Source organism: Molossus molossus, unplaced genomic scaffold, assembly GCF_014108415.1.
Source record: "Molossus molossus isolate mMolMol1 unplaced genomic scaffold, mMolMol1.p scaffold_m16_p_3, whole genome shotgun sequence".
NCBI classification, from domain to species: Eukaryota; Metazoa; Chordata; class Mammalia; order Chiroptera; family Molossidae; genus Molossus; species Molossus molossus.
In genome coordinates, this window is record NW_023425366.1 from 59,060,430 (window position 1) to 59,348,787 (window position 288,358).

At 35.4% G+C, this 288,358-nt stretch overlaps 1 non-coding gene and 2 pseudogenes across 1 annotated transcript; 1 reads left to right on the forward strand and 2 right to left on the reverse strand.

The window, feature by feature from the left end:
- Window positions 1–26,066: 26,066 nt before the first annotated feature.
- Window positions 26,067–26,173, reverse strand: LOC118642924. The gene has a single exon (XR_004961833.1). It is a non-coding gene; the product is annotated as a U6 spliceosomal RNA (small nuclear RNA).
- A 10,175-nt stretch (window positions 26,174–36,348) lies between these two features.
- On the reverse strand, window positions 36,349–111,369 carry LOC118642024 (annotated as a pseudogene).
- Window positions 111,370–111,744: 375 nt separating this feature from the next.
- LOC118642025 lies at window positions 111,745–236,771 on the forward strand (annotated as a pseudogene).
- The last annotated feature ends 51,587 nt before the right edge of the window (window positions 236,772–288,358 follow it).

Here is a 288,358-nt window from a genome sequence, read left to right on the forward strand (position 1 = left end):
TGAGGATCAGAGGGGTGATGGTGTAAATTCCAGTCGTAGGACAGGGTCCCTGTTTATCAGCCAGGCAAGAAAGTGAATTCTCCCTTCCTCTGCTTTTTTGTTTTATTCAGGCTTTCAATGGATTGGATTATACCCACCCATACTGGGGAGATTAGTTTGTTTTACTCATTCCATGTATTGAAATGTTAATCTTACCCAGAAACACCCTCATAGACACACACAGAAATACTGTTTAATTTAACATTTGGACATCCCAAGACCCAGTCAAGTTGACACATAAAATCAACCATTACATACTCTCATTATTGCAGAGTCTTGTGAGGATCAGATGGAATATAAATATGAAATACTTTCCATACTCTAGTATTAAGAAAACTATATATTAAGTTACCATTTTTTATAAGTATCAGCCCTTATAGCCATAATAATGTCATTTTAGTTGCATAAAACTAAACAGAAAAGTATCATAGCAAAATGTTTCAAAATTATATTTAAAAGGAGAAAAATAATGAATAATTGTATATACCAGTAGATGCATGCTATCAAAATATTTGCTTTCTATGAAAATTTAAGAGCCCAGAGTTATATCAGATGTTCTCCTTTTCTTCATCTGTGCACTGATAACATAGTTATGTCTTGCACGTATCAGCCTCTAAATTAGATTATGAATTACTTGATGACATACTCAGATCCTGTATCATTTATGTTTTTACTGTCAATGTGTGCCAGACTAATGAGAAGTCAAGACTCAGTGAGTATTTGTTCAATAAATTTTATTGGTCATTACTAGGACACAAGAATAGCACAAAATGAACCTTTGTGCTAATTAGAAGACAGAGAGCTCCTTGGGAAAACAATTAGATGAAGTGCTGTTTCCTTGAGGCTAATGTAGTATTGCTAGAGTTCACTGGTGAGTGGAGAGAAATCTTGATTTCACACTTCTTAGTAGGTCACCTTTGTTCAGATTGGTATTATGCACAGCATGCACAGGCCTATGTGGTGATCCTGGTTATTACTTTGCTTTGCCTTTGCCTCAAGGAAATGTATATTTTCCCCCAGGAATTTGGAGACTAAAAGTGAAAGTTTGAAATATGAGCATGAAGAAATGCAAATTTTAAAATATATTAAGAGATTCAGAATAGCATGAAATCATCCATTTTTGTCCTAGATACCATGTTTTCCCTGAGCCTTTATATAGGAAGCAATTTGCAAATTCTAGCTATTACAAATGAATTGCTAATAGATGGGATCAATCAACCTGAGAAGCACAAATAAAAGTAACAATCTCTTAATTAACTTTTTATTTTGAGGTAATCTACGTGCAGTTGTAAAAAGGATAATAAAGATTCTATATACCTTTTAGTCAGTTTCCTTCAATGGCATTATCTTGCAAAACTACAGTATAACAATGTCGCAACCAGGATATTGACATTGATATAATAAAGATATAGAACATTTTCATTACCAAAAGGATCCTTCATGTTGCACTTTTATAGACACATACTTCCCTCTGGTCCCAGCCCCTCCTTAAATCCATGGCAACTATTTTTATAATTTTGTCATTTCCAGAACGTCACACAAACAGAATTGGGCAATAACCATTTGGAACTGAATTTTTCACTAAGCATAAATATCTAGAGATCTATCCAAGTTATTGCATTTATCAATAGTTTGTTTACTGTTGAGTTGTACTCCATGATTAGTCTTCACTTTATTTAGCCACTCAAACATTGAAGAAATTTGGGTTGTTTCTAGAGACGGCAAGCTTTTGTTGGGGAAATTTTGTAGGTACTGTTGGTGTTTCTGTTGCCAGCTTCTTCTGCTCCATACTGTGATATATGCAGCAAAAGGAAAATCCAGAGAACTCACCACTGTGTCACTCCGAGAGTCTTGCCTTCTCTCCATCTTCCAGAGTCTCGTTTGTTTTATATATAATGCCTAAAGATTTTAGTTGTACATATGAGAGGAATAAGGAAAAGTATGTTTGTTTATTCCATCTTTTGAACTGAAAAATAAGGAAAGAAATTTTGATCAATCACAATTAAAAGTCAACCCAATACATCTTGGAAGCTTACATCAAATACAATGTAAATTCCAAGCAATGCATTCGGGAAAGCACTGTCAGCTCCTGTACTGTTCCAAAGGGTTTTGCTAGTGTTTCTGTCTATTATGCATTGATAATTATGTAAATGTAGGAAACTAGAAAAAATGTGAATATGCATTTAAATACGTATTTTTAAAATACAAATCAGTTATTTAATAGAGTGTTGCTTAGAAAGTTTCTATCACTATTTAATTGTAGACTCTTTTTGCTGGGCATGGGAATAGTATTTATAGTTTAAGATTATCAATCTTAAGGTTGAGGGATTTTTTCTTTCACAAAGAAATGAAAATATCATGTAATAATAAAGATTACACACATGGTAAGAGGGTTGAATTTTCTATTTTCCCTAATAATACAAAAAATTGGTGTTTAGTTTATTTTGCAGACATTTTTGATCACTCACCTGTCACAACTTCAAGACAAATTTTTATTTTTATAACACTTGACAGTATTATTAAGTGAAAAGAGTTTGAGAATAAGATAAATTTTTTTTGTTAAAAGTACTGTTACAGTTACTTTGGGCAAAACTTGCCATAATGACACCCTTAAAATTTCCCATATCATCCCAGCTATGCAAGCTGAATGTTTAGCAAGAAATTACATAAAAAGTTTCCCATAGCAAACCACACAACTTGCCCCAGATGCTATTTTGAAGTTAATGTGGATATGTAGAGACAGTAGAGACAAGACATATACATTTTAGATTCTTCAAATGTATTCTGTGTATTTTGACAAATGTTTTGTGCTCTGTGCCTTCAGATAACCCACTTTCTACCATTAGAGGTTCTTCATGGAAAAGTTGGAGAAAGGAGCTTGTTAGGTGATTAATAGCATTAAATCTTATTTATGGAATTTAGCATTGTTATAAATTGAATTCCAACCTAAATTTTATAGACCTATTTTCATACTAATTTTAATTTTTGCATCCTATAGCACATTCTCATAAGCATACTTCATCACCAGTTTGCCATATTTAAATTCAAGTTCTCATATTCCATTGTTACTTGGGAAAATATGTGAGACCATATGGATATGCAAATTACTGATTTATTGGCACTGGGTGGGAATAAAACATTGGGAGAAGCAGTAAAGATGCATTTTACCTCCAAAATCTCTTAAGTGCCTAGTTGTAGTTCATTATTTGTCACACAAAGCTTTGCTAATTCCCATCAAGGGTGTTGACACTAGATGGACTAGGCAACACTGCTTCTAAACACTGTTTTCTTCATTGGCATGTGATTTTTTTTTTCTCACCATAATAACATTATCATAAGGTGAGGATTTTGGCACCTGAGCAACTGGTAATAGTTTGTTATTTACTCTTCACTGAAAAATTAATTCTCTCTCTCCAAACTCTAGCCTCCTTGTGGGTACCCTACTTATACAATTGATAGAATACAAAATATTCTCTACAAAAACTGGGTTAATTTGTGTTCTCTTTCTGTCTTGCTTTTTCTCTGTCTCTCTCCTTATAAATCTTTATATTATTTTATAGTTTTATTAACTTTTCTTTTTCCTCACCCAAGGACATTTTTCCATTTTTTTGTTCAGATAGAGTGGGAGAGAGAGAGAGGAAGAGAGAGAAACATGGACATGAAAGGGACACATCGAGTGGTTGCCACCCGCACTACCCAACCAGGGCCAAGGACAAACTGCAACCAAGGTACATGCCCTTAGTGGGAACCGAACCTGGGTCTCTCAGGACCACAGGCCGACGCTCTAACCACTGAGCCAAACCGGCCACGGCCATAGTTTTATTAACTTAAGCCATTTTAGTTATACTAACTAGCCTTATTATCATTTGTCTTCTAAATATTACTGTCCACTTAACAATGATCAGATAAGTCAATAGATAAAAAAAAGTATTAGTTTCACATCAAACTATAATAGTTTATATTTGTGCATTTATTTTACTTGAACCAAATGTTAAGGATATTGTTTGGATTATTGTAATTGCTTACAACAGCTCATACCTATCAAGTAAACTCAGGAGATCGCATAAATAACAGTTTACTCTGAGGCTATATCTTTAATCTGATGTAATTCTCCTGCTGAATAGCTGTGCTATAGCCCAGTGGATAACCCCACACATCAGTCAGAGAGCTATTAGTAGACTATGATCATAGCCATTAGGCTGCCTTTGGAAGCTGAGAAATACCACTTCTGAGATTATCACATCTCTCTGGAGGAAATCTATACTGTTATAATCTTTACATCTCTACACAATGGCATTATTGTATATTTTACACAGTTACACTTTATTTGAATAGAACATTAAATTAACATTGAATTGCATTATAATTCTTATGAAAGTATGTGTGACATACATATTAATTCAAAATGAATTTATTATGATTTGTGCTATTCCAATGAATACAAATGAGGTAACAATGACCTGACACTAAAAAAAAAATTTTGCAGTAAAGTGTCCGAGCTATTTTATAATGTTCAAACTATTTCTTTTCTTTTACAACAATTTTGTGCATTCTCTATAAAGTCTAATAGCCAAGTATCAATAACATAATATTTAGCATTAGCAAAGGATTGATAATGGATGAAGTGTCTTCTTTAAGCCATGCTTTAAGATAATGATGTGAAGACTCCCTTCACTCCACGTACCCCAAACTTTTCTGAGCATTTTAATTAAACTAGTAAAAACCTTCAGTTGTTTTGGAGCTAAGACATATACGGGCATGAGGTAGCCATCCTCCAACCACAGGACTTGCAGGGTTACTTGGCAGATTACTAGGCACCACCATGTTTGCTTGTTACTCCCTGAAATGTTGCCTTTTCTATAGCTCCCTTGCAGTAAAATCCCAAGTCAGTGTCCACTCTGTTGTCTTGGATGCAGCCACAAATGGAACTACATTTGATAAATGTACCTCTTCAAGAGCAGCATGGCCAAATATGTCAAAGTTCCAGATGGCTATTCTAACAAAAACTAGAAGTCAGTCAAAATGCTCTCAAATTTTTCCATGAGTCTCTTTGCTGAATGGTTACAAAATCAATTAATGAGCAAGTCTCTTTGCTCAGTAACAGAATAAAACTCAATGAATTGGTAGTATTAAAACTTACAAACAATAGCTTTGAAAAAAATGCCTAGGGAAAAAAAGCATTTCTCCATTCATTAGGTTAGTATTCATTGAACCCTACCATGTGCCAGACCCTCTGGGCTGGGATGTACTTGTTGACAAGGTCAAGCCATGGAGCTAATGGCATAGGAAGGGTCCTATTGACCTTTTAACCATCCTTTATGCAGCACAAATACCAGTTTTTATTATAAGTAAATTTACTGTATGTACTGTGTACTGTCTTCAAGTCTTTCCACATGGTCTTATTGATTTCTAATTTACATAATATCAGCAGTTTCTTAATCATGTAAGTCCATGGCCCAAGTCTTTTCTATTCAAGAGGAAGTATACGTGAGAAGTAGTGTAAGAGTATGGAGTTACCCAATATTTGAAACCTATGACTATTAACTTTTATATTTACATCTTGTTATTTAAGATATTATTCTGTTGTTCTTTATCCTAAATATTTCCAAGACTTTCTTAAAGCTTAAGCACTTTAAGGTTGAAGTATGGCCTTGTTCAGCTCAGTTTCACTGTCTTTCTTTCAGGTTGGTGCATGGAGTGACTTGAGGCCCCAGGCTAGTTGTCCCTGACCACATGCAGCCATGTTTGAAGCTTCTTGGAGGATAGACACTGCAAAGCTGCTTTGGACAGCATGCTTCTTAGTCCTAAATAGCTAGTGAGCATGATGCATTGCCTCTGACAGCACCTATTCTGAAGTAGTATGCTGAGTGCAAAGAGATAATACCTATACAGTGTTAAGTTTATGAACACACTACTGTCCGTTGTGGATCAGGACCCTGTACTGGTTGTCTTGTTGCATATGTAACTCTTAAAATGTAGCACCTTAGTCTAACAAACACTTATCATAAGCAGGTTCTGAGTGTCGGAAATCCCAGAGAATATTAGTTCAGTGGTTCTGGCTCAAAGTCTCTCATTAGGTTGCAGTCAAGATGACAGCTTAAGGTTGCAGCTGTCTGAAAGTTTGACAGTCTGGAAGAATTAGCTTCTAAGCTCAGTCACCTGGCTATTGGCAACATGCTTTAGTTTTTCCCTGCGTAGAACTGTGTGCAGCGTAAGTGCTTCGAGAGAGAGCATGCGTGCAAGAGAGCAATACTATACTGCCTTTCATGACCTAGTCACTGAGTCACACACCACCATAACTGCCTCATTAGAATCAAGTCACTGAGTCCAGCCTACTCAATGAAGAGAGAATACATAAGGATGTGAATACCAGGAGATGGTGAATCTTTGGAGACATCCCAAGCTTGGTTGGACCAGCTTCAGCACATCACTACTTGGAACTCTGAGCACACATGGAGGTTCATTCAGACTCCCCACACCCAGCAGGAAAGCCAAATCGTGGGAAAAACTATGAAAACATAAATATACCACCATCCACCTGCTCATGGGATATCCATCTTCTGCAAGGACAAGAGAAGCTCCTTTGACTTCCTCTGAGGTGATGAGGGGAAAAAAAACAAAAACAAAGCACAGATCTTAACCACTGGCAGGGAAGATTTAGGCTGCCTTCTCAGACATTCACTCTTTTTTTTTTTTTTTTGACACACCGATGATACATGTTACAGTACACCCTGACATTGTGCTCATTCCTCTGCAGAGAAGGAGGAGGGATGGCATTATTCTTAGGCTCCCTCAACATTGAGCTTCTCGGCTCTCTTGGATTATTGCTTCAATAAATTCTCCTACAATCCCCTCTTCTCGTTGGGAAGCTCCATTCACACATGTTATTAGGGCACTTTAAGGTTTTTTCAAAAGTCATTGCTGTTACCTTAATTTTTTAAAGTGTTTTCTCTGTGTTTCATTTTTCATAGTTTTATTATATCTTCAAATTCACATTTTTTCTTCTGTGTGGCCTAATTTACTAATTAAATAGAGTGTACTTTTCATTGAAAGCATTATATTTTTAAATATCTAAAAGTTTTATTATTTTATATCTCTTTAATATGCTCAATCTTTTTATAACTTGCTTGAACACAGAAAATATAATATTATCTTTATGTCTTTGTTTGAGGTATATAAAAAAAAATGCACATCTGTGTTGCCAAATTATATCATTGGATGCACTGTTGTGTTTGTGTCTTTTTGTTTTTAATTTTTAACCAAATCTGAGAAGCTTAAAGGCAGTGTTTCTTCAAATATTTTTTTATCTAATCTCTTTAGTTTCTTTGTAGAATATAATGACTGTAGTATTAAAACTTTTGATTCTGTCCCACACATGCTCGAGGCTCCTTTTATTTTTTTATTTTTATTTTTTTTATCCTCACCCGAGGATATTTTTCCATTCTTTGTACAGATAGAGTGGGAGGGAGAGAGAGGAAGAGACAGAGAGAGAGAAACATCGACGTGAAGGGACACATCGAGTGGCTGCCACCGCACGACCAACCAGGGCCGGGGACAAACTGCAACCGAAGTACGTGCCCTTAGCGGGAACCGAACCCGGGTCTCTCCGGACCGCAGGCCGACGCTCTAACCGCTGAGCCAAACCGGCCAGGGCTCGAGGCTCCTTTTATAACTATGTTTTTTCCTCTGTTCTTCAGATTGGATAATTGCTCTTGCTATAGTTTCAGATTTATAAAATGCTTCCTCTGTCATTTCCATTCTGCTTTTTAATCCTCCCACTGAATTTTTAAAATTTCAGATATTGTGGTTTTTTTTAGCTCCAAAAGGTCTATTTTTTTTACTGATTTTTAATTCTCAGCTAGGAGTTGCTATCATTCTATTCATTTTTTTTTTTTTCATTTTGGAATAAATTTTAATCAGGGAATAAAGGGAAGCATTGATATAGTTGACTATATTAAAATTAAGAACTTTTTTCTTAAAAATTTATTTATTAATTTGTTTTTGTTATAGATGTTTCTCATTTTTCTCCCATTGACATCCTCCTCCCCTTCCTCCTCACCCCCCCCCATTTCCAGCTATGTTGTCTATGTTCATTGGTCATGCATACGTGCATGTGAGAAACAACTAAAGTGTCCATCAGTAGATGAATGGATTAAAAGCCTGTGAGACATGTACACAATGGAATACTATGCAGCTGTAAGAAAGAAAGGTCTCTTATCCTTTGACATGGCATGGAAGGAACTGGAGAGTATTATTTTAGGTGAAATAAGCCAAGCAGAAAAAGGCAAATATCACATAATCTCACTTATTTGTGGAATATAATAAACTAAACAAGCTGCTGAACAAAGTCAACCCAGAAACATGGAGGTGGGGTACAGGCTGGCTAGCCTCAGAGGAGGGGGGGTTTGTAGGGGAAGAGGTAAACCACAGAACTTTCATTCTATTCATTTTAAGCATTACTTTATGGGGTACAATTTTATTAGCTGCTCTAAAGTATTGAATAATTCCAACATCTGGGTCATCAGAAAATTGGTTGGTATCTATTGGTTGACTTTTCCTTTTGAGAATTGGTTACATTTTTCTGATTCTTTATAGGTAAACTAATGTTTTATTGTATCCTGGGTAGTTTGCATAATATGTTGCATAGATTCTGGATCCAATATAAATCTTCAGCATAATTTTGATATTATTTTCTTAGCAGGAAATAAAACTGGTTTAGTTCATACTTCGAGTAGTCTTACCTTCTGAGGTAGAGATTCCAATGCTGGTTCAGTTTCAAAGCCTTGGTATGCTCCTTTTGTGCCTTCTTTAAGCTTGTGCCAAAGGGATTCGATTGAGACTTGGGCAGTGACTTATATTGTAGTTCTTCTTTTTAAACTCTTTGCTATGGTACTTTTGTCTAAGGATCCTGAAAGTAATCAAAAACAGGTAGATTGGCCAGAAAAATTGTTGTTGTTTTTTTTCCCAGAGTTTTTGCTGCCCTAACCCTGTCCATTTCTCCTAGTGATAACTAAAATCTCCATGAAAATACCTTACAACAATAAATAAAACAAAAATCCTTTAACTGAATAACTGAGATAATGAGAAATTAAGGGAAATTTTTATGAGCTAAGATTAAAGAAAAATTATTTGAAGTCATGTATTAGTAAAAGGAACTATACCTTCTCTTTCTCCCACCAAGCATATTTCAGATTCAGATTCCATAGCATCTCCAGGTGATTGTTGAAAAGTCAAATACTATTCAAAGATATTAAGAGATAATAATATTAGAGAGGAAATGTCATTGATGACCCACCAGTTGGCCTCCAAATTTATTCCTGAGAGTATCTAAAGGCAATCTCTTAACCAGAGCCTTAAGAACTGCATTGCTCCTTGTAGTGCTAGTGTCTTTGAAAAAAATTTTCCACTGAGATGATCTCTGCAGGCTAAAGATACTTATAGTTGATGATACTGTTTAAATGGGTTTTATTTTTTATTTCAACAAGGTTGTGATGTGGCCCAAGCCAAGAAGGCACTTAACCGTCAGAGACAACATACATAATGCAACTGTAATAGATAAATAAGTCCAGCACAATAATCAGAATGTATGATCCACAAATATTTATTTGATTTCTGTAACCAGAAAATGTCATGTCTGAGAGTTGCTTAACTTGAGTCATCAAAATGGAATGTTTGGATCATCTCAACTAATTCCAGAATGAATGCAGTTGATACACATGAATAGTGTGCCTGTCAAAAGACCTTTATACTCTTCTTACTGCTTTCCCCAGAGGATTTTGACACTATTTAATAAGACTCCAACTTTCCTGGTAATTAGAATATCACTGAATAAGTTGAGGGTGGCAAAGAAGTATAACATAATTAGAACTTTGACTCAAAACTGTCTATGAACACCAGCAGTGGGTATGGCTCTGGTTCCTGAGAACATAGTTGAAATAAATGTCTCAGATATATGGGAAAATCTGTGGACTGAGAACTGTTATCACAGAAAGAACCAATGGGTAAATGCCTGGAACATTTTCTTCCTCAAGGGTGAAATCATCGATTGTATTAGAACAAACATGGGAAAACACAGGGAGATTTATTCTTTTTACAGCTCCATTTAATTGTCCTCTCTTTGTCAGAACAAAAAATACAGATGAATATTAGGGACTATTCTAGATGTGGTTTTTTTGCTGAAGTAAATGGATATTCTGGTAACTATACATTGTTGAAAAGGCTACAAATGTTGAAAAAACAAAACAAAACGATTAGTACATCTGGTTCCCAAACACAGACAGCACAAGAAACCTATGGAGAAATGTCCTCTAACACATAGGAGATGAAAACATATAAATATAAAACAAAACAAAAAACAGGAGGTAAGAACATGCACATACAAATGTAGTTTTTTGATGTTTGGGGAGGGCTTGGTACAATATGCCACTCTCTAGGACATGTTTTATTTGTGTGCAGACGTGTTCATGATGTGTGGTGCATGTGTGCTGCTTCTAAATTAATTACCGAAGTGAATTTTTTTCTTTTCTTTTTTCCTGTATATATTCATTGAATAAATATTATGTTATAAAGATTTTAACAATTTATAAATTCTAAACAAATGAAATTAGACATTTTCAGTAATTTAACTTCACTCTATATTCTTCAAAGTATAAGTAGATGAGGTAAATCAAAAAAGAAATTCTCATCCTTCTCTTACATTTGTCTGGAGGTAGGGCTAAGAAAAATGGAGAGTAATGCTATATTCTTATCCAAAGACAGATGTTTTGTAAGACCCAGGATTCCCCATACAGCTCAATGAATAGTGTCCTTCTAAAGTAAGTTATGTCACACTGTATTTCTTTTTCACATCTTCCTAATAACAGGCCTCATACTGTGAATTCAATTCACATATAACTGGTATGTGGGACACTTCATCCTAATCACATTGCTAAGGACCAGTTTCACAGTTGGAATTAAATGTTTTTCAGTGGTAATGAAATATATACAAGTGTGTGTGTATAGACACACACACATATATATATATATATGTTTTATATATATAATATAAAACTTGTAAATATAAAACAAAACAAAAAATAGGAGGTAAGGACATGTACATACAAAAGTAGTTTTGTATATAATGACTATAATTTTGGAAGGAAAATGTAGATTTTTCAGTAGGAAAACAAAAGGATACTATTCTTAAAAATTTTAGTAGCCTTTTTGCACAAAGTGCACTAATAATTTTATATTAAGTTCAGGTAAAGTCTAATACCTTTTACTACACTAACCCAGTGTCGTTAACATTATGTTTATTATACAGTACATATGAATCATGTAACTATGTCTCAGAACAGTTTCCCTTTCATTCATTTGATAATTCATTTGGTTTGACTTACTATTTTCACCCAGTTATTTTTTTCTAGAGTAGGTAAAATGTTTTTAGTATTTAAAAATAGCACATTTTAATTTTCTCATTTCTAGCTAACTACCACATACATTAAAATGAAACTTTGTGAGATGTCTTTTAAGTTTTAAATAATTACTGTGTTTTCATGGGGGAGGCAGGCAATAAATCTTTGTCCATCTCTCTGTAGTTCAAAAACAAGAACCAAGATTAACAGATAGAAATCAAAATGTTAGATTTAAGGATAAAGTTTATTGGACATGTGAAGTATTTGTTCTAGTTCTGTGAAATATGTCATTGGTATTTTGATGGCGATTGCATTGAATCTATAGATTGCTTTGGGTAATATGGACATTTTAATGATGTTAATTCTTCCAATCCATGAACAAGGTATATGCTTCCACTTTTTTTATATCTTCCTCTATTTCTTTTTTCAATGTCCTTTAGTTTTCTGCAAATAGATCCTTTACTTTGGTTAAGTTTATTCCTAGGTATCTTAACTTTTTTGCAGTGATGGTAAATGGGATTGTTTTATTAGTTTCTCTTTCTGTGACTTCATCATTGGTGTATAAGAATGCTGTCAATTTCTTGATGTTAAATTTGTATCCTGCTACATTGCCAAATTCATTTATTAAGTCTAGTAGATTTTTTATGGAGCCTTTAGGGTATTCTATGTATAGTATCATGTCATCTGCAAATAATGACAGTTTCACTTACTCCTTTAAAATTTGGATCCCTTTTATTTTTTCTTCCTGTCTGATTGCTGTGGCTAAGACTTCCAGTACTATGTTAAATAAGAGTGGCAAAAGTGGGCATCCCTGTCTTGTTACTGTTCTTAAGGGAAATGCTTTTAGTTTCTGCCCATTGAGTATGAGGTTGGCTGTAGGTCTTTCATATATGGCCTCTATTATGTCAAAATATGATCTCTCTATTCCCACATTGCTGAGTGTTTTTATCAGAAATAGATGCTGGATTTTGTCGAATGCTTTTTTAGCATCTATTGATATGATCATGTGGTTTTTATTCTTCATTTTGTTTATGTGGTGTATCACATTTACTGATTTGTGAATATTGTACCAGCCTTGCATCCTTTGGATGAATCCCACTTGGTCATGGAGAATAATTTTTTTGATGTATTGCTAGTATTTTGTTCAGGATTTTGGCATCTATGTTCATCAGAGATATTGGCCTGTAGTTTTCTTTCTTTGTAGTGTTTTTTTTCTGGTTTTAAAATTAGAATTATGCTAGCCTCATAAAACGTGTTTGGAAGTCTTCCTTCTTCTTGAATTTTTTGAAATAGTTTGAGGAGAATGGGTGTTAGTTCTTTTTTTAATGTTTCGTAAAACTCCCCGGTGAAGCCATCAGGCCTGGGCTTTTGTTTGCTGGGAGACTCTTGATTACCTCTTCAATTTCTTTTGTTGTTATTGATCTGTTCAAGTTTTCTATCTCTTCCTGGACCAGTTTTGGGAGACTATACATTTCTAGAAATTTGTCCATTTCGCTGAGATTGTCGAATTTGTTGCCATATAATTGTTTATAGTAGCTGTTAACGATCTTTTGTATTTCTGTGGTGTCAGTTGTTACTTCTCTTTCATTTCTGATTTTGTGTATTTGGGTTCTCTCTCTTTGTTTCTTGGCGAGTCTAGCTAAAGGTCTATCAGTCTTGTTTATCGTTTTGAAAAACCAGCTCTTTGTTTCATTGATCCTTTGAATTGTTTTTTTGGTCTCCATGTCATTTATCTCTGCTCTGATTTTTACTATTTTATTCCTTCTACTTGCTCTGGGGTTTTCTTTTTGTTTGCTTTCTAATTCTTTAATTTGTGAGGTTAGACAGTCAATTAGAAATTTTTCTTCTTTTTTGAGGTAGGCCTGTAGTGCTATGAACTTCCCTCTCAAAACTGCTTTTGCTGCATCCCATAGATTTTGTGTTGTTGTGTATTCATATTTATTGGTTTCCAGGAAGTTTTTAATTTCTTCCTTGATCTCCATGGTAACCAATTCATTGTTAAATAACATACTATTTAGCTTCCATGTGTTTAAATGTCTTTGCATGTTTTGTTGTATTTTATTTCTAGTTTCATGCCATTGTGATCTAAGAAGATGCTTGATATGATTTCAATCTTCTTGAACTTGTAGAGATTTAGTTTCTATCCTATCAAGTGGTCTATCTTTGAGAAGGTCCCATGTGCACTTGAGAAGAATGTGAATTCTGTAGTATTGGGGTGTAATTCTCTGAAGATGTCTATTAAATTCATTTGGTCTAGTGCTTCATTTAGAGTCTCTGTTTCCTTGCTAATTTTTTGTCTAGAGGATCTATCCAGTGGTGTCAATGGGGTGTTGAAGTCCCCTGCTATGATTCTATTGCCATCGATTTCTCCTTTGAAGTCTTCCAAAAGATTTTTAATATATGTCAGTGCTCCTATATTGGGTACATATATGTTTATCAAGGTTATATCTTCCTGTTGGATAGATCCTTTGAATATTATGTAGTGGCCTTCTTTGTCTCTAGTTATGGCCTTCATTTTGAAATCTATTTTATCAGATATGAGTATTGCTACCCCAGCTTTTTTTCCTTTCCTTTTGCTTTTATGAGTTTATATGGAACCAAAAAAGACCCTGAATAGCCACAGTAATCTTGAAAAAGAAGGACAAAGTTGGTGGGATCGCAATACAAGCTATCAGGTTATACTACAAAGCTACTGTAATCAAAACAGCCTGGTACTGGCACAAAAACAGGCATATAGACCAGTTGAACAGAATAGAGAACCAAGAAATGGACCCAAGTCAATACGCTCAATTAGTATTTGACAAAAGTGGCAAGAGCACACAGTGAAGTAAAGACAGTCTCTTTAATAAATGGTGTTGGGAAAATTAGACAGCTACATGCAAAAAAATAAAATTAGACCATCAACTTACACCATGCACAAAAATAAACTCAAAATGAATAAAAGACTTAAATGTGACCCGTGAATCCATAAAACTTCTAGAAGAAAATGTAGGAAACAAAATTTCGGACATCATACGCATCAGAATTTTCACTGATACATCACCTAAGGCAACAGAAACAAAGGAAAAAAATGAACAAATGGGACTATATCAAACTAAAATGCTTCTGCACAGCAAAAGAAACAACCATCAAAATGGAAAGGCAACCCACTCTATGGGATAACATCATTGTCAATGATACATCAGATAAGGGGTTAATTTCCAAAATATATAGAGTACACATACAACTCAACAAAAGGGAGACAAAGAACCCATTTAAAAAATGGGAAGAGGAAATAAATAGACACCTCTCCAAACAGGACATACAAATGGCTAAGAAACATATGAAGAAATGCTCAACTACACTAATCATCAGAGAGATGCAAATTAAAACACAATGAGGTATCACCTTACACCTGTCAGAATGGCCACCATCAACAAATCATCAAACAACAAGTGTTGGCCAGGGTGTGGAGAAAAGGAGACTCTAGTACACTACTGGTGGGAATGCAGACCTGTACAGCCACTATGGAAAACAATATGGTGTTACCTCAAAAAATTAAAAATTGAACTGCCATTTGACCCAGTGATCCCACTTCTAGGAATATAGCATAAGAAGCCTGAAACACAGATCAGAAAGAATATATGTACCCCCATGTTCATAGCAGCACTATTTACAATAGCTAAGATCTGGAAACAGCCCAAGTGTCTGTCCATCAGTAGACAAATGGATAAAAAAGCAGTGGTACATATACACAATGGAGTACTATGCATCTATAAGAAAGAAAGATCTCTTATTCTTTGAGATGACATGGAGGGACCTGGAGAGTATTGTCCTAAATGAATCAAGCCAAGCAGAAAAAGACAAATACCACATGATCTCACTTATTTATGGAATATAATGACCATAACAGTCTGAGGAATAGGGTAGACCCAGAAACATGGAAGTAGGGTACAGAGTGACAACCCTCAGAAGAGGGGATGGTGGGGGGAGGGAAGAGATAAACCACAGAACTTATGTGCATGTATGCATAACCAATGGACCTGGACAACAGGGTGGAGGAGATGGGGGGAGGGTGTTAATGGGGTAAAAAAGGAGAAACATCTGTAACAAAAATAAAATTAAAAAAATAATAAAATAAATAAGAAATCAATGGAAAAATAAAAAAAAGTTTATTGGACAATATGAATTTAAATGCATGATCAGTCTGGCCTTTAATTTTACAGAGGCATTTTCTAGTCATGGGAGCAGTTGAACAACTGCAGGATTTCCTCATAGGCAAAAACATCAGCCCCATTCCTCTTACTGTCCTGGAGAGCTGACCAGGCTGAGACTTTGTAGCCAACTGAACTGAAAATAAGAACAGAAGGAGCTGAGCTGAGTAACATCATTTCCATATTCCAACTGCTATCAAGGGACCAGTAAATGAGCAGTGAAACGAATTATTATTCTTGAACTTCTCCCATGGAAACTTGAGGTCAAAGAAAAGGACACTCACCTAATACTAAAGTTCTTTGCAATTCTATCTAAATGAAAGAAAATTAGATAAGATGTCAGTGTATATATATATTTACACATAAGTTGTTTAACTACTAGCTTGGTGGCTTTTCCAAATCATAACCTATTATGTTAGGTGTTCATCTATCACACAGATATAACAATCCACATCCTGCCAGTTATAGTGTCCTACTAGATTATTTGTGAAATGGAGTTATGTATGTTTACACACAATAATAAAACATTGGTTTCTTGTTTATATGTTTTTGTCCATGATCCAAGCTGCCAATATTACACAAAAATAATAATACTAAAGTTGGAAATAAACTGGGAGGGGAAATAGCTGGTTAAAATGTTTTCAGTTGTATTCTAATACAATGAGTAATGATTCTTACTGGTATATAGTTTTACCATAAGGAAATTACATTTAGTATATTTATTTACTATACTTGTAATCATTGAAAACATGAGATTCTATTTACTAATAAAAATTTTAAAAAGAATTTATGCCCTTTGCAACAACATGGATTGAACTTGAGGGCATTTTGCTAAATGAGATATGTCAAACAGAGAAAGGTAAATGCTGTGTGTTCTCACTTATGTGGGGAATCTAAAAAAACCAAACTCATGGAAACCAAGGACAGATTGGTAGTTACTAGAGGAGGGACGAGAGGGGAGGAACTGGATAGAGGTGTTCAAAATATACAGCCCTCATGTTATAAGATAAATAAGTTCTTAGATGTAATGTACAGCATGAGGCCTATATAGTTTACAGTATTGTATATTATAAATTATTAAAAGGTTTTGTTCTAAATAGAGATATATCAGTATATCTCTTTCTGTTCTATTTCTCCCTCAAGATTCTTTCAAATCTATCTCCCATTTCGGAAAGAGTATAATACTAGTTTTTATATTACCATTACAGACAATGGACTGAATTATGTCTAGGAAGAGATAATTCAATTAATTTAAGAGTCTTGTTACTCATGATACATTGCTATTAAAGACAAAATTTTAAGTATCTTTATTAAAAAGTTAATGTGGCCCTGGCCGATTTGGCTCAGCTGTTAGAGCATCGGCCTGTGGACCAGAGATTCCAGGTTCGGTTCTCATTAAGGGCATGTAGCTCAGTTGCAGTTTGTCCCTGGCCCCAGTTGGGGTCGTGTGGGTGGCAACCAATTGATGTGTCTCTCTCACATTGATGTTTCTCTCTCTTTCTTACCTCCTCTCTCCCTCCAGCTCTGTCTGAAGATAAATGCAAAAATGCCCTCGGATGAGGATAAAAAAAAAAGTTTATGTGTTCAATCTCACTATCTTTGACTACTGATATAGTGGGGAGTATGTGTGTGTGTGTGTGTGTACTCATGTCATTCCTTTTTTAAATATTAGGTAAGATGTTAAAATATTCTGCCAACTCTTCTTTTTACATTTAAACTTTTCATCAACCCCGTTTAGCTAACATATATTTTAGGCATATGAATATTAATATTGCAGTCAGATTTGTTGCTGTACAGATATTTTATTATTATATAGAATATATTAAATTTTTATCAATCCATAATTTTTCACATTTAGGAGATTTATTCTATAATCGTAGCTCTTTGTTTAAACCTTTAAAATATTTTATGAAGTGTTTGATCTGGTTTCAGAAAGAAGTGCCCTCTTCTTCAAATTTGAAGAGCAGTTTAATTCATTATGATGATAATTACCCACATAGTTAAAGATTCAAGTCTAGATAATTAACATTAGCAGATCATACCCCAGTAAGCTCTAAAATTAAATATATAGAGAGATGCATTTTTAACAGCTGATATTAATGTTTAAATAAGATGATGTTAGAAAAATACTTTTGAAAAGCTCTTTGAGTTTTGTTCTCTGAAGCCTTTGATCTTTATGTTTTTGTTTTGTTTTGTTTTTTAGCCTCACCCGAGGACATTTTTTTCCATTTTTTGTTCAGATAGAGTGGGAGGGAGAGAGAGAGGGAGAAACATCGACGTGAAAGGGACACATCAAGTGGATGCCACCCACACGACCCAACCAGGGCCGGGGACAGACTGCAACTGAGGTACGTGCCCTTAGCGGACACGGAACCCTGGTCTCCCAGGACCGCAGGCCGACGTTCTAACCACTGAGAAAGACGGACCAGAGCTTCAGTTTTATTTCATATTAACAAAAATAGTTAAGTTAGTAACATAACAACAGGGTTTTCAAAACCCTTGAATTACTTTTCTTTTCAACATAAGTCAGTCTTTTTAGCAGACTAATGACATTTGTTTTTATAATTATATGTAAACTGTGATGAGTAGTTTAAACTGGAAACTGGTTCTTGAGTATGAACTGTAATAAATATTCAAAGAGCCAACATGTATGGAAGAAGATGATTCTGTTAGTTACGTTTAAAAACAAAAATTTATAAGCCACAAAAACATCCTCGAGCTTATGGACTATTAATTCATGAGCCTCTATACAGTCACCAGAGATGTTCTAGATTGTTACATGCAGATATAAAAATATATGTACTCCCAACCTCTTCTTCTTTTTTATGGTTGTGCTTGATGTAATTATTCAGCTAAATTTACCTTGATACAATTTTCAGATTGTAGAACGTGTTAGGAGCAACTGCTTTGAGTGTCACACACTCTGCTGTGCTTAAAAGCCGGCTTGTTTTTGTCGTCTGGAGCTATCTTGAAAGAAAAATGTCAAACTCTTTTCTTATTCCTTCAGTTAAATCAAATAATATTACAGTTATTGGTTTTCTTCTATACAGCAGACATTATACTAAGGTTTAGACAGACTGGGTCTCAAGTCAGTATCTATAACTCATTCAGCCTTTTCTTTCCCTTTTCAGTCAAATACTGAATAGAGTTATTCACCTCCACCCTATCACACTTACCCCACTGTGATCTGATTGCCAAGCCAAGAACGAAAGAAAAACAGTTTTTGTTGAATTTGCAGTAGCATCTAGTTGCCAAATTAAATGGTGGGAACTTTGGGTTTTTACTGGATATCTCTCATGCATATGACACTGGTGATCACCTTGCAATTGTTGTCCTAAATGTTTACCCAAGAACATATTTCCACAAAAAGATTGACACATGAATATACAAAAAAAAAAGCTTTACTTTTAATCCATAAGCTGGAAACAGCTCAAATATCCATCAATAGATAAATGGATAAACAAATAGTGGTATGTCCTATTGGAATACTGCTAAGTCATGAAAAAGGATCGCACAATTGATACCCTCAAATATACGACTGAATTTTGAAGAAATTTTAAGGAAAAAAATGTTGGCACAAATAGTGCGTACTATATTATTTCCTTTTTAAGAAATTCTAGAAATAACCAATCTATAGTGACAGAATGCAGATCAGTGGTTACCTGCTGCTGCAATGTCAGGTGAAATTGACTGCCAACTGGCATCTCTATTTAAAACTAGTTAAATTTTATTGTATGCTGTTATATCTCAATAAAAAATATTTAAAAATTTAATTCATTGGTATCCCATCTCTGCTCCCCTCATACCAAAATTATTTTATTTTCCCATATTAACATCATGATGACTTTACAGTCTACTCAACCATTCACAATAAAAGCTTGGAATTCATTAATCTCTAACTGCATTCTGTCTTTCATTCTATGTCCAATTGACAAACTCTTCCATCTATACCATCTGAATATTTCCCAGATGTGTCTTTACTCCTTTCTTATAATTGCACTCCTCTCTCCTGAGGTACATATTCAGTTGGTTCGTATGGAACTGACCTTCACCTACTATTGATCGGATTTAGACAGAGCCTATTCTAATGCTTTATCAAATTAGCCAGATAATTTGGTTGTAGGTAGGAAAATTACAATTAAATATATTTACCACCTCTTCCCATGTTTTATTAGAAATATTAAAAGCGGCATTCCCTTCTCACTAGGATCATCCTCAGATAGAGTAGTATAACTCTAGAACTTGGGAAATGTTAAGGGTCAACAAATAAAATATACTTTTTTTCTCTCTCAAATTTGAGAATTAAATGAGAAACAAGACAATGGACATGTTCAAGTGCAGATCAATATTCCAAATGCATTACTGAGAAACCTGTTTGGAGATGGTGACTTTGGCACTGCAGCTGACTGTGCTGGCTAGAACTGTCCCACAGTTAGGCAGGTTTGGACCCTGGTACAACTAATCTGCGGCCTCCCGTACTAGGGCAGAGACTGCTACAGAGATGATGACAGGACAAACAAACAAACTGCAATGAACCTTTTTTTTTGTGGTCAAGGGGCATGGAAAAAAAGAGGTTACGGAGTTAGGCGTGTTCATTTCCTTCTTCCTGGGACATTCCTTAATTAAGTCTCTTCTCCCCCTGGTAAAACGTTAATACAGCGTGAACATAATAAGGAAGTATTCTTCCCAATGTCACCACCTTAGGGATTGCAGAGAATTGTGAAAGTATGGTGAAGAATGGGAAATAAATCCTAATCTAGTAGTGTTTCTGCACCCTGAATGAGGAAAAAGGGAAGAACCCCATGAAAGTGAAGCTAACAGGGAGAAAAAATTACCAGAGAAACTGAACAAAAAAGACAAATTCCTCTTGTCATTGTTTGAACACCTGAATCCAGACTAGATGGTCCTTCCTGTCACTGTTCCCTGACTTCCACAAGGAGGAGTACGGGCCCTTATACTGCAGATAAGAGAGTGTGGCTGAGATCTTCCACACCAGAGCAAGGCCAGTTTTCTCCTAATACCCAACCTTACCTGCCATCCCAAATGCTTGTGCACCACTCTGTACGCAAGAGGCTCTGTGTTCCATTGACCAGTGTCAATTTAAACTACTCCAATTTTGTTGCTTAAATGTGTAACTTTATAGCATGCTGGGAGTTAGAGCTGAGCTTAACTGGGGACTTTTGAAGGTCCTGAGGTGGTGTGGAAAGGGCTAACTTGCAGTATAAGAGCAAGGACACTGTACAGTCTGAACAACAGACTAAGAGTTGAAGATAGTCTTTGCGGAGGACAAAGGATTATAGTTTCCCATTGTGTTTAATGATGTAAAGTGTTTTATTTAAACATTTTAAGTTCAAAATAGAAGTTGATAAGTAGATATTAGGTACATGCTAATACTAGAGAGAACAGCAGTTGGAAAAATTATGATTCCAGTATACATATTATTGAAATTTGAACAATGCTGCCTGTATATCTAAATAAAACTCAACACCACTTTCTGCTTCCATTTTTACATAAAAAATTAATATCACATACCAGTAAGCTAATTTTGGCTCTATTGCCTACAAACTTTCAAACTGATTTTACACAAAAAAATATATTTTAAATCTTATAGCCTAGTGTTATATCTCTACATCTTATACTGGCTTTAAAATGAAGAAAACAAAGCTTAAGGTATCATTGATATATTCCTAGGGTAGTGATGGATACTGCAGGAGAACACACAGTTCACCAGAGTCCATGTATAAATCCCTCAAGTTTGTAATCTTTATTTCCTTATTTAAAAATATTGGAAGAATAATATTACGAAGTTCTTTGAGAATTAAATGTTAATGAGCTAACAATAATCCTTATAACAGTATCAAATTGATGTAAATCACTACAAAATATTTGTTAAATAAAATGTATAAAGATTTATAAAATACCTTCCTGTAATCAAATACATGTACAACTTCCAGATTAATATTTTGAGGAAAAAAATGTATTATTTTTGTATTTAGCAATCACTGATCTTTTCACTAGAATAAGATCAACTATTTTAACTGTAAGGCTGAATGCAAGTCGCCTTATTGAAATGGGTATCGAAGTCTGCAGTATATATGGAGAGGAGATATCTGATCAGCTCAAAATAATGGTGTAATAATTTTTCACAAAATATTTACCAGACTTATTTTTCCTCCAGTTTTAAATGCTGTTTTTTTTATGTAAGATATCCTTTAGTATCTCCTGCTTATCCAAGTCCTACTCTTCATCCAAGACCTAGTGTGATTCTAACATCTTCCATAAACAATATTTTGATTGATCCAAACTTGCATGATTACTCAATACTTTGGATAATATATTTATACATGTGTATATTTCCCTTAACTTCTTAAATAATGAATCATATTTCTTTTGAGCTTAAGGTCTGTTTTCATGTTATGTTGTATATTCAGGGCTGAAAGTGGTACTCTTTATTAGGAAGGTTTTCAAAGAATGTTGATGACAATACTACTACAGATGCTCTACATTTTATACTTTGAGAATCTCCATGGCCATTATGTGCATAATTAATTTTAAGTGAAAAAGGAATATTATTCTTTGAATATTGGGTTGAGTATGAGATTTATTAAGTGTGACTTAACATAGACTTTAACAGGATTTTAGGTGTAAAAATTGAGAACAAAGCAAATAATGAAAAAAAAAAAGTAACAGTGCTTCTAAATCATCCTTTGGGATAGAGAAGAACCATACTAAATAAAGATTACCCTGGATATTTGATTTAATGGACATATAAAAATAACGTACGCAATATTTAAAGAATACATGCTATTTCAAGCAAAAATGGAATAGTTTTAACACATTACCATGCACCTTACTATGCCACTAAGCACATTTCAATGAAAGCAAAATATCAATAACATGCAGACCACATAATCTAGTACAGTGGTTCTCAACCTTCCTAATGCTGTGACCCTTTAATATAGTTCCTCATGTTGCATGTGGGTGTATCTGCATGTGGGGGACCCGCCTGGTGACGGATAGAGGAATGGTGTCTTGGTTCCAAAGACCTATGGAAATATGTGTTTTCTGATGGTCTTAGACAACCCCTGTGAAAGGGTCATTCGACCCCCAAAGGGGAAGCGCCCACAGGTTGAGAACCATTGATCTAGTAGGTTAGGAATAAACCTGTCCAGCAAAAGGCTACTCTTCTTTCTTGGTGATAAACACTTAGTGTGGTATGAGGAATACCACTGAAAATCAGTGGAGAAAGGATATACGCTTTAATAAATGATACTGGTAAAATTAGATATCATCTGGAAAAAAGAAAATAAATTTCCCATTTTATTTTTTTAATTTTATTTCTTTCTGTGTATATTTACTTTGTTTGTAAATTTATTTATTTATTTTTGTTACAGATGTTTCTCATTTTCCCCCACTGATTCGCCCCTCCACTCCCCCACCCTGTACCCAGCTTTGCTGTCCATGTCTATTGTTCATGCATGCATGCATATAAATTCTGTAGTTTATCTCTCCCCCATCATTCCCTCTTCTTGGGATTGTCAGTCTGTACCCCACTTCCACATCTCTGGGACTACCCCAATCCTCAGACTGTTATGTTCATTATATTCCACAAATAAGTGAGATCATATGATACTTGTCTTTCTCTGTTTGGCTTATTTCACTTAGGATAATATTTTCCAGGTCTCTCCATGTCGTCTCAAAGGATAAGAAATCTTTCTTACAGCTGCGTAGAACTCCATTGTGTATATATACCACTGCTTTTTTGTCCATTCGTCTACTGAAGGGCATTTGGGCTGTTTCCAGATCGTACCTATTGTAAATAGTGCTGCTACAAACATGGGGGTACATATATTCTTTCTGATTGTTGTTTCAGGCTACTTAGGGTATATTCCTAGAAGTGGGATCACTGGGTCAAATGAAAGTTCAAATTTTTTTTTATTTTTTGAGATGATATCATATTGTTTTCCATAGCGGCTGCACCAGTCTGCATTCCCACCAGCAGTGTACTAGAGTCCTCTTTTCTCCACACCCTGGCCAACACTTGTTTGATGATTTGTTGATGGTGGTCATTCTGACAGGTGTAAGATGATACCTCATTGTGTTTTAATTTGCATCTCTCTGATGATTAGTGATGTGTAGCATTTCTTCATATGTCTCTTAGCCATTTGTATGTCCTGTTTGGAGAGGTGTCTATTTATTTCCTCTGCTCATTTTTATTTTTTTTTTTTTATTTTTTTTTTTTTATGACTTTTTATTTATTTTTTTGTTACAGATATTTTACCTTTTTACCCCATTGGCACCCCCCACCCCCACCCCTCCACCCTGTCCCCGGCTTAGTTGTCCATGTCCATTGGTCATGCATACATGCATATAAGTTCGGTGGTTTATCTCTTCCCACCCCCCCACCCCCCATCCCCTCTTCTGAGGGATGTCAGTCTGTGCCCTACTTCCATGTGTCTCGGTCTACTGTATTCCTCAGACTGTTATGTTCATTATATTCCGTATATAAGTGAGATCATGTGGTATTTGTCTTTTTCTGCTTGGCTTCTTTCACTTAGGATAATACTTTCCAGGTCCCTCCATGTCGTCTCAAAGGATAAGAGATCTTTCTTTCTTACCGCTGCATAGTACTCCATTGTGTATATGTACCACAGCTTTTTGATCCATTCGTCTACTGGTGGACACTTGGGCTGTTTCCAGATCTTAGCTATTGTAAATAGTGCTGCTATGAACATGGGGGTACATATATTCTTCCTGATTGGTGTTTCAGGCTTCTTAGGGTATATTCCCAGCAGTGGGATCACTGGGTCAAATGGAAGTTCAATTTTTAATTTTTTGAGGTAGCACCATATTGTTTTCCATAGCGGCTGCACCAGTCTGCATTCCCACCAGCAGTGTATTAGAGTCCCCTTTTCTCCACACCCTCGCCAACACTTGTTGTTTGATGATTTGTTGATGGCGGCCATTCTGACAGGTGTGAGGTGATACCTCATTGTTGTTTTAATTTGCATCTCTCGGATGATTAGTGATGTTGAGCATTTCTTCATATGTCTCTTGGCCATTTGTATGTCCTGTTTGGAGAGGTGTCTATTCAGCTCCTCTGCCCATTTTTTAATTGGGTTCTTTGTCTTCCTTTTGTGGAGTTGTATGAGCTCTCTGTATATATTGGAAATTAACCCCTTATCTGATACATCATTGGCAATGATGTTCTCCCATACAGTGGGTTGCCTTTCCATTTTGATGATCGTTTCTTTTGCTGTGCAGAAGCTTTTTAGTTTGATGTAGTCCCATGTCTTCATTTTCTCCTTTATTTCTGTTGCCTTAGGTGATGTATCAGTGAAAATTCTGCTCCGTATGATGTCCAAAATTTTGTTGCCTACATTTTCTTCTAGAATTTTTATGGATTCACGGGTCACATTTAAGTCTTTTATCCATTTTGAGTTTATTTTTGTGTATGGTGTAAGTTGATGGTCTAGTTTCATTTTTTTGCATGTAGCTGTCCAATTTTCCCAACACCATTTATTAAAGAGGCTGTCTTTACTCCACTGTATGCTCTTGCCACCTTTGTCAAATATTAATTGAGCGTATTGCCTTGGGTCCATTTCTGGGTTTTCAGTTCTGTTCCACTGGTCTATATGCCTGTTCTTGTGCCAGTACCAGGCTGTTTTGGTTACAGTCGCTTTGTAGTATAACCTGATATCTGGTAATGTGATCCCTCCAACTTTGTTCTTCTTTTTCAAGATTGCTGTGGCTATTCGGGGTCTTTTTTGGTTCCATATGAACTTTTGAAGTATTTGTTCTAGTTCTATGAAATATGTCGTTGGTATTTTGATGGGGATTGCATTGAATCTATAGATTGCTTTGGGTAGTATGGACATTTTAATTATGTTAATTCTTCCAGTCCATGAACAGGGTATGTTCTTCCACTTTTTTATATCTTCCTCTATTTCTTTTTTCAATGACCTGTAGTTTTCTGCAAATAGGTCCTTTACTTCTTTGGTTAAGTTTATTCCTAGGTATCGTAATTTTTTTGGAGCGATGGTAAATGGGATTGTTTTTTCAGTTTCTCTTTCTGTGAGTTCATCATTGATGTACAAGAATGCCGTCGATTTCTTGACGTTAATTTTGTATCCTGCTACTTTGCCAAATTCATTTATTAAGTCTAATAGATTTTTGATGGAGTCTTTAGGGTTTTCTATGTACAATATCATGTCATCTGCAAATAATGACAGTTTCACTTCCTCCTTTCCAATTTGGATCCCTTTTATTTTTTCTTCATGTCTGATTGCTGTGGCTAAGACTTCCAGTACAATGTTAAACAAGAGTGGCGAAAGTGGACATCCCTGTCTTGTTCCTGTTCTTAATGGAAATGTTTTTAGTTTCTGTCCATTGAGTATGATGTTGGCTGTAGGTCTTTCATATATGGCCTTTATTATGTCGAAAAAATATGGAACGCTTCACGAATTTGCGTGTCATCCTTGCGCAGGGGCCATGCTAATCTTCTCTGTATCGTTCCAATTTTAGTATATGTGCTGCCGAAGCGAGCACCCTCTGCTCATTTTTAATTGTGCTCTTTCTCTTCCTTTTGTTGAGAAGTTTGAGCACTCTATATATTTTGGAAATTAACCCCTTATCTGATATATCATTGGCAATTATGCTCTCCCATACAGTGGGTTGCCTTTCCATTTTGATGATTGTATCTTTTGCTGTGCAGAAGCTTTTTAGTTTGATGTAATCCCATGTGTTCATTTTCTCTTTTGTTTCTGTTGCCTTAGGTGATATATCAGTGAAAATTCTGATGTGTCTGATGTCTGAAATTTTGTTACCTACAGTTTCTTCTAGGATTTTTATGAATTCATGAGTCACATTTAAGTCTTTTATCCATTTTGAGTTTATTTTTGTGTATGGTGTAAGTTGATGATCTAGTTTCAATTTTTTGCATGTAGCTGTCCAATTTTCCCAACACCATTTATTAAAGAGGCTGTCTTTACTCCACTGTATGCACTTGCCACTTTTGTCAAATATTAATTGAGCGTATTGCCTTAGGTCCATTTCTGGGTTCTCTGTTCTGTTCAACTGGTCTATATGCCTGTTCTTGTGCCAGTACCAGGCTGTTTTGATTACAGTAGCTTTGTAGTATAACCTGAAATCTGGAAATGTGATTCCTCCAACTTTATTCTTCTTTTTCAAGATTGCTGTGGCCATTCGAGGTCTTTTTGGTTTCATATGAATTTTGAAATATTTGTTCTAGTTCTGTGAAGTATTGGTATTTTGAAGGGGATTGCATTGAATGTATAGATTGCTTTAGGTACTATGGACATTTTAATGATGTTAATTCTTCCAATTCATGAGCAAGGTATGTGCTTCCACGTTTTTATATCTTCCTCTATTTCTTTTTTCAATGACCTGTAGTTTTCTGGGAATAAGTACTTTATTTCTTTGGTTAAGTTTATTCCTAGGTATCTCAATTTTTTGCCACAATAATAAATGGGATTTTTTTGTTTGTTTGTTTTTCTTTCTGTGAGTTCATCATTGGTGTATAGGAATGCTATCGATTCCTTGACATTAATTTTTTTTTTTTTTTTTTAATCCTCACCCGAGGACATTTTTCCATTTTTTGTTCAGATAGAGTGGGAGGGAGAGAGAGGAACAGAGAGAGAGAGAAACATAGACGTGAAAGGAACACATCGAGTGGCTGCCACCTGCACGTCCGACCAGGGCCGGGGACAAACTGCAACCGAGGTACGCGCCCCTAGCGGGAACCGAACCCAGGTCTCTCAGGACCGTAGGCCGACGCTCTAACCGCTGAGCCAAACCGGCCAGGGCTTGACATTAATTTTATATCCTGCTACTTTGCCAAATTTATTTATTACCTCTAGTAAATTTTTGATGGAGTTTTGGGGTTTTCTACGTATAGTGTCAAGTCATCTGCGAATAATGACAATTTCACTTCCTCAATTCCCTTTGGATCCCTTTTATTTTTTCTTTCTGTCTGATTGCTGTGGCAAAGACTTGAAGTTCTATGTTAAATAAGAGTGGTGAAAGTGGGCATCCTTGTCTTGTTCTTGTACTTAAGGGAAATGCTTTTAGTTTTTGCCCATTGAGGATGAGGTTGGCTGTAGGTCTTTCATATATGGCCTTTATTATGTCAAGATATGCTCCCTCTATTCCCACATTGCTGAGTGTTTTTATCAGGAATGGGTGCTGGATTTTGTCTAATGCTTTTTCATTGTCTATTAATATGATCATATGATTTTTATCTTTCATTTTGTTTATGTGGTGTATCACATTTATTGATTTGTGAATATTGTACCAGCCTTGCATCCTTGGGATGAATCCTACTTGGTCATGGTGAATAATTTTTTTGATATATTGCTGGATTCGATTTGCTAGTATTTTGTTGAAGATTTTTACATGTATGTTCATCAGGGTTATTGGCCTGTAGTTTTCTTTCCTTGTAATGTCCTTTTTCTGGTTTTGGAATTAGAATTATGCTCGCCTCATAAAACAAGTTTAGAAGTCTTCCTTCTTCTTGAATTTTTTGAGGAGAATGGGCATTAGTTCTTTGAATGTTCCATAAAATTCCCCCATGAAGCTGTCCGGGGCTGAGGTTTTGTTTGCTGGGAGAGTCTTGATTACATCTTCAATTTATTTTGCTATTCTTGGTCTGTTCAAGTTTTCTATCTCTCCCCGGACCAGTTTTGGGAGACTATGTGTTTCTAGAAATTTGTCCATTTTGCTTAGATTGTCGAATTCATTGCCATATAATTGTTCATAATATTTGTTAACAATCCTTTGTATTTCTGTGGTGTCAGTTATTATTTCTCCTCTTTCATTTCTGCTTTTGTATATTTGGGTTCTCTCTCTTTGTTTCTTGGTGAGTCTAGTTAAGGGTCCATCAATCTTGTTTATCTTTTCAAAAAACCAGCTCTTTGTTTCATTGATCCTTTGAATTGTTTTTTTGGTGTCCATGTCATTTTTTTTTTTTTTTTAATACTCACCCGAGGACATTTTTCCATTTTTTGCTCAGGTAGAGTGGGAGGGAGAGAGAGGAACAGAGAGCGAGAGAGAAACATCGACGTGAAAGGAACACATCGAGTGGCTGCCACCCGCACGACCAACCACGGCCGGGGACAAACTGCAACCGAGGCATGCACCCTTAGCGGGGACTGAACCCGGGTCTCTTAGGACCGCAGGCCGACACTCTAACCTCTGAGCCAAACCGGCCAGGGTGGTCTCCATGTCATTTATTTCTGCTCTGATCTTTACTAGTTCCTTCCTTCTACTTGCTCTGGGTTTTGTTTGTTTGTTTGTTTGTTTGTTTGTTTGTTTGCTTTCTAGTTCTTTAGGTTGTGAGATTAGATAGCCTATTAGACATTTTTCTTGCTTTTTGAGGTAGGCCTGTAGTGCTATGAACTTCCCTCTCAGAACTGCTTCTGCTGTATCCCTTAGATTTTGTGTTGTTGTGTGTCCATTTTCATTGGTTTCCAGGAAATTTTTAACTTCTTCCTTGATCTCCATGGTAACCCATTCACTGTTCAATAACATGTTATTTAGCCAGCCTCCATGTTTTCAAATGTCTTTGCATGTTCTTGTTGCAATTGATTTCTAGTTTCATACCATTGTGATCTAAGAAGATGCTTGATATGATTTCAATCTTTTTGAACTTGTAGAGACTTAGTTTGTGCCCTCAATATGGTCTATCTTTCAGAATGTTTCATGTGCACTTGAGAACAATGTGAATTCTGCCATTTTGGGGTGTAATTCTCTGTAGATATTTATTAAATCCACTTGATCTAGTGTTTCCTTTAGAGTTGTGTTTCCTTGTTAATTTTTTTTCTAGAAGATATATCCAGTGATGTCAGCGGGGTATTGAAGTTCCCTGTTATAATTGTATTGCTGTTGATTTCTCCTTTGAAGTCTTCCAAAAGATTTTTAGTATATGTTGGTGCTCCTATTTTGGGTGCATATCTGTTTACCAAGGTTATATCTTCCTGTTGCATAGATCTTTCCAATATTATGTAGTGGCCTTCTTTGTTTCTAGTTATGGCCTTCATTTTGAAATGTACTTTATCAGATATGAGTATTGCTACCCCAGCTTTTTTTTTTTGGGTTTTCATTTGCTTTAAAGATTTTTTTTTCATCCCTTCACTTTCAACCTATGTGAGTCTTTTATTGTGAGGAGGATCTCTTGTAAACAACATATATGTGAGTCATGCTGAGTCATGCTTTTTTATCCAGTCAGCTACTCTGTTTCTTTTTATAGGAGCATTCAAACCATTCACATTAAGGTGATTATTGATATGGACTTATTTATTGCCATTTTTGTGTAGTGTGGTTCTATTTTTCTTCCTATTTCTCCTGCTAATTACAGCAGTCCTTTTAGCATATCTTGCAGTACTGGTTTGGTGTTAATACATTCCCTTAGCCTTTTTTTGTCTGGGAAGCTCTTTATTTGACCTTCTATTTTGAATGATAGCCTTGCTGGATAGAGTAGTCTTGGATTCAGATCCTTGTTTTTCATGACCTTGATTACTTCATGCCACTCCTTTCTGGCCTGTAGTGTTTCTGCTGAGAAGTCAGCTGAGAGCCTTATGGGATTTCCTTTGTAAGTAACCTATTGCTTATCTCCTGCTGCCTTTAGGATTCTCTCTTTGTCTTTAACTTTTGTCATTTTAATTACTATGTGTCTTGGTGTGGGCCTGTTTGGGTTCCTCTTACTTGGGGCTCTCTGTGCTTCTTGAACTTGATGCCTTCTTTCTTCACCAAGTTAGGAAAGTTTTCTGTCACTGTTTCTTCAAATATATTCTCTAATCCTTGTCCATTTTCTTCCTCTTAGGGGACTCCTATGATGCGAATGTTACTACGTTTCCAGTTGTCCCACAGTTCTCTTAAGCTGTCTTCCTGATTTTTAATTGTGTTTTTCCTTTTGGTTTTCTGATTGGTTGATTTTTCTTACCTTGTCTTCTAATTCACTGATCCAGTCTTCAGCTTCCTCTATCTGCTGGTTAGTCCTTCCAATGTGTTCTTGATTTCTGCTATGTCATTCTTCATTTACAGTTGGTTGATTTTCAGTGTTTCTATATCTTTACTCATAGTGCTGATGTCCTTACTCATGCTGTTGAGCTTCCTCAAGATTATGGCTCTGAACTCTACCTCTAATAATTTGCTTAGCTGCATTTCATTTATCTCATCTTCGATAGAGTACTCTTGTTCTTTCATTTTGGATTTGTTTCTTTGTTTCACCATTTTGGCTATCTAGGTGGGTTTTGGAGCCTATCATATTTTACCTGCGGGTGTTGGTGTTCTGCTGTTTGTGGCTCCCTGTACTTGGTTTGGATGAGCCTGGGTGGACCCACGTTAAACACCAATATCAAGTCTTACTTTCCTGGGTAGATTTGCAAGCCCAGGAAAGGTTCAGTTATCCTCTAGCTTTTTCCTGGTGGCTAGTAGTCTCAGTTACTTAGTGCCTTGGAATATAGCCCTGGTGTTCTGGATAAGAAAATTTCCAGAGTTGGGATAGATGGTGGTTGTCAATGAGCCTCAATTTTTATTACTTTGCCTCACCTGAGAAAGGCTGAATCTCTGGAGGTGGGGGGTGCTGCTGCTTTTCCCCACAGCTCTGGGAAGGAGCACAATGGCCACTGTCCTTTGTGGCTGCAACTCAGCAAAAACTCTGAGTGCCTTCCAAATCCCAGCTGTCCCTACAGAGTTCCAACCCAGTCTGCCCTCCCTCTGCAATAGCCCCCAGGTGAGTGGCTATGGCTATTCTAGCACTCTGTTCCAGCTCTCTGCACTGTGGAGGGGGCTTCGTCTTTATTCCCTAAGGGTGCTGCTCACAGCTAAGACTGCTGCTGTCCATGGGCTCCCAGCCAGCCACCCTCTTGCACCTCCACCAATCCTACCAGTGTCCCTGGTTATATGGTCCTGTCCTGCTGCTTTTCTGCTGCTTTTTTCTGAGTATTTGTCTTTTTTTGAGTTGTAATTTCCGTTTAGTCCTGGGAGATTTCTGTGTAGCTTCTATTCACTCCGCCTCCATTTTTACATCCTCTAAGCCTATTTTGTGTGCAGCTAGGTTGCGCAGTCCTTTCTCATGCCCCGCACCCTGAAGTTCCTGATGGTAAGTGGATGGCACAGTCCCTTTGATGACCTGGCTCTATGCCTATGGTGTGGGCTGCTGGGTCGCACAGTCCTCTCTGGTGCTTCAGCTCCCCGCAGGTCCTGTGGGTAATTAGATGGCACAGTCTCTGCTGGGTTTCACAGGCCTCTCTGGTGCTCCTACACCCTGCAGTTCTGAGGGTGGGCAGCTGGATTGCACCAGTCTCTCTCAGGCTCTGGCTTCCCACTGCACTTGTGAGCTACTGGACCGCACAGGCCTCTGTGGAGCCCCAGGTCCTGCCACTGGTGACTGAGGAGTGCTGCTGCCCAGTGGGGTTCAACTCCTGCTCAACTTTTGCTGTAGTTTTGGGGGATGGGTCTCAGCCACTGGTTTGTGCTTCTGTTGCCTGGGGATGGATGTCTGCTCCCCAGCCTCTGTTGCTGGGGGTATTTCTCGACTCTGATCAGGCTGCTAGTATGGGGGATGGTGCTGGGCTCTGGGCTGTGTGCGGCTTCAGCGACTGGCACCTTGGGAATTCCACTATTGTGCACTGGTCTGTGTTGACACAGTGTATCCACTGGTCAGATGATGTCAGGTGCACTGTTGGGCTCAGGTTGCTGGGCCCTAGCTGCTTCCACTGCCTCCTCCCAGGGAAGACCCAGAATATTCCAAAATGGTGGGACCTTCCCAAGGTGCAGGAAGAAGCACCCTGAAGGACTGCTTATCGTGGTAGCCAGCTGCTCCAGTCCACAGCACAAGAATCTTTTGCTCCACAGCTCTGCATTGCATGGGTTTGGTTGTCCACCTTCACGTCCACTCACACTCTCTCACACACTCACCCTCCCTCCAGTCCTGCCCACCGCCATCCTCCTAAAAGAGCAAATTTCTTATTTTATTCTAAAAATAATGTCCAGGTGAATTAAAGGTAAAAATGTAAACAACAAAACTTGAACAGCTTGTAATAATGTAGAACACAATCTATTTCTAATACATTATAAGGAAACATTTCCTTTTTTTAAAAAAAAAAAATCTTTATTGTTGAATGTATTACAGATGTTCCTCATTTTTCCCCCATTGACCCCCTCCTCCCCACTCCCGCCCCCCCTCCTGCCTTTTCCCACACTATTGTCTGTGTCCATTGGTTATGCATATAAGTTATTTGGTTTATTTCTTCCCATCCCCCAACTCCCTTTCCCTTTAAGGTTTGTCAGTCTAGCAATGAGTTTGTACTTCTTAATCCCTTCACCTTTTTCACTCACTCCCCCAACCCCCCTACCATCTGGCAACCAACAAAATGTTCTGTGTATCTACAAGAATGTTTCTGTTCTGCCTGTTTGTTTTGTTTGCAGATTCCATTGTCGATAGATATGTATTCATTGCCATTTTGTTTGTTCATATATTTTATCTTTTTCTTCAAAAAGACCTTTTATCATTTCATATAATAATGGTTTGGTGGTGATGAACTCCTTTAACTTTTTTTTGTCTTGGAAACTCTTTATATGGCCATCGATTCTAAATGACAATTTTGCAGGGTAGAGTAACCAAGAATTCAATGCATTAATAAGAAAGGATAACAGAGATTTACTTCAAAATATTAAAATTAATATTTTAATAACAAACTACAGATAGTTTTGCAATAGATTCCTATGTAGAATTTATTTAAATTAATTTATTAAAAATTAAATAAAACTCCCATGGTTCAATGAATAAAGACAAAACCCAATGGCATTTGGATGAAAGATACACAGCAATTCACGGAATGAGAGCCATATGGCTTATAAATATATGAGTTATGTATGCCTATAAGAATAAGAAAAACTTAACCAGTAAGTTCCCATTTCACATCTATCAAACTGACAAACATGTAAAGATTCTTAATATTAGCTATAAGCACAGATGCAGAGGAATAGAGTTCCTTAATCACTGTTCATGGAAATGAAAATTGGAATGACTACTTAGAAAAGAAATGATTTAGAAGAGTTGAATATGTGCATTTTGTTTATCCCAGCAATTCTAATCCTACATTTTAGAGCAACTCCCATAGACGTATATAGGGGGCAGATACAGATCATTTATTGCAGCATTGTTAGTAATGGCAAAACTTGGAAAAATTTAAATGTCTTTCAATAAAGTAATAAACTCTGGTATATTCATATAGTAGTACTCTATTAAACAGTTAACAAGAATTATATATAAATATCAAGATGACTAATCTCAAAAACTTAATGCTAAGTGAAAATAGAAAATTTCAAAACAATATGCAATTATGTAAATTTTATAAACACACAGAATAGTATTGTATATTTTAGGGGACATAAATAGGTAATGAAATATATAATCATGTATATTGAAAATAAACAATTTCAGGATATGGTTCAAAAGGATAAAATAAGGTAGGTGCTTTAACTAGTTCTAATTTTTCATTTTTATTTTAAAATCCTATAAGATAAATATGATAGAAAAATAACATTTTATATCTAACTATTGGCACAGGAGGTATATTGTATATTTAAAACCAATGACACTTTAAAATATTTTTAAAATGACTTCATAATTTGTGAATTTAGAAACTTACCAAGTTAAAAAAACATGATTTTAGAATATTTGATGTTTTTCTCATTTGCTTTGAAAAATGTTTATGTTTTTATTGATTTTAGAGAGAGAGGAAGGGAGAGGGAGAGAGAGAAAAAGATAGAAACATTGATGGGAGAGAAACATCAACATTTATTGGCTGCCTCCTGTATGCCCTCTACTGGTCATGTGCTCTGACCAAGAATCAAACCAGCAACCTCCTGGTGCATGAGTTGATGCTCAACCACCGAGACACACCAGACAGATTCCCCCCCCCCCCCCCATTTGTAATAGCTTGTAGAATACTATCATTGAAATATTCCATAAGTATTTTCAGATTGTCTTTGTTATTAAATCTTTTAAACTTCTGTAGTGGTGAAAATGTAAATAATACTTGTTCTCTTATGCTTAGTAGATATTGAGTTAGATTGCTATGTTAGTTGTGCTTTCCAGGGGATCTCATATGACCACAAATATTCTTTCATTTGTAGAATTATTAATTCTATTACAATATTGCCCTACCTTATATAATACCCTGGATATATTTTTACTTTTATGAGAAAGTTTATGTGATATATAATTTAATTGTATTCAGTGAGATATAACAATTAAGCATTTGCATGAAGAGACACACATTTTACTTGTCTTTTTTTCTTGGAAAACATAGGAGGGCTATTTGTTGGGAAAATGTAATTATACGCTTATGGTAATTTTATAGAATTTAAGTGAAGGTAAAATTGAGCAAATATAGTTAGTTTATGTTAAGATAAATATTTCTAACTTCTAACAAATACTTCAAAACTACTTCTTATGTTTCAGACTCAATTTAAGAACTTTATAAATATTAACTCAATAACTTTGTGACAATCTTATTAGGTAGGTGGTCAGACTATCCCATTTTACATGTGTGGAAACTAAGGCACAGGAAGGTTAAATAATTACCTAATAACACAGAGCTCATGGGTGATGGATTGAGACATGCTGCTTCTCACCACTTTTATATGTTCTGATTGTTGAGGCAGTGCTACTTTTAGCACCTGTATGCATTGGTGCCAATCTGAAATTGAATATGTGATCAGAGGTCATTTTATTGGTCCCCTTGTAGATATACTTGGGCTTATTTAAATATGCAAGAACCAATGTAATCATTGTTATCACCAGTGTTAACATGTTTAAACAAGCAATTCAATGACCCACTGTAAAGTCCCCTAATCACAGTGCTAATTTTCTTTTTGCTCAAAGAAGAGGCAGACTCAATAGAAAAAACTTCTAAATATAATAGCACAAGGTCCACTGTGGGACCCATCTCTCTGCAATGGAAATAATTCACAAGCCTTAATTAAAGCATGTTAACCATGTTCAACAAAAAGGACAGATCATCTATTTTAGGTTTGTGGAGAGGTGCAACAGTGCTTTCTTCCTCCACCAAACTCTAGTCTTAATACTTTCTGCTTCTATAACAGGGATCAGCTCAATGGCAAAGTGCTAGGTGGTTATAGAAACAGCAGTAGCAGAGACTTCAGGTTGCCATTGTAGCAGATCCCAATGGCAGTTTCTTCTTCTATTACTACGGTACTTACTCAAGCCAAATTTATGTATTGATTCATTTTGTTTAATTCATTAAAAATTAAATTGGCAACTCATTCTGTGGAAAGTGCTAGGCTAGAAGCTTTGGGAAATGAAGGATTTATAATACTGTCAAGATCCCATAATCTAGGACACTTATTTCACCTCATTTCTTGCTTCAGATTTTAACATGATTTTACTCCAAGTTGCCCATTCAGTTTCTTCTATGCACAGACCTCAAGGGATCATTGAATTCTGTGAATTTCAACCTATTCTTTTTTATCAGCCACAGACCTTGGTAAGAATTATGTCACTGGTCTACACAATTGCTTCTCTTTTTTTCTTTTAATACAGTATTTATTTGTCTTCCCTCTGTCAGACCCTGAGTCAACCACTTTCCCCAGCTGCCTGGTGAGGTATAGGAAAAGGAACATACAAGGAAGACAAGACATGGGAGAAAGCACTACGGGAGGAAGAGAGGGCTCCTTCACATGGCAAAGAAGATGAGAAAGGCCACTATCAGCAAGAGAGCTCCATGGCCTGTGAGAGGGAAAAGTCCACATTGGCATAGAAGAGCTGTTGCCTCAGAGAAGGGTTGCTGGCATAGCCAATGATGAGGCTCCCAAACAGCCCCAATTTCAGCCCCAGAGCTTACCACCCCTACTGTAGCAGCCCCAGCCCCAATGAACTTGGCTGCTTTGTTGATGTTCCTTGAAATGGCACTGTTTTGGAAGTTGTGGTTAGAAATAAGTAAGATCAGGGAATGTGGGGCTGCCAAGCTGCTGAGGTTCTAATCTGTTAGTGTCTCCAGTCATTTCAGCATCACTGCAGACAGTGACCAGCTCAGCAGCTGAGAGGTGCTCTTGACCAAGGAGGGGGTGAGACAAGCTTGGCACAGGTGTATGTTTTCAGGGGATGAGGGGTTCTGGCAGGAGAGCTGCTCCCAGTGCAGAGAAGACACAGCTACATAATTGCTTCTAATAAAACATTGACACTCTTCTTAGTCTAAATAGCATGTGAATATAGAGAATCTAGTCATTCTTCTAAGCTGGTTTCTTGGGATAGAGTGCCTAGTGCTCAAGAAACCACACTTAAATTACATTTCAAACACATAATAAGTATATGTGTAGGGGAAGGAATAAGAAGAGTAAGAGGATTGGAGGATAATGACAAAGTTATTTGCAATGTACCAGAAGAATTATACCATAATAGCAACTCTTTACATATTTTAGAAAATCTCTATGAAAATATCGATTACAAAAAATAAAATCATAATAAGTGTCTTAATTAGCTCAAGCTGTCTAACAAAATGATACATATAAGGGGCTTAAGCAATAGAAATTTATTTCTGTCAGTCTTGGAAGCTGGAAAGTCCAAGGTCAGGATGCCAGCATGGTCAGTTTTTGGAAAGAGCTCTCTGTTCCTGGCAGCCTTGTCACTGTGTCACACATGATTGAGAGAGAGAGAGAGCTCTGGTATCTCTTTCTCTTTTTATAAAATACTAGCCCTAATGGATTAGGACCCCGCTTTATGACCTTATTTAACCTTTATTACTTCTTCACAGGCTCTGTCTCCGAATACAGCCACACTGGGGATTAGGGCTTCACGACATATGATTTGGTGGGTGGGTATGGGAAGGATACACACCCCCGTTCAATCCATAGCAATAAGCAATACGGCTTCATGGATTCTTGAAATTATACAATAACAGATTACTTTTTTAAAAGTGTTAATGGATTATGTACTTATTATATGTGACTTTTATTTTAATGGGTATATTTGAAGAAAAATTAAAAACAGAAATTCTATTGACTGGCTAGGTTCTTTGAGATAATATAATTTGACAAGAATACCATAAAATCTGAATTTGAACAGTGACTGTGTTTAAATGAACTAAAAAGGTGAGCAAGAATACATTCCAAACCATCAATGACTCTGAATTTAGAATTACTCTAAGCCACCATTACTGCCAAGAAATGTAATTGAAAAACTTGAGTCATGGATCAAGGGGAATTACCAGATTTATCAGAATGGCAGATAAATATCTGGGGAAATAGTGTTCGATGGAACTTTATAAAGATAGCAATAAAACATTGGTAGGAACTGGAAAAGATAAACAAACTGAAGTTATAAAAAAAAGTGTAGCAAAAAAAAGTGTAGCAGAAAGTAAAGCTAAGAGATTATTCTCTGACTCATTCTCACTCTCTTCATTAATTTTTTCCATTAAAAAACTTATTTTGTTCCCTTCCAAGTTTTTCTTTTAGCTTGCTGCAAGCTAAAAGAACTATATTGTAATTTAGTTCTAATAAAAGTCTATGCAGATTGTTATACTATTTTAGAGTGAGATATAAAAAGCAGGAAAATGTTGTATATCATATAATACTTAATATATCATATTATACTTAATTTGAGTTCAAATCAATATTAATTTATAAATTTCTGAAGTCCCCTCTATCCAAAGAAATTATCAAACTCTAGCTTTTATATGCACTTGTTTTCTTAGTTCATAAAAATAATTATTAACTGTATTCCTGTGGTTGTAAATTAGTCTTTATTCTGCTGTCTTAAAAGCCGTTTGATTGCTCTAATTTTCTCCTGCGTGCACAGGCAGTGTCGTTCACACTTCCCATCCACACAGTAGCCTAGCAACTGCAAATTTCAAGGCCTTTTTACAATGTTGTTCTCTGAAAAAGTTCAAAATAATGCCACCCTCTGAAATCCAAAAGAATACTGCTAGTAGGCCTTTTCTCCTTGCTAGGAGTTTAGTTTGGTGATCTTCCTAAGAAATCAAGAACTTACATATGCAGTTCAAAAATATTAAACCTCCATTTATAAAAAAATACTCAGAACAACAATGAAATCAAAGTATAAGATTGTTTGCAGTCTAGGGGACAGTAATACCACTTCCTGGTTTCTGGCTCTTTTAAAGATGACTAATGCAATTGGTGCTCTCAGACAATCAAGCTAAATCACTTGTAGCTGTTGAATAATGTACACAAAAATATAGGCACAATAGTCAAGTAAGATTGACTTTCAAATATGGTTTGAAATTAAGTTAACTCATCCTTAAGTGTTGACTACAGAGAGTATTATCATGGAAGATTATGAGAGGGTAGAGTGGAAAGTGAAGGTCACCACATTCTTTGATTAATTGCCTAAAAACTAGTATTGGCAGAGATAAAATATGAGCCTCACAGTTAAATTTGAATTTCATATGAACAACAAGTAATTTTGGTGTAAGGATGCCCCATGCAATATTTTGGACAGGCTTATACTAAAAAACATTTTTTGCTTACATAAAATTCAGATTTAATGATGTAATCCTATAATTTTATATGCTAAATATCACAACTCTATTACAGGGAGATGTGAGATAAAATTATATAATAAGTTAACTGGTTATCTTGCCTACATTAGAAACTAAGTGTTGACTGATAGACTGAGCGTAAGTAGAAATAACTTTTACCTTTTTATAAAATCGTAGCATTATAATATTAAATAGATACTTTAACTATAAATTAATATATTAAACAACTATAATTTATAAGCATATTTTTGAATTGTACTCTCTGAAATGTCTTATTTGCCCATATTTTCCGGGTTTTTTTTTTCCAATAAGCAATAGCTTTTCCTGTGGGAATATAAATATATGCAGCTTTTCTTAAAATTATTCATATACTTGAGTAAAATAAAAATACAGCGATAGAAAATGTCACGATGGATTAGGAAGGCAAGGATACAGTGGAGAGAAGCACTGCGTTCAGATTTGAAGGACAGAGTCTCTGTCAGCAGTGTGAGCTGCCCCAGTTGATAATGTGGCTGAATATTTAACAGAGCACAGTACTGTATTCAGGGTCACATCAAGGATTGAGATGAGGAAAGTCCTCATTGTCATTTTTATTTCACCAGTTGGAGTAAGTTTTCAACTTGGGAAAAGTGGAGCAGGGGTCCTGGAAATTGAAATCCTTTACTAAAGCACAGGCAAGTGCAGGGCGATCAATGGCAATACCAGTTTGAAGCTCATGCCTGTTAATCAATATGACTTAACCCTGATTTGGGGGAAAATGCTTTTATGTTGAGAGTGTCAACCCTGTGCATTTCCTGCATCTCTGCTAAGGATGACAGTTATTTCTTATCAGTGATGACATGGAGGCTTCCCAGGTGAAGGATGTGCAAGACGAATGGCTGCCAGTGGAGGGGGAAAGGATGGGAGCTGGGAGCGAGGCGATTCTGCTGCAGCAAAAATGCTGTCTGCAAACACTAAGCAAGACGGCAGTTGTCATACATTTTTGCTTTCCAAAGCTGGGTCAATAGCTTATTTGTGAGACTTGCGTAATTCATTTAACCTGTCAGCTTCCTATCTGTCATATGAGATGACTCTAAGGTCTTTCCAGCTCTTACCAACTCTGACCATGTCAATGGTAAGGAGCCTTATGCATTATAGTATTTAACTGTCTTATAAGAATTGCTCATAAGCCTTTATGAGCATATAAATACTAAAACTTCATTTCCTAGGGTAATATGTTATGAGATGGTATTCTGAATATTTCTGAGTTCTCTCCTTATCTTTTTTCCACACTGAGTTTCAGTCATTTTTACAAGTTGGTTAGACCCCAGCCATGGGTTTTACAAGAGGTTGGACAATTTAAAAACATCAAGTGTTTATCTGACTTAGGAACAGAAGTTTCTTTCAATAGACTTATGCAACAAATTAAATATATAATTTACACATGTTCATCTCTTGGATTATTTTGAGCCACAGCCAAGGATAAAAGCACGATTGTGCAAGGATTCTCTGCTATTCTTTTTCTGAAACCCTTAGTTTAATACTCTGTATTGAAATGGAAGGCATGGCAAGTAAATAAAACTGCTGTTAGAGTGGTTTTAAGTTCAGGCAGACAGACATGGCTCATAGCAGCTATGTGAAATTGGGAAAGGTACCTTGTCTCCTTGTGCTTGTATTTATTTATTTTAAATATTTTTATTGATTTTTAGAGAAAGAAGAAGGGAGAGGGAGAGAGAAAGAGAAACATCGATGTGATCAGCTGCTTCCTGCACGCCCCTCACTGGTGACTGAGCCACAACCCAGATATGTGCCCTGACAAGGAGTCAAACCAGCAACCTTTTTTGGTGCACAGGACAAGGCCCAACCCACTGAGCCACACTGGCCAGGGCTCCTTGTGCTTGTACTTAAACATAACGATGACGCCAGCTGTTGTGGCTCAGTGGATTGAGCATTGTCCCATGGACTGAGAGGTCCCGGTTCAATTCCTGGTCAGGGCACATGCCCGTGTTGTGGTCTTGATCCCCAGTGGGGGGCATGTAAGAGGCAGCTGATTGATGTATCTCTCTTACATCTAAGTTTCTATCTTTCTCTCCCTTCCTCTCTCTCTAAAAAATCAATAAAAATATATTTAAAAATAAATAAATAAACCTAAGGATGATAATTTACCAATCTCCTAGGATTATTGTGAAAGCAATTATAAACACTTAATATGATGTAATCAATAAATAGTAGCTATTGTTAATATGATGACCACTACTACTATTACTAAAATAATTATTTTTGTTAGAAACCTGGGAGGAAGCTTATTAGAAGTCAGTTCTGCTCTACTTTTTCAGGTCCACTGAATACTCTAAAACAGATATTAATAAAATGAGACTTCAATAACTTAATGAAGACAAAGAGAGAGCTCTCCACTTTATGAATATTCATGGACTATTTATAAAATATACCTGAATATAAAAGAGATAATATGAGAAGCAGTTTTTAAAAAATGATGAATAGGGAAAGCAAATGTATTTGCCTATGCCAGAACCTGTATCTAACAGATAACAGTAGATTATTTTTAAAAAGTAATATTAGCCCTGGCCGGTTTGGTTCAGCGGTTAGAGCGTCCGCCTGCGGTCCTGAGAGACCCGGGTTCCGTTCCCACTAAGGGCGCGTACCTCGGTTGTGGTTTGTCCCCGGCCCTGGTTGGTTGTGCGGGTGGCAGCCACTCGATGTGTTCCTTTCACGTCGATGTTTCTCTCTCTCTCTCTCTGTTCCTCTCTCTCCCTCCCACTCTACCTGAACAAAAAATGGAAAAGTGTCCTCGGGTGAGGATAAAAAAAAAAAAAAAAAAAGTAATATTAATAGATTTCTAATACAATTTTTCTATGAAGGCAAATACTTACATATACATTAGGTAAGTGTGGGATGTTAATGTAGAAAGTCAAGTCCATTAAGGGAGATAATGCTACATTCAATAAACTCTCTGCCTTGATTTTGCCTCATGACAATTCTGGTAGTAAAAAAGACTTCTTCTAGCCAAGAGAAGGCAATGACTGAACACCAGCTGAAAGTATAATTAATTTTGAAGTAAAATATTCTAAAAGACATGACTGGTTCCAAACTTCTCCTGTAAAGACTTCATGTTAGCAGAAATTCTTATTATTAGACTGTATTCTTTGTAATATGATTATATTCCCAGATTTCATTAAAAGTAAGAGTATTAATATAGAACTATTAGCCATTGAAAGTATGAACTGCTTTGATGAACAGGGAAATATTCAGCATGAGAATGGAGACAGGTCTAGAACACAAGAATTGAAAGGAGACATTGGGACTAATAAATAGCATGAAAATACATAGAATACAGAATAAATCATAGCGAGAAGGGGGGAAAAGATAATAAGAAAATGTATGCATGCTTAATTTGATTTAAAACTTAGTGTCAGATTTCTAAAGCATAACACCAAGAAGAACTTACTTATTGAAAGAATGAAAATACTAAAGGGATCTATTTATACTAAGGAAAGGTGGCTTGAATTCCTAACTGAAAAAAAATTCTGCCTTTTTTCCCCAATCTGTATGCATTTAAATACTTTCTCAAATTTATTGCTTTGGCAAATGTTTAATACAATTTATATAGTCCTATAAGTTTAGAAATACTTGCACTTACCTGATCTTAAACAACAGCTTTCAGCTATTCACCATTAAATATGATACTAAGTATGCATTTTTATAAATGCTCTCCGTTATGTAAAGAAAGTTTGTTTCTATTACTAGTTTCTGAGGTTTTTATCATAAACGATATTGAATTTTATGTAATCTTATTTCCTACATCTATTGAGATGATCACATTGTTTTACAAATTTTGTCAGTTAATATGGTGACTTACATTGATTTTCAGATGTTAAACACACCTGCATTCCTGCAGTAAACTCCATTTGATCATGGTGTATTCCTTTTACATACTGCTGATTCAGTTTGCTAATATTTTTAAAGGATCTTTGTTTTTCCTCATAATATCTTTGTTTAGTTTTGCTATGATAACTTTGCCTTCATAAAATAAAGGGGGAATTCTTTTCTCCTTTTCCATGTTCTGGAAAAGTTTATAAAAAATTGGTATTACTACTTCCTTTCACCTCTGGTAGAATTCACCACAGATGCATTTTGGACACAGGTGTTTCTAGAGTGGAATTTTTCTTTTTTTATTTTAATTTTTTATTTATTAATTTGTTTTGTTAAAGATGTTCCCCATTGACACCCTCCTCCTCACCCCACCCCCACCCCATCCCCAGCTTTGTTGTCTATGTTCATTGGTCATGCATATATGTATGTAAGTTCTGTGGTTTATCTCTCCCCCCACAAAACCTCCCTCCTCTGAGGCTTGTCAATAAGTACCCCACCTCTATGTATCTTGGTTAATTTTGTTCAGCAATTTGTTTAGTTCATTATATTCCACAAATAAGTGAGATCATGTGATATTTGTCTTTCTCTGCTTGGCTTGTTTTGCTTAGCATAATACTCTCCAGGTCCTTCCGTGCCATCTCAGAGGATAAGAAATCTTTCTTTCTTATAGCTGCATAGTATTCCATTGTGTACATGTAGCACAACTTTTTAATCCACTCATCTGATGGACACTTGGGTTGTTTCCAGATCTTAGCTATGGTAAATAGTGCTACTACGAACATAGGGGTACATATATTCTTTCTGATTGGTGTTTTAGGTTACTTAGGGTATATTCCTAGAAGTGGGATCACTGGGTCAAATGGAAGTTCAATTTTTAACTTTTTGAGGTAACACCATAGTGTTTTCCACAGTGATTGCACCAGTCTGCATTCCCGCCAGCAGTGTAATAGAGTCCCCTTTTCTCCACAACCTCTCCAACACTTGTTGTTTGATGATTTGTTGATGGTGGCCATTCTGACAGGTGTGAGGTGATACCTCATAACTTTAATTTGTATCTCTCTGATGATTAGTGATGTGTAGCATTTCTTCATATGTCTCTTGGCCATTTGTATGTCCTTTTTGGAGAGGTGTCTATTTAGTTCCTCTACCCATTTTTCAATTGAGTTCTTTGTCTTCCTTTTGTTGAGCTGTATGAGCACTTTATATACTTTGGAAATTAACCCCTTATCTGATGCATCATTGGCGATTATGGTCTCCCATACAGTGGGTTGCCTTTCCATTTTGATGGTTGTTTCTTTTGCTCTGCAGAAGCTTTCGAGTTTGATGTAGTCCTATGTGTTCATTTTTTTCCTTTGTTTCTCTTGCCTTAGGTGTTGTATCAGTGAAGATTCTGATGCATATGATGTCTGAGATTTTGTTTCCTACATTTTCTTCTAGAATTTTAATGGATTCACGAGTTACATTTAAGTCTTTTATCCATTTCGAGTTTATTCTCATATATGGTGTAAATTGGTGTTCTAGCTTCATTTTTTTGCAAGTAGCTATCCAATTTTCCCAACATCATTTATTGAAGAGACTGTTTTGACTTAGAGTGAAATATTTTCTAACACCATATTGAGTCTCATTAGTAAATGTAAAGATATTCAAGTTACCTATTTTGGGGTAAACTTTATTAGTTTGTGTCTTTCAAGGACTATTTCTATTTCATCTAAGTTATCAAATATGTCTGCATAAAATTGTCATTATTTAATTATTGTAAAATCCAATTTATAGCATTACCCATTCTTTTATTCAAGATATTGCTAATTTAAGTATTGACTAATAATAAAAATATGACAAAGCAAAAATTGCCACTAAAACAATGCTTAGAAATAATGATAACTTCAGATGCAGAGAGGTTGCAAATCTAATCCAATCTTCAAACTCAAGTAGGAAGAAAATTAAACTCAAAGATGGTAGGAGAAATAATGTGCATGGCAGCCGAAGTATTAATAAAATAAAGTAAGAGAAAATCAGCAGAGTCAAAATGTTTGTTCTTTGAAGAGATTAATAAAACTAAGCAACCTTCAGTAAAGTTGGTCAAGAAAGAATAAGCAAGTTTGTTCGAAGAAGAGCACCACCTACAACCCTACAGACATTAAAGGGATAATAAGAGGTAATGAAGAAATTAATGATAACTTAAAAGATTGTAATCATATAAACTACGTTTTCTAACAAAAAAAATTAAATTAGCAGTTGTTGGAAGAAAGACAACTAGAAATTCTCCAAATGCTTACATCAATTATACAACACAGTTCTAAATTTAAAATATATATGTAAGAGAAATTGGAAACTATTTTAAATTGAATAAAATGTAAAACAACACATCAAATTTGTGATATATACTTAGAAATAAGGCTTGCAGACAAATGTATAGCATTAAGTACTTAGAAAAAGACAGGTCTAAGATGATTTTTTAAAAATTTAACAGATTTTCTTGAGTAATTTGATGAAAATGAAGTTTTGTATTTTCTTTTTGCTGTCTGAAATGCAGACTTCTTCGCATGCCAACAGCTACTGTCACTATTAATTATCTACCATGTGTTTTGAATTATCTTTTCTCAGTGAATATATATGTAGTTTGTAACTTTTCTGATTATCACCTTCTAGTATATTCAGTCCATGAATATTCAAAGGACTGTAATTTCCTGTACAGTCAGCCATCGTTTATCGCGGTTAATCAGTTCCAGACTCTATTGCGATAAACGAATTTTCACAAAGTAGGATTCTTTATTTGTAGACAGTCGTCCCTCACCACTTCATGCTTCGACTTTGAGGCTTCTCTCTATCATGGTTTTTTCTGCAATAGAGGGAAGCTGCGAAAGTCAAAACGCGAAGTGGCGAGGGACAACTGTTTTAACTTTTTTTACTCCATCATTTCCCAGTTTTACTTAGATTTTTTTCACGTGGTTTTCAAGACACTACAAAGCACCCTGGAGGAGATGGGCAGAGCAAAAAACATTTCCATAGTGATGGTTGATCACTGCCTCCTTTGCACTCTTTAGCACGAGCAAGAGTGCAGTAGAGCCACTGGACCTTGTATCCATAAAGAAAACTGCCTGGCCTGGCCTGTGTGGCTCAGTGGTTGAGCATCAACCCATGCACCAAGAGGTCACAGGTTTGATTTCTGGCCAGGGCACATGCCCAGGTTGTGGGCCAGATCCCCAGTGGGGGGCTTGCAAGAGGTGGCCAGTTGATGGTCTCTCTTATCGATGTTTCTCTCCCTCTCTCTCTGAAATCAATAAAAAAAATAATAAAAAAAATCTGTCACGAGTGCTGTGAACAGCAGCAGTACCTTCTCTTCTCTTCTCTTCTCTTCTCTTCTGAACACTTTCTTAAGCTTCACATCAACTCTGACCAGTTACCTGTTCAATGATTTCTCATTCCTACTTTTATTCACTTGGTAAAATAATCTATTTTTGTATTTTTATGTATGCCTTATGCTTTGTTAGATGTGGGAAATGAAAGAATGTTTTTATTCATTAAAGGCATTATTAAATGCCAGGGAAATTATTAATTAAATTTTATCCAAATAACTTCTTTAAAGCAAAGCAAATAAATTAAGGTTTCAAAGGCAATGCTGTCTTGTCCAAATTTAAAAAGTCTATTCTACATAAAGAACTATATATTTTCTCTCATGCATACTTAGTTGTGGAAGAAAAAAATATAAAGGAAAATAAAGCACTTTTTGCAGTGATGGTTATTAGTGTTCTCTGACCTACCCATGTGACTGACATTCCTTGTAAGTAAACCATATCTTTCCCTCCCATTTACTTCTTTAGGAACCTCTGATACCTCTCTCTTTCTACTTTACAAATTAATCATTTTCCTTTCATGTAACTTCTATTAAACTATACTGGCCACGCTGTTTAAAAATGAAAAACAAAAAAGCTGTTAGCATCTTCTAATATCTTCCCTGACTTAATAGAAGTAATTGGACAATAAAAATACCTCAATAAACATTTCAGCTTGAAGATTTCTGATATAATCATGAAATATAGGAGCCATAAAAGAGAGCTAAAAAGGGCTGAAATAATCTTGATTTGTGTATGCTCTATAATTCATTTTCCATCAAACACACCCTAGTTATCTATAAATTGAGGTTGCTTCATATAGATACTGACATTTCATATAATAAATATGTAATGACAGTTCAGATTTGTCACACTCTTATATAGTAGACATTTTGGTATTTGTTAGATTAAATCATTTTAGCAGTTATGTATCCAAGGGTAGACAAATGCCATCCCAGGTGTTACATTAAAAAATAATCAAATACAATTAATTCTTTGCTATATAAAAACTTTATTTACAACTGAGAATAAATTTTAAATTGTATAGAAATTAAGATTGTTCATCTTTACAAATAATTCCATCTGGCAGGGGTTCATAGAAACCACTTCCCACCACGATTCTTGATGAGTTTACTATTCCTAACTGTGATGGGAAACCTCAGGAGGTAGACTGTGTTCATAATTGAAAACAAAATGTCACACAATGTCATTTGGAAAGTCAGAGTTATGATTTGCACATTTATTGAACTGATGTAAAATTAACCATGTACCAAAATTAGTAGTATTTTAACAATGGCATGCAAGGGGGGAAAAAGATAGTTGAAAATTCATTTCTTTTCTCAATATACTGCTTAGCGTATTCATAAAAAATATATTTGTTTCTGAAAATTACTCCTTTCTCTGGATGTTGAGCACCATTATTTATATCTCTAAACGTCTATAATATACTCATTCAAAACACTGGCTCTGATCAGAATGAACAAACTACTGTAGTTTGAATACTATCTCTCTCTTACTAAATGCATGACTTTAGATAAGGAGTTTAGCATATGCCAGTCTCAGTTTCCATATCAGCAGGATGGGTATATTAGCTATGGAATAAAATTACCATGAAGATTAACTTAGTTCATGTGTGCTCAATGCTTAATATTGCAGTACAACTAAGTGTATAATACTCACTGATGGTGTCCTCATGCCAGCCTAGGAGTGAGTGATCCACTACAAAAATAAGATCCCCCTCTTTCGCAGACCACATCAGGTACCAACAGTCATAAGTCAGATTCTCCAAGAGCAGAAACTGAGGTAGAATAAACAGAGCAAATATCTGTCAAGGATCAATGCCAGCAAAAGGAAGGCCAAAAGCAGGATTCGGCTTAGTGGAAAGTGCCATAAAAGCTTTGGTAAGTCTGGCCGAGAGCTCCAGAGCCTATCAGAGCTGTCCTGTGTCAGGTAGAAATGTCCTGTCCCTTATACCTTATCCAGCAATGTTCCCAGATGGGGCCGGCACCCTGAAAAGGATAACCTGGGTCCAGCTGGCTGTCCATTGGAGGACCTGAGAGGTTGGCTGCTGGAGCCCATATATTTTGAAGGGAGCCTAAAATTCCCCAAGTCAATGGAACAATCTCCCGCTGCACCTTTCCCAGCCCCAACAGGGATGTCTTTGGCACTTCTCTATTTTCAAATAATTCGTTTATATTTTTTTTATCTTGCTTTAACTTGGTATTATCTTTTTTTTTTTTTATCCTCACCTGAGGATATTTTTCCATTTTTTTGTTCAGGTAGAGAGGGAGGGAGGGAGAAAGAGAGAGAGAAAGAGGGAGATAAACATCTAGTGATCGGGACACATCGAGTGGTTGCCACCTGCACAACTCAACCGGGGCTGGGGACATACTGCAACTGAGGTATGTGCCCTTAGTGGGAACCGAACCCAGGTCTCTCTGGACCGCAGGCAGACGCTCTAACCACTGAGCAAAACTGGCCAGGGCTGGTGTTATCTTTTTATTTCTGTTTGTTTAGTTTTGTTTTTTAATCACTCGTCTTCACCTTCTTGTATCCCTTCAATACTTTGATCACATACACATGTGCACATACACACATACATATGTATTCTTCTCCACCCAAGATCTCTGTGCATCAATTATATTTTTTGCAAGTTCTCAAACAGATCTCTTACACTCTGATAAACAATACATGTGCATGTGTGAACAAATTTCCATTCTAATTATTAAACATACCCCCCCTGCTACCCCCCTCCCCCCCCCCCCCCCCCCACACACACACAGTTCTCTATGTTCCTACTCTCTGGAACTGGGACAGACCTACTTTTCAGATCTTTTCTTTATCATCCCTCTATATTAAAAGGCCCTGTTTCCTGGATGCTATTTCATTTTTTGCCTTGGTTACTCCCTTATTTAGCTGTTTCAATGACCTAACATCGTCTTAAGAAAGGACATATATAATAAAAAATGTTTGTATTATTGCACTTCTGAAATTGTTTTTATTCTTCCCTCACACATGGTGAGGGTGAGCTAGGTATGATTCTAGTTTGAAAATCATTTGCATTACAAATTTGGGATTATTCTACTCTTACCTCACAAATATCTCCCACTGCTGAGTGGTCTAAAGTCATTCTAGTTTCTTATTCTTTGCTTTATCATGTTTTTCTTTTCTGTCTGGAAGCACTCAGGATTTTATCTTTGAATTTAATGTTCTCATATTTAAAATTTATATGCCTTGCATTATAATATTTTTAAAACAAATTTATTCTTCTGGGCATGTGATGTGCCTTTTCTATCTCATAAACCATGTTACCTATATTGGTTTTTTTGTTTGTTTATTTTGGTCTGGGTTATTTATTTATTTATTTATTTATTTATTTATTTATTTTTATTTATTCTTCTGGAGTTGCTCTCACCACCACCTCACACACACAACATTGGTGGAAATTGTTCATTAATGTCTCCTTTATTTTCTATCAGTTGTATTTTTGTCACGCTCTTGGAGATATTTTTTCAACTTTATCTCACAACGTTTTGTTCTTTCTTTCTTTTAGTTTATTGAGTACCTACTATGTGTCAGACCCTTTTCTATGTGCTGAAGATTCAACAGAGATGATGACAACAACAACAAATAACTGTATTTATGGAACTAATATGAGAAAGATAGAAACTAAACAACATGATTTTATTATCTAATATTTAATAGCCATTAAGATGATACAATGCATTGGATATTGTAGAAATTTTAAATAGAGTGGCAGGGGACAAGCTCACTAAGAAGATGCTTTTTGAGAACAAATGTAAATTTCAAGCTAACTTTGAAATGCTCTTTAGATATCTAAGTAGACGTCTAGTAAAGATATAGATATAGAAATGGATAACGATATAGATATAAATGATATAGATTTAGATCAAGATCAAGATCTAGATATATAATTTCAGAGAAACAAACAGCAAAATATCTCAATTTGGAAATCATCAAAATAGAGATACTTTGAAGACATGAGACTAATTAAGATTACCTAGATGATTAGTATACATAAACATAATAAAAAAGAGTTTCAGTGATTGACCCTGGTGGGGTGCTAAAATTGGAAAGTCAAGAAGCTTAAAAGAATACAGCAAGAGTTCATATATTTTTAATTTTAAAATGTATTTTTCTATTGTTGAGAATGTTAAAAGTTAGAGCATCATCCCTACCTTAACAAGCAAAAGCAGGATAATCTGCAAAGCCACAACTTAAAAAAAAGAAAAAAAATCTATCAATTGAGGTTAACACATAGCTTCAACTCTAAGATAGCACCTGTAAAGGGAAACTATATGTGAGCACTGCTTACCTGTAGTAGAATAAGAGAGGAATGCAGGGCTGACACACAAGCAGATAAGAAGTATAAAGCAAAAACATTTCATGAATTGTTTAAAGGCCATGAATGGACTAATGTGAAAGTATTATGGGATGAATTGTGTTCATCCCCAAATTCATGTATTAAAGTCCTAACCCCTAGTACCTCAGAATTTATCAAAACCATATTTGGATATGTGGTCCGCAAAGAGGTGTTCAAGTTAAAATGAGGTCTTAGGGTGGGTCTTAATACAATATGACTGCTGTCCTTATAAGAGGAGGAAATTTGGACACACAGAGACACCAGAAACATGCAAACACAGACAACCAGGTGAACACACAATGAGAAGGCTGTCATAAGCCAGCAAAGGACAGAAGACTCAGAAGAAACCAAAGCAGCCAACACCTTGATCTTAGACTTCTGGCCTTCAGAACTGCAGGAATGTAAATGTATACTGTTGAAGCCACCCAGTCTGTGGTATTTTGTTATGGCAACACTAGCAAACTAATAGAGAAAGTGTGAAATCCCTGGAAACCTCAAGTACAAGTGGAGTGTTCCCTCACAGGTTCTCCAAGGCTTTTATCCAGTACCCACAAGGAAAACTTGATACAAGAATCCAGACCAAGAAAATCTTCCCCTAGCATGCAGGCCAGGGAAAAAGGAATGGCATTGCACAAGTTTCACCCAGACTTTTCTCTAAGCACACAAGCCGTAAACTGCTGAAGACACAGATGATGGACCATTGCAACTGGATAAAGGAAGAGAAAGAACAGTACCTCTGGCGAAGGCCTGGAAACAGTCAAGGGCCCAGACCATTAGAAGTCTTTGAAGTCACTTGCAGTTGGGGAGCGAAGAGTCACTAAGAAAGCATTTATTCACAAAGATATATGCACCCCTATGTTCATTGCAGACTGTTCATGGTGGCCAAGACATGGAAACAACCAAAGTGTCCTTCTATATATAAATAGAAAAAGAAGATTTGAAACATGTATACTATGAAATACTACTCAGCCAGAAAAGATGAAATACTGCCATTAACGACAACATGGCCGGACCTTGAGAATATTATGCTAAGCAAAATAAATCAGACAGAAAAAGCTAAGAACCATATTATCTCACTCATATGTGGGATATAAAACTGAAACTCATAGACACAAACAAAAGTATGGTGGTTACCAGAGAGAAAGGGGGTGGGATAGTAAAGTATAAAGGGGTCCAAATATATGGTGACAGAAGATGATTTGACTTTGGGTGCCGGGCACACAATGTAATATATAGGCCATGTGTCATAGAAATGTACACTTGAAACCTATATAATCTTATTAACCAATGTCACTGCAATAAATTTAATTTTAATAAACACAGAAAAAATAACATCTAATAAATGCAACTGTATATTAAATTACTTATATGTGGCTGTCATCAAACTCATCTCTACATATATTATCTCTAAAACTATAAAATATAATTACCCCATTTACAGATGAAAAACAGGTTTACAGGGGTTAACAATCATGTTCAAGCAACTAGAAAGTAGCAAAGTTTCCATTTAAAACCCTTCCTGGCTAATTCTAAAGTCAAATTCTCTCTACTTCACCATTTTGCTTCTCTGTATACCTCTTACATAGGTTTACCAATCATCTTCAACCTGTTCCTATTACTGCACTCCATATACAGCAACAGATTCAGAAAATATTTTTGTTCCATAACTCATTTGGAGGTGCTGGAAGTCAAAGATAATTAGCATGAGATGTATATGACATCTGTCTTCATACACCTTACTTTCTTGTGGACTGTGGAAACTAAAACAAATTTTTATCTTAGTCCCCTCCTCTCAAAGTAAATTAAACATATCTATCATTGTGGGAATATTCTTCCTAAAATACAACTCTGATTTTTCAGCAACTTGAAGAGGTAATATATAAGTTGTTATAGAGACTTAGTCTCTATAGTCTGATGAAGATAATTTATATAGTGCTTCATCACTTACTACCTGTGTGATCTTAGCACAATATTTATTCTCTTTGTGCTTCTATAGCCTTAGATTCGAAAGAGGACAATAACCCTACAGATCCTATAGCATGCTTACCAAAATAAAGCAATACTCAGCACAGAGGGCTGATATAAGTAAGTGCTTAACAGATATGACCTATTTTTTTTTTATTACTATACGTTCTAGCCTCTGGAGTTCCAGTTTCTATGTTCTCCTTCTGTCTTTTACTTTACCCAGGTGGATGTTCATTCCTTACTTAACCCGTTCCAACCTAGTTTCTAAAACTCCTATTTCTGACTATGACAGGAAAAAAAATTATCAGCAACTCCAGCCCTTGCCAACCACACAAGTACCATGTGATTGGACTTGGAAGTGGAGTTTTGCCTGGAATCCCACAACTTGAAATATAATAACAAAATCACAGCTGCCAGTTTCCTTTTCTGTCAGTATACCTGGTTTCGTGTGCTCTGTGGACAAATGCTGAAAGTTTGTGGCTACGAGTTATAAATGACCTGTCGTCCCCCCCACCCCCACCCCACCCCACTCTCTGAACTGAAAGTTCTGCCTTAATTCCTCAGTCATGATTCTGTCCCAGTTTAACCTCAGACTCCTTCAGACTGAGAGCTAGGTCAGTTATCTTTCCCCTGCACTGGATCCTACTCGCTACAACCATTGTGTTTGTTGCTTTTCATGGACATGTCTCACAAGATTAAGCTGAAACAGAGCCACCTCACAGAAATACCTATTAACCTCTACTCACTAATAGGTTGGATTTGCGGTTCATCTGAGATTGACAGGATTTGGGTATGAAGTTGGCCGGCACCTCAGTGACAGATTTCCTCCCCAAGGAATTGTTTTAGTTAGTCCAAGTGATGTAGTCTCTTTCCAATGATTAAACAATAAACCATGTTTAAATACAGAAAATAACTACATTTTCATTGTATTTTGCACCTTTTATATTAGAAAAATATTGATAGTCTTGGATTCCAAAAAGTGAATTTGAAAATTTCACTAGCTGGAAAATTGCAACGAATAATAAAAATAATTAGATGATTTATGTATAGATCAAAACTCACTGATATATATATATATATTTAATATCTAATTTTTAAATAAGAATTTATTTTTCCTCTGACCCCTTTCTCCTATTTCTACACTTTATGTCCTCTTCTTGTTTTTAATACCTCATTTGCTTTTCTTCAAACATCCTTCTGTTATGTTATTCATTCCATTTTACTTTCTTATGTTTCTCTCATCTACTGAGACATCCCCATTGGTATTATAAATATTCTTTGGCAAGAGGTGATTTACTTATCATATCTATGCTCTATTATTTCCTTTTCTGAAAATTCAATGATTAAGTGTAGTCTCACATGAATATTTTGTCACAAGAGAAACATAGAAGAAAGTGATAGCTTTCATTTTCAATAGCCTTTTTTCCCGATTCTCCTGGCTCTGGGGCTCCCTAATACTTCATGTTTTCTTTCCTACAGATCAGTAGCTACTTTTGTACAGAAATATTCATCTGGGAACCACTTGATCTTCTGTGTGTTTTTCAGTATAGAATTAAATTAAGGCAGGTGGCATAAATCACTGCTGAAAAGATAGTTTATGAAAGGGAGACACAAATAACTGAAGGCAAAGCAACAGTTCATTTTTCCCTGATTTTTATTTTCTTTCTCATTATAAAAAATTCACAAATTTGGAATTCTTTCTGCTGGAACCAATTCCAAGTGAAACATTTTTTTGTTGTTCACTTAAGTTCCATTTTGGTTTTCATTTTTTATTGATTTTAGAGCAAGAGGAAGGGAGAGGGCGAGAGAGACAGAGACATCGATGAGAGAGAATATCGATTGGCCACCTCTTGCATGCCTCCCACTGGGGATTTGGCCCACAATCTGGACATGTGGCCTGACTAGGAATCAAACCAGCAACCTCTTGGTGCATGCATGGGAGATGCATAACCACTGAGCCATACCAAATGGGTGTCCATTTTGATTTTCTGTAAGCTGTGTCTGTTTCTTCAAAGCCATATAAGTCTATATTAGACAAGTAAAGTTAACAGTTGAGACAACTAAAATTTTGTATGTGCGTGCACACACACATACTTGAAGGCAACAATCTACTCCTGAATATAGTGCTAAATCATCTTTTCAAATGGTGAAGCTTTACTTCTTAAGATCGCTTCAATAAATTTGCATAATCACCTTTAAACAAAACTTCTAGTCCAGGAAATGCCTTTACCTTATTCAACTGTTTTTGAAGAGAATAAAAATTAAAGCTTAATGACTTGGTGACAATATCACCATTGCCAATTCTCTCTAGTGGCAGAGATTTAAAACCGAAAACAAGCCTTGCTCTTGCTAAGTTACTTATATCAGATTGAAATAAGAGTCCATTTTAGTAATGAAAATGTCCCCTATAATAAATCACAGTAGCAATTTAACATTTCTATATTTGAAAACAAATCAATAAATTATTTTCATTTGTAATAAAATATAACTATTTTAACTTGTAAATATATTTAATTTATTAAATATTATAATTTGTTATTTTTTCTTATAATATTCAGCTAACTCTTTTACCCTAATAAATTCATTCTATGATGTTACTCAACTTAGCTGCAGTTTTATCCAAATATTAAATTTAACATTCATTCACGTGGTAGATAGTCAGCCAAATGTACCTATATTCACAAGTATTCACAAAATTGATTTAAACATTATAATCTGAAGTACTCTTCCATGAGTTCTCTGAAAATGATACAACTCCTAAAAACTCATGTTCAAGTGAATTATTAAATCTAGTGCAGACAAATGGAAACTTCAATGTAGTTTAATTCAATTAGATGGGTTTTAATCTCATCATTCTCCTTCGAATTAAAATTGTTAATTTGGTTTTCACAATTTTCGTGTTACATTTACTAAACATCTCTGAGCACAAATGTTTTTTTTCTAGAGACAAAAATATTCTCACAGGCTACATTTCTAGAAATGAAATTTATATTACAAAAGGTCTGAACATTTTTTTTTTATCCTCACCCAAGGACATTTTTCCATTTTTTGTTCAGATAGAATGGGAGGGAGAGAGAGAGAGAAACATTGACATGAAGGGGACACATTGAGTGGGTGCCACTTGCATGACCCAACCAGGGCCGGGGACAAACTGCAACCAAGGTACGTGCCCTTAGCGGGGACCGAACCTGGGTCTCTCTGGACTACAGGCCGATGCTCTAACTGCTGAGCCAAACTGGCCAGGGCAGGTCTGAACATTTTTAAGCCTTGTGATATATATTTCCAAGGTTTTATTCTTCCACCAGTAGTTCATGTGGGTGGTGGTTGTGTATTTAATGAATTAACCCCACTGTCAAGTAAGTGTTCTCCTCCAGCTATAATACAGTCTTTGTAGATGAAGTAGTTCTTTAAAAAAAACAAAAACAAAAAAACTTATTTTTATTGTTGAATATATTACAGATGTTCCTCTTTTTTCCCTATTGATCCCTACCTCCCCACTCCCGCCCCCTTCCTGCCTTTCCCCACTCTGTTGTCTGTGTCCATTGGTTCTTTGGTTTATTTCTTCCCACCCTCCCACCCCCCTTCCCTTTGAGGTTTGTCAGTCTAACAAACAATTTGTACTTCTTAATCCCTTCATCTTTTTCACCCATCCCCCCCAACCCCCCTCCCATCTGGCAACCAACAAAATGTACTCTGTATCTGTAAGAATGTTTGTTCTGCTTGTTAATTTTGTTTGTAGATTCAATTGTCGATAGATATGTATTTATTGCCATATTGTTTGTTCATATTTTTTATCTTCTTTTTCTTCAAGGAGACCCTTCAACATTTCATATAATAATGGTTTGGTGGTGATGAACTCCTTTAGCTTTTTCTTGTCTGGGAAACTCTTCTTATGGCCATCGATTCTAAATGATAGCTTTGCAAGATAGAATAATCTTGGTTGTAGGTTCTTGCTTTTCATCATTCTAAATATCTCTTGCCACTCCTTTCTGGCCTACAAACTTTCTTTAAGTAATCAGCTGACAGTCTTATGGGAACTCCCTTGTAGACAACTAACTGTTTTTCTCTTGCTGCTTTTAAGATTCTTTGTCTTGAACCTTTTGCATTTTAATGATGATGTATCTTGGTGTGGGCCTCTTGGGGTTCATCTTGTGTGGGATTCTCTGTGCTTCCTAGACTTGTATGTCTGTTTCCTTCACCAAGTTAGGGAAGTTTTCTGTCATTATTGTTTCAAATAGGTTTTCAATTTCTTGTTCTCTCTCTTCTCTTTCTGGCACTCCAAGATGCGAATGTTGGTATGCTTGAAGTTGTCCCACTATCCTCATTTTTTTGAATTCTTTTTTTTTTTTTTTGCTGTTCTAATTGGGTGTTTTTTGCTTCTTTATATTTCAAATCAATGGTTTGCTTCTTGGCTTTACCTTCTCTACTATTGAATCTCTGTAAATTATTCTTTATTTCAGTTAGTTCGTTCTTCATTTCTGACTGGTCCCTTTTTATGCGCTAGAGGCCCTCACTAAGTTCATTGAGCATCCTTATAAGCAGTGTTTTGAACTTTGCGTCTGTTAGGTTGCTTATCTCCATTTTGCTTAGTTCTTTTCCTGGAGTTTTGTTCTGTTCTTTCATCTGGGACCTGTTTCTTTGTCTCCTCATTATGGCTGCTTCCCTGTGTTTGTTACTATGTATTAGGTGAGTTGCTATGTCTCCTGGGCTTCCTAGGGTGGCCTATTGTAGTAGGTGTCTTGTAGGTCCAGTAGCACAGCCTCCCTGATCTCCCAACTGGGCCCTCGAGCTGTATCCCTCGTGTGGACTTTACACCCTTCTGTTGTAATTGAGTCTTGATTACTATTGGCACATCAATGAGAAGGTTTTATTCAGGCTGGTCAGCTGCAAGGACTGGCTGTGCCCACTATCCACTGACCTCTGACTACCTTGGATGATCAATTGTGAAGGGGCCCACCACACAGAGCAAGACTTACTTCAGCAGGGCTCTGGTACCCACTGAGTACATTCCTTGAGTATGTCACTTGTGAAGTGGTTGGGTAGTAGTGCTTCACAGTGTTCTGTAGCTGGCCACTGGGTGTGCTGGCTCTGGGGCCAAGTGAGCCACTGCCTGGTGTTCAACCCAGGGCCACCAGGCATAAGCTACAAAGCAGTATGCCGATGGCTGCTTCTTGTGCTGGGCTTGGAGGTGCCCAGGAAAAGCCAAGTTGTGAACCAAGGCTGGTTGCTTCTAGTGTCAGGCCTGGGACCACTTAACGAGAGGTATGGGGTTTTCTGAGACCAGATGCTGCTAGTTTGAAAGAGTTTAGGAAAATCTGAAGCAAGATCGAAGACAAGCCATTCCTTTGGTAAAGCAACTGGCAATAGCTTGGGTAGGCCTGAAAGTTGGGTGGGGCAGGGCCTCAGTGAATCACCAGGATGGGGCAAACTGTGAACCAAGTTGCTGGAATCCCAGATATGGCCCCCATCTGCTGCCCCATGGAAGGGCTCACCAAAGGAACAAAGGCCTCTGACAGTACATCTGTCCAAGAGAAAGCCACCTCTCCAGCCCTCTCCCCAATGCCAAACAAATCATTTCTTCCCCCAATGTCTCTGGTACCTTTTGAGCTGCCTCCCCCACGCTGGAGCCTGGAGCATGCGAGTCCAAGTAAGTCCATGTGTGGGCCCTTTAAGAGGAGCTGCCTGGGGCTCCAGAAGCCGCAGCCTCCCTCAATCTCAGTTCCCTCTGTTTTTTACAGCTTTTTTATTCATTCGTCTACTGATGGACACTTGGGCTGTTTCCAGATCTTAGCAATTGTAAATAGTGTCGCTATGAACATGGGGGTTATATATTCTTCCTGATTGGTGTTTCAGGCTTCTTAGGGTATATTCCCAGCAGTGGGATCACTGGGTCAAATGGAAGATTAATTTTTAATTTTTTGAGGTAGCACCATATTGTTTTCCATAGCGGCTGCACCAGTCTGCATTCCCACCAGCAGTGTACTAGACTTCCCTTTTCTCCACACCCTCGCCAGCACTTGTTGATGATTTGTTGATGGCAGCCATTCTGGCAAGTGTGAGGTGACACCTCATAGTTGTTTAATTTGCATCTCTCTGGTGATTGGTGACGTTGAGCATTTCTTCATATGTCTCTTGGCCATTTGTATGTCCTGTTTGGAGAGGTGTCTATTTAGGTCCTCTGCCCATTTTTTAATTGGGTTCCTTGTCTTCCTTTTGTTGAGTTGTATGAGCACTCTGTATATTTTGGAAATTAGCCCCTCCTGATTTATATCTGCCACACGTGGGTGTGACACCAGCCCGTCAGCACCTCTGCCCCTCCTACCAGTCTCTATTTGGCTGCTGCTTTGATTTTGTAGTTGTAGGACTTTATTCAGCTCTATTTCAGGCAGTTTTGATGTGGTTGTGGGAGGACGCGATACAGCGTTTACCTATGCTGCCATCTTGACCAGAATTCTGAAGGCTTAATCTAAAATTTTTCTTGAAAAAAAAATTTCATTTGAAGAAATTGAGTATTTTATTTATTTATTTATTTATTTAATTTTTTATCCTTACCTGGGGACATTTTTGCATTTATCTTTAGATAGAGCAAGAGGGAGAGAGAGAGGAAGAGAGAGAAACATCAATGTGAGAGAGACACATCAACTGGTTGCCACCCACACGACCCCAACCGGGGCCGGGGACAAACTGCACCTGAGGTACATGCCCCCATCAGGAACCGAACCCAGCTGTCTCTGGTCCGTGGGCTGATGCTCTAAACTCTGAGCCAAACCAGCCAGGGTCAGAATACATTTTAAACGTTCTTTTTATGTGTATTACTCCTTTGTAGATGTAGATGACTTCAAGTAGAAATAACACTTATCATGGCATTATTAAATATAATAAAATATTTTTTAAATACAGCACTGAGAATTGCAAAATCTAGAGAAGAATAAAACATTTATGTTTTTACTTATAGGCATTGAACATTCAGGGTGAGGACATATATTCAAGGTAATATCTTCTTCAGTATTAATGAGTTATATTTTAAACTGCTTATCAATAAAGGATATTTGTAGAGATAGGTAAATGGAATATTTTTTCTTTGAGTGTTTCAATATTTTGTCTGCAGTAATTTCTGCAAGGACAATGATTGATAGTTAAGTATGAAAAATATGGTAAATAGTAGTATTAGATCTTTTTCCTAGGGTGTAATAAAATGTGGCCTAAACCAGTTTTGCCTATTATTAATTCCCACTTATCTAAATAAGAAAAGAAAATTTGGAAATAGGCTATTGTAGCATAGAAAGAATTTTTTTTTAAAGACATATAGTCTTAAAAAGGAATTTTCTGTCTTTTACAGGGAGTGTAAGTCTTTTATTTCTGCATTCCTCTGTGTAGAGAAAGACAAATTGTACTTTCCTCCTCAAACCAAGAAAGGGACCGGCAAACGATTCCTCTGGGTCGCAGGAGCTGCTTCTCAGAAGGGAGGCATCTTATTCCCAGATAGATTCATGTAAGCTGCAGAAAGTTGTTGACTACTATCAGAGCAGAGCACACACAGGATCTTTAGAGGTGAAGTATATATTATAAAGCTGCCTTAACAACAGGATGAAGAAAGAGGGCCTCAGTGAGAGAGAGCTTCATTTAACCAACAATCTGGCAGGAGTGAGGTTTTCCATGTTGAAATGTACACCATAGAGGATAGCTTGGCTAGTCTGATATTGGGAACATCCTCCACAAAATCACTACTTGTCAGGTGAAGAGACACCTAAAATATGATGCTGTAAGGACGAAGCTGAGGATCTGTAATGGAAATGTGTCCAAAGAGTGTAGTATTTCAGTGCAGTTCAGAGTCCCAAGGGGTGGGAGGGAATGGGTAAGGAGGAGGTAGGCTTCCAAACATTCTGCAGAAATGCCATTAAGAGCTAAATAACAATGTCTGGTCTCCTGCTAACGTATGTGGCATTACATAGCCTTCAGTGGTCAAGGGAGGACTACAAACAGTTCCTGCTAAATATAGTGGCTTGCTTTTGCCCCTTTATATCTAAATTTTACTTCTCTCTGATCCTAAAGGAAACAGAAGCAACATAGTCAATGGTAAAGGAGAGGTAGAAGGGCTAGGTGGAGCGAAGAAACAGATCATATACCTCATCCCACAGGGAAAACTGGATCAGGCCTGCTCCCTAGAACAGGAGAAATTTTGGATTAGAAGAAGTGAAGCATCCTTTACTATATAAAGGGAAAGATGAATATAATTGTAATATGCAATCCAATATATATATATATAAATATATATATATATATTTCTTTGGTATAAAACATTCACAGTGACTTCAACAAAGCCATATACATTATGATTCTGAGGAAACACAATAAAAATAATGGTGTTTTTTAATAGTTTACCAGGCATATTTTATTCCAGTGGGCATTAAAATACTAAAAAACAGATTATGTTAGCCTATAGCACAACATGATGCAAATTTTAGTTTCTTACACTGACAGTAACTTAATCCTATCATCTGGGCTGACTAAATTTTCCTGTTGACCTATTCATGAGGAAACCCATCACGTTTGAATGTAGAATGCTCTTTGATAGAATTTAGATGTATTACTTGCAAGATTCTTAAAGTTTAAAATATGAATAACTCATGTTTCTATCACAAAAGGATACTACAAATCAAATATCACCAATGTTACTTATTATATTCATTATGCATAGCGATGGATCACTTACACTTTTGCAAATACTGCATAATTGTGTAAATGTGTAATACATACCTTCATTCAGCAATGGTTTTCATTTAACATAAGGGCCTTAATTTAACCATGTTTTTTCTTGGGAGGAATAACTTTAAATGTATTCTATCTAAGCCCATGGCCTATTCAGTTTATTCCTGAAAATGTACTTAGTGTAATTAGGAAAAATTGGTGATTTTAAACACACACATACACCACACACACATACACACACACACACACACACAAATCTGGGCAATCTCATTTTTGATGGGAAGAGTAAAGAGTAGAGGCCATTAAAATATCGCAGGAAATTAGGCATAAACTAGGATGCAAACTTAAATGTATGCTCCTACTAGAGATACAGCACAATATATTAAAATTTCCCTAATAGTGCATGATTCATATTCAGTACTTCTCATAACTTTCATTGTAACTGAAAGTTATATCTTATGGGATTATTACTAACAATATACCATTATTACCATTCTCAGATTTTGTTTAAGCTACATGGACAAAAATGCAGGATACAGAGTATTCAAAACTAAATGTGTGAATAAAAGAGGAGAACTTGCAATAGAAAAAAAAGTACAGATCATAATAATATACCTAGAAATACCTAAGTACTATTTCAACATGTAGAAATGCTGATACTATTTTCTTACACCCCAGTATCTAATGTAAAACAGCTTATATTTTTTCCTTAAAAATACTTCTCTAATTCATCTTTGTCTCTCTAGTCTCACTACCATCACATTACTGTCTTCCTGAATGACACACCAGATCTTTCATCATAGCCTTTTAACTGATTTCTCACCTGGAGATTCTTCCTTTCTAATACATCCAGCACAATTCTCTTAGATTAATCTTCATAAAATGTTATTTTATCATATCATTCATCAACCAGTTATTGACTATCATGCAAACATTGTCTTGGCCTCACTGATATTTCAAGTCCATTCAGGAGACACAATAAACAAATAATTACCTGAATAAATATACAGTTACTAAGCCTGATAACTGCTGTAAAGAAAATGGATGAAGTACTATAAGAGAAAGGGACCTATTCTGCATTGGGAAAATGGAAAAATTCTTTTGAAAAACCACATTTATACTGAAACTTGAAGGATGGGGAAGTAAAATTCAGCGAATGAAGTGAAGGGTAGATCATTGTATGTATAGAACCTGATAGGGTAAATGCTTGGTGCACACAAGGAACTCAGGAACTCAAGAATGGCCAGATTCCTGGATTAGAGAATGAGGAAATGTTACGAGCCGTCTGGAGAGGTGGACAGACACTTGATTATAGGGTCCGGGTGGCCATATTAGAAATGTTCTGTGTTGTACTAAGTGCAGTGGGAAAAAAAAGAAAGCTCCTGAGAATCAGAGTAGAAAGAATGTAGTAGAGAGGGGCTAGAAGGATGGAATCAAATTTAGAAGAATATTGCAGAAATCTTGGTGGATAGTGATAGTGGATTTGATTGAGTTTGTATACATGTACTTGAAACATTTTACAGCAAAATTGACAGAAATTATAAATGACTACTCTGTAACTGAAAATGATACCTCTAGTACAACAAATCAAACTTTACTGTTTGGCCCTGGCTGGTGTTGCTCAGTGGCTAAAGCAACGCCTTCACATCTAAGGGTCTTAGGTTTGATTCCCGGTCAAGGACACATACCTGGGTTGCGGGTCAGTTGCAGGAGGCAACCAATTGATGTTTCTCTCTCTCTCTCCCTTCCCCTCCCACTCTTCCACTCTCTCTAAAAATCAATGGAAAAAATATACTTGGGTGAGGATTAACAAAAAAATATAAAAATAAATAAGTAAACTTTTCTGTTTGGCTTTGAAAACAATTCATAATATAATTCCAACCTATAGGTGAAAGGGGGTAAAAAAAACAACAACAGTATTATCCCCTATGATAGGCTACTTCTGTACTATAGATGTGTGAGTAGTTTTTCCATTCCAAGAAATTCTCTGATTTTTTTGTGGACACCAATTAGATGTTCTACAATTTATTTTAATTATTTCACTATCTACCTGGAGTTAGTGTCAGTCCCACAAGACTACCTCCATCGCATTTCAGATGCCAAATGAAAGTCAGGGTTGTCACCTGTGCTTCTGATGGACAGGCTATGAATGGAAGGTTCCCATGACTCCCTCCTGTGTTTGATAATTTGCTACAATGGCTCACAGAACCCAGGACAATCATTTACTTATTAGATTGCTAGTTTATTCTAAAAGGATGAAATGCAAGAACAGCCAGATAGAAGAAATACATAGGGCAATGTATGGGAGGAGAGGACTAGATAGAGCTTTCATGCCCTCGGTGAGCAAGCCAATCTCCCAACAACTTCAATGTTCTCCAACCCAGAAGCCCTGCACCCCCGATGCCATATTTTAGGATTTTTATTGAGGTTTCATTGTGTAGGCACAATGTATTCAATCAATGGTGGTTGGTGTTTAAGTCAGTCTTCAGCCCCTCTCTTCTCCCTGGAGGTCAAGGAGATGGGCTGAAAGTTCAGTCCTCTAATCACTATCACATGGTTGATTCCCCTGGCTACCAACCCCATCTTCAAGCTACCCATGATGCCCCAGCCACTAGTCATCTCATTAGCATGCAAAAAGACACTTATTCTTTGGAGAAATCAATGGTTCTAGGAGCTCTGTGCCAGGAACCAAGAGGATAGGGCAGAAACAAAATATATATTTATTATTATGTCACAACAACCCTGTCATTATATTTCATATTTTTAACATTTAAATTTCCATCTGCTCATGCAAATCTCTCTTCTCCCCTGAAGGTTTGCTTATTTTTCTTATCCAAACTAGAATATCTTTCATTCTTTTTTCTCTTAAACTTGTAACCAAATAGATTCTTCACAGCCCCAGCCTTTCTATCTTTAAAAAAAAAAAAAAAATCCCAGAAATTCTAAATACCACTAGTGTAGTTGAATATAGCAAAAGTAGAAAGCAGAATGTTTTGTTAGTCATTCATTTATCTATTCAACACAAGGACCGCCAACATTAAAATGATTTCAATTATGCAATTCTGATGGAACTAAGAAATCTAATAGAATCTCATTCTCCAAGAGTCATCTCCAACATGAGCAATAGCTGCATTTAAAATATTTGAAAATCTTTTCTGTTTCTAAAAATTAAATAAAATTTATATTACTTAATTGATTTTAAAATTTAGGAATATTCATTAAATATGTGCCTGTGCAACAAGGCAAGAAATACCTGAAATTTTTAATTAATTCAGTATCTGAATTAGAATTTGCACTACATATATTTAGAACATTAACTCTTTCAAATACTGGAGGCATAGTCAATTTGGCAAGACTTGAATTAATCATAAATTTGATGGACAGAAAAAGCACATCAGTATCATTTTTAAAAATGTATTATTGAGAGCAGTTTTAGGTTCACAGCAAAATCGTGAAGAAGGTACAGAGATTCCCTGTATTCCCCTGCCCCTACACATGCATGGTCTCCCCTATTATCAATATTCCCACCAGCGTGGGTTATTTGTTACAATTAACGAACCTGTATTGATGCATCATAGTCATCCAAAACCTATAGTTAATGTTAGGATTAATTCTTGGTGTTGTACATTCTGTGGTTTTGGACAAATGTATAATGACATGTATCCATCACTATGGTACAATACAGAATATTTTCACTGATCCTTTGTGTTCCACCTATCAATCCCCCTCCCCAACCCCAACCTCTGCAAACCACTGATCATTGTACTGTCTCCAAAGGTTCACTTTTTTCAAAATTTTATATAGTTGGAATCACACAGTATGCAGTCTTTGAAATGGGCTTTTTTCACTTAGTAATACACATTTGGGGTTGTTTTGCTTCTTTTCATGGCTTGATAGTTCATTTCTTTTTATTTCTGAATAATATTTCATTGACTGGATTTATTTATCCACAGTTTATTTATCTGTTCACCTACTGAAGGACATCTTGGTTGCTTCCAAGTTTGGAAAATTATGAATCGAGCTGTTGAAAACAATCTGTGTGCAAGTCATTATGTGGACATAAGTTTTCAACTCCTTTGGGTAAATATCAAGGAGTCTGATTGTTGAATCTTATGCTAACTATTTTTTATTGTAAGAAACTGCCAAATTGTCTTCCAAAGTGACTATACCATGTTGTATTTTCATCAGTAATGTATAAGTGTTCCTAAGGCTCCACAAAGTTGCCAGCATTTGCTGTGATCAGTGTTCCAAATTTTGACCATTCTCATACCTGTGTAGTGGTATTATTGTTGTTTTAATTTGTGTTTTCCTAATGGCATACGTGTGGAACATCTTTTGGATACTATTGTAATTAGGTAGTTAGTAATAAAAGGAAAGGAGCAAAGGGAAGGCCAGACATAGGTATGTCATTTGGGCAGCTTCCCCGGGAAGCTGCAACTTTGTGCTCCGCAGGGAACCACTGTGAAGCCCATTGCCTGCAAAACACTGAAGGAAGGGGTTCAACAAAGAGATCAGTACATAAACAGTAAAGTTGGGATGACCTAGGGAAGGAGCTTGTCAATCAAACCTGGGAACAAAAATCATTGGCTAGAAGAGGTGGAGCCAATGCAAGCCAGCAAAAATTTGGAAATTTATAATCCCCCAAAGGAGCTCTGTCTTGGCTTGTGGACCTCTCTTATTTCTGCTTCCTTGCATTCACCCATATGGCCAGTGGCCATGTGGACCCCACACGCAATGGACTGATGGACTGCATCTGAGCCTAATGCACATTTGTAAATTATAGCTTTGCTTATTGTACCTTTGTGAAGGTCACTTTTTTGTTTTCAGAGTGAAATGTTATTGAAATATATTGTACTTTTGAATACGAAATTCTGAAAAATTAGCAAATCAAGAACTGTTACTCACTGACATACTCTAAAGAAAGATAGTTTAGTTCACACTCAATATTATTAGAATTTATACTGACGTGGAATTACCAGTAAGAGCCTAAGGGATTTGCTATCTGACACATACACGTTTTGGTGCAGATAGCAGCATTATATGCTATTTAGCCATCAAATATAGCGTTGGTGACTTAATGCTACTAAGTATATCATATTTTGACACTTTCCCAACCAAACTTTTTGGAACATAAATATAAAGATCTGTAGGATACTACAGAGGGCTCTTGACCTTCTGGATGTTCTATCAGTTCTTTACAAAACCTAAACTCTTTACCTGGTTTGATGAGATGTTTCAACTTATTTGGGTACAGATGTGAAATGGCATCTATAGAAGGTCAAGCTCCTGGATATCCACTACTCCTGTGGAAAATTCACTTATCTTGGGCAAACCAAACAGGAAGAAGATGGGGAAATGAATGTTGTTCATTGGACAGCCATCTCAGCTCTCTATGATATTCCGTCTCTGACTTAGTGTCAGGTAGGGATACAATTCAGGTATTGCTAGGCTTTTAAAAAGTTATTTTTTTGGTGGCTTTCACTTTTCACTTTGAGAAGGGAAACCAGTTCACTGTTGTTCCTCCTCAAATGGGAGATTAGGGGAAAGAATAAAGAAAAGCCAGTCTTCTCGTGAATACTGCATTGCATTCCTCCAAAGGCTACCTTCTCCTTTCACTTACCTCTTACATTAGGTGATGAGAAGCAAATATTTCTCTGCACATTTTCATAATTGTATATACTTCCTTTTCTATTCCTGTTCTGTATCTGAGGATAAATGGATAGTTTAGACAGTGACTGCTTTGACTTCCATGGATGATCATATCAAGGATATCTAGGCAGACATGAACATGGAAACTGACTTTGCCACAGGGTGTCCTCTGGCCATCATCATCTCCCCACTTCCCCAAGGTCACATATGATGACAACATGGAAACTTCTAGATCCTTTATGGAACGAATCATTTTGGAAAATGGACAAACAGTCTTGCTCACCTCCAAAAGTGTATATCAAATTTCAGTTGGCTGGATGTGAACATGCCCAATGCTGAAAGATGGATAAGGAGTAAATAAAGTGAAACATTCTCTTTTTCTATTAAGAATTTAACCAACTCCCCTAAATATCCTTCCACAACTATTGTACTCCTAGACACTACTGTTGAATCTGCTCTGATATGAAATAAATCTAGAATTGATGGAGATACTTACATTAAATGAGTCCTCAAGAGCGAGGAATGGGACTAATAAAAGACAGATCTGATGGCCCTAGAGGAGGTGTGGTATGGGAGTGGGCTTTGTTCTGCCACAGTGTGCTTTGGGTATTATGTCCAGCTTGCTGGCTCTGGTAGTGCTCTCTCACTCCTGGAGCTGTGGCCATGGTGCACACGGATCATCTGTATGAATAGTGGTAAGAGAAGATATAGACAGGCAATTGGTATATTAGCTTGCCTTACCTAAGCTAAGTAGGGAATTTGGCTTTTACCTTGAATGAGATAGAAAGCAATTACATTTTTTTCGAAGATGAGTCACCTGGGTATTTTGTCAAAATCCCTATGACTTCTGTGTTAAAAACTACTGTGACTGTTTTGGGGAGGAAGAACAGAGGATGTCAGCCAGTCACAAAAAACTAGTAAGAGAACTATTGGAATAAATCAGGTTTGAAAAGATGGATCAGGCCCTGGCTGGTTTGGCTCAGTGGTTAGAGCGTCGGCCTGTGGTCCAGAGAGACCCGGGTTTGGTTCCTGCTAAGGGCATGTACCTCAGTTGCAGTTTGTTCCCGGCCCTTGTTGGGTCGTGCGGGTGACAGCCACTCGATGTGTCCCTTTCACGTTGATGTTTCTCTCTCTCTCCCTCCCACTCTATCTGAACAAAAAATAAATAAAACAAACAAACATACAATATAACAAAAAAGATGGATCAGGGTGTTGGAAGTGGTGTGGAGGACAACTGTCAAATTTCAGGTATATTTTAAAGGTAGAGCTAATAGAATTTGCTGATGGACTTTTATGTCTAGTGTTACCTCAAAGTTTTTCACCCCAGAAACTGACAGAATGGCATTAACATTAATTGAGACAGAGAAATTGCAGGAGTAGCTGGTGGGTAGTGTTCCTATCAGGATGTCATATTTGGACATATTAGCATTGTATATACTTTATGGGAGATATGTAAAGAAGATCAGAAGGTTGCAGAGTGGAGAAGTCACTAGTCCACTGAGTACATATCTAGAACCTGAACTTTTCCCAATAAAGAGATAAAGTCAGTGCCAGTAAAGATTGCCTCAAAGATGACCTATATTGGTGCTAACTTAATTTTTTTGAGACTCTTTCAGAGCCACACTTATACATGGAAACAATGATGATGCTCAATTCAAAATTAATTTGATTAATATTACACTTAATAATGTTCTTAATAAAGAACATTACATTTTTTTTAATGTGGAGGAAATTTGGCAATATCATATGTGGCAATATCATATGACGAGTAACTTCCGTATTATATGGTGATGCAATGTGACTAGAATACAATTCAGCTCTTTCAAAATTATCATAAACATTTTATACATGAAGACTTTTACAATGAAGTATCACTGTAGAAATTAAACTAGTATATCTCAATACAGAAGAAATAAAATGTTTTTAAAAAATACCTATTGCTTTTAAGTTGATATTTTAAGCAAACTACCTAGAGTGATAAATTTCAAAGAAAGTGTGAAAATGCTGTTTTATTCAATGCAATTTATTTAAAGGCATGCATGCTAATCTTATAGTTTTAGTATATTGTGATGAATATAAAATCTCTTCAAGCAAAAAAAAAAGTATGAAATTCTTGTATGACCACTATAATACTAAGTTGCTGTTTAGATTTATATATGGCTTACAAGATAGTGTATTCTTAGAGGAGAATAAAAGTAAAATCTTAACCATAATGATGAAAGAGCTTATTATGAAATGGGAGGCACAAATTTGGAGTAAATCTTTGCATACTTTGATTATATGAAAATGTCAGGAATATACACTCATTAAAATTAACTACTCTAATGACAACACAAAATAGTAAAGTTTGGATCACTTTATGCTTTTTTGATTTCCAAACTCAAGTAAATTTATGAAAAGCTATCTATGAAGCCACATATTTAATAAACAATGCCTTCTGAGTATGATTGTCATTATACATTACATTTGGTCTCATTCTTTTTTAAATTAATTGAGCAAATACTACCAATAACAGCTCTATCATCAGCTGATTAAGTTTACTGCAGTTTTTGATAGGCTATTATATCCATGCTTTTAATTAATTTTGAGGTCACTTTGTTATCAGTGGAAGTAGGGTATCCCGGAAGTGGGCTAACCTTTTCCCCATTGGGTGCTGGGGGTTGAGTCCTTGTGATATCTCAAGAAAAAGAATTTTTGGAGACTTGCACAGGAGGATGAGTGATTTTCATTTTTGTGGAATTACATCCCTTGGTTTCTAAAGTCACATAGCCCTAACTCAGTCCTAGAAGAGGTGCAGCAGAGGATTCAGCAGACCCAGAAGCAAAGCCTGTGTCCAAAGTTTCCATTTTGTGGTAGAGCTGGGTCCAGCATAGCATCAGACTAGTCGCAGTCCATTAGTTCACTGTGTGTGGGGTTCACATGGCCATAGGCCATGTGGGCAAATGCAGGAGTGTGAGAGTTCTGCAAGCCAAGAGTCCAATGCAACACACCAAGAGGCAAGAGAGGGAACTCCTTTGTTTATGAGTTTAAATATCATATCTTCTGGCTTGCAGTAGTCATGCCTACTCTGGCCAATGACCCGTTCCCAGGTCTGACTTGCGGTAGGCAAGTACCTTCCCTACATCACCCAGACTTTATTGGGCATATTTATAATATTTGCTTTCCCTTTGCTCCTTCCTTGTTAATTAACAACCAGATTATTTACAACAATATCAACTTGATTTAGAAAGGTTTAACCTACACAATCTAATCTATTTCATTGCAAGACCACCCACATAGGTCTCAGCTAAACAGGATTATAAGAGTGTTTTTAAAAATAGGGACAAGAAAATGTCACTTGCCTTATTAGTTCTCATCTTTGTTAGCATTTTCCAAGAAGAGTTTAAATAACACCTTCGAAATCACCTAACACCTTTGCCATTTGGGAATTTTTTCAAATCACTGTCAAGTTCCACATGAAATGTACTATAACCTTTCTAGCATAAAATTGGAAGAGGTTTGCTTTTCACAACTCTTCCACAATTTTACAATGTGCCTTTTGCCCCCGTTTTGATTTATCAGTGGAATTCCTGACCTAATGATACTTGCTTTCTTTTTTTGTATACCCTCTTCCCTGTGGCATCCATACTTCAAAACGACAAGCACAATTTTGAAACATGTCTTCACCTTTGGGCCAAAATAATATAAAACAGCTAAAACTTATTTTTCAATCTACCTTGCACTTAAATCTAACAGCCTTGGTAATAGTTACCCTCATGGGTGAGCAAAGCTAATGGGCATGGAGGTCAGCAATGTTTCTGTGAGAGATTTTATTTTATTATGGTTCCTTTGGCCTCAGCTATGCTTATTCTTTATAAGATTTCTGGAATGAGCTTGTAAATTAATTTCTATCTATGAGGAACCTCCCTATCTTGATATTAAATCAAATTGTCTTTCTAAAGAAAAATACATAAAGTATGTGTTCTACATTTTATAAGTTTTTGTTTAAGTCCATTATTATTTTCATTAAGAAAACATTTGCTTTTTATACTGACTTATACCTGTGTCAAATTATTCCTTAAACCTGTCTGATAGGTCCTTTGAATGGGCAGAGCATAAGAAGTTATTGGAAACTTAAAGACTGTTGTAATGGCTACATGGATGTGTAACTCACTGGAGAATATTTTTCTTCTTTAAAAAAAAATTGACATTTCATTAAATAGTAAATAATAATAATAAAATCCTGAAACAATCACACATGGGTTTATAAATGCAAATGAGAATGTCTTGACGAAGTTTTTTTTTACTCCTGTGATTGTCAACATCTTCATGCTCATGATTCGAAGATGAAATTATCATTTTTATTATTTTATCTCTTTAGCTTCAGGGACATGGTTCCATAGGAGGAGCCCAGTAAAGGTTGGTTTATGAATTCAAAGTTAAGTCATAGGTTTTTTTTAGGCCCAGTGCTAAAATATTTTTTTAAAGTATCATTTCAAAATGCATTTTAAGATAGGAAAATATGTTTTGGGTTTTTTGAAGGCTTCTAATAGTCCTATAGAGAGTCACATATAGCTGTCATTATTAAAATTAAACCTTAGTGGTAGTGGATGATATTTTTACCTTGCTTGAATATATATATACCTAAAAATATTTTAAATTCTTTACAGAGAAACACTTAAAACTATATGAGCAAAGGATATTCAAATAGTCACAAATTTCAGAGGAAAAAAGAGGAAACAAATTTCTCATATCTAAACAACAAACCTGATTTTGTTACTAAATACTTTTTATGCTTATAAAAATGCAGGGATGTATTACGCAATTAAAATTAGATCCTGACATATCACTTTTTATATGTAATCTAGGAAAAAAATGTTTTATTGCTGATCTTCACATAACATGTACACATCATATAAAAATATATAATAAAACTAGAAGTAATGTTTGACATGAGATAAACTTAAACACAAATCAGACTTTTTTAAAAAAACTAAATGATTAATTTAAGTTCGCATATTCCCAATTCCATGCAGTGTTGGGCAGACATCTAAATATGCTTTATATGACAATAAAATGAAATACTGCATCACTTTACAAAAGTCAAATATCAGGTGATGATCCCATTTTAAAGGACCAATCACTTTAAAGCTATAAAAAGTTCACTATTGATTATTGATGATCATTTAATTCCTTTTTGAAAATAGACTCACGTTTATTACCCTATGTTAATGTGCCTGGGTAAAGCAGGGTTGGGTAATTTTACTGTGAGTTTTTCTCCCTGAGTTATTAAACTTGTCTTTGCCTCCCTACACACTAATGTTAGAGGTTAATAGCACTGTTCTATTTTATTCAGTGCCTTACTTCACTTAATGCAGTGATGCATGGTTTTCATTATAGCATGAAGTAAAAGGAATTGCACAAAAAAATTAACATCTAAATATAGGGCAAATAACCTCACAAAAAATAAATAAATATTGGTAACTATGTCAAGTTTAGCTAGGTATACAATGTAGTTGTAAAATAAACTATATATTGAAATTTATCACATAAAACAGAGCATTAAATCATACTACAATACTTCCAAAGTACTTTCTCTAGTATTGCTTTTGATACATGAGTATCTATTTAAAGTATCAAGTAGATAAAATATGTTCTACTGCCATCCAATCTACTTTGGAGTTGTGCTTTTCCCATTCTAATCAGATGTGTTTCTCAGTAAAATGGTTAGTGCAGCGATGCAAAATAAAAGAAGGTATAATTGGCTCTGTGTATTTTTTTAAATCCATTTTATATCAGCCCCTATACAGTATTAGTTCTATTCTTCTATATGCCAAATGAATAAAATTTATTATCTTTTGCTTCTGTCTTTTTTGGGGAAAAGGGTAGTTTTACATTTTAATTTTAATCTACATTAGTTCAATTATCCAGCATGTTTGGGAAATGCAGTGTGTTTGTAGGTAGAGGGATACAATGTAATTTATGCTTCTAATGGCAGAATATTTACTGTTCTGCCCTTGACTATGAGCTCTATTTATGTCACATTTCTGTTCACATTTTGATTGCATGTTATTATCATGGTTTTCACAATTACATTAGTTGTGGAAGCTTCCTTTAAATGAAAGCTCATGTAAACATTCACCACTGAAATATGTAATCATAGGACACTCTGATTAAAGGTGGTTGTTCTCTCACCTACAGGCGTTCACTCCTCTGTTTCTATCTCTATATATTAGTTTGAACTGTTTCTGAAATTTGTTTAGAGTCATACATACACATATATACTCACCATGATATCTTTTAATTCATCAATGTTGTTAAACCTATCAATAGTGGATTTTATTTTGTTGCTGAGTCATATTAAGTATATGAATATACCAAAATATTACTTTAATAATGGGCAAATATAGTTTTTCAAGTTTTTAACTGTTATGAACAAAGCTGGTATAACAGTCTTGAATAAATGTTTTTATAAAAGTTTATTTTCATTCCCCTTGAGTAAAAACCTAGAAATAGCATTGCTAGGTCCTTTATAATACCTTTATGAGAAATTGCCAAACTGTTTTCCAAGTGGTTGCACTAGTCTATATTCCACTAGGAAAGTCTAGTATTTCAGTTACTCCATGCTTGCAAACAGTTGGTGGTGTCTTTTGTAATTAAAGCTATAATAATGGTTATGTTTGCCAGCTTCTGTGGCATAAAATCTCCTATTCTGTGTTAATTCATGATACGCTATCTTTGTGAACATAGGGTAAGCAAGATACTTGCACAGTATGCTCTTGTGAGCTAGTGTAAGTTGACTTAGCACACTATGGTACCACCATAAATAAATGCATTTGGAAATACTGAAGTGTTTTTCATGGCTTAATGTGTATTTCTTGTTTTGCACAAAGAATGAAAAAGACAAAAATTAAGGGTCAAAAAGTAATGAAACTACCCTGGCCAGTTTGGCTCAGCGGTTGAGCATCAGCCTGCGGACCAGAGACTCCCGGGTTCAGTTCCCGCTAGAGACACATACCACCAAAAAACAAAACAAACAAACAAACAAAAAGTAATGAAACTGATATTTTAATTGCTTTCTTAAAACTGGACTCATTTTTCTGTGTGAAAGTGAACAACAGAAAGGCTAACAGTACAGTTTGCTGCCACTGTATTGACCTGTGCTGTAGTTTTACCCATTGTTGTTTTTGTAGTATCTGTGCAAATGCCAACAAAAGGCACATATCTTAGTATTATTATGAAAATGGATTTGACTTCATAGATCTCTTAAAAAGAACTCGAGAACTCCTGTGAGTTCCTGGACCACACTTTGCCAACAGTATATCTAGTTTTATTGAAAAATTTAAAATTTTATGTTATCTTGGATATAACTTATACTGATTTATTGCAACTTCTTTTAGTTTCTCGCTTTAGAAATGACAGAAACAGAAAATCAAAGATAGGGAAGGATGATTGACATAAAAGTGAAGTCAATATAATTGCGGTTTATATTTCACTTCTAACTTCTGTAAAATTCACAAAACACTTTGTTCAGTATAAGTATTATTAATGAAATGAATACTAAAAATCAAAATTAATAAATTCTTAGTACCTGCCATATATCTCTCAGTTTTTAATAAGGTTTTATTTGAGGTTAAAAGCTTGCTAATAATGAATCATTGTCCATACCTATGTAAATGTTAAATCTGCAATATAAATGCAAAATAAAGTTAATGTCAAAATATACCTTCACTGACTATGAAAATACAAAAGTTCTATACAAGGAAAATTATAGACTGAAAATCATACCTACATTTAAAATATTTTTAGAGAAACATCAATTTCCATGCAAAATACAATCATCATATATAATGAACAACAAATAGAACAAATATAAGCATAGCAATGTAAAATTCTTAATGAAACTTTTCCAGCTATATTTTTATGTTATAATGTTATATTTTCACATACATAAATTGATCCCATTAGAAAAGAAATAAAAATCACTACTTAACAATAAAAATATGACTAGATAAGCTTTTCTATAGTGGTAACATGAATGGAAGTGCAACAAATACTTGGGGAGAAAAAGAAGACTCAAGATTCAAAAATCATTAGCTGAGAAAGATCATTGCATACTGGGAAAATGTTATGAAACTTTGTTTAAAGGTTTTCTGCTCCATAATAGTCCATATCAAACTATTTTGGGTTAGGGAACAAGACAGATAATTATCAAAATATAAAACTCAGTAGTTTATGCGCTGGCCAGTTTAACTCAGTGATTAGAGTGTCCACCCGTGGACCAAAGAGTCACGAGTTTGATTCTGATCAAGGGCATGTACCTCAGTTGCTATTTGGTCCCTGGCCCTGGTAGGGGTCATGTGGGAGGCAACCAATCTATGTGTCTCTCTCACATTGGTGTTTCTCCCCCGCCACAATCTATCTGAAAATAAATGAAAAAATATTCTCAGGGGAGGATTTAAAAATTAAATAAATAAAACTCAGTAGTTTAGGAAGGGAAACATTGAAGCTCAGCAAAGTAAAACCAGACATTCTAAAAACAATAAATTATTCAAATAGATTTAAAATAGACATTAATATTTTAAAGTAAGGAAGCTTTATGAGATAAATTACTATTTTTTTAATTATCCAAAATAATACAATAAGGGAGTATCCAATAATCTTTAATAGGATATTGTAAATTAAAACAATTAAAATAATAGACTAGTAACAGAGATGAGATTATAACCATGCATGTTACATATTACATGCATATTACCATTAAGTGCCTTCTCTTTTTTAATGAAAATAAGCAGAGATCAGCCAGTGAAGGCATGTGTGACAAGGTACAACCTGCCAACTCTTTTTATATGTCCTGAGAGCTAAGAATGTTTGTTATAATTATAAATAGTTGAAGAAAAAAAGAAAAGTAGTATTTTATGATAAGTGAAAATTATATGAAATTCAAATTTCAGGGTCTAGGATTAAAGTTGTTTTGGAACATAGCCAAGCCCATTTATTTTATTTTGTGTATAGCTGCTTTGCATTACAAGGCAGAACTGAGTTGTTGTAACAGAGGCCAGATGGCCTGCAAAGTTGAAAATATTTACTATCGGGCCCTTTAGGGGAAAAGTTTACCAACCTCTATAAAACAATCAGAGATTTTAGTAATAAGATAATATTTTTTAAAGCAGTGAGTCAGACTTTAATTATAAAGCTGAAATAATTCTCATAAATCCTCTCCTTAGCTGTTTGACCTAATATTAAGGCTGAATTATCATCTAAGCTGCTTGTGTGCCCCAAAGTAGATCTGACTTAATATTAGAACATAATATTTGAGGGAAGTGAAAACCAATATATCTTTAGCACCTAAAATTTTATATACTCAGAAAAAAAAATCTATCCTAAAATACATATTGAATCTCAAAGGATGCCAAGTAGTCAAAACTATTCAGAAAAAGAACAAATTTGGAGGTCTCAAACTAGTACAATGATATAAGATATAAATGAATGATAAATAAATAAATAAATAAAATTACTGTGTACTCAGGCATTGAAGAAGAGTTATTCCATTTTAATATTTAGCACGATTCTAAGGCGAATCTCTGTCCCTGATCAATAGATGAGGTAATTAAAGCTCAAAGGAATCCAGCAGATAAATGGTGGCACTTGGTTTGAATTCAATTTTGTCTAATTCTGGAACCAGTGCTCTATTTATCGCATAGACTACCTCAAGTGTGATTAGAAGGTGGATCCCAAATGTCCTTTTATCTATTTATTGTCTGTCCCTGAAATTTCAGTGAGAGATTTGGTACTTTCCATTAAAACTAAGTATATTGTGAAATATTTTAAGTCCACAGACAAGAACAGATAATAAAGAACAATCGTGTTTATCTTACTTTTTTTTTAAATCAAATCTTTAATATAGTTAAATTATTTTTTTAATAAAACACTAAAGATAAAACAAACATTGTGAGCTACTCAGTGTCTCTCCCCATCTGAAACGTCTCTGTTCCCATATATTCATCATTTCCAAATTATTTAATATTGCATATTTGTATATCTAAATATCATATTGTATTATTTTCTAAATATTTTAAATTATATAAATTGTTTCTTCTTTGCTGTATAAGGTTGCATTAACAAGGAAGGAGTAGGAGGAAAAGAGTGAAGAGGAGGGGGGAGGGGGAGGAAGAAAGGGGGAGAAAGGAAGAGAAGGAATGGGAGAGGACACGGAAAAGAAAACAAGAAAAAATCATGTCAGTGGCTTACAGACAGCAAAGGTTTGTTTCTCTTCTGTATTCAATGTAGCCAAAAGCAGGTCAACTGTAGTTCTGCTCCACAGGACTGTTCAGTATAGAACTGAAGCTGAAGAATAGTACCAGTCACAGATATGCCATTCTGGAGGCAGAGAGAGAAGAACATGTAAGTTGGTGGAAACTTATAAGACTCCTTAGAGCATCTGCTTGTGACATAAGTCACATGTGTTCACATTTCACTGGATAAAGTGCATCATGTGGAAAACTCAAAGTCAATGTATGGGGCTGTATAAGTTATTTTTCAGAGAAAGGAATAATTGCAAATGATAATATAGTCCACTAGACTACCATACCATATATACCACTTCAATTTTTTTAATAGAATTCTACATTTTTACATTATATTCATATTGATATTTTATTCATTTTATCCACTGTATAGAATTTCATTGCATGAAGAACAATTTATTGTTCCAGCTTATTGATATTAAAAACACCCCACCAACTATGTGCATTATTGTGCATACTTGTCTTTGTACACATGCAAGAGTATCTTCTGGATACATATGTAGAAGTAGAATTTCTGAACCTTGGGTGTGAGCACACTCCATATCACCAAATTAATCCGCTGACTTGTTTAAATGATAGTCCCTATTTTCTAAACCATTGATTTAGAGGTTTTGATTTTTAGTCACAGTATGGGTACAATATGATGTCTATCTTATGAGACTGTTTCCTCTTTTGTGAATTGTTTATTTCTACCTTTTCCTCATTATTGTCTTAGGATAACTTTTTCTTTTTAATTTAGGACTTTTCATTATATTTTGGACCCTACTGCTCTATCAGTTTCAAGTGTTGAAAATAAATTCTCAAATTTTTAATCATTTTGTCATGTATGGTGTCATTTGTTTGACATAAAGTTTAAAATATTAATTTAGTGAATTTTGGCAATCTTTTCCTTTCAATGTGACTGTATAAGAGTTTCTGTTTGAAGTATTTGCTATTCTCAAAAAATATATATATATTCTTCTGAAAATTCTAAAGCTATGCATTTCTTATTTAATTTCCAATTATTAATTTATTTGGAATTTATTATATATGTCCTGAGGTAGAAGTATAATTTTCTCTTATTCCAAATAAAGAAATAATTGTCCAACACCATATCTTAAATAGTCTACCCTAATTGGATATAAAGAAAATGTTAATAGCATAAAAAAAGTTGTAATGATCCCTATTTTTTTCTACTTTTTAAAATAGTCTCTATACTTATAATAGAGATTATAATTATAAAAGATTATAATTACAGGTATTACCTGTTCCTTAAAAGTTTGATAAATGTATGTAAAACCACTTTCTCCATTTAAAGAATGGTTCATTCCAATTCAATGAACAATTCATTAACTGTTAATTAATTCCAATTAATTAACAATTTGTGATTCAATCCCATTTTTTATTTTTTCTTGGCAATTTATATAATTCTAGAATGAAAACAACTATTCTATATTTTCAAGTTTAGTAGCTTGAAGCTGGCTATGGACTTTAAAAAAATGTATCTTCCTCTTTTGGTTATAGCCCACCTTCCTTTGTTATTAATATTAAAATAATGTCTCATTGCTTTCATATTTTTATGATTTTGGTAATTATTTGTATTTTTATGAAATTTTAAAAAATTAAATTCTGATTTTGTTAATATGTTTTTCTATTCATTATTTTCCTTTTTCTCCTTGGATAAGCTGTATTTTGTTTTTTTCTGATTTATTTTTTGTATTGAATCCTGCTTTATTATAAATAATAGCTATACTATAACAATGTATTACTCTTCCAATGAACTTCGGTTGAGAAACTTTACAGCAGAAATAGATCTTTAAGACTTCGGTCATAGGAAAAGTGATAGTTCTTTGAAATCTGGGAAATGCATTAGCAAAACCACAGACACAGCCTACCCTATACTAAAATCCTGAAGTAAAGTGTTTTATTAATTTGGGGGAATAAGACAGATCACTAGCTAAGATATGACTTTGATGTCTATAGCAACCTGGGAAGCTGGTCGAAGAAATGAAGAGAACCATTGGTATAGGTGGCAGGTAAGAAATAAATTTTGCATTGGACTGACCAAGTACATATTTCATTAATAACTTTGAATTTTAAAAAATGAAGTGCTTCATTGTGTTTTGTCATAAACTAATAAAATATTACAGAGTCCTACACAATTTGGAGACACAAAGGGGCTGAGCAAGACCACTCTAGGTATGGAATTTTAGAAAGTTAGTCCTTGCAGTAACTAACCGTGGCTCTGGTAGCTGAAACAAAGTGATGGTGCTCTTGAGAGGAGGTAGGGGATGGTCTGCAATGGCCAGTGGAGAGATGAGGATCCCAGTTGGAGCTGGGATCATTAATTCTATGGTTTGTCTTCCACTACTCATCCCTCTGTCTTCATACATGGTAATTAGGATACTTCGAAGTCCTCTGTCCGTGGGATCTGTCAGGAGAGCATATATCTTCTCTTTCTGGTCTGGAATGTATTTGGAGACTTTCCTCAGAATCTCCTCATAATGAGTTTCCATGCATAAGAAAATGGTGTATGGGCCCTGGCCAGTTTTGCTCAGCGATTAGAACGTCAGCCCGCAGACCAGAGAGGCCCCAGGTTGGGTTCCTGCTAAGGGCACATACCTCAGTTGCAGTTTGTCCCCGACCCGGTTGGGGTCATGTGGGTGGCAGCCATTCGATGTGTCTCTCTCACACCAATGTTTCTCTCGCTCTCTTCCTCTCTCTTTCCCTCCTGCTCTATCTGAAGAAGTCAGTTTTTCTTTATGTATTTCAAGTCAGTATTATTTTATTTATTTTTTATCCTCACATGAGGACAATTTTTTTACATTTATCTCCAGGTAGAGTGGGAGGGAGGGAGGGGGGAAGAGAGAGAGAAAGAAACATTGATGTGAGAGAGACACATCAAGTGGCTGCCACCCACACAACCCCAACTGGGGCCAGGGACAAACTGCAACAGAGTTACGTGCCCTTAGGAGGAACCGAACCCGGGACTCTATGGTTCGTGGGCCAATGCTCTAACCACTGAGCAATATTGGCCAGGGGAGGGCAGTATTATTTTATATGTATAAATTTATGATGACAGTTACATCTAATTGCAGGAGTTTTGCATTAAAATGTATCATTTTGTTTTATGTCTATTAATTATTTTATCTTAAATTCTGGCCTATCTAATATTGATATTGCAAGAGTCCTCTTGTTTACTCTTTAGTAAAAATTCTTGAGTTCATGGTCTTCCATCATCATTTATTAGGTGGATGACTGGGCATACTATTTAAATACTCTATGCCTCATTTTCTTCATCTGGAGTACAAAAATAAGAGAAATTATCTCTTAGGATTCATGAGAGTAGGTTTAGGGGCAGACTAATAAATACTAATATTTGTAGGACATGGCTATTTCATTTTATTTCATTGTTAATGTTTCATTGTAGTTTTATTCAAGTTACATTTGTTTTAAGTAGCATATGGCTGGGACTTTTTAAAGTATAGTATTACAATTGTTCCAATAGTTAGTTAATTTAATTTGTGCCTATTTTTGAAGTCTTTTATGGATTCTAGTAAAAATAATTCCATTCCCCAATGGTAGTATGGAGAATTGAGCAATGAAATAATGTAAGACACAACCTTTACAACTGATAAAATCTGGTATTGAGGACACAATTTGATATGAGGACCAAGATGGGTTTCCTAACATTGAATCCTAAAATTGGGTAAAATAACCATATAGAAATGGAAGTATTGGCTGGGGTAGCTTAACATTAATGGCTGGGATATTTAAAAAACAGCAACAACAACAACAAAGGAGAAAACTGAGGCAAGCATGTCCTGTTTATTCTTTGTAATTAAAAAAGAATAAAAAGAGGATGAATGAGAACAGAGATATTGCATGTTAATAATAACTATATTCACAGTAAAGGGATAATAAGATAATAACAACTATATTCTCAGTAAAGGGATGGTAAGATAAGAAACATTCCACTTATTGTGGATACTGCTTTTCTTTTTTATTTTTAATCCTTACCTGAGGATACTTTTTTTCATTTTTATCTTCAGATAGAGTGGGAGAGGAGGTAGGGGGAGAGGAGAGGGAGAGGGAAAGAGAGAAAGAGAACCGACCCCAACCAGTGCTGGGGAAAGAACCACAACCGAGGTATGTGCCCTTGACCGGAATCTAACCCACAAACCTATGGTTTATGCTCTATCACCCAGCCAAACCAACCAGGGCTATTTTTTTTTATTTGTATTATTTGACTTTGAATTTTCTGTTCGTTCATCATAATTTTGTTTGTTAGTTTTGCCCCTATCAATTTCCTTATGTTATGTTAAACTTTTTATATTTTCTATTACTACTTCTTGGTTGGAGCTTTAGACAATATTTCAACTATTCACTCTTAAATTGACTGTAATACTAATTTTATAAATATTAAATTTAATATTAGCTATTAGTATTTAATATTATTGTACAGAGTTATAATTTTTCTGTGTTCCTATCCATTAGAGCCATACCATATCTTGACAATATTCTAGCCACTACTATTTTGATGTGTAAGAGTTTTTGTTTAACCATTTTCTCAAAATACACATACAAACACATTGGTACGTTTAATCATCAGATAATTATCAACTTATTTTACCAAATTCTTTGCCTGCTATTTTTTTTTTTTTTTTTGTATCATTCTAAAATTGTTCTGGTTTTAATATATATAATAGGTGTTTTTTTTGTTGTTGTGTTGTTGTTGTTGATTTGGTGTGCATCTATATATGGTAAGTTTATTATGTTTGCATGTGTAAAATGTATGTATTTCTCTCTCATCCCTGGGTGAAAAGTTGCCTGAGTATAAAAATCTATATTGGCAGTTATTTTCATTTGTCTCCAGCATCCATTGGTGTTGATGACAAGAATGTCATTACTCTAATTGCAGTTATGTTTTTTCTCTCTGAAAGCTGTTTAAACTGTTTTTTTGTGTGTGATATTTATCAGTTTCACATGAATATTTCTGTTTAAAATGTATCCTGAATAAAATTCCAAGTATCCTTTTATTCTAAGGACACTTGACATTAATTATGGAATATTTTTTTCAATCATTTCCTAGAGTATTGCATTTCTCTTATCCAAGTCCTCATCTTACTCTGATAATGCTGTTAGATACATTATGAAACTTTTAAATTTATTCTGCATGTCTCTTGATCTCTCATTAACTTTTAATGTATATATTTTTTTGTCTCTCAGCAGGATATTCTGAATGAATTTCAAATTTTAGCTTCTAATTTACTAAATTTCTCTGAATCCAGGGAAAAGTTTCTTTGTTCATTTTATTTTCTTAAAAAATTCTAATTCCTTTTCCTTTTCAAATCAATAATCACATATTTTAATTTTATAATTTTTTATTTCAAAATATCCTTTTTCTTTTGTATTGGGAGTTATATCTCATCCTCATTTGAGTGTCTTTGTCAAATAATTCAATAAAATGACTGTCATCTGGAAATAATCCATATTGTGACCATTGGTTTTGGTGGTTATGTTTCTTAAGACTAGATTTACTGATGTATTTTGGAATGTAGGTTTTCCGGCTCATTGGATTAGGGAGGATAGTTTTACTATTGTTTATCTATCTTTCTCTTCCTCTGCAGTCTCTTCTCCTTCTCTAGTATTTCTTGCTTGTTTCTACTAGAATCTTTTGGCATCTATACAAAATAGATCTTACATGGCTTCTGTTTTGATTATAGCAAATTTGAGCAATGAATGAATCAGTTGCAGAGCCCGTTGGCAGTTTAGTTCACTTTCTGTATAGAAATAGGTGCCTGTTCCCTACAATTTAATAGGTCTGTGGTTTTTTGGGGGGACGAACACAACACTATACTTTTTTTTAACTTTTTATTTTTTAATAGATTTTAGAGAGAGTGGAAGTGAGAGGGAGAGAGAGATAGAAACATTGATGAGGGAGAATATCGACTGGTCGCCTCCTGCATGTCCCCCACTGGAGATTGAGCCCACAACCTGGGCATGTGTCCTGACTGGGAATCAAACCTCATGGTGCATGAGTCGATGGTCAACCACTGAGCAACACCGGCTGGACAGGACTACAATTTTAACAAAGACTGGCAGCAGTGAGTTTTGTTCAACAGTTTCTTTTTCTCTTTCTTTAGTAGAATGGGAAGGAGCAAGAAGCCATTTGATTTAAATAGTCTGACTCAACAACCCTTTTTGTGCTAACTGTGCTCTGCAATTTACCTTGGAAGAGATGAATGTACACTCACTGCTGTCTGCAACCAGATGGATAACAGGTGCATTTTCAGCTTCAGCTACAGCTGCAGGTGCTGCTTTTGATTTTTGTGCTATCCATGCTCCTCAAAGATTTTTTTCCATTATCTGAGCCTGAATAGGGTTTTAAAATTTTATCTTTGTACATTTTAGTTATTACTGCTATGTGTTTGGAGACAAAGTAATTATTGAAACGTAAATTCACTATACCATCTTTGCTTGTAAATCAGCATGAAAACAACTGTTATTCATACATTTTTGAGGGCAAATAACTTCTAAGAGATTTAATCCTAAGTGAACTTAGTATAGTTGGCAAAAATTCGATTTGTTGGCAAAGTGAGTAGCAAAGTCTTGCCATTTTCTCAGTACATGCTATAGGCCTTTTCATAAAGTGAAGTTAAAATGATGGAAGGAGCACTCGCCTGGTAGCTCAGTTGGTTAGATCATCGTCCTGCTACACCAAGGTTATAGGTTTAATCCTCATTCAGGACATATACAAAAATCAACCAAGAACTTAATAAATAAATGTAACAATATATAAATATCCCTCTCCTTCCCTCTCATACTAAAACTAAAAAAATAAAATAGTGGAAGGATATAGACTCTTTGGTGTCTCATTAATCCCAGCTCTTATTGGTATTTTATATTGCCTCGTCCAAAACTTGACATTTCAGAAGTGAATAAATATTCTCTGAAATAAATTTTTTTAAAAATAAATGCACCTTTTATAGTAGTATTTGAAGTTAAGGAAGAGTTCACTTACCTGATGGCACCAATGGATAATTTCTTTATTTGTCTCTAATGGATAATTTCTTTAAGACTGGTTATTTCCACTCATTCTGATTAACAATACAGTTGAGACCTCTCTGCTTTACTGAACCATGTAAAAAAGAACCTTTGCTAAATTTTACAATAATTTTCATCATGAAGATCAGAGAAAGTGGTTTAATGATATAGAACAATTGCTAAAATGATTTGCACATTGGCATTTCCCTCTTACCTTCTCTGGAGACATCATAATCCCAAGAACCTTCTCCTTTGGGGCCCTGAGGTTATAATATATGTTCATAATTTTTCTATAGAGAAGTTGTTTACAACGGAGGAAATGAGTGAGATACACCTTAAAGGTGGCTTCTAGTACAGTGCCAATCATTACAGCACACAGTTCCAAAAGGGAAATTGCTTTCAAAAGCAATCTTGGAAATTATAGAAAAAATGATAAAATACCTTGGCATTAAAGCCAAATACTTCAAGTTTATTCTAGGACTTTGTTGACTCTTAAATCAACAATTCTTAGTATTTTTGATTACCTGGGTTATACACCAATAGCAAATAAGACACAATAAATAATAAAACAGAGAGAAAGAGCAGGGAAGATGTTAAAGAGGACAGCAGAAGAAGAAATAAAAATTGTGACAGTCTGCTAAAAAAAAAAGCTATAATAAAATTATTCATTAAAAATATTTAGACTATGTTTGGAAACCTCTATTAAAATAACTAGTGAAATAAATACTAATGAAATTAGAGAAGTTCCACAAAAAAATGGAAAATATGAAAAAAGTGTTCAGAATATAACAACATAAGTATTTACTAGAATAGTCTATCACGTGGTCTGTGGTACATTAATGTGGAGTGAATATGTTACAATAACGCTAATATTATCGACTGCATACAATTCATAGAACAATTCCAGAGCTTTGACATTGTCTAATGCCAAAACATCCTTGTCCATTTAATCCCTTGTACTTTGAAATGAAAATATTGTGAGGTACTATTCTGGGTAATTATAACAGAAAAGACAAAAATGCTCAGAGAGATAAAGCCATAAAATTATCTAAACTGGAAAGTCCTTGTTGGCAGAAATTATGGAGTCTTACTTATCTTTGTGTCCCATACTTAGCAGGTGCCCAACACATAGAAAGTGTGCAGTAAATACAGTGAATATATGTTAAGAAGGATAGAAGAAACAAATGCAAGACACACTGAAGTGGAGACTAGGAATAAGTTAACCAGAAGAAAGAGAAAGAGAGAGAACGGAAGATTAAAATAATGGGCAATGATCCCTGGACGGTTTTTCTCAGTGGTTAGAGCATCAGCCCGTGGACCAGAGAGGCCCCGGGTTTGGTTCCCACAAAGGGCATGTACCTCGGTTGCAGTTTGTCCCTGGCCCTGGTTGGGGTTGTGTGGGTGGCAACCACTCGATGTGTCTCTCTCACATCAATGTTCATCTCTCTCTCTTCCTCCTTCTCTCCCTTCCACTCTATATCTTGAGATTAAATGCAAAAATGTCCTTGGGTGAGGATAAAATAAATAAAATAAAATAATGGGCAATGACACAAGCAAAGTTATGGAAAAGGAATAAGGGATACACACACACACACACACACAGAAGGAAAGAGAGAGAAGAGAGTGGCAACCAAGACTATGTGGAAATGTTGAAAGTAAATAATATTGGTATGCTGTATGGGGGAAAAGTAGGTTTACAGTTTTTTGTATGGTAAATACTACAATGATTAATAAACAATAATACAAGAACAAAGTCTGTGTTTCACCAACACGACTGTAAACTTACTTTTGCCCTACCCTGCATATTTTAGTTAACATGATATGTCAGTATAATGGATCACTTCCAGATTAATGGGGAAAAAAACAGATTTGGAGGAAAGTACAATAGTGTACCCTAACAGATGTAGGAATAATATATTGTTTTCATGTACACTTGTTAACATTTTTATTGAAAAAGTAATATCTCACATAATTTTATGAAGTCCAGCATAACACCATTCTAAATGGAAAAGTTAATTAAATTACATTTTGAACTGTAGATGCTAGAAAAAAAATTTTTTATAACAGCTAGGTCTTTTAATTGAAGTATTTGCTAAACTTGACCAGAATCTTTGGAAACAGCCCAAGTGCCCATCAGTAAATGAGTAGATAAAAAAGCTGAGGTACATTTACATAATGCAATAGTATGTGACTGTAAAAAAAGGAGCTCTTATTTTTTGTGATAATATGGATGGACCTGGAGATTATTACGCTAAACTAAATAAACTAGGTAGAGAAAGACAAATATCACATGATCTCACTTATATGTGGAATCTAATGAACAAAATAAAATGACAAAAATAGGCCTAGAGGCATGGATGCATGGAACAGAATAACAGATCTTAGATAGGAGGTAGATGGAGGGGAAAGGAAGAGATTAACCAAAGAACATATATGCATATATGCATAGCCCATGAGCACAGACAGTATGGGGAAGACCTGGAGTGGGGTGGGGGTTTGGAGGAGGGGTGCAAAGGGAGAGGGAATGGGAGATATCTGCAATACTGTCAACTATAAAATAAATTAAATTAAAATTTTAAAATAGAGATTCCTAGCCCCACCCCTTGAGAATATTATTACTAGGTGGAGACTAGTAACTGGTAATCTCACCAAGACTTCCTGATGATTAATTTTTCTTCCATTACTGGAAAGTTTTTGGTTCAATGATTTCAAAGCATTGAAGGTTCTTGGTTCAGTTATTTCCACCTTTGAAAAATGGATTTAATAAAAATTTCACTGGCATGAAGGCAGGGATGAGTTGTGCCAGCAGCCAGTATTCACTGTAAATAACATTCTTGAGAACTGTTGTTGAAAAATATGTCATAGCTGTGAGATACTCTACATCAAGACAGCTATCATTTTATTTTTTACAGTCAATATTTTGTAAGTGAATTTTACATCAGTCATTAATTCAAGACAAATGTGAAATCCCAACAACTTGCTCTCCTAGGCAACAACTTATTTAAATGTGAAGACTAATATTAAACAGATCCTTAGTCCATGTATTGGAAATCACCTTACATTTTTATTCTATAAATTCTTTTACCCACCATGTTGTTATAGAAGAATCCTGACTCATGCAATGTGAATACTATTAACTTTTGTTTTAGTAGAAACTCTAACACCTCCCTGGTAGATTCATTAACTTAAAAATCCATCCTTGGTTGTCCCAGCCAAATAAAATATTGTGAATTTTGCTTACTTTGGGTTATTTTTGTTTAATTATGAAGTTGGTTTCACTATAATAATATGCTTTAAAATTATTGAACCAAGAACCTCTCAGTAATGAGAGGGAAATTATCTATATGATGCTATAAAAGTTTAAATTATTTAAAGAAAATTAGAGTGCCTACTGATAGACAATGAGAAATGGCTTTAATGATCTTGTAGAATTTTATAAAATTATTTGATGTTAAAGGCTAATTACCTATAAGCAGTCCAGGATTTAAATTAGAGCCACTTCCACATTTGACTAAATAGTGACATTTTGAGGCTTATTCACCAAATGATTTCTTCTGATGTTTTAAAGAGAACAGGCTCTATTTTGATGGCTTCCCACTTCAGTGTAGTGACCTTAGCCATATACTTATCAACTTTTACAGGGTCAAGCCTTAAAGTCACATGCTTTATCTCACTGCATATTTATATTGTGTAATTATGGGGATTATTAATGGTCTTTTCAGTATGATGATCCAAGTTCTTAAAATGTAAAACTTTGAACTTTTAATTTTACATTTTATTTCTATTATCTGACATCAGTGAAAGAAAAATGAGGCTTTTGAAAGGAATTCATTATAAATATTTCTTCTTGTTACAGTTATTCCATTTAACTGTTTCAGCTATATGAAAGGACAAGCAAGAATTATCATTTGTAGGATTTTAAAAACCATAAAAGATATTATGAGAAACATGATCATTCTTCAGTAACTGAACTAGAACTACCATAGACATTTAATATATCCAATAAAATGCAGATAAAAATGAAAGCACCACCATAGTAATATATAACTAGAAACTAACATTTCAATGACTTCTTCAAGTACTGAATATAACATCAATTGCAGAAAAATAGTCTTAACAGCTCATCAGGCAGCTAGAAAAGGGAAATTTCCAAAATAATTTCTACATCATTCTCAGGTATTAGGCTATTAATAAAGTAGCAAGCCTTTCCCGGGATAGAAAAGATTTAGAGACTGATTTATAAAAGTAAGGTTATTTAGATTTTAGTGATTCAGAATCATCTTATAGTATATTTTTTCTAATATATTACAAAACATACTGTTTTAAATGTAGCTATCATTACAAGTTTTAGGAGTATGAATAATTAATGAAAACTAACTATTATGTATTCAATAACATTTTTTTATTAATGTATTTTTGTTAAAGGTGTTTCTCCTTTTTTCCCCATTGGCACCCTCCTCTCCATCCCCCGCCGCCACCGCGTCTCCAGCTTCATTGTCCATGTCCATTGGTTATGCACACATGAATATAAATTCTGTGGTTTATCTCTTCCCTCCCCCCCATCTCCTCTTCTGAGGGTTGTCAGTCTGTACCCTATTTCTATGTCTCTGGGTCTATCCTGTTCCTCAGACAGTTATGTTCATTATATTCCACAAATAAGTGAGATCATATGATATTTGTTTTTCTCTGGTTGGCTTGTTTCACTTAGGATAATACTCTCCAGGTCCCTCCATGTTGCCTCAAAGGATAAGAGAGTGCATAGTATTCCACTGTGTATATATACCACTGCATTTTTATCCATTTGTCTACTGATGTACACTTGGGCTGTTTCCAGATCTTAGCTATTATAAATAGTGCTGCTATGAACATGGAGATACATATATTCTTTCAGATTGGTGTTTCAGGATTCTTAGGGTATATTCCTAGAAGTGGGCTCACTGGGTCAAATGGAAGTTCAATTTTTAATTTTTGGAGGTAACACCATATTGTTTTCAACACTGGCTGCACCAGTCTGCATTTCCACCAGCAGTGTACTAGAGTCCTCTTTTCTTCATACTCTTGCCAACACTTGTTTGATGATTTCTCAATAGTGGCCATTCTGACAGGTATGAGGTGATACCTCTTTGTTGTTTTAATTTGCATCTCTATGATGATTAGTGATGTTGAGCATTTCTTCATATTGTCTCTTAGCCATTTGTATGTACTGTTTGGAGAGGCGTCTATTTATTTCCTCTGCCCATTTTTAATTGTGTTCTTTGTCTTCCTTTTGTTGAGTTGTATGAGCACTCTATATATTTTGAAAATTAACCCCTTATTTGATGTATCATTGGCAATTATGCTCTCCCATACAGTGGGATCCCTTTCCATTTGATGATTGTGTCTTTTTCTGTGCAGAAGCTTTTGAGTTTGCTGTAGTCCCATGTGTTCATTTTTTCCTTTGTTTCTCTTGCCTTAGGTGATGTATCAGTGAAAATTCTGCTTGGTGTGATGTGTGAAATTTTGTTGCCTACATTTTCTTCTAGGATTTTTATTGATTCATGAGTCACATTTATTTTTTTTTTTTTTTTTTTTTTTTTTTTTTTTTTGTCTTTTTTTTTTTTTTTATTTATTTATTTATTTTTTTTCCACATCTTTATTGTTGGATGTAAAATGCATTACAGATGTTCCACATTTTTCCCCCATTGACCCCCTCCTCCCCACTCCCGCCCCCCTCCCACCTTTTCCCAAACTATTGTCCGTGTCCATTGGTTATGCATATAAGTTCTTTGGTTTATTTCTTCCCACCCCCCCAACCCCTTTCCCTTTGAGGTTTGTCAGTCTAGCAATGAATTTGTGCTTCTTAATCCCTTCACCTTTTTCATCCATTCCCCCAACCCCTTTCCCAACTGGCAACCAACAAAATGTTCTCTGTATCTATGAGAATGTTTCTGTTCTTCCTGTTCATTTTGTTTGTAGATTCCATTGTTGATAGATATGTATTCATTGCCATTTTGTTTGTTCATACATTTTATCTTTTTCTTTAAAAAGACCCTTCATCATTTCATATAATAACGGTTTGGTAGTGATGAACTCCTTTAACTTTTTCTTGTCTGGGAAAGTTTTTATATGTCCATCGATTGTAAATGACAGCTTTGCAGGATAGAGTAATTTTGGTTGTAGGTTCTTGGTTTTCATCACTCTGAATATTTCTTGCCACTCCCTTCTGGCCTGCAAAGTTTCTTTTGAGAAATCAGCTGACAGCCTAATGGGAACTCCCTTGTAGGTAACTAGCTGCCTTTCTCTTGCTGCTTTTAGGATTCTCTCTTTGTCTTGAACCTTTTGCATTTTGATGATGATGTGTCTTGGTGTGGGCCTCTTGGGGTTCATCTTGTTTGGAACTCCATGAGTCACATTTAACTCTTTTATCCATTTTGAGTTTATTCTTGTGTAGGGTGTAAGTTGATGGTCTAGTTTCACTTTTTTGTATGTAGTTGTTCAGGTTTCCCAACACCATTTATGAAAGAGGCTGTCTTTACTCTACTGTATGCTCTTGCCCCCTTTGTCAAATATTAATTGAGCATATTGTCTTCGGTCCATTTCTGGGTTCTCTATTCTGTTCCATTGATCTATCTGCATGTTCTTGTGCCAGTACCAACCTGTTTTGATTACAGTGGCGTTGTAGTATAACCTGAAATCTGGTAATGTGATCCCTTCAACTTTGTTCTTCTTTTTCAAGATTGCTCTGGCTATCAGGGGTCTTTTTTTTTTTGGTTCCATGTGAACTTTTGAAGTATTTGTTCTAGTTCTGTGAACTATGTCATTGGTCTTTTGATGGGGATTGCATTGAATCTATAGATTGCAATATGAACATTTTAATGATGTTAATTTTTCCAATCCATGAACAAGATATGTGCTTTCACTTTTTTGTATCTTCCTCTATTTCTTTTTACAATGACCTGTAGTTTTCTGTGAATAGGTCCTTTATTTCTTTGGTTAAATTTATTCCTAGGTATCTTAATTTTTTTGCTGTGATGGTAAATGGGATTTTTTTTTTACTTTCTCTTTCTTTGAGTTCATCATTGGTGTATAAGAATGCTGTTGATTTCTTGATGTTAATTTTGCATCCTGCTACTTTGCCAAATTCATTTATTAAGTCTAGTAAATTTTTGATGGATAATATCATGTCATCTGCGAATAATGACAATTTCACTTCCTCCTTTAAAATTTGGATCCCTTTTATTTTTTCTTCATGTCTGAGTACTGCGGCTAAGACTTCCAGCACTGTGTTAAATAAGAATGGCAAAAGCGTGCCTCCCTGTCTTGTTTCTGTTTTTCAGGAAAATGCTTTTACTTTTTGCCCATTGAGTATGATGTTGGCAGTTGGTCTTTCATATATGGCCTTTATTATGTCTAGATATGATCCCTCTATTCCCAGATTGCTGAGCGTTTTTATCAGAAATGGATGATGGATTTAGTTGAATGCTTTTTCAGCATCTCTTGATACGATCATGTGGTTTTTATCTTTTATTTTGTTTATTTGGTGTATCACATTTATTGATTTGTGAATATTGACCAGCCTTGCATCCCTGGGATAAATCCCACTTGGTTGTGGTGAATAGTTTTTTTGATGTATTGCTGGATTCAATTTGCTAGTATTTTGTTGAAGATTTTGGCATCCATGTTCGTCAGGGATATTGGCCTGTAGTTTTCTTTCCTTGTAGTGTTTTTTCTGGTTTCTGAATTAGAATTATGCTGGCCTCATAAAATGAATTTGAAAGTGTTCCTCCTTGAATTTTTTGAAATAGTTTGAGGAGAATGGGTGTTAATTTTTCTTTGAATGTTTGGTAAAACTCCCCCATGAAGCCATCTGGGCTTGGGCTTTTGTGTGCTGGGAGAGTCTTGATTACATCTTCAATTTCCTTAGTAGTTATTGGTCTGTTCAAGTTTTCTATCTCTTCCTGGTCCAGTTTTGGTAGACTATGTGTTTCTAGAAATGTGTCCATTTTACTTAGATTGTCAAATTTGTTGCCATATAATTGTTCATAGTATTTGTTAATGGTCTTTTGTATATCTGTGGTGTCAGTCGTTAATTCTCCTCTTTGTTTTCTGATTTTGTATATTTGGGTTCTCTCTCTTTGTTTCTTGGTGAGTCTAGCTAAGGTTTGATCAATCTTGTTTTTCTTTTTGAAAAACCAGCTTTTTGTTTCATTGATCCTTTGAATAGTTGTTTTTTTGTTTTTTTGTTTGTTTGTTTGTTTTGTTTTTTTCTTTTGGTCTCTATGTCATTTATTTCTGTTCTGGTCTTTACTGTTTTCTTTCTTCTACATTCTCTGGGGTTTTCCTTTTGTTTGCTTTCTAGTTCTGTAAGTTGTGAGGTTAGATTGTCTATTAGAAATTATTCTTGTTTCGTGAGGTAGGCCTGTAGTGCTATGAACTTCCCTCTCAGAACTGGTTTTGCTGTGTTGTTGTGTGTTTATTTTTATTGGTTTCCAGGAAATTTTTAATTTCTTTCTTGATCTCCTTGGTAACCCATTCATTGTTTAATAACATGCTATTTAGCTTCCATGTGTTCAAATGTCTTTGCATGTTCTTGTTGCAATTGATTTCTAGTTTTTGCCATTGTGATCTGAGAAGATGCTTGATATGATTTTAATCTTTTTGAACTTGTAAAGACTTAGTTTGTGTCCTAACATGTGGTCTCTCTTTGATAATGTCCCATGTGCACTTGAGAACAATGTGAATTCTGTAATTTTGGAGTGAAATTCTCCTTAGATATCTATTAAATTCATTTGGTCTACTGCTTCATTTAGAGTCTCTCTTTTCTTGTTAAGTTTTTTGTCTAGATGATTTATCCAGTGATGTCAGCGGGGTGTTGAAGTCCCCTGCTATGATTGTATTGCTGTTGATTTCTCCTTTGAAGTCCTCCAGAAGATTTTTATTATATTTTGGTGCTTCTCTAATGGGTTCATATATGTTTATCAAGGTTACATCTTCATGTTAGATAGGTCCATTAAATAATATGTAGTGACCTTCTTTGTCTCTAGTTATGGCCTTCATTTTGAAATCCATTTTATCAGATATGAGTATTGCTACCCCAGCTTTTTTTTTCCTTTCCATTTTCTTGCAAGATTTTTTCCATCCCTTTATTTTCAACCTATGTGAGTTTTAAGTTGTGAGGTGGGTCTCTTGTAAACAACATATATATGAGTCATGCTTTCTTATCCAGTCAGCTACTCTGTGTCTTTTTGACAGAGCATTCAATCTATTTACATTTAAGGTTGGTTATTGATATGTACTTATTTATTGCCATTTTTGTTTAGTGTGGTTATATTTTTCTTCCTATTTCTCCTGCTAATTGCAGTAGTCCTTTTAACATTTCTTGCAATGCTGGTTTGATGCTAATGTATTCCCTTAGCCTTTTTTTGTTTGGGAAGCTCTTTATTTGACCTTCTATTTTGAATGATAGCCTTGCTGAATAGAGTAGTCTTGGATTCAGATCCTTGTTTTTCATGACCTTGATTACCTCATGCCACTCCCTTCTGGCCTGTAGTCTTTCTGTTGAGAAGTCAGCTGAGAGCCTAATGGGGTTTCCTTTGTAAGTAACCTGTGCTTATCTCTTGCTGCCTTTAAGATTCTTTGTCTTTAATTTTTGGCATTTTAATTACTGTGTGTCTTGGTGTGGGCCTGTTTGGGTTCTTCTTACTTGGGGCTGTCTGTGCTTCTTGAACTTGAATGCCTTCTTCCTTCATCAAGTTAGCAAAGTTTTCTGTCACTATTTCTTCAAATATATTCTCTAACCCTTGCTCATTTTCTTCCTCTTCGGGGACTCCTATGATGTAAATGTTATTATGTTTCCAGTTGTCCCACAGTTTTCTTAAGCTGTCTTCCTGTTTTTTCACCGTTTTTTCATTTTGGTTTTTTCATTAGTTCATTTTTTTCTACCCTGTCTTCTAATTTACTGATCCGGTCCTCAGCTTCCTCTACTCTGCTGGTTAGTCCTTCCAATGTGTTCTTTATTTCTGCTATGTCATTCTTCATTTTTTCTTGGTGGTTTTTCATTTCCAATTGGTTGATTTTCCATGTTTCTATGTCTTTACTAATGGTGTTGATGTCCTTAACCATGCTATTGAGCTTCCTCAAGGTCATGGCTCTGAATTCTACCTCTGATAACTTGCTTAACTACATTTCATTTATCTCATCTTTGGTAGACGTCTCTTTTCCTTTCATTTGGGATTTGTTTCTTTGTTTCACCATTTTGGCTATCTTAGTGGGTTTTGGAGCCTGCCACATTTTCTCTATGGCTGTTGGTGTTCTGCTGTTTGTGGCTCCCTCTACTGCAGTAGTTCTCAACCTGTGGGTTGCAACCCCTTTTGGAGGTTGAACAACCCTTTCACAAGCATCACCTAAGACCATCCGAAAACACATATTTCTGATGGCAATTTATAACAGTAGCAAAATTACAGTTATGAAGTAGCAACAAAAATAGTTTTATGGTTGGGTGTCACCAAAACATGAGGAACTGTATTAAAGGGTCATGGCATTAGGAAGGTTGAGAACCACTGCTCTACTGGTTTTGGATGAGCGTTGGAGGACTCACATTAAACACCACTGTCAAGTCTTACTTTCCTGGGTAGATTTGCAAGCCCAGGAACAGTTCAGTTATCTTCTAGATTTTTGCCTGGAGCCTATTAGTAGCAGTTACTTGAGGAGCCTTGTGTTCTCAGTTGAATGAAAAAATCCCTCAGGTATTCAGCATAAGAGGATTTCCTGAGGGTGGGGTAGATGTTGGTGGTTAATGAGCCTCAATGGCCCACCTGGGTGGGGTTAATTCTCTGAGGGAGAGACCACAGACTCTTCCCAAAGCCCTGGGAAGGAGTAAGATGGCCACCGTCCTGTGTGGCCGCAACTCAGCAAAAGCTCTGAGCACCCTCCAAATCCTGAGTGTCCACACACAGTTTCAGTCCTGTCTGCCCTCCCTCTGCCAGAGCCCACGATGAATGGCTGTGGCTATTTTAGCACTCTGTTCTGGCCCTCTATGCTGTGGAGCAGGCTTGAAATTTTAACCCTGAGGGCACTGCTCACAGCTAAGACTGCTGCTGTCCATGGGTTTCCAGCCCCCTTCTTGCACCTCCACAATCCTACCAGGATTGATTCAATGTCCCTGGTTATATGGTCCTCACAAGAAGCTTTTCTGTTGGTTTTCCCGATTATTTGTTTTTATTTTAGTTGTAATTTCGTTTGGTCCTTGGAGATGGTCTGTGTAGCTTCCATTCACTCCACTGCCATTTTAGAATCTCTTCAATAACATTTTAGAGAGATGTTTGTTTCACTTTATAAAATAATGCAAATAGGATTAATTTACCACAAATTAAGGCAAACTTTTAAATATGATATAATGCATTTTAATAAATCATTTATTTTAATTTATATACATAAAATTGAGGTATAGAATAGTTTTTAAAATATATTAATGCAACCATTCATATTTTATATCAATAAATACGTGGAATTACAATTCATAGGTTTTCGCAGCCATTCTCATTCTCTCTCTCTCTCCCCCCTTTCTCCATCCTTCCCTTTTCCTCTTTCTCTCTCCTGCAGAAGAATACACATACTCAGCACTCTAGACTTTACATGTGTTGCCAAGGGTATAATTTAAAGCCGATACAAATCCCTTCATTTGCATTGAGAACACACAAAACAAATTATGTTAACTGATGTAATTTTCAGAGTTTTTCACAATAAAATATGCCCTCATCTTTTTAAATCCTCACCTGATGATGTTTATTCATTGATTTTCAGATAGAATGAGTGGGAGGCAGAGGGGAGAGGAACAGATGTGAGAGAGACACAGTGATTGACTGTCTCCTACATGGCCCTGGGGCCAGGAATCAAACCTCAGCTGAGGTACATGGACCAGAATTGAACCCATGACCCTTTGGTTGATGGGCCAGTTCTCTAACCACTGAGCAAAACCATCCAGGGCTGTCTTTATTTTTATCTGTTCACCCCTTCAAAAATATGAAAAGTACAAGAGCTCACACATAAGGGTTTTAAAGATTATGGAAGGAGAGAGAGTTGGGTAACAAAGTTTATATGCACATCGGTAATTCACTAAAATAGTTTGTATTATCTAAAATAAAACCATAAAATGATTATGTCACACAAGGATTACTTTTTAAAAATCAGTGCTATTTTGCATGTCTTAAATCTTTAGTGATGGTTTCTATACAAAAATTACTATTTATTATTTCTTGCTTATCAGAAGTTTTTCTTGTGCTCCATAATTTTGATTGGCCTCATTCCAATAGGTATTCATTATAATAGTTGCTTTTATGAGATGATTTTTCCATAAAATGTCATATCAACTTGTGGCTAAAAATCCTTGAAGCATGACCTCAAGTCTGTCCATAGTTCCAGAGGATGAAAATAATTTGGCCATCCTATGGGGAAACAGGCATTTTCAAACATTCTTAGTGGGATTAGAAACTGGTACTACTTCATTGGAGTGGATTTGCAACTTCTATCAAAATTAAAATTGCACATCCTCTTTAATACAGCAATTCCATGCCTGGGAATTTATTCAAATGTTAAAATGAGCACATGTGGAAACGTGTGCATGAGATTGTTTCATTGTATTCCATAATGGCAGCAAAAGATGAACAGCAAGGAATGTGCAATAAGGACCTGGTTAAATAAATCATAAATATCCATACAACAACATAGTATACAGTATTTTGTTTTTAATTTCAAATTAAAAATATACATTATGATATGGAAAGTATTTGACATAAATTATTGTGTGGGAAAAACAAGTTTTACCAAAATACACTATTTAGGTGAAAAATATATATTTACTTGTATAATTATGTAAAATTTCAGAAAGATACATAAGAAAGCTTAGTTCTCATTCTTGTTTTTTTTCTTATCCTCACCCGAGGACATTTTTTTTTCTATTTTTTGTTCAGATAGAGTGTGGGAGGGAGAGAGAGAGAGAGAGCAACATCGACGTGAAAGGGACACGTCGAGTGGTTTCCATCCACACGACCCAACCAGGGCCGGGGACAAACTGCAACCGAGGTACGTGCCCTTAGCGGGAACCGAATCCGGGTCTCTCAGGACCGCAGGCCGACGCTCTAACCGCTGAGCCAAACCGGCCAGGGCAGTTCTCATTCTTGTTAAGAAAAAGACTTAGAACATATGGGTAGGCTGTGGGAAGAGGAAACACTTTTTACTGTTTTACTACTTTGAAAATTTCATTCTAAAAGGTAACTTAATGTACCACATTTTTAAATACAGTCATCAGTTGAAGGACATTTAAATTGTTCCTATGTTTTGGTTATTTTGAATAATGCTGCAATAAACATAAGGGTACATATATTTTTATAAATAAATGTTTTCAAAATTTTCAGGAAGACACCCAGAAGAGTGATTGCTGAATCTAATGGTAGCTCTATTTTTTTATTTTTTGAGGAACCTCCTGTTTTCCAAAGAGGCTGCACCAATTTGCATTCCTATCAGCAGTGTACAAGTGTTACCTTTTCTCTACATCCTCTCTTGTCTTATTGATAATAGTGATTCTAACAGGTGTGAGGTGGTATCTCATTGTGGTTTTGATTTGCATTTCCCTTGTAGCTAGTGAACTTAAACATCTTTTCTTATATCTATTAGCCTTCTGTATATCTTCTTGGGAAAAGTATCTGTTCAAGTCCCCTACCCATTTTTTAATTGAAAAAAATTTTAATGTTCTTTTTATTGTTATTGTTGAGACATATGAGTTCTTTCTGTGTTTTGGGTATTAACCCCGTATCAGAGGTATTTTCAAATATCTTCTCCCATTCAGTTAGTTACCTACTTGGATTGTTGATGGTTTTTTGTTTGTTTGTTTGTTTTCTGTGTTGTTGGTTTTTTTGCTATGTGGTATGTATATAATGGAATATTACTCAGCCATAAAAAAGATAAAAAGATGAAATATTGCCATTTGTTACAACATGGATAGATCTTGAGTATCATGCTAAATGAAATAAGTCAGATGGGAAAGGACAAGAATCATATACTTTCTCATATGTGCAATATGGAATAAAAAGCAATGAATAAACAAACAAAGCAAATAAACAAACTCACAAACACAGGCAATGATAAGGTGGTTACCAGAGGGAAGGGGAGGGGGGAGGAGGATAGAGAAGGTGAAGGGAGTCACACATGGTGACAGGATATTTGACTTTGGGTGGTGAGCATACAGTGGAACATACAGGTGATATATTATAAAACTGTTCAGCTAAAACTTATATAATGTTATCAACCAATTTTACCCCATTAACTTTTGTTTAAATAGACTATTTGAATTATTTTGATAAAAATATTTTAGCAAATTTAACCTGTTTGACTCATGAGAATTTACCTTTCAACCATATTGCTACATAAGACTTTGGTAACTTGACACTTGGTACTGGAGTCTATTATTCTCTTTTAAAGATGATTTAGCATTCTTCAATAATCCCATTGTTTCTAATAACATAGTCAAAAATTATGTTCTGGCTACCATTTTCTTTTCATTACTAACTGTCAGAGCATCTATTTCTAAGTAAGAAAGAGGAAATTTGCCTATTCTTGATAAGAAATTCTTTCCATTGACACCCTTCAAAAAAAGAGAAAATACGTGCTCATTTATTATTGAGGTGTAGTCTAAATTCTTTTTGCCTTACTACACTTTTATTCATTCTTATCCTCCAATTGGAGATTTAAAGAATATTTGCCAGGCAGTATAAATTTCTTGATCTGAACAACAACTAAAGATGTCTATTACATTATTTTCATTTTCAACAAGCAAATTAGCCAAAAATGTGGAAACCTATTAAGAATTCTTTGAACTCATACAACTTATTTTTTGAGGATGTAGATCTAAAAATAGTAATTTGAATTTATAAATGGTTTGATATTCTGGAAAATAGCTTGTTTATGAATCTTATTTTATATATTATGTGATAAATATTCTATGCTGGCTTTATTTCTTGTCTATGTTTTACAATGACTCTTCTTATATAATTTTATTCAATTTTTAAGAAGAGAACTATAACTTAGCTGAATAAAGAAGTGAGGATCACCTCTAATCAATATGCTCAAGGGAAAAATGAGTTCTGGTCTAACTTGAAATTTTGGCACGTTTTCAGAAAGCATCTCTTGTTTTTCAGGTCAAAAATGAAAACAGATTCTCTGTTGAATAAAAACACAGATACTTATTAATACTGAACCTAGTAGCTAACAAGTTCTAATAGCTTTCAGTGATGTTTCTATTTACATTTTTCCATGACTAATTTTACTTATGTTAAAATAGCCCTCTAAGTGAACTATATCTGTGATTCTAAAACTTAGTCATCAAACAACTTAACATAAATATGGAATTATGGATCCCAACATAAACTTAATGAATCATAATCTCTGTGAGATGACTCTCTGGTATCTCTGAATTTTAAAAACATCCCTAATTGCTTAGCGGTGTGGCTCAGTGGATTGAGCATCATCCATGGACTGGGAGGTCCCCGTTTGTGTCCCTGTTTGTGTTCCTGTTTGTTTCCCAGTCAGTGCACATGCCCAGGTTGTGGGCTTGATCCCCAGCAGGGGGTGTGCAGGAGGTAGCGGAGAGATATATCGCTCTCACATCAATGTGTCTATATCTCTCTTCCTTCCTCTCTCTCTCTAAAAAAACCAACACATTTTTTTTTTAAATAAATAAAAACATCCCTAATTGATTCTCAGAAATATTCAAGTTTGGAATCCACTAGACAAAATGATGTTGAAATGTTATTTCGCAGTTTATTGTGTGTAACATGTAAGTTTGAACATATTTATCTTTGTAGAATATTGATTATATTTTGTCCTTTGTTATACTGTCAATAGAATTATACAACAAATGTTTTTAGATTAAGCTATAACATTCTTTTTATAATATATTCTTTAAAAAGTTGTTGAGAATGCCACTTTTATTATCTGGGTTCATCTATAAGGTTTTTTGTGTTCCATGGAAAAAGTAACCTCACAGGGTGATTTGATCATAATAGGCAGGTTATGGTGGTTTGGCATGCCCCAGGCATATAACTTTTTTAGAAAAGGTTGTCTTTGCCTTCAGCAAGCTCTGTCTATCGTTTTTGTGCACCTAGGATCAACACATTTTGAAATAAGCATAACCATCCTCAAGAGAGCACATAATAGCCCTGGCCGGTTTGGCTCAGCGGTTAGAGCATTGGCCTGTGGTCTGGAGAGACCCGGGTTCGGTTCCCGCTAAGGGCACGTACTTCGGTTGCAGTTTGTCCCCGGCCCTGGTCGGTCGTGTGGGTGGCAGCCACTCGATGTGTCCCTTTCACGTCGATGTTTCTCTCTCTCTCTCTCCCTCCCACTCTATCTGTACAAAAATTGCAAAAATGTCCTCGGGTGAGGATAAAAAAAAAAAAGAGAGAGCACATAATATTAACTATCCTGTAATCCAATCCCTGCTTTCTCTCACCTTCATGTAATCTTCCTTACATTTTCTCCTGAATCTCAAATGCATAAAAGAAACAGCAAAACTATTGTTCTTCAGAAATATTTGGGAAGTTGGTTTCTGACAATGGTCCTCAGTTTTGGCTCAAATAAACTCATAAAAATTCTGTAGAGTTTGGATGTGCTTACTTAGACAACTGTTAACAGACAGTGAAGTCTCTAGGTGGGGGAAAATTAAAACAACTTCAGTCTGTTATATTTTTCTTCCTGTCCAATTATTCTGAAAAATAATTGAAGTGTTATGTGAAAACCTTCAAGCCAATTGATATATTTTTATGAGCCATAGCAGGCCGGCTGTTAATTTCTTTCCTAGCCATGCCTCATCCTACTCAGAAGAAATTATTGTGCAATAACTCAGAAGATTGGCTGATCCTTTCCCTGGTTTCACTGAACAATCACCTTATCCTACCAGCCAGGAGAGTTTAAGAATAGTTTCCTGCCTACCTCAGGGTCAATGCATCTAAATGGTCACTGATCTTTGGTTTCTGGACACTATCTATGATCCCCATACAAACACCACTATCCATCTAAGATACAAAAGGTCATGTACTTTTGCCCAAAGGAATAACTGAGATCGGTTTTCTACTAATTCAATTTTTAACCACATGTCTTTGGTGCCTAAAGTTGCTTTCTATCTGAGTGTCTGGTGAAGTTTAGAACTGCAGTCCATCCATCAAGGCTAAGTGCCTTTTTCCTGACAGTCCTACAACCACCTTGCAAGGTTGACTGCTCCTTTTCCCCCCAAATACTTTGCATTGAATGAAGACTCTTACTCTTTATGTAAACTTGAATATTAAGCACCTTATTCTAATTTCTGATTTTTTTCTCTCTCTCTTTGGACTCAATGTATGTATGCCTAGAGTGAGATTGCTCATTGGGCCTCAGTGTGTGACTTAGCCTTGGCTTATAGCTTGATTCCATAGTAGCTGCTCACTAGGTCCTGTTCAAACTGTTTTCTCTGCATGCTGTGCCAAACTTCTAATCCCCTTTAAAAGAGAATGCTGCTCTGATGACTCCTTCCAAAAAGATTTAGAAAGATTGGAAAGAAATTAGCCCTTAGAAGTTTACTCCATTAATTCATTGGTATAGGTTCAGTCATTTATATAGTCCTTTAAATGTGAAAGCAATTCCTTTTCCATTTTAAAAGTTCTCATGAATAGAGGACAGAATTAACTTCTTAAAAGTTATTGCTAAGATTATGTTGCTAAGCTTAACAAAAATGAAATACTTCTCTCTCCTTGAAAATATTTTTTTCTGAATCCATTGGGTAGTATGTCATAAAAACAAGTAAAACCAACTTGAAAAATGTTGGCAGTGGATTTTAAGATTTGAAATGGCAGTTCCACTTCATAAAAGATAACAATACACACTGCACACATATATGCACATGCACACACAGTCATGCACTCTCACTCACACCTGATTTTATATATATATTTAAAATATATGATATAATAATCCAATACTGATGTACTGAGACATATATCTATATCTATATCTATCTATCTCCTTTAAGGTAAACTTGATGTTGAAGAGAACAGAACTTTACAACTTGAAAGATTACTGTAACATTTTGTTTACTATACTGCCACCATTAAGTACTTCCCATACTGCCCCCTTACTTTCCTGACTTTGTCACACCAGGAGAAAATTAACTATAGGCTGTAGTATCAAAAGGTAAATAATCTTGTCTATTGAAAACAATAAATTCAAATGTATTTATTAAGGAACAGAAAAATAATAGTTATTTCAAAGATTCTAGTTCCTACTTTTGGAAATGCTCATTTAGCTGAGCTTAAATATATATTTGTCCACTAAAACCACTTTAGATTCTGAGCTAATGAAACAAATGATTCTAAGTATAATGGTAAAAACCATGGGAGGACTTGAAAGTTATTTTATTTTTGCAAAAAGTAGTTAATATCATTAATAAATACAGCAATAGTGACTAGGTGAATTTGATATGTGCCACTAAAGGTATGGAAATTGTAGTAAATGACACAACATTGTGGTACAAAATTTTAGTTTCTGTGACAAAATCTCTAGAAAATATATAAGTGCAGTTTATTACAATGCAATGATTGTTAGGTTGGTAATTATTTTGCAAGATTTTTGAAGGGATTAAATGAAATAGTGTATTTAAAACATTGATAGATTATAAGGCTTTAAAATATTTTTCTTTTTTCTTAATAAAACATCACAGTTATATTTGGATGATATCCATATTCAAAGAAATTCCAAATGTTCATGTGAGCATCATAATAATCATGTAAGGTAGACACTGACTATTTTATTTTCCTAAGGCTTAATTCAATTATATGGTATAACTGCTCAGAACTCAGATGCACGGGGTATAAATCTGACACCCTTTGCGTCACCTGTTCTCTATTTCTACAATTTTATGGTCACTTAGAAATACCTTCTGTGTTGAAGAGTAATAGAATCATTAACAAAAATACTAACATCTTCAAGTTAACATTTTATTGTTTTTCCTTAAAAACATAATTTGAGGATACAAAAGAAAATTACTTCTTTAAATATTTAAAACCAAAGAGAACAAATGATGAATATGGTAACCTATTACATTGACTGTGTTCCCTCCTTCTTGTTTTATTTATTTTGTCCCTCACTCTCAATATATTGGGATCAGACCTTCCAAATAAATAATCAACACTTAACTCATACCTAAGGTTCTATTTTCTAGGGAATTTTGATTAAGAGAAAGCAACCTAAAGGAATTAATCTATTTTAAAACTCTCATTTTCTACCAGATATTTTTGTTAAATATCAGAACAGTGAAACAACAACAAAAAAGTTAAATTAATATAGCCATTGACATATAAATTGATACCAGTAATATATAAGAATTGTGAGTTTGTTTTCCCAGTCATTGCAACAGTGTTTTCTTTTTTTTCAGCCACACAATTCTAACAAAGTCCTCATTGTAACCAGGGCATCTTGCAACTAGAGGCCTTTATTGTTTCAAGGAAAAAGCAAAAGTAATTGGATGCACACTCAGGTAAATTATAAACAGTATCAAGTTTTACCTATAGATCATGATGCTTTGTGAATCTTTTTTTTAATTAAATTTATTAAAGTGATATTGGTTAATAAGAATATATAAGTTTTTATTTTAAATTGTTTATAGAACTTACATACTGTTTTCTGAAGTGGCTGCATCAGTCTGAATTTCCACCAGCGTGAACTAGGCTTCCTTTTTTCTCCACATCCTCGACTTCACTTGTTTGTTGATGTATTGATGGGAGCCATTCTGACAGGTGTGAGCTGATACCACATTATAGTTTTAATTTGCATCTCTGTGATGATTAGTGACATTCAGCATTTTTTTCATTTGACCCAGTGATACCACTTCTAGGAATATATCCTAAGAATCCTGAAACACCAGTCAGAAAGAATATGTGCACCCCTATGTTCATAGCCATGTTATTTGCAATAACTAAGATCTGGAAATAGTACAAGTGTCCATCAATAGATGAGTGGATGAAAAAGCTGTAGTACATTTGTACAATGGAATACTATGCAGCTGTAATAAAAGGGGGGCTCATGCCCTTTACACAACATGTATGGACCTGGAGAATATTATGCAAGAAATAAGCCAGTTAGAGAAAGGCAAATATTACATTATCTCACTTATATGTTGAATCAAATGAACAAAATAAACTGACAAATAAAATAGATGCAGAGACATGGATGCATAGAACAGAATAACAGATCTCAGTGAGGAGTTCGGTGGAGGGGATGGGAATATATTAACCAAAGATCATATATGCCTATATGCATAACCCATAGACACAGGCAATGGTGTAGGGAACTCCTAATGTGGGGCGAGGGTTGGGTGGATGGTGGCAAATGGGGGAAAAAGAACATCTGTAATACTGACAACAATAAAAAATAATATATATTTGAAAAAAATAATATATATGGTTCAAGTGTACAATTCTATGATACATCATCTGTATATTCTTCATATTTCATTGTTTGTCTACCACTGAAAGTCAAATCGTCTTCCGAGCCATGTGTATGACCACCTTTACCCTTACTACCCACCAACTTTCCTTCCCTCTAGTAACCAACATACTGTTATCTGTGTCTATGAGTTTTTATGTGTTTGTTTTTCTTGTTTCTTCATTTGTTGCTTTTAATTTTAGATCCCACATATGTTTGAAATCATATGTTTTGCTGTCTGACTTATGCTTAGCATGGTATTCTCAAGGTCCATCTGTGTTGTTGCAAATGGCAGTATTTCATCTTTTCTTATGGCTGAGTAGTACTCCATAGTGCCACATCTTTTTTATCCAATCTTCTATCGAAGGACACTTTTGTTGTTCCCATGTCTTGGCCACCATGAATAATGCTGCAACGAATATAGGGGTGCATATATATTGGCAAATAAATGTTTTCAAAATTTGCAGGTAGATACCCAGAAGATGGACTGCTGGGTCATATGGTAACTCTATTCGAAATTATTTGAGGAGAGATAAACCACAGAACTTACATGCATGTATGCGTAAACATAGACATGGACAACAAAGCTGAGGACAGGGCGGGGAGGGAGGGAGATGGGGGAATCAGTGGGGGAGAAAGGAGAAACATCTGTAACAAAAATAAATTAATTAATTTAATTAAAAAAAGAAATTATTTGAGGAACCTCCCTACTGTTTTCCAGTTTACATTTTCACCAACAGTGAATGAGGGTTCCCTTTTCTCCACAATCTCTCTATATTTGTTATCATTGTTAATATAGCCATTCTAATATAGCCATGAGGTGGTATCTCATTGTAGTTTTCATTTGCATTTCTCTAATAGCTAGTGAAGTTGAATATCTTTCCCTATATCTGTTGAACATTTATATGTCTTCTTGGGAGACATGTCTGTTCAGGTCCTTTGTCCATTTGTTAATTGGATTATTTGTTTTTGGGTGTTGAATTGTATAAGTTCTTTATATATTTTGGATATCAACACCTTATTGAAGCCGAGCTATTGTTTGCACGTATCTTCTCCCATTCAGATGGTTGCCATTTTGTTCTGCTGACAATTTTTTTTTCTATGAAGAAATTTTGATATAATCCCATTCATTTATTGTTGCTTTTGTGTCCCTTGCCTTAAAGTAAAATTCATAAAATCCTCTATAAGATCAAGATCCATAGGTTAGTATCTATGTTTTCTTATATGTACTTTATTGTTTCAGGTATTATATTTAGGTTTTTGATTCATTTTGAGTTAATTTTTGTGTATGGTGACAAAAAAACAGTCTAATTTCATTCTTTTGTATGTGGCTTTCTAATTTTCCTAGGACCATTTATTGAAGAGGCTTTATTTTCTCCATTGTATGTTTTTGGTTCCTTTGTCAAAAATTATTTTCCCATATACATGTGGGTTTGTTTCTGGTCTCTCAATTTTGTTTCATTGGTCTGTGTGTCTGTTTTCTTTTCTGCCCATACTATGTTATTTTGATTAGTGGCTTTTTGTAATATAATTTGAAGTCAAGGAGTGTGATATCTCCAGCTTTGTTCTGTTTTCTTAGGATTGCTTTTACTGTTCAAGGTCTTTTGTGGCTCCATACAAAACTGATGATTTTTTTGTTCTATTTCTTTAGAAAATGCCACTGGGACCTGGCCAGCAAGGATTAACAACCACAAAAACAAATGCCATTGGAATTTTTATCGGGATCACATTAAATCTATATATTGCTTTGGGTAATGTGGACATTTTAACTATGATGATTCTTCTAATCCATGAACATGAGTATCTTTACATTTTATTGTGTCTTTTTCAATCTCTTTTAATAATTCTTTGTAGTTTTCAGTATATAGGTCCTTCACATCCTTTAAGTTTATTCCTACATATTTTATACTTTTGGTTGCAATTAGTCTTTGCGATTGCAAAATATTTTTTTCATTTTTTATCTTAAATATTATTATTAGTATATAGGAATGCAGTGGATTTTTGTACATTGATTTTGTATCCTGCAAATTTACTGTATTTGTTTATTGTTTCTAAGAGTTTTTTAAAGATCAAGTCTTTAGAGTTGTCTATATAAAGAATTATGTCATCTACAAAAAGTGACACTTTTACTTCTTCATTCCCAGTTTGGATGCCTTTTATTCTTTCTCTTGCCTAATTGCTCTGGCTAGGACTTCCAGTACTATGTTGAATAAGAGTGGTGAGAGTAGACATCCTTGTCTCTTTCCTGACTTAGAGGAAAATCTTTCAGTTTTTCACCATTAGATATTAGCTGAGGGTGTGTCATATATGGTCTTTTTTATATTGAGGTACTTTCCTTCTATACCCATTTTATTGAGTGTTTTAATCATAAGTGGATGTTGTATCTTATCAAATGCTTTTTCTGCATCTATTGATAAGATCACATGATTTTTATCCTTTATTTTGTTCATGTGGTCTATTACATTGATAGTGTTCTATATGTTGAACCATCCTTGTGCCCCTGGAATGAACCCCACGTGATTGTGATACATTGCATTTTACAATATATTGTATTTGATTTGCTAGTCATTTGTTTAGAAGTTTTGCATGTGTATTCATCAGAGATATTGGTCTGTAGTTTTGTTGTGTGTGTTATCCTTGCCAGGTTTTTGTATCAGGGCTTTGTTGACCTCGTATAATGTGTTACAAAGTATTGCCTCTTCTTTAATATTTTGGAAGAGTTTGAGATGTATAGGTATCAAATATTCATGAATATTTGGTAGAATTCACTAGTGAAATCATCTGACCGTGGACTTTTACTTTGGGGGGAGGTTTTTGATGGTTGTTTTAATTCCCTCATTGTTGGTCAGTCTTTAGATTTTTAATTCTTCATGATTTAGTCTAGGAAGGTTTTATATTTCTAGGACTTTTCTGTTTATTCTAGGTTATTGAATTTGGTGGCAGATAGTCTTTCATAGCATTCTAGTATGATCCTTTGTATTTCTTTAAAATCTGTGATAACTTCTCTTTTACTTCTGATTTCGTTTATTTAATTCTTTTCTTTTTTCTTTAGTGAGTCTAGTCATGGGTTTGTCCATTTTATTAATATTTTCAAAGAACCAACTCTTTGTTGTATTAATTTTTTTGTATAGTTATTTTGTTCCCTATTTCATTCATCTCTGCTCTAATTTTTATTATTTCCTTTTTTCTGCTGACTTTGGGCTGCTTTTGTTCATCTTTCTCTAGTTCTTTAAGATGTAATGTTAGGCCCAGCTGGTGTGACTCAGTGATGGAGCATAGATAGACCCATGCACCAAGAGGTCGCTGGTTTGATTTCTGGTCAGGGCACATGCCCAGGTTATGGGCCCAATCCCCAGTGAGGGGCATGCAGGAGGCAGCCAATCAATGTTCTCTCTCATCGATGTTTCTATCTCTCTTCCTCTCTCTTGAAGATCAATAAAGAAATTTTTTTTTAAAAAAAGATATAATATTAGGTTGTTTACTTGATATTTTTCTTGTTTCTTGAGATATATCTGTAATCATATAAACTTTCTTCTTATTACTGCTTTCATTGCCTCCCCCAGATTTTGTTATGTTGTATTGTTATTCTCATTTGTCTCTCTATATATTTTTTATTTCAATTCTTTTTCTCTTTTTAATCCTCACCTGAGGACATTTTTGTATTTATCTTCAGATAGAGTGGTGGGGGAGAGACATCAATGTGAGAGAGACACATCAACTGGTTGCCACCCACACGACCCCAACCGTGGCCGGGGGCAAACTGCAACCGAGGTACATGCCTTTAGTGGGAACTGAACCCGGGACTCTCCAGTCTGGGGGCTGATGCTCTAACCGCTGAGCCAAACTGGCCAGGGCTCAATTTTTATTAACTTTTTTTGTTACAGATGTTTTTCCTTTTCCCCTCCTAGACACCCTCCTACCCATCCCCCCCCCCACCCCAACATTGTTGTCTATGTCTGCTGGTTATGCATATATGCATATAAATTCTTTGGTTTATCTCATCCAACCCCCTTGCTCCCCTCCTCTGAGGTCTGTTAATCTGAACTGTACTCCTTTCTATGTCTCTGGGTCTGTTTTGTTTATCATATTCCACAAATAAGTGAGATCATGTGGTATTTGTCTTTCTCTGATTGGTTTATTTATATCTTTTGATCTCACCTTTTATTTATTCTTTGACCCAGTCATTTTTAGTATCATATTGTTTAATAAGCACTTATCTGTAGGGATTTTAACTTCCTTTTTGCAGTTGATTTCTAATTTCAAAACATGGTGGTTGGAGAATATGCTTGGTATGATTTCAATCTTCTTAAATTCATTAAGGCTAGTTTTGTGTCCAAACATATGGTCTATCCTTGAGAATGTTCCATGTGCACTGGAGCAGAATGTATAATCTGATATTCTGGTATGATAAACTTTATAAATGTCAGTTATGTCCACTTGGTTTAATACGACATTTAAGACTGATATTTCTTTATTGATTTCCTATTTGGATAATCTATCTACAACTGTGAATGGGGTATTTAGGTCCCCTACTATCATTGTGTTTTTGTCAGTTTCTCCCTTTATTTGTGTTAGTAGTTGCTGCATATATTTCCGTGCTCCTTGACTGAATGCATGTGTATTGAGAAGTGATATGTCTTCTTGATGTAATGTCCCCTTTCATTGTAAAATGTCCATCATTGTCTTTTGTTACCTTTGTTATTTTGAATTCTATTTTGTCAGATATAAATATGGCTATACCTGCTTTTCTGTGGATGCCATTTGCTTGGGGATTCATTTTTCATCTTTTCACTTTAAGTCTATATCTATCTTACCAGCAGAGCTGTGTCTCATGAAGGCAGCATACGGTTGGGTTTTGTTTTTTTGATTCTGTCTGCCACTCGGTGCCTTTTTATTGGTAAATTAAGTCCATTTTCATTTAGGGTAACTATTAATGTATGAGGATTTCCTATAGACATTTTATCCTTTATTTTTTGGTAGCTCAGTGCCTCCATTGGTTATTTTCCTTTGTGTTTCTGTCTGTTATTTTTGTTTGCTGGTATTCCATACAATTTTTTTGTTTCCTTTTTTTTTTTTTTTTTTATGTGTCTCAGATTTGGGGTTTTTGTTCTCAATATTAGCTTTTTTTTTTTTTTATCCTCACCCGAGGACATTTTTCCATTTTTTGTACAGATAGAGTGGGAGGGGGAGAGAGGAAGAGAGAGAGAGGGAAACATCGATGTGAAAGGGACACATCGAGTAGCTGCCACCCGCACAACCAACCAGGGCCGGGTACAAACTGCAACCGAGGTACGTGCCCTTAGCGGGAACCGAACCCGGGTCTCTCCGGACCGCAGGCGGACGCTCTAACCGCTGAGCCAAACCGGCCAGGGCCTCAATATTAGCTTTATGTAAAAAAAAAGTTTCATATACACAATAGTCCTTTTTATTTCTGTTGAATGCATCTAATCTTCATTTCCCTTTGCAAATTCAGACCTTTACCCCCACCCCTTTTATGTTTTTGTTGTCAGAGGTTACCCTGTTTATGCTGTAAGTTTGTTGGGGATCTTACTCATGGTTTTGTGACATTTTTCTTTGTACCCTTAAGTATTTCCTGCAGTGGAAGTCTTCTGGTGATAAATTCCCTCAGATTTCATGTGTTTGGAAAAGTCTTTATTTTTCCTTCATATCTAGAGGATAACTTTGATGGATATATTATTCTTGTTTGGTAATTTCTCTCTTTCAATAGTTTCAGTATTTGGTTCCACTCTCTTTTAGCTTGTAGGGCTTCTGCTGAGAAATTTGATAATAATCTAATGGGCTTTCCTTGAGAGTTTACTTTCCTTTTTTCTCTGGCTTCCTTGAGAATTCTTTCTTTGTCATTAAAATTTGACAGTTTAATACAATGTGTTTTGGAGGCCTTTTGGGATTGAGGTAATTAGGTGTTCTTTTTGCTTCTTGAATTTGAGAATCTAACTCTTTCCATAGGTTTGGGAAGTTCTTATCAACTCTCTGTTTATGTAGGCTCTTTGTTCCCTTCTCCCTCTCTTCTGCTAAGCTTATTATTCTTATATAGCTCTTTCTGATGGAGTCAGATACCTCTCCTAGAGTTCTTTACTTACTTTTTTTTTTTTTTTTTTTTTTTTTATGCTCAAGTCTTTCTCTTCTTCCCTCTGTGTCACTTCCAGATTTCTATCTTAGATATTCCCTCCCTCTGGTCAGCTGTATTTCCTTTGCTCACTAGTTCATTCTTTATCTCTTCTATTGATATTTTCATCTCTATAATTTCTATTTGATTATATTTAAAAGTTTCAGTCTCTTTGGTAAAGTATTTGTTTTGTTTATGGATTCTGTTTCTAGTTTGGTACTGCCTATCTGTGTTTTCTTACATCTTGTTGAGATTTTTCAGAACTGCAATCCTGAATTCTGTTTCATATAAATCACATATTTCAATGTCTTTAAGCTTACTTTCTGGAGATATTTTTTCTTTCTGAGGTGTCTCATTATCTTGGTTATTCATGGTATTTGATGGATTCCTTCTCTGTCTGGCCATCTATGTATGAGTGGCACTTCACTGGTAGTTAAATAAAAAGTCTTTCTATTGTTTCCCAGTTGGTACTAAAACACAAGTGGTTTAGCTCTCTTGCACTGCTCTGGATTTTTAGATCTCTGTAAGGTGGTGGAAAATGGCTTGTGTTTCCTGGGAATGTGTTTGTCTCCTCTGTGTTTGGGTCCCCTGAGACCACCCCATCTGGGAAATGTGGTAGGCAATGGGGTTCTAAATTTGTGAAATCCCAGTGTTGTCACTGGCAGCCAGTAATACAGCTGAGATGTGTGGGGGTCGGGTGAGCTGAAGGAATGTGGTTCTTTTATATGTTGCTTTGGTCTCATGGTAATGGTCACTGGCAGACCTCTCCAGCATCTCCTCTGTGTCTCCAGTGGACCCTGGGATTTGTCGCAGGTTGTGACTCTCCCTCAGGGAAAAAGGGTTTCTGTACTACCAGTTCTTATGTTTGCAGATAATGTACTCTGCAGCCCAACACTCACTGCTACAGCTTCATCTGGAACCTACTGCCGTTCTGGAAGGGTGAGGGGAGGTGGCCAGGCTCCATGGTTTTTTCCCCTGTCTGAAATGTCAATTGCAAGACAACTGTGGCTGCATTCAGCAACCTGATTCCTCCTCTCTCCAGGTTGAGTCCTGTAGTGAGCTTTGGGCTACAGGGCTACATCTACGTTTGGTCTCAGTCCTTCTTTTCCTTTTCCAGTTCACCAGTTAACTCCCATTTGCCTACCTTTAGATGTTTCTTTTTTATATACTCACCTGAGGACATTTTTGTATTTATCTTCAGATAGAGTGGAAGGGAGAGAAGGAGGAAGAGAGAGAGAGAAACATCGACATGAGAGAGACACATTGAGTGGTTGCCACCCACATGACCCCAACTGGGGCCAGGAAGAAACTGCAACTGAGGTATGAGCCCTCAGCAGGAATCGAACCAGGACTCTCTGGTCCGCGGGCCAATGCTCTAACCACTGAGCAACCGGCCAAGGCTACCTTTAGATGTTTCAATGCTCAGATATCTTAGGTGTATTTGTGTTTTGCAGGGAATCCTTTGTTGAATTATAGCTATTCCCATTCTGAAACTTTAAAGAGAGAGACTAAGGTGACCTCTCATGCCACCATTCTTCTGACCTCTGCAAATCATTTTCATCGGTTTCTGGTAAATTCCTTCAGAAAATTGTGTACCTGTCACAAATGGAGTCACAGTATAACTAAGCATTCACTATGTATTCTAGTTACTTTAGCAATTACTAAAAACATATACAAATATTTCAATTACCTAGATTTTCTCAATTCTGTTATACTATTTAAAAAGAAGAAGAGGAAGAAGAAGAAACAAGGATACACAAACAGAAAACCATATTCTTTTTCCATCTAATTTATAAATGAAATTGAGACCCCTGATTGGATTAAATAATCAGCAAAGCATATAGTGCTCAGTTTGTACATGCAGCAAAAATATCAGCCTAAAAATTCAGACCTGTTCCATAAAAAGATAGTATCCTGTGATAAGTGAAAAAAATGTAGTGTGCATACCTTGGGATGAGACTAAAAAAGTTTTTGGAAAATTAGATGCATTTCTATTTCAATATTAAAGTTGTTTTCCAGAGTATAGAGTAATGTGCTTATGAGTGAAAATAATCTTACTGAGAAATCTGAAACTAGGGTTGAAAATCTAAGAATCATTGGGGGTTTGAATCTTGCTCTTAGAAATGAGGTGTAGTCTCAGAGGAAATTTGGCCAGTTTGCTTTCCGGGGTTAGTGACAATCTTTATTAAAGAATTGGATGTTATATAGATAAGAAGTAAATCATGCTCAAGTATGGAAAACTGTCTCCATTTGCCAGAAGATGGCTATTAAAGATTAGAATAGCATAAAATATTATGTGTGACCCGTAAAGCTTTATAGAAAGTTTTTGTAGAAGAAAACTTTATATTTAATTCTTATAATTATATCTTTATACATATCTATCACTTTTCCTACTCTTTAGAAAGTTTAGAATAGTGTCATGAATGTTGATGATGCCATAGTAACTATGCCTAGGTCTTTAACACACAGCTTTGAATTTTTAAGGTAACTTTTTGTGTATTCAGCTTATAGTATGTCATATCTTTATTAAATGAATTTTACCAGTTTGATAATCACTGTATCAATGCTACTGACCTGTGCTCATAATAAGATCAAATAAACTCAATTAATTCAATACATATTTACTATGGTTCAGGCAGTCTATGGCAATGATATAAAGATAAATAAGAAATTGTGATTGATGAAGAGAATCTCAGAATCTAACATGAGAATTCATAGATGAATATTTGGACAGAAAGACATAATTGCATTGAGTTAGGAAGAGAGCAGGTCAACATGAATGTGGATATGAATAATTATATAAGGATGGGGAAGAGAGAATTACATGATTTCCCATCAGCTTTCACTCCAGCTTCTCTGAACTTGGAAATAAGGTAAGTCTATCAAGGGGTCAATTCTGATACTGCCTAAAGTGAAAACACTGTATTTGTAAGAGGTCACTGTTAGCTTTCTTGAGGATACAGTTTAAGGGAGATAGTCATAAGCTCTATGATTATGATTTAAAAGTAGATAAACACTTAAAAGAATGAACAGCAATTATAGAACATTTTTTCCAAGATGTTACTGCTTTCTTTAAAAAAAGAAAAAAACTCTTCTTAAGCATTCTGACATACATCAAATTAATATTATGAAAATTGTCATAATACCTATATCAAGTCTTTATAGTTTTAATTTTCTCCTTTTTATTTTTATATTAAAGAGTACCATTATTTTTTTCTTTTTGTGAGTCATTTAATAGCTTGAATCACTTTAATTAGGTTTCATTTATACACTAATTTTCTTGATTTGAGTCAACTAAAGAAGAAAAGTCTTAGAAATATGGTATTTACTACAAAGATATGAATTAGTTGATACTTCATGTTCAATAGTCTCTCTAAAAAATTTTGGCTATTGATTTAGATTTTAATATCAGATCAGTGACTTAGAGATTAGCTCTACAATAAATTTTATCTTATAGGAGAATATTTTGGTTTCCTATAAATTCAATATTATTTGCACATGAACCATATTTGTTAGTTGTGAAGATTTCTCTAAGTTTATAACAGAGAGTTAATATTTTGGTGTCCAAAAGAGCTTAACAGATATTTTCTATGTATAAACAAAGAAGTTCATTAATCATAACAAATAAAACAATTTGATTTCTTATAAAAGAAAAATTTTCCATTATGTAAGTCAAAACTCTATATTGATTGACTGAATTATTTTAGTTGACTACTTAAGATGTTTTCTATTTATTTTTATAGTAAGAAAGTTATATAATTAACTTCATCTGTTTGTCTGAACTCTTAAGAAAACTATATGTCTAAAACACATTTACCATAACAGCCATGACAACAACACACCCACACACACTTAATCCTGATGCAAAATAAACAGTATAGAGATAGACTTCATTTTACAAAGACTGGTCCTGAATATTAGCCCATAAAACACCCAATGATAAAATGGACCACATCTCCCCAGGAGAATAATCAAAACTAGAATTTATATTATTGGCCTTATATCAAATACTCAAGTATAAAATTGATCAGAGATATAAATAACATCTACTGTAAAAACAAACAGGAATCTTTTAAAAAAAGAAAATCACAAAGAACATCTTTTCTAAAAAATGATATTTAAGTTATTTTTATGTCCCATACATACATTCTAATAAAGTAATGCATAAAGTTTATCAAATAGATACATAACACTTAAAAAACAATTCTACTACTTTATAAATTCACTTAAATAAAGTTAACTATAACTGTACCTAAACACTTTAACTAAATAATTTTGGCCTCTTAATAGCCCAATAAAGTTTGTTGAAAATAGCATAAGCAATGCACAGGTCTATGATTTACTTAGACTTTATAACATATACTTTCTGAGGAGAAGTTTGATAACTGTTTCATTAAAATAAAGGCAACAAGAGCAGCAATAGGAAAAAATTACAATAAAATTTGAGATAGGAAGAAAAAATGGCGGCGAAGTGAATGGAGCGACCCAGACCGTCTCCCAAGACCAAACTGGATTTACAACAAAAATAAAGCCAAACCGTCAGGAAAGGGCAGCCGAAAGACATCTTGGAGGACCACTTAACCAGAAACACCCACTCAGTCCTGGTAGGCTTGCGAGGACGGGAGAGGGGACCGAGAGCCCAGGGTCCGCAGCGGCCTGGGCAGGGGCCAGGGAACTCGGCGGGAAGTTAATCCTACCGTCTCCCTTCCCACCGTGCACGGGCCCTGGAAACTCTGTAGCCGGCTCAACTCTCTGCTGAAGCCGCACAGACTCGTGGCCCCCAGGGAACTCGGCGGGACCGGGGAACTCGGTGGGAAGTTAATCCTACCGTCTCCCTTCCCACCGTGCACGGCCCTGGAAACTCTGTAGCCGGCTAAACTCTCTGCTGAAGCCGCACAGACTCGCAGCCCCCAGGGAACTCGGCGGGACCGGGGAACTCGGCGGGAAGTTAATTCTACCGTCTCCCTTCCCACTGTGCATGGCCCTGGGAACTCTGTAGCAGGATAAACTCTCCGCTGAAGCCGCACAGACTCCCGGCCCCCAGGGAACTCGGCGGGACCGGGGAACTCGGCAGGAAGTTAATCCTACCGTCTCCCTTGCCACCCTGCAAGGGCCCTGGGAACTCTGTAGCCAGCTAAACTCTCCACTGGAGCCACACAGACTCGAGGGCCCCAGGGAACTCAGCTGGACCAGGGAACTCGGTGGGACCAGGGAACTCCACGGGACCAGGGAACTAGGCGGGACCAGGGAACTCAGCGGGAAATTATTCCCACCGCCTCCCTTGCCACCCTGCATGGGCCCTGGTAATGCTATAGCCTGCTAAGCTCTCAGCTGGAGCCACAGAGACTCCCGGAGAACAGGGGACTCAGCGGGATTAAAGTGGGTCCTCCCTGGAGCATCCAAACCCAGGAGAGGGAGCCACAAACAGCAAAACACCAACAACCACTGGGAAAACTTGGCAGACTCCAAAGCCGACTGTGATAACGAAAATGGTGAGAAACAGAAACAAACGACAAATGAAAGTTCAAGAGACCTCTACAGAAGATGAAATAAATGAGGTGCAGTTAAGCAAGTTAACAGAACTAGAATTTAGAGCCATGATGTTGCGGAAGCTCAACAGCATGTGTAAGGACATAAGCAACATGAGTAAAGACATAGAACTGTTGAAAATAAACCATCTGGAAATGAAAAACCAACAGGAAGAAATGAAGAATGACACATCAGAAATGAAAAACACACTGGAAGGTCTAAAAAGCAGAGTAGGGGAAGCTGAGGACCAGATCAGTGAATTAGAAGACAGGCTAGAAGAAATCAACCAATCAGAAAACCAAAAGGAAAAAAAGATTAAAAAACAGAAAGAGAGCTTAAGAGAATTGTGGGACAACTGGAAACGTAATAATATTTGTATCATAGGAGTCCCTGAAGAAGAAGAAAGTAAGCGAGGGCTAGAGAATATATTCAAAGAAATAGTGACAGAAAACTTCCCTAATTTGGTGAAGGAAGAAGGCATTCAAGTTCAAGAAGCTCAGAGAGCCCCAAGTAAGAAGAACCCAAACAGGCCGACACCAAGACACATAGTAATCAAACTGCCAAAAATTAAAGACAAAGAGAGAATCCTAAAAGCAGCAAGAGAGAAGCAACAGGTTACCTACAAAGAAACCCCCATAAGGCTCTCAGCTGACTTTTCACAAGAAACATTACAGGCTCGAAGGGAATGGCATGAAGTAATCAAGGTCATGAAAAACAAGGATCTGAATCCAAGACTACTCTACCCAGCAAGGCTATCATTCAAAATAGAAGGTCAAATAAAGAGCTTCCCAGACAAAATAAGGCTAAGGGAATACATTAGCACCAAACCAGCACTGCAAGAAATGTTAAAAGGACTGCTGTAATTACCAGGAGAAATGGGAAGGAAAATAGAACCACACTAAACAAAAATGGCAATAAATAAGTACATATCAATAACCACCTTAAATGTAAATGGACTGAATGCTCCCATAAAAAGACACAGAGTAGCTGATTGGATAAGAAAGCAAGACTCATCTATATGCTGTTTACAAGAGACCCACCTCACAACAAAAGACTCATAGATTGAAAGTGAAGGGATGGAAAAAAATCTTTCAAGCAAATGGAAAAGAAAAAAAAGCTGGGGTAGCAATACTGATATCTGATAAAATAGACTTCAGATTGAAGGCCATAACTAGAGACAAAGAAGCCCACTACATAATATTGAAAGGATCTATCCAACAGGAAAATATAACCTTGATAAACATATATGCACCCAATATAGGAGCACCAAAATATATTAAAAAACTATTGGAGGACTTCAAAGGAGAAATCGATAGTAATACAATCATAGCAGGGGACTTCAACACCCCGCTCACATCACTGGATAGATCCTCTAGACAAAAAATTAGCAAGGAAACAGAGACTCTAAATGAAGCACTAGACCAAATGGATTTAATAGATATCCACAGAGAACTACACCCCAAAACTACAGAATTCACACTCTTCTCAAGTGCACATGGAACATTCTCAAAGATAGACCACATGTTAGGGTACAAACTAAGTCTCTACAAGTTCAAGAAGATTGAAATTATAACAAGCATCTTCTCAGACCACAATGGTATGAAACTAGAAATCAATTGCAAGAAGAACATACAAAGACATCTTAACACCTGGAAGCTAAATAGCATGTTATTAAACAATGAATGGGTCACCGAGGAAATCAAGGAAGAAATCAAAAACTTCCTGGAAACCAATGAAAATGTGGACACAACAATACAAAATCTATGGGATGCAGCAAAAGCAGTTCTGAGAGGGAAGTTCATAGCACTACAGGCCTACCTCAAAAAAGAAGAAAAATCTCTAATAGACTACCTAACCTCACAACTTAAAGAACTAGAGAGTAAACAAAAAGAAAACCCCAGAGCAAGTAGAAGAAAGGAAATAGTAAGGATCAGAGCAGAAATAAACGACATAGAGACCAAAAAAACAATCCAGAGGATCAATAAAACAAAGAGTTCGTTTTTCGAAAAGATAAACAAGATTGATGGACCCTTAGCTAGACTCACCAAGAAACAAAGAGAGAGAACCCAAATACATAAAATCAGAAATGAAAGAGGAGAAATAACAACTGACACCATAGAAATACAAAAGATCCATAACAAGTACTATGAAAAATTATACGGCAACAAATTCGAAAATCTAAGCGAAATGGACAAATTTCTAGAAACACATAGTCTCCCAAAACTGGATCAGGAAGAGATAGAAAACTTGAACAGACCAATAACAACAGAAGAAATTGAAGATGTAATCAAGACTCTTCCAGCAAACAAAAGCCCAGGCCCGGATGGCTTCACAGGGGAGTTTTACCGAACATTCAAAGAAGAACTAATACCCATTCTCCTCAAACTATTTCAAAAAATTCAAGAAGAAGGAAGACTTCCAAACTCGTTTTATGAAGCCAGCATAACTCTAATTCCAAAACCAGAAAAAAACACAACAAAGAAAGAAAACTACAGGCCAACATCCCTGATGAACATAGATGCCAAAATCCTGAACAAAATACTAGCAAATCGAATCCAGCAATACACCAGAAAAATTATCCACCATGACCAGGTGGGATTCATCCCAGGGATGCAAGGCTGGTACAATATTCGCAAATCCATAAATGTGATACACCACATAAATAAATTGAAGAATAAAAACCACATGATCATATCAATAGATGCTGAAAAAGCCTTCGACAAAATCCAGCATCCATTTCTGATAAAAACGCTCAGCAGTGTGGGAGTTGAGGGATCATACCTAGACATAATAAAGGCCATATATGAAAGACCTACAGCCAACATCATACTCAATGGGCAAAAACTAAAAGCATTTCCCTTAAGAACAGGAACAAGGCAAGGATGCCCACTTTCGCCACTCCTATTTAACATAGTACTGGAAGTCTTAGCCACAGCAATCAGACAGGAAGAAAAAATAAAAGGTATCCAAATAGAAAAGGAGGAAGTGAAATTGTCATTATTTGCAGATGACATGATACTGTACATAGAAAACCCCAAAGACTCCACCAAAAGCTTAGTAGACTTAATAAATGAATTTGGCAAAGTAGCAGGATACAAAATTAACGTCAAGAAATCGATGGCATTCTTATACACCAATGATGAACTCACAGAAAGAGAAACTAAGCAAACAATCCCATTTACCATTGCGGCAAAAAATTAAGATACCTAGGAATAAACTTAACCAAAGAAATAAAGGACCTATTCGCAGAAAACTATAGGTCTTTGAAATAAGAAATAGAGCAAGATGTAAAAAAGTGGAAGCACATACCCTGTTCATGGATTGGGAGAATTAACATCATTAAAATGTCCATATTACCCAAAGCAATCTATAGATTCAATGCAATCCCCATCAAAATACCAACGGCATACTTCACAGAGTTAGAACAATTACTTCAAAAGTTCATATGGAACCAAAAAAGGCCTCGAATAGCCACAGCAATCTTGAAAAGGAAGAACAAAGTTGGAGGGATCACAATACCAGATTTCAGGTTATACCACAAAGCCACCATAATCAAAACAGCCTGGTACTGGCACAAGAACAGGTATATAGACCAGTGGAACAGAATAGAGAACCCAGAAATGGACCCTAGGCAATATGCTCAATTAATATTTGACAAAGGTGGCAAGAGCATACAGTGGAGTAAGGACAGCCTCTTTAATAAATGGTGCTGGGAAAATTGGACAGCTACTTGCCGAAAAATGAAACTAGACCATCAACTTACACCCTACACCAAAATAAACTCAAAATGGATAAAAGACTTAAATGTAACTCGTGAATCCATAAAAATCCTAGAGGAGACTGTGGGCAACAAAATCTCAGACATCATACTCAGCAGAATTTTTACTGACACATCACCTAAGGCAATAGAAACAAAGGAGAAAATGAACACATGAGACTACATCAAACTCAAAAGCTTCTGCACAGCGAAAGATACAATCATCAAAACGGAAAGGCTACCCACTGTATGGGAGAGCATAATTGCCAATGATATATCAGATAAGGGGTTAATTTCCAATACATATAGAGTGCTCATACAACTCCACAAAAGGAAGACAAAGAATCCAATTAAAAAATGGGCAGAGGAACTAAATAGACACCTCTCCAAACAGGACATACAAATGGCTAAGAGACATATGAAGAAATGTTCATCATCACTAATCATCAGAGAGATGCAAATCAAAACAACAATGAGGTATCACCTCACACCTGTCAGAATGGCCGCCATCAACAAATCATCAAACAACAAGTGTTGGCGAGGGTGTGGAGAAAAGGGGACTCTAGTACACTGTTGGTGGGAATGCAGACTGGTGCAGCCACTATGGAAAACAATATGGGGTCACCTCAAAAAATTAAAAATTGATCTCCCATTTGACCCAGTGATCCCACTTCTAGGAATATACCCTACGAAGCATAAAACACCAATGAGAAAGAATATATGTACCCCCATTTTTGTAGCAGCACTATTTACAATCGCTAAGATCTGGAAACAGCCCAAGTGCCCATCAGTGGACGAATGGATCAAAAAGCTGTGGTACATATACACAATGGAGTACTACGCAGCGGTAAGAAAGAAAGATCTCTTATCCCTGAGACTACATGGAGGGACCTGGAAAGTATCATCCTAAGTGAAACAAGCCAAACAGAGAAAGACAAATTTCATATGATCTCACTGATTTGTGGAATATAATGAACATAACAGTTTGAGGACAATCCCCTAAGGAGTGGGGAGGTGGGAGAGGGATGAACCACAGAACTTATATGCATGTATGCATGAACAGTGGACATGGACAACAATTTGGGGAAGGGGCAGGGAGGGAAGGGGGAGGGGGGAATCAGTGGGGGGGAAAAGGAGAATCATCTGTAACAAAAATTAATCAATAAAAAAAAATTTGAGATAATTTTTTGATCTAATATTTCTGAAATAAGAATTGAAAATTAAACTAGTGCATTTGTGTTCAACAAATCCCTGCAAGTCCCCTTGTTACTCTAAAGAAATCTTGTATATTGGTAAACTTTTGAAGAATGAAGCCACTGAACACTGAAATAAACATTTAAATAAAGCAACTCTAAAATGAATAAAAATGGAAAATTAAAGTCACAAACACTGATTCAAAAAACATATCATTATGGGCTAATTCTTCTACAAACCTTATCTGCATCACATTATACTGATCCTCCTAGGTCACCCTTTTCAATACCAGTTGAATTGTCACCCATATGCATTTTGTCAGTATTTCTGTTAATATATGTACCATGTGTTTACCCAAAAACTATGCAGACTTTAATGGGACAAGTATAATGTTTTATGTTTTTATTTAAAAGTAAAAATTAATATTATTTTTTTGTAATTTAGAAGCATATAATCATTTTAAAAATATGGAAAAAAGCTAAAAATACAAGATAAAATAATTTTTTTATAATTTACACTCATATCTACTATTAATAGTTAAAGCATTAATTTTTATCAATTTAAGAAGAATGATTAAATATATGCTAATACTTTTTAATGGAAAACAGAAAGACTAATAAAATTTTACAGTCAGGTCTCAAAAGTCCCATTTCCAATTTTAGACCTTAGAATAATTTAATTTTGGTTTTTCTGCCTTACAAATGCTTTTGTATGGATGACACATACTGCTGGGGAATTTTCACTTACTGTTGTAAGTACCTTAACATGTTATTAAAACATGGCAAATTCATTATTTATCATTTCATGATTTCAAAATATTTAGTATAATGTTTTAGATAGCATGTCTGATAAAATATTTTTGGAAACTATCTTCAAATCAGTGAAAGCAAAATCAATGGGACAAATTAATGTAGATGTTAAACATTTTAGATGATTTTCCAATAAGAAAGTTTGTGTCTGTTTGAACTGTTGTGAACAATACACAAATGAGCCCATTTTCTCTCAGTTTGCAAGTGTTGTTATAATTTTTAAAACTATTTGTAATGCTCCGAGGTGGTCAGCTGCTTCAGGATGAGGCTGCACACCTCTCTCCCGGCTTCCGGCTGCCAGAAACTCATTGAAGTAAATGGTAAAAACAAACTTTGTACCTTTTATTAGAGTGTATGGTCACAGAACCTGTGACACCCTGGATAAAGAATAGAAGAGTAGGTAGTTCGAATTCGTGGTGGGAACAACAAACAAGGTTTCATTATGAAGCAGGGTGTCTTGACCCATGACCATCTCCACCAGCTACTGAGTAAGGGGTATCCCTGTTATAGACCAAGGAAGTCTGGAGATACAAAGCTTAGATCTGTTCGGGGTTGCATTGTCTATGCCAATCACAGTGTTCTCTGCTTGGTCACGGTAAAAAAGGGGAGAAAGATATTTCAGGTCTCACTGATACTACTGCACCTGGGGCCCAAAAGAGCTAGCAGAATTAGTAAACTTTTCAATCTCTCTAAAGATGATATCTGCTAGTATGTTGTGAGAAAGCCCCTGAACAAAGCATCTGAGATTCAGCATCGTTACTCCACCCATTCTGGAACACAAATGCTGGTGTGTTGCTTGGAAGAAACAACATACTAAGAAAAATAAGGAAGAGGTTGCAGAATATACTAAATTTTTGCTAAGAGAATGGAGAAGGTCAAAGAAAAATACCAGAAACAGATTGCCAAGAGATGTAGGCTGCCCTCTCTGAGAGCTCTACCTCTAAAATATTTTCTAAGAGCAAGAAATAAATAAGCTTGGATATAAAAAAAAAAAAAAAAAAAAAAAAAAAATCATTTGCTAAATAGAGTCAAAAGTTACTTTGTTCATCTGTGTTCTTTGAATTTAAATTTCCTGATCTTTATGAGATTGAACTTTCCTATCTATCTGTTTAATAGCCTTTTCTTTTCTTTAAAGTGTTTTTTTTTATTATTTATTTTTTTTATTTTAGAGAGAGAGGAAGGAAGAGGGAGAGAGAAACATCGAGAGAGGACATCGCCTCCTGCATGCCCCTCACTGGGGCTTTGGCCCACAACCTGGACATGTGCCCTGATGGGGAATCAAACCAGCGACCTCTTGGTGCCTGGGTCAACACTCAACCACTGAGCCATACTGGATGGGCTAATAGCCTTTTCTATCTTGTCTATTTATGTTCACTTTTCTCAGTTATTGATGCATTATACTGTTTCTTATTTTAAAAGTTAGTAACTGTTTCCACCATATTTTCACTAGTGAATTTTTGCCTTTTATATTATTTATTATATTCTGCTACAGGATTTTTAAAAATGTGTATTAATTACTTTTTCTTAATAGTTTGTTCCATGACACTTGAGGCGAAATGTCCTTGTTCTTTGTGATCCATCCTGTATCATCAAATGCTCTCTTCCCTTTGTAGTCCTTTCAATTATGTGTGAATGTATCACACTCAAGCATGGAAAAGGAATTGGTTGAAAAGAAACAGAGAAAAAAAATCTTGCTATATCCAAGTTATATCCATATTTTGAGATAGAGGAATGGTGAGAATGAATTAAAGAATTTATAACTTTGATTCCATTTAAAATGCATAATGGTATACTCAGTAAACATTCTCCTTCTTAAATGTTCCCATCCATTTACATGGCTTCAACTATCAGCTATATAATGATGATATTGATTTATTGATATAGCCCTATATTCAAATTAATATACCGAACTGATTGCTTAACTATAAGGTAAATTTCTATACCTAACTACATTGATAGCTATAAGTCTTCTCAAGCTTTAACCATGTTCAAGACAGTAATTTATTTTTAATTTTCTGCTATTTTTAAAATATTTTTTCAGTTTTATTGTGGTATAATTGACAAAAATTTTATATGTTTATGGTGAACAGTGGTTTGATATACATACTTATTATGAAAGGATTATTACTATCAAAATAATAAATATATCTGTCACCTCACATAATTACCATTTGTGTGTGTGTGTGTGGTGATTTACTCATTTTGCAAATTTCAAGTATACAGTACAGTATTATTAACTATAGTTACCATACCATACATTAGATCTCCAAATACATCAGATCCATATTGTCTCAAATTGCAGGATTTTCTCTCTTATGGCTGAATAGTATTCCATTGTGAATATATACCATATTTCTATATTTTCTTTACCCATTAATGTGTCAATCAGCACTTAGCTTGTTTTCACATCTTGGCTACTAGGAATAATATTGGAGTGCCAAGTCAATATTCTTAATTCCAAAATATCAATTTATCATTTTAGAAAATGGTGCATATATACATAAACTCACACAAATCAATAGTAATCACCTTTTATTTCTCTTTCAATCAGTCCCCATGTCTAATACTCCAGCAAATCATGTCCATACTAGCTCCAAAAGAAATTCTGACTGTACCTAATTCTTTCCATTTACATCTCCCAAATTATTTCAATTGAAAACTTTCAACAGCTTCCTAAATCATTAGCCTTCATTCAATTTTGATCTCTCTAATTTGATTTTCCACACAGCACATAGCTGATCTTTTAAAATATAAATCCAATAATATCACTCACTGTCTTTAAACTTTCCTATGTATCACACTGAAATTAGAGAAAATTACAACTTCTTAACATGGCCTACAGAGCCTAAAACTGCCTGACCCCTGATTTTATTTTACACAACTCTTTTCTTATTCACTCTGCTCTACACACAGACAGACCTTCCTTCTTCTGCTCTTAAAAATATCCCTTAGATCAATTTATCATTTTAGAAAATGGTGCATAAAGTTCCTAGAAGGCAACATTAGAGAGAAGCTCTGTGACATTGGACAGGCAACAGAAAACAAATACAACAACAAAAAACTTTTGTTCATCAAATGATACAATCTACAGAGCAATTTTCTGCATTGTCCCCCAATTAGAAAGGAATTTCTGCCTCATACACTGCTTTACCTTCAATATATAGAACTGTGACTGTGTGATGGAGTGTTCCTAATAAATACTTGTAACTTCATGAATGGGATGTTTTAAGGAGAATTGAACAATGCATTGATTCCTAGTAACATCTGAACTAATGAATCACTCTCATTTCAGGAAGATGTGAAAGTTGCATCCTGCCACATGGTTGGTTTTGTAAACAAATTGATTGCATTATTTGACTAATGTGGGCAAAGAGGAGTGATAACATATTAAGTGGAAAGTGAGTGATAGATAGGCAAAGGTTTAGATGTGGATAGATGAAGGATGTGCACAATGGAAAAGCTGGACCATTAGGTGGGAGTAAAGTGAAATTGTGTTTTGATTGGTTCATTTGTCATAAATATGAAAGGAAACAGAACCAACAAAGAAGATGGAAACTAAAATAGGTACTGAGAAGAAAGGACAAAATACAGACACAGATTGGGAAGTATCAAGCTCAGATATAAGTGGAAATACCATTAAGGCTCATGCATACTTGAACTATTTTGACCAACAGGGATATGCCATGCTTTTCTTCAGCTATGTGACACATTCAAAACCTGACTGAGTTATCAGAGACTGTAACAGAGGAATTTTTAATTCAAGAATTCCAATCCTGGATGTTTTTTTAAATAAAGTTATGAATGATTATTATAATCATGATGATATAAATTTAATATAGAGATATTTAGAATTTACTAACTGTCTAAAGAAGACAATTGTTGACAGACACACAGGGTCCATTGTTAGAGAATTAGTTCCTATTACAATTATTCATTGTATTGAGTGCAAAATCTAGCACCTCTGTTTTATTTTATTGATCATATTCTTGCTCCCTAAGCTAATACAGAATGGCTGCTTCTTATCCATGATAAGTATTCAAATATTCAATAATTAACATCTTAACTCCGAATGAATAAGATAATTTACAAAATAAATATCTGGTAACCCCACTCATCTGATTCCTCTTATAATATATATAACAGTAGTCTGGTTATTATATTCTGTGATTTAGCTTTCCAAAATTAGAAAATATGTTAGGCCAAAATGTATTATATAGGAATATAATAGCTTAATTTTAGGTCTACACCTGGAATGTTGCATAAATGTTGTATATCATTTTGTTAGCTTGGCAAGAGATATTGATATGAGTACAGCCTGGAGTTTTTCTTTATTGTTTCTTTTTAATTCATCTTTATTATTGAATGTATTATAGATGTCCCCCCTTGTCTATGGCCATACCACCCTGAACGTGCCCGATCTTGTCAGATGCTCCCCTGTTTTTCCCCCATTGACCCCTGCTTCCCCAATCCTGTCCCCCTCTCGCCTTTGCCACACTATTGTTGGCGTCCATTGGTTATGCATATACGCATAGAAATTCTTTGGTTTATCTCCTCCTGCCCTCACTCCCACTTTCCCTTTGAGGTTCATCAGTCTAACAACCAATTTGTGCTTCTTAATTCCTTCATATTTTTCATCTATCCTCCCAACCTGCCCATCTGGCAAGCAACAAAAAGTTCTCTGTATCTATGAGTCTGTTTCTGTTCTGCTTGCTCATTTGTTTGTAGATTCAATTTTTGACAGATATGTATTAATTGCCATTTTATTGTTCGTATTTTTGTTCTTCTCCTTCAAGAAGACCCTTCAACATTTCATTTAATACTGGTTTGGTTGTGATGAACTTCTTTAGCTTTTTCTTATCTGGGAAACTTTATATGTCCATTGATTCTAAATGATAGCTTTCCAGGATAGAGTAATCTTTGTTGTAGGTCATTGCTTTTCATCACCTTGAATATCTCTTGCCACTCCTTTCTGGCCTGCAAAGTTTCTTTTGAGAAATCAGCTGACAGCCTATGGGGACTCCTTTGTAGGTAATGGACTGCTTTTCTCTCACTTTTTTAAAGATTCTCTCTTTGTATTTAACCTTTGGCATTTTGATAATGATGTGTCTTGGTGTGGGCCTCTTGGAGTTCATCTTGTTTGGGACTCTCTTTGCTACCTGGACTTATATGTCTGTTTCCTTCACCAAGTTAGGAAAATTTTCTGTCATTAATGTTTCAAATAGGTTTTCAATTTCTTGTACTCTGTTTTCTCCTTCTGGCACCCCTATGATACAAATGTTGGCATGCTTGAGGTTGTCCCAGAGGCTCCTTACACTATCCTCATTTTTTTGGAATCTTTTTTTTTTTTTTTTTTTGCTGTTCTGATTGGGTGTTTTTTGCTTCCTTGTATTACAAATTGATGGTTTGCTTTTTGGCTTTACCTATTCCACTGTTGATTCTCTGTAAATTATTCTTTCTTTCAGTTAGTGAATACTTCATTTCTGACTGGTCCTTTTTTATGTTGTTGATGTTCTAAGTTCCTTGGAGGTCTCCTTAAGTTCCTTGAAGGTCTCAACAAGTTCTTAGAGCAACCTTATAACTAGTGTTTTGAACTCTGCATCTGACTGATTGCCTATCTCCATTTTGTTTAATTCTTTTTCTGGAGTTTTGTTCTTTTCTTTCATTTGGGACATGTTTCTTTGTCTCCTCATTTTGGCTGCTTCCCTGTGATAGTTTCTATGTATTAGGTAGAGTTGCTATGAATCTTGATTGCTGTTGGCATGTCAATAGGAGGGATTTATTCAGGCTGATCAGCTGCAAGGACTGGCTGTGCTCACTAGCCACTGGCCTCTGACTACCTTGGAGGATCAGCTGTGCAGGGGCCTGCCACACAGAGCAAGACTTACTTCATCAGGGCTCTGGTACCCACTGAGTCCGCTCATTGAATGTATCACTTGTGGAGGTGTTTGGGTGGTGGTGTTTTGATGTTGTCTGAAGCTGTCCACTGGGTATGCCGGCTCTGGGGAAAGGTCAGCCACTGCCTGTGCTCTATCTGGATCCACCCAGCATAAGCTACAAAGTGATCTTCAGATGGCTGCTTCTAGTACCAGGCCTGGGGCCACTTAACAAGAGGTATGAAACCAGATGCTATATGTTTGGGAGATTTTAGGAAACTCTGAAGCAGGATATAAGACAGACCAATCCTATGGTAAAGCCTTTAAAAACAGCTTGGGTGATCCTGAAAGTGAGGTGGAACAGGGCCTTAGGAAATCACCAGGGTAGGCCCAGTTTGCTGGAGTCCCAGATATGGCACCTGTCTGCTGTCCCAAGGAAAGGCTCACCTAAGGAACATCAGCCTCCACCAGCATGTCTACCCAGGAGAAAGCCACCTCTCCAGCCCTTGTCCCAAGGCCAAACAGCTCAGTTCTTCCCTGTATGTCTCTGATGCCTCTCAAGCTGCCTCCCCTCTGAGCTTAGAGGGAGCAAGTCTGAGTAATTTCATGTGTGGGCCCTTTAAGAGGAGCTGCCTGGGGCTCCCTCAGCCTCAGCCTCCCTCAGCCTCAGTTACCACTGGTTTTTCCAGCCAGAAATTATGGGGATTCTCTTCCTGGCACTGGAACCCTGCACTGGGTTCCTGGTGTGGGATGGGGACTCCTCACTCCTCAGGAAGACCTTCCCAGCCAAGATGTCCCTCCCACTTTTTATCTGCCACACGTGGGTATGTGACCAGTCTGTCAGCGCCAACCTGGAGGGGTTTTTTTGGTGAACTTTCTTTTTTTTCCAAATCTTTATTGTTGGATGTAAAATGTATTACAGATGTTCCACATTTTTCCCCCATTGACCCCCTCCTCCCCACTCCCGCCCCCCTCCCACCTTTTCCCACACTATTGTCTGTGTCCATTGGTTATGCATATAAGTTCTTTGGTTTATTTCTTCCCACCCCCCCAACCCCTTTCCCTTTGAGGTTTGTCAGTCTAGCAATGAGTTTGTGCTTCTTAATCCCTTCACCTTTTTCACCCATTCCCCCAACCCCCTTCCCAACTGGCAACCAATAAAATGTTCTCTGTATCTATGAGAATGTTTCTGTTCTTCCTGTTCATTTTGTTTGTAGATTCCATTGTTGATAGATATGTATTCATTGCCATTTTGTTTGTTCATACATTTTATCTTTTTCTTCAAAAAGACCCTTCATCATTTCATAAAATAACGGTTTGGTGGTGATGAACTCCTTTAACTTTTTCTTGTCTGGGAAAGTTTTTGTATGTCCATCGATTCTAAATGACAGGTTTGCAGGATAGAGTAATTTTGGTTGTAGGTTCTTGGTTTTCATCACTCTGAATATTTCTTGCCACTCCCTTCTGGCCTGCAAAGTTTCTTTTGAGAAATCAGCTGACAGCCTAATGGGTACTCCCTTGTAGGTAACTAGCTGCCTTTCTCTTGCTGCTTTTAAGATTCTCTCTTTGTCTTGAACCTTTTGCATTTTGATGATGATGTGTCTTGGTGTGGGCCTCTTGGGGTTCATCTTGTTTGGGACTCTCTGTGCTTCCTGGACTTGTATGTCTGTTTCCTTCACCAAGTTAGAAAAGTTTTCTGCCATTATTGTTTCAAACAGGTTTTCGATTTCTTGTTCTCTCTCTTCTCCTTCGGGCACCCTCAAGATGCGAATGTTGGCACGCTTGAAGTTATCCCAGAGGCTCCTTACTCTATCCTCATTTTTTTGGATTCTTTTTTCTTTTTGCTCTTCTGATTGGGGATTTTTTGCTTCCTTATATTCCAAATCGATGGTTTGCTCCTTGGATCTACATACTCTATTATTGAAGCTGTGTAAATTATTCTTTATTTCAGTTAGTGCCTCCTTTAATTCTAACTGTGTATCCATGATTTCTAACTGGTACTTTTTTATGCTCTTGATGCCCTCCCTAAGTTCACTGAGGTTCTCACTAAGTTCATTGAGCATCCTTATAAGCAGTATTTTGAACTCAGTATCTGTTAGGTTGCTTATCTCCCTTTCGCTTAGTTCTTTTATTGGGGTTTTGTTCTGTTCTTTCATTTGGGACCTGTTTCTTTGTCTCCTCATTTTGGCTGCCTCCCTGTGTTTGTTTCTGTGTATTACTTAATGAGAGGTATGGGGCTAGCTGAGACCCGGTGCTGCTCGTTTGAAAGAATTTAGGAAAAACCTGAAGCAGGATCCAAGACCGGCCAATCCTATGGTTAAGCAAGTGGCAACAGCTTGAAAGTTGTGTGGGGCGGGGCGGGGCCTCAGGGAGTCAGCAGGGCGGGGCTACGAGTGTGAGCCAGGTTGCTGGAGTCCCAGATATGGCTTCTGTCTGCCGCCCCTGGGAAGGGCTCACCAAAGGAACAAAGGCCTCTGACAGCACGTTTGTACCCGAGGAAGCCCCCTCTCCAGCTCTCGCTCCAGTGCCAAATAGCTCAGTTCTTCCCTGTGTGTTTCTGGTGCCCCTCGAGCTGCCTCCCCTCCGAGCTTAGAGGGAGAGAGTCCGATAAGTCCGTGCGCGGGCACTTTAAGGAGCTGCCTGGGGCTCCAGCCGCTTCAGCTTCCCTGAGCCTCAGTTTCCGCTGCATTTTCCAGCCAGAAGTTATGGGGACTTCTCTTCCTGGCACTGGAACCCTGAATGGGACACCTGGTGTGGGACGGGGACCCCTCAGTCCTCAGGAAGGACCTTCCCAGCCGCGGGATCCTCCTGATTTTTATCCACCACGCTTGGGTGTGGGACCAGCCCGTCTCGCTGCTGCGCGCTCCGCCGCTGCGCTGCCGCCCCCCCTCGCGCCGCCGCCCCTCCTACCGGTCTGGATGTAGCTGCTTTTTTTTTTTTTTTCCTTAGTTCCGTAGTTGTACGACTTCCATTCAGCTTGATTTCAGGCGGTTTTGAATGTTGGTTGTTCTGTAGTTTAGTTGTAACTTTGATGTGGTTGTGGGAGGACGCGATACCGCGTTTACCTACGCCGCCATCTTGACCGGAAGTTGGTGAACTTTCTTATGTGTGTGTCAAGTCTCCCACTTGTAGGCTAACCTTTGAAATAAAAGCAAATTTATAAATTTAATCTCAAAATTATCATATTGAATTTAGTCCATTATTATAGCTCGACTATGCATCCAACATATCAAGTATTTACTTACTTTGATATCTGTAAATCTCAGAACATCCATGAAAACTTACCTAAACATAATAGATAACTAACAGAGATATCCCTTAGTGTGGAAATTAGGGGCACAGAGGAAGAAGAGCAACACTCCTAGAGATTTCTGATTGCAGAGTAGACAAGAACCACTTGACTAAGTTCTCTGTACAACTAAACTGACCTCACGAACAACACTTTTACCCACTCCACTGCCTGCTCACTGCAAAACAGATATTTTCCTTAGAATCTTTATTCATGCCAAGCTAACAAGAAATCTTCAAACAGATTTAAGGAAACAGACTAGAGTTACAACTATTGATCTATGCAGACATAAATTTATAAATATGTATGAACAACTAATATTTTTTTTTAATTTGCAGAATATTTCCTGTGGAATGCATTTAGAATACACAAATGTCCCTTTACTTAACAATGTTGATTGACTACCTACCATGGACTGGCCAGTCACTATTGTAGGCTCTGAGGATAAAGATGTGAACTAGCTGATAAGGTTCTAACTAGCAAGGACCAAACAATGAAGAAACTGAATTAATGGAAATACAAAAAATTTAGTTACAAGTCATATCTTCTGAAATATTCAAGAGCATTTTTTAAAATAAACATACAAGTGAATGAATGTGATTGATAACATCAACAACTAAAGCGCTAAATAGCTAAACAGATCACTAAAGACCAAAATAGAAAACAAAACATTAAGACAAATGATTCTTACAGAATGCAGCATAAAAAGACAAAAAGATGAATGTTATCATTAAGAGGTATTCTGTTTCAACATTCTTAAAGGTAGATTTTGGATACAGGAAAGAATACAAAGACATACTGTGATTTAAAACAAATATTTGATTATTAAAATCATCAATTCAAAAATATCATTTCTATAATCAACTTATAATATTTATTTTATGTAAAATATCTAATATTTGAAGGAATATTTTACAATTTCACTAATTAAATTATCTTTTTAAGTTTTAAGCTGCATCTAAAATATAGATTTTAGCCCTTGCTGGTGTGACTTGGTGGCTGGAGCATCAGCCTTCACACCAAAGGGTAGGGCCCCACGGGGGGACCAGTGGGAGGCTGCAGTTAGTGTGTCTCTCTCACATTGATGTTTCTCTCTTTCTCACCCTCTCTCCCTCCCTTCCACTCTCTCTAAAAATCAATGGGAAAAAATTATAAATCCTCAGGTAAGGATTAATAAAATATAGATTTTATTATCTCTTAAATTATAACAAATAGGTTTAAATACAGTGATTCTTAAGGTTTTAAAAAATATACCTGAGTAATAAGATTAGTAACATTTAATTCAAAATCATAGTGTTATTAACTATAGTTACTAGAAGTTATAAATAATTTTTATAATTGTTACTAAATATTCTAGAGTTCAATTTTATCTTCCCATATGAATTTCTCTTATTTACTAGGCAAATTGTGAGAGTTTTCTTTTCATTTGATTGGAAATTTATAATGATAAAACTGGCACATGTCAGGAGTCTAATCTGAAATTATCATGAGACACATTGAACAGTATTTTTAGTCATTACAGACAGAAATCTGAAACTTAAAATGTGACAGTTATTAAGCTCACATCTTTAGGGTTTAAGTTATACATTAAGTACCTTGTTACCTTAAGTAATGCATCTATACCAATAGAAATCTACAAACTTTAATAAAATTGTAGCTACCTTTTGTTATTGCTTCAGTTAGTGTTTGCATTTATTTTGCTATATAGAACATTTAAATGTCAGTCTAATGGATTCTGCATATCTTCAGGCTCTGATTCTGATTCATTTCTAAAGTGATGCCAATGAATATTTTAAGAATAAAATGTTACAATACAGGGGTGATAAATCCAGAAGTTTAATATTAATCTAATGTAAAGTCTAAAACTAATAGAGAGAAAGTAGAAATTGCTTTAAAAGGTAAATATCAATTGAAAAATTCCCTGTGCATAAGAAACTTGAAAAGAGTTCACTGAGTGGCATAACAAAATTAAAAATATAAATGACACACACTAAGACTCATTCTAGTGAAATGTATACATTCCTAGATAAAGAGAAAATCTCACAGTATGATGAGAAAAAAATACAAAAGTACCAACAACAAAAATGGAATCATGTTCTCATGATACTTATTTCACATGAGATCAAAATCCAATGGGGCAATTTATTCAAACTAATTTATTTATTTAAAAATATGTATTGAGCTTTATTTTTGTATGCCACACACTTTTCTAGGTGATATGGGTACAATAATGATGATCAAAAGAAAGCCCAAGGGAGTTTACTTGCTCTACAGACATTATAATTAAACTAGCACACACACACATACACGTCTGTATGCCTCATACATACATGCACAGCTCAATCTTACCTTTCTACCTAGAAAATGCATCATTATACCTTTGTATAAATGAGAAAAGGATTTATAAAAAATAATTTTATAATTTTAGTAAGTTCCAAGAAAAAAACTCCCTAGTTCCTAAATTTTGCTTCACTGAACCAAAGTCTGTATAATTGCATCAGTGCTTCAGGTAAAATTGCACAATGCACAATATTGTAAAGATGATAGCATAGAGAGTTCCAGTTTATGTTAATCAGTGTCGAATTATGTATTAAGTTATTAGACTGTTGCTGAAGAACATCCAGCTAAGGAAAATAGAACCTGATACAGAAGATCACATCAAGCAGTGTCATTGAATTATAACTGTCTGCATGAGTAAACTATTCAGAAAATACAGTATGGACTTAGCTGGCGGCTTGTTCCCTTGCAAAGCTCATTAAAATTGAGAACAGCGAGTACAATTCCTCGAAGAATATGTTTGTAATCAAAGTTGTACCTACCTGGCTTCCTCATTATGTGTGTGCTTATGAGTGCCTGTGTATGTATAGTTCTGGTTTCTTCTGTATATTGTGAAATTATTACAAGTGGACAAATGTGCAAATTATGAAATTTAAATATGATGAATTTGACTCTCACTGTATAAAACTAGAACTTGTATAAAGTGATAGTTCTAATATTAAAACCAATTACAGAAAGCTACGTTAGGTTGAATGACAGGCATTTCTTCTTTTTCTATATTTGCTTGTGCTTATTATCTAAACTATCTTTTATTATCATTTCTATTGCCCACTAATGTGTCCTTCAATAAAAATAATCTACATAAAAATGATTTATCAGTGGTATGAATTCATTGTATTAAGGAGCAGTTGAACCTCTTTAGAACATTAATTAATATTAATACATGGTAGCTCATGCATGATATTTAAACAAACTTTGTGAGAATGACAGACTAACTTGTAAGTGATGCTGATGTGACATAATTATCATCTTGGGATACTGATTATAAGAGTACTTTAAGTGTGTTTTCAACCATAGCCATACAGAATAGTCATTTATCTGGAGGCCATATGTATGTCTAGTTATTGAGTGTAAAATTAACAACTGGAATTGAAACAAAGACATGTAGAATAAAACTGTCACCAAACCCATGTACAAAAGACCCATTTACCTTTATTTGATATAAATCCTTAGTGACTGGTTAGTTAATACTTACAACGTAAAATGAAAATCTTAAGAAAAATTTTAGAAATAATCTCTAAACTATAATTCAATTTATGATGTCTTAAAAATGCATACAATATCACTTAGGTTATTATTTTAGTTTTTTCTAGCAAGACTAAAAGTGTACATAGAAAAATGAGAGACATGGTATTTTAGAATTATAAAGCTAAGAGAAAATAAACTGCAGTATTTTTCCAACATCGCTTGACTGTTATAGTCTCCAACAGATTCCACAGTATGATTCTTTATGCCATTATATCAAGCAAAATCTGTTGCTGATTAGTTATCTGGAAAGCAGGTTTTATGTTCTTCATGTTGAAGAGCTCCATATGAAGTGAGTGTTAATTCTCTATATCACTTTTACTGGTTCTAGAATGTTTCTTGTTAGCATTAGCATCTTGTAATATTGTGTTTGTTTTTTTTTTAAATGTTTTTATTGTTTTTTTTAAGAGGACGGGAGAGATAGAAACATCAATGTGAGAGATAAATATCAATTAGCTACCTCCCGCATGCCCCCCACTGGGGATCAAGCCCGCAACACGGGCATGTACCCTGACCAGGAATCAACTGGGACCTCTCAGTCCATGGGACAACGCTCAATCCACTGAGCCACATCGGCCGGGCCATGATGTAATACTGGTCTTTGAAGATGCACCCTACAGCAAAAGAACCATCAATTTCCATTTATTCAACCATTATTTAAACACTCGTTATGAGTTTTGATTAAGAAATATCTTTACACATAGTAGAAAAAGAATTATAAAATAAATGAAATACTTGGGATTTGAGTTTCTGATTATACTTCAAAAAGTATAAAATACTTTAATGAATTTAATTTTAAAGATAGGATCAACAAAAATTGTGGGGAGAAGAAATAAAAACACCAAAATAAAATGTTTATTCTTTCTGATATATACTATATATAATATATAATAAGATATTTATATGTTATTATATATATTACTAATTTTTCATTCTTTCCTCCTCAGTTAGATACCTGGGTATATATATGAAAGACATTTTGGCAGGAAATGCCTACATCTTCTTATATAAAACATTTTTAAAAGCTACATCAAATGTTTTATGAGTTTCAGACCTAGCACCATGATATGTTATATAACTAGGGAAATCAAAGGAAAACAGTTAACATCAAGAATAAAAGAGACGCCCTGGCCAGTTTAGCTCAGCGGTTGGAGCATCGGCTTGCGGACCCGTCCTGGTTCCGTTCCTGCTAGGGACATGTACCCCACCCCCCCAAAAAAAAAGAATAAGAGAGAGCATAGAAAGCAGAGGAAGGAAGTTGAGGGAAAGGAGAAGAAAATTAACAAATTGGAGATAAAGGAAACACTTCAGGAGAAATATTCAGGCCTTGATGTATCAAGCGTATTATAATAATCACTGTATACATCCATATACAGTTGGCCCTCATTTATCACGGTTAATCAGTTCCATACTCTACCACTGTAAATGAATTTTCACGAAGTAGGATTCTTTATTTATATACTACTATATTTGCAAAAACCGCCATAGAGTGAAGCCACGAACGTCAAAGAGCGAAGTGGTGAGGAACAACTGCATAGCCATATAGATGTTTCAAGCCCTTTTTACACGTAATTATTTAACAATATTTAGATTAAGAAGCAATTAAAATTTAATCAGAAAGATGAAATTTCTTTGATAAATAAAAACCTAATAAAAATTTAAAATTATTGTTTACTATTAAGATAATTTTTGTTTGGTGTGATAAGCTGTAAAAAGGTGGGGAAGAAAAGAAAATGAAGTATGTTCAAAGCAGCACTGTTGTTAAATGAAGAAATTATTCTTTAATTAAGTCTAATCATGAGCAAGGACAGTGTGTCTTCCCTAGATAAGGATTTTAAAATGACATATTTATTTAATTAAAGGTACAGAAGTTCTTCGTATTTAACAAAAGGTTAAATGATGGATAAAGAGGGTAAATAATTTTTATTGAAACATTTACACAATATGAAATTAAAATGTCAGAACCAGTTTAACATCAAATAGTGACAAACTGATCATCAAATTAAATTTGTTTCAATTTTAGTCTTCCTTTTTTGAGCACTGGGAAAATTTCCTATATTATTATTTAATGAGGTACCAATTACAACTGTTAATTTTTGTTTTAATTAAAAAATAATTAACTCATTTAAGCATGGACTACACTACAAAGTTTCATAGCATTATGATCTAAAGAACCAAAAATAAACATATCAGTAATACCTTGTTCAATTAATTCCAGTCTGACCAAAGCAAAATACTTCTAAGTTTATGTAATTGTTATATTATGTTAAATTTAAAATAATACATTCTCTAACTACTAATTTGTGTTTTGAAGGAGTTAACGGTATTTTTGTTTTGTTTTTTTCTTATCATAAAATAAAGTGGAGAACAAACACTAAAAAAAGAAAGAAAATTATAATGTGATTGGAAGAGTTGCTTGAACAATGGAATAGATTAAGAAATAAACCAATCTGTAAAATGTCAAATTTTATTCAGGCAAGGAAAATAACAATTATTCTAGCTAGTAGAATAATGCTAATTTGCATTGTTTCTTGCATAATTTGGTGCCTGGGTACTACTCATCATTCTTTATTTGACACATCCTCTAGTGACCCTTGCTAGAGGAGATAAACCATGTTGAAGTCTTTTTTACACATATATATTCTCCTGGAGTAAAATGTTTTGAAACCTCTCTATGCAGTGGCTATAATTAGGACCCATAATATCATTATTTTATATAAATATAGATTTAGGTTCATAGATATAAAAATAGAATTCTTCCACATTATGAGAAATGGACTTATATCTTCAATGACTAACTAAACTGCAAAACGGTGGGAAATGTTATGAAAATGTTTCATGCTCAAAGGCAAATATCTTCCAGCTATTTCTCAAATTCCAATTTCATTGGTTAATAGTGGTCACTAATTAAGAAGTAAACTAGAAAAATATAACTGGTTGGTATGGCATCTATGCACAATTATGCTCCTGTATTAAGAAATTAAGCAGGTGGGTGGTAAAATTTAATGATTTCAATCTTTAAAAATATGCCACAAGAACATTAAACTATTTTCCATTATGTATTTTGATTATTCCTTCCAATCTTCAAAGATAATTAAAGAAATGTAAATCTAAAATATGCTAATTCAGAAGTTTTTCTTTCCAAAAGTCTAGGAAATTTCTTTTATTTAACCAAGGACATTCATGTAACTAAGCATAACATACATCCAAGATCTAATAATGTGGACTAGCCAAACAAGAAGTCATTTCTCATGACAGCTATCTCTAGTTATTCAAAGAAAATTAGATAAATGAAATTAATTATACAAATAATTCAAAAATGTATATTATGTTACTGTTTTAACATTTAATGTTATTGTGCTTTACTGTTTATTAAATCAAGTTGATATTATAATGAATAGTTTAATATTTTTTTCATCTTTGCAATCTGAAAGATGAGGTTGTTGGTTTAACATCCTGGATATATAGATATATATTTCCCTGTCTCTGTTTGAATCCACTCCACTAGCTCCTTTATTGTTGCTTTGCCAGTACATTTTAGCTATCAAAATTCTAAAACAGGAAATATTTTAATGACATCTCTTCATTTCCACTCTAATAAATCACCTATCATATGCTAAGAGGGTATAGTTTATTGGAGGTTAATAAGCCAAGAGCTCCAATTATTTGTAACATATTGGCTAAGATATAGAATTTAAAAGATGTAAAAAGAGAAGTGTCAGCTCAGAATGTGAGCAGTATGGAATATGCCCTTTTTAACTGATAAGATTGAAGAGCAAAATTATTTTTCACATATATTTCATGCATGACTTTATTTATATAATTAAATAAAAGATCTTATATATTCAAACACTGTATGCTTATTATTTATTTCATCTTCCTTGTCAGCTGCCACCATTTACTTATTTTCAGTTAATCCATGATAAAGACAAAATTGTGAATTGGAACACAGGAACATTCTTTCAGACACTTAAAGGACCATCATCTTATTAGTAAACTATTTTGATTTATTTTGTTTTGTTCTAGAAGTTGGTAATTCACTGAGATCTGCATTTAATTATATTGTCAAATAAAAAGGCAATGAGTAGACTATAAGGAAAAGTAAGTCCAAATCTGTCTTTTTCTTTGCTATAATAAAAAGCAGTGGCAGGAAAAAGTTGTTTTTCCAAAACAACAAAATTGGTGGGGGAAAAATCTAGCATACACATGCTTTAATATATCTTGGGAATATTCTAGATTTAGTAACATTATCAATGCATTTTAATTTTTATTAAATACTATTTTTATTAAATACTATTTCTTAAAAGAACTCCTAATCCAAATGTATTCTTAACTGAATTTGCTCTTTATATTTTAAGATCTTTCAAGTAATATTGTATTTAAATTTAAACAAGTCCTCAAGTATAAATACTAAATGCATTTCATATGCTAAGGCTCAAATGTTTGGGACCCAAGATTATTACAGTCTTTAGTATATGGTTGCTTTGATAGTCCTGATTAAAATGCATACACACACATTTGAACTATACCTGAAATAGATAGATATTTGAAGGTGAAATGTTAGGAAAATTTTCAAGGTGTCCAGAAAGAACCTTCATATCTGAAAGTGTCAGACACTTTAGAAACAGCTTCTATCTTTATAAGAATACAAAATCTAAGCACTATATGCAGTGAAATTAAAGCAAACTATGTAATATACAGATGAATTAAATAGTTACAATATGGTTTCAGTTGAAGGACACAATTTTAGTGTTTTCCCTAACTTGGAAAGAATGTTTGACTCAGTTTTTTAGTAATGAATGAAAAATATCACATAAAATGAGCTAAATGTTATTCATAGCAAACTCTAATAATCTTACTAGACAGAAAGCTTTATGAGATTATGATCCATGTCTATTTTTTGTTTTTTATTCCTACCATCTGATTGAATGCCTAGAACATAGTAGATAATTAGTAAATATTTGTGAAGTGATTGAACAAACAAGTATTTTTACCATCTACTATATATTCAATACCAAATGACATGAAGTCTTCAGCAATACATGGTCTTCAGAATATCCAAAAACCTTCTGAAAGTATTTTTGTTTTGTTTTTTTTCACTTGGTTAATAGGCTTAATTTTTTTAAACAATTTTATGGTTACAGAAAAATTGATGAGAAACTACTGAGAGTTTCCATGAGTTATCTGTGTCTATGAGCTTTTTAGTTTTTGTTTTTTGCTTAATCCCTTCACTCTCTTCACCCAGTCCAGCAAACCTCCTAGTTTTACCCTTTGTGACAGCTTGGATGGACCTGGAGAACACTATGCTGAGAGAAATAAGCCAGGCAGAGAAAAACAAGTACCATTATATCTCACTCATATGTGGAATCTAATGAACAAAATACACCAATAAACAGAAACAGACCCATATAGATAGAGAATAGACTAAAAATGTGTTTTAAAATAAAGCAAATGTGTGTGTATATGTGTTGTGTGTGTTTGTGTGTGTGTATAAATTAAGTTCATAATTCTAAAGCTTGACTATAACCTAACTATATAGAAGAAAACATCCAGAGAAAGAGCATTTGTGTGGAAGAATGAGGAGGCTCCCCCAGTTATTCCCAGGTTCTTTTTGTTTTTCTAGTTTTATTAAAATATGATTGACAAATAAAAATTGTACATATTTAAGTTGTATCATGCGATGTTTTGATATATATATATAGTGAAATTATTACCACAGTCAAGCTAATAACATCCATTTCCTTACATAATTATTAATTTTTTTGAGGTAAGATCACTTGAAATCTACTCTGTTAGTAAATTTTAAGTATACAGTACTCTATAAATTATAGTCACCATGCTGTACATTAGGTCTCCAGAACTTAATCATCTTATAACCGAAAATGTGTGTCCTTTGACCAACATCACTACATTTCCCCCACCCCACTCCACCACCATTCTACTCTTTGTTACTAGGAGTTTTGCATTTACCTTTACAGACTCCATGTATAAGTGAGATAATGCAATATTTGTCTTTTTTGTGTCTGGCTTAATTCACTAAGTATAATTATAATGTCTTCCAGTTTCATCCATGTTGTTGAAAATGGAAGAATTTTCTTTTTTTTTTTTTTAAGGCTGAATAGTATTTCCTTCTATTTTTATACACCACATTGCCTTTATGTGGATGGATACTCAAGTTGTTTCCATATCTTGGCTACCGTGAATAATGTGGTAATAAACATGAGGATGCAGATAGATACCTCTTCAAGATAGTGATTTGAGCCCTGGTCGATTTGGCTCAGCGGTTAGAGTGTCCACCTGCGGTCCAGAGAGACCTGGGTTCAGTTCCCGCTAAGGGCACGTACCTTGGTTGCAGTTTGTTCCAGGCCCTGGTTGGGTCATGTGGGTCGCAACCACTCAATGTGTCCCTTTCATGTCAATGTTTCTCTCTCTCTCTCTCCCTCCCATTCTATCTGAACAAAATATTGAAACATGTCCTCAATTGAGGATAAAAAAAAAAAAAAGATATTGATTTGATATCCCTCTCATATATATCCAGAAGTGGGGTTACTAGATCAATTTTAATTGATATGTTTAGTAATTCTATTTTTAATTTTTTGGAGAAACATTCATACTAGTTTTCATAATGGCCATACTGATTTACATTCCCACCAACCATTGGTGCACTAGGATTCTCTTTTCTCCACATTCTCACCAACACTTATTTTGTTCCAACTTTTTTATAATAGCCATCTTAAGTGTGAAGTGATAGCAAAAATAAATAGGTGAGACTATATCAAACTTCTTTCTGTACAGCAAAGAAAACAGTCAACAAAATGAAATGACAGCTATGAAATGGGAGAAAACATTTGCAAACCATATGTCTGATAGAGGGTTAATATCTAAGATGTATAAGGAACACCAAAAAAGACATATAAATGGCCATCAGGTATGCGAAAAGATGCTCAACTTCACTAACCATCATGGAAATGAAAATCTAAGAGAACTTTAATTATATAATAGCTAGGGAAAAAGTTTTGATGAATCATGAAAACCAAAAACAGTCACAGAAGGCAATGTTGAAGGAACCCATTCTCTCAGCGTTCTATGGAGAGGTATTTCATCGAACAAAACTCATATATTTTTGCTTACTTGTTAAGATCAGATTTCTTGTGAAAGAATAAAGATTTTCAGTTCCATTTGGCAAGACTGTTTATAGAGTAAGGTGGATGAATCAGGCATTTTAGCAGTTTTTAGTTTTTAATATGATTTTCTAACTTTTTTTCTGATATCATGCTCAAAGTTTTTTTTTATTGTTACATCGCTTTCAATAGCTTTCTTACAGGGAAAAATATATCTGTCATCTGTTAGATAGACCCAGAGTATGCCTGTTATTTGATAGACATTTCTCTTTTTAAGTAAATTATTTGATTACTCTTTGATTTCCTCTTATTTTTTTATGGAAGGTAAATGAACTAACATGGTGATAGAACTATTCCCAAGTCTATGAAAAATATACATTTCATTGTTAATTTTATAAAAACCATTTAATGAACTTGGATAATAAAAGTATCTATGAGAGAAATAGACTTGGTTTCAATGTATAGAGAAATTAAGATACTGAGCCTTTAATGCTGAGAGGCATCCTTGAACCATGACTAATTAACCACATAACAAACACCAATAATCAGGCCTTTGGGAAATAGGTTTTTCCTGGGATACCTGACATTCCACATAACTTTCCTTTAAAACCACAACTACGACATCTGGAACTGAAGTCAAATGATGAAGAAAGCTGGAATTGAAATTCCTTGCAATTTGTAACCTTATCACTCTTGCTCTTCATTGTTTGGTAAATGACTTCTTTCAGAAGGACTTCCATCTGCAAAGATTTTTGAATTTCACAATTCCAAGAGGAAACAAAATAAAACAGAGACAATGGCCTAGGGAAGAGCAAATGGCACCTATGAGCAATATAAGGTGTTATTTCCCTCTCTCTGCTATACACTGCCACTGTGCTAGAACTGGTATAGGCTAGATATAGCATGATGTGCCCATAGACAGGTGTCCAGGAATATCTATCCTTCTCTGCCTCACATAACCACACCATTGATAAATATTTGTGAAAAATAATAAATTTGTCATAAATTACAAAACTCACAGCTCAAAAAATGTATACTTAATAATTTTATTTATTGAATGGTATCTCTAAATATAGATTGTCTCTTTTTCTTATAAAGTAATACTTTGAAATACAGCTTTAAGGTTTAAATTCACTTTCTATTTTTATCAATTAGTTTATTAAAATAATCTTTTCTTAGAGTTGATTTCAAAACATTATTAGCCCACTCGCTGTGTGTCAGGACTATACGAATGTACTGACAGTGGGAAAGTCATCAGTGATCTAAACAACTAAGAGTTTATGAGTAAGACATATATGAATTGGAGGATTTATATTGTTTCTAGTTCACACATCAATCCAACATAATCAATTGTCTAAGAAAATGATAGGTTATTTGACTAAATTTGCAGACATACTTTTAACCCTGCTCTTCTTAAAGACGCTGTTTATGTGTCTTAACAAATTGTAGCAATATAGCTCATAAAACATCCCCACCAGTGAAGTGACAGAGCAGGAAGGTCGATTGAGATTGAATGGAGTGTCTGTCCACTTGAAGTGGCAGTCTTTTAGTGCCATCTGTTGCAAAGAGGTTTAAAGATTTTACAAGCTCAGACTTCTGAAAATGATCAATCCTTAAGAGATTGAGTCGCTACAGAGTGTGAGGACAGCAAAAGCAGAGCAAGCACACATAGCCTTCTTACTATCTAACACTGCCCCTTAACACCAGTTTTCCTCAGTGTTAATTCCAACAATGTGTTGGCACACTCCCTAAAAATAATACAGTAATAATAGTTAGTCTCAGTAGCTTACAGATCCAGATTCTTTAAAAGAATAATATTAAGGCTTTCTTTCTGGACATAAAAATCATGTTACTTTATTAAAGAAGGAAACTTGAAACTGCAATTTTTAGCCCTCCCCGCCTTTATTTTTACTTCTGCTCTTAAAGACAAATTTCAAGATAACATCATGCATAGAAATTTTATAAAACTGGATTTTCTAATTTTAATGAAAGGACTTGTCTCATAAAAGTTAAAAAAAAAATCTTGAATAAATGTCTTCAAAATCTATGCAAAGAAATTTCTCTTCTTAAGACGTACAACATTAGCATATCAAAGCTCAGTGTTTTGTTTTGATTTTTTAATTTTTCAAATTTTCTTTATCACAGACCATCATTTTCATAAACATTTATTGGCACTGTTATGAATAGTAATGTTGAAGCTACAAAAACCAGCATCCAATAGAATAATGCTCTAAAGCCAAGGGAAGCGATTGTTCAGGTGTATTGCTGGCCAACCTCACCTTCATTCTCTCTCTCATTCCCCAAAGAATACTGCATAGCAATGTGAGAAAATGAAAACAAATGTATTAAAAAATTAAGAAACTGATACATAAATAATCTAAACTAAGTGTAAATGAGTAAAAACCCAATACCAGAGAGAATATTAAAAATTTAAATCTTAAAATGAATGTCTAATGTTTACTTCATCACTAGATGTGATCAGAGGACGATTAAAATGTTAGTACCTCATTCTATTTTATCTACAATATCAATAGAACACACTGAGAAAATTAACTATATTATAAAGGTTAATTCTACTATTTGGAATATTTGCCAAGATTTCGCTTCTGCTTTTACATTCAAGGAAGAAAACAGATGACAGGCATTCTATTTAATTATTGCCATAGTACTGTGCTCCAGAGGAAAAAATCAAGTGCATTAGCCTTGTAATATCTCACAAGGATAAGACAAGGCATGAAACACTTTTTATATGCATATTTCATTATTTCTGGAATTTGAAATTTATTTTTGAACCATGAACAAAGAAAGTACTAGGAAATGTATTATTAAAGGGCACAGTTAGAATTCAATATCTTTAAACTATTAAAGCCTAGAGATTTAATATTGCTCTTGAAACTAGCCCAGATAAAAGAGATTAGTTTTTATTTGTGTATAATGAAGATATATTTGAATGATACCAGTGACTCAGGAAGAATAAAAAAATATTTTTCCAGACATATTATGTAGTAAAGAGTATAAAAGACTAACAATTCATCATTTTTCAGGGATCATTTTTCACTTGAAGAAACCATGAAGGAACTATCAAGATTACATGTTATCTGCCCTGCCCAGGTAGCTTAGTTGGTCAGAGCATCGTCCTGATATGTCAAGGTTGCAGGCTTGATCTCCTGTCAGGGTACTTGCAAGAATCAAACAATGAATGCATAAATAAGTGAAACAACAAATAGGCGTTTCTCTTTCTATATCTCTCTCTGTCTCTTTCTTCCTCCTTTACCCCTCTCTGAAACATTTTTAAAAAATTAAAGGTTGCACTTGGTCATATTGATACCATTTTAAGTAACCTAGTTATTAATAACAGGAAAGGATCAAAGGAAAGGTCATATTGTAGACATGTCATTTGGACGGCTTTGCCAGAAGGCTGCAGCTTTATACTCCCCACAGAGCCACCAGTCCATTCCCCACATATCACTGGGGGAAGGGTCTGGACAGGGAAGAGACGCATGCCCAGTAAAGTTGGGATGATGTTGGGAAGGTACTTGCCTGTCAGTCACACCTGGGAACAAGTCATTGGCCAGAATGGGTGTGGCCACTACAAGGGTGAAATATTTGGGATATTAAATCCCCTGAGCAAAGGAGTTCCCGCTCTCGGGCTCTTGGTTTCTCTTATGCTTTCTTGGTTACTCTTTGCTCTCTTGGGACTCTTGTAACAGGAGGCATGCTCTCTTGGGGCCCCTGCATTTGCCTCACACAATGGACTAATGAGTAGTAACTAGCCTGATACTCTGAACTGAACCCAGCTGCAACATGAAATGGAAACTCTGGACACTGTCATTGCTCTTAGCTTTATTTAAGAGATGCAATTCCTCGGAAATAAAGTTTTCTACCATATCTCATTTTCCTGTGGGAGCATCCAGAAATGGTTTTTCTCCAAGAATCCCACTCCCGTTCACAACGGGGAAAGACCACCTACATTTTTCTCTGATATCAATATCACTGAAGTAGAATTTTGTAAGAAACATAAACATGTCATATTTAATTTATGCTAGACTTATTAAAGAACAGATGTCTTGCCCAGCTGGTGTGGCTCAGCAGTTGAGCATCGACCCATGCACCAAGGGGTCGCCAGTTTGATTCCCAGCCAGAGCACAAATCCCCTGTGGGGGGCATGCAGGAGGCTGCCAATTGATGTTCTCTCTCATTGATGTTTCTATCTCTCTCTCCTTTTCCCTTCCTTTCTCTCTAAAATCAATAAAGGAAAAATTAATAAAATAAAATATATACAGTGATACCTCGGTTCTCGAACGCCTCGGATTTTGACCAAATCGGTATTCGACCAGGAGATTCGAGAAACTTTTGTCTTGGAATCCGAACAAATATTTGGAACTCGAACTTCCAAGATGAGCCGAGTTGAGCCGAATGGCGTTCATTCGGCCCAGCGCGCCTTGCTTGCGTCATCAGTGTGAGTGCAGAGAGAGAGTCACGCTTTGTGGAGAGAGTCACGCTTTGTGGAGAGAGTCACGCTTTACACTGAATTTAACCCTTAGACATACTGTACACTTTTATTTCTTGTTGAGACTTATGTTTTTCTACATATTATATACAAATTAGGCCAGTAAATAGGCATTTTCTGGGGCTTGGAACGAATTAATCCAGTTTCCATTATTTCCTATTGGTTTCATTGCTTCGGTTCTCGAACAATTTGGTTCTCGACCGTCCTCCTGGAACGAATTATGTTCGAGAACTGAGGTATCACTGTATATAAAAAAAAGATCAAATGTCTTGTCTGTACTGTATTAACATTCTTTCTATTTTGTATTCAAATTGTTCATTTAAAAAGTTGTTTTAAGATATGTCAACCAACAATAAAGAATAATAGCTTTAGAGAATGTGCTGGCCAGTAGCTGGATTTTCAAGATTTCTACCAAAGACTTGAGTTAAAAAATAAAATTAAATATATTTGATCTACATTGTTTGACTCTGTGTGATCAACTAACAATCTCTAGAGAAAATAAAAGTTATGTAATTAATTTGGAAAAAAATAATTTTAAAATTCAGAGTACAGAAAATCATTTATTGATGGAATAAGTTAACAAATGCTATTAACTTATAGGTCCATCAAATATAAAATAGTCTAAATATCTAGATAAGTTGTAATAGTAAGTTACAGAGATAAACATTTCACAATAGTTTAGTTGCCTATAATAGTTATGATGACTTTCACACAGCATAAGCACAATAGACTACATTTTATTTGAAGAATAATATATGAATAGATATTAGAAAAATTTTATTTTGTTTTATTGATTTTCAAGAGAGGAAGGGGGAGGAGAGAGAGAGAGAGAGAGAGAAAGAGAGAGAGAGAGAGAGAGAACATCCATGAGAGAGAGAACCTTGATTGGTCACTTCCTGCATGCCCCCTGACTGGGGATCGGGCCCACAACCTGGGCATGCACCCTGACCGGGAATCGAACCGGCGATCTTTTGGTGCGTGGTTCAACGCTCAACAACTGAGTCACACCGGCTGGGCAATATTAGAAAAATGTTCATGAATTTCACCATAAACTTCTCATAAAAAGAAAAGAAAGATGACTTGGTGTCATAAGGGAAGTGAATCTGGTTGAAGTTACTTTCTCCTTATCTTAGTGAGGATTTGCTCTTTGGAAAATAAGTCAGTAGGAAGTGTAGTTAAATACATAAATCCAGTTTATATTAAGTGCTATGAGTGTTTAGGACATTATGAATGGATGATAACTTTCACCTTTACTTTGTCACCTAGTTTTGTCAGAAATTACATTTAAAGAATCAATGTTGATATAACTACACAAATTCTCAGTATTGATAGTATATTCTTATAGAACTAAATAAACATATTATATTATTAATGACTTTTATATTTCACAACATTGGAAAACCAGTATTATAAAAGGCTTTTATGTTTATGATTTTGAAGTCATGGTTCTTTGCCCACTTAGAGAATATGATATAATTTTCATATTATTTTGCAGACAAAATTTGCATGCTAAAGATAATTGAATCAATTAGTCCCTTTTCACCCTTCTACAAAGACCATTGCCCATTCATTTTCAACCCTTTGATAGCTCTTTGTGACTCTTGAAAAACAGTTACAACAGAGTAAGTCCAGAACTAATCATATACAAAGCTCAATAGAGTGAGCATTTAAATAGAAACCTCCACTGAATAGTAATTTCCGAAAATATGCAAAATAAGACTCGATTACATACCTGATTTTATCTTTTATGCCTATTCTATTTAAGTTGTTCAATAGATGTATTAAGTACTTCAGATTTTGTGTGTTCCTTTAAGTAACTACCATCCACTCATCTACATATGCATCATTTCAAACTTGTGACATTCATTCAAGGAAGATGAGTTAATACTGATGCTTAATATCTAGGGCACTGACATTTCAATAATTTAAGATTGAGATACTTTCTGATATTCTTTCCAGTTCAGTCATTCAACATGATAGAGATATTTCCAGAAAATCAAACTTGATGAAGTATTCTTAATTTTCAGAACTTTTCAAATTATGTTTGTGCTTTCTACATCCCTTTAGTAGCTGAAGAATTGTTAATGAAAAGAAATATAAATGGCCATGTTCTCATAAATACTAAAAATTAGCTGATTCCGGGATATTTTTTCCTTCAGCGTCAAGCCATTATAGTTATACCATGTCAAAATATCTTCTTACTTAATATATCCCAATAAATTTTAAAATTATATATTTTAATTTTAATATTAATTTTTAGCCTATGCATTTACCTTCCTACAAACTTCCTCTTAATCATCGCAATTACAATATTTTGCTTTTTAATGATACCATTATCAAAATGAAAGTAAGCCACAGATTGGGAAAAGATGCCAACCATATGTGTGATAAGAATCTTGTATCCAAAATATAGAAAGAACTCTTCAAATTTAACAACAAGGAAAGAGAATTAACCTTATTTTTGAAATGGAAAAAAATGTTTGAATTAACCAAGATGATATACAAATGTTTAATCTGCATATGAAAATTTGCTAAATGTCATTAAGCTTAAAAAAATGTAATTATACAGAACAATAATACAAATTTTAAAAATATATAAATATATAAACACTAATAAACTATTGGGACATACATAGTACATGAACGATCTACTCTCAAAAAAAAGTAAACAAAGATAATGTATGAACATAATTATTGAAGCATTGTTTATGACAGTAATTAATTTTACATTTTTAAATAAGAGATTGATTAAATAAGTGGTCTAACATTAGGAATTTAAAATTTCAAACAAAAATTTTAATAATACAGAAAGCTGCCAAATTACATAATAGTGAAAAAAAGTATTCTTCCAAACAAAATTAAAATTATATTACATTGTGTACATGACATGAACAAACACAAATATAAACATATGAATAACTAATTGGTAAAACTGGTTATCCCTTGTTTTTCCTTATGTTTATATTTTGTTATTTTCACAAATATTATATACCTGCTTAAAAGTAAATCAAATTAAAATAGTCAGAATAGCCACTTTGTCTATATTATACAAAACATTTTATATATTATATCAAGAATTTATCCTGATTTTTTGTGTCATGAAGAAATTTAATAGAAAAAATAATCTAAACATCTCATATTTGCTGTTATATATGAAACAATCAGTTGGTAGATACTTCTTTTTTTTTAAACTGGCTACTTTGGTTTGTAAAGACTGAAGTTTTTTGTATACTCTTATAATCAATACATTTGTCTTCTATTATTTAGCACAGTAATTCCTCAACAAATTAACCATTTCTAGGTAATTTCTGCTGTTGAAATTACAACTAAATTTGAATGTGTTATAAGAAATATATATGTCCTGTTTATTAATCAAGAAGAAAATATTATACATCATTACTTGGCTGTTTTATGCATTTCTGAAACACTTGCAAATATTTTTTCTGTCCCTTTTTAGTGTCAGGAACTATATTTTTTAAAGAATGCATTACACAAGTTAACATTCATTCCTCAAATCCACTTGGTCAACCAGAGGAAAACTTCATTAAGAAAATTATTATTTTCACTATGGCAGAAAGGAATTATTCCTTAGTCCATCAACTATGGTTAAAACAAAAATGGCAAAATATATTTCTCAGTTTGCAAGATGGAGAGCTATGGAGGTAAAACACGAAAAGCTGGTTGGTGGTATATGCTCTTTCCTGTCACTTCTGTAACCAAAAGAACTATCCTTAGTCATTATTAAGTCTGAACTTCATAACATTTTTCTTATTTGCTGTATATGGTTTTTACTGTTTCATCACACACACTGTAAATTTAAAGCTAAAATTCCAATCTTAGAGTTGAACTGTGTATCACCTAAAACTTTTATTTAAGATATTTTTAAATATTTAATTTTCTAAGTACAAGATTGACATTAGTATAAATTTCATTCTTTCTTTTTCTGCACAAAAAGAAAATGCCAATAAATCTCCATCCCATTGTCTCAGTCTTTCTTTCAAAATAAAACATCAGTAGAAATCTCAGGCTGTTTTGAGTCTCAAAATAAGTGTTTGCATCTGTGAGAAAAGAACAAGAATTATTATTTTTTCCTTTTCCAAATAAATTGTGTGTGTGTGTGTGTGTGTGTGTGTGTTTAGTAAAAAAATTAACCTTTCCCAAAGAGAGGTCTGGCTTTGTCCTCAGCTTTAGGCCCTAAATGATAAGAGTATTTTTATTTTCTTTGGAGAATTGGGCCACATTATATAGTCTAAAAATGTGGCTCATGGTGTGGCTTTGGTTGGTGTGGACTCAGTCCATCTATAGAAGGGCTAGAGACTATAGGTCACACGGGCAATCAAGCACATCGGTGTGATTAAGCCCCAGTAAAACTCTAGACACCAAGTACTGAGTAAGCATCTCTGTAGCAAATACACTGTGAATGTTGTCACACTTCATTGTCAGGAAAGTTAGCACTGTCTGTAATTCCACTGGAAGAGGACGCTTAGAAGCAAAACTTTCATGGACTGTGCTCCAGCTTGCCTTGGCTGATTTTAATCTGTATTATTTCACTGGAATAAACTGTGACCATGAGTATAGTGGCTTTCAGTAATTTCTGGGACTCCTTCTAGTGAATTATCATAACAAAAAAATGATCTTGGGAATATCAGACTTGCAGTTTTTGTCAAAAGTAAGACTGATCTTGGGGATCTCTGTACTCTTTTTTTGGTGTCAGAAGTGAAGACGGTCCTGTGGGCTGCTAACTAAATTCACAGTCTGATAAGATTAAGGGTACATATCTACTGCCCAGTGAAGTAATTGTGTATTTTTTAACCCACACAAAACCGAGTTTATCAATTCTGAAGTTTTTACCTTGGCAAGTTTTCCCCCAAAACTGACACAATTTAAATTATGTGATAGGTTACATTATTCAAAATACATATATTATTACTGAAGAATAAATATTAACTAATTTTCGCCCTGGCTGGTTTGGCTCAGTGGTTAGAGAGTTGGCCTGTGGTCCAGAGAGACCTGGGTTTGGTTCCTGCTAAGGGCACGTACATTGGTTGCAGTTTGTCCCAGGCCCTGGTTGGTCCTACAGGTGGCAGCCACTCCATGTGTCCCTTTCACGTTGATGTTTCTCTCTCTCTCTCTTCCTCTCTCTCCCTCCCACTCTATCTGAACAACAACAACAAAAAATGTCCTCCGGTGAGGATTAAAAAAAAAAAAATTAACTAATTTTCTAGAGATAATACTTCAGAATACTTACCCAAAGAAATGGATCTTTGGATAATTAATACCCATTCTTATTAAGGAAACATTCTTTAGGATAGATCACACGTTAGGCCACAAAACAAATCTTAAGAAAATTAAGAAGATTGAAATCATAGCAATTATTTTTTTCTCTGACCATAATGGTATAAGAAATCAATAACAATAGGAAAACTAGGCAATTGGCAAATATGTGATAATTAAACAACACACTTCTGAACAACAGATGTGGTCAAAGAAAAAATCAGAAGGAAAATAAAAAAATATCTTGAAACAAACAAAAGTGGAAGAAGCATACTCAAACTTATGGGTTGCAACAAAAGCAGTTTCAAGGAGGAAGTTTATAGCAATAAATGCCTACATTAAGGAAAAAAGAAATCTTAATAAACAAGCAAATTTCACATCTCAAACTTCAAAAAAGAACAAACTAAGTCCAAGTTAGCAGAGAAATGAATAAAACAAAGATCAGAGAAGGCATGACTTAAAAAATAAAAGATTAGAAAAAACATTAGAAAATGTAAAACTAAGAGCTATATTTTTAAAAAAATAAATAAAATAGACAAACTTTTAGCTAGATTAACAAAAAAAGAAAGAAGACTCAAATAAAATCAGAAATGAAAGAGAAGACTTTACAACTGATATCACACAAATATAAAGATATAAAGGGTCATAAGAGACTGCCATGAACAATTACACACCAATGAATTGGATAATCTAAAAGAAATGGATGAATTCCTAGAAACAAACAACTGCATTCAGGAAAGAATAGAAAATCTGAATAGATCGATTACTAGTAAGGACTTTGAATCAGTAATAAAAAATATCCCAACAAACAAAAGTCTAGGACCAGACAACTTGACTGGTGAGTTCTACCAAACATTTAAAGAAGAAGTGATACAAATTCTTTCAAAAAAATAAAAAAGGGAAAACACTTCTAATCTTGTTTCATGAAGCCAGCATTAACTTGATATCAAAACCAGACAAGGACACCACACGAAAAGACAATTACAGGCCAATATTGCTAGTGAAACAACACATTAACAAAACGAAATTATATAGGTAAGAAGTTACAAAACTTGCAATGAGAATAATTGGGTATATAATCTTGAGTCAGTCACTTGGACTTTTTCATCTCTATTTTCTCACTTGCTTGAAAAGAAGTGAAAGGGAGAGGAAGAAAGACAGAGAGAGAAGAAGAGATTATAAATTACAGCACTATGACAAAGACTGCTAGTTTTCTGCCCAAATTTAAAACTTTTCTTTCTTCTTTCACAACATTTTAGACAATGTGACCAGATGAACAAAACTGCATTTCATTTCCCAGCATGCCTTGCAGTTATTTGTGACCATATGTGACCAATTTCTGCTTAACATTTCTGCTCAAAGAGTTATAAGAGAAACTATTGGGTGGAATGGGAAGTACTCTACAGGGATATGAACCAATTTTAGAGGCCAAGACTCTACCCTCCCCTTTTCTCCCTTCTGCTGCCAGAAAGTGGATGAGTGTGAGTCAGCATGAAGCTCAACAGTCAAGTGAGCATCCAGGGTGAAAGCCACACACTTCACTCAGAGCACAGAGATAAAAGATTTCGCCCTCATAATTTTGTGGAGCTACCATGCCGGAACTATTTATGGGTTTTTTTTTTTATGTGAAGAAATAATTATTGTTAATTTCCCAGTATTTTATCATTTGTTATTTCATCTGTGTATTGGTTTTTATATACAACCAACAATAGTGTATATAAAAACATCTACCTCAATATCCAAAATGCTGTTAAAGTATATGAACAGTAAGCACAGTTATAACATATATACTTATTATTGTTATTATTAAATAAATAAATATGGTCCCTCAGAATTTCAAAAATACCAGTATAGGATGTAACAGTAATGGAAATTTTTGCACTACATTATTTAGATACATATATGAATCAAATAGGTCATTTATTAAAATATGAATTTAACTAATGTATGTATGTGCTCTAATTTACCATTTTTTACATTTAAAAATTGAGGGCTTATTTTCTAGTAATCCTTTGATTGAGTTCAAGAGGTCTCCATGGAGTCTTTAGGCATTCACTTCTGAAAAGGCATGGGAAATTGCAAAACTCTTGGCCTACCTTAGCTGTATGTCCACTTGAGTATACTTCTGCTTAAGAAGGATGCAAATATATTCTCTCACCAACATCTTGATATTTTAAAGCACATTATTCTTGTGCTTTTGAACTTTGACTATTTAATGGACCAGAGAATGAAATTTATTTTCCTCTAATTGAGTAGGTCAGGTATTTTGCCAGTCCTCAGTAGATTAAAAGTAGAGAAGATTAGATTGTTCTTAATAGAAACTCAAATTTGAATCAAAACTATCCACAGAGTTTCATTTTGAAAGCTCTATAACCAATCCATTTACTCTCTGGAGGAACAAGAGCCTTCTTTTGGTGTACAAATCAAAACTTAGTTTATCTAAAATCATTCAGTGATTATCATACATCTAGGATCCAATAGCCCTGATCTCATTTAGAAATAAACAAATGTTCTCCAAGTTACAGTTAATTAAATATGGAACCAGATTTTATTTTTTCCAACACTTCTCAAGAATTTTCATCTGTTTTTTGAAAGATATTATCTAAAGTTCTCTGTACTGTATTTCTTAAACAATTATTTTCATGCAAATTCTATCTATAGCATGCCCATCTGCAATCACCTTTACACTTAAAATATTCCCAATCTAATTTCTTTACTATATACTATGTTCACATTGTTTTATTTTTTATCCTATATTAACTAAACATCTTTTTTCTACAAAAGTATTAAAATTTTATAATACCAATGAAAAGCATGAAAATAGTGAATTCCACTCCTTAAATTACATATAAGAAACCAAGATTTTTTTTATAGTTTTTCTTCTTTGTTTTTGTTTTTGTTATTTAATTAATTTATTTATTTTGTTACAGATGTTTCTCCTTTTTTTCCCACTGATTCCCCTCTCCCCTTCCCTCCCTGCCCTGTCCCCAGCTTTGTTGTCCATGTCCATTGTTCATGCATACATGCATATAAGGTCTGTGGTTCATCTCTCCCCCACCACCCCCTCTTCTGGGGATTGTCAGTCTGTACCCCATTTCCATGTCTCTGGGACTACCCCATTCCTCAGACTGTTATGTTCATTATATTCCACAAATAAGTGAGATCATATGATACTTGTCTTTCTCTGTTTGGCTTGTTTCACTTAGGATACTTTCCAGGTCCCTCCATGTCGTGTGGAAGGATAAGAGATCTTTCTTACAGATGCATGGTACTCCACTGTGTACATGTACCACATCTTTATTATCCATTCGTCTACTGATGGGCATTTGGGCTGTTTCCAGATCTTAGCTATTGTAAATAGTGCTGCTACAAACATGGGGGTACATATATTCTTTCTGTTCAGTGAAACCAATTTTTTTTTTATGGTGATAAAAGAATTTGTTAATACAATTTTTATTTTCTTAGCTCACTAACACTTTCCCTTATAACATTTGTCACATTGTTACATAAAATGATTGTATATGTTTTTACGAGACAGTTAACATTTTATTTCATTGAGAATAACATTAGTTGGTAACTATTTGTTTAATATCTGAATTCCTTGCAAAATTGTAAATTACATAGCCTCAAACTTATTGTGGATAGCCTCATGAGCATTTGACCTCCATAAGCTCAGTACCTCACATGGAGCCTGTTGAATAGAAAACAAATGAATGAAAGAAACTTTACATCAAATCATGGAATTAGTTTTAAGAAATTTACTGTGTGTGCGCATGTGTGTGAGTACATGTGTATGCAAAAACTGTAGATTATACACTCATAAATCATGTTTTGATCAATTAAATAGAAAATCTCCAAGAGTTTGTTCAATGTTTATAGTGTTGATGGCAGATGATGTATAAAAAAATATTAATGCTCTATAGATTGTATTCTCAAAGACATACTTATATTTGACCCACTATTTGATTATATCCTTGTAAATTTGACAAGCTCATCTGAGGGGTCCATGAATAGTAACCACTGTCAACTTCCTCCTGGGAGGAATATATGTTTTCAAATCTGAGCAACTTGGAGCTAACAGCTGATTCCACATGTACAGTAGATATTTCTTCTTTTCAGATCTGGAGCTCCATTTTAGCCTACTTTTATTTTTTATTAATAAAGTTAATATATACTGCATATTGCTTAAGATAGTGATGTGACACCATTATATTACTAATATTAAATTATATATAAAAATTTTATAATAATTTTACTTATGCAGAAAGCATAATAAAGAATTTATAACTCTAAAATTGAACTCAGTATTTTTGCCAGTGTAAATACTAAAATTAGTATCTTAAAATCTATCCTTCATAAAAAAGATAAAATAAGGAACTTCTGTGCCGAAGTATAGGAGTGGTAATTTTCTTGTACAATTCTAGTCATCCTGGTCACAAAGAAAACATACTCTATGTGTTACTCTTATAAAGGAATTTAAACAAGAAATCTACTATTATATTTAGAGGCTAATATTTAATTTAATTTTTTTCCTAAGTCAATAAGAAATATTTCAAGAGTAGATCAGCAAGTGTTTGCTTTGTATTGTCTCCTTCTTTTATACACCATACCAAAAGTGGAAGCAAACACTGAATTTATTGCTTCATAAACTCATTGGAATATATATACAAAAAAACAATGCTTCATAAAAAACATATACACTAATTTATATATCATTTGAAGAGTTATTTCAAAATTAAAATGTTTTAGATAAGAAAATTACCATTTAGATAAATTTGGTAAAGCAACTTTGAATTACTTTAAACAACTTTTGAAGAATTATTTTGTTCTTTTATATAATATTATAAATTTAAAATTCATGATACTTTGAATTTTCTGTTTTGGTAATGATGTTTTATCAATTAAATACAATATTAGTTGTTTCTATTATATTTGATTAGAAACATTTTGAAATAAAAATAGTCCAATAGAAAAAAGCTTGCTTATTTTATATCTTCAAAAACAATTCCAACTTTTCAAATTACCTAATAGTAAATTTATTGAAAGCTAAGTAATGGTTTAATTTTAGCCTTTGTATATAATACATTAACATTATAGTAATTTTAAAGCACTATTCCAGGAATATAGGATTAAATTATTCATGAAGGCTAATTTGATTCTAAAATGACTTGAAATATACATCTTATATAAGTGATACATAAGATAATGATACATTTCATTATCTGATATAGTTTCTTATTGGAAATGCTTATGTTTAACATAAATAGATTTTTTCTTTTCTCATTTGACAGATTATTTATCTTCCTAAGAAGTATTTTTTCAAACAAAATTACATTTTTATAGTGATAAGAAGTAATGTTGTATTTTTAAGTGTAAAATATTTATATTTTATTGCATTTTTTTTCTTTATTGAGAGAGGAAGTGAGAGGGAGAGAGAGATAGAAACATCAATTGGCTGCCTCCTGCATGCTCTCCACTGGGGATAAAGCCCACAACCTGGGCATGTGTGCTGACCGGGAATCAAACCAGGGACCTCTTGGTGCATGGGTTGACACTCAATCAATGAGCCACACCAGACTATTTCATTGCATTTTAGCATTTTAACCCAGAGTAATACTTTAAATAAGTTGGAATAGTGATGGGAAGCTCATAAAAGATAGAGGTACTATGATGTGAAATCCACAAAAATATTTTAAAGTTTTAATATAGAAAAACTCCAAAAATCACTTAAAACTTAATGAAAAATTTTTGTTGGTATAATTCTCTCTTCAAGTTAGTCATTGTTGATATATAAAGTGCTATTAATGCTTTTATATTTATTGTATTTAGCTATTTGCTAAACTCTTAATGTTAGTAGGTGAATTATTATTATATTTTTATCCTTTGACCTCACAGGGCCTCGCTCCATGTGGGCGTGCACAGAGAGAGAGAAAACCAGGAAGTTCTCTGTTGTCTCTTCTTATATGGACACTATTCCTATCAAATCAGGGTTCTACCCTGATATTACATCCATAAAGATGCTGTCTCAAAATAAAGTCACATTGTGGATTCAACATATGAATCTTGGGGGAACACAAACACTCAGTCCATAATAATTAACACGAAGTAGTACAATTGAAATGTAACTTGCGGTTGTTGAAAATATTTAGAAAAGTAAGATAAGAGCAATTGTAAAGCACTGAAAATCACTTACCAACATAACCATGTGGATTTTAGTACCATGTGTCTCCCCTCAGGCCAAGAGAATTTTGAAGAAAGATCATAGTTTGTTAAAAAAAACACACACACACCCTAAATATTTATCAACGTGGATGCTAAAAATAATTACTTCTAACACACAACAAAACAAAAATGGTATGTCAACCTACTGGGAATATTGTTTTTGATATAGGCACTCTTTTCTTCTTCAAGTCCACATTTTCACACATTGATTCCTTTATTAGAGAAATAGAGAGAGCATGAAAGGTATGCCAAGTATGGTCCTGGGTTATGGGAATTAAGGAGTGAAACAGTAACCATAGTCCTTGGTTCTTATGAAACTTAAAATATAACAGGAAAGTTAGACATCTTACAAATGTAACTAATTGCAATTGTCATAGTATTATAAATATAAGTTGCTATAAAAGCACACGCAGGAAGACCAAGACATGAAATTCTTAATGCACAATTCACAAATAAAGAAAAAAATATAACTAAATAAGAAAATCATATAATACAGCAAGATACAGTTTTTAAAGTAACAGCTGTTTCTTCTGAAGATTTTTTGAAAACATGAGAAGTGAATAACCTCAAAATAATTGAGACTTAGATAACTCTCAATATGAAATTACTTTTTCTTTGCCAAATGCCAAGGAGATATCTTAAGGTCCCTGCATTGGGGCAGCAGAGAGAACAAGTTTGTCCTTATAATAGTGGCAAGATTTAACATAACTAGTTATAAGCCACATATCTAGCATTTATATCAATTTTCATAAACTTATGTAATGGCAATTGCTCCTGAAATATAATCCTTCAAGACTTCATACATCTAAGTCTCAACTTTAACTGAACCTGAGAATGTTTTGCAATTCCCATATCAGATTTATCTTAAAAAGAAAATATGCAGTATGGAAGAAATCATAACAAAAGTAAATATGAAGATGGGGGAAAACTGGACAACTAAAAAAAAAAACCATAAAGCAGAAAGAAAACCAAAACAGTAATCACAAAAATGTAAATGTACCCTACTATTAAGATATACATTTTAAGACTGGATGTTTTCATCTTTCACCCATCCCCCACTCTGGGATATTGAGTCATTCAAAAATAAATAAATAATATATATATCAGAGTAATGTTAGTGATGAAGTGAGAAAATGATGGAAGTGGGAAGAAGACAAATGGTTAAAAACAAGGGAGTAATAAAATATTAAAGAGAATATGGTATATACCTAAAAGATAAAGTTATAATGAAGTTGCACAATGGAGATCATGTGATGTTGGTGATATGGGAAGATAATTAGAGATGAGATTTAAGAAGTCGGAAGCCAAATCATTAGAGATCATTAATCTGGGGCAGAGTTTAGTTTGGAAAGTCAATACAAGTGTTCTATCTAAGAACAATAACATCAGATTTACTATTTAGAAAGTTAATTATGTTTGCACTATAAAAGATAGATTGAAAGCAGGGAAACTTGTTAGAGAACTGTTTTCCTAATAAAACAAAAAAGATGTATTGGAAGTAAATATGTCTAGAGATAATGTACCAAAAAGCAGTCTCAGCAGATAAAATTGAAGGAGTTGTGTGAGTGATTAGAAATAGAACAGAGAGAATATGTATAATATAAGAAATGGCTCTAGATTTCTGGAACAACTATTTTAGAAAGTATGACTTCAAAAATAACAAAGATGCAGTACTAAGAGATGATGACACACATTATCCAGTGGCTGAGTCTTTTCCATCCTGCTTTCTTTTTTCCAATAATGTGTTCTATTTATAGGACAAGAACATATGATCCAAGATTAGCTGATCTTAGTACCTCAACCTTTTGGCTTCAGTGACTAGTGTATGAATGTCCCAGAATTCTGTTATTCCTAAGACTTGGTTCCATCCCTGACCCCACTGCTGATGTTTTAAATTAGCTTTTATATTTGCAAATGTTTTGCTTAAACTATTCTGATTTAGCCCAGGTAGTGTGCTCAGTGCTCAAGCATTGACCCATACACTAAGAGGTCGCCAGTTCAATTTCTGGTCAGGGCACATGCCCAGGTTGTGGGCTTGATCCCTAATGGGGGGCATATAGGAGACCACCAATCAATGTTCTCACTCATCGATGTTTCTATCTTTCTACCTCTCCCTCTCCCTTCCTCTCTCTTTAAAATTAATAAAGAAAAAAATCATTAAAAATAAATAAACAAACAAATAAATAAAAATAAACTAGTCTGACTTAATATCACTTGTAACCAGATGAATTACTAATAATACAGTAGGTATAGAATGCAGTAAGTTAGAAGATTTAAAATGATTCAACTATGTCAAAAATTATTAAAGAATAATGATAGGGATATTCAGCAGCAAAATGAAATTATATATCCATGAATTTAATACCCTCTTCTCAAAAAAAATAAAAAATAAAATATATTTTTTAAAACAGAACAAAAATGAGTTTGAAAAAACAGACTATAAAAATGGCAAATGTTATTTGGAATAGATTCAAATATTGTAACTAAAACAATAAAAAATATAATTATTTACACTGTAAATTTTAAAGAATATCTGTAGAGCAGAAGAGACAGAAGAAAGAATTCAGTAATTAAAAGGTAGAACTTAACAAGTTTTTAAGAATCATAACATAAAGACAAAGAGAACACGTATAACAAAAGCTAGCAAAAATAGAGAATAAATTGAGAGAGTCAAGTATGATAAAGTTCCAAAAAAAGATAATGAAAAGATAAGTGAGAATGTCATATTAAAAAATGTAAATTGATAATTTTTCAGAAGTATAAAAAGTCTTCATATTCAGGAAGGCTAATGAATCACAAGGAATAATAATTAAAAATTACCAACATCTAGACATATTATAGGCTAACTGTAGAAAATCGAAGTTACAGAAAACTTAAAAACAGTCATAAGAGCCCGGCCCATGTGGCTCAGTGGTTTAGCGTCAACTCATGCACCAAGAGGTCACTGGTTCAATTTCCAGACAGAGTACATGACCAGGTTGTGGGCCTGATCCCCAGTGGGAGGCGTGCGGGAGGCATGCAGGAGGCAGCCACTTGATGATGTTCTCTCTCATCGATGTTTCTATCTCTATCAAATTCTCCTTTCCTCTCTCTCTAAAATCAATAAAGAAAAAAAAAAAAAAATACAGCCATAAGAAAGAAAGGTTATCTACTTACAAATTTAAATTATGACTTTCCCAAAACAGAAATGCATTGAAATCAAATGTAGCCAGAATGGATTGGAGTATCTTCAATGTGCTGAGACAACATAGCTGCCAACCTAGGAATTGTATAGCCAAGAATGAAGCTGAAATAAGCACAGAAAGGAAAACAGAGAGGTTGATATAGATGTATTTATTAGTATTAAACTTTATTAGGTATACATTTTAAAATTTCAAGGATAACAACTAAAATAAATATAGTAGAGAGAGCAAAGAGAAGAAAAACTTCAACCATTGTAAAACATTTCAAAATGAGAGGAGGAAAAGAAACAAAAATCTGGATATGTAGAAAGCATACCAAAAGATGGCAAAACAAAAAACAAAACAAAAAAACAGCCCTGGCCGGTTTGGCTCAGTGGTTGGAGCATTGGCCTGTGGACCAGAGAGTCCCTGGTTTGGTTCCCGCTGGGGGCACGTACCAAAAAAAACATTAAAAAAAAACAGTGATGACGAAGATGCAAATGAATTACACACCCTCCATTAAGAAATCTATATGTTCAAAGGAGAAACATCTGTAACAAAAATAAATTAATTAAAAAATAAAAAGTTCCATTTCACACACACACACACAAAAGAAATCTATATTTCTTTTTCAGATTAGATAAGAGACAATTTTAAAGCTAACTCCAAAAGCCTAACAATAACAACTGCAAATTTTTTAAAAATCTTAGGAGGTGGAGTATCCCAGAATGGAACAAAAAATGTGACAACATAATCTGTCTCATACAATGGTTGCACAGTTAGACTGTTTTGTCACTTTCTGGGGAAAGGGAGAAACTAGGAATGAGTAGAACCTGAAAGAAAAAGGCAAAAGAAACTGCGCATAATATTTAGTACTCTAGTTGATAGAGTTCTTCGCATGGGGGTATGGATTAACAATTCTAAAAGTATTATACATGTGTACTGCTATTAAATGATTAAATGGGTGGATAGTGGATTGAGGGAAATAAATTTCTTGCCATTGGAGTGGAGGTTACATACAAGCATAGGGGAGAAGTCTGGAATAATCCATGTGGTAATGTACTAGTGTTGTAGACAATCATTTCACAATCTTGGTTTTAATATTTGGCAGACATCTTCACACATTTTCGACAATCAGGAATAAAGTATTTTGTTTATATATACATTAATGATATATTTCTTATATAAGATTATTAACTACGATATTAAAATAATATCCAATACTTTAGATAATATATTTCTTTGCTCTATGAGCTGAACAGGCCTAGAAGTAGGACTTTCCATAACAAGGAGTACACCTTGCTTTTAGATCTAATACCGTTCTCCAATAAAAGGAGCCAAACTCCTTAGAGAAATAATTTACAGAATATTTTTTAAATATCTGAAATATTATATATTGTGGAAATGATGATTTTGTTTATCAACTGAACTGAAAGCATTCGTCACTAACAAAAAAATAAATGATTGTAGTAAACAATTGTCATTTAATTAATGATGACAACACTGAGTAGTTCTATTTGACTTTCTAACATTTATTGTATTTCATGTTGATGATGGCTGAAGTTTGAACTGTAACCCAGGAGCACTCTATGACCATTGTTCTTATCTGTGTAATGGTCCTAATCTACATCCACTGGCCATAGATCAAGCTCAAATCAGATATTTCACAATTAGTGTGAAATTCAGGTCCTAAAGAGTTTTTTTGAATCTTGAAGAAAAAAGAAAAAAAAAATACTATTGATCTTTTAGAAGAGTGGATGAGCATTGTCAAATAAGCAGTCTTTAAAGTTTTCAAGACAAGAATAATTTCTAACAGCATTAACTTATTGATTATAAAATATGTTCAAATTTGACATTTTTGACAGGGAAAACCTCTCCAGGTGATGAAAAATAAGCAAAAGCAAAATAAAATGCAAGCTTAAACTGAAGATTTTCAATGTTCCAAGGGTTCCAGAAAGAGTGTTTATGTGGGACCTCTGAGCGCTAAAGCAATGCTACCTGCTCATGCTTCTCCTTGACCACCCACTCACATTTCTGTGTTCTGTCACCAAAATCATGCTGATGGCCTTTCAGTCGACACAAAGATATACAAAGGTACAAGTAGATAATATATTTAGGATCTTTAAGATCGCTGAATGATAGTTAAATTTGTAAATTTGGTACAAACCTCCAGACAGGACGCAGCTTCTAATTTGCACCATGATCCTAAACATCTTAATTAACATCCTTGAACTGAGTTTCTTCAGTTGTTAATTAGAAGTAGAAATGACATTGATTCTTCCCAAGGACTATAGTTAGAATTAAATCGCAAGCCAACAAATAAAGAGAGGATGTGATCATACTTTTAACATGATTAATAACAAGGCACTCGAGAATTAATAGAGTGTAGACACAGGCAGCCAGAGAGCTGCCACCGCTCTCCGCTTTTTTTAAGGCTCTCTGGAGGCCTAGAAAACACAGGCTGCACCCCTCGCAGCATTCTGGGCTCTGTGGGGTCCTCATCAGAGAACATTCATTTCACAACTTTGGTTTTAATATTTGGCAGAAAATTTCACATATTTTAGACAATCAGGAATACAGTATTTTGTTTATATGTACATTAATGACATCTTTCTTATATAAGATTATTAACTTGAAATTAAAATCATACTCCATGTTTAGATAAATATGTGTCTATTGCTGTGCTGTGTCTCTCTCTATTAGCTATCTTTCTATCTGTCTATCTATCTATCTATCTATCTATCTATCATCTATCTATCATCTGTCTATGTGTGCACTCATAGAGTTGATACATTGCTGAAAATACAAGTAGGGCAATAAGTCATAACACTGAATTTAATTGACTTATATTTTCATCTTCATTAATGTTTGGCACTGAGTCAGACTTAATCTCTCCCCTAGGAAACTTAGCAGGAATTTGCCAGATAATTATTGACTACAGAGCTCAGAACTAGAAGACACTTAATGATCATCAAGTAAAAATTAGTAATTTTACAAATAAATCGTATTGTGAGCAAGATAAAAAGACACATTTATTACATTTATTTTATGGGCCATCTGTGATAATGATCATTTTATTCAATTACTCTTGAGAGTAATTATTATCAACTCCAATCACAGAAAAGGAAAATAAGGCTAAGAAGAGTTCATTATGTTACCCAAGTTTACCCAGGTATTATGTGACAGAGCTATATTTGAATACATATCTGTGTGATCTCAAAGTTTGTGTACTCCTTGATGTGCTATGCCATATGAGAAATTATGAAATGATTCATGCTAGATTTTGATAAGAATGAGATATAGAGCCAAGTTTAGAACTTGATGTCTTTTCTATAACACTACATAATTGGCAGCCCAAATATATTCCAGTAATTATGGTTAAATCCTAAAGATTTCCATTTTAATAGCTTAAACCAGCTACTAAGATGTCTGGCCAATAAAAAATAGTGGTATGTGAGCCATGGAAGTCATTTATTGTTTTGTAGTTTCTTCTAACTGGTAAGTTGAACATTTCTGACATAAAGCAAAAATATACTTTCAGTTGTAATTCACAGTTTTTCTGTTCACATCTCATATTTATGCATGGGTATATTCAACTTCCTATAATGTATTTAACTTGAGGCAGTCATTAAGGAAGCTTTATATTTGATTTTTAAATTAAGAAGTAATAAATACATAAATCTACATGAACATAATGTGCAAGAAATAAATTTTGTATGAGGATGTAGAGTACTTGAAAAAACAGAAAGGCTCTTTGTCACAGTACATATACATATATCTTTATTCATTTTAAATTGTATCCACTTCACCACAGGGTTTTTAAGGATCACTGTTCCACTTACATGTACAGTGAACAACTATTTGGGAGGAATAAAAGAGTTGCTTTTTGAAGGGGTTCAAAGCAGTCCTCACCAAAATGTGTCATTATGGCATGTGAATTATTTTAGTTGAAGGCACTGAAGACGCTGTAGGCTTCTAAGAATTGTTAGCAGAAATAAAATTTTATGTCAGGGTAAACTTTTAATTATTGAACATCTACTCTTCTTATCATCCTGTAAATGACCTTCCTCTGAAGCAAGGTACCTTACCTCATCCTTAAGTGAGAATGTCAATGAATACATTTTAACTTTCACCATCTGAAACAGTCATATAGGAGGGGATCTCTGAGTCTGTCATATGTGGGGTTCCATATATATGTATGTAATTAAATTTGGTTTTTCTCTTATGTTGATTTGTCTAATGTTGATTTAATTATTAGACCAGCCAGAAGAACCTAGAAGGGTAGAGGAAAGTTTCTTCCTCTCCTACATTTTCAATATTTCAATCACAAAAATGTTGTGATATGTTTGAAAAATAAATATGATTGGTATTATTCTAAAACATAACATATATCTCTGTGTTTTTAATATATGGCTTCTTCAAGGGAAATAACTTCTATAAGAAACTCCACATTAATTTTAACTTTCTCACCCTAAAAATGACTGAGACAAATTTAAGTTAATCTCTCTGTGGTGAGTGTCTCCAGTGATCCAAAATACACAGGTGCTAAAGAAAAATCATCACTCCAAATTCTTACTACACATTCCCAAAGGTCTTCACTTTTGGAAACATTCAAATTATAAGAGGAAAAATTATAACATGTTGCAAAATGGGAAGTAGAAGAATCTAAGCAGCTGTGGACTTCATATATCTATTCGATTCCTTCAAATGGGAGTGTCTGATCCTTCGTCAGACAAAAGGGCGACTCATATCATAGGGGGAAAAGCACTCAGGCATTTGAAATCTTTTTAGAAAATCAAACTTGTAATGATGATGCTGCTTACTGCAGGATATGGAGATAGACCATATGTAGCCCTGCTTACATGCAGAAAATGCTCTGTCCTTTCTTGAGAATGGGCCCAACCCATTTAAGAATCCAGCATTTTGTTGATACAGGCCTTTAATAATTCAATTCTGGTGGGCCCTACCTAGTAACTTGAAGAAAACAGAAGAATGCAAAAGCTTTCTTAGGTTCCATGCATTAAACTGAAAAATGTGAGAAATTATGTCACTGATCTAACATAAGGAAGTGTGTGTGGATCAGCTATGCTTTGGCCTGAAAGGTAGTATAAGCACATATTTGAAGATAATTCTTTATTTTTTTTACTTTAGTTGTATTCAGCCGTTTTCTTATCTTGTTTACATAATCCTTTTATCAGTTATTTATTAAGACAGTTCATTACCCAGTGGAAGAAAGAAAGATGACATTTTACTTTATTAAGTTATTCAGAAAAACATAAAATAGAGACTAAATACCTATGAAATGAAATAATTTCTTATTTTCTGATGCCCAAAGCAGGATCTCATAATTTCCCCAGATGAGTGACTATAATTATATGAAAACTATTTTGCAGTTCTAAAAGTTAAGTTGCATGTAACAATGTTTTGAATTAATGATATTTATTGAAGAAAATTAAATGGAGAGGTCCCAGAAAATGTGGCCTTTGTTTTTTTGTGTGTGTTGTGACATACTTAGGTTTTTTTGTGTGTGTTTTTTATGATGGCTTGAATCCAGAATAAAATCGAGGAAGCTTGCTTTCCTCTTTTATACTCATGAATTCTGAATAATTTTTCGTGCATAAAATTGTCTCCCCAAGTTTGTTGCCATGTCATTCAATCTGAAAAGATATTGTCTGTAATGAGATTATTCTCAGAAGGGCTTTAGGGCAATTATTACATCTCCATTTTTTTAAAAAGGACAAGGCTCATTTCATTCTCCATTAGAAATCTTGGATGTATTGCCTTTCTTGCACTTTTCATGTACCTACCCAGTGAAAAATAGAATGCTGTTATGAGCACTTTGCAAAGGAGACTGATCATTGTATGGATGAAAGCTGAAACATTAACTCATTGTATTATGTAACTTTCATCAGGTGATATTGGTTTTTAATCATCTTCCTTTCTGAAAACAAAATAGAAGGATCTACTTCAGAAGACACTAGATCTGACCCAAATAACTTTCCTATTATTTGAAAACAAATTGACCTTTAAATATTTTTTGCAATTAATCGAATCCAGTAGTACAGCATCTGTAAAATAGAACTTTCAGTTTATTTTAATTATATATCTCTTTTTTCTGCTAGATTGTTTAATTCCTTAATAAAGAGGGAACCTGATATTTTATATGTATAAAGATAGATAGATAGATAGATAGATAGATAGATAGATAGATAGATAATAGATAGATAAATAGAGAAAACTCTATATAAACAGTATATCTACCTGTCTTGTTATAGAGGTATCTCTATCTATATCTAATTGCCTAATCTTTCTATCTATCTACCTATCTATCTATTCTCAGATGCTAGCATAAATCCTGGTACATAGAGGGTAATCATTATGGCCAATTGAATTGATTATATATACTTACTTAAGATGTCCAGATTGAAATATATCAGCTGGTTTAAACATGAATATGATAATGCTGTACTTGAATTTATAGATCTTTAATTATGTCAACATTAGGTCTATCCAAGTTCTTTTTTTCTTATTTTTGTAAGTTATAGTTATTTCTGATTATTTCTATTTAACTTCTATCTTTTGAATCGCAAAACATTTTGGCTCAAGTTCCTCTAATCTGTTTTTGCTGTTAGGGAACCTTTTAGTTATTCTGTAGCAACTTTGCCTGTATTTTGGGATACCTTGCAGAGAATTTTCCTCATTCATCTTCCTTTTTCTGATTAAATTTCCTCTGCTTAAGCTGCACCTTCTTCTTTCCTTTACTGTATCCCCAGTTGAGTATAGGACATAGCTAGAGGTAACAAAAACTCATTTATTCATAAAATTTTATAAAATACTATATAATATATGTAGTATCCTGTGCCACCTCAGGTGAATTCATTTAACAAACATTTAATAAGTATCTATTCTTTGACAACATAGTGTGCTAAGTGCTGAGGGTTAAAATTTCTGCTCTTTTAAAAAGCTCCTATTGTAGTGGAGCTGCACATATTCAATATACTTATTCATTTAAAAAAAAAAAAAACTCCCTGTTTTTTTCCTTTCTGGTTTTGTTTTAATTTTTTTCCTTTATTGAGTTTAGAGAGAGAGGAAGGGAGAGGGAAAGAGAAATAGAAACATCGATGAGAGAGAACATTGATTGGCTGCCTCCTACATGCCCCGCACTGTGGATCGGGCTCACAAGCTGGGCCTATGCTCTGACCGGGAATCAAACCAGTGACCTCTTGGTGCATGGGTCGACGCTAAGCCACTGAGCCACACTGGCTGGACTGTTTTTTTCCTTTCTGTAATGCTTTCTGTGGTTATTTGGAAGTTCCATTATTATGTGGAGGTATAGTCTTTCTATACTGTAATTTTTCGAGAGTTTTTATCATTAAAGAATGTTTAATTTTGACATATGCTCTTTCTACATCTATTGAGATTATCAAATAATTTTTTTAATTTTTCATTCTGTGTAATATTGTATATCACTTTTGTTGATATACATATGTTGAGCCATCCTTGCATCCCAGGAACAAATCCTACTTGATCATGGTGCTGGATCCATTTATTGTACTGTATTTTGTTGAGGATTTTTGTATCTATGTTCATCGAGTATATTGGCCTATAATTTCCTTTTTTTTTTTTTTTAGTGTGCCTTAACATAAAAAATGCCATATATGATAAGCATATAACTAACATCATACTTAATGATTAGAGCTATTTCTCTAAAAGCAGGAACAAGAGAGGGTGCCCTTTCTTACCACATTTACTCAACATGATACTGGAAGTCTTAGCCAAAGCAATCAGATAAGAAAATGAAATAAAAGGCATTAATGGATACAAACAACAATGTGGTGATGGCCACTGGGGGCAGAAGAGGGGGGCAAGAGAGAGACATATGTAATAGTGTCAACAATATTAATTTTTAAAAGGCATCTAAATTAGAAAAGAAGTAAAGCTTTCTTTGTTTGTAGATGTCATGATCTTACATATTCAACACCTGAAAGACTTAACAAAAAAGCAAAAAAAAAAACTATTAAAACTAAAAAAACAAACTGAATAAGACTATAGGAGACAAAATCAACACACAAAAATGAATGTGTTTCTATACACTAACAATGAACTATCCAAAAAGAAATTTAAAAAATAATTTCATTTACAATAGCATTAGAAAAAATAACATATAAAAATAAGTTTAAACAAAGAGTGAAAGATTTCTACACTGGAAACGAGAAGACTGTGATGAAAGAAATTGAAGACAAAAGAAATAAATGGAAAGATGTATCTTCTTTATAGGTTGTAATAATTAATATTATTAAAATGTCCATATTGCCAAAAATAGTCTACAGATTCAATGCAATTCCTATTAAAATTCCAGTGATATTTTCCACAGAAATAGAAAAGGTAGTCCTAAAATGTGTATGGAACAAAAAAAGATCCATAAAAGCTAAGGGGAAGAGATTAGCCAACCCATAGACACATAGACACAAACAACAGTGTGGTGAGGCTGAGTGCAGGTGGGCAAAGAAGGGGATGGACATTTGTAATAGTGGCAACAATAAAACTAAATTTTTTTAAAAGCTAAAGCAATCTTGAGCAAGAAGAGCAAAGGTGGAGGCATTATACATCTGAATTTCAAGCTATTTTACAAAGCTATAGTAATCAAAACAAGATGGAATTGGCAGAAAAACAGTCAGACCAATGGAATAAATAGAAAGTCCAGAAATACACCAAAACATATGTAGTCTACTAATTTTTTTTTATGAAGGCACCAAGAATACATTGTGTAAAGGAGAGTTTCTTTAATAAATAGTGCTGGGAAACTGGATATCTACATGTAAAAGAGTGAATTTGGACCCTTGTCTTAAACAATATATAAAAATCAACTCAAATTTGATTAAAGACGTAAATGTAAGATTTGAAACTACAAAAATTCCTAGAAGAAAACATAAAGGAAAAGCTCCTTGACACTGGTGTTGGCCATGATTTTTTGGATATGACACCAAAAGCACAAGCAAAAATAAACAAGTAGGACTACATTAAACTAAAAAGTTTCTGGATAGCAAAGAAAACAATCAACAAAATGAAAGGCAACCTGTGGAATAGGAAGAAATATTGTCAAATAATATACCTGATAAGGAATTAATATAAAAAAATATAAAGAACTCAATAGCAAAAGAACAAATAAGCTGATTCTCTAAATGTATAAAAACTTGAGCAGACATTTTCAAAGAAGACATACAATAGCCAATAGGTTTATGAAAAGAGCTCAACATTACTAATTGCATCATGGAAATGCAAATCAAAATCATAGTGAGATATCACCTCATACCTATTATGATATCTATTATCAAAAAGTCAAAAGATAATAAATATTGGTGAGGATATGGAGAAAAAGGAATCCTTGTACAAGGTTGGTAGGAATATTAATTGGTATAGCCATTATGGAAAATTATATGAGAGTTCTTCCAAAAATTTAAAATAGAACTATGTACCATACAATCCAGAAATCCCACAACTGAATATAGATCCAAAGAAAATAAAATTACTATATCAAAAAGCTATCTGCACCTCTGTGTTCAGAATGATGGTGGCCAGGGTAGGAGAGAGGGAGTCGTGGTGCATTAATGTGTAATGAATACAGAGTTCAGATTTGAAGATGAGAGGAATTCTGTAGGTGGTGGTGATGGTTGCACAACAATATGAATATACTTAATACCACTAAACTGTGCACTTCAAAATGGTTAAGATAGCAAACTTTATGTTAATGTATATTTTAACCACAAAATGATGGACATCTGTAATACTGTCAACAACAACAAAAATTTAATTAAGAAAAGAATTTGAAAAATATTAGTTTCAAGTTTCATGTAATTAATTAACAAGTAGGCTTAATACCTCTCTTCCTAGTCTAAGTATTAGCATACTATACCACTGAATAAAAACAACAATAATAATAACAACAACGTTTATTGAGTGCATACCATTCCAAGGTGTTAAACACTTTATAAACAATATCCCATTTTTAATTCTCAATAAAAATTCTAAGTCTTACAAGAGCTAAGTGACTAAGGAAAATTTACATAGCAGGTAACCCAGCTAGAAGCAAGAATCTGTACCTAGATCTTTCCAACTCTGGACACACTACACTGACTCACTAATCTCCCATTTTATGAAATTAAAGGACACACAACATGGTAAATTTTCTTCTTACCAGTAAAACAGCCTTCTTTTTAACTATTTTTGAGAATGACTTTTATTTATCTCAAGTACTTTCCAATTTCTAACTGGCTAGTTCATTTAAAGAAGCAATAAATCAACCAATAAAAAGACCAAAAGTGGGTGTGGAGGTGTGGGGGGGGCAACTACTCACATGTTGTTGCTTTTTAATTGAAAATGCCAAGTGACTTCTCACATACACATTTAAAATTCTGGCTACCTTGGATGACTAAGACCCAAAAACCTCTGTCTAAAACCCTATCAAAAATGTCTTCCCCAAAATTTGGCATGAGACTATGCTACAATGCTTTAATATATCTTCAAAATAAATTAAATTGAGATTTACCTTAAAAGAAAAATTTAGCAATTTATCAAATACTTAGAAAAATATGGATAAAAAGTGATAAGTAAATACAAATTTTAATAATAGTAAATGAAGGAGTGCTGTCTATAATTGGATACCCTATTCATTCAAACACTTTTTTAAATAATAAAATTTATCATTATTAACACTTTGTTTGGATTAATTTAGGTAGTCTTATTCACTATTAATTCATATTGAGCATATTATACTTTATACTCATTACAGTAAAATATGTTTAAGAAAAATATATTCTATTTAGGCTATATATAAATATATATGTATAAATGTGTGTATATATATATGTAACATATGTATATAATACATATATATGGTTTTATAACAGTGGCTAAGTTCTGTGTTTTCCATAAGTTAAAATTCTATTTAAAAATTTTGTCAACTAAATAATGTTTGTCTGTTTTTTCAAAATAAAGGAAACAATGTCTGCATTATATAAAAATATTTTAAATTTCTAAAAATAATTATGAATGCTTTGACCATTGTAATTTAAAAAGCCAATACAAAATGCACTATATCATTGTCACTCATTTGGCAAAGCAAAACTGTTCAGCATAAATAACATTACATAGCACACTCAGCACACTTGTCATAGTAACAGACAGATTTTCTTGAACACGATATCTTTTGGAATTAAGAGAAAAAAAATAACTTGACATTTTAAAAGTGCTAATGACAGTTTAACATAGTGAATGAATGCAGAGGAAATTGACAGCCTTTGCAAATATCAGCTTGTCTTTCTATTATTCTATCAAACAATGCACATTCCGTAAACACTTGGCAGTGCATACAGGTTAAGCATGTGCATAACCATACAGTCAAGGAAACCTTACCACCTCTGTCAGTACATTCAACATGAAGTGACAATGTGATTGTACATAATAATCTCCTAAAGAACATGAACTGCCAACAGTAATAGGTCAGAATAGAAGCAGGTTGGAAGTGAGTTGGGGGAAGGGCAGTATGCGTGTCAGTAAGTCTTTGAAAAAAATAGATCTATAATTCTCAAGCTGCTCAAAGAAAACATTTGAAATTACAGATATGGAACAGAAATAATTTCTCTAAAAATTCAAATACCAGGAAGTATTCTCAAAACTTAATTTTTCCTCTTTTCCTTGGCATAAATGTCTTTCCTACCCAAGCCTCCTTGCAGAAGGATTCACGATTGATTTTCAGTATGTATGTTAAAGGAGACATTAAAAGTAAACTTTAGACTTCAACGATAACTAAATCATAACCCGAGCCTAATGGAATAGACCTTTTGACAAGAAAATAAGGTTTAAACCAGCATAGATTATTTTAAAAGGTAAGCATGGAAAAGAGAGACATGGTGTTACCCCATTGTATGTTGTGCAAATACACAGACATCTAAGATGAGCAATCAATGGAATCTAATAAAACGTTAATAGGGAAGAATCAATAACAAATGGTGATATGGTAAGAATTGTAATAGACATTTCTAAGCATGGTAGAGAAAGTAAATAATGTTGTGTTCAGTCAGTTCATGAGAGTAACTTTGTGTCAAAATTTGATGTTCATTAGATATTTGAATTACTCAGATATTTGTTGACCAGAAAGCCAATCATTACCATGGCATGATACTTAAGGTTCTCCCTGTATGCTGTGGCATTTATAATGTTTAAATCAATAGAGAAATAAACTAGGAACAGTTCATTTTCTTTATTATAATCTTACCAATGAGGAAAAATAGATTAAGAATCAAACACTACAGAGAAGCAAATATTACGGGAAAGAAGTAGCAAGCTAAGCCTAAACAAGTCCAAAGTAATATGAGTTGTTATTGAAGAGAAAAATCAAGCAATTTAGAAAAGGAAACTGCAGTTATAAGAATGTGCAAGAAAAAAACATTTTGAAATTATACTCAACTTCATTGATTATATGATTATCCTTTTTGCTGATAACAGCTAAAGCTTCAGACAAGATCTTTTCCCTAGCTAGACTTTGTTTCAGCTCATTAACAGCCTCCTCCTGCTCTCCTCACCCCCATACCCAAAGAAGGAAGAAAAGAAGCAAATCTCATGGACTGTTCCCAGGATAACAAGAGCAGTGCATATTTTTTAACATTTTTATTGGTTGTTTTTTAGAGAGAAAAGAAAGCAGAGAGAGAGAGAGAGAGAACAAAACATTAATATGAGAGAGAAATATCAATGGGCTGCCTCCTGCAAGCCCCCTGCTGGGGATCAAGCCCATAACCAGGGCATGTGCCCTGACCAGGAATCAAACCGGTGACCTCCTGCTGCATGGGACAACGCGCAACCAACTGAGCCACACCAGCCAGGGCAGCACCTTATAATTTTAAAATTTCCATGTATGGAAGTTAGTTTTGCCCAAAGATAAGCATCTTGGGAAGATGAGCATCTGCAATTAGCAGCTATTTTTTTAATAATTTATTAAGGTGAAGTTCACATGAAATATAATATTTTAAAGTAAACAATTTAGTAGCATTTAGTATGTTCACCAACACCTCTAATCACTCCAAGATAAACCCCTGCATTCTGTCTCTATGGACTTACCTATTTTGGATATTTTGTATATAAATAGAATGATAGCATATATGACCTTTAATGTTAGGCTTCTTTCACTTGCCATAGTGTTTTAGAGGTTCATCCATGTCGTTTCATATATCAGTACTTCATTTCTTTTATAGCTAAATAATGGCTATTGTGTATAGTGCTGCTATGAATTTTGTGAACATGTATGTATTTAAATGTCTGATTTTGAGTCTTCGGGCATAGGAGTGCAATTTTAGGGCCATACAGTGTTTCTATGATTAACTTTACGAGGAATCACCAAACTGTTTCTCGTAGTAGTTTTACCACTTACATTCTCATTAGTAATGTACAAGGTTTCCAATTTTGCCACATTTTTGTTAATGTGTGTGTGTGTTTTAATTATTGCCATCCTACTTGGGGTTAAGTGGTATCTCATTGTGGTTTTGATTTGCATTTCTCTGATGACTAATGATGCTGAACATCTTTTCAAGTGTTTGATGGCTATTTGCATAACTTCTTTAGAAAAATGTCTATTTAAGTCCTTTGTACATTTTTTAATAGGGTGATTTGTCTTTCTGTTGCTGAGTTATTATAGATTTTTTATATATTCTAGATCCTAGACTCTTCTTAGATATATGTTTTGCAAATACTCTCATTCTATAAGTAGTCATTCTACTTTTTTGACAATGTCATTTAGTGCACAAAAGTTCTTAATTTTGATGAAATATAACATTTATTTTTTATTTTGTTGCTGTGTGTTTGGTGTCATATTAGAATACATCAAATCCAAAATGAGGAAGTTTTATCCCTATGCTTTCTTCTAAGAGCTTGATGGTTTCAGCTCTTACGTATATTTTATTGATCCATTGGGGGTTAATTTTTTGTACATGGTGTGAGATAGAAGTCAAAATTCTTTTTTTTTGCACATGAAAATACCAGAGGGATTTGAGGCTGGTAAAGCACTGAGAGCATCTACAGCAAAATAGTACCCAACCTGTGCACAGTTCCAGACAATACTGGTTCATTTCCCCCATCAAAGGCCTAGTAGAAAATGAAGCATACCCATTCTCATTCTCTGTCGTTCTACATACTATGTCTGGTATGCAATTTAAAAAAAAAATATGATACACAAAAATGTAAGAAAAAATTTAAAAAGCAAATAAGAAACAAAACATTCAACAGAAGACTCAGAATTACATAAATTGTGAAATTATAAGTTAAGGACATTTTTAAAAACACTCTGATTATAATGTTACTAGAACCATGCTCCATGAAGAGACAGAGGATTTCCACATAGAAAAAAAAAGGACTGGTCTAGCCAGTGTGGTCAGTGGATTGAGTGTCGTCCCATTGACTGAGAGGTACCAGGTCAATTCCGGTCAGGGCACATGCCCAAATTGCAGGCTCAGTCTTCAGTAGGGGGTATGCAGAAGGCAGCTGAACAATGTCTCTCTTGCACATCAATGTTTCTATCTCTCTCTCCCTTCTCTCTCTAAAAAAATCAATAAAAACAAGAAGAAGAAAAAAAGAAATGGATCGAATACAAAAGTTATTTCTTATTATTTTCCTTCACTGGCAAAGGGATGGGAGACAGGGTGGTTATCTTTTTTCCTGGTCAGCCTCATTTTGGGGTTCTGTATCTCTGGTGCTCAGGTACTTGCTCAATTTTTCTGCCTTTTCCCCAGTGGTAAGAAATTTCTAATTTTCTGGGTCCTTCTCCTAGTGAAGTAATTTTTTTATTTTCAATTACAGTTTACATTCAATATTATTTTGGATTAGTTTTAGTTTACAGCACAGTGATTTTATAATCATATACTTTTAAAATTTCCCCCTGATGTTTCCAGTATCCAACCTGACACCATACATAATTATTATAATATTTTTTACTATATTTCCTAAGCTTTACTTTACATCCATGTGACTATTTTATAACTACAAATCTTTACTTTTAATCCCTTCACATTTTTCACCCAGTCCCCCCACTCCCCTCTGGCAACCATCAGGATGTTCTCTACATCTGTCTGTTTCTGTTTTGTTTGTTTGTTTATATTTATTATTTAGATTCTATATATAATCGAAAATATATGGTATTTGTCTTTCTCTGACTGACTTATTTCACTTAGGATAATACCCTCTAGGTTCAGCCATGCTGTCCCAAATGTAAAATTTCATTCTTTTTTATGGCTGAGTAATATTACACGGTATATATGCACCACAGCTTTTTTTATAAGGCTTTTGTTCTTTATGGAAGAATGGACTGGGTGGATCTGGTGCTTTTCTTACATCTCTGGCAGCTCCCCATATCCAAGCCTAGACTCAACTACTAAGAAATTATTTCTCTGCTCTCCCACCCTGCTGCCAGTATTTCCCATGCGCACCCAGGGAGGTTGTTGTAAGGCTGAGCTTGCCAGTATATGCTACTCCCAGGATTCTATGTTTGCATGTTAGCCTCCACTCAAACTTTAACAATGTGTTAAAATTGTAGTGGAGTGTTTCGTACCTGCTAGTATGTCAACCTTGACCAAACCCTCTGCTGTAGGTAAACTAGTGCTAGTGTCCCATCTTTCTCAGTATTTCAGACTAGTTTTCTCTGTGACCTCAGCTCTCTACTGGGTTCAAGAAAAATATATTTCTGATCCAGTCTTGTTGTTAGGATGGGAGAAACATTCTTTCTAGTTTTCTTTGTTTGGGGCAGAAGACTGAATCCAGTTATCGTAAAGATGCAATGAATGTCTGGATAGACAGATTGTTGAAGAAAGTTCCATGTCTTATTCACTAATATCTTTGTGAAACTAACATCTAGATTTCATGTAGGCATGTTGTAAGAGCTCAATAAATGGTATGAAATCAAATTTATAATTATAATATCGCAACTAATATATGGTTAGACCAGTTGGTTTCAACTAAGGTGATTTTGTTCTCCCTACACCCAAGAGATATTTGACAGTGTCGAGAGGTATTTTTCATTATTATCAGCTCTGGGGGCTAGTGTGTGTGTATGTGTGTGTGGCAGAATAACTAGAATATGTAGCTAAATATCTTATAACATGCTGGACAATACCTTCACACAAAGAGTTACTTATCCCTTTGCTGAGGTTGAGAAACCCTGCCTTATATGAATATGGAACTTGTAGAGAACATTTTACACAGTTCAGATTAGGTTAATAAAAAAGTATGTGATTTTTTAATCAATAGACAAATCTAACTGAATATCTAATAAACTATGTCAAACCCTCTGACTTCTATTTGTATACATAATGTAGGATGTGTAAAGTAATAGAAACTCCAATTCAAAATAATGTAAACAATAAGGAAACTTATTATATCAACTTAACAGGGAGTCTAAAAGTAGGGAAAACTCTAAGCAGGATATCTTCAGGGAGTGGTTCTTTTCCTCTATGATTTTTCTGATTCCTTTTTTTTTTTTTGGTCTTTTTTCACATGTTGTCTTTGTCCAGGAACTACTTGCTCTCAAGAGAACATGATGGCTTCCAGAACCAAAGGGAATCAAGCTTTATTATCATATCCTATATGAATTATGTTTCATGATTTTATTTCTAAATCAGGCAAATTCAAAATAAATAAGGAGTGGGAAACCTTATTTCAGTAGACACTTGAGGTAAAGAATTCATACTAGAATAATTTAAAGATAAATGAAAAGACCAAGAGTGTAAAAATGTGTTTTCTAAAGCTATGTCTATTACACAGGAAAAAGTCTGAAAGGATATAACTCAAAGTATTAAATAGCTTGTATAGGTTGGACTTTTAGATATATCTTAACTTTTATAGTATCTCTGCCTATGCATTGCTTCTATGTAGTACTTCTAAACTCTTCAAAAAATGGAGGGAAAGGTAGTTCCAATGAATTAAAAATTTTATACCTTTTTTCTTTTTAAAGGGGAAAGGTTTATTAAAAGCTCATATTTTTAAATTTATTTTTTTCATCACCATTTATCCCTCTATGCCCTCTTTCACCTCCACACCACCCCCAAGCACATATTTTTAACAGAAACATTAATCCAGTCTTTGGAGGGGGGTGTCCCTTTCATTCATGTAACCACAGAAATATAAACAAATATTGTGGCCTAAGCTATTGACTTTGTGTGGATCACTAACAAATTATATTTCTATTTAGTTCCCATCTTCCATCAGGCAATCCACCTTCATATTTTGGCAGAATTTTAATCTCTGTGTGTTCAACCCTGAAATACTCATCATTCTTTCTTGATATGCTCTTCTACACATACTCCCTATATTTGTCATTTTTCAGTTCATCCATACCTACTGGCTGGAAACTTTGGAGTAATTCTTTACTCCTCTTTCTTTGGCTAAATTTTCACATGTTTTGAAGAGACTCTCTAGAAGATCCTTTGTATCCGGCCCCATTTTTCACCCCACTGAAATTGCCCTATTTTATATTTACATCATTCCCACATGAATTACTGCAGTTTCAGCTCCATTGACTTTAATGGCTTCTCGTCTATCATTTATTTAAATTATCCATTACAGAGGATCTCTTTTCAATTATAAATGAAATCGTGACATTTCATATATTTATGAATGCAGTAGTGTCATGTTTTGCAAAATTCAGTAGGACTCTGATATAGCCCTGCCTCTACCCTCATTCTCTTCTTTGACTACATGTCTTGATTCATGTGCGTCATATATCAAATGTCTTTATAAAGTCTACCTAGAGCTATATTCTACCTTCCAATAATTCTGAGTTCAATGATATTTTTCAGCATTCTTTCCTCCCTGGTCAACTCTGAATTCATTTCTGCCAACATTTTTTAGGGCTTAAAATATGCTAGAAATTTTACTAAATGTTTTACACATTTATCGCATTAATTCTCATATATAACCTGCGGAATAGATTTTAACTACTATTTTTCCAATTTAATAGATGAAATACTTAGTCACAAACAGATTGAGTGGCCTAAAGTCACACAACTAGAAGACAGTGGAACTGGCTCCGCATCCAGGCTGTGTGATCCAGGATCCATATCCTTGATCACAAAACTACACTCTGACTTTATTAATTACTGGAGCACTTAAGCAAAAGTGTAATATTTCTCATTTTTATTTACCCCCATTTGGTTTTATTTTAATGGCTAACTTTTCTCCTCATTGCTTTGCAAGTTTTTTTTTTGTTTTTTTTTTTATCCTCACCCGAGGACATTTTTTTTTTCCCCATTTTTTGCACAGATAGAGTGGGAGGGAGAGAGAGAGAGAGAGAGAGAGAGAGAGAGAGAGGGAGAAACATCGACGTGAAGGGACACATCGAGGGGCTGCCACCCGCACGACCAACCAGGGCCGGGGACAAACTGCAACCGAGGTACGTGTTCTTAGCGGGAACCGAACCCGGGTCTCTCCGGACCGCAGGCCGATGCTCTAACCACTGAGCCAAACCAGCCAGGGCTGCTTTGCAAGTTCTAAAGCAAGATTTTTATCTTAATTCTCTAGTGCTTAGCAGTAGCTTGTAGAAATGAATTTTGGATGATTGACTAGTTTATTTGCTTCATAAAGTCTCTATCTCAATTAATCTTATGGTTATCTGACAGATTAATCCTATTAATTCTGATCATGTCGCTGTTTTGCTCAAAAGCTTTTAACAAAGCCCTACTTCCTTCTATATAGGAGCCCTAAATCCTCAAACTGGCCTTGGGTAGTTCTGTAGTTTAAACCTAATACTCTTTTTTTTTTTTTTTTAATCCTCATCGGAGGACATATTTTTGCAATTATCTTCAGATAGAGTGGGAGGGAGAGAGGGATGAAGAGAGAGAGAGAGAAACATCGACGTGCAAGAGACACATCGTGTGGTTGCCATCCACATGATCCCAACCGGGGCGAGGACAAACTGCAACCGAGGTACCTGCCCTTAGCGGGAACCGAACCCCTGGCCTCTCTGGTCCACGGACCAGCGCTCTAACCGCGGAGCCAAACCAGCCAGGGCTAAACTTAATATTCTTTTTAAATGTCATATTCCATTACCACTTTTTTACAAAGCCTCTGCTTATTTAAAACTTATTCTTTCATATACACTTCTTTCTATTTTCTTGACTGTGGCTCTATAAATTCTTTACATGTAAAAATTTCTTTTTTTTCTTACCTCCAAATGATCAAATCTAAAACTGGACTTCTTAGGTCACCCACGTCAGCCCTCTAAGCATTTATTTTATTTTATCTGCAGTATTGTAATGGTTCAATGTCTGATTTATCATTGTTTCTCCAACACAACATACCTAAAGTACCTTGCAAATAGCAGGATATTCAATGACTGTTAAATAAGAAATTGTGTGAGAGGGAGTTGGGGGGTGAACTTCTAGTATAATTTGCATATACCTAAAAATGATGTGTAGAAGATTTTTCAATGATTTGCACAAGATAGCAAAACGTATGGTTAAAATATGGGCAGTAGTCTTTTGAGGAAAATTGAATGAATCTGAAATATTAAACATAGAAAAGTCAGTGACCCTGATGCCTTTTATTGCATGAATTGTGAGTAATCTTTAAAACATAATGGTTGAAAAGAAAAGAGCATTAAAAATGATGTCTTTTAAGCCAAAGAATATTGGCATGGAGAAAGTTTTTATGTCAGTGAGGCTTGGAACAATCATTGTTTAGGGTTATATACATACTCTACTGTTACTCTTACAAACATTTTGATTAGAGAGAAAAAAATATGTATAGGTATTTAGAATATGCTATTTTTAGACACTGTGTACCATAAAACAGACATATAATAATATTAAAACCAAGATTGAATTTACTTACCCTCAAATAGGTTTTTACTTTAAAAGGTAATAAGAAACTATATAGATGAATTATATGGGTATATTGGAGGGAAAACAATTAGTTTAATGTGGTAATAGGTTGTTAGATTTGAAGCAAAGAATGTCAAAAGCAAATGCTAAGCTCTAAGTTATTCTAAGTTTAATCTTATAATTCTAAACTTACTAATAACTTGACTTTGTAGGCAATTCTCCTATGCAAAGAAGTAAATTTCAGAGGTCATTTTTGGCTTATACTTCTAAACTGATACATTGCTTTTTGCTATCCAATGATTTAAGGTGGAGAGGGAAAAGATTATACTCATTCATCTTCTTAATGATATCTGCCTTCCAGACCATACTCTGCATTTTTAAGTTGAATTTTTCAAATAGCAAATAATTCAATAGAGAAGTGCCATTTCTAAGGGAATATTTTTGTAGCATGATAATTTTTGAGATATGCATTTATGATTCCTCTCTATATTTTTGCCATTTCTTTTCTTGTCGGTTCTGCTCAGCTTGCCTTATGAAAGAATTGTGGTGCATCTGTCAAGTCTTTGTTTCTAAACAAATTTACTGAGACAATTAAGAACAGATTTTTGAGATAAGAGAAAAATCCAGTGACTTGTTTCTAAACAAAATTTACTGAGACCTATTGAGAACAGATATTTGAGAAAAGAGAAAAACAGTAAGGACAGGAAGATAGGACAATAATGATAAAATAACAATGGAGAATATTTCATCAAAGGTTCAAGGTGAGGAAGACTACTCCAGCACCAACCAGCCTTATGTAAGATGAGTCACTATTTGAAAACTGAGACATCTCCTATTGGCTGGGATAAGGGATTATTGTGTGTGTGCATGTGTGAGTGTATGTGTATATTTAAAGAAGAATTTGCCCTGGCTGGTTTGGCTCAGCGGTTAGAGAATCGGCCTGTGGTCCAGAAAGACCCGGGTTCGGTTCCTGCTAAGGGCAGGTACCTCGGTTGCAGTTTGTCCCTGGCCCTGGTTGGGTCGGGTGGGAGGCAGCCACTCAATGTGTCCCTTTCACATCGATGTTTCTCTCTCTCCCTCCTACTATATCTGAACAAAAAATGAAAAAAAAATGTCCTCGGGTGAGGATAAAAAATAAATAAACAAAGGTGAATTTATTCAACTTTATCAACAGCCATTTATCTGCTTGCTCCCCTATTGCCTGAGGATATCCAAATTTGCATTAATACCTTCTTAATTCTTTGGTTGTTCACACAGAAGTGCCTAGCAGGCATCCCTAAAAGGACCATTAGAAAATTTTTAGTGCATGAAATAGTTACAATAGAGAATATAAGCATAGAGACATTCCTAGCACCAAAGGGGGGAAAGCCTGCATGCGACTGCCCATCGTAACTGTGCTTAAACCCAGAAATAAAGCCAAAGAAATGAGAAGTATCAATATAACCAAACTGCAGTTTAAAAGAGCTCTGGTGGCAATGTGGAGGATAAATCAGCAATGTTATCAGATGTTGTAGGAGAACATTGCCATTATATGATAAGCTCAAAGTTAATATTATAACATTAAGAATAAGACAAGCAGATGAATTGGAGCAACATTAAGGAGATACACAGGGCAAGCTGGGGAACTCCAATAGATGTTAAAGAGAAAGGAGAGAGTTGGGGGTTGAAAGCCAGATTTCTAAAAATCTGTATATAGCGGAGGTACTCTCTGAGATGAGAGAGCGAGAGCATATTTGAGACAAAAATGTGTAAGTTCTAATTTGGATGTGTTTTGTTGAGAAATCTATGAGATATACATGTTTAAAGGTTCACAGTTAAAGAGTTCTAAGCTGGGTAGTGCAAGATTGGAGACATTTTTTATTTTACTTTTTTTGAGAAAGAAATGTCTTAGCAGTAGAAAGTTAAGAAAATATAAATAATTATCAGGACTCATAATTAAAGGAATACAAATGGTCATAAATTGTACTAAATCGGTTTTGACTGATGTTTAATGAATTCTTACACTGAAGCAAGAATAAAAAATAATGCAATAGCTGAAGCCCGACATACTTGTGTAAAATAAGAGCATGTATAAAATAATGCCTGTTGCTGGCACATGCTTTTCATTTTCAAACAATTTGACAAATATGGCCTTATTTAATATTCAAATCAACTTACTTAAAGTACACGGAGAGATATTGTCCTTATTTGAAAGAAAAATTGCAGCCAAGATAGAACAAAGAAAGTTAATTCCATAGACTTAGCTTCCTGATTCTCACATAATCACTCTGTGCTTTATGCCCTATTCCATTTTATTCAGAGAAATTACAGACAATGTGATAGTTATCTAGTAATTAATTATTCCTCACAAATTGTAAAGTTTTATTTATAAGGTCTGGGAAAGTCGTTATTTTTATTTAGATTCAAAAATTGGTATTTGAATCTAGCAATAACTAGTACCGAAAACAGGATGACTTAACACAACAGAAATTAATTCTCTCACAACTCTGGAGGCTAGACGTTCACAATCAAGATGGCAGCAAATCCAAGCCCCTTCTGAAACCTGAAGAGGAAGCTTTCCTTGCCGCTTCCTAGCTTCTGCTGGTTTGCCTGCAATTTTTGTTGTTCCTTGGCTTATAGCTGCTTAACTCTAATAATCTCTGCCTTTCTTGTAACATGGTGTTCTTTCTTTGTGTTTGTCTTCTGACAGCTTCTTATAAAAACTTCAGTCCAACTGGAGTTGGTTGGGGCCCAGCCTACTCCAGTATCACCTCATCTTGAATTATTACATATGTGACAACTCTATTTCCAAATAAGGTGGCATTCTAGAAAAAATGGGGTTGGGACTTCAACATGTCTTATATTTGTTCATGGTAAGGAGGTAAAAATTCAACCCATAATACCAACATAAATAATTATATTAGTAAAATATTTTGTACTTTTATTAAATTTAATGAAATTAATGTATTTTAAATATTGGAAGAGATATTCAGAAACATCAGAGATATAACTCCCACTTTACATTACATTGACAAAGTATCCCCACAGGACATGAGATTATAATACTTAATTGACAAGGGGATTAGTTATAGTCTCAAATTCTAATTTACATGTTAACTAATCTTTTTTTATGTAGAATAGTATGCTTTAATTTTAGTATTTTACTTTTCCATAATTTTAAAATAGTTCCATGATAAAAACATAAGAAAGATCATGTGTCACTAGATTGATTTTTAAAAAGAGAAATGAACTTGTATTTTGTTTTATAGAAAAACAGGGATTATTTTTGCCATGAGAAAATATCTATGTATATATAAATCATTATGTAAATATACAAATATTTACAACTATTTTATACAAATATATAAATTCAGATTATCTGCTTATAACATCAAATAAGCTATAAAAATAAGTACAATATATTAACATAGGGGTGCATATATTCTAATTGGTGTTTCAGGTTTCTTAGGATATATTCCTAGAAGTGGAATCACTGGGTCAAATGCAGTTCAATTTTTAATTTTTTGAGGAAATACCATATTGTTTTCCATAGTGGCTTCACCAGTCTGCATTTCCACCAGCATTGTACTAGAGTCCCCTTTTCTCCACACCCTCACCAGCCCTTGTTGTATGATGATTTGTTGATGGGAACCTTTCTGACAGGTGTGAGATGATACCTCATATTCGTTTTGATTTGTATCTCTCTGATGATTAGTGACCTTGAGCATTTCTTCATATGTTTCTTGGCCATTTGTGTATCCTGTTTGGAGAAGCACTATTTACAATAACTAAGATCTGGAAACAGCCCAAGTGTCCATCGGTAGATGAGTGGATAAAAAAGATGTGGTAGCACTGACTGGTTTGGCTCAGCGGTTAAAGCATCAGCCTGCAAACCAATGAGTGTTGGGTACAATGCCAGTCAAGGGCATATACCTCAGTGCGGTTTGTCCCCGGCCCTGGTTGGGGTCATGCAGGAGGCAACCAGTTGATGGGTCTCTCTCACACAATGTTTCTCTCTTTATCTCCCTCTCTCTCTCTCCCTCCCTCCCACTCAATCTGAAGATAAATAGAAAAATGTCCTCAGGTAAGAATTAAAAAAAAAAAAAGATGCGGTACATTAACACAATGGGATACTATGCAGCTGTAAGAAAGAAAGATCTCTTACCCTTTGAGATGACATGGAAAGACCTGGAGAGTATTATGCTAAGCAAAATAAGCCAATCGGTGAAAGACAAGTGTCTTTGTAGAATGTAATGAGCAAAATAAGCTGATGAACAAAATAGATACAGAAATGTGGAAGTAGGAAACAGGCTGACAAACCTCAGAAGGAAGAGAGTGGGAGAGTGGGATGAGATAAACCAAAGAACTTATATGCATGTATGTCTAACCAATGGACACAGACAACAGTGAGGGGGAGATGATGGAGAGGAACAGGGAAGAGTATGTCAATGGGGGATATGGGAGGGACATCTGTAATAAAAAAATAATTTAAAAAATAAAAATAAAGAAATACAAAATAATGCTGAATTTGGCCTTTACTCGATAATGGGCTACATTTAATATCTCTTTGTAGACTAACAGAATATTTATACAGATTATACTATAAAGATATATAGTAATACTATTAATAAAAGTCCATTCAAAACACCAAAACGTTTCACTGTGCCCTGGTTGGTTTTGCTCAGAAGTTAGAGCGTTGGCCTACAGACCAAAGAGTCATGGGTTTGATTCCAGTCAAGGGCATGTACCTTGGTTGTAGTTTCATCCTCAGCTCTGGTCAGGGTTGTACTGGAGGCAACCAGACAATATGTCTCTCACATCAATGTTTCTCTCTCGTTCTTTCTTTTTCTCTCTCTTTCTCTCTCCCTCTTTCCCACTCTGAATGAAGATGGATAGAAAATATCCTCAGGTGAGGATTTAAAAATAAAAGTTTCACTGCATTTTCCCTGCCATGTAGAAAAGGAAAGTACATACATACTCTGCTGAAGGGGAAGATAGTTTCAGAGAACAGCATCTGAACACAGAGAACACCGCAAATTTAATAAACCTTACTTACTATTTCCTTCCAAAATACACCAGGTGGATGTTTACTCAACTATAGCAACCCAAATTTATGACACAAATGGAAATTCAGTGGCTAGGAATATATTTTTTCCCTCCTTTTTCTTCTTAAATATAAAATAAACTGGTGCCATGTCACTGTTCATAAATGAAAAATACTTTAAGTAATGACTTTTCATTTTCATAATGCCTGGGAATTATAGTAGAGAAATAAATATTTTATTTTACATTTATAAATACCTGTCACTAACAGTATATGCTGATTATTATTTCTGAACACAAACAAGTAAAACACAAACACACACACAAATAGCAGGCAAAGAGACTCATTACCTCTCTGCATGTCAAAAGTACTCTGAACGAGAAGGGTCTCTTACCCTTTGAGACAGCTTGGAGGGACCTGGAGAGTATTGCGCTAAACAAAATAAGCCTGTCAGAGAAAAACAAGTATTACATGATCTCAATTATGTGTATAATCTAATGAACAAAATCAACTGACAAACAACATAGATCCAGAGATATGGAAGTAGGGAGGGAACAGACTGTCGAACCCCAGAAGCAAGCGGGGATCGGGGAACAAGAAAAGATAAATCAAAGAATTTATATGCATATATGTATAACCAATGGACACAGACAGTGGTGTGTGAAAGCAGCTGGGGGGCAAGGTCAATTGGGGGAATAAGGGGGATACCTGTAATACTTTCAACAATAAAGATCATTTTTTTAAAAGTACTCTGAACAAAGACTTTTCCCAAGTGATTTTAATTATGTTGGCAAATCCTGCTCCAGTGCCAGGATTTGTAGAGCAACTTGCATTTGTTACCCAATCATGATCGCTTGGTAAGTGATTCTGTGACTGAACTAGTACTTTCCTTATGCATGTTAAATAAGAAGCTAGGAACTATTACATCTGCTCCTCCCAAAGAGCCATTGCCTAGGGCCCTTAGAATTTAAGATATGGTTGCTGGCCCTTCGAAAGTTAGTACAATACTTTGAAAAAACAAATGGTTGAAGTTGTTGGTCAAAGTTTCTTTTTGTCTATTTTAGGTTAAACAAGATTTTGTGGGATGATGTAAACTCCAAGTCAAGATAAATTAAGAGGAAATTTGGTGAAATAAATAAAAGCTAGAAAAGCATGGGTTCCTGACTAGGCTAGTCCTCCATTTAGACTTCCTTCTTTGAGCTGCTTAACCTCTCAGTCTTTGTTTCTGTACCTTGTAAATGGGACAAGATCATTGTAACTTCCTTTCTCAGAGGTCTGTTGTTAAGACTAATTAAGATAATCCATGTAAAACAATTCGCACATACAAAATGCTGTACAAATTTTAGCTATAATAATTATTAATTTAGTGGTTTTATACAACTATTTCTCTGAGAAAAATATGGAGCAAATGCTCAGCAGACAGTTCTTTTATATGTTGCATCCCGTGTATTTTGATTTTTAAAGTATATCCTGATTAACTCTGTAATAATATTTCCAGCCTATGCTACTGAAGGTGGGCTTCTAGCCTGGCTCCCCAGAAACCAAACTGGAGAGGGTTTTGGGCAGGTGTTCTCCACCCTTCATGGAGCCTCAATCACCACTTGCCTCTTCAAGTTCAACTCCTTTAAGCTGAGATCTTGTCTGCCTCGTTCACGGCAGTATCCCGAAAATCTGCCTGGTACCTGGCACATAGGAAGTGCTTAATAAATCATTGTAGAATGAATGAATGAATGAATGAATGAATGAATGAATGACTATGAAAAAATAAAAGTCTAAGTAGCATCTAAATCTTTTAAAAGATTTGTGCATGGGGTAGTTGTCAGATGAGAATTTGATAGGTTGAAATGAGAAAGCATATAGCCTGGCCAATGTGGCTCAGTGGTTGAGCACGGACCCATGCACTGAGTCAGGACACATGACCAGGTTTTGGGCCTGGTCCCCAGTGTGGGGTGTGCAGGAAGCAGCCAATCAATGTTCTTTCTCATTGATATTTCTATCTCTCTCTCTCCTTTCTTCTTTCTCTAAAATCAATAAAGAAAAATCAAATTTTTAAAAAGAGAAAGCATATAGATTTTGTGATGGTTAAAAAAAACCATATGTTAAATATAGCATGTATTTCTAAACCTTTAGTTGAAGTGGACAAAATGACATATTCTTTAACCACAAGAGAGGCAAAAACATAAATTTTCACCAAATACTTAGACTTAAAATGTATTTGCATTTTTTTTCTTAAGCCCTCTGTATTTCAAATTTCTCATCCATAAAAAGGGGATAAAGTGATCCATACTGCATAGAGTTGCTATAAGGGCAATATGTGTAAATATGTTTTTCTGAAGTATTTAGAACAATGCCTGGTTTGTTATAAGTGCTATGAAACTAGAAACTATTATTTTTACTCATGCCCTCGCCCTCCCTCCCCTTTGGTAACCATATAGCCTTAACTTTATATCTATGGGTCTGCTTCTGTTTTGTGTTGTTTATTCACTTGGTTAATTTCTTTAGATTCCACATCTAAGTGAAATTATGTGGTCTTTCTCTGTCTTATTTCATTTAGCATAATACCCTCTCGGTCCAGCCATGTTGTCACAAATAGCAAGATTTTATTTTATTTTTTATTGCTGGGTAATATTCTATTAATCTTCTTTATATATTCATGTATCACATTTTCTTTATACATTCAACTATCGATGGACACCTAGGTTGACTCCATATCTTGACTATTATAAAGAATGCTGCAATGAACATAGGGGTGTATATATCTTTTTGAATGAGTGTTTTTGTTTACTTCAAATAAGTACCTAGAAGTGGAATTGATGGGTTATAAAGCAGCTCTATTTTTAATTTTTTGAGGATTCTCCATACTGTTTTCTATAGTGACTACACCAATTTACAATCACAACAGTGTATGAAGGTTCCTTTTTCTCTATATCTTTGTCACCACTTGTTATATGTTGATTTTTTTCATAATAACAATTCTAACTGGTGTGAGGTGATACCTCATTGTGTTTATGATTTGCATTTCTCAATGATTAGTGATGTTGAACATCTTTTGAGATGTCTGTTGGCCATATCTTTGTCCTCTGAAGAAATGTCTATTCAAGTCCTATGCCCGGATTTAATTGGATTATTTGTTTTATTAGTGTTTAGTTGTATGAGCGCCTTATATATTTTGGTTATTATTCCTTTACCAGATGTATTGTTTGTGAATATTTTCTCCTGTTTAGTTGGTTGTATTTTCATTTTGTTGATGGATTCCTTGACTGTGCAAAATCTTTTTAGTTTGATGTAGTCCCATTTATGTATTTTCTGACATTAGCCCATTGGCATAATATTTTAAAATCCAGGGAACCTTTTTTCTGCCAAGGGCTATTTGGATATTTATAACATCATTCATGGGCCATACAAAATTATCAATTTAAAAATTAGCCTGCTATATTTGGTCAGGCTAATTTGGTGAGGTGTGTGATGTTAGCTGGCATTGATTTTGCAGGCCTTATATGGCCCTTGGGCTGGACATTCCCCACCCTTAGGAACAGTGTTTTTTATTAATACTTTCATGCCAATTATTCATAATCATCATTTATTTAAATATATTTTACTATTGGGACCTATGAATACCTTACTCTTGCCCACTACTTAGTAGTTGTGGTCTTGCTGTGGTCCCGAGTGATCACACGATGAAAAAAATTATCAGTATGCTTAACAGAATCTGAAGAAATGCCATTGAACATCTAGTAACTCCTAAATTATTTGAGTAGGTATTTCCCAAACTTAGGTTAAAGGAGATTACTTTGGCAAAAAATAAAAATAAATAATGGCTCATTTGGTCCACTTCCAATATCTGAGGTTAAATAAGCAAGATACCTAAAGTTACCATTACTTCTATAATAGCTAAAATGTATCAAGCTTTTATGACATATCAAATGCTATGCAAAGTATTATCATTTATTACTCATCACAATTTTATAAGAGAAATCTTATCCTGATTCCCATTTTATAATGAAACTACTGAGATTCAGTTTATCATACAGTTTACATATGGAAGAGTTAAGATTCCAATCCAAATACTTAGCTTTGTTAGCAGTTTGGTGCTGGAGTGTAGGGTCAGATCTTTAGCTAAATACAGGAAGCTCAGTTAAGTATAAGTGTGTCCCAAATATGGCAATTATTTATTATTTATTTAAAATTCAGATTTAACTGTATATCTTGTGTTTTTATTTGTTAAATCTGGCAATCCTACTTCTGGAAGTTCTTGGTAGTTTTAATAAGTGGGTCCTGAATTGCTTCACGAAAAGAGTAGGTACACCTCACTGAAGAGATTTGTTTTTGTCACCCAGTGGAATGTATAGGGGTGAATTGTTTGGGAGAGGCAAAACAATTGAGGAGGACAGATAATGGAAGACGAGGAAGATAAGGCATCTGGAAAAAACAAACAAACAGAATTTTGGAAAAAATTGAGATGTTGAGATGGAGGGTGAGGTTATGTGATATGGCATACAAAATCATTTTTCTTCCCAAATACACATAAAAACTGTGAAAGTTCAATGATTTGCTTTTTGGAATGCAATAAAATCCAGAGTTTTGCTTCAAGGATGCCCTGTTGAGACCAGAAGCTGCCCATAAAGACTCGGTTAGATCTAGAATATATAAAATATTGTTTATTTTCCTCAAAGAATTGTAATTTGCTTTACTGAAGGGGTGACCAAGCAGGAAGGAGATATTCAAGATTAAATTAAATTATATGTTGGTTGTTTATTTTTAAGGTTGTATTAAGGTGCGATAGATTTGAATTTAACCAGTCATCTCAGTCATTTTGGGATTCTGTAACAAAATAACATGGCCTAGTGGCTTACAACAAACATTTATTTCTCATAATTCTGGAGACTAGAGGTCCAAGGTCAGGGTGCTAGCATGGTCAGGTTGTTGGTGAGGGCCATCTCCCTGGTTATTTCTTCACATGGTTTATTCTTGGTGCACGCACACAGAAAGGTGGCTTGTCTCCTCTTTTATTAAGGGCATTTATCCCATCACGAGGGCCCTAGCCTCAGGAGTTCATCTAACCCTAATTACCTCCCAAAACCCCACCTACAAATATCAGCATGTTAATGGTTAAGGTTTCAGCATATAAATATTGGGGAGACACCAGCATTCAATTCATAGCACTAATTCATTTCAAAACAACTGGCTTAATGGAAATCAAATTATGCTTTTTATTAGACCAGCCTATATATAATACATATGATGGTTTCTACTGTTAATATCTCTATGAGCAGTAAAAGGCTTATGTATTAAACTATAGGATTTTATATTTTATTGTTTAAAATATTAAAAGTAAGCATCTTTGAATGAATTATAATCAAACTTAACATTTATATCATACCGGTTATGGAATGATATCTTATAAAATTCAATTGAATTGAAAAGTCCACAGATAAGAGAGAGAAAAAAAGCAAGAAATATATCAATAATATTTTAATATAAATTCTGATATATACACCTTCAAATCATCTCACATTAAAAATATGAGAGGGTTTAAGATTATTTGTGATACAAAAAATGGCGGCGGAGTGAACGGAGCTACACAGACCGTCTCCCAGAACCAAACTGGAATTACAACTATAATACAGACAAATCGACGGGAAAAACCAACAGAAAAGCAGCTTGCGAGGACCACACAACGAGGGACACTGACTCCATCCCGGTAGGCTTGCGAAGGCGCGAGACGGGGCTGGGAGCCCACGGTCAGTAGCTCGGCAGCGGCCTCAGCTGGGAGTGGCGCCCTCGGGTCACACTCCCAGGCGGCTCCACAGCGCAGCCCGGACAGAGGCTGAAACAGCCACAGCCACTCACCTTGGGCTCCGGCAGAGGGAGGGCAGACTGGACTGGAACTGTGTCGGGACACTCGGGGTTTGGAGGGCGCTCAGAGCTTTGGCTGAGTGCAGCCACTCAGGACGGTGGCCATCTTGCTCCTTCCCAGGGCGCTGAGAGAGGCAGCAGCCCCTCCCTCGGAGATCCAACCCCACCCTGTGGGCCATTGAAGTGTTAATTGAGGGTCACAAACAACCAGCATCTGCCCCACCCTCGTGAAAGCTCCTTGGCTGAGCACCAGAGGGAGTTTTTCAATCAACTGACAACCCAAAACTCATCAATTAACCTAGACTGCTAGCCTCCAGGCAAAAAGCTAGAGGATAACAGTAAGTTTCCTGGGCTGACAACTTTAACCAGGAAAGTAAGACTTGACAGTGCTGTTCAACGCGGGTCCTCCCTCGCTCATCTAAACACAGGAGAGGGAGCCACAAACAGCAGAACACCAACATCCACAGGGAGAACTTGACAGGCTCCAAAGCCCACAGTGATAGCTAAAATGGTGAAACACAGAAACAGAAGCCAAATGAAAGAGCAAGACACCTCCACCGAAGATGAGATCAATGTGGAGCAATTAGGCATGTTAACAGAGCTAGAATTCAGAGCCATGATCTTGAGGAAGCTGAACAGCATGAGTAAGGACATAGAGACACTGAAAATAAGCCAAATGGAAATTAAAAACCAACAAGAAGAGATAAAAAATGACATATCCGAAATGAAAAACACATTGGAAGGTTTAAAAAGCAGAGTAGGGGAAGCTGAGGACCGGATCAGTGAATTAGAAGACAGGGTAGAAAAAATCAACCAATCAGAAAAACAAAAGGAAAAAACTATTAAAAAACAGGAAGACAGCTTAAGAGAACTATGGGACAACTGGAAACGTAATAATATTTGCATCATAGGAGTCCCCGAAGAAGAAGAAAAGGAGCAAGGGATAGAGAATATATTCAAAAAAATAGTGAGAGAAAACTTCCCTAATTTGGTGAAGGAAGAAGGCATTCAAGTTCAAGAAGCACAGAGAGTCCCAAGTAAGAAGAACCCAAACAGGCCCACACCAAGACACATAGTAATTAAAATGCCACAAATTAAAGACAAAGAGAGAATCCTAAAAACAGCAAGAGATAAGCAACAGGTTACCTACAAAGGGAACCCCATAAGGCTTTCAGCTGACTTCTCAAAAGAAACACTACAGGCCAGAAGAGAATGGCATGAAGTAATCAAAGTCATGAAAAACAAGAATCTGAATCCAAGACTACTCTACCCAGCAAGGCTATCATTCAAAATAGAAGATCAAATAAAGAGCTTCCCAGACAAAAAAAGGCTAAGGGAATACATTAGCACCAAACCAGCACTGCAAGAAATGTTAAAAGGACTGCTGTAATTAGCAGTAGAAATGGGAAGAAAAATAGAACCACACTAAACAAAAATGGCAATAAATAAGTACATATCAATAATCACCTTAAACGTAAATGGATTGAATGCTCCCATAAAGAGACACAGAGTAGCTGATTGGATAAGAAAGCATGACTCATCTATATGTTGTTTACAAGAGACCCACCTCTCAACAAAAGACTCACATAGGTTGAAAGTGAAGGGATGGAAAAAAATTTTCCAAGCAAATGGAAAGCAAAAAAAAGCTGGGGTAGCAATTCTCATATCTGATAAAATAGATTTCAAAATGAAGACCATAACTAGAGACAAAGACGGCCACTACATAATATTGAAAGGATCTATCCAACAGGAAGATATAACCTTGATAAACATATATGCACCCAATATAGGAGCACCAAAATATATTAAAAATCTTCTGGAGAACTTCCAAGGAGAAATCGACAACAATACAATCATAGCAGGGGACTTCAACACCCCGTTGACAGCACTGGATAGATCCTCTAGGCAAAAAATTAGCAAGGAAACAGAGACTCTAAATGAAGCACTAGACCAAATGGATTTAATAGATATCTACAGAGAATTACACCCCAAAACTACAGAATACACATTCTTCTCAAGTGCACATGGGACATTCTCAAAGATAGACAACATGATAGGACACAAACTAAATCTCTACAAGTTCAAGAAGATTGAAATCATATCAAGCATCTTCTCAGATCACAATGGCATGAAACTAGAAATCAATTGCAACAAGAACATGCAAAGACATTTCAACACATGGAGGCTAAATAGCATGTTATTAAACAATGAATGGGTCACCGAGGAGATCAAGGAAGAAATTAAAAACTTCCTGGAAACCAATGAAAATGAACACACAACAACACAAAATCTATGGGATGCAGCGAAAGCAGTTCTGAGAGGGAAGTTCATAGCACTACAGGCCTACCTCAAAAAACAAGAAAAATTTCTAATTGACTGTCTAACCTCACAACTTAAAGAATTAGAAAGCAAACAAAAAGAAAACCCCAGAGCAAGTAGAAGGAAGGAAATAGTAAAGATCAGAGCAGAAATAAATGACATAGAGACCAAAAAAACAATTCAAAGGATCAATGAAACAAGAGCTGGTTTTTCGAAAAGATAAACAAGATAGATGGACCCTTAGCTAGACTCACCAAGAAACAAAGAGAGAGAACCCAAATACACAAAATCAGAAATGAAAGAGGAGAAGTAACAACCAACACCACGGAAATACAAAAGATCGTTAACAACTACTATGAACAACTATATGGCAACAAATTCGACAATCTCAGCGAAATGGACAAATTTCTAGAAACACACAGTCTCCCAAAACTATTCCCGGAAGAGATAGAAACTTGAACAGACCAATAACAACTAAGGAAATTGAAGAGGTAATCAAGACTCTCCCAGCAAACAAAAGCCCAGGCCCAGATGGTTTCACGGGGGAGTTTTACCGAACATTCAAAAAAGAACTAACACCCATTCTCCTCAAACTATTTCAAAAAATTCAAGAAGAAGGAAGACTTCCAAACACGTTCTATGAGGCCAGCATAATTCTAATTCCAAAACCAGAAAAAGACACTACGAAGAAAGAAAACTACAGGCCAATATCCCTGATGAACATAGACGCCAAAATCCTGAACAAAATACTAGCAAACCGGATCCAGAAATACATCAAAAAAATTATTCACCATGACCAAGTGGGATTCATTCCAGGGATGCAAGGCTGGTACAATATTCGCAAATCAATAAACGTGATACACCACATCAACAAAATGAAGAATAAAAACCACATGATCTTATCAATAGATGCTGAAAAAGCATTCGACAAAATCCAGCATCCATTTCTGATAAAAACGCTCAGCAATGTAGGAATAGAGGGATCATATCTCAACATAATAAAGGCCATATATGAAAGACCTACAGCCAACATCATACTCAATGGACAGAAACTAAAAACATTTCCATTAAGAACAGGAACAAGACAGGGATGTCCACTTTGGCCACTCTTATTTAACATTGTACTGGAAGTCTTAGCCACAGCAATCAGACATGAAGAAAAAATAAACGGGATCCAAATTGGAAAGGAGGAAGTGAAACTGTCATTATTTGCAGATGACATGATATTGTACATAGAAAACCCTAAAGACTCCATCAAAAATCTACTAGACTTAATAAATGAATTTGGCAAAGTAGCAGGATACAAAATTAACGTCAAGAAATCGACGGCATTCTTGTACATCAATGATGAACTCACAGAAAGAGAAACTGAAAAAACAATCCCATTTACCATCGCTCCAAAAAAATTACGATACCTAGGAATAAACTTAACCAAAGAAGTAAAAGACCTAATTGCAGAAAACTACAGGTCATTGAAAAAAGAAATAGAGGAAGATATAAAAAAGTGGAAGCACATACCCTGTTCATGGATTGGAAGAATTAACATAATTAAAATGTCCATACTACCCAAAGCAATCTATAGATTCAATGCAATCCCCATCAAAATACCAACGACATATTTCATAGAACTAGAACAAATACTTCAAAAGTTCATATGGAACCAAAAAAGACCCCGAATAGCCACAGCAATCTTGAAAAAGAAGAACAAAGTTGGAGGGATCACAATACCAGATATCAGGTTATACTACAAAGCGACTGTAACCAAAACAGCCTGGTATTGGCACAAGAACAGGCATATAGACCAGTGGAACAGAACTGAAAACCCAGAAATGGACCCAAGGCAATACGCTCAATTAATATTTGACAAAGGTGGCAAGAGCATACAGTGGAGTAAAGACAGCCTCTTTAATAAATGGTGTTGGGAAAATTGGACAGCTACATGCAAAAAAATGAAACTAGACCATCAACTTACACCATACACAAAAATAAACTCGAAATGGATAAAAGACTTAAATGTGACCCGTGAATCCATAAAAATTCTAGAAGAAAATGTAGGTAACAAAATTTCGGACATCATACGGAGCAGAATTTTCACTGATACATCACCTAAGGCAACAGAAATAAAGGAGAAAATGAACACATGGGACTACATCAAACTCAAAAGCTTCTGCACAGCAAAAGAAACAATCATCAAAATGGAAAGGCAACCCACTGTATGGGAGAACATCATTGCCAATGATGTATCAGATAAGGGGTTAATTTCCAGTATATACAGAGTGCTCATACAACTCTACAAAAGGAAGACAAAGAACCCAATTAAAAAATGGGCAGAGGAGCTGAATAGATACCTCTCCAAACAGGACATACAAATGGCCAAGAGACATATGAAGAAATGCTCAACATCACTAATCATCAGAGAGATGCAAATTAAAACAATTATGAGGTATCACCTCACACCTGTCAGAATGGCCGCCATCAACAAATCATCAAACAACAAGTGTTGGCGAGGGTGTGGAGAAAAGGGGACTCTAATACACTGCTGGTGGGAATGCAGACTGGTGCAGCCGCTATGGAAAACAATATGGTGCTACCTCAAAAAATTAAAAATTGAACTTCCATTCGACCCAGTGATCCCACTGCTGGGAATATACCCTAAGAAGCCTGAGACACTAATCAGGAAGAATATATGTACCCCCATGTTCATAGCAGCACTATTTACAATAGCTAAGATCTGGAAACAGCCCAAGTGTCCACCAGTAGACGAATGGATCAAAAAGCTGTGGTACATATACACAATGGAATACTATGCAGCGGTAAGAAAGAAAGATCTCTTATCCTTTGAGACGACATGGAGGGACCTGGAAAGTATTATCCTAAGTGAAAGAAGCCAAGCAGAAAAAGACAAATACCACATGATCTCACTTATATACGGAATATAATGAACATAACAGTCTGAGGAATACAGTAGACCCAGACACATGGAAGTAGGGCACAGACTGACATCCCTCAGAAGAGGGGATGGGGGGTGGGGAGGTGGGAAGAGATAAACCACAGAACTTATATGCATGTATGCATGACCAATGGACATGGACAACTAAGCTGGGGACAGGGTGGAGGGGGGGTGGGGTGGGGGGTGCCAATGGGGTAAAAAGGTAAAATATCTGTAACAAATAAATAAATAAATAAATAAAATTCAAAAAAAAAGATTATTTGTAGCTTTTCAATATAAAAGATAATTCCAATTTATACAATAAATGCATATTTTTTTCTTAAGATTAACATTGCCTGTCCAAGATATTACTTTTATGTAAATATGGGGTGAAGGAGGATACTTAGATATGATGATATGGTCATGAAAAAAACTGACTTGTGCAAAGGTAAATTCAGTTGAACACATCATCATTACAGTCTGTTAACCATTGGGACTAGCAAAAATTCGTCTTCCAAGAGCTCATTAGCCTTCTGACCAAAACGATGCAAGACCTCTGTCTGCCATATCATTCTTAGGAATAATTGTCCTTAAGAATGAGCAAATAAGAAAAGGAAATAAAATAATTTGAAATGAAAAAATTATGAAAGTGTAGGTTTGAGGGCTAGGCCATTATTGACTAATACACAGATTAGTAAAAGGAAACAAAATAGAAACAGGTAAAATGATTCACAAAATGAAGAATAAAATAAAGCTCTTCCTCTGATTTTAATCCACTAAATAGAATATTTTATTATTTATATCTACCTTGAGTTTTATTCCTAGATTTTCTACTATCGTAGCTTAACTGACCAAGAACTTTTGCTGCTGCACTTTGAAATTCATTTCTGTGTTTGCACTAAGATAATGATACTCCAGCCATCCTAGGAAACATGACCTCCTTATTGGCTGACTTTAATTTAAGGACTCTACATTGGTCTGGCCAAACCTTCCAAATAATGCAAGGACATCTGTAATGCTTTCATTCAATATTATTTCCATTTCTCCTTCATTCATGGCCAGACTTATATAGTAATATGACAGCTTTCTCAACCAGGAAAAGGCAAAACTATAGAGACATGAGAAAATCAGTGGTTGCCAGGAATTAAGGGAGAGACATGGGTAAACAGGCAGAAGACAATATTTTGGGCAGTGAAATTACTCTGTATGATACTATAATAGTGGATACATGTCAATATATATTTGTTCAAACTCAGAATGTACAATACCAAGAGTCAATTCTATGGGTTCAAGAGTAAACTATGGTTTCAGGGCAATAATAATGTGCCTATTTTAACAAATGTAGCACTCTGGTTAGAAATACTGATAATGGGGGAAACTATGCATGTGTGGAGGAGGGGTATATTGGAAATCTCCATACCTTCTGCTCAATTTTGCTGTGACTCTTAAACTGCTCTAAAAAATAAAGTTTATTTTTTTAATTACAATATCATATTCTATTTTTATCCATTAGAAATTATCTTTTCTCATTAACCATATATTTCCAGTGACAGTATTAGTAATCAAAGACCATAAGTATTTAAAATCTAGATCTTATTTAGTTCATGGAAGGAACTATATTCCAGATTTTATAGTATGGTAAGGGTATGTATTCACCCTTCTATTTATAGGTTCCATTCTAAATTACACTCCTTTATAAATCTGAATTACATTGAACTAAGATAAAATAGATATGTCTTGACACTTTAAGACCTGGTGATTTGGGCTCAAGAGCTCTGTTAAGGTGCTTGCATTTGTCAGGGTCTTCAAAGAAACAGAGTTGGCAGGATGGTAAGCTGGAAATTCTGGCAAGATTTGGTGCTGCCTTGAGTCCCAAGGCAGTCTGGAAGGAGAACTGTATACTCCTAGAGGGATGCCTTTTCTCTTAAGACTTTCAACTGATTAGATGAGCCCCACTCACGTTATGTATGGTAATCTACATTTACTCAAAGTTTATTGATTTAAATATTAATCCCATCTCAAAAATAACTTCATAGCAACATCTAGATGGGTGTTTAGCACTATAGCCTAGCCAATGTGAAATATAAAATTAAGCTCAGGGTGCTACCAGTTCCTTAGTGGAAATCAGCTTATTTTGTCAGTAGTATCTATCCCATTCTTCAAAAGCTATGAAAATAACCATACCCTGTAATATCCTTTTATCAGTTCTTCCCTACTTCTAGCCTTTCGTGGTATGTTTATGGTATTTCCCTTTATGGTATCTCTCTTTTTGGACAATATCTCTCTTGTTGGACAGTATTCATTGTTTCCATAATAAAGACCCATGTATTACAATTCAGGCTACAAGTCAATAACTATCTTTTGAATAGTTTCCTGGCTTACCAAGAAAATAAGGCTTTATGCATAATCAGGTTAGGATATGCTATACTAACAAAAGATCCCCAAAGGTGGGATTCGACAATAGCAAAACTTATATATTTTCTTTTTTTTTAATTACTTTTATTAATTTGTTTTTGTTACAGACGTTTCTCCTTTTTCCCCTATTGACACCCTCCTCCTCATCCCACCCTCCCCCCCCCTTCCCCAGCTTTGTTGTCTATGTTCACCGGTTAGGCATACATGTATATAAGTTCTGTGGTTTATCTCTCCCGCCCCCCCGCCCCCAGATCCCCCTCTTCTGGCGTTTGTCAGTCTGTAACCTACCTCTATGTCTCTGGGTTAATTTTGTTCATCAGTTTGTTTAGTTCATTATATTTCACAAATAAGTGAGATCATGTGATATTTGTCTTTCTATGCTTGGCTTGTTTTGCTTAGCATAATACTCACCAGGTTCCTCCAAGTCATCTCAAATGGTAAGAGACCTTTCTTTCTCACAGCTGCATAGTATTCCCTTGTGTACATGTATCACAGCTTTTTTATCCACTCATCTATTGATGGACACTTGGGTTGTTTCCAGATCTTAGCTATTATAAATAGTGCTGATATGAATATAAAGGTACATATATTCTTTCTGATTGGTGTTTCAGGCTTCTTAGGGTATATTCCTAAAAGTGGGATCAGTGGGTAAAATGGCAATTCAATTTTTAATTTTTGAGGTAACACCATAGTGTTTTTTACAGTGGCTGCACCAGTCTGCATTCCCACCAGCAGTGTACTAGAGTCCCCTTTTCTTCACACCCTCGCCAACACTTGTCGTTTGATGATTTGTTGATGGTAGCCTTTCTAACTGGTGTGAAGTGATACTTCATAGTTGTTTTCATCTGCATCTCTGATGATTAGTGACGTTGAGCATTTCTTCATATGTCTCTTGGCCATTTGTATATCCCGTTTAGAGAGGTGTCTATTTAGGTCCTCTGCCCATTTTTTAATTGGGTTCTTTGTCCTCCTTTTGTTAAGTTGTATGAGTACTCTATATATTTTGGAAATTAATCCTTTATCTGATGCATTATTAGCAATTATGGTCTCCCATATGGTGGGTTCCCTTTTTATTTTGCTGAGTGTTTCTTTTGCTATGCAGAAGCATTTTAGTTTGATGTAGTCTCATATGTTCATTTTTTTCCTTTGTTTCACTTGCCATGGGTATTGTATCAGTGAAAATTCTGCTGCGTATGATGTCTGAAATTTTGTTGCCTACGTTTTTTTCTAGAATTTTTATGGATTCACAAGTTACATTTAAGTCTTTTATCCATTTTGAGTTTATTCTTGTGTGTGGTGTAAGTTGGTGGTCTAGTTTCATTTTTTTGCAAGTAGCTGTCAAATTTTCCCAACACCATTTGTGGAAAAGACTGTCTTGACTCCACTGTATACTCTTGCCACCTTTGTCAAATATTAATTGAGCATATTATCTTGGGTTCTCTGTTTTGTTTCATTTATCTGTCTGTCTGTTCTTGTGGCAGTACCAGGCAGTTTTGATTACGGTGGCTTTGTAGTATAACCTGATATCTGGTAACGTGATCCCTCCTACTTTGTTCTTGCTTTTCAAGATGGCTGTGGCTATTTGGGGTCTTTTTTGTCCCATATAAACTTTTGGAGTGTTTGTTCTAGTTCGGTGAAATATGTCATCAATATTTTGATGGGGATTGCATTGAATCTATAGATTACTTTGGGTAGTAGTATGGACATTTTAATGATGTTAATTCTTCCAATCTATGAAAAGGTATGTGCTTCCACTTTTTTATATATTTCTCTATTTATTTTTCAATGACCTGTACTTTTCTGTGAAGAGGTTCTTTAATTCTTTGGATAAGTTTATTTAAAGGTATCTTAATTTTTTTTTGCTGCAATGATAAATGGGATTGGTTTTTTGTTTGTTTGTTTTGCTTTCTGTGATTTCATCGTTGGTGTATAAGAATGCCGTTGATTTCTTGACATTAATTTTGTATCCTGCTGCTTTGCCAAATTTATTTATTAAGTCTAGTAAATTTTTGATGGAGTTTTTAGGGTTTTCTATGTACAATATCATGTCATCTACAAATAATGACAGTTTCACTTCCTCCTTTCCAGTTTGGATCTCTTTTATTTTTTCTTCATATCTGATTGCTGTGGCTAAGACTTCCAGTACTGTGTTGATTAAGAGTGGTGAAAGTGTGCATCCCTGTCTTGTTCCCATTCTTAAGGGAATGCTTTCAGTTTTTGCCCATTGAGTATGATGTTGGTTGTAGGTTTTTCATATATGGCTTTTATTATGTTGAGATATGAACCCTTTATTCCCACATTGCTGAGCATTTTTATCAGAAGTGGGTGCTGGATTTTGTTGATTGTTTTTAGCGTCTATTGATATGATCATATGGTTTTTATCTTTCATTTTGTTTATGTGGTGTATCACATTTATTGATTTGCAAATATTGCATCTTTGCATCCCTGGGATGAATCCCACTTGTTCATGACATATAATTTTTTTTGATGTATTGCTGTATCTGATTTGCTAATATTTTGTTAAGGATTTTGGCATCTGTGTTCATCAGGGATAATGGCCTGTAGTTTTCTTTCTTTGTAGTGTCTTTTTTCAGTTTTGGAATTAGGATTATGCTGGCCTCATCAAATGAGTTTGGAAGTGTTTCGTCTTCTTGAATTTTTTTGAATAGTTTGAGGAGAATATGTATTAGATCTTCTTTGAATGTTCAGTGAAACTTCCCTGTGAAGGCATCTGGGCCTGGGCTTTTGTTTGCTGAGAGTTTCTTAATTACATCTTCAATTTCCTTTGTTGCTATTGGTCTGTTCAAGTTTTCTATCTCTTCCTGGTTCAGTTTTGGGAGGCTGTGTGTTTCTAGAAATTTGTCCATGTCTCCTAGATTGTCCAACTTGTTGGCATATAATTGTTCATAGTATGTTTCGATGATCCTTTGTATTTCTGTGGTGTCAGTTGTTACTTCTCTTTCATTTCTGATTTTATTTATTTAGTTTCCCTCTTTTTGTTTCTTGGTGAAGCTGGCTAAAGGTCCATCGATCTTGTTTATCTTTTCAAAGAACCAGCTTTTTGTTTCATTGATCTTTGAATTTTTTTGGTCTCTATGTCATTTATTTCTGCTCTGACCTTACTATTTCCTTCCTCCTACTAGCTCTAGGTTTTTCTTTTTGTTTACTTTCTAGTTCTTTAAGTTGTAGAGTTAGAAAGACAATTAGAAATTTTTCTTGTTTCTTTAGGTAGCCATGTAGTGCTATGAACTTCCTTCTCAAGACTGCTTTCACTATGTCCCATAGATTTTTTTGTTGTTGTGTGTTTGTTTTCATTGGTTTCCAGAAAGTTTTTAATTTCTTATTTGATCTTGTTAGTAACCCATTTATTGTTTAATAACATGCTATTTAGCCTCCAAGTGTTTGAATGTTTTTGTGTGTTTTTATTGTAAATGAGTTCTAGTTTCATGCCACTGTGATCTGAGAATATGCTTGATATGATTTCAGTCTTCTTGAATCTGTAGAGACTAACTTTGTGTCCTAAAATGTGGTCTGTCTTTGAGAATGTCTCATGTACACTGGAGAAGAATGTATATTCTGCAGCTTTGGGGTGCAATGTTCTATAAATAGCAATGAAGTCCAACTGATCTAGTTCGTCTTGTAAGGACTCTATGTCCTTGTTAATTTTTTGTCTAGAAGATCTATCAAGTGGTTTCAGTGGCATGTTAAATTTACCCACTATGATTGTATTGCTATTGATCTCTCCCTTGAAGTCCTCCAGAAATTTTTTAATATATTTTGGTGCTCTCATATTTGGTGCGTATACACCAGTGTTATATCCTCTTGTTGGATTGATCCTTTTAATATTATGTAGTGAACTTCTCTGTCCTTATTATGGCCCTCATTTTGAAGTCTATCTTGTCCGATATGAGTATTGCTACATTAGCTTTTTTTTTTTCATTTCCATTTGCTTGGAAAAATTTTTTCCATTCATTCACTTTTATCCTGTGTGAGTCTTTTGTTGTGAGGTGCGTCTCTTGTAGACAGCATATATATGGGTCATGTTTTCTTATCCAATCAGCTACCCTATGTCTTTTGATTGGAGCATTTAAGTCATTTACATTTAAGATTATTGATAGTTATTAGTTGCCATTTTAATGTTATGCCTGTGCTCCTCTCTCTCTCTCTCTCTCTCTCTCTCTCTCTCTCTCTCTTATTTCTTCTTACAACAGTCTCTTCAGCATTTTTTGCAGTGCTGATTTGATGGTGGTAAATTTCTTTACCTTTTTTTTAATCCATGAAGCTCTTTATTTCTCCTTCAATTTTGAATAATGGCCTTGCTAGATAGAGTAGTCTTGGATTCAGACCCTTGCCTTGCATTACTTTGTACACTTCATGCACTCCCTTCTGGCCTGCATTGTTTCTTTTGAGAAATCAGCAGACAGTCTAATGGGAGCTCCCTTGTAGGTAACATTCTGTCTCTGTCTTGCTTCCTTTAAGATTCCGTCTTTGTCTTTAATGTTTGCCATTTTTATTATGATGTGTCTAGCTGTGGGTCTTCTGGGGTTCATCTTGCTTGGAACTCTCTGTTTTCTGGACTTGGGTGACTTTTTCCTTTACCAGTTAGGGAAGTTTCTGTCATTATTTCATCAAACAGGTTCTCTATTCCTTGCTCTGATTCTTCTTATTCTGGTATCCCTATAATGCAAATGTTGTTATGTTTTGTATTGTCCCACAGCTCCCTTAAACTCTCCTTTTGCTTTTTAAACTTTTTTTTTTTTTTCATTTGCTGCTCTATTTGGGTGTTTTTTTCTACCTTGTCTTCTAAGTCACTGATTTGGTCTTCAGCTTTTTCTAATCTACTATTGAACCCTTCTAAGGTATTTGTCATAACAGCTATGTCATTCTTTATTTCCTCTTGATTTTTATGCATAGCTTCTACCTCTTTATGTGTAGCTTCTACCTCTGTTTTTAAGCTGAAGTAGTTCCCAGTGAGCTCTTCATAATTCTTATTAAGTTGCTTGTGGTTCTCACCAAATTGTTTGAGCACCCTTAAAATCATTGCTTTGAATTCTTTATCTGACAGGTTCCTTTCTTCCATTTTCTGTAGTTCTTTTTCTAGTGATTCCTCTTTCTCTTTCCTTTGGGTATTGTTTCTTTGTCTGCCCATTTTAGCCATCTGGTAGCTCTAGACCTCATGAGAGATGTTTGAATGTTTAGGCAGCTCACTGTATATCAAAAAAGGTATTGTACCTCCCAGACTGTTCTGTTGTGTGTTGCCTCTTACCTGCTGTGGATCCTGGAGGTTTGACTACTGGGGGCTGGTATTGGTGTGTCCTGGTAGGTGCTGCTGCTGGATTGCATGGGCCCCTCTGAAGCTGTGTTCCCCGCTGGTCACTGGTGCCACCAGTGTAGCTGTATTTCTCAGGCCCTGCTGGAACCGCACTTCCTGCCTGCACATTAAGAGGCTGGATCACACAGGTCCCTCTGGATCCCTGGTTCCGCACAGCTCTTGGGGGCTGCTGGGTTACACAGGTCTGTTTGGCACCCCATATTCACATAGCTCTTGTGGGCTGCTGGTTCACACAGACCCCTATGGATCCCTGGCTTGCCACTGCTCTTGTGGGCAGCTGTGTTGCACAGGCCCCGATGGAGACCCAGGTCCCACTGCTGGGGGCTAGGGAGTGCTGCTGCCCAGTGGGGCTCAGCTCCTGCTCACCCTTTGCTGTGGTTTTAGAGGATGGTTCTCTGCTGCTGGTCTGTGCTTCTGTTGCCTGGGGATGGATGTCTGCTCCCAGCCTCTGTTGCAAGGGGTATATCACGACTCTTATCAGGCTGCTACTGTGGGGATGGTGCTGGGCACCCTGCCATTTGCGGTTTCTGCAGCAGGTATGTTGACAGCTCTGCTACTCTGCACTGATTTGTGTTGAAGTAAAGTGTCCACTGGTCTGATGGTGCCAGGTGCACTGTTGGGCTCAGGTTGCTGGGCCCTGGAAGATCCCAGGCCTTCCCACTGCCTCCTCCCAGGGAAGGCCTGGGATCTTCCAAAATGCTGGGAACTCCCCACACACACACACTCAGGGAGAAGCACCCTGCAGAGCTGCTTACTGCGGTAGCTGGCTGCTCCTGTCCACAGCACAGGAATCTCCTGTTCTGCATCTCTGCACTGCACAAATTTGGTCATCTACCTTCACGTCCACTCACACTCTCTCACATACTAACTCACTTTCTCACCCTCCTTCTGGTCCTGCCCACTGCCATCTTTTTCAAAACATATATTTTCAACCACAAGTTTATTGGTAGACAGCCACAGTTCTGCTCCATATTGACTTCATTCCAGGACTTGGTTCTCTTTAGAGCACTGCAGTTCTTAAAGAAGAAAGCTAGGAGATTATTAACCACATGCTGGTCTGCCCTATAATGACATCTATTGCCAGAATGAGGATTTATAATCTTATATGGGACAGAACTATATGATTCTGGTAAATATGTAACCATAGTCAAAATTTTTTTCTGAGATACATCTTTAAGGCCTAAGACTCCATTCTCTTTTTACTGGACTTTGTATGCTGTTTTTCCCTGGCCCTTAGCTTAAGGGTCTTAAAGCAATTTGGCATTGCCTACTGCTGCTTTAAAGCAATTTGGAATAATAGGACTTTTTGTTGTAGGTTCCTGCTCTTGTTTAGTGGATAACAAGTAGTTGAGAAAAGCATGTCACTCAATTATTACTTCCTGTTAAGGTTACAGCTTCAAAACCACTGTAATAACCATTTCCATTTGTAGTCTTTTCAACCCTGGATATTACAAATAATGGAGCTCTCAGTCAATTGGGATTGCAGGTCACAAGTAGAGAGCAACTCTTAAGACAGAATTATTTTGTTCCTTTTCTATCTCTCTGTTTTCTTGCAAGACTCAGAAAACAGCAAAAGGTATCAAATATTTTGAATTTTTTTTCTTCCATTTTTCCTCTCTTTATAACCTCAGTTGTCAAGTGGTCTTCATTTCAAACAGAAAAAATTGGACCAAATATTTTATTGGTGCATGTCAGGAGTCGATACCCTTTCACTCTGAAGTTGGTAGATCCTGTCTCCCAAACCCATCCCAAATGCATTCCATAGAATGTTCTTGATATTTATAAAACTAAAATCTTATTAACCAAATTTTGCATCAACTAGAGATTGTGTTCACCCATATAAGACAGAAACCTATATAAAATGTTTTCCAGAAGTCTAAACTAGCATCTTACACGTTCATATAATTAGCCAGCAGTAGGAGTCACAAGATGATACCTAGTTGCAAGACAAGCTAGAAAATTTTGTTTCTACTTAAGTCCATTGGCATTCTGAACACAGTCAAAGTTTTCTGTTAATAAGTAAGAATAAAATAAATATCAGGTAGACATGGTGATCACTTTTTTTTTTTTTTTTTTGCCAAGAAAATTAAAATGAATGTAAACCTCTATAAAATGACCATATAGTTTTAGCATCATAAAGTAGGCATGATAATAGTATCAATAATTTCCATAAATGGTGCCACTTTTTCTTTTCTATCACCTTCATCATTTTATCTAATCCTTATAGCAAACTTGTAAAGATATCTTTGTACTGCTTGGATAGATGAAAAAACTGAAGATCCTTTAGTTGTTAAATGGTAGAGCCAGGGATGTAGATAATTCTAATGCCACAGTCAATCCTTCCTACTATACAATATTTCTTCTCTCTAAATCTCAATGGCTATAGAAAGAATAGCTTACCAGCAATTGTACTAAAAATAACAGGATCTTTTTTAACAAATAATCTCCATAGAACTCTTTTAATAAGTAAAAATCAAAACTATAAAATGTTAGCATCTCAAACACTTGTCAGAGAATTCAACCATAAAATGATTATGAATCAGCATTAACCAAATACCCAGTTGAGATATTAAATATTTAAGGGAAAAAAAATTTAAGGGACACGTTAACTATCAATTTATTTGGATCCTTTGTGTTTTATTTGCAAATGAAGATAGATCATCAAAAAGTAACAAAGCTAGAGTGTATTATCTTAGTTGCCTATAGACAGGTTCTCATTTGTAACTCAAAACCTTCACTAAATTCAATTTACTGTTATAATAAAAGTTATTATAATATTTTAATCAGATTTTATTTTATTTTTAAAGGTTTCATTTTGTTACACTTATCCATTTTATAAGACTTATATGATAAATGCATAAGATAGGTTTCCAGAGAATTAAAATGTTTAACTATATATTTTAGTACTAATCATCAGGAAACTGATTTAAATTTAAATCCCCAATCGTTATAATTACATGGATGTGTAATAGAACTGCTGCCAACTTTCAATGTATTAATCTTTTTATTTTAATTTAATTTAATTTAATTTTTATCCTCACTGGAGGACATTTTTGCATTTATCTTCAGATAAAGTGGGAGGGAAAGAGGGAGGAAGGGAGACAGAAACATCGATGTGAGAGAGACGCATCAAGTGGTTGCCACTCACACAGCTCCATTCGGGGCCAGGGACAAACTGCAACTGAGGTACGTGCCCTTAGTGAGAACCGAACCCGAGTCTCTCTGGTCCGCAGGCCGACACTCCAATCGCTGAGCCAAAGCAGCCAGGGCTGTATTGATCTTTTCATACAATGCTAATTTTCTTCAATATAAGGCACCTACAGTTCTTTTTGCAATTACCATATGTGATGTGTACAGCAAAAGTTATATATGTTGAAGACATTCACACAAACTTTTTAAAAGTTTAAAATTGTTTCAACAACACAAACTGTTTTGAGACATACTTCTTTTTTATCTTTTTAATGAAAATTTACTTAAAATTGTGTACTTTCAATAGTTACATTTATTTATTTTTTAAATTTAAATTACTTTTTATTTTTCAATTACAGTTGACATACAATATTATATTAGTTTCAGTTGTACGTCAATGATTAGCTATTATGCTACTAAGTGATCCCAATAAATATTGTACCCATCTGACAACATATATAGTTATTAGAGTATTATTGACTATATTCCCTAGGCTTTACTTTACATCCCCATAACTATTCTGTAACAACCAATTTGTACTTCTTAATCCCTGCATATTTTTTACCCATCTCCTCAACTGCCCTCCCATCAAGCAACTGTCAAAACATTCTCTGTATCTATCAGTCTGTTTCTGTTGTTTGTTCATTTATTTTGTTTTTTAGATTCAATTGTTGATAGATATCAGTTATTGCCATTTTATTGTTCATATTTTTAATCTTATTATTTCTTCTTTTTCTTAAAAAAGACTCTTTAACAAATCATGAAATACTGGTTTGGTAGTGATAAACTCTAGCTTTTTCTTATCTGGGAAGCTCTTTATATGTCCTTCAATTCTAAATGATAGCTTTGTGGGGTAGAGTAATCTTAGATGTAGGTATTTGCATTTTACCTCTTTGAATATTTCTTGTCACTTCTTTCTGGTTTCCAAAGTTCCTGTTGAGAAATCAACTGACAGTCATATGGGAGCTCCCTTATACTTACTAACTGCTTTTCTCTTGCTGCTTTTGGGATTCTCTCTTTGTCTTTACCTTTTTCACTTTAATTATAAGGTGCCTGGGTGCAGGCCTCTTTTAGTTCATCTTGTTTGGGACTCTGCCATTCCTGGACTTGTATGTCTATTCCCTTCACAAGGTTAGGCAAATTTTCTGTCATTATTTTTTCAAATAGGATTCAATTTCTTTCTCTCTCTCCTACTTCCAGCACCCCCATGATGCAAAAGTTGACATGCTTAAAGTTGTTCTAGAGCAGTGGTTTTCAACCTTCCTAATGCCACAACCCTTTAATACAGTTCTTCATGTTGTGGTAACCACCAACCATAAAATTATTTTTGTTGCTACTTCATAACTGTTAATTCTGCTACTGTTATGTTTTAGGAGAACCCTGTGAAAGGGTCATTCAAACCCCAAAGGGATTGCAACCCACAGTTTGAGAACCACTGTGCTAGAGGATCCTTATTCTCTCTCTCTCTCTCTCTCTCTCTCTCTCTCTCTCTCTCTCTCTCTCTCTCTCTCTCTCTCTCTCTCTCTCTGTCTCTCTCTGTCTCTCTCTTTCTTTTTTTCTGGATTTTTTTTTGCTGTTCTGATTAGGTATTTCTGCTTCCTTATCTTCCAAATTGCTGATTTGATTATCGGCTTCATCTACTCTATTGTTGATTCCTTGTAAATTATTCTTCATTTCAGTTAGTGTATCCTTCATTTCTGACTTCTTTATGGTTTCCATGTCCTTTCTATACTGTTGAAGTTCTCACAAAGATCACTGAACATCTTAATAACCAATGTTTTGAACTCTGCATCTAGTAGATCACTTGTCTTCATTTTGTTCAGTTCTTTCCTTGGAGTTTTGTTCTATTCTCTCATTTGAGACATATTCATTTGTCTTATTATTTTGGCAGCCTCCCTTGTATGTTCTATGTATCATGTAGAGCTGCTACATCTCCTGAGCTTGGTAGAGCAATCTAATATAGTAAGTGTTCCATAGGGTCCAGTAGCATAGCCTTCCTGATCAACCAAGCTGGTTACTCCAGGTCCATATCTCCTGTCTGGGCTGTGTATACACTCCTGTTTTAGTTGAATTTTTATTGCTGTTGGTACATCAATGGGAGAGATTTACCCACAGGACAATTGACTGCAAGGAATGGCTGCAACCACTGACCCCTGTGGAGGATCAGCTGTGCAGGGACCCACCCCACAGAACAGGACTTACTTCAGCAGGGCTCTGGTACCCACTGAGTTCAAACCTTGAGTGTGTTTCTTGTGGAGGTGGTTGGGTGGTGCTTTGACGTGATCTGAAGCTGTCCATTATGTGTTCTGGCCCCAGGGTCTCCCAGGAAGTATAGGCCAAGGTCAACCATAGCCTGTTTTCTGCTTGGGGTACCTGACATGAGGTACAGAGCAATCTGCAAATGGCTGCTACTTGTGCTGGGCTTGGAGTTGCCCAGGCCAAGCTGTGAATCAAGGCTGGCTGCTGCTAGTGCCAGACTGGAGCCATTTAGGGAGAGGTACAGGGCATGCTGAAGCTAGATGCTGCTTATTTGAGAGATTTTGTTTTGAATAAATCCAGGTCCTATTTTCAGAATGAAATTACTTTAATTCAGTTTATGATTTTAAAAATATACATTCTTAAAAAAAAAAAGTTTAAAGCTAAAATGAGTTAAAGGAAATTTTTTTTCTAGATATAACTACTTTATATTTTAATAATTAGTAGTTTCAGTTATTACTTATATGTAAATATATAAATTTGCAGAAACAATCATATTTTATGTGGTCTTTGTAATCTGCTGATGAACCAGTAATTTAGGCAGACACCATTTCATATAAAATATTTATTCATCACAATAAAAATAAAGAGTATAGAAATGAGTAGCCAAATAAATTTTTACATATCTCATTATGTGATATATGATACTATATTTACACAATTGTCGATTGATGGTGTTTAGATTACTGCCAATCTTCTCTGTGACATGAATTCTTATACATGCATTTTGTATAGTTCTTTGATCATAGATTTTTAAATTACCCAAAGTATAAATTTTAGATTAAATATCATTAACATTATAAATATTTTTAGTGCTAACAATATGTTATTCTGAAATTTTAATTCAATTTATTATCCCAGTAACACACCTGAGTGTATCCATCTCTGTCAGAACACAGTTTATCTGTCCTCAGTATGGTCAATCATTTTAATCTTTTCCAATGTGGAATTAACAAATAATTTCTTACAGGGTGGTATTTATTTACATTTTGATTTATCATTAAATTGAACATCATATATCTTATTGATAGATTTTTCTTTAGAGATTTGCTAGCTACATGAATTATACAAATTCTAGAATTTTACTTGATTTTCCATCTGTGAGAGCAGGGATTCTGTCTTGCATATCAGCTGTTTCCATTAGAAATCAGATTATATTCAAAGGCATTATAATCCTTATTAAAACATCCAACTGGTATTTTGATAAAGTGTATTAATAATATTATTCTGAAATTTATATGGAGTAATAAAGTCTCACAAACAGCTAAGTCAACCTTAATAAACAGTAAAATGTATCATATTACTAGATAGTACCAGATATTAAGATATATTACAAAAGTATAGAAATACAAATAGTGCTATCATGGTGCAAGAACAGACATACTGAATGAAATGCCCATACACAAATGTCACCTTAATATATAATAACGTTTGACTCATACATCATGGGGAAATGGGAGATTATCTTGTAAATTAACTTTGGAGAAGTTGCTCAATGTGTAGCTAAACAAAATTTTATCCCTGCTTAACACTACAGAGACAGAACTGGATAAATTATGTTTTAAATGTGAAAGATACCATTTTAAGGTTAATGGAAGAAAAAAGAGAAAAATAACTTTATGATATAAAGCAAGGATGATTTTCCTTTAATAATTCTTTAAAACTTAAATCATATATCTAAAATTGATACAATTCGATTATATAAAAGCTAATTTTTTTTCCAATTTAGAGTATCATGGAAAAAATTACTACCCATTGTTACAATGAAAAAAGATATTTGCAGTATCTAATATCAACCAAGGGATTAACATCTAGAATATACACGATAATCCTAAAAATCAATAAGAGGATAGTATACTTTATGTGCAAATTACAGAATTGAAAACCTACATTCCACCAGAGTCTCATCCCATCAGTGATGCACGATGATGACTCCTCTACGCCCACATCCCCTGGTAGAACATAAACTGGTGTGTCCACTTTGGAAAATTCTCTTTCCTCAGTGAACATTCTTATACATATTTCTCTATGGAATTGTGTGTGTATTTATTTTAAAGTTGTGGGTCATGTTATTCAATAGTTTACATAATAGTATATTCTAATTACTGTTGTATTGAATTTATATATTTTTTTTCTTGCCAAGGATCTTTTTATTTTATTTTCCAATATTTGCTATCATACTGTATATCTTTTTATTTCTATGTTGAAATTATGTTTCTTAAAGCTTTTCTGCTTTACTTAGTTGTATTTTTATATTTGACTTAATCTCACTTGAAATCATTCCAATTTTCACTAAAACCCAGTGGGGAAAAGAATTGCTTCTCTCCTGTGTATCTCTCATGCTATAGAACCTGGATTTCATATAGTGGGTACTAATTCATTTCTAAAATTTACTATTTGAAGAAATAAGTAAGTGAATGAACTGATCTTTTAGAAATTCATCCTAGTACCCTGTATTAATAGTGACTTATTCCTACTCAATTTATATTGAGGCAAAAACCATCATTTTTACTCATTTTACTGTGTCTATGTAGTTAAGCACAAAAATTATCTTTGTATTTCTCTCAATAACACAATTTTACTTGTGCTTTCTTCTATTTTGAAATATTAATGAAACTTTATATTTACACTTTGTATTCAAAATTCTTTCATTATATAAAGCAAATAAATACATTTCTCATCATACTCCAATATCTATTAGATATAGAAACTGTCATTCACATATTCATGTTTGCATAAATTTAAATAATATTACCACCAATTAGACATATTCAATTATCATTAATTTAAAATAATTTAAGAGACAGTAATCAAATGCGTTTTGATTACTCAATTTTAAAAAGAGAGCTCTTTGAGAACATTTACTTTCTAATGTAAAATAAACAAAAACTATGACTTACTTTTAATTCTTAAGTATTTATTTTTAAATTGTAATGTCAATTTTTCTAATCCAAAAAAAGAGAGGTTGCATTTATTATAATAATGTGCCTTGTAAAGTTCTTGATGACAACATAGTATATTTACATGATAAACATGTCATTTACATGTTTCATAAATTTCATTTTAAATTACAGGTTTTCCTGCTCTGACATTAATGCTATTAATAGAACAGAAAATTAGGAATTGTGTTGAGGAGCAACAAGCCTTTACCCTGCATAATTGGGTATGTTGTATAGGTGATCTTTAAAAGCACAAGGTTACTAAAGTATGATAATAAATGACTGATGGTCCATATTTTCTCACAAGAGACATTTTATTACTACACTAAGGAAAACATTTCAGTGGAGGAATAAATGAGGAAGGGCCTTAAGAGTAAATAAAAACTTGATTTAATATTCTAACATAGTACCTGGCATACAAATGCAACTAAAAATACGTATTGACTTTTAAAAGTGAATATAATTATTTACATCATTTTCCCTAATAAATACAGTTTTTAATACAAGAAGAATGAGGGCACGTTAGTGGACTGATAAGCTTTGGCACCTGGTTCTCTCTTTTCTTATTTATCATTAATTTCATTGTAATTTTTTTGTAAATTCTTAGTGTTAAATGATAACCCATTTAAACACTGGCCCAGTATTTTATATTACTTGTTTTCATTTAAAAAAAAAAAAAAGAATTCCATTTACCTCTACCCTTCCACAGAAATACCTAGGATGAAAAATTACTCTAAAACACTTCCTTATTGATGTTTTATACTTTAACATCACCTCTATGAAAGCAAGTTTCTAGTCATTTCTTACACACAATATGCTGTTATTTTTGTTTCATGGAAACCCATTTCTAAGTCATGCCATTTATTCAAATATAAACTTCCTTTAGACTCAACCCTTTCTCCTGTCCAGGCTTCACCTTCTAATCCTTAGCTCTCCTTCCAACTGTCCTCCCTTCTTCCCTCTCATTCTTTGTTCCTTTATCACTTCTCCCTGCCCACAAACTCTCTTTCCTTTATTTATTTTCAAAATAAATATGCTGCACCTATGGAGTTACCCTCAATATAAAGCAAATAATTCAATTCTTGCTTGTATCTGAGCTCTTTTCCCCAAATTTAAACATAACACTGATGTACTCAGGAACGCACGATAAACTTTAATAACTTTAGTTTTTAAGTGTTCTCAAATTGACATTATTACTAACCAAACTGACTTTCTTGGTTTTCTTCAAAGTTTACCAAAATTAACTTCTAAATAAAGAGCCAGTGTCTGAATATACTATGATTTTCACATTCATCTTGCCAAACATTTAGATAAGTGCATGGGACTAGGGTTTCATTTAGGTCCTGAGATGTGGTTCTTCTTTGTAGGAAAAGTGAAGATGGATTCTGTGCTACTCAAGGAATGTACACAGGAATGTGCTATGAAAGCTGTTACTTGTTCTCAAACATAAAATTGTGATGGATATGTACATGGACATAAATATGTATATCCCCAGAGTGAATGTGCACTTACTTAACATTCATTCCTACAGCTGCTTTAAGGCTTACCCATAATTGTGGCAAGGCTGCAGACGTAGCCATTTTTCTACATATAGTCAAAAGTAGCCACAGGACGCCCAGCCGGTGTGGCTCAGTGGATTGAGCATTATCCCATGGGCTGAGAGGTCCCAGTTCCATTCCCAGTCAGGGTATGGGGTGCAGGAGGCAGCTGAACGATGTTTCTCTCTCACATTGATGATTCTCTCTCTTTCTCTAAAAAAATCAACAAGAACATTAAAAAAAAAAAAAAAAAAGTAGCCACAGGAGAAAAGAGCCTAAGTAAAAATCCAAGCTAAACTTTTCTATTGATGGGAAATGATTTTCACCCTGAGCAAAGGCATACTTTTAAACGATGTGACGTCTGAGGAAGGTATAGACCAAGAAAGCCAAATTTTCAATTGAAATGATGCAGCCCTATTTTATGCTCTAGGTAGAAAACATTTTCCTGCAGATGTTACTTTAAAGAATCTCCAGTTCTTTGCCAATTTCAAACTTTTGTCAATTTCTACCCTAATAACAGCCCATCAAGGTACAAATAAAATGATTTAGAATGATTTAGAAAATTAATGTAGATTTTTATTTTTTTTATTAATTTATTTTTGTTACAGATGATTCTCCTTTTCCCCCACTGATTCCCACTACCCCCCTCCCTGCCCTGTCCCCAGCTTTGTTGTCAATGTCCATTGTTCATGCATACATGCATATAAATTTTGTGGTTTATCTCTTCCCCACCACTCCCTCTTCTGGGGATTGTCAGTCTGTACCCAAATACCATGTCTCTGGGACTACCCCATTCCTCAGACTGTTATGTCCTTTATATTCCACAAATAAGTGAGATCATATGATACTTGTCTTTCTCTGTTTGGCTGGTTTCGCTTAGGATGATACTTTCCAGGTCCCTCCATGTCGTTTCAAAGGATAAGAGATCTTTGTTTGTTACAGCTGCATAGTACTCCATTGTGTATATGTACCACCCACTTTTTTATCCATTTATCTACTGATGAACATTTGGGCTGTTTCCAGATCTTAGCGATTGTAAATAGTGCTGCTACGAACATGGGGGTACATATATTCTTTCTGATTGGTGTTTCAGGCTTCTTAGGGTATATTCCTAGAAGTGGGATCACTGGGTCAAATGGAAGTTCAATTTTTAATGTTTTGAGGCAACACCATATTGTTTTCCCTAGAGGCTGCACCAGTCTACATTCCCACTAGCTGTGGACTGGGGTCCCCTTTTCTCCACACCCTCGCCAACACTTGTTGTTTGATGATTTGTTGATGGCGGCCATTCTGAAAGGTGTGAGGTGATACCTCACTGTTGTTTTAATTTGCATCTCTCTGATGATTAGTGATGTTGAGCATTTCTTCATATGTCTCTTAGCCATTTGTATATACTCTTTGGAGAGGTATCTATTTAGTTCCTCTGCCCATTTTTTTAATTGGGCTCTTTGTCTTCTTTTTATTGAGTTGTATGAGCACTCTATATATTTTGGAAATTGACCCCTTATCTGATATATCATTGGCAATTATGCTCTCCCATACAGTGGGTTGCCTTTTCATTTTGATGGGTGTATCTTTTGCTGTGCAGAAGCTTTTGAGTTTGATGTACTCCCATGTTTTCATTTTCTCCTTTGTTTCTATTGCCTTAGGTGATGTATCAGTGAAAATTCTGCTGCGTATGATGTCTGAAATTTTGTTGCCTACAGTTTCTTCTAGGATTTTTATGGATTCATGAGTCACATTTAAGTCTTATCCATTTTGAGTTCATTCTTATGTATGATGTCTGTTGATGGTCTAGTTTCACTTTTTTTGCATGTCGCTGTCCAATTTTCCCAATACCATTTATTAAAGAGGCTGTCCTTACTCCACTGTATGCTCTTGCCATCTTTGTCAAATATTAATTGAGCCTATTGCCTTGGGTCCATTTCTGGGTTCTCTGTTCCGTTCCACTGGTCTATATCCCTGTTCTTGTGCCAATAACAGGCTGTTTTGATTACAGTGGCTTTGTAGTATAACCTGAAATCTGGTAATGTGATCCCTCCAACTTTGTTATTCTTTTTCAAGATTGCTGTGGAAATTAGAGTATTTTTTTGGTTTCATATGAACTTTTAAAGTATTTGTTCTAGTTTTGTGAAGTATGTCGTTGGTATTTTGATGAGGATTGCATTGAATCTATAGATTGTTTTGGGCAGTATGGACTTTTTTTTTTTTTTTTTTTTAATCCTCACCCGAGGACGTTTTCTTTCATTTTTTGTTCAGATAGAGTGGGAGGGAGAGAGAAGAAGAGAGAGAGAGAAAAACATCGACGTGAAAGGGACACATAGAGTGGCTGCCACCCGCACAACCAACCAGGGCCGGGGACAAACTGCAACCGAGGTACATGCCCTTAGTGGGAACCAAACCCAGGTCTCTCTGGACCACAGGCCGACGCTCTAACCACTGAACCAAATCGGCCAGGGCTAGTAGGGACATTTTAATGATGTTAATTCTTCCAATCCATGAACATGGTATGTTCTTCCACTTTTTTATATCTTCCTCTCTTTCTTTTTCCAATGACCTGTAGTTTTCTGCGAATAGGTCCTTTATTTCTTTGGTTAAGTTTATTCCTAGGTATCTTAATATTTTTGCTGCGATTAGAAATGGGATTTTTTTTTTACTTTCTCTTTCTGTGAGTCCATCATTGATGTATAAGAATGCCATCGATTTCTTGATATTAATTTTGTATCCTGCTACTTGCCAAATTCATTTATTAAGTCTAGTAAATTTTTTATGGAGTTTTGGGGTTTTCTACATATAGTATCATGTCATCTGCAAATAATGACAGTTTCACTTCCTCCTTTTCAATTTGGATCCTTTATTTTTCCTTCCTGTCTGATTGCTGTGGCTAAGACTTCCAGTACAATGTTAAATAAGAGTGGCAAAAGTGGGCCTTCCTGTCTTGTTCCTGTTCTTAATGGAAATGTTTTTAGTTTCTGTCCATTGAGTATGATGTTGGCTGTAGGTCTTTCATATATGACCTTGATTATGTCAAGATATGATCCCTCTATTCCCACATTGCTGAGTGTTTTTATCAGAAATGGATGCTGGATTTTGTCGAAAGCTTTTTCGGCATCTATTGATATGATCATGTGGTTTTTATTCTTCATTTTATTTATGTAGTGTATCACATTTATTGATTTGTGAATATTGTACCAGCCTTGCATCCCTGGGATGAATCCCACTTGGTCATGGTGAATAATTTTTTTGATGTATTGCTAGATTCAATTTGCTCGTATTTTGTTCAGGATTTTGGCATCTATGTTCATCAGGGATATTGATCTGTAGTTTTCTTTCTTTGTAGTGTCTTTTTCTGGTTTTAGAATTAGAAGTAAGCTGGCCTCGTAAAATGAGTTTGGAAGTCTTCCTTCTTCTTGAATTTTTGAAATAGTTTGAGGAGAATAGGTGTTAGTTCTTCTTTGAATGTTCAGTAAAACTTCCCCCGTGAAGCCATCCGGGCCTGGGCTTTTGTTCGCTGAGAGAGTCTTAATTACATCTTCAATTTCTTCTGTTGTTATTGGTCTGTTCATGTTTTCTATCTCTTCTTGGTTCAGTTTTGGGAAACTGTATCTTTCTAGAAATTTTTCCATTTCACTTAGATTGTCGAATTTGTTGCTATATACTTGTTCATAATATTTGTTAACAATCCTTTGTATTTCTGTGGTGTCAGTTATTACTTCTCCTCTTTCATTTTCTAATTTTCTAATGTATTTGGGTTCTCTTTTTGTTTCTTGGTGAGTCCAGCTAAGCATCCATCAATCTTGTTTATCTTTTCAAAGAACCAACTCTTTGTTTCATTGATCCTTTGAATTATTTTTCTCGTCTCCATGTCATTTATTTGTGCTCTGATCTTTACTATTTCCTTCCTTCTACTTACTCTGGGGTTTTCTCTTTTTTTTTGCCCTATAGTTCTTTAAGTTGTGAGGTTCGATATTCTGTTAGAAATTTTTTTTGCTTCTTGAGGTAGGCCTGTAGTGTTCTGAACTTCCCTCTAAGAACTGCTTTCACTACATCCTTTAGATTTTGTGTTGTTGTGCATTCATTTTCATTGGTTTCCAGGAAGTTTTTAATTTCTTCCTTGATCTCCATGGTAACCCATTCATTGTTCAATAACATGCTATTTAGCCTCCATGTTTTCAAATGGCTTTGCATGTTCTTGTTGCAATTGATTTCTAGTTGCATGCCATTGTGATCTGAAAAGATGCTTGATATTATTTCAATCTTCTTGAAGTTGTAGAGACTTACTTTGTACCCTAGCATGTGGTCTATCTTTGAAAATGTCCCATGTGCACTTGAGAAGAATGTGAATTCTGCAGTTTTGGAGTATATTTTTCTATAGTTATCTATTAAATTCATTTGATCTAGCCCTTCATTTAGAGTCTGTGTTCCTTGTTAATTTTTTGTCCAGAAGATCTATCCAGTGATTTCGGCGGGGTGTTGAAGTCCCCTGCTATGATTGTATTGCTGTTGATTTCTCCTTTGAAGTCCTGCAGAAGATTTTTAATATATGTTGGTGGTCTTATATTGGGTGCATACATGTTTAACAAGGTTATCTCTTCCTGTTGGAAAGATCCTTTCAATATTATGTAGTGGCCTTCTTTGTCTCTAGTTATGACCTTCATTTTGAAATCTATTTTATCAGATATGAGTATTGCTACCCCAGCTTTTTTTTTCCTTGCTGTTTGCTTGGAAGTTTTTTTTCCATCCCTTCACTTTCAACCTATCTGAGTCTTTTATTTTGAGGCGGGTCTCTTGTAAACAACATATTAATGTAGATTTTAAAAGGGAACTAATTATATGCTCTTATTTTCGTTTTCTATCAAATGGAAAGGAAAATGCTTTACTTAATCATTAAAATTGGTGAAACTGTTACCATTTCAAAGTCCATGTGCCCTGACATTTCAAAGGCCAAAACTCAAAGATCAGAGTTTGGAGTAAAGGACGGTTTATTGATTGAGAAGGTGCCAATCATGAAGATGGAAGACCTAATCAGCAAATCCATCTGAGTGAAGTACAGAGTTTAGACTTAACCTCAGCTTCCTCATACATAATATAGAATTTCAATAGTATTCATTTCAAAAATTATTACAAAGTTTAGATGGCATGTAAATGTTCAGCCAAATTAACTATCAAAATTAATTATCACCATTTTATTATTATCATTACAATAATAAAGTCAATGATAAATAGTATTAATCTCAATTTTTCAGAAAATCCTTTAGTTTATTCTAAAGTCTTCCAATAAATTGGAGTGTGAAGTTGTGTTTATATAGACAAATTTAAATACATATCTTTTTTAAAATTTGGTAAGCCTGTTATTATTTGAAAAAAAATAATTGATTAATATAGGTGTTAAAACTAAGACTACACACACAAATCAATGAAATTTGTACAATTGTTGGAAAATTCTCTATATTCTCAGGATATGTTATGCAAATAACTCAAAAATTGAGCAAATAAAAAAACCACTGGAAATATCCTCAGGGATTTTGTGTTATCGATGGAAAGCACATAAAACTAATTTTTTATAATTTATTTTTATGACCACCCTCTAAAAACTGTCAGAAACTCAATTGGAAAATAAATCAACATAACAAAATAGAGCAATTCAAAATGCAATCAAATATATATAAAAGAAAATATATTTCCCTAGATTTATTTCTTCAAAAGTTTTTTTGATCTCTCTCATTGTTATATATTATATTGAGATATTTGGAATTTGTTTTAATAAAGCAGCTCTTTCAAGTATATCATATCATCTCGATCCAAAATATTTTCCCTTTTGTCTTAAAAATATAACAAGGGAACCCTTTTAGAAGAAAATGTAGAAACAATAGATCATACTGGAATACATATACGATAAAAATGTTGCAGTTGCCCAGCCGGTGTGGCTCAGTGGAATAAGCATCATCCCATGGACTGAGAGGTCCCGGTCAGGGCACATGCCAGGGTTACAGACTGGATCTCCAGTAGGGAGCATGCAGGAGGCAGCTGATCAGTGTTTCTCTCACATATCAATGTTTCTATCTCTCTTTCCCTTCCTCTCTCTCTAAAAAAATCAACACAAACATTTTTTTTGAAGTTGCAATTTTGTGTAACTAGCATTATCTCCCTGAACGTGACGTACATTAGAACAATAGTTCTCAAAGTAGATTCACTTAAATCAGAATCACTCGAGGTGCTTTTAGGTATTATTCCCACGACACACACCAGACCTACCAAATCAAATCTTTGGAACTAAAACCTGAGAATTTGCATTTTTAACAAGTGCCTCACCTTATTTTTATGCATGTGAAAATTAAGAACTACTGATGAAGTCAATTCAACAGGTTTCTAAATGCATTCATTCTGCCTCATTGTAGATTCATCTGATCTACATCCCAAGATTTCAGAAAAATGATTAGGTGAGAGGAGCCTAAAGCAATTGTATCAAAATTTTAATTTTGGTGTATATAATTAGTCTAGCTTATCATCTGTGTTTAAAGTAACTGATATATATATAATTTTTTAAATAAATTTATTTTTGTTACAAATGTTTTTTTTTTTCTTTTCCCCCCATTGACCCCTCCTCCCGATCCCACACCCGCACCCATCCCCAGCATTGTTGTCCACGTCCATGGTTATGCATACCTGCATATAAGTTCTGTGGTTTATCTCTTCCCTCCCCTTACCCCGACCCCCTTCTGAGGTTTGTCAGTCTGTACATTACTACTATGTCTCTGGGTCTATTTTGTTCATCAGTTCATTTTGTTCATTATATACCTCAAATAAGTGAGATCATGTGATATTTGTCTTTCTCTGATTGGCTTGTTTCACTTAGGATAATACTCTCCAAGTCCCCCCATGTTGTCTCAAAGGATAAGAGGTCTTTCTTTATTACAGCTGTATTGTATTCCATTATGTGTATGTACCACAGCTTTCAAATTCTACAAGGAGATATCATTAATAGGGAATTTATGATATCTTATATACTGTGTATGTAACATGCTTATTTTATCTATATTTCACAAATATATAAATTAAACATTAGTATCCCATGTTACAGATGAGAAAAAAGATGACATAAGTGAGATTAAGTATCTCACCCAAAGTATTTCAGTTAGTAAAGGACAGATTATGGATTTTAACATATGCTGGATTGATTTCAAAGTTTGTGCTTTTGTTTACTATATAATAATGTCCAACACACCTGTATGGTAAACAGTATTGCCACAAAGGTTCTTATGCAATACTAATCAATATATCTATGCTAAGTTTGGGGAAACATGCTTTTTAACCATAATATGTCTTGTAAGAAAATATTTTATAGCTGTTATTATTTAAAAATTTCTAAAACATGTTTACTTACACTATCTCCTTGGATCCTCAAAAGCATTTTGTGACAATAGACAAAGCAAACTATCATTGTTATCTACAAATGGAGAAATTAAGACATAATAATTATCTTACTTTGTCCCAGAAATGAAATAGTATGGGGCAGAGATTGATGGGAATTTTGGAGGACTAGGGAAAAGAACTCACACTTTTTAGCTCCTACTATAATATTTCTTTTTGATCCCACAATAATGACTTCATAGAAGGCAAGAATTTTCTTAGTATTGCCCAGCTGATGTGGCTCAGTGGTTGAGCATTCACCCATGCACCAAGAGGTGGCTGGTTCAATTCCGGGCCAGGACACATACCCAAGTTATGGGCCCGATCCCCAGTGAGGGGCGTGCGGAAGCAGCCAATCAATGTTCTCGCTCATTGATGTTTCTCTCTCTCTCTCCCTCTCACTTCTTCTCTCTTTAAAACATCAATAAAGAAAAAGAAAAAAAATTTTTTTAACATTTTCTTAGTATCCACTTGAATGCAACTGTTTATCTAGAAAGAATATGTTAAAGACAAATATAGTAAAAATTTGACACATGATAGCAATTCAAGAGGTGGCTTGCAATAATAATGGTCACTTTCTAGTGTTATGAAATCTATATATATTTTACAGTGTTTAGAAACAAAGTTCCTGTTTTCGTCTCTACTCTTTTCATGTTACCAGAGAACAGCTACTACTAACACTACTACCTACAATTTGGGCTGTATTTTATGAGCAAAGATTACTTTGCTACAATAGGTACATAAAGTTATAGTTCTAATCTCATTCTCACTTTATCAAATCATTTCATATTTACTTTAGAAAGAGGACAGTAAAATCCTAGTCACATATATCTAAATTTGCTCATTAATTCAAACTTTTTTACTGAGTGCCCAAAATGTTTAAGGACTTGTGCTAGGAATGCATAGATGATGAAGTCACTTCGTTGATTAGCATTTACTTTCTCCCACTTAGGATTCATTGACTAACTTAATTGGCATTTTTAGAGTGGAGATATCTGAAGTGAAGTGAAGTACTTTTTAAGTTGACATATATCCTTCTTTAAAACTTTTACATCTGCAGTGGACTCATGCATTACTTAAAACAAGAATATAAAATTGCCTGGCAATGACTTTCTATTGCACATTCATGCATTAAAATTATTTACTTAAATGTGAAAATAACATTGACTTGGAACTTGCCACATTTATACATTTAAAAGATCTTGTGGTGGTAATTTGCATTCATCTATATGCCTAAGCGAGTTTTCTCCACTAATTAAATACTTTCCTGACTTGGCCGGTTTTGCTCTGTGGTTAAAGCACTGGCCTGTGGACTGAAGGGCTTCCATTGTGATTCCCAGTTAAGGGCAGGTACCTTGGCTGCAGGTTTGAGCCCCAGCTCTGAGGCTAGGGTGGAGGCAACTAATCCATGTGTCTCTTTCATTTGCTCAGGTGAAGATTAAAAGTTAAAATCAATAAATTATACTTTCTAGTTCCCAATTGTCACCAACTGAAACGATCCTTTGAGGTGTCACAGGAAGGAATTCCGGGACACATATACAGAGGAGGAGTTCAAGAGGCAGTGACAAAGATCTATTAAGGTGAAAGTAGACTCTCAGAGAGGGAAAGAGTGGGCAGGCTGAGAGCAACTGCACCAGGATCTGTGTGTGAGCTTCCTTACATTCTCTTAGGCTGGGAAAAGAGCAAGCTTATTTATTTATGTATTTATTTTTTTAATCATTAACCAAGGGTATTTTTCCATTTATTTTCAGACAGAGTGGGAGGAAGAGAAAGAGATAGAGAGAGAGAGAAAGAGAAACATCGATATGAGAGGGACACATAGATTAGTTGCTTCCTGCACGCCCCAACCAGGGCTGGGGACTGAACCTGCAACCCAGGTATGTGCCCTTGACCAGAATTGAACCTACAACTCTTTGGTTTCCGAGCCAACCCTCTAACCGCTGAGCCAAACTAGCCAGGATAGCAGGCTATTTTTAAACTACCCAATCTTATCCTTTGATTTCCTTTGGGAGGTGTCCTACAATTTTGGCTCTTAGGCACAATTGTCTAGATGTACTCATGGGGTGGGGGAGGGTGTCAAAAACGCAATGCTAATTTATTATAATCAGGTTATAATTGAGGAGAGGTCACGTAGAAGTGGTTTGTGTACATACAGGTCTGCACATGAGCTAATGATAGGAATTTCCCTCTGCTGCTTCCTCCCCAGGCTCAGAATATCTGTGATCTTTCTTTAGACCTGTTAACCGGTAAAACTATGTCAGGGGTGAGGGGGTGGGGGGTGACCTCAAGGCTATTTACCTGCTTAGTCAGAATTTTTGTTACATTTGCTCCTTTTTTCCTTGTTAATATCTAACTAGCAGCCTAACTAGATATATTTCAATGTCACTGTAAACTAAGTATTATGAGGAAGTTGCATTATAAAAAAATATTGTCTTGGTGGGTTCCTGGACTTCTGCCTACCCCACAGATATTTTAGGCATATCTTCTACACTGGTAACCGTTTCAACAATACAGACTGAAGAAGATTCACTCCCCCTGAGGTTGGATGATATACAGAACTGTTTGTTGTGTAGCTGAATGAAAATACAACCAGGAGACAGAAGCCATACAACAATTTAAATAGGGAATGTTTAATATAAAAGATTACTAACTGCAACAGGGAATTGAAGGAGGAAAGAGAACTCCAAAGGACATAAGCTAGAAGATATAGGGCCCAGCTACTTCTTCTAAGGCTGAGACAGAGTACCCAAGAAAAGGAACACATACCAGAGAATTCCTGCCTCATCCTGGTCATTTTCATGGCCTGTGATTCAAATATTACTGAAAACTAAATAACTGTGACCCTGGGTACTGACGAGATTCTCCGAGGCTACAGAGCTACCTGAGTGGTGCTGGGATAGACTGTTCAGGTGAGCTGTCTATCTAACTGTTCAGCCATGTGCTGCAATAGGCTAATGCCACAGAAGCTTGTTGTCTTGCAACAGCTGGACACTGAAGAAACTATATGCACTTCAGGGCCCTGCCTATGGGAAACCTGACTCCAGAAGAGAAATCCCTTTGTCCTCCAGTGTGTCTCCTATATACTCGGCTCACAAAGCTTTGATTCATGAAAGCTGGCAAGTTAGTATTTACAGGGTAAAGCCCCAGGATCACAGAGCAGAGAGACTAAGTTTGTAACTGGTGCATTTATATAAGTGGTATCATTTTTTTATATTTCTGAGTTAACTCAATTTCACTGTATTTTGAAAATGTCTAAAGTAAGTCAATAGCCAGCGTCCATCTAGAAATGTAAGAGAAATGAAGAATGTAGTAGAAAAATAGCTTGTTTACAAATTTATGAGAAACTGATTAAAAATATTGGGTGATTCCTAGTAAGAGTGTAAAAACGTTCAAAAAGGCAGTGATATATATCTGTGAAATGTTAATATAAACACATTTTGAACAAAACATTAGTTTGGCCAGGGAAATTAAGGACTACAATCACAAACACACATATACATACATATGTTTATCTATGGATTTTAACTTTAATATTAATAAATAGAAAACTAAATTTCAGCCCAGACTGCCAATTGATTTCTCTCTTTCTCTCTCTCTCTCTCTAAAATCAATAAAGAAAAAAAAATTTTTAACTGAATTTCAAGTATCTGTGGTAAAAGTTTAATTAAACTATCATTACACATAGAAAATTTAACCTTAGCAAGTCATTCTAACTTTTTGTGCAGTAGTAAATGGTTATAGCAAATTGTCAGTTAAAATCAAATGATTTATGTCTGCTCTATATTTCAGTACATTGTTTTCAAAGTGAATTTATATCTATTAAAATTTAAAAGGCAAATATTTTGATGTTGACTCTAATTTTTTCTATTTTAATTTTATGGTATTTCAATTTGTCACTAAGTTCTTGAAGGAATGATTTAAAGTAAGTTAAAAAGATAACATTCTCCAAAAGTGCTTATAATTTGAGGAAAAAACTAATTCCCAAGAAAAATTCAATATGCAAATTTTTATATAGGGCTTTTAATTCTCATAAATAATATATTATGAATGAAGTGCTATATGCATAATTGTGACTTACAGAAGTCCTACAGGACACTTCATTTCCTAATGTCCTTAAATCCACTCTGCTATATTTAAGATTTGTGATAAAATAGAGAGATAAAAAAAAAAAAAAGCATAACTGACTGTCTTACCAAGATTCCCATGTCCTATTGAATTTCTAAGAAATATTTTGTCGGGAGATAGTGGCAGAGTGAATGGAAGCTACACAGACCATCTCCCAGGACCAAACTGGAATTACAACGAAAATAAAGACAAATCGTCAGGAAAAGGCAACTGAAAAGCAGCATGGAGGACCACATAACCAGGGACACTGACTCAATCCTGGTAGGCTTGCGAGGACGCAAAAGGGGGCCAGGAGCCCACGGTCCTCAGCGACCTGGGCTGGGACCTGCGCCCTTGGCTGGGAGCAACGGCCTTACCTGGGAGCAGCACCCTTACCTGGGAGCAACACCCTCAGGTTAAATTCCCAACCGGCTCCACAGCACAGAGCCGGGACAGAAACTAAATTAGCAGCAGCCACTTACCTTAGGCTCCGGCAGAGGGAGGGCAGACTGGACTGGAACTGTGTCGGAACACTTAGGATTTGGAGGGTGCTCAGAGCTTTTGCTGAGTTGCAGCCACGCAGGACTGGGGTCATCTTACTCCTTCCCAGGGCCCTGGGGAGAGGCAGCGGCCCCTCCCTCAGAGATTCAACCCCACTCGGTGGCCATTGAAATGCTAATTGAGGCCCATTAACAACCAGCATCTGCCCCACCCTTGGGAAATCCTCTTACACTGAGCACCTGAGGGAGTTTTTCAGTCAACCCAGAAACCAAGTTTCTTCAGGTGACCTCTACTAATAGCCTCCAAGCAAAAGAGCTAGAGGATAACTACCATTCCCTGGGCTAGCAGCTCTAACCAGGAAAGTAAGATTTGACAGTGGTGATTAACTTGGGTCCTCCCTGCCTCATCGAACCCAGGAGAAGGAGCCACAAACAGCAGAACACCAACACCCACAGGGAAAATTTGGCAGGCTCCAAAGCGCACTTGATAGCCAAAATGGTGAAACACAGAAACAAAAGCCAAATGAAAGAACAAGAGACCACTACGGAAGATGAGATAATTGAGGTGGAGTTAAACAAGTTAACAGAACTAGAATTCAGAGCCATGATCTTGAGGAAGCTCAACAGCATATGTAAGGACATGAGCATCATGAGTAAAGACATAGAAATGTTGAAAATCAACCAGTTGGAAATTACAAACCACCAATAAGAAATGAAGAATGACATATTAGAAATAAAAAACACTGGAAAGTCTAAATAGCAGAGTAGAGGAAGCTGAGGACCGGACCAGTGAATTAGAAGATAGGGTAGAAAAAATCAACCAATCAGAAAACCAAAAGGAAAAAACAATTAAAAAGCAGGAAGACAGCTTAAGAGAACTGTGGGACAACTGGAAACAAAGTTGGCAAGAGCATACAGTGGAGTAAGGACAGTCTCTTTAATAAATGGTGTTGGGAAAATTGGACAGCTACATGCAAAAAATGAAACTAGACCATCAACTTACACCCTACACAAGAATAAACTCAAAATAAATGTCAGACTTAAATGTGACTCATGAATCCATAAAAATCCTAGAAGAATCTGTAGGCAACAAAATTTTAGACATCATACGCAGCAGAATTTTCACTGATACATCACCTAAGGCAATACAAACACAGGAGAAAATGAACACATGGGACTACATCAAACTCAAAAGCTTCTGCACAGCGAAAGATACAATCATCAAAACGGAAAGGCTACCCACTGTATGGGAGAGCATAATTGCCAATGATATATCAGATAAGGGGTTAATTTCCAATATATATAAAGTGTTCATACAACTCAACAAAAGGAAGACAAAGAACCCAATTAAAAAATGGGCAGAGGAACTAAATAGACACCTCTCCATAAAGGACATTCAAATGGCTAAGAGACATATGAAGAAATGCTCAACATTACTAATCATCAGAGAGATGCAAATTAAAACAACAATGAGGTATCACCTCCCACCTTTCAGAATGGCCACCATCACCAAATCATCAAACTACAAGTGTTTGCAAGGGTGTAGAGAAAAGGGATCTTTAGTACACTGCTGGTGGGAATGCAGACTGGTGCAGCCACTATGGAAAACAATATGGTGCTACCTCAAAAAATTAAAAATTGAACTTCCATTTGACCCAGTGATCCCACTTCTAGGAATATACCCTAAGAAGCCTAAAACACCAATCAGAAAGAATATATGTATCCCAGTGTTTGCAGCAGCACTATTTACAATAGCTGAGATCTGGAAATAGCCCAAGTGTCCATCAGTAGACGAATGGATAAAAAATCAGTGGTACATATACACAATGGAGTACTATGCAGCTGTGAGAAAGAAAGATCTCTTATCCTTTGAGACTGCATGGAGGGACCTGGAAAGTATTATCCTAAGTGAAACAAGCCAAATAGAGAAAGACAAGTATGATATGATCTCACTTGTTTGTGGAATATAATGAACATAGCAGTCTGAGGAATGGGTTAGTCCCAGAGACGTGGAAGTGGAGTATAGACTGACAATCCCCAGAAGAGGGCGTGGTGGGGGAGAGATAAACCACAAAACTTATATGCATGAATGCATGAACATTGGACATGGACAACAAAGCTGGGGACAGGGCAGGGAGGGAGGGAGAGGGGGGAATCACTGGGGGAAAAAGGAGAAACATCTGTAACAAAAATTAATTAATTAATTAATTAATAAAAGAAAGAAATATTTTGTTATTACAGACTGCTATTGTCTACTCTACCTCAATGTTCATTTCCATTTTTAGTCTCTTTTGAAGTTAAAATACAGTCATCTCTGAAGACAGAAGTGCAGTTTCTCAAATCATACTTGAATTTGACTTCTGTTCACTGCTACTCTCCATATGACCCTGAATCATACTTAACCCCTTACTTTCCTTATCTAGATGACAGAGGTAATACCCATCTCATAGGGTCATTGTCTGTATTCATTGAGGTACCATATATTAAGAATCTCAGTAGACTGCTTATTATATATTTAATGCTTAATATATATTTATAATTACTATAATGATGATAATATATAGGCCTTAGTTGAATGAAAACTTTGAATAAAAAAAATATTGCATTTATTAAAAGCAAACCTCATATCATGTTAGCACCTGGGGTTAAAGAGATTCATGTTGATAAATGTTTCTCAGTAACACTGATTATGGGAAGCAGTAATACCAAGTCACACTGATGTTGGTTTGGTTTATTTTATTGTTTTAAAAACAATTGATTTTTTTAGGACCTAGCAATGAGAATATGGACACAATGCATACTATTTTTCTATCCCTAAATTCAGTTTTAAATTATTTTGATGAAAAGAAAAATAGGACAAAGCAAAATATTCCTAAGAGAAACTAGATTGGCCCAAGAAAAGTAAATTTGCATCATGTTTACTTCTAAAACAGAGAAATTTAATACTTCAAAAACTAATATCATATAAGTTAAGTAAAATTCTCAATACAGAGAAAGAAATATATGCATGGGATTTCTTATGCTTAATGTGCTTGGAATCAAAGATAATAAAAAGATACATGTGAGAGTATCAAACTGGTAACAGAAAACATATTTATAATCAGGTAAATTATAGGGTAAATATTTTCTCTATGGTGTTGTTATTCAGTGTAAGAATTAACGAACTAGGTATTTTCTCATGACATTTAAACTTTGAATATTTTTAATGTATCTTTATATATAATTGTTCCACACTCATTCATTCTGAGAGCAAAATTTCCTTTTATTTAAATTCCTTCCTAAGAAATGACTCACTGAAGAAATCAGTAAAGAACTTAACAAAAATTAGTTTCTGTGATAATTATTTTTTATCCCATTGTTTAACTTTTAGAGTTAGCAAGTGTTTATTTCTATATCAGCACATGGCTCCCTTATAACCTTTGTGTTATGCACAATGATAAAAGGAATTGCTCCACAAAGAAATGCTTTCTTTCACACAGGAAAAAATGACCAGGACATTTAGATTCATCAAGAGCACAGGACAGGTATTTAAAGATGCTATTCCCTTAAGTATGAAGACATACTTATAAATATTTGACAGCCATATCTACTCTCACTGTCAATTCTAAATAATGTGATGATGATAATAAGAATATTAACTAACCGTGATAAAATAAGTATAGTAATAAGGTGGTCATTTTGTGGCAGGGTGATTTTTGAGCAAGTATATTAACCTCACTATGTTTCCTGACTTACATAATGTGAGTAATACCTGCTTTACAAAGTAGATTGACATCTCACAAATGTTTGTAAATTATAAGTATATCAAGTATATATAGTTTCTTATTACTATGTTTTGTAATAGTTGTCCAAGAAAATCAAGATATATTTCTCTTTTTACGTTTTTGTTTTTTTTTAAATCCTCAACCAAGGATATTTTCCCATTGTTTTTTACATAGAATGGAAGGGAGAGAGGGATAGAGGGAGGGAAAGAGAGAGAGAGAAAGAGAGAGAGAGAGAGAGAGAAAGAGAGAGAGAGAGATGTGAGAGAGATATGTCGATTGGTTGCTTCCTGCACAAACCCCCCAGGGCCAGGGATCAAACCTGCAACCAAGGTACATGCCCTTCACCAGGAATTGAACTCATGGCAGGTTAGAACCTGCCAGTTGACGCTCTTACCTCTGAGCAAAGCTGGCCAGGGCTCTTTTTACATTTCTGTGTCAGTATGCATTTCTCTCACTCAATTAATCTCATCTAGGTGCATCTTTTTGCAGGTTAGTCATTCAAAACAGGTGTATTGAATTTTCTATGAATAAGACACTCTAAGAAATGCCAAAAGAGAGACAGGAATGAATATAATAATGTCAACATATGAGACATTTTTCCTTTTGTCTAAGCTTTACATTCAAATGAAAAAGGGTTAAAACAATGCAAATATTTCCAAACATGGCAGAAAAAAGATGCCCTTAAGATTTCAGTTTATTGACAATTTACTTGGGCTTTGTTTATATATAATTTTGTTAACCAGTGTTATCCCAATAAATTCAATTTAAAAAATAGACTTATGAAATAGTTGCCCTGTACTAGCACATTGCTATGTGCTGGGATACAAAACCAGTTCACAATCCATCCAGGGAATGAATACAAAATAGAAGTACTATATAAAAAAGCATAAAATGTGATTTGATCTTTAAATAGATTCAAGTAATCAAAAATCCCTAAAATTTCTATTTAATTCCAGCCAGTGTGGCTCGGTGGTTGAGCATTGACCCATGCACCAAGAGGTTGTTGGTTCGACTCCCAGTCAAGACACATACCGAGGTTATGGGCTCACTCCCCAGTGTGGGGCACACAGGAGGTGGCGAATCAATGTTCTCTCTCATCAATGCTTCTATCTCTCTCCCCCTTCCTTCCTCTCTCACGAAAATCAATAAAGAAAAAATGTTAAAAAAAAAAATAAAGACTTCTTTAAAAAGAACGTTCTATTCAAGCTTTCTAAATTTAGATAGCAGTAAAATATGGAAATATATATTTGAAAACAGGTTAGACAGTGGCTGGATTGTTAATGTTAGGTCTCAGGGTCTTTCTGTATTTCTATTTTTTTTTTATCCTCACCCAAGGACATTTTTGCATTTATCTTCAGATAGAGCGGGAGAGAGAGAGGGAGGAAGAAAGAGAGAGAAACGTTGACGTGAGAGAGAAACATCGACTGGCGGCCACCCACATGACCCCAACCGGGGCCAGAGACAAACTGCAACCAAGGTACATATCTTTAGCAGGAACCAAACCTGGGACTCTTTGGTCAGGGGGCTGACACTCTAACCGCTGAGCCAAACTGGCCAGGACTCCGTATATCTTTTCTACACATCTGATTCTAGTAAATATTAATGTTTGCACCCTCATTGCTCTGGTTCCTCCGCTATATCTGCCTCAGCTGTTTCAATCACTCATTTGTGCCCTTGAATACTACTCTTGAATGAGGTGGGAAAAATCATTGAAAGAGGTGGAGAAATCTTGAAGGAGTTGGGAAAATCATTCTCTACAAATGTAGAATCAAAAATGATCTGGACTTGAGAACAGTAGGCACAGAAATGGGAGAAAAATGGTGTGATGAAATGAAAATAAAAGATTAATATTAAATCTAGTAGGCGTATTTATAGCCTCATGACAAGAAATTAAAAAGACACTTTCTGAGGAACCTAGACCATACCAGAGAAAAGACTTACATAAAATTACATTTAAGTGTACTCTACTGGAAAAACCATTTCACATTAAAGTCTATCTGCAGACAAGATTGACCTTGACCGTAAAATTAATTGCTTCTTAGTTGCTCATTCTAAAATATGAATGAACTTCCAAAGACTATGAAAAATTTCCAAAAGTATCCACTATTCTAAATTAAGACAAACACACACACATACACACACAAAAGAAGAAATTTGGGAAAACAAAGATAATACGAGAGCAGAAAAAATATATAATCCCCCAAATTAACTTAGAGGTAATATACTCAGAGAGATGAACATATTTATTAATTCATAAAATTATAGCAGGATATTAAAAACATTAGAAACCATGAAAAAAATCAACAAACGCACAAAATTGTTGTAAGATAAAATTAGGAAAACGTAGTAAATAGAAGAAAAAAAAAAAGTCAAAGAAAAAGAAAATAGGAGGGTAAACAAAATAATAGATTAGCCCAGGAAAATCAACAACTAATAGAAATCTTAGAACTAGAAAATAAAAGGCAAAAAAACATTTTGAAGAACATATTCCAATACTGAAGGAAACGAGTGTAAATATGAAAAAAACCACCAAGCAGTCGGCACAATTATTGGAAAAAGATTCATAACAAGATAAATCACTGGAAATTATTAGAATCCCAATACTGGGAGAACTTACAAGCTTTCAGAGAAGCAGCTCATACAAGTAGTACTGGAATTTTAAATAGCAGCATTAAAAGTTATACAATTACGAAACAGAGCCTTCAACATCCGGAGAGAAAAAATAAGTTATCATATACCCACCCCATATATCAGTCAAATGTGAGATCAGAATTAAGATTATTAAAATATGCAAAATTGTTTAACTTTGTACTTTCCATGTAATCTTTCTCTGAAATCTACTAGACAATGTATTCTACCAAAAGAAGTAAACTAAGAAAATGAAGACAAGAATTCAAGAATCAGAGAATTCAACACAGAAAAGAGGAGAAAGGAATTCTCAAAATAGCAGGCGGCCAGCAAGCCTATAGTACTAGTGTGAATGGAAAAGGGAGATGGAGGCTTTCAGGAGGAGACCCTCCAAAAGAGAAAAGCAGAATTAATAGCTAAACTGAGAGCTTTAACCATTTAGAAATATATACACACACTCATTTACACTTCTGAAAAATAAAACATTCTCATTTGAGGGGGTGGGGAAATATCATTGTAGATTTCTTGGCTCAGCAATGAATTATTTGTATATACAAACACTGAAGATTCATTTCAACAAAAATTGAAGCATTTGTTTTTAGCATGAAGGAAGGGAAAACAGTGTTAAAGGAACTCACTCCTCATTGTAGTAGTGAAGAATTGATTCCCTATATGAGAAACAGAGACTTGGAAAACAACACACACAGAAGACAGGGATTTAATTTTCTCTCTCTCAAACACACATACAATGTTCAAATATTATCCAGGGCTCCATGAGGTTATCAGTGTCCCAGATTCCATCTATTTTTCTGTTCCCATATCTGACAATTGGCTTTTATATTGACTTTCCTTTTTGCCACAATAAATTACCACCAACTATGTGGTATAAACAATACAAATGCATCATCTTATATTTCTGTAGGTCAGATATCCAAGATGAGTCTTACTGAGCTAAAATCAAGGTGTCAGCAGGATTGCATGTCCTCCTGAGACATCAGGGGAGACTCTGTTTCCCTTTCATTCTCAGCTCTGCACACCACCCACAGTCCTTGGCTCTTGGCTCCTTCCCTCCATCTTCAGAGCCAGAAAAGCTCATTATTGGCAGAGCAAAAAGGGAACCAAATTCCACCAGTTCACTGGTAAACACTTCTCCTCTGGCTCTCCCTATGGAGATGTTCTGAGATTTTAGATCAATCTTCTTAAAGACTCAGAGATAGCCATGTCACTCTCTGAAATTCAACAGTGTCAGAGACCGAGGGTTTCAAGGGGGCTTTCGGTGGGATACCCAAGGTAAAGAAAGCACGACATCAGGAGGGGTCAACAAAGGACAGCAGCATCTTTATTCCCAGCAGCAACAGCATCTGCCCCAACAGGAGCAGCAGCTTTACTCTCAGTAGCGGCATAGGCTGCCGGCACAGCAGCTTTATTCAATGCAGCTAAAGGTTTTATAGGCCCAGGGGCGGGATGCTTTGCATTGGGCGGTGCACGAGACAGTGCATGGCGCGTGCGTACTAGGCTTTAGCTGTTGTCATGCTTTTATAACAGTAACATCTGCGCCTGCACAGGCAGTTCCAGGTCATGTCCCGAACCACGGCCTCTATCAACAACAGGCCACTTTCCCAGCCCCAACAAACAGTTATTTGTATTTTGAGGAAAACGATTTTGTCCAGAAAAGAGTTCAAAGCAGATTTTCCATAGGGAGAAAATATTTTGTAAAAATGATATCAATGCAGGTATGACTTATAAAGATATTTTTGAGGGGTTTCCAGCCATCTCACTGTACAAGTGCTAAATGGTTTACATTAACTTTGCCCAGTGCTTCAGGTATCCTCCAACACCTCACCATCCTGTGAGCAACATGACTGGGGGGTTGTGGTAGAACATTCTTTGCATGATATCTTATATCATATTGGAACATAATTGATGGTTTGCAGATTCTTCTTCTGAAACCTTGACCAGATTCTTCTTTCTTTTCAAACCATCTTTCTGGGAAAGAATACTATGTGCACATTTTTGGAATTGTTTCAAATTCAGCAAAACAACAGCTGATCTCACTATCCCATAAGCTCCCTGAGAAATTGATGGTGGACTATATACCCCACTAGCTCAGCCTTTTTTTCTGATTGTATTTTCTAAGGAGCAAGTGATCTTGATCAAGTAGTGTATTCATTGGGATTATCCAGAGGAACAGAATCAAGAGTCCAATAGTGTGTGTGTGTGTGTGTGTGTGTGTGTGTGTGTGTGTAGATAGATAAGGATGGATGGATAGATAGATAGATAGATAGATAGATAGATAGATAGATGATAGATAGATAGATAGATGATAGACAGATAGGTGATAAGGAATAGTTTATAAGGAATTGGTTCATGCAATATGAAAGCCGGCAAGTTCCAAAATCTATAGTCCGCAAGCTGAAAACCAAGGAGAGCCAATGGTGTAGTTTCAGTCTAAAGGTCGGTAGGCTTGAGAAGTAGGAAGAATCTATGTTTAAGTTTGAGACATAAGTTAGAAAAAAGCTGATAGCCCAGCTCAAAGGTAATAAAGGGAAGGTCAGCTTTTAGTTCTATGCAGGCCTTCATTGATTGGATGAAGCCCACCCACATTAGGGAGGGCAAATTGCTTTACTCAGTCTACAACTTAAATGTTAAACTCATCCACAAACACCATCACAGAAACACCCATAATAATGTTTGACTATATATCTAGGTACCCAGTTGTCAAGATGACACATAAATTTAATCAGCAATATGTAGCTTGCTTATTAAAAGACATTTCCTTCTGTGGATGGCTTAATCTCACCTGATTTCCAAGAAAGTGGTGGGCCTGTTTTAAGGAACAGCTGAAATCAGTGGCTACACTCCAAGCAACTAAAAGTTGTTGGTATTTTTGTTTGCTTTCTTGAGGGGGTGAGTTTGTTTTTATAATTAGTTTTGAAATGAACTTTTGGAACTCTGGGATCACCGGGTCTCTAGAACTGTAATTGTGGGAAAAAAAATTTGCTTGCACCTTTAGCAAGGTTAGAAATACTTCATAAATAAAGTTTTTAAGAAAAAAGGTTCTCTTCGATCCTTCTTAAATGATCATATCTCTTTCTGACCACAGTTGGGAACCATTCTTTGCTGTTAAGACAGCATATGATTTGCTTGCAATCAACTGGAAAATTCAGATTAATTAGCCCATTTCTGGTCTATAACCTTAATCACACCTGTACAGTCCTTTTTGCTATTTAGGCCACATTCACAGGTTCCAGGGATTAGGACGTGAACTTCCTCCAGGACTAGTACAAGCTGCTATTCTGCCTACTACCTCTCCCTTCCTGGTGTCATTCCATGGTTACAAGGAAGGGGTAGCAGGTCCACTCACCATATCCCTTCCAGAAGAAGAAGGGATGTAGAGGGGAATATAAACAGTGCCTTCCAGCTGACTCACCACCTTTGTAAGGAAGATTCATGAGAAACCCACCCAGCAATTTCCACCTTCATCTGATTGAACTAACTGGATGTCTAATTGGGTGTCACATGAGGTCTAGCACAGTCATTTATCAGAGTAAGTAAGTCACTAAATTATAACCAAAATTTACAAATTAAGAAATAGAAAATCAGTGTAGCATATGGAAATATAGAGTTAAATTCAAGAAAAAAATAAATATGAATTGTAAATGATTTTTTTTCTGGACAATGGAATACTCTTATGGAATGAAAGTAGGGAGAGACATGGACAGTCTTTTTTTTTTCCCCCTCATAAGTCTTATAGCAGTATATAACTCACTAAAAATATGTGCATACATACTTTGATTACAAGTAAAATAAAATAAAAACCAGATCTATTGCTTAGCTCCACTACCATACTAACTTTTACTTTAGACTCTGTAAAAAGATGGACCCTACACTTAGAATTTCATCATCATATAAGTGTAACAAGATTTTGTCCTCCAGACAGCTGCAGAAAAGCCCATTTAATTATATAGTATATATAATTCCTCTTTAATTATATAGTATTTATCTTATAAATTATCTTATTAATTTAAACTTTGGGATATTTTTTTTAAATTATTTCTCTACTGATTCTTATACCACTTATACAAGATACACACATTTAACTTTTCAGTGTCTTAAATTAGAAGTCCTTAAAAGACCAGAAAATACTTATGCAAGTTTTTTGTTTGTTTGTTCTTTTGCATAGCACTTCAGCAGAGCTGTGTTTAACAGATGCTAAAGAGGAGATTCTGTAATAGAATCTCAAATTAGCATTCTTTGGAAATTGGAATATTGTGCATTTTGATTAGCTAAGTTTTTAAATGTCCAAAGGTTTCTCTTTAAGAAGAAAACTCATTTTAAATGTTTTTCATGTGTTCTGACATACACAAAATACCAAACTAGAAGTATAAGATAGACTTTAGAATGATTCTGTTATCTGAGTATCCTGCATTTTATAATGGGATTGCTGGATTTAGTTTTCTTTAAAGCATCATTATTTATTTACTAGTCATTCAACGCTCTCTCTTTTGCTCAGAAAATGGGAAACTCAGTTTCTGTGATGTTCAGTGGAACTTTTGACAGTTTAATGAAGAAATCTCAAGAGTGCAGAGGGTAAGCAAAGAGATGTTTTCCCCCATAACAGGAACCAGCCCTGAAGTGGTAAATGCGCAGTTTTATTTCTGTTCTTAGAATTGCATCCTGGCCTGCCTGACCCTAGTTTTAAGGGAAACATCTCAGAGAATTCTCTGTAACTGTATTTTTCATTTTCTTATGATTTGCTACTTCTATTACATAGGAGTAGCAGGCACTAACAGCCAGTTTAAATTGAAATAGGATGGTTACTTCCTACCATTCACTTTCTTACTATTCTTTATCTCCTCCTCCCCACCTGGCCAGAGGAATGTATTATGACCTATAGACTCACAAAGGAATTTCAAGCTCTATTCTGTTGTATTGTAAAAACATATACAAGAGACATGACCCAGGATAGGCAGGGGTAGCAATGCACCTTGGGTCTGTGCTTTTCCTATGATTCTAAATCATCTAATGCATCTATATCTCTGAGGGAGGGGAAAGGTGATCTATATCACTCAGTGATAAATCCTCTCCAGGTTCAGTTGCCTAAGAAAATGCTGGATGTGATCACAAATAACACTTCTCCCTGCTTAGAAAATTACATTGTTAGTGACCATCCAGAAACAAAATAATAATGATAGTAATAGTGATTTTATACTAAAGGATAAGAATGATGCTAGGATAATATCTGGCTTCAAGAATGAAAAACAAAGAAGACTTAAAAACATTGGATTTAAGGTAAATCAGTAATCCTCAGCTGAGGTGATTTTGCCCTTCAGGGGACACTTGGCAATGTCTGAAGACATGTTTAGTTGTCACAACTGACATCTCGAAAGTAAAGGCCAGAGATGTTGCTAAACATCCTACAACACACAGGACAGCCGCTACACAGCAACAGATTACTGGCATAAAATGTTAATAGTACCAGGATTTAAAAAGCCTGGGAGAATGTTGCTACAAAGTGCATGCTTGTGCCCTGCCCCCCAATTCATATACTGAAGCCTAAACCCCACTGTGATGGGGGTGGAGGAGGGCTTCAGGAAGTGATTAGATCCGAAGAGTGGAACCCTGGGGATTACTGCCCTTACAAAAGAGCAACCCCGCCACTTGTCAGGTGAGGCAATAGTGAAAAGGCACCCGCTTTTTTCTTTTCACTGATTCAGAAAGCAGGTCCTCAACAGACACCCCTTGATCATGAACTGCCGTGCTCCCAGAACTCTGAGAAATAAATTTCTGTTGTTTAAAAGCCACACAGTTTATGGTATTCTGTTGTAGTGGATATTTTACAAAAGCAGATGTTAGTCATTTCAACACTCAGCGATTTATTAACTAATACACCTCTATTGCAGTTCTGATTTTTCTAAATGTTCCTAGAAATCTTATATATAGAGGGCAGAAAACAGGTGGACATTGTTCCATATATAGCAGCAAAGCATCTTCTGCCTCTAGCTAAAATTGATCTTTGCTAACAACTGTTTCAAGTACTTTCCCTGCTCAAATGTCACCTTTTTGCTAAAGCCTTCCCAACTCCCCCAGGAGAGAATTAGTCACTTTCTCCCTGGTACTCCAAGGCTGTTTAGTGCAGATCTCAGTTACAATTTTTTTCATATAGCATTACAAAATATTTCTTATCATTTTTCCAAAGCCCAAAGTCTGTGATCTCATCCAGGATAGAGGCCACACCTTATGTTTCTTAAAACTGAGCACACTGTGCCTGGAACAGAGTGATTGCTCAATAAATGTTGATGGGGTGACTGAATGAGAATGAGAATGTGCCCTGGCCGGTTTGCCTCAGCGGTTAGGTCATTGGTCTGTGGTCTGGAGAGACCCGGGTTCGGTTCCCACTAAGGGCATGTACCTCGGTTGCAGTTTGTCCCCAACCCTGGTTGGGTCGTGTGGGTGGCAGCCACTCGATGTGTCCCTTTTACATCGATGTTTCTCTCTCTCTCTTCCTCCCACTCTATCTCAACAAAATGTTGAAAAATGTCCTCGGGTGAGGATTAAAAAAAAAAAAATAGGAGAATGAGAATGTAATTTGGGTGTAAGATTCAGGAGGTCTTGATTTGAATGTTTAGACTCAACGATACTGAATATGACTGAAAGCCTCATTCCTCAAACATTGCCTAAATGACATAACACAGGTCACAAGTCATGCTCTCTACGAACTTTAATAGCAGAGATTTGCAGAGTACACAGTGTTGGAGTGGACAAAGCATCTAGCTCCATAAACCATTAAATACTAGTCAATGTATATGCACAGACAGGAAGGTAGGCAGGATGGGAGGGACAAAAGAATAACAGGAAGAAGGAAAAACTATTCTCAAAATGCCAACTGAGCGCTGGTCAGTGTGCTCAGTGGATAGAGCATTGGCCTGTGCACTGAAGGGTCATGGGTTTGATTCTTGGTCAAGGGCATGGACCTGGGTTGCAGGTTTGATTACTGGCTCCAGTTGGGGCATGTACAGGAGGCAAACAGTCAATGTGTCTCTCTCACATCAATATCTCTCTCTCTACCCCCCTCCCACTCTCTCTAAAAATCAATGCAGAAAATATCCTCGGGTGAGGATTAACAACAACAACAACAAAAAGCCACCTGGGCATAAAACCTTATATTATTCTCCCCCAGATGCTATTCTAGTAAAACTGACTTCAGAACAGAAAAAAATTAGGAACTGACCTCTTTTTACCCCAAAAAGGAGACTGAAAACTGCCTTTAAAAGCATTGAAATTAGTGGACTTCAAACAGTGGTTCATGTAAACAACAAATAGGTAACAAAATCAATTCTAGATTCTCAAATTCCCTTTTTCCTCTTTTTGAAAAAGGTCTTTATTCTTTCCTATGTTCATGTTCACAATAGCCCTGCTCCTACTTTACAAAAAAGAGGCCCCCGTCTCACTCACTCAGAATCTCAGTATGGTGTAAATAGGGTGTATTTGAGGGTAGGATTATGTAAAAGAGGGTAAAACCTGCCAGAGGGACAAACAAAAGGTCTATTTGAAATACTAGTCTTTGTACAACCTCCTTGGATTAAGGCACTATAATCCTATGGTGGATATTTATGCTTTTATACCTGACACATATTTTTTTTAATTCATTCATTCATTTTTATTACAGATGTTTCTCCTTTTTCTCCCACTGATTCCCCCTTCGCCGTCCCTCGTCCCTCCCCGCCCTGTCCCCACCTTTGTTGTCTATGTCCGTTGCTCATACATACATGCATATAAGTTCTCTCCCCCCCACCCAACCCCCTCTTCTGGGGATTGATGCCTGACACATATTTTTGTTAAGGATGAAGTGTAGCACTAGTAATGAGGTAGGGATCTTCTAAATTCAGATATATTGTAAAATAGGGTGAAGACATTTTCTTATTTTATGTTATTGATTCTTCCTCTGTGACTGACAAAGACTGTATTGCTCATCAGAAAGAATCCTGTAAGAGCAATGCAAAGGTACATCCCATGTGAAATACTGGAAGTGGAAGAATCTTTTTCATCTAGGCCAAAACACTTCTTGCAAAAGCCCGTTTTCACGCATGATCTCTCTGGAGTCACAATGAATCAGATGTGTACAAAGTAAACTGTGAAATGCTGATTTTATTGCAAAGTACACCTTCGGAGGATTTTGTCAATTCTCAGTAATGAGAAAATTTTTGGTGATTACTTTTATTTACCCTGTTTAAGTCTGTATGTCAGTTGCATATTTTGCATAATTCTACATTAACTTACAAAACATCAATGTCACATATTCACTTGGAAGAAATAGATCCTAAATAAACTGATGTTTTCATTTCTCTTGGTCTTTGACACAGACATATAGGAATAATTTTTTTTAACTTTGCCAAAATATTATTGAATACTAGAAATCCACATTCAGGTTTTACTTGCATTACTTTGCACATTCCTACCACATTTATATTTAGTAACAAGAATATATTTTAGATTCTACTCTAAATAATATACTTAGTATCAATAATTAATATATTTTTATAGCCCTGTCATTCTAAATAGTTTAATAATTCTCTCTCAGGCTCTTAATTTTTACAAAGTCAGTTAAAACCTTCTGAAAAAAGGAACATCTACTTCTGTATGGGCATAGGACGAAATGTTTCCAAAATGTAGTAAAAAGTATAATGCCCTGAATATTAAAACAGCAATTTTAGCTGACAGATGTGTTGATATCCTGTTCCAAATCTGCTTTCAACCTATTATTCCAGTTTCTCCAAAAATACCCCAACTCTAAAGCCTGCTAAGTCATTCTATTATCAGTGAACTAAGATGGCATTCTGCCTTTTCTAAGCATACAGAGAAGGAAAATATTTTGAGTCATACTATGGTTAATAGTTTTATATAGACTGGTTATAAAATATTAAAGACATTCAAGTTTTGTGTAGAATTTGACCAATTGCTAAATGAAAAAGTGTATGTGTATTCTTTGTCCTTGAAACCTAGAAATGTATGTTTCTGCTTATTAATTAATGGACTAATATCAAGACACTATAAAAGTATACTATTTGTAAATATTGTAGTTGGTTGGAATCATACAAAGAGCAATTCCTTTGAAAGAAAAGGCAAAAAAATAAAAGAATAATGAACTTTCTATTGAGAGGATAAAATGCCTGAATCTACTTTAAAAATGGGACAAAAACCACAAACCTCTGAATATATTACAGTGCATTTGAAAAGTGCCACAGGAAGTGCTTTGTCCATGAGCAAGGTGCATTCATTCAGGAAGAGGGGAACTGAGATTCAAAATGTTCCAGGTAGATATTCTGGAGAGGACTTCTTTATAATAGACTTACTGGTATGTTTACCTCAGAGATTCAAAAGTAAATCATACTACATTAGCAAAGAAAATGCAAAAGCTGAGAAAAGTAAGGGGAAAAAATGTATCATCAATTGTGGAATTAATTTTGTTGATGGATGAAAACCACATCTTTGTAATATGCAAAGCATTTTATTAATTGAATACAGTGATTAAGAGCTGTGCCGCTGGGACCAGACAAGCCTGGGTTCCTTAGCACCATCAAGTCTTTATTTCCAACTTTTAATGCTAAGCTGGTAGATTTATTGAGAGAAATAATATTGAGACTATTAATATACAGCACATAATGAGCTTATCTCAGTGTCTAGTACAGAAAAAAGTCTTCCAAAGCTAGAAATAATATAGCTAGAAACAAATTATGGGGTCTTCCCTGAAAGGTGATTTTTATTTGGGAGATGATCTGAATTTGTTCATGGTTGAAGTGACAGAAATACTTAAAGTAATTTTGGGGAACAATTTATTCTAGCTCTACAACAGCATAGCCACATTTTCATAGACTCTGAAGCTGTGCATATGGAGGATATGACTAGAGTACAGATTAAAAACTGCTTCAATTCAGATTTTTATTTGCCTTATACATTCCCCAAATCATTTCATGCCTGGCTGTGCTCAAGGAGCACATGATAAATATTAACTCAGTATATAGATCAATGATCTTACATATCTAAACACAGATAGTTATTTCTGTTAATATATCACTCGGTTCATGGAAGATTTTTTTTCCACCTATCAGGACACAAACCCTTGTCATGTCAAAGGCAGCATCTCAGAACTAAAACCAGCGCAAACACAGCAAGACATATTGTGCACAGAAATCACTGCTAAGATGAAGACATTATAATGAGAGCAAGGTAATGAACAGAATAGCAATTTGCCATCAGAAGAAAATTTCCTTCCCTCGGAAGAAATGCCTACAGCGAATACCAACAGAAAAACATAATACCTCAAACTGCTTGTCTAGGATATATTTTCTTATCAAGCAATGCATTTCTTATCATGATGAAAAGGAAAATGGATCCATGGCTAATGCTGATAAGTTAACAGAGATAATGTGTTGTAGTAAACATAAATTTATCATTTCACTGCTAAGAAACAAAAAGAAATGAAAGAAGAAGGAAAGTAGAGAAGCAGAACTATATCTCCTATAATAAAAAAATAATGCTAATAAAATGAAACAGGATGATTGGCAACCAATTAAAAAGTGAAATATTTAAAATTACGTTCTCTGATTTTGAAGTAAAATTAAAGTAGATTAAGATTCTATTTCCTCCTTGAATTAAAGTGACTCTTATTTAAGTAAAACTTAGAAACAATAGCCCTCCAAAAAAGAATACATGAAGCAATTATGTACCACTTACTTGCATATTGAAAACCTCAGTCATACCCAGCCAGTGTGGCTCAGTGGCTGAGCATAGACCCATGCACCAAGAGGTTGCTGGTTCGATTTCCAGTCAGGGCTCATGCCCAGGTTGTGGGCCAAATCTCTAGTCGGGAGCACGCAGGAGGCCGCCAATCGATGTTCCTTCTCACTGATGTTTCTATCTCTCTCTCTCTCCCCCTTCCTCTCTCTAAAATAAATAAAGAAAAGATAAAAGCTATTTTTAAAAAAGAAAGAAAGAAAACCTCAGTCATGAATGAAAATTCTCATCCAAAAGTGTTTTCCAAATAAACTAACTTTTTGTTAGCTGATCACTATAGATATCCTCAATTATCCAATTTTGAAAGGGAAGTACTCATCCTTTTGAAATGTAAACATGTTTTCAAATATTATCAATAGTGCTGTAAAGTTATAAGCTACTTTATGAAAATCAAAACAAAGGGAAAAATTAGATTTGCAATAATTCTAAACTGCATAGCTCTGTTGTCAAATGCCACAGGAGCAATACAGATGCTTCAATGACCCTCTCATAAATAAGGTTATTAGATTAATGTTTACAGCCATATGATTATTAAAAAGAACACATATCTCACCATCATCTTACTTATTTTAACAATATAATATACATAAGTCCTGCTAACATACAAATTGTCTATATTTTATGATTTGTGGGTATCATTAATATTGTTACATAATTCAGGAAAAGAAACATTTTTTTAAGTTTGAGAGGTCATTTTACATATTTTGTTTCACTTGAAGCTTCATTTTGAAGTCATGTAATAAAATCCTTAAGCTGTTCATCCTTGGGGTTCCGGTCAAGATATCTGCATAGGTAAATAAGTAAGTGCAATACTAGCATCCTCCCACAACCACATTAAATTTACAACTAAACTACAGAGCAGCTATCATTCAGAACCACCTGAACTCTAGTTAAACAGAAGTCTTACAACTAAGGATATAAAAAAGAAGTCACATTGAGACTGGTAAGAGGGGCAGAGATGTAAACAAGTTGGTTCCACACCCATGTGTGATGAATAAAATTTCAGAGCGATATCTCAGGTGCAGAGGTCCTCCTCCTTGAGGAGTAGGGGTCCCAGCCCCACACCAGGGCCCCCCGCCCAGGGATCCAATGCCAAGAAGAAAAGCGCTCATAATTTATGTCTGTAAAAACTAGCTTGGATTGTGGCTGAGTGAGACAGAGGACTTCTGAAGTCCCACACATTCCTCTAAAAGGAATCATGCATGGACTTACTAGGACTCACTCCCTCTGAGTTTCAGTGCTGGGGCATCAGGGACATACGAGGAGCAACTGAGAAAGCTGGAACATTATCTTTCTCCCAGACAGAAGTGCTGGCAGAGGCCGTTGTTCTTTTTGTGCGCCCACACCCCACAGAGTCAGCAGGTGGGTACCATATCTGAGTCTGCATTAATCTGGCTAGCACTGATTACTCTGCCATGGTGGTTTCCTAAGACCTCGCTCCACTCCACTTGTGAGCCCAACCCAAGCTGTTTCCAGTGGCTTTACCATACAAATGGCCTATCTTGGCTCATGCTTCATACTTTCCCAAAAATCTCAAATAAGCAGCATCTGACCTCTGCTAAGAGTGACCTCTCATACCTCTTGCTAAGTGGCCCCTGGCCCTATACTAGTGGCAGCCACTCTTGTTTTGTACCTTGTCCTCTTCTGGGCATCACCAAGCCTAGCATGAGTAGCAGCCATCTGCGGATTTCTTTGTAGCTCATCATGCCAACTGGCCCAGGCAGGGCACAGTGGCAACTGATCTTAGCCTGCACCTTCTTGGGAGACCCCAGAGCCACCTGGTGGACAGCTTCAGACCACATCAAAGCACCACCAACCACCTCCACAAGTGACACACTCAAGGGGCAGAGACATCCGGCACCAGAGCCCGGCTTAAGTAAGCCTTGCTGTGTGGGGTCAGCCCCTGCTTAGCTGTTTCTCCACAGTGGTAATAGTTAGTTCTTGCAGCCAATTGGCCTGGGGATAAATCTCTTCTACAAAGCTTAACAAGAGGGTATACACAGCCCAGACGGTGTGTGTGTGTTGGGGGAGGGGAGTAATTGTGTACTTGGATTGTTGAGCTCAAGTGATAAGAAAAATTATGCCACTCTACCCTATGGAAAATTTACTACGTAAGGCCATTCTACCAAGCACAGGAGACTGAGCAACTCTACCTAACACATGGAAACAAGTACAGAGAGGCAGCAAAAATGAGGAGACAAATGTCCCAGATGAAAGAACACAACAAAACTTCAAAAAAAGAACTAAACAAAATGGAGGCAAGCAATCTACTAGATGCAGAGTTCAAAACACTGGTTATGAGTATGCTCAGTGAACTTAGGGGAAGAGTGGATGAACTTAGTGAGAACTTCAACAAAGACATAGAAAACATAAAAACAGAACTAGAAAACAAAAATCAGATATGAAAAATACACTGAAATGAAGAATACGGTACAGGGAACTAACAGTGGAGTAGATGAAGAAGAGGATCAAATCAGAGATTTTGAAAATAAGGAAGCAGAAAATACCCAATCAGTACAGCAAAAAAGAAAAAAGAATCCAAACAAATGAGGATAGCCTTGGCTGCTGTGGCTCAATGATCAGAATGTCGCCCTGCACACTGAAGTGCCACAGGTTTGATTCCAGTCAAGGGCACATATTTGAGTTGCAGGTTCAATCCCCAGCCCCCATTGGAGCACCTATAGGAAGCAACCAATTAATGTGTCTCTCTCACATCTATGTCTCTCTCTCTCTCTCTTACTCCCTCTCTCCCTTCCATCTCTCTAAAAATCAAAGGAAAAAATATATCCTTGGGTGAGGGTTAACAAAACCAAAAATGAGTGGGGATAGTATAAGGAGCTTCTAGGACAGCTTCAAGAATACCAACATTCACATCATGAGGATGTTGGAAGGAGAAAAGAGCAAGGAATTGAAAACGTATGTGAAAAAATAATGATGGAAAACTTGCTAACTTGGTGAGGGAAATAGACTTATAAGTCCAGGAACCACAGAGAGTAGCAAACAAGATGAACCCAAAGAGTTCCACACCAAGACACATAATTAAAATGCAGAAGGTTAAAGACAAAGAGAATCTTAAAAGCAGCAAGAAAAAACAGTTAGTTACCTACAACGAAGCTACCATAAGACTGTTAGCTTCTCACCAGAAACTTTTCAGGCCAGATTGATTTGGTGAGAAATATTCAGTAGTGAAAAGCAAGGATCGACAACCAAGATTCCTCTAGCATTTAGAATCAAAGGACAGATAACTTCCCAGACAAGAAAAAGCTGGAGTTCATCACCACCAAACCAGTATTACAAGAAATTTTAAAGGGTTTTCTTTGACAAGAAGAACAAAATATCAAATATATGTATAATAAAGTAGCAATAAATACATATCTATTAACATTTACTTTAAATGCAAATGGATTAGATGCTCCAACCAAAAGGCATATGGGGGCTGAATGGTTAATAAGACAAGACCCTTACATGTGCTCTCTACAAGAGATTTAATTCAGATCAAAAGACATACACAGACTGAAAGCAAAGGGATGAAAAAAGATATTTTGTGAAAATGGAAATAAACAAAAGCTTGGATGGCAATACTTGCAACAGACAAAATAGGTCTAAAAAACAAAATAAACAAACAAGTGGAATGGAAACAGACTTGTAGATACAGAGAACATTTTGAGGGTTTTCAAATGGAAGGGGGAAATGGAGGGTGGGTGAAAAAGGAGAAGGGATTCTGTAACCACAAATTGGTGGTTACAGAATAGTCATGGGGATGTAAATTGTAGCATAGGAAATATAGTCAATAATAATATAATAACTTTATATGGTGTCAGATGGGTACTAGATTTATAGGGGTGATCACTTCATCAATTATATAATGTCTAATCACTGAGCTGTACATCAGAAACTAATATAATATTGTATGCCAATTGTAATTAAAAAATAAAAATTCTAAGGAAAATCCATGGGTGATTAATGACAAGATAAACAAAGATGACCTGAGATTATTTTTAATGCCTCCTCATTGTTTTAACTGTGCTTCCATCCTGAAGTACATTCAAAAACAATGACAGCAACAACTGCAAGTATAAATGAGATACAGAAGGAAAAAAAAAAAAAAGATTTTTTTTTAAAGGAGGAGGGATGGATCCAAATGCAACCTATCACTGCAATCAAGAAAGAAAAAAATGTCCATAAAGGAAATGGTTCCACATAAATAAAAGATTAGCTTGATATGGATGGCATGTCCAGCACCAATTAAATTTATAAAACAATTTTTCAAACAATTTTTCTTTGTAGAAACCAAATTGCTGAATATAATATGAATATGATACTGACTGTGTGTCGCACACTCTGAGTTTGGTGTGTCTATTTAGTGTAACTATTGTAAAAATTCAATTCTACTACAAAATTCCTCTATTTGAAAAATTGAGTTACTTATTTGGCTTTTATTTGTCTAACTATATTCTCTATATATTAAATCCTTCTCTTTTTAAATTTTTTTATTTACTTCTGATTATAAAGTACTACACCTTGACATTATCTGATGTAAATATACTAGGTTATTTAACAGTTACCTAGATAATCCAGAACATGCTGTTATCAAATTTTATATTGTCATCAAAAATTGTTTTTGTTTTATCATTCTAAAATTTGAGATACATAATTCACATATTATAAAATTAATTATTTAAAAGTATACTATTCATCAGACTTTTGTATATTTATAGGGCTGTGCAACCATCAACATTATTCCAGAACATTTTCATCACCCCAGCAAAAAAATTCTATACCTGTTAACAATGCCTCCCATTTTCCCTCTCCCCTCAGACCCTGGCAACCACTAATTGCTTTCTGTTTCTCTGAATTCACTTTTTCTGAACATTTCATATAAATGGAATTAAACATATGTTATCTTCAAAATTTAATTATGAAATTTCAAAACTTAGAGAATCTGCAGACCCTTGAGAATATGGCAGTAGAGCTCAATTATAAATATTTATGTAGAAAAATAATGGTAGCCAGAAAAAGTGATGGAAGAGGAGTAAAAAAAATATTGGAAATGGAATGCATATTAAGATCTCAAGAATACAGTTCCCACCTCTTACTGAATCAAAATCTCCAAGGAGAAAGCCTAGGCATCCATGTTCGTTCACATGTATCTTCATTGTTGAAAGTATTACAGATATCCCCCACTTTGTTCCCAATGACCGCCTCCACCCTGCTTCTAAAACTCCCAGGCTTTCAACACACTATTATCTGTGTCCATTGGTTATGCATACATGCATATAAATTATTTGGTTAATCTTTTCCCGTCCCCCCTTCCCTCTGAGATTCGTCAGTCTGTTCCATGTCTCTGAATCTATTTTGTTCATCGGTTAATTTTGTTCATTAGATGCCACATATAAGTGAGATCATGTGATACTTGTCTTTCTCTGACTGGCTTATTTTCCTTAGCATAATACTCTCCAGATCCCTCCATGCTGTCTCAAAGTGTAAAAGAGCCTTTTTTATATATAGCTGCATAGTATTTCATTGTGTAAATATACCACAGCTTATCTATCCACTCATCTACTGATGGGCACTTGGGCTGTTTCCAGATCTTAGCTATTGTAAATAGCACTGCTTTGAACATAGGGGTGTATGTATTCTTTCTGATTGGTGTTTCAGGCTTCTTAGGATATATTCCTAAGAGAGGTATCACTGTGTCAAATGGCAGTTTTATTTTCAATTGTTTGAAGAAACCATACTGTTTTCCTTAGTGGCTGCACCAGTCTGTATTCCCACCAGCAGTGTACTAGAGTCCCCTTTTCTCCACATCCTCCCAGCACTTGTTTGATGCTTTATTGAAGGTAGCCTTTCTGCCAGGTGTGAGGTAATACCTCATAGTCATTTTAATTTGCATTTATCTGATGATTAGTGACTTTAAAATTTTTTTCATGTCTTATGTCTGTATGTCCTCTTTGGAGAAGTGTCTATGTAGGTCCCTTTCCCATTTTTAGTTGGATTGTCTCCCTTTTGTTAAGGTGTATTAGTTCTTTATATATTTTGGAAATTAACCACTTACTTGATGTATCATTGGCAAATATATTCTCCCATACAATGGGTTCCCTTTTCATTTTGTTGATGGTTTCTTTTGCTGTTTATTTTTTTCTTTGTTTCTCTTGCCCCAGGAAATGTATTGGTGAAAATTCTGCTACATGAGATGACTGAGATTTTTCTGTCTAGGCATCTATATTTTTAAAAAATCTTTCTTGGGTATTATGATGTTTAGCCAGGTTTTGGAAACTTTACTTTAAGCCATGTTCTGATTTATTTCTTCTTCTTCTTTTTTAACTTTATTAATTGATTTTAAAAAGAGAGAGGAAGGGTGGGGGGAGAAACAGAGACAGACAGACAGAGAGAGACAGAGACATGGAAAGAGAAATTGATGTGTTGTTCCATTTATTTATGCATTCATTGGTTGCTTCTTGTATGTGCCCTGACTAGAAGTTGAACCTGCAACCTTGGCATATTAGGACTACATTCTAACCAACTGAGCTACCCAGCCAGGGCCCTGATTCATTTCTAATACAGGTTATTTGGGGCCATTGACTGGTTCAGTGACACCTTTTTAAGTACCTAAATCATTCAACTACACTATTTTGAAGAAAGGATAACAATCTCACCCTATGCCATGTTTTCTGTAACTTTTTATCCAGTTTATGCAATGATTAGTTGCTTAATTGTGTTAGACATCTACAGACATACATAATTAAATTTTTAAATCAAAATTAAATGCATATCTAGTGAGTTTTTTTGTTCTTACCTTCATATGTTTTGCATAAACAATGCTATACTTACTCATTCAAATCAAGGCAAACAGAGAAATTATGCTTCTGCAAATTATTTTATTTATACTTCCAAATAGAATCATAATTACCAGGAAAAGATTTACTTGCTAGTCCAAATGTCATGAACACTTTAAATATAATTTATTACTTTATGTAAAAAGTGAAGAATATTGATTTGAAGACATGCTAAAAGATCAATGTCGTTTCATTTCCATTAAGTATGATACACCAATAAGTATACTTTATTCTATTCTATATTTCCTTCACAAATGTTTGGTTATCTATATCTGTTTCAAACTTATCTCAGTAATGAAATGCTTCTATTTAAATTTTAATGTGTATTTTTAAAATCAATAACTTTATATCCAATATCTCTGATACAAGACTTATGAAATTGAGTTACCAGAAGGTTATAAATGATGCATAATATTTGTTAAAATAGAAACACCAGTATGAAACCATTATGTCAGAATTAACTAGTTTATTAATATTAATAATAGGAAGAGAGCAAAGGGGAGGACAGACATCATAAGCATGATCATCTGGGAAGCTTCACCAGGAAGCTACAGCTTCATACTCCCCAGGGATCCACCAGTTTATTCCCAGCAGGTCCCTGGGGAAAGGGATCAAACAAAGGTGGAGATGGACAGGTGCTGGGAAGTCCAGGTGATGTAGGGAAGGTGCTTGCCTGTCAGTCTAGCCTGGGGAAAAGGTCATTGGCTACAAGGGTGGTCCACAATGCAAGCCTGTGAAATCTTGAAAGGTTAAAATACACAGACAAAGAGAGCTCCCCCTCTTGCCCACACTTGCGCCCCTTCTTCCCTCTTACTCTCTTGTTCCATGACCCACACTCATGGCATTGTGCTAGCCTGCCACATGGCCAGCCCTTGGCTCTGCAGACCCAACACACAATGGACTGCAGCTGGAAACACAGTGAAGTGAGCCAGATGCTGGGCTGGACTGGACTTGAATATGCAGCTGAAATTCTGGGCAGTGGCCTTCATTCTAGCCCTGCCAAAGACAAGACTGGACTTCTTCCATGGCAAGACAGATGGAGATGGGACCTCGAAGAAAAACTCCCTTAATTTACATAATCAATAATGCTTTCTATGGTACTCCATCCTCCCATGGGGGCCTCAGGAAATTCTTTACCCCATGGCACCTGAACAACTCCACTTCCACCAATAACAAAGCTACTTGAATGAATGTGACAAATTAGAAATGCCACTACCCTCCTTGCCCCTCAAACAAAAACATTAAGATATGTTCTGCACTTGTGATTTTTACATGGGAAAAGCAAGAAAGAAAGCAAGGAGGACAGGGGCTGTGTCTATATGAGGAATGAGTATGAAGAGGAAAAATTTAGAGTTTTAAAGCAATTTAATAACTTTAAGATTGAGCCTTCATCAGCAATATATTTCAGATAAAGTTCTGTCTCAGAACTGGCCTTAACTATCCAAATGCATCAATGAGCATACAACTTCCATAAGTTTCATAACCATTCCAGTATATTTTGTGGGAAAAAAAATACTGCTTCAAGCCAATTCTTGGTAAAATTTCTAACCTGAACATTCGATGATGTAGTGTGTATTGTTCCATTTCCAAACATTTTAGCCCGGCTGGTGTGGCTCAGTGGTTGAGCGCTGACCCAGGCACCAAGAGGTCGGCAGTTCGATTCTCATTCAGGGCACATGGCCAGGTTGTGGGCCTGGTCCCCAGGAGGCATGCAGGCCGCGGCCAATCGATGTTCTCTCTAATGATGTTTCTATCTCTCTCTCCCTCTTCCCTCCTCTCTCTAAAATCAATAAAGAAAACAAAAACATTTTAAAGGTTCAAAATCTCCTTAATAGATTTATATTTTCTCCTCCAAAATTCTGAATTTTTAATGTTCTGACCTTATGTTAATTTCTGGGCAATATGTGCAACTGAGATTAGTGGGCAGAATGCTACATTACTGTTTAAAATTAAAAGAAGACTTGGTCAGTGTTATTGCAGGTCACTGGGGAAATCCTAAGGCTGCACTTAATTTTAAGATAGATCTTTATTTGCTAACTTGCTTTTAGTTTCAGAGTTAATGTTTTTTTGAATTAACCTTCCATTATTTCTGGCTTCTAATTCTTCAGTTATGGATTTCTTTGTCCCAAAGCTCTGTTAAGTAGATACTAATTTGTAAAACATTTAAGTCATTATTAAAGGCTCCTTTGGGTTAATGCTTTCAACAGTTGAGAACTACTTTTCATTGAAATTAATCACCAGTCTTCTAGTTGATGAGTTTTATGATTTTAGGTTTTCATATGCAAAATTTATTTTATCAATTATATTTTCTCTCAGAATTTTTTTCTTTTTTTCCCCTCTCAGCCTGTTTCTTGCTCTCTTGCTTCACTCAGCCTTCTCTGGGTCTTTCTGATAGTTTGTACTTTTTAAAACACAGTTCAATAGCTGGTTAGCCACTTCTGTTACTTACTATTTTCAGTACATCCAAAATAAAATTTTCCCAACTTCTCCAAGGTTGCAATCCACATATGTACTGATAGAATACACCAAGTGCTTTACGGCTTTTTATTGTCAAATACTCATGTCTTAAAATAAGACCTCCATTTTGATGTCAAATTGTGCCAACAAAATATTTACACTAGATTAGCCACAAAAAAGTTTATGTTCTAGAGCTAGATTGCTTAGGTCTTTTAATAATCTTGTAGATTTTTTAAAAATGTCTAAATTCACGTCTCTGGGACTACCCCATTCTTCACACTGTATGTTCATTATATTCCACAAATAAGTGAGATCATATGATACTTGTCTTTCTCTGTTTGGCTTGTTTCACGTACGATAATACTTTCCAGGTCCCTCCATGTTGTCTCAAAAGATAAGAGATCTTTCTTTCCTACAGCTGCATAGTACTCCATTGTGTATATGTACCACAGCTTTTTTATTCATTTGTCTACTGATGGACATCCCCAAAAGAGGGGGTAGGGAAAGAGAGATAAACCACAGAACTTATATGCATGTAGGCATGACCAATGGACATGGACAACAAAGCTGGGGACAGGACAGGGAGCGGGGGAAGGAGGGTTTCAATGGGGGAAAAAGGAGAAACATCTGTAACATAAATAATAAATAAATAAATAAATAAATAAATAAAATTAATTTTAAAAAAAATCTAAATTCAAATTATTATATGATTTAGAACTTGTTGAAATTTATCCTAAACTACACTAATTCATTAATATAGAAATAATGTTTGATTTGAAAACACAAATCTGTATATTCAGGCAATACACATGACCCAGATCTTAGGACTGAGTTTTAATCAAGTATTTAATGCTCCAGCCCTAAACATAGTCTTGTGCTGGCTTACCTTTTTTGCGCCATTTATTCTGACACTTGGAAGGTTCCAGCTATCCTTCCTCTACCCTGAGGAATTGAAGGGCTGGTTGCATGAAGCATCTTTTTCTCATTTGAGAAGGTGAAAGAATTAGTGGTCTACATAGTGATCTTGCCAACCCCCCACCTTTCCTAGCTGTTGCCTGCTTACTCTTTGCCCATATACTACAGAAATAGAAAGTGATTTAAGTTTCATTTTTCTCCTTTTTCATTTTTCTTGGAGTCATGATGAATAATCATAACGATGAACCAATATGTTTTAAAAATCCAAAGGATAATAATTCTGTTGTATTCATTCTCTCAAAACAGATGCCCCCTAGAAAGCATATTTCACTTTTGAAACTTTAAAAATATTACCCAGCATGAGATTGGATAGATATATAATTTATAAGTCACAAGCAGTTTAAAAATCACAATAAACTCAACCTTACAAATTCAGAATAAACTGTTAATATTTATAAGATGCCATAGTGCCTCTTACCTAGATTAATATACACAGAAAACTGCATTTCTTTCTGAAACTGAAACATAATTTATTTTGTAAAAGACTGAGAACAAAAAATAATAATGTCACAGTAACAAAGGGAACACTATGATTGCTTTGGATGTGTCATAAATATATACATATATGTTAATATTGAGCATAACAAAATACATTAAAAATTCATTTGCAAAAAATGAGATAAAAGTTCAGCTCTATTTTTTTTTATATATTGGTAACTAATCAAGAAAATTCTATAAAACATTGCTTTGACTCATAGTTACTGCAATTATTTTTTAATTTTTGGAGAGGAGAGAATGATCCAATCTTGATAGGTTGTCATATTTTTCAAGATACTTGACTATTGTCACATCAATAGAAAAGTTCCCATCAGTAAGTACCAATCCTTTTTTATTTCAAATACTCATTTGAATTCTCTTCTTTTTTGATGGTCTACTTAGAGATAAGATAGTTGATTGAACAAAGTCATCAAAAGTCAAAAGAACTGTAGCCTGACCAGTGTGGCTCTGTGGATTGAGCATTGTCTCATGGACTGAGAGGTCCTGGTTCAATATCCAGTGAGGGCACATGCTTGGATTGTGGGCTCAGTCCTGAATAGGGGGCATGCAGGAGGTAGCTGATCAATGTTTCTCTCTCACATCAGTGTTTCTATCTCTCTCTCCCTTCCTCATTCTCTCTCTAAAAAAAAAAAAAAAGTACATAGAACTGTAAATTAAGGTAGCTTATATGGTACAAGGAATATGGACATCACAGAGTGCCTCTAGATCCAAAGCTCAGCTCTGTCACTTACTCAGACAAATTCATTCACCTGTAAAATGGAAGTGATAACACCTAACTTGAGGCTTTACTGTAAGGAAAAGAGAAAGCGATCATACTCCCATGTTTGTCCCGGAAAGTACCATTTTACATCTCTTATCCCCACAGAATATTAAAAACATATCTCTATACCTGAAAATGTTCAGCAAAGTCTGTAAATTGTATGTTCTACTTTACAAAACCCTGTAGGCAGTCGATAAGGAACATCTTGCAACAAGATCAAGAAATGATAACTGTTAAGATAATATAATGGATCAAATTAAATGAAATGTTCATTTTAGCTATAGAGCAATGTAGAGGAAATCTTTATAGAAAAAGTAGATTTGCAATATAATCTAGGGATATCTTGCTAATTAATTATTATTGGAAACAAAAATAACCAAAAAAATTAAAGAAATTGAAAAGAGAAACAAGTTCAAACATATATCCCAGTGACTGGGTATCCTTCATGCATAAAAGTGTTGAGTTTAACGCTTTAAACCAAATTAAATCAGTAATTAGAAATTTTGTCTCTCTATAATTTGAAGTTTTAAATTATAGCTTGAATAACAAAATAATAGCCAATGTATATTTTTAATACCATTAGAAATTAGGAGAGGTGAAAAGTAGGAGCCCTGGCTGGTGTGGCTCATTTGGTTGGAGCATCATCCCGTACATCAAAAGGTTGCAAGTATGATTCCCAGTCAGGGCATATCTAGGTTGTGGGTTCAGTCCCTGGTCGGGTCGATGTTCTCTCTCACATTGATGTTTCTCTCTGTCTCTCTCTCTCTCTGTATCTCTATCTCTGTATCTTTCTCTCTTTTTTCCCCTCTCTCTAAAATCAATAAGCATATCTTTGGGTGAGGATTTAAAAAAGATAGTAGGAGATCAGGCTCAAAAAACACAAGCCAAATCATGGAAAATCTTTGAAGCCATGCTGAATTCAGATTTTAACAGTTCTCAAGACCAAGCACGTTCATTCACAGAAAGATAGTAGTAATAATAATAAGACTAATAGTAACTATTATTATTAGCAATAGTAGTAACTATTATTATTGAATGCTTACCATGTGCTAGCATTTGTAATACATTCTTCACAAGTATTAAGTATTTATTTCTCATGACAATCCTACGGGTTATGTACTATAGCTTCCACGTTCACTTACAGAGGAGGAAACTGGTAAACATAGAGGTTAAGGAACTTGCCCCAAATAATACATTAGTAATTGGAAGATCCAAAGTTCACACCCAGGTAGCTAGCTAGCTCCACCGGTCTCATTCTTAACAGCAACACAATAACTCTTCTCTGGTTTGGCAGAGCAACACTGCAAAATCTATTTTTTTAGAACTGTTTACTGCAGAGTGCAAGAGTTCAGTGTGCATTGTGCAGTGTGGAGAATGGATCAGAAAGGAAAAACACAGCAATTAAGAACCTTTTGTAGTAATTCAGATAAGAAATAATAAAGTCCTGGAATAATATGATGGAGAGAAGTTAATGGATTAAAAAATATCAGGCATTAGTTACTTTAGAGAAATAATGTTTCTATTCAGATATCTTATAACATGCTAAAATCCTGCTGAATCTGATGATTAAAGTTTTATATCATCTTTCTGAAAACCCCTTTCCATAGTTCAAATTTTGGTCTCACTCAAAGGGAATAAAAAATTAAAGATTAGATCTTTATAGCTGCATAGTACTCTATTGTGTATATGTACTCCATTGTGTATATGTACCACAACTTTTTTATCCATTCATCTACTGATGGGCATTTGGGCTGTTTCCAAATCTTAGCTATTGTAAATAGTGCTGCTACAAACATGGAGGGACCTGGAAAATGTCATCCTAAGTGAAACAAACCAAACAGAGAAAGACAAGTATCATATGATCTCAATTATTTGTGGAATATAATGAACCTAACAGTCTAAGAAATAGGGTAGTCCCAGAGACATGGAAGTGGGGTACAGACTGACAATCCCCAGAAGAGGGGGTGGTGGTGGAGAGATAAACCACAGAACTTATATGCATGTATGCATGAATAATGGACATGGACAACAAAGCTGGGGACAGGGCGGGGAGGTAGGGGGAGGGGGGAATCAGTAGGGGAAAAGAGAAACATCCGTAACAAAAATAAATTAATTTTTTAAAAAAGATTAAAAATTCTGAAGAAGAGAACCTAGAAACTGACCTAAGACAATATGCTCAATTAATATTTGACAAAGGTGGCAAAAGTACACAGTGGAGTCAAGACAGTCTCTTCAATAAATGGTGTTGGGAAAATTGGACAGCTACATGCAAAAAAAAAAAAATGAAGCTAGACCATACTTACACCATACACGAGAATAAATTCAAAATGAATAAAAGACTTAAATGTAACTCATGAATCCATAAAAATCCTAGAAGAAAATGTAGGCAACAAAATTTCAGACATCATTTGCAGCAGAATTTTCACTGATAACAACACCTAAGGCAAGAGAAACAAAGGAAAAAATGAACAAATTGGACTACATCAAACTAAAAAGCTTCAGCACAGCAAAATAAACAACCATCAAAACAGAAAGGGATCCCACTATTTGGGAGACCATAATCACCAATGATGCATCAGATAAGGGGTTAATTTCCAAAATATATAGAGTGCTCATACAACTCAACAAAAGGAAGACAAAGAACCCAATTTAAAAAATGGCCAGAGGACCTAAATAGACACCTCTCCATGAAGGACATACCAATGGCCAAGAGGTATATGAAGAAATGCTCAACGTCACTAATCCTCAGAGAGATGCAAATTAAAACTATGAAGTATCACCTCACACCTGTCAGAATGGCCACCATCAACAAATCATCAAACAACAAGTGTTGGCAAGTGTGTAGAGAAAAGGGGACTCTAGTACACTGCTGGTGGGAATGCAGACTGGTGCAGCCACTATGGAAAACACTATGATATTACCTCAAAAAACTAAATATTGAATTGCCATTTTACCCAGTGATTCCACTTCTAGGAATATAGCCTAAGAAGCCTGAAACACTAATCAGAAAGAATATATGTACCCCTATGTTCATAGCAGCATTATTTACAGTAGCTAAGATCTGGAAACAACCCAAGTGTCCATCAGTAGATGAGTGGATAAAAAAGTGGTGGTACATATACACAATGGAATACTATGCAGCTATAAGAAGGAAAGATCTCTTATCCTTTGAGGTGGCATAGACGGACCTGGAGAGTATTATGCTAAGCAAAACAAGCCAAGCAGAGAAAGACAAATATCACATGATCTCACTTATTTATGGAATATAATGAACTAAACAAACTGATGAAATAAATTGACACAGAGACATAGAGGTGGGGTACAGACTGATAAGCCTCCGAGGAGGAGGGTTGAGGGGGGAAGAGATAAACCACAGAACTTATATGCATGTATGCATGACCAATGAACATAGACAACAAAGCTGGGGGTGGGGCTGGGGGGATGGGAAGGAGGATGTCAATGGGGGGAAAAGGAGAAATATCTATAACAAAAACAAATTAATAAAATAAAATTAAAAAATTTTAAAAAAGAAAATTCTGAAGAAAGATGCATTTCATATTTTCATGTGTTTTTTTCTTAGCCATTGCAGGCTTTTTACTCATACTCTAAACCAATAACTTTAGTGACTTATCTTTATATATTATTTCCAAAACATTCTTACAGTACTCACATAAATGAAAAGCTTTATGCCCATATTTAGTTCATTTATGTAATATGAATTAAGTTAGGAAATTATAAAAAGGACAATTATAAAATTCACAGGGACAGAGATGCAAAATACTGGTGTTGCTCTATTAAGCTGGCTGTTGATATGTGTGTATATAATCCATTATTATTATTTAAGTTGTATCACTCTATTGTATACACTACTTTATGTGTATTTTTTAGATTAAGTTAATAGTAAATTTTATTGGCATAAACATGGCTGGGAAAAAAATAGCCAGTTTTCTTGATAAGCATGCAAGACTCTTGATAGTATATACAGAAAAGTATCCCCAAATTACCCTAACTTTCAATGCGTCATAGACACATGTCAATTACGTGTTGCAGTAGGAATGGAAAGCATCCGTTTATGTAGTACAGTTCAATTCAGTATTAGGTGGAAATCCATTAAGAGACTTTTTTCTATATTGTATTCTGGTATTTGTCTCTTCTATTCATCTGTGAGCACCTTACTCTGAGAGCCTGGCTTTTATTCAGACTTGTATAATTCTCTCAGGGCTTAGAATGATGTTACAGCATGCCCTTAGTAAATATTCGTTCAATGAATAAAAGAATGTTGAATGACTGAAACATGTGCACATTTTGTTTGCTTGTGTTTCTCTCTATTGCTTAAGAAATTAAGTAGTTCTCATTTCACTATTTTGTCATTTACATCTTGCTGCTGTGCTTAGTAACTCAGAATTAATTGGCTAATCGTAGTTTCAGTCTCCAGGTTACAGTCACATGGTGCCTCACAGAAAAATGAGTTTCAGGAATTCACATGATACTTGTTTTCAGGCATGAAATGAAGTTGCATTTATGACATCTCATTAGAAAAACAAAAGCTTTGGTGCATCTGAAGCATTCCAAAATTTCTACCAGAATTACAGCAATTATTTAAAAAGTTACAAAAGATATAATCACAATTTATCTAGACATTGATAAAAAGGATTTCAAATCCTTTGTTTCCTAAAATTAGAATAAGCCTTTAGAATCTTAAGAACACTGATATGTTTGAACAAATATTTTATGATAAAATTAAGCACCATGACTAACAGCACTGACTGCTTTTGACAGGTTATAAAGCCAAATACCTTGCTGAATTAGCATTTATATTCAGGATTAATTCTGTCCAGGTATAGATGCAAACACCTTATTGAGTTCCACAGAACGTAGCACTCCCTCTATAAGCATAGAGTCATCCCACAGTATCAGATTATTAGCCTTAGAAATTGCAAAATTCTAGCTTCAGCTGTTCTTTATGAGGTTCAAAGACCAAATAATTAAACAGGAATATATTTACATTTCTAAATACTCAAGATGAACGGCCAATTTTCATATTCGGTAAATTGATATATACACACACTTATTTAATGCATATAAAAGGTGGAGCAGCCCTGGCCAGTTTGGCTCAGCGGTTAGAGTGTCGGGCTGCGGTCCGGAGAGACCCGGGTTCGGTTCCCGCTAAGGGCATGTACTTCGGTTGCAGTTTGTCCCCGGCCCTGGTTGGTCGTGCGGGTGGCAGCCACTCGATGTGTCCCTTCACATCGATGTTTCTCACTCTCTCTCCCTTCCTCTCTCTCCCTCCCACTCTATCTGTACAAAAAATGGAAAAAATATCCTCGGGTGAGGATAAAAAAAATAAGTAAAAAATAAATAAATAAAAGGTGGAGCAAAAGTGGGTTTACAGTTGTTCATATGGAAAATAATACAATAATTAATAAATAATAACAATAATAAACTGTTTCACATGCTCACAACTCTAAACCTAGTTTTGCCACACACAAAGAAGCATATACATATATATGAAAGAAAGTCTAGAAATACATATGCCAAAATATTTCTTAAAATAAACTATTTATCTTGTCACTTTGTATTTAAAAATTTATAGTAGTCCATTACTTTTCACTGGTTTCTGAAGGGTTTTAGCTGTTTAAATGAAATTTTACATAGAAACTCACCGCAAAGTACTTAAGAGTAGTTCTGATTTGATAAGATCTTACAGCCCCGTTGAAATGACCTTTTTATAGAAGGGTATGTTAGTGCATAGTGTGAAAACCACTAACCCGTGAAATAAATCTAAAACCCGGTTGCCTTTCACTCCCTAATAAATCTGCCTCACCTTACCTACCTTTCATTCATTCATTTACTAATTTAAAAAACACTCATTGAACAACAGTTTTGTGTGTTAGACATTGTGCTAGGCACTAGGGAGATAATTGTAAATATGACTCTGACTCCACTCTCAATAAATTGACATTATGGAAGAAAAGAAATCTAAAAAGTACTTTAATACAATGTGGTTTGAATAGCTGTAGACATATATTCCAAATTCAGTGGTGTCACCAAAGGAAAGAATGATGAATCTTAATAGATTAGTAAGAAAAGACTTTTAAAAACTAAGGAATGAGTTGTATATTAAAAGAAGACATGTGGGAAAATAATGCATGGGAGTTTGATGAATGAATAAAGGGAGGAATTTCATTTTTGGTAGAAAAGATTTTGTATAAAAGCACAGAAGTATGAATATGGTGCCTTTTGGTAACAGACTGCTTTGGTGTGACTAAAAAGTCATAGAACAAATGAAATGGTACATTTGCCCATAATCTGTAGGATGCAATCCTTGATACAACCATGCAGGTCCAATAAAACCCACTTAATAAGAGCATATCTTTGATATCACACACTTTAATTTGATGTCTAGTACCCTCACTCTCAATATGATTTAAGGCAAACCCTAGGCTTCTTTTTTTTTTCATCTACAAACTGGGGGTAACAGCTGTTTTATAAGGCTACTATAGATTAAATAAAATTAATATGTGTAAAGTCAGTGCATACCAACTCCCTATTGTCATTGTTGTTGTAATCATTATTGTTGATTTTAGTCTCCTTACAGCTGTGCCTTTGTTCATATTATGTTCCTAAAGCACATAGAATACAATCCCGTCTACTTTCTATTTTCCTAAAATGGACCCACCCTTCAGGTTCAGGCCAAGCTCTGTGATAAGACTTCTCTTATTTGTGAATACCAAGAACACTTTTTTTTTATCCTTACCTGAAGACATTTTTTCATTTTTAGTTCAGATAGAGTGAGGAGGAAGAGAGAGAGAGAAACATCGACGTGAAAGGGACACATGGAGTGGTTGCCACCTGCATGACCCAACAAGGCCGAGAACAAACTGCAACTGAGGTATGTGCCCTTAGTGGGAACCAAACCCGGGTCTTTCTGGACCACAGGCCAATGCTCTATCACTGGGCCAAACCAGCCAGGGCAAGAACACTTATAATCAGTACCACTTACTTATTGTTTAATAATTATTATTATATAAAAATGTATAAATATGCATATGTACACATTTTGCCTCTCTAACTGATTTGTAATCCCTATATAGATAGTAAGAGTATCTATCTATATAGATATTATTTCTGTGCAACGTCATGCCTTTACTTAAGTACCGTCCACAAAATAATTTTCAATTTATGTCATTTCCGTTTTCCCCACAGCCTACTTAGGAGCTCATTAAGACCTCCATTATATCAAACACTCCTTTTTTCCCCATTTATTATGGCCAGTTTATTTAGCTTTCTACCTAGCTTGGAAAGATACATTAATTCCTTTTAACTACACTCTTTTCTGCATCCTGGAATTATCTGTTCCCATGACCATTTCCAACATATTTGTCCTGCCAATTCCTTCCCTGTGACAAATGGCATACTGTGTTATTCCCTCCTGCTTCCAAGCAGGTGTTGCTATAGAAAAATCATGAAAATTAGCTAATTGTTTTTAGTACATATTCATAAACCCTGAATACAGGGAGGTTTTCAGTTCTAACTACATAGACCTTAATTTTTCTCTAGGTGAGTTCTAATTTCATTCATCAAAAATCAAAGGCTCACCTATTTTATTGCAGACCCTATCTACAGAATCATTTCACTGCTCCAATAATCTTTGTGCCACCTATTCATTCCTCTTTCCACCAAACCCCTGGTAAACACTGCTCTTTTATTCCCCCAGGTTTGTTTGTTTTTTTAATTTATCTTTGTTGTTGAATGTATTACAGATGTTTCTCATTTTTCCCCTATTGACCCCCTCCTTCCCACTCCTGCCCCCCTCCTGCCTTTCCCCACACTGTTGCTCGTGTCCATTGATTATGCATATATGCATATAAGTCTTTTGGTTTATCTCTTCTCATCCCCCAAGCCCCCTTTCCTTTGAGGTTTGTCAGTCTAACAACCAATTTGTACTTCTTAATTCCTTCACCCATTCCCCCAAGCCCCCTCCCATCTGGCAACCAACAAAATGTTTCCTGTATCTATGAGAATGTTTCTGTTCTGCCTGTTCATTTTGTTTGTAGATTTAATTGTCGATAGATATGTATCTATTGCCATTTTGTTTCTTCATATTTTTTATCTTCTTTTTCTTCAAGAAGACTCTTCAACATTTCATGTAATATGGTTTGGTGGTGATGAACTCCTTTATCTTCTTCTTGTCTGGGAAATTCTTTATATGGCCATTGCTTCTAAATGACAGCTTTGCAGGATAGAGTAATCTAGGTTGTAGGTTCTTGCTTTTCATCACTCTGAATATTTCTTGCCACTCCCTTCTGGCCTGCAAAGTTCCTTTTGAGAAATCAGCTGACAGTATTATGGGAACTCCCTTGTAGGTATCTAGCTGCCTTTCTCTTGCTGCTTTTAAGATTCTCTCTTTTTCTTGAACCTTTTGCATTTTGATGATGATGTGTCTTGGTGTGGGACTCTTGGGGTTCATCTTGTTTGGGACTCTCTGTGCTTTCTGGATTTGTATGTCTGTTTCCTTCACAAGTTAGGGAAGTTTTCTGCCATTATTGTTTCAAATAGGTTTTCAATTTCTTGTTCTCTCTCTTCTCCTTCTGGCACCCCCAAGATGCAAATGTTGGCACACTTGAAGTTGTCCCAGAGGCTCCTTGCACTATCCTCATTTTTTTGGATTCTTTTTTCTTTTTGCTGTTCTGATTGGGTGTTTTTTGCTTCCTTATATTTCAGATCGATGGTTTGCTTCTTGGCTTTACCTACTCTACTACTGAATCTTTGTAGATTATTCTTTATTTCAGCTAGTGCCTCCTTCCTTCATTTCTGACTGTGCATCCTTCATTTATGACTGCTCCTATTTTATGCTCTTGAGGCCCTCACTAAGTTCATTGAGCATCCTTATAAGCAGTGTTTTGAACTCTGCATCTGTTGGGTTGCTTATCTCCATTTTGCTTAGTTCTTTTCCTGAAGTTTTGTTCTGTTCTTTTATTTGGAATCTGGTTTTTTTTGTTTTTTGTTTTTCTTTTTTTTGTCTCTTCATTTTGGCTGCCTCCCTGTGTTTGTTTCTGTGTATTACTTAACTAGAGGTATGGGGCTAACTGAGACCAGATGCTGCTTGTTTGAAAGAATTTAGGAAAACCTGAAGCAGAATCCAAGACAGGCCAATCCTATGGTAAAGCAACTGGCAATAGCTTGGGTGGGCCTAAAAGTTGGATGGGACGGGGCCTCAGGGAGTCACCAGGGTGGGGCAAATAGTGTGCGCCAGGTTGCTGGTGTCCCAGATATGGCAGCCGTCTGCCACCCCAGAGAAGGCTGCCAGGAGAAGGCTGCCTCTCCTGCCCTTGCTCCAATGCCAAGCAACTCAGTTCTTTCCCATATGTCTCTGGTGCCTTTCAAGCTGCCTCCCCCATGCAGGGGCCTGAAGGGTGCGAGTCTGAGTAAATCCATGCACAGACCCAATAAGAGGAGCTGCCTGGGGCTCCAGCCACCTCAGCCTCTCTCAGCTGGTTTTTCCAGCCAAAAATTATGGGGACTTCTCTTCCTGGTACTGGAACTCTGCGCTGAGCACCTGGTGTGGGATGGGGACCCCTCAGTCCTCAAGGGGGACCTTCCCAGCCGAGGTATCCTTCTAATTTTTTCTGCCACACATGGGTGTGGTACCAGCCCTTAGCATCTCTGCCCCTCCTACCAGTCTCGATGTGGCTGCTTCTTTAATTTCATAGTTGTAGGACTTCCATTTAGCTTGATTTCAGGCGGTTTTGAATGATGGTTTTTCTGCAGTTTAGTTGTAACTTTGATGTCTTTTCCAGGTTTTTATGACTATTATTTTTTAGTGTAAGATAATTTTTTAGAGAACTTTTTGGTTTACAACAAAATTTGGAGGGAAGTACAGAGATTTCCCATTAATATGCTGCCTCCACACATGCATAGGATACACTGTCCCATTATTAACATCCCTCACCAGAGTAGTACATATACTATAATTTATGAACCTGGATTGACATATCATGGTCACCCAAAGTCCATATGGTTCATTCTTGGGGTCCTATATCTTATGGGTTTGGACAAATGTATAGTGACTTGTATGTAGTTTCTCTGCCCTAAAACTACTCTGTGCTCTGACTATTCATCCAGTCCCATACCCTCTACCAGCGAAACCCTGTCACCCACTGATCTTTCTACTGTCTCCAAAGTTTTGCCTTTTCTAGAATGTCATATGGTGGTAAGCATACAGTATGTAGGCTTTCCAGACTGGCCTCTTTCACTTAGTAATCATCTAAGTTTCCTCCATGCTTTTCCATGGCTTGATAGCTCATTTCATTTTACAACTGAATAATATTATATTGTGTGAATGTAACACAATTTTGTTATCCATTCACCTACGTAGAACATCTTGAAGAACTAGCGTTTGGCAAAACATATTTTCAAAACCTTGCTTTAAAATTTTGAACACTCTGAAGTGATTTCTTATATGTTCTTTGAAGGTGTTGGGCCTTGGAAGACAATATATCATTTCAATTTGCAGTTACAACTGGTCCTGCTGCTACTTTTGCCCCCAAAACATGTTTTTGCTGAGTTGCCAGCCTGTGTGCTGAGCTCCAGGTCATCTCAAACTTCCCATGTGCCTCAGCCTTCCCTTCCCTTGGTCCCGTCCCTCACTCCTTACCCTGCCTCTGTCTCCTTAACAAGACCTAGCACGGTACCTCTAGATATAAACATTTAGAAAGTACTATAATCCATTCTTCCTAGTGCCACTATATTTACCTTTGTGACACAGATTTGAGCCCATGGCTTTATCGGTTTAAAACTCATACATGAACATTAAGCTTGATTATGTAGCCTCAATTTGTACCTCATTCCTTTTGGTAATTAATGCATTTTTAACCAGCTAAAACTGGATGAATAGATAAGGTGCTAGGAACTTTAAGAAAAATAGAAAGATAAAAACCAAGGTTTTATTAATTGGCTAAAGAAGAGATAGATATATGTCAACATTTCATGCTTTCCTTATATTCTGTAGCCTGATAAACCTATCTGTTTGATGAATTTTCTCCAGTCTCTTCTATAGTTAATAATCAAAATAATGTTTCTTCGTGTGGTTCAATAATTTTTTAAAGACTTTTCTTAGACTTAAACGTAAAAAGTAATAATATATTATTACTCTTTTATATTTCCACCTTCAGCAAAAAGAAAATCAGTGTCTTCCAAATGAAAGAAAGAAAAGTGCTAAAATTATCTTTTTAATTTAAAGATGTTTTAAATATTAAATTTTAAAATGTAAAAAATGTATTCCAAAATCTGAACTTCATGCATTCAAATAAAAACAACTTTCATTTATTTAAAGCCCACAGCATATCTGTTTCACAAAATTCATGTTTCAATTAGTTCAGCATAGAAATACTTATTAAAATAAAATATATTAAACTTTTTAAAGTGCTTATTACTCTCAGATTCATGTAAACTGTAGGTATAAGTCCAATTCTTTTCTCAGAAAATTCTACTATATAATTTTCCATCCAAATTTACAGTAATAGAATAAATTAATTTCCCTGGCCAGATTGCTAAGTGGTTAGAGCATTGGCTCGCAGACCAGAGAGTCCGGGTTTGGTTTCTGCTAAGGGCACGTACCTCAGTTGTAGTTTGTCCCCAGCTCCGGTTGGGGTTGTGTGGGTGACAACCAGTCTATGTGTCTCTCTCTTATTGATGTTTCTCTCTCTGTCTTCCTCCTTCTCTCCCTCCCACTCTATTTGAAAATAAATGCAAAAATTTCTTCAGGTGAGGATTAAAAAAAAAAAAAGAATAAATTAATTATATACCAAAAAGTGATTTTCAATATATGACCGACAAATTATCCAAAATGTAGATGGTATAGATGATCATAGAAAAAAATCAAATGTAATACCAGCTCTGGGCAAAAAAACATTTCTCATTACTCTACTACCTGCCTCCCACAGATACCTCCCCATGGCAGACACCTCTCTGGCTCCGTCAGAGATCTACCCACTATCAAAGTTACATATAGTCAGTTCTCAGAATATTAACACATTATAAATAAACACTATCCTTTATTCTTCTTTCTGGAGAATGTACCCTTTAAGAATCTTCGTTTGTTAACCTAAATCAGTACATGAAAAAGGGGAAATATAGAGTATATTCTAGAAAAAGATCCATTTCTGGAGCAGCATTTCTCATGCATAAAAATTGAGGTGGTATAAATGCCCTACCTAATCTGTTATTGCTCATGATTCTAAAAGCAAACAGATATATAAATAATACCAAGATTCTGGATCTCAAAATTTCATATCTCAAGCCCTGTCCTGACACCTAACCCAAGGCTAATACAAATTCTGGGTTGCTAATTAGAGCATCAGCCTCAAATTGTTTTATTTTGTTTTTTCTGGTTTCTTCACTTATGAAAATTGTAATACAGACAATATTTAATATTTCTTTTTATCTCCTTCTTCCCTTTAAGCCATAACAAGTTTCTTTCTTGGAGCTTTTACCTCAGGAGAGTTTACACATAGACCCAATTTACACTGTCACATAGTAGAACAAAAATAAATAAATAAAACAAGGAAATTTTAAAGGAGATCTTTAACTCTTTAATCCACCAAAGGAGATCTTGAAACTACCAAGTTTCATTCACCATGTACCTTAAAAACTAAATTTTCCCTTGAATCATAACAAGGTTCTTCATTTTGGGGGGGAAATGAATGGAGAAAGACTTGACTTTTCTCTAAACATTAGATTGTGTTTTCCATATGTTTGTATATTTAATAATAAGAACAATAACTGTCATTTATCATTATCTGGTTGCCAGGCACTATTCTAAAGACTGTATGTATTATCTCATGTATTTGTCTCAAAAATCAATGAGTTAGATACTATTGTTATTCCAATTTTACACAAGATGAAAACAAAGCACAGAGAGGTGTAGTACCTTGCTCAAGGCAGTTAGTGGAATCAGGATCCACAATTAAGCACTACAGTTTCAGAGCCTACCCAGGATCTTTCATCACTATGTTTAGTTCTTTTTCCTTTGATCTTTTTGACGACTTTGTGAGAAACACAGAGGTGACTATTTTTATTTTACAAATGAGAAAATAAACTGAGAGGTAGTAAATGACTTATGTTTTAGATTGCATTTTCAATGTGATATCCACTGTGTGGCTATTTAAGTTTAAATTAACTAAAATGATATAAAAGTAAAAACAGTTCCTCATGTTCACTAGCCACATTTCAAGTGCTTCATGGCCTCCTACAGCTAATGGCTACTCTGCTGGACAGTGTCGATATAGAATACGTTCATCATGGCAGAAAATTCTATTGGACAGCACTGGTTTCTAAAGATAGGTCTTTAGAACAGACAGGTCTTTGGACAGAAGCAGGCAGATCCTATCCCAAGGTCCAAGCCAGTTTACTAAATGAAAACATTTAAGGTACCTCAAGATCCAACTGCAGCATAGCCAAGGGATTTCTAAAGCAAAAGGAAAGTAACTTATACTTAATACATTTTAATATAGTAATCACCAAGTTCATTTTAACACTTAGATTATAAAAAAAGTAGAGGTAGACAAGCTATATTTGCAAAATAAAATGCAATGGAACACAAAAGAAAAGAATCAAGATTATAAAAGATAAGAAAAATCATGTCCAGTTCAATTTTAAATTGATCTGGAACAATAATTCATTAATTGACATTCAACTAATCTACTAATCTCTGTAGGAAAAAACTAAACATATATAACCATATACTACAAATTTTACAAAAGTTTTCAAAAGTTGTGAAGAAACGAAATAGTGTTTTATATTATTATTGGTACAGGTACAAACCATAAGAATTCTATAAACCTAAAGTGCCTCTTTTTCTAATGAAATGTATAGCTTTAAAAGTGAGTTATTTAAATAGATATCTTTTGTTACCTTTGTTCAGTAATCACCACACCCTTAAACAAAATATTTGACTAAAAATAAAATAATGTAGGCAGCAATGGCCTTGTCTCTAACAAAAACTCTATTTCCCAGAATAACTTTTAATTCTGCACAAAATGCCTTGACATTAATTTACTGAAATTGAACTCAAACTAATAAATGCCTTGATTCTTTATTTTAAAGACAATATAATTATTCCTTTAATAAAAGCAAATGTGGTTCTGTTCTATGGTAAAGACTCCACAGACATAAGTGATAATAAGAAATAAGAATAAGAAAAGTATTCTGTGGTTATAGACAGGCAAAGGTAACTGAAAGCACAGAAAACCAAATTCAGATTTTAGCAGTGTGCAAGGAGGTGACCCAGTATGATACGTAGGGAACTTCAGTCTCTCGGGAAGAAGGAAATGAATGGATTCCTTGGGAATAAAAGGTTAACCCTATGGAAAATAATTAAATATCAAACCATCCAGGACCAATCCCCCACTGTCATCTTGCCTAGTGAAAACAACCCAGTCACATGAAGCCTAAGAGACCGAGAAAGAATGACAGTGATAGAAACAGAAGAAAGGTAGAGAAAGCAAAAGAAACCACCTTCCATTGGAATAAAGAGAATTTCCAGTCTACAGAGGCCAGGCCAGACCAATTCTACGCCTCTCTCATGAGTAGGGGCTATACTCAAGCCTGAAGAAGTGCCCCAAGTTGGGTAAATGTGAAGGAGAGGATAATTGACCATATTTCTTTTTTCTTCTCATGGACTGGCCCTCCCTTCATTTACTAAGAAAGGGGTCACGCATAAGATGTGATTTTTGAAATTAGCAGTGGTGATATGCAAAATAGTTCGTTTACCACGAGGGAGCATTGAGACAGTACCTCCCAATTTATTTTGTTGAGCAAAATCTTTTGAATAAATAAACATGTTGTCTCACCTAAGACAAAAATCATATCTTTAAATCTTATCCATGACTGAAACTTAAAATACGAAGTGTCTCTTCCCAATTTCTATTGAGACAATGTTGTAACCTTTGAGAACAGGGATTTCCTTACTTTTAAACAGGCCTAGAGAAAGATGCTCTAGGTCTACAGTAAAATAGTTTCCCTAATCTATCAGAATTCATACCTTGAAAGTATACAGTGAAGAAAACTTCTCTATGAGCAAGTCTCTCAAGGAGCTCACCAACCCTCACCTTGTTTTTACTTCAGTGGAGATAAGCTTTTCATAGACAACTATCAAATCACTCTCGAGCCTTCAGTATTTCATACTAGGAGTTTTCTGAGTAGTTCAGTATTTTACGTGCCTACGTATTTTTGATTCACTTTAATGATTCAAAATGCACTGAAAATTTGCAATCATATAATATATTACTTATCTATAACAAATTGACTCAAATTTGATTTCTTTGTTAAAAATGTTACCAGGCAATTTGGTTCTACAATTACTAGATAACAGAAAGTAAACATATCTTTATTGGAAAGTCAATAAATATATATTTTTTCTCAATTATGGTTAAAAAAAAAATTGAAGAGTACAATTGTAAATAAGATACTTAGCTACTCTTTTTATTAATTTTTACCATTTTAAGTGTGACAAGCCAGTTTTTCAAAGCACTGGGGTGTGTTAGAAAGGGCTTATTTTTAATATAATAAGTTTCAAGTGATGATTTATTTCATGCAAATAATTAAATACCAAATTATAATATGTGGTGAGTAAAACATTGCTAATAGAATATGCCTATCAAACCTGAGGACTATTAGCATGTGCATATAGGCTCAGTTCAGTTAACAGAAAAATTGGATTGCAATCATTTACTCTTGATAGCAATTTTGCCCTCTGTTCTTGGGTTCACCTGATATCACAGTACAAGACAAGCTATATTTGCAAAATACCACCTGGGACCATGCCTTGCAGAAAATCCATTATTTGCTTAACAGTTTTATGCAAGTTCTGTACATTATTTGAAAAGTCTTCAGGTGCACAGTTGACATGTTACCAGGGGATTCTGCTTCTGCAACTTTTCAATAAAACTGGCACATCTAAAAATCAGAATATAAGAAGGTTTCTGTGGAGTAGTATATCAAAGTAGCTGATTAAAAATGGACTTTTTACCCTTCCTAAATCCCTGTCTAATCTTTATAAAAGTTGAAATACTAATTAGCATCATAATTCTTTGAGAAAAGTTAAAAATAATATTTTCACATCAATCCATTTCCCATTTTTAAAAATAGCAGCTTTCCCATACCTGCTATTCAGGCTATTCTATACTTTCATTAACTTCCCTTCATACCAGACAAATAAGATTGTGGCTTTACTAATGGTGACATAGGACCTGAAAATATTACCAATGCTTTATAAATAGAAATACATTGAGAAGAAAACAATTTTAGGTCCTGGTATTGAGCATTATAAGAACACCTCTCACAAAATGCCCATCATATTTTTTGGCAATTTATCTTCATTATATTTACTTAGTTTCACTCTATCCTAAACTGTAGAAACAATATTCCATAAACATCTTAAATCAATGCATATTAATTGGTCACAAAGAGAATTGTATCTGAGACAAGTGAGAGATTAGAGCCACTTCATCACATTTCTCATAAAAGAAGTTATCACTGCCTTCCCTGCAATTAGTGGTGTCACATTTGTACACACATGAGTTAAGTCACATACTTATATAGACTAATACTTATGCATGCACCTCTCTAAGGGCTTTACCCATATTATCTCTTTTAATATTAAAACAACCCTATGATGTAGATGCTATTTTTTTTTTCCATTTCAGAGATGAAGTGACTTATGCCCAAAGTTTCCATTTTTTGAAACTTTTAAGAGGACAAATCAAAACTAGTTGTTTTGCAATTTTTGTATTAAGCAAGCATAGCATTCTATCCTCAATGAGTACTCAATAACTAAATTAATATTTCTGTCTTCTAAGGATATTCCACAGAACACTGGTTTGAGGAATACTGATAACTATTGCATGAAACTTGTTGCAGCATCAAATACGTTTAAAAAAACTCTAGTCAAATTAAAAAGTTTCTTTTATGTAAAATTTCTAAGAACCCAAAATATGACAATGTACTAAGAAGAGAATATGCTTTCCTCTGTTTTAAAATTGGTTTAAATTATATAACCTTTCTTTTTGGCCTTGTCTCCTGAAGAACTAGCATTTGGCAAAACATATTTTCAAAACCTTGCTTTAAAATTTTGAACACTCTGAAGTGATTACTTACACGTTCTTTGAAGGTGTTGGGCCTTGGAAGACAATGTGTCATTTCAATTTGCAGTCGCAACTGGTGCTGCTACTACTCTTGCCCCCAAAACTGACCCCACCATTAGGAGGAATTTTCTAGGTTCCTCTTGACAGTTACTGGCTTCTGAATCAAGCTCAGGAGAATCCAAGGAAGTAATACCTGCAACCTACCTCAAGGGAAACTGAGAAAGCAAGTAATTGGCAATTTTATATTCCTACCTTCTATCAAGACTTGTAATGTGAAGGCTTCATCAAACCCTAGGAAGGAGTTCATGCTCTAATAGTTAAACTGGATTGGAAATGTTCATCACATGGAGGCCATCCTGTGTAAATGGAGTTCTGTATCTTTTAAAGGTGATGAGATTTTTGGCATGACAAGAGCCACAAAGAAGTGAATATTTGCAAAGTATATGCAATAATGCAAATATTATTACTGATGTCAGGGACCAAACGATAGAAAGAGAACACTAGTAGATTGTAAAGAACCATCATTAGGAAGGATGTGTTTACAAGCTATCTAGTTGCTACAGCTGTGTTTGCTCATCTGCTAAAAACATGTATGAACATGTCTCAATAAATAAGAGAAGAATTCTGGATGCCAAGCTCCATCATTTTGATAGCTATGGCTTGCCCTCACTTCCAGGCCTCCACTTCCTAATTTGACAAAGTCTGTGAAATTCTACAAAGATCTTTTCTGTTTAAATTCCAGACACCCTGATAGCATACGTACATTTATCAGTAATGCCTAAGTCCTATAACAAGAGCTTGCCTAAATCCTATAACAAGAGCTTGAAACTCTTGACATGGTGCTTAAGTTAAAGATATATATATAATCCTCACCAGAGGATAAGTTTTTTTTTTATTTTTTTGTAAGAGAGGAAGGGAGAGAGAGAGAGACATCTATGTGAGAAACATCAAATGGCTGCCTCCTGTATGCACCCCAACCGGGGACCTTACCTGCAACCTGGGTATGTGCCGTGACCAGAATTGAACCCGCCACCTTTCAGTGTACAAGACTGAGCCACACCCAAAAGGAGAATAATAACCATCACTGATTTTCTACCTTTATAGTCCCTAATCACTTTTAATTTTGTTTCCAGGCCAATAACTTAACATGGCCTCTTACTGACAACATTCACAGTGGATTTTGTAAACTAAAGAACCATGATGAACAAAACAACATGAGATAAAATCAAGCACAGGAGAAAATGATGCAATCAAGAGATGCGGTAAACGTGAGATGTATGAAGCGGCTGCTGGCCTAACATGGCCTACTGTTTTACAACAAACATTTTTTGTATAAGTAAAAAGAACCACCCAGCCGGTATGGCCCAGTGGTTGAGCATCGACCCATGCACCAAGAGATTGCCAGTTCGATTCCCAGTCAGGACACATGCCCAGGTTGTGGGCCAAATCCCCAGTGAGGGGCATGCAGGAGGCAGCCAATCAATGTTCTCTCTCCTCTCTCATCAATATTTCTGTCTCTCTCTCTCTCTCCCTCTCCCTCTCTCTCTAAAATCAATAAAGAAAAAAAAATTTTTTTAAAGCGCACACTTTAAGATAACAATAAAAAGCATAGTATAGTAAATACACAAACCAGTAACATAGTCATTTATTATCAGTATCACGTTTTATGTACTGTACATATATGTGCTGTACTTTATACACTCCAGCTCAGTAGATTTGTTTACACCAGGATCATGACAAACATGTGAGTAAAACATTGTGCTACAATGTTACAACAGCTATGATATCACTAGGCAATAGGAATTTTTCAGTTTTATTACAATCTTATGAGACCTACATAGTATGTACGTTCTGTTGTTGACCAAAATGTCGATAATGTGGCACATCACTGTACAGTTATACAGGAATTGCTTTACTAAAGATGAGGCCTTTTTAATTAAAGTATAATGGGAAAATTAAAGCTGCTCTTAAAATAAAACTTTTCTCCATCCAGACAGTTATTTAGGAAATTGAGTCTTTCACATATTCCCTTTAAATTTCTTCATTCTCCATTGAAAATTCCCATTACCACTTGGGTTTCTTTGACAGGGTCTGCAGCATTCTGAAAAGCAACACATTTTGCTAACTTTCTCTTTGCAATTTGCTATTCATCTGTTTAGAAATATCTTCAACAGAAACTCGTTTTTCTACCTGGATCCTTCCCTTCCTTCTTTAGTTAACTTCCTCAATTTGAATATTTTAAATTCTAATTAACCCACTGAAAGGTTTCATCATAAGACAAGATGAATATTGGGAAGGGATCAGATACTGAGTAGTATGGTTACTTTAGAGAGGATCTCCTGTCTAAGTTTTTTCTCCAGTTTAATTTGAAGACTTGATATTCCTCTTGGGGTCATAATTTCCACATACCATAAGGACAGATATAAATTATTAGGATAGAATAACACAACTCACAATGAGAAAGATATTTTCTAACAATTACCTACTCTGAAAAGCCCTTCTTTTTCTTTTTATTGAATTTATTGGGGTGACAATGGTTAACAATATTATATAGGTTTCAGGTACACAATTCTATAACACGTCATCTGTACGTTGAACTATGTGTTTGTCACTACAAGTCAAGTCTCCTTCCACCACCATTTGTCCCCCACGCCCTCTCCCAAGTTTCCCACTGCCCCTCCCCCTGGCAATCATCACACTGTTGTCTGTGTCCATGAGTTTTTCTCTTTTGCTCAATCCCTTCATCCCTCAAATAGCCCCCCTGACAGCTGATAGCCTATTCTCTATTTATGAGTCTGGTATATTTTGCTTACTAGTTCATTTTGTCCTTAGATTCCCCATATAAGTGAAATCATAAGCTACTTGCCTTTCTCTGACTGGCTTATTTCACTCAGTCTCATACTCTCCCGTTACATCCGTGCTGTCACAAAGGGTGAGATTTCCTTCTTTTTTATGGCTGAGTATTATTCCATTGTATAAATGCACCACAGCCTTTTTATGCACTCCTCTGCTGATGGGCACTTGGGCTGATTCCACATTTGGGCTCTTGTAAATAATACTGCAATGAACATAGAGGTGCATATATTCTTTTGAATTTGTGCTTTGTGTTTCTTCAGATAAATTCTCAGAAGTGGAATTGCTGGGTCATAAGGCAGTTCCATTTTTAATTTTGTGAGGTAACTCCATACTGCTTTCCACAGTGGCTGCACCAATTGGCATTCCCACCACAAGGGTTTCCTTTTCTCCACATCTTCACCAACACTTGTTCGTTGATTTATTGATGATAGCCATTCTGACAGATGTGAAGTGATATCTCGTGTTTTTTAAAAAATATGTTTTATTGACTTGAGAGAGAGGAAGGGAGAAGGAGAGAAAGAAATATTACTCAGCTGCCTCCTTCATGCCCCCTACTAGGGATTGAGCCCACAACCTGAACATATGCCCTGACTCCCTGTCTCTTGGTGTGTGGGATGACTCTCAACTGAGCCACATGGGTCATAGCTTTCATTGTGGTTTTAATTTTTATTTCTCTGATGATTCGTGAAAAAAAAATCATACTATTATGTAGAGTCAGTTTAAATTATTATTTTTTCTTCCTCCTTAAGCTTGCCAGAATATGAAGGACATTTAATGGTACCCTTAATAGCTATTCTCTTTGAAATTAGTCAGAATTGGAGATGTTCTCCCTCTGTTGTCTTTCTTAGAAATGCTGTCAGTTTTGTCTTTTAAAGCAGTAAGCTGTAAATTGCTCACACAGTAGCAAAGACCAACAATGACAAAAAATATTTGATGAAGAAGAAAGAATGTTGATTTTTTTGCAACAATAAAGAAAAATGACTACCTGTAGTGATTTAATGAGTATCAAAATTTCTGATAACTGGGTCTCATGGAGAATTATTGCATACATATTATCTCTATTCAAAATCATTATAACATCTAAAAATATTATTTCTCAAAGCTTCTTTGTTTCACTAATAACTATTGATTAAGTAATTAGCTAAAATAAATAATTTCAAACCCACTCCCTCATATCCTATTTACATAATATTTATTATAATTTTATTCTTTTATAATTATAAAGCTATAAACTAAAGAATTTTATTCCTTTACAATTATAAAGCTACTAATTGAAGAATATGGTTAAAGCATGGAACACATTTTTTTTCCAAATTTAATGAAAGGGAAAAATATAAATTTTAATACCAAATGAGATCAAACAAGCACAAGATGTTACAAGTCAATAAACTAATACTTATAAACTCCAAAGGGAAAAAAGGATGCATTTTAAAGTATCTGTTGTGGCAGAAATTTGGTCAGCGGGAAGAAACAGACTACACGCACTTGGAGGATTAGGAAATAACTGTTTAATGCGCACCGGTGCTGGCCCAGCAGAGTCACCTCCAAAGGCTGGACTCCGAGCCCAGGTTCAGCCACCTTTTATACATAATAAGCTTCCAGGTATTTGGGGGCCTTCTAGTTCCATGGTAGTTTAGGCAATTGGTGGATGTGAGGGGATTACAAAAGCCAGGGGCAGGGTCTCTGCACTAAGGGGCTGCACCTGGCTGGCTTTCTCATTGCCCCTTCTTGATTCTCAAGCTGCTCCCGGCTGACTTAGAGAACATCTTGGACAGGGAGTTCTCTTAGTACCACATGATGAAGAGGGGCCACGATCTCTCTGACTGCTTCCTGCTGAATAGGGGCATTGAAGGGGAGGGATGCAGCAACTAGAGTTCTTCACCTTCCAAAGGACAGTAATGGTAGTTGAGGGTCCTTGTTTGAAGCATCATTTGGAGCTTTATTGTTTCTGAGTGAGAGGAAATAAAATGGGTTAGCATGTTGAGAATAAAAGGGCCAAACAGGAGCACTATAAAAAGCATTAAGAGAGGACCAGCTAATGGGAGTACCCAAGATGCCCAGTTCCATGTTACTCCAGGAATTCCAAGATTCCAAGAATTCCTGTCGTTTGTAATTTGTCCCTTTAACTACTAGGCCATGTCTCTAACTATTCCTGATTGATTAACACAAAAGCAACATCCTCGTTTAAGAAGAGGCATATTCCTCCCTTTTTAGCAACCAGTAGGTCTAATCCCTTCCATTTTGTAATACTACTGCTGCTAAGGAGTCTACTTGATCCTGTAAGGTTACTTAGGATACAGAGTTCAGTGCTGGGATCAGTACAGCAGGTGATGACCATCCACTCTACTGGCGGAGTCCTCAGATGCTTGCCATAGACTGATCAGTAGGCTTTGTTGTCCTCTTAAGGGTGACCTGCAGAGGATTGTTCTGGATGGTGGTCACCCTCCAGGCAGGTTGGTTGTTGTGTGGCAGGTGAGCTACCTTTACCCGTGAGTGGTGGATCCAGGTATTCAGACCTGCAACCTTGAGAGCTATGGGAGTGGTTAGTATAACTAAATAGGACCCGTGCCAGGTAGGTTTGAGGGGTTCCCTTTTCCATCTTTTATCGAGACTTGGTCCCCGAGTCTGTGGGGGTATACAGTTATTCCCAGGGAAATGGTTATTCTATTGGTTACCCACTTATGTATCTCAAGAATGGTTTTTCCTAGTCCTTGTAGTTGTTTTTGAATTTCCAAATTTCCCAGTTCTTTTATATCCCCTTTGAATTTGATCAGTGGGGGAGGTCTCCCATATAAGATTTCAAAAAGGGAGAACCCTATCTTTGCCCAAGGGGTACAACGTACTCACAGGAGAGCTATGGGCAGCATATCAGCCCAGGGCAAGTTGGTTTCTTGACATAGTTTTGCCATGGTCTGCTTAAGGGTCCGATTCATGCATTCTACTTTCCCTGAGTTCTGGGCTGGTAGGCCATGTGCAAATTCCAGTTGATTCCTAGAGTTTTAGCTACCTTCTGTACTATTTCTGATATGAAGGCTGGGCCATTGTCTGATCCTATAGTCAATGGCATTCCATATCTCGGGAAGATGTCTCTCAGTAGAGCTTCGGTTACTTCTCTTGCCTTTTCCGTACGTGTGGGGTAAGCCTCAACCCAGCCTGAGAAGGTACAGATGTCCTCTACAAGGGCCTATTTCTGAGAAGTCTACCTCCAGATCTTGGCCGCAGCACTGGATCCCAGCAGGCCTGGTGGGGCCCTGTCTGGCATTGTTTTGAGCACAGAGAACAAAGAGTTGGGATACCGAATCACAGAGGGATGGGAGTTGAGCAATCAGGCAGCCACACTAGCCCAGGGAAGGTCACAGTGGGGAGCAGCAGACTGGGTTGGGCTCCCCACAGCCAGCTGCCCATCCAGCCCCTTCTGGGCTGGGAGGGACTGAGGCCTTCTGGACATCACATTCTTCACACTCTGGCTTTGTGGAAAACTCCACTCTGCAGCCAGGAGCTCAGACTAGCACCAAGGTTAGAGGCAGAGATTCAGAGGTGCTGGGAACCTTCAGACAAGATGGAGAAAACTTGCTCCTTGGCTGGGAAGAGGTGCCTGGTGGTCTGGCACCTGCAAACCCTCCTCTCCTGTATCTTTGTCTCTTCCTGCCTCTGTATCCCACAACTTCTCTGGCCTCTCTCTGTCTACCCCAAACTCTAGCTTCACCTCTGTGCCTTTGTCTGTCTCTTTCCTGGCCAGGAAAGCTAGTGCCTGGGTCTGGAGCCACTCTCTGGCTTCTGTGACAATCTGTTATAGTCAACCCAGGTGGGGCGATGAGTCTTAAAGATTGCTCCCTGCTCTTAGAGTGCCACATCAAGTCCCATGCTCTGTGGTCCCCTTGTCTCCTGCAGTGGTAAATGCATTGACACTGGGTGTTTTGGTCCCTGGGTCACTGACTGACCTGAGACATCTTCCCACTGGCTCTGGCAACCCTGGTTCTGGCGGCTCATTGGCCACTTGTGGGGGTGAGACAGATGGAAGTGGGCTGTTGGGCAGGTGAGGTTCCCTATCCTTAGGTAGTGGAGCATATGGCGGTAGCACTGGAGGGGCCTCTTCCAAATCCCCTTATAATATAGGAGGTCACTTCATTCGCCATGAAGTCTTCCTTTCATCTTGTGCCACAAAGATCTTAACACTGTTCCTGACTGGTAACACAGAATCAGGTCCAAGGAGGCCTGATTTGGGCAATTTCCAACCACTGGTCTATATAGGGAAATTGGTCAGATGGCCAGATTCTCCAGTGACTACCCTATACATGGCCTGGACTGTGGGGACATCATGGGTGCCTTCAGAGGGCCCTTCTACTCCAAAGGTGGGCCATTCTAATTCACAGAGGGTATGCAATTTTCCAGGGGTCAATTTGACCTCATAATCTCCTGAGATCCACTTTATAAAATTCTTTATTGTACATTCCAGAACAGTGAGTTTAGAGAAACTTCCCCCCATAATAATATCTAAGATAGTTAAGCAAACCTCCCAGCAAATGTTGTTGGAGACAAACAGGAGGAAACTCTTGTTTCATCTGGTTGGTCACTCCCCATGTGGGGACTTAGGCACCTCTTGGCATTGTCAGGTCAGTATAAGCCCCTGACTTGGATCGGGTTCACTGGTGGAGACAATGTCCCCAAGAACCTGATACTGCCCTTAGCTGTATGAGGTCACCATGGACACGCAGGTTGGGACTCACACAGGCTCAATAATAGGCATTGTGGAGCACGGTCACTCACACACACAATCACACAGAATTTAAACTTTCTACTCAGGAATTCCCTATACTATGCAACTTCTATGCTGCCTGGGAGGTGATCAAGCTCCCCTTCTGCCTTTGAGGTGGGCCTGAACTAGGTCCTGGACCCCTGAGGACAGTTACTGATCCAATGTCCTCACAGACTTTTCTATCCTCCCCGGAGTCCATTTGAGCACAGGGGTAGCTAACTACAGTAAGTCCCTGTAAGGGTCAGGGTCCAGTGAAATCACCAGTTGCACGTCTTCCTTTCCATCACTGGGGCCCAAAATTAGTGGCTCCTTCCTGCTGGCATCCAACAAAGGTGGCTCAAGGGGCCAGCTCAGCTGTCAGCATCCTGGCCAATGCACCAAAATGTTGTGGCAGAAATTTGGTCGGCGGGAAGAGAGAGACTGCACGCACTCAGAGGATTAGAAAATGACTGTTTAATGTGCACTGGGGCTGGCCCAGCAGAGTTACCTCCAAAGGCTGAGACCTGAGCCCAGGTTCCAGCCACCTTTTATACATGATAAGCCTCCAGGCATTTTGGGGGCCTTCTAGTTCCACTGTAGTTTAGGCAGTTGGTAGAAGTAAGGGTATTACAAAATCCAGGGGTGGAGGTCTCTGTACTGCCTAAGGGGCTGCTCCTGGTTTGCTTTCTCATATATACCCACCAAAAGAAATGTGTAATTCAAATTAACAGAATTTACAGCATTATTTCATAAACATAGGACTACATGATAAGTAAAAATGTGCTGTAGAACTAAATCGCATTGAAATGTTCATGTGGTTATAAATAGGTTTAGAGAGAGAGAACTGGTGTTCAAATCCCAGTTCTGCCATTTTCAAGTTAAACTGTCTGTGCCCTTGTCAACTGAATTCTCTGTGCCTCAGTTTTCTCCTATGAAGTACAGCAAATAAACTTGTTATAATGGTTACACGAGTGTGTACATATAGACACTGGAAAAGTAGTAACTGGCAAATAGGAAAACGGTATGTTACTTTGTATTGTTGCTGTGGTTTGCATTTGCAAAACTACACATTATAAGACAAGGAATCATAACATTAAATAAGCTTTTACAGAGAAATATACATGGTGAATCTTTCTATAAATTCTAGAAATCAGATTATGTGAAAAAATACATAAATATAGGCAGGTTCCTGATAACAAACACTGTCTTTTGAAAATCATATTATTCGTGTGTCGTTACATGAATAAACAGATGGTATCTCAAGCATTTAGGTAACAAGTCATTCCTGATCATACAGGAAGATACAACATTACAGACTATAATTTTGGAAAATATGCGTCATTCAAAGAGGACCTAAGGTAGATGGACCCAAATTCATCACAGGATGTAGAATTTAGCATAATAAAGACAAACCTCCATGTGCACTGAAATGGAAGTTCTAAAGCATTCTCCCTGTGATGCACAATTCCTCAAACAGAAGGTGAAAGATAATTAGGGTTCAACATTTGGCTAAAGTGCTTAAAAGCCTTACCAGGCTATGCTATTAATTACCAAGAACAATTTATTTTTATAACCAAAAATGGGGAGTACTCTTAAACTGAGTCAGAAAGATTAACTAAGGTATTTTTCTGCTCACTGACCCAAACACTTTAGCCTTTTCAACTTCTCATTCTCCCTTACTTATTGAATATTATCTGCTCTTAAAAGTCCATCTCAAAGCCTATCTCCTAAAAAAGCATTGACTGATTGCTAGCCCTCTTCCCATGGGAAGTCTTCTCTCATTTAAATTCATACTGCAACTATTTCCAATTGTCTCTTCTTCTGAGCAGCCTTGTACTTTTAGCTAACTTTACATATGCATATTTCTGTTGCAACTAGTTAAAATATAAGTTCCTTGAGGTCAGAGATACACTTGAATAAATTTTATTACCTAATTTATTGATGACATCACCAATTTATTGTAACTTCACTAATGTGTGTTATTTGATGAAAGAAACAAAAAGAGAAATGAGGGGATTATTCCCTTACTTTTTTATATTAAAAAGCCCTTGAGCTGTTCACTTGAACTTACATTATTGCAAAAGGTTTCATATTTGCTACTGGATCAACAGTAGTAATGATGTGATTGATATGAAAACAGTCTTTTAATTTTCAAAGTGAGATAAAACATAAAATGAGAAAAAAATGAGCCGATTGTTATATTTGTTTTTATAGAAACAGAGCATTTCTTTTATTTTCAAGTTATTACAAAGAAATTCCAGTTGACATTTCTTAAGATATTTCTATTGACTTCTTTAGCTGATGGATAGATGGTAGCCTGCAAAATTATGCCTTGTAAGTGGTATTCTGCTTCTCTGTCATTCAACCATTAAATGTCTCAAGTCCAGGTGACAGCCTTAGCAAAACACATCTATTTTCAAAGCTTGTCACTCTCCTTGCCAAGGGCCTGACCATTAAAGGTGTTTGAATCTGAGCAAGCACTGAAATTCAATCAAAATAGAAAGTGCATAGTTAGAGACTAGGGACAGTGGGGATCAGAGTGACAGGGAGGGCAGTTTTATGACTGTGGCCAAGGGAAGTGTTAGGACTTACACAGCAATACCATTCCAAAAGGCCATTTGCAAGCTTCCCTGCCACAAGAGAACAAAGACCAAACTTCCCACCACAGGAGAACTGGCTGGACAAGAAATGCTGGACACTAGGAATCAAACCATATAAGCAACTAAAACTGTTAAAAAAGCACCTGATTTCACATCAGCATTCCTATAACCCCACCCCCTGCCAAAACCCACCAACCAAGACCCCAAAACCCACTGACAGCAAAAGCTTCCCACCAGTGAATGCATATAAGGGTGAAGCTCCAGCTCCTAGGGGCTGCCATCATCAGCCGAACACCCCATGGCTCAGTACTGTGTAGCCCTTCCCTTTGGATATCCCCATCTCCCATCTTCTTTTCTTTAAATAAACCCACTTTTTTTTTATTCACTGTCTGAGATTGCTACTTAGCATGTCCACACACCTCAAATCACTGACTTTAACCTTTCAGGAAGGAACAAATTTCTCATAGATATGATGAAAATAGTTCCTCCTTTTAATTAGAAATAGAACAATTGTTTACAGTATTACAATTGTACATAAAATATAATATGTATATTTAGCCGTTATTCAAGAAATGTTGGCTTACTTATAACAATATATAACTAATATATAAAAGACACATAGACCACTAGAACAATTTGGAAAGTCCAACATAGGACACCAAGTGAGAACTTCATATAATAAAGGCACATTGTAAAATAATGCAGTTAAAATTTTCTTCTTTTGTTTTTCTTCTTTTTTAAAGTAAATAGTATTTGGAAACTGAGAGTCATTTGGAGAAAAATAAAATTTCATCTACAAATCACACTAATAACACTATAAACTAAAAATAAAATAAAGATTAAATGTAAAAAATGCAACCATGAAGGATTAAAAGAAAACATGGTAAAATGACTTTATAAAGTGGGAGTAGGGACTCAAAAATTCCATAAAAGAAAAGATGGATCATTTTCACTACATTTAAAAACCTTCAGGGCATAAAAAGAAAAAAAGAGTAAAGTCAAATAACAACAAAGAAAAGTTTGCGAATGTCTGCTATAGAAAAATAGGGATAATCAATCATTCTAATATATAAAATTTCTATAAATCAAAAAATTGTAAAAAATCATTACAACTAAACAGAATAGCATTACACAGGATGAACAGAAATTTTACAGTAAAGAGCTCTAAATGGTCTTTAAATGAATATAAAGATGTTGATCCTAATAAGAAAAGAAAGCAAAATGAAAATTTAAACTATTAAAGTTATTTCTGATCTATCAGGTAGGCAAAGTTCCAAAGTTAGCAGCACACTCCTTTCTGTGCCTGTGAGGAAACAGCCCCTCTCCCACATTGCTGGAAGAAATGAGAAACGGTAACAACTCCTTAAAGGGCCATTTAGTAACATAAAGCAACATTACAAAAGAACTTGAATATTGACTCTGAAAGCCCACCCTAGGAACTTACCCTATGAGTAAACCATCATTTCTGTGAAATGAATGAGCAGGTTATTCAATGCCACATTGCTTATAATAACAAAAGGCTAGAAACAACCCAAATGTCCCTCCTTGTGACCATTTAATTAAACGAGAAAACCATGAAAAACTAGAATGCAATGGAATTATCACCATGAGAATTCTCTCTGTGTATTGATAAGGAAGAATCTCCATGCTATATCAGGAAATTAAAAAAAGCAGAGAACAGAACAATATATAGTGTGCTTTTTTTATAAATAAAAAAGAGGAGCCCTGGCCAGTTTGGCTCAGCGGTTAAAGCGTCGACCTGCGGTCCGGAGAGACCCGGGTTCGGTTCCCGCTAAGGGCACGTACTTCGGTTGCAGTTTGTCCCCGGCCCTGGTTGGTCGTGTGGGTGGCAGCCACTCGATGTGTCCCTTCACATCGATGTTTCTCTCTCTCTCTCCCTTCCTCTCTCTCCCTCCCACTCTATCTGTACAAAAAATGGAAAAATATCCTCGGGTGAGGATAAAAAAATAAATAAATAAAATAAAAAATAAAAAAGAGGATAAGTGAGTATATATTCATCATCACTGGCTATTTTATGATTAACATGAAAATTTTATGAATATTATGAATAAAATGCATGGAAAAAATGGTTAACTATTGGGGCAGAGAGAAAGAACATTTATGTGGAAATTAGGAAAACGAGGTTTTCATTAATAATAGTTTTATGTTTAAGGAATCATGTGAATACATTGCATATTTTTTTAAATAACCACCATATTAGTATATAAAAGGTAACATATTATGTCCTTAAATAATACTTGAAATATTTTGGCTGAAGAATACATAGTCCTCATTCTCAGTTCTTAAACTCATTCATTGACTAGGGCATATATAGAACATAGTGGTGCCAAGCTGGTGTGGTTCAGTGGTTGAGTGTCGACCCATGCACTAAGAGGTCGCTGGTTAGATTCCTGGTCAGGGCCGATGCCCAGGTCGTGGGCCAAATCCCCAGTGTGGGGTATGCAGTAGGTGGCCAATCCAAGTTCTCTCTCATCAATGTTTCTATTTTTCTCTCTTTTTCTCCCTTCTTCTCTCTCTAAAATTAATAAAGAAATTTTTTTTTAAAAAAAGGAACATAGTGCTAATGATGGGGGAATGCTCACTAAATCAGATCATATTTTCAGAAAAAAAATTGGGGGTATCATTTATCTTGACTCCCATGAAATAAAATCTCAGCGTATCTGGCCAGCAGAGAGCTCTCCACAACTCGGCTTCCATCTGTTTTCCCATTGCTGTCATACACATCTGTTATGCTTCATTCATTTGGGGCCTCCAGTTTTCCACCTTGGGTTATTCAGTTGCCTTCACCTAGAATTGCTGACTTCAGTTTACCCACCATTCCACTTCAAATGCTGTCTTAATGAAATCTTCCTCAATCATCCACCCTTCAGTATAGGTCCTCCTTCACTTAGGACATAAATAATACTGTCTTTTATTATCACTTTTAGGGCATATCTTATCTATCCATGCAAATTACAAACCATTGATATGGTTTACAATATCTTCATCTTTTTCAGAGTCATAATAGAATTTTGTAAATGACTAATGCGTATCCTAAATGAGAGCCTAAAGAAGGATAGAGTTGAAGAGAGTAAGGAAATACAGAAGTGGAAAAAATTTATTGTGATTAAGGACAGATTCAATGTGGGATACAGCAAGGAGTGAAAGAAGGCTGATGAAAAGACTATATACTTTTTTTAATAGAGAGACCATTTATAAATAAAAGCTGGTTTCAGGGAAACTTGTAAGGTCCAGTTTGATATGTCTAAGGAGTAGCTGGACATTGAAGACATAACCTTAAGACAGAAGTAAGTGTTTCAGATATAGAGTTGATTTTTATCTAAATAGAGATGATAGTTAAAGATAAGGAAATGGATAAGATCAAAGATGGAGAGAATATACAGAAAGGAAAAAATTTACCCTGGGAAAAGCACAGTATTCTCTAACATGGATAAAAGGATAGACAATCTCCTGAAGGAAAAAACTGATGTACCAGGAGAGCTAAACAGGAAGGCAGCCAGTGTGCCAGCTCTAAGAAGCAAGAGTTTTTACAAGGAGGTGGATGAAGGAGACAACTAGGTCAAATTCCATGGATCAGATATAGTTCCATCAGGGAATATGAATGTGTGTGCAGAATGCGTGTGTGTGTGTGTGTGTGTGTGTGTGTGTGTAATATGTATGCTGACAAGGGTAAATATGAATCTTATTACTTACTGGCTTATGACTTATTGGCTACTCTAATAAATTATTGTGTTCCACAATATAATAAGAAACATATTAGAAAATTTTCTGTGGCTTTCACTTTTCACCCTAGAGACCTAAGGCTCAGCTGCTATTGACTTTGGAAGCACCATGTGAGACATAATGAGGCTGGATTGTTTTAAGAACACTGAGAAACATACCAGGTTTATCACTAATGCATTTAATGAGAAAACCAGCTTCCCAACTTTCTTCTACATTTGTTTTCTGACCTTACAAGGTCATTATACTTTATTAGTAGTACTTTTAAGACAAAAGATGAAACAGTCTATTTGCAGCAAAAGGATTTACTATTTATAATGTATTATCATTATCCCATTAGTGTCATGGGGATTACATGTTTTAAAGAGTAACACTACTTTATGCTAACAAGTGATTTTCTTTCCCATTACAATTTTTGTAGGTCCTGTCACAATCCCTACTTACCACAGTCTCTGTCTGCAACAATAGGGCCAGATGAATGAATTGCATGGGAAGGAAGCAGGAGTAGCCAAGAGACCCATGCTCCAGTCACAGATTTGTCTTTATTTTTCTCTCTATCTTTGGTCAAGTTATTAACCTTTTATAACTAGGTTCTCCTCATTTGCAAAAGAAGGCCAACAATGTGTATTTTTTCTAGTAAAGATAAAGTGAAATGATATATATTGCAATATTTTGAAAAATAAGGTGCATTATATGGGTGGCAGGAGCTATTATTTGTTCACATACAAAAGCATAATTTCTGTAACAACAATGAAAGAAAACAACAAACAACTCAGATAAGAGTAATTGTAAGTAAAATAAGCCTAACAATATATTATATATTATTTCAAACATCTTACATTTTAATTTTTTCTATATAGTTCTCTTTCAAAAGAAAACAATTCCCATCTTTAAATTGTTTTTTAATTCATCTTTTCAAAATGAAAAGGAAAGCAAGAGATAAGCACGTCAATTCCATGCATATCTAATCTGCCATTGTTTAGATAAAAAAGCACTTTTAGTTTGAAATGAAACACCTTGATAGAAATCTTTAACTGTGGCTTTTGGAAAGAGTTCTGATCTTTCTTATTTCCTGCCTAAGAGTACTCACTTCTTAATAAATTATATAGGCTTTAAGCAGTCCTTTACAAAGAGAAGAGAAAATAGCTTAGGGAATATATGCATAGATTTAGTGCAGCGATTTTCAACTGGTGTGCAGCAAGAATTTTTAAATATGCAATACCTGACTATTTAGTCAGGGGCACTGACCTCTTTTCCCTTAGACTGTCAAATAAAAAATGACAATAGCCAACACAACAATAGCTGTCTGGTGTAAATAAATCAAAATTATACCTATTGTTTTTGTCAGATGGCAAAAAATATATATATTATTGATGTGCCACAGAATTTTAGTAATTAGTTTATGCATTAGAAGATGTCTTTTTAATTGTAGATGTAAACAGTGTTGCAAAAATGTCTACACATCTTTTATTAGTTTCTTTTCTCTTTCTCTTTGCCTGTCTATTTTTTTTTTCCCTCCTCTGGTTTTCTTTTCAAAATTCATTTTATCTGTGACTCATAAGAGCATTCTTCTGATTCACAAAATG